The 243,793-nt window shown below is 42.5% G+C and overlaps 2 protein-coding genes, 1 long non-coding RNA gene and 1 other non-coding gene across 8 annotated transcripts; 2 read left to right on the top strand and 2 right to left on the bottom strand.

The window, feature by feature from the left end:
- Positions 1-2,999: 2,999 nt before the first annotated feature.
- Positions 3,000-187,137, top strand: RETREG1 (reticulophagy regulator 1). Of its 4 annotated transcripts, none has more exons than XM_010588078.3 (9): positions 3,000-3,105; positions 57,689-57,795; positions 68,062-68,092; positions 171,668-171,794; positions 175,504-175,588; positions 180,333-180,470; positions 181,285-181,349; positions 181,598-181,724; positions 185,227-187,137. In XM_010588078.3, the coding sequence occupies exons 2-9, from the start codon at positions 57,735-57,737 to the stop codon at positions 185,721-185,723; spliced, it is 1,131 nt and encodes a 376-aa protein (XP_010586380.2). In that variant the 5' UTR covers positions 3,000-3,105; positions 57,689-57,734; the 3' UTR covers positions 185,724-187,137. The 4 variants fall into 4 exon arrangements, with proteins under 4 accessions (XP_010586380.2, XP_023401163.1, XP_023401162.1 ...); XM_023545395.2 differs by lacking the exon at positions 3,000-3,105 and adding an exon at positions 37,408-38,014; XM_023545394.2 differs by lacking the exon at positions 3,000-3,105 and adding an exon at positions 38,043-38,541.
- LOC111750013 (U6 spliceosomal RNA) lies at positions 30,106-30,211 on the bottom strand. The gene has a single exon (XR_002785162.1). It is a non-coding gene; the product is annotated as a U6 spliceosomal RNA (small nuclear RNA).
- Positions 187,138-187,450: 313 nt separating the features above from the next.
- On the bottom strand, positions 187,451-193,791 carry LOC135228076 (uncharacterized). The gene is made up of 2 exons (XR_010318304.1): positions 193,568-193,791; positions 187,451-193,465 (listed from the first exon to the last, which is right to left on the bottom strand). It is a non-coding gene; the product is annotated as an uncharacterized LOC135228076 (long non-coding RNA).
- Positions 193,792-194,034: 243 nt separating this feature from the next.
- On the top strand, positions 194,035-212,116 carry ZNF622 (zinc finger protein 622). Of its 2 annotated transcripts, XM_003408150.4 has the most exons (6): positions 194,040-194,834; positions 196,128-196,376; positions 196,621-196,783; positions 200,480-200,592; positions 210,171-210,314; positions 211,840-212,116. In XM_003408150.4, the coding sequence occupies exons 1-6, from the start codon at positions 194,210-194,212 to the stop codon at positions 211,965-211,967; spliced, it is 1,422 nt and encodes a 473-aa protein (XP_003408198.2). In that variant the 5' UTR covers positions 194,040-194,209; the 3' UTR covers positions 211,968-212,116. The 2 variants fall into 2 exon arrangements, with proteins under 2 accessions (XP_064126833.1, XP_003408198.2); XM_064270763.1 differs by lacking the exon at positions 210,171-210,314 and having other exon boundaries at positions 194,035-194,834.
- The last annotated feature ends 31,677 nt before the right edge of the window (positions 212,117-243,793 follow it).

Genomic DNA, 243,793 nt, shown 5'->3' with positions numbered 1-243,793 from the left:
CACCGCATTGACCACGCTTGTAATTGGCTCCTTGTTGGACTGAACTTCCTGTGGGTGGAAGCAGTATCCACAGTTCGTGGAGAAGTACTGGGCATGTAGCAGGTACTCACTAAACCTGTGCATGGCCTTTGGGAATATACCTCTTTCAGATATAATATACATACAGAAAAGTACACACATCTGCAAAGCACAAATGGATAGATTTTTACATATGTGTATGCACGTGTAACGAACAGAACAAGGGGGTACGGTGTGGTTTAAAGTCAGGAAAGGTGTGCATTAGGGTTGTATCCTTTCACCATACCTATTCATTCTGTATGCTGAGCATATAATCCGAGAAGCTGGACTAAATGAAGAAGAATGGGGCATCAGGATTGGAGGAAGACTCATTAACAACCTGCAATACACAGATGACACAATCTTCCTTGCTGAAAGTGAAGAGGACTTGAAGCGCTTACTGATGAAGATCAAAGACCACAGCCTTCAGTATGGATTACACCTCAGCATAAAGAAAACAAAAACCCTTTCAACTGGACCAATAAGCAATATTATGATGAACAGAGAAAAGACTGAGGTTGTCAAGGATTTCATTTTGCTTGGATCCACAATTAACTCCCACGGAAGCAGCAGTCAAGAAATCAAAAGGCACATTGCATTGAGCAAATGGGCTGCGAGAGATCTCTTTAAAGTATTAAAAAACAAAGACGTCACCTTGAGGAATAAGATGTGCCTGACCCAGGCCATGGTGTTTCAATCGCCTTATGCGCATGTGAAAGCTGGACAATGAATAAGGAAGCCCGAAGAATTGACAGAATTGATGCCTTTGAATCGTGGTGTTGGCAAAGAATATTGAATATACCACGGACTGCCAAAAGAACAAACAAATCTGTCTTGGAAGAAGTACAACCAGAATGCTCCTTAGAAGCAAGGATGGCAAGACTACATCTCACATACTTTGGCATATCATCAGGAGGGATCAGTCCCTGGAGAAGGATATCCTGCTTAGCAAAGCAGAGGGTCAGCAGATAAAGAGGAAGACCCTCAATGAGATGGATTGACACAGTGGCTGCAACAATCGGCTCGAGCATAGCAACAATTCTGAGAGTGGTGCAGGACTGGTCAGTGTTTCCTTGCATTGTGCATAGGGTTGGGAACCAACTCCACAGCACCTAACAAGAACAACAACATGCATGTATAAACATAAGCAAGGACCACTCAGATCAGCAGAAGGAATGTTTCTCCAGACAATCCCTTGAGGCAGAGGGCTTTGAGCGCTCTGGGAAGGAGCCCCAGGCAGCCTGTGAAAGCTGGCTGGTTCTAGTGGTCGACTCAGATATGAAAGCCCTGCTTTACTGCATGCAGAGCTCTAGGGATGGGTGTGTACAGGTGGGGGAGAGGGATAATGTTTTATCCTAGAAGCAAGAACTGGGAGATTAAACAATAGAAACATTTATAAAACACAAATAGTGAAAAGCGAGCATATACAATCACTCCCCATCTCCCACAACTGTTCAGCCAGAAGCCCCAGGGCCAAAGAGGCTCAGCATTGTGAGGTCCCAGGAGACCCTGTCATCTGCTCACTGCCTCCTCTCCTCCACCCTGGTGCCTGCTTGTGACAGGAGACCTCAGTGACTTTGAAAGAGCTGCAATCTGGGCTTGCCAAATCTGGTTTATATAACTTCGACTCTGTTCTTCGCTCTGCTACATAGAAACTATGAAAGTGCCCTGAATTTTCCCAGTGCCAGCACTTCCAAGGAAGCTTTCAATAATTGCTACTACTTTTGCAGTGACAGAATGGCCTGTCTATAAATGCCTGTAGATGATGATGATGATGGTGAGTACTCTGACAGCAAAAATCGAGTCAGCTTCTTTATTATGGAGTGTACTCTCCTTAAAATTGGGAAAGGGTGTGTCTTTGGGGGGCACTGGGCAAGAACACTACATAATTTTATAAAGGTAAAATGACATTTAAATATCGAAGTACCTTTGTAAAGAAAACTGTGAAACGAAAACGCAGAACAAAGAATGGATGTGAGAAGAGCAACAGCACACCCTCACCCTTTTTATTGGTGGCAGGGATGTCCCTTACTGAGTGCAACCCCACTCACCTGTGCCTTTGAGCCAAGTCACTTTACCCACAAGAAACCCAGAGTCACAGAGGGAAAGGGCCTTCCTCCAGCGCCGCGGCCTTGCATTTCCTCACTTGTAAACGAGAGGATCAGGCTCTCCGTAATTGACTCCAATTTTTTTTTTCCCTGCTTTCTCAGTCCAACATTTATATCCTCATGGTACTTCCAGGATGCCAAAGACCACAATGCCTATGGTTTGTGCAGGCTGTGCCCTGTGAGGGCACTGGGCTGGGGGAAGGTGAGGGGACTCGATGGGGCTGAAATCCGCTGTCACAGGCTCCAGGACCGGCGGGCGGTAGCCCTGGCTTGAGACAGTGGAGGTGTCCAATTTATTTTGCTTGTAGCCTTGACTTCATTTTAGATAAGTAACCTGCAGCGGCGTCACCTCTACTTCAGACCCACTCCCCCAGTCGGAAACAAAAAGGGGGTAGCGTTCATTTTCTGTGGTCCCTGGCGAAGCCAGGGCCAGGTCCGAGCGCTCCGGAGAGAGCGCAGCTGCGCACCCACCGCGCGGGGATGCCGCCCGGCCCCGCCCCCGCGCAAACTTGGCCGCACCCACTTCCCCGGGCGGCGCCCCCGCCGCGGCCCGGGCTGACGTCACAAGGCACCCAACCACCGGCGCCCCGCGCTGCGCGCCCCGCGCCCGGACCCGCCGACACCCAGGCGCGCCGCGCGTCCGCGTCCTCGCCGCGCCGCGGAAGATGGCGAGCCCGGCGCCCTCGGAGCCCGCGGAGGAGGGATGCCCGGCCCGAGCTCCCCGCGAGGAGGCGCAGGAGGAGGAGGGAGCCCACGAGCAGCTCGCGGCGGCCGGCGCCGAGCGGCAGGTGGAGGAGGCCGCGGGCCGGGCGGCCGCCGCCGAGACCTGGCTGCTCGGGGAACCGGTGCTGTGGCTGGGCTGCCGCGCCGACGAGCTGCTGAGCTGGGAGAGGCCGCTGCGCAGCCTGCTCGCCTTCGTCGGCGCCAACCTGCTGTTTTGGTGAGAGCCCGGGTGGGTGGGGGCGCTGGGGAGGGCAGGTGACCTTGGGGCGCCCCGGGGCGGGCGGGCGGAGGGCGCGCCCAGAGGCCGGGGAGGGGGCTGGCGGGGCGCACGCTGGGCACTGCAGAAGAAAGAGCGTAGCCCGGCCCCACTTTCCGGGCCACCTGCCTCGGACAGGTAGACACTTCACCTTGCCTCCAGACACACTCGCCTGTAAACAGTAGTCAACCTCGTGGGTGTATCCAGCCTGAGACTGGAGGTGGTCAGCTAACCTGCACGCACCTGTCCCTACAGGTGTGCCCGGCGTGCTGGAAAACTTCGGCTTTTCCTTTCTATAACTCGCAGGTCTTGACCTGCTCGCCCAAGCATGCCTGAGCCAACGTGCTTGAGCTTGTATTCATTCTGCACCCCGAGCAGGCGAATCTGGACCATCCTAGATACACGTTCAAGGCTGCGCCGCCTTCCTGAGCCCCCTGAGATGGGCCTTGAATGGCTTGTTTTTCCTTTCCCTGGAGTGTTGGGTTTACCGTCTTTACTCCCTGACCAGAAAACAGTCGGCAGACAGGTGGATTATGTACAGCATCCCTCCCTCCAGGTGTGCACAGTGTGGAAAACAGACATATTTTTAGGTGATGAACAGAGAGAACACACAGGAATGCTTTCCTAAAAGCCCACAATCAACAGGTCTGTCTCTCTAAAAAGTGCTTTTCGCTGTTAAGGAGGTAGGGAAGTGTCTGGCCCCTTTACTGAAGGACTTATCCTGTCAAGGCTCCCGACCTGAATGAGGGTGGGGTCCGGGGGAAGCCTCTGTTTGCTAATGTGCCTACAGAACAAACATGACCCCCAGTGTGCAGAATAAGCCAAGTTTCAGAAACACGTATCTGAACAGGACCTAGATTTCTTCACCTTAAAGTTTGGGAATATACACAGTTTACTCCACCCTCAATTTTCTAGGTTAACGTGAGAAATGTGAAGATTTTTCTGCAGCTTCTGCCCTAGTCCTGTTTTTCTCCTCACATGACCTATGTCTGTCTTATCCGGGTCCCTGAGTGTGAATTAACTTTACCTTGGGCATCTTAGCTATATCTCTTAGCTCTCTGTAACAGCTAAGGTAGAGTTTATTTCAAAAATCTCCAGCCTGATAATAAAATCTATTAAGAAAACATTCTGCATCCCACTTTCGAGAGAGATGTCTGGGGTCTTAAATGCTAGCAAGCGGCCATCTAAGATACATCAACTGGCCTCAACCCACCTGGAGCAAAGGGGAATGAAGAACACCAAAGACAAAAGGTAATTATGAGCCCAAGAGACAGAAAGGGCCACAGAAACCAGAGACTACATCAGCCTGAGACCAGAAGAGCTAGATGGTGCCTGGCTACAACCAATGACTGCCCTGACAGGGAACACAAAAGAGAACCCCTGAGGGAGCAGGAGAGCAGTGGGATGGAGACACCAAATTCTTATAAAAAGACCAGACTTAATGGTCCAACTGAGACTAGAAGGACCCCAGAGGTCATGGTCCCCAGACCTTCTATTAGCCCAGGGCAGGAACCATTCCCAAAGCAAACTCTTCAGACAGGGATTAGACTGGACAATGGGATAGAAAATGATAGTGGTGAAGAGTAAGCTTCTTGGATCAAGTAGACGCATGAGACTCTGTTGGCATCTCCTATCTGGAGGGAGATGAGAGGGCAGAGGCGATCAGAAGCTGGCTGAATGGACACGAAAAGAGAGAGTGGAGGGAAGGGCTGTGCTGTCTCATTAGGGGGGAGAGCAACTAGGAGTATATAGCAAGGTGTATATAAATTTTTATATGAGAGACTAACTTGATTTGTAAACTTAAAGCACAATAAAAAAAAAAAACCCAAACTCCAGCCTGTTATGAAGTTACACAAACATTCAGATGAAGAATATATTGTATTATTCTCGATTGGGCAACAGGCCAAATACTGTTAGGGTTGTGAAGAGGCTCAGATCTTATTATCTCATGTATCTTACCAATGGGGGACATGTTTCTAAAGCTTTTTTTGGTTATTATTTAAAATTTTATTTTTAAGAATAGCTAATACATTCTCAGGGTTCAAAAGTTTAAAGGTACAAAAAGGTAAAACCCATTGCCCTCGAGTGAATTCCAACTCATAGTGACCGTAAAGGACAGCGTAAAACTGTCCCATAGAGTTTCCAAGGAGCAGCTGGTGGATTTGAACTGCCCACCTTTTGGTTAACAGCCAAGCCCTTAGCTGCATCACCACCTGGAAAGGCGCAAAAGGGTAAATACTCTAAAACTCGCTTTCTCAAGCCTGTCCCTGGCCACCTAGTTTTTGCCCAGTGACAATCAGTGTTACCAGTTTCTAGTATTCTAGGCAAATTGTGGAATACTGTATGGGTGATAAGGAACCCTTGTGGTGCAGTGGTTAAGCGCTTGGCTGCTAACTGAAAGGTCATCGATTTGAACCCACCAGCCACTCCACAGCATAAAGATGTGGCAGTCTGCTTCCGTAAAGCTTACAGCCTTGGAAACCTTATTAGGCAGTTCTCACCTGTCCTACAAGGCCCCTGTGAGTTGGAATCAATTGGATGGCAATGGGTATATGGACATTACTCTTCTTAGTATATCTTGCCGATCACTTCCTCGTTCTTTTTCAGAAGCATAGAATTCTGAAAGTTTAACCTGCCCACTACTGATGGACTAAGGTTGTTCCCAAACTTTGGTATTACAGCGTTATAGCTGATGGCCTTGTGCATGTATCATTTTGCATATATGCAAGTATTTCTGTAGGGTAAATTCTCTGAAGTGGAATTGCTGTGTCAAAGGAGACATGCGCTTGTAATTTTGATGGGTTTCACGGTATTGCACCTCTTTGAAGTTCTATCAATGGGTACTTCCACCGGCAGTGTGTGTGACTGCCTGTTTCTCTGCACCCCGGCCAGCAGCATTTTATCAAACTCTTTGATCTTGCAAATCTGATAGATGACAAAAGATATCCCCATTTGGTTTTAATTTGCATTTCTCTATGAGATTGAACATTTTTTTCTTATGCTCAAGAGCCACTGTAAGTGTCTTTAGTCTGCATTTTCTGTTTATAAATAACTTTTTTCCATTTTTTAAAATTGGGCCATTGGTCTTTCTCTTATTGGTTCATAGGAGCTTTTTTTTTATATTAAGGACTTTAGCCTAATTTGTACGTGAGCTGTAAATATTTTCCCCCATGGCTACTCTTAGTAACATGTTGTTGTCGTGTGCTGTTGAATTGATTGACCTTTTAGTAACATATATTGAGAATAGCGTTTTTTGTATAAAATAATTTGAAAGGCACATTTGGTATTATTCAGGAGCGGTATCTTCCATCTTATTTATGACTCTGCTGGAGAGGCAAACAGTGGCCAGGCACTCAGCCCAATTCTGGCTTCCTGCTTGTTGTTATTATTAGATGCCATCAAGTCAGTTCTGACTCATAGTGACCCCATGTATGACAGACCGAAATGTTGTTTGGTCCTGCACCATCCTCACAGTTGTTGCTGTGTTCGAGCCCATTGTTGCAGCCCATTTCGTTGAGGGTCTTTCTCTTTCTTGCTGACCTTCTACTTTACCAAGCATGATGTCCTTCTCCAGGGACTGGTCCCTTCTGATAACATGTCCAAGGTACGTGAAACGAAGTCTCTCCATCCTTGTTTCTAAGGAGCACTCTGGCTGTACTTCTTCCTAGACAGATTTGTTCATTCTTCTGGCAGTCTATGGTATATTCGGTATTCTTCCCTAACACCACAATTCAAAGACATCAATTCTTTTTTGGTCTTTCTTACTCTTTGTCCAGCTTCGCATGCATATGAGGAAATTGAAAACACCAGGGCTTGGGTTAGGCACACCTTAGTCCTCAAGGTGACATCTTTGCTTTTAAACTTAAGACTTGAAAAAGATCTTTTTCCACAGATTTGCTAAATGCAATATGTTGTTTGAGTTCTTGACTGCTGCTTCTATGGGCGAAGGAGCCCTGGTGGTTTAAGCGCTTGGCCGCTAACAGAAAGGTTGGCAGTGAGAACTCACCAGCTGCTCTGTTGGAGAGAGATGTGGCAGTCGCCTTTCATAAAGATTTACAGTCTTGCAAACCCTATGAGGCAGTTCTACTCTGTCCTGTAGGGTCAGTATGAGTTTGAATTGACTTGATGGCTAATTGGTTTTTTGGGGGGCTTCCAAGGGTGTTGATTATTGATCCAAGAAAAATGAAATCCTTCACAATTTCAATATTTTCTCTGTGTATCATGACATTGCTTATTGGTCCCATTGTGAGGATTTTTGTTTTCTTTATATTGAGGTGTCATTCATACCGGAGCCTGTCGTCCTTGCCTTCATCAATAAGTGCTTCAAATCCTCTTCACTTTCAGGAAGCTTTCTGCTTATCTGTTTTATTTCTTCTCCTGTTTGCATGTCTACATTCCATGCATGTATTTCCCTTGACAGAAAGCTAACAGTCCTGATCTTTAAATTTGGAAATACTTATCGTTGATTTTGTGTTTTATGTTGTAATTGATTGGAATTTCTGATAAATGTATTAATTTCATTTAATTTTTGGAGCTTCCCCCCCTCTTTATTTGTTACTTCTTGGGTTAAAACACTTTTCAAGGGAATTAGGTTGTTGGTTTTTTTTTTTTTTTTTGATAGTGTGTTCCTTATCAAGCGATCCTAGATTATGTGACCCTTTAACATTCTGTGTCCCAGGAACCCCATTATATTTTCCATGAGAAAAACAAAAAGATCAATGTTAGAAATATGAGGAACTCAAATATTATCTTAAGCAACCAATAATGATGGTTGTCTTCACTTTATTTGGTGTTATTTCATTTCAGCCTATATTTTTTGAATGCTTTTTTCCTGATACAAACAGTAGCTTTTGGGACTTTGAGTTTGACTTCAAAATCTCTAACATGGCCGTTAGTTGCAAGGTTTTCGTGCTATGCACCAAAAAGACATAGCCATAAAAAAAAATGGGTATAACTCAAGGCTGCATGAAGCAAGTGTGAGAGCAGAGTCAGAAAGGATGGTTCATTTTGATGTCATTTTTGGAAGGTGGTGGGGATTGTGTGTGGAAGAGATTGTGAGTGTCTTCATAATGAGGTCATGCTTGAACTAGACCTTGTCATGTTGCTGGGAACTCTCCGTTCTGTGAGGTACGACTCTCCAAGTTAGAGAGAATGAAAGGCAACTTTTTATTGGTTGGCCAAGCAAGGAGACAGTTGGGGCTAAGTGCCTTCCAAAACTGCTCAAAGGCAGCTTGTTGAGGTTGGTTTACATAGGCAAGATCAGTTACAAAAGAAAATGGTGCCCACGCTGGCGCAGGGTGTTGCAGAATGAGTAAGTATTTTCTAGGGCCTGAGTTCCATTTCCGAGGAAGGAGGAACTTAGCCATTTTTATTCATTAGCATGTCAGCCCTCTACCCAGTGGTGGAGAATTTACCATGTATGAGGCAGTTAATGAGCTAAAGGTCATATGGAGTGCCAACATAGAGGGCAGGACCTGTTTTTAGTCAGTTTTGGCCAGCCTGTAGCTGTTTCTCTTATAGGAGGTTTTGAGGAGGAAAAGAAAAAATTCCAAGAAATGGGCTGGGTGAGGGGCTGTCCTGAGGCTAGGAAAAAATGGCTCTATGGGTCTAGTACCGTCTTAGACAGAGTCCCAGGATGATGCTAACTGAAAGGTTGGAGGTTCAAGTCCACCCAGAGGTGCCCCAGAGAAAAGGCCTGTAGATCTACTTCCAGTTAAAAAAAAAAAAAAAAAAGATCAACCTTTGGAAACCCTGTGGGGCACAGTTTTACTTCTGCATACATGGGGTCACTATGAGTTAGAATTGCCTTGGTGGCAACTGGTTAATAGAGTGACCAAAGCAGGTAGTGAGAGACAAGATTGACTAGGTGGGTGGGGGTCAGATTTGGGGGATAGTAGTTGCCTCCAATGCCATCCTGAGTGCCTGGACTTGCATTTTCTATAGGCAATGAGGAGGAAAAATGCTTTCTAAAAATGTCCTTAAATATTTTTTAATGGCTAAGTAAATTGTGGTACATTTATTCTTAACAGTAGAATACTATATAATGATGAAAACAGACTATAGCTACAGGTAGCAACATGGGTGAATTTTCCAAATGTAATTTTGGGCAGAAGAATCACAAAGTAATATGTGCAGTGTGACCCAATTTATTTGAAGTTGTAAAAGGTGCAAAAAACCCAGCATTGATTAAGGATACATACGTAGGAGACAAAACTACGAAGTAGAAAATAAAAGACAGCTTCATCCCTGAAATCAAGAGAGACATCCCTGGGAGGAGTGAGAAGGTGTGATCAAAGCAGAGAACATGGGGGTTCTGGGGTACACTATTTTTGACTGGGGGGTGGTTACTTGGTGGCAGGTTACAGTTATTTTAAAACTATGTGTATGTGTGTATGAATATACATAAAACCAAATGAAACCCACTGTTGTTGAGTCAATTCTGAGAACCACTGTCCAAGTCATGAAGTAACATACCGCCTGGACCCCAGAACGCCGATGTTCTCCACTTCGATCACACCTTCTCACTCCTCCCAGAGATGACCATTCTTGATTTCGGGGATGAGGATGTCTTTTATTTTCTACTTTGTAGTTTGTCTCTTGTGATGGTTAAGAATGTGTGTCAGCTTGGCTGGCCCATGATTCTCAGTGTTTATATGGGATCACCCCCATAATGGGATCTGCTGTGAGTAGCCAGTCAGTTGAAAGGGAGTTTCCTTGGGCATGTGGCCTGCATTCGAATATAAGTGGCTGTCCTGGCTTTTGCCTGCACTAGATCCTGCAGCTGCCTCCTGTTCTGACTCATAGCAACCCTATAGGACAGAGTAGAACTGCCCCCATAGGGTTTCTAAGGAGTGGCTGGTGGACTTGAACTGCTGACCTTTTGGTTAACAGCCAAGCTTTTAACCCACTATGCTACCAGAGCTTCTATATGTGTGTGTGTGTGTGTGTGTATGTGTGTATGTGTGTTATATATGTAATGCGTGTATATATATATATATATATATATATATATATATATATAAAATATATAAATAAATCCATTTCTGTTGAGTTGATTTTGGCTCATAATGATCCTGCTGGCAGAGTAGAACTGCCCTGTTTACAGGGTGTCCACGGCTGCCACATCTTTCTCCTGTGGAGCAGCTGGTGAATTTGAACTGCAGACCTTTCGGTTACCAGCCAAGTGCTTAACCACTGTGCCCCTGGGGCCCCTTGTATGTATATATATGTGTGTGTATATATACACACATGTATATATTCTGATCTATAATATAATTTTAGAAAAATACTTAAGTATTATATTCATTCAGATCTCAAGGGAGTTTGATAAAACGTAGACCACACATAGTACCTGTCTCAAAAAGCAGGGATTCCACAAACTTTGTATCAAGCATGACATGAAGTAGAATTAACCCAATGAAACAGAAAATGCCTGCTTTGTTTTTGTTTTTAAAGAACTGACTTCTTGTGATGTACTTTTCTTTTGGCAAAAGTTTACACAGCAAATTAGGTTCTCACTTAACAATTTCTATACGTACTGTTCAGCGTCATTGGTTACATTTTTCACAGTGTGTTGGCATTCTCATTATTTCCATTCTGGTTGTTCTGTTTCCCTGAATCTAGCTTTCCTGCCCCCCCACCCCCACCTTCTCATCTTTGGTTTAGGGTAAATATTGACTGTTTGATCTCATAAAATGTTTATTTAAAAGGTGCACAGTATTCACAGGTAATACTGTTTATTTTGTGAGCCAGTCTATTGAGGTATAGTTTTCGTACAGTCAACTGTATACACTTCAAGTGTGCAGACAAATGTATATGCCCATGTAACCACAACTGCAATCAAAACCTGGAACATTTCCATCACCCTGAAGGTTCCTTGGAAACCCTGGTGGCGTAGTGGTTAAGTGCTATGGCTGCTAACCAAAGGGTCTGCAGTTTGAATCTGCTGGGCGCTCCTTGGAAACTCTATGGGGCAGTTCTACCCTGTCCTATAGGGTTGCTATGAGTCAGAATCGACTTGACGGCACTGGGTTTGGTTTTCGGTTTTTTGAAAGGTTCCTTGGTGTCTCCTTGCAGTCTGCCCCAGCCCTGACCCCAGGCCATCACCCAGCTGCTCTGCCACTGTGGATTAGATTTGTCTTTCCTGGTGTTTCTGACCAGTGATGTCATACAGTATGTGCTGTTCTGTGTCTGGCTTCTTTTCTTTGGCGTAACGTTTTGAGATTCATCCCCGTTTTATGTATCAGTAATTCAGTATTTTATGGATGAAGAGCATCCCACTTCATGGAAATACCACCATTTGTTTATCTGTTTACTAGCTGATGTTCATTTGGGTTGTTTCCGGGCTTGGCTGTGATGAATAAAGCTATTATAAAAATTCAGGTTTGTGTGAAATGCCTGTTTTGATTCTTGGATCCCTGTTGGGCATGACCGTGCGACGGTTGCCTTGGGTAGGGAAGGAGTGGAGCAAAATCTCCATCTTCTAAATCCCATTGCAGGTTGTAATCCTGAAATGTCATGGCTGAGGATGCAGCCCCCCTCCTGGGGCATACTTCCACTGCAGCCTAGAAAGCTGCTCTGAGGTGGTTCAGATGAGCATGCACAGGCATGACGATGTTACCCTCTGTTTGTGTGAACAGAAAAACTACAAGGAAGTGATTTGCCTGAGGTGACTAAATAGGTGTCTTGGCTAACAATAGCCCTTAGGCACTTGGACCTTCAAGGTGCCTCTCAGGCCGAACACTCCCGCACTCGGAATGCTAACAGGACCCACCCAGTGTCCCTGGAGTGTTCTTAGAGTTGCTTTGGAAGGTCTTGGGGCCTAACTCCCTACTTGTAGCAAGTCCACTTTTATAGCATCACTGATAGGTTCCCCAGTGTTGGTTAGTGCTCTACCCCTCAAAGGGTGGCCCTGGACCAGCAGCATTGACATCATCTGGACACTTGTTAGAGATGTAAATTTAGGGGCCTCACCCTACACCTACTGATATGAATTGAATTGTATCCCCCAACAATGTGAATTCCTGACCCCTGTACCTGTGGATCTGATTCTATCTGGAAATGTTGTTATTAGGTGCCATTGAGTTGGTTCCGACTCATAGTGACCCTGTGCACAACAGAGCAAAACACTGCCCAGTCCTGCACCATGCTCACAATTGTTGCTATGCTTGAACCCATTGTTGCAGTCACTGTGTCGGTCTATCTCGTTGAGGGTCTTCCGCTTTTTCGCTGACCTTCTACTTTACCAAGCATGATGTCCTTCTCCAGGGACTGGTCCAAAGTCTGTGAGACTCAGTCTCACCATCCTTGCTTCTAAGGAGCATTCTGGCTGTACTTCTTCCAAGACAGATTTGTTCATTCTTTTGGCAGCCAATGGTATGTTCAATATTCTTTGTCAGCACCACAATTTAGATGTCTTCCTCATTCACTGTCCAGCTTTCACATGCATATGAGGTGATTGAAAACACCATGGCTGGGGTCAGGTACACTCTTAGTCCTCAAGGTGACATCCTTGCTCTTCAACACTTTAAAGAGGTCTTTCTCAGCAGATTTGCCCAATGCAATGTGCCTTTTAATTTCTTGACTGCTACTTCCATGGGTGTTGATTGTGTATCCAAGTAAAATGAAATCTTTTACAACTTCACTCATAGTTTATCATGATGTTACTTATTGGTCCAGTTGTAGGAATTTTTGTTTTCTTTAAGTTGAGGTATAATCCATACTGAAGGCTGTGGCCTTTGATCTTCATTAGTAAGTGCCTCAAGTCCTCTTCACTTTCTGCAAGCAAAGTTGTGTTATTTGCATAATGCAGGTTGTTAATGAGTCTTCCTCCAATCCTGATGCCCAGTTTTTCTTCATTTAGTCCAGCTTCTCAAGTTATTTGCTCAGCATACAGATTGAATAGGCATGGTGAACAGATACAGCCCTGACACACAGCTTTCCTGACCTTAAACCACGCAGTATCCCCTTATTCTGTTTGAACGACTGCCTCTTGATCTGTGTACAGATTCCTCATGAGCACAATTAAGTGTTCTGGAATTCCCATTCTCTGCAATGTTGTCCATAATTTGTTATGATCCACACAGTCGAATGCCTTTCCTTAGTCAATAAAACACAGGTAAACATCCTTCTGGTGTTTTCTCCTTTCAGCCAGTATCCATCTGACATCAGCAGTGAAATCCCTGGTTCCGTGACCTCTTCTAAATCCAGTTTGAGTTTCTGGTAGTTTCCTGTTGATATACTGCTGCAGCCACTTTTGTATGATCTTCAGCAAAATTTTGCTTTCAAGTGATATTAATGATATCATTCGATAATTTCAGCATTTGGTTGGGTCACCTTTCTTTGGAATAAAGGTGGATTTCTTCCAGTTGGTTGGCCAGGTAGCTGTCTTCAGGGTTTTCTTTTGTTATGTTAACAAGGTCATATCAGGGTAGTGTGAGCCCTAAACCTAATTGCTTCTGAGTTATAAAAATACCAGAATAGACACAGAGACACACCACAGGAGGGAAGACAGATGTCATGCCAAAGAACCAAGGTGTGTCGGGGCCTACCAATAAGGAATCTAAATGGTTGAGACCCTGATTTGGACTTTTAGCCTCCAGAACTGTGAGAAAATACATTTCTGTTCTTTAAAGCCACCTTCGTGGTATTTATGTTACAGCAGTGCTAGGTAACAAAGACGGTGACTGAACCTGCGTCTCTGGTGGTGGGCCTAAGACAGCTGGGTTTTCTCCAGCTCTCTGGGTGGCTCTGATGCATGCTCAGATTTGGAAACCACCGAGTTTGAGCACTTTCAGGTATTATGAGCTCTCTTCTCCATAAGGCAGCCCTTTCTGCCTACTGGAGTAGTAAATATTTTCCTTATGTTGAGTTAAGTCCACCTTTTGGTTCTTTGGAAACCCTGGTGGCATAGTGGTTAAGTGCTACAGCTGCTAACCAAAGGGTCGGCAGTTCAAATCCGCCAGGCGCTCCTTGGAAACTCTATGGGGCAGTTCTACTCTGTCCTATAGGGTCACTATTAGTCGGAATCTACTCGACGGCACTGGGTGCTGTGTATTGGTTCTTTATGCAGCTGCCCAGGATCAGTGCCCCCTAGATGCATACCTGTGGTATGGCAGGCATGGCGCGTGCCCTGGATGCCATTAGAAGGAGATGGGTGCCACTGAGCAGTTTCTATTAAGCTGGTCTGGCCCAGTGTCCTTCCTCAAACATGGTAGACGCAAGCGTAGGAGGGCCAGGGGTCAGAGGGCACAAGTCCAAGGGGGCTCTAGGTGAGGTATGGAATGACATTCTGAGGTGCCACAGATATGAGAGGCGCACGTCTGAGACAACTGGAAAAGAGTGGAAAGGTGTTTCTGCTGGCATTGTTGCCACTGTCAACGTCTATTCAACTTGAAATTGGAGGTGGGGTGCAACTTAAAGATTGCCCCTGGGTGCTCGTTACCCTGGCTATGCCCCTGCTGCCCACACCCCCCTTCCCTCAGGATAGTCCTCGGACCATTTCAACATTCATTTGTTCTCTGTTCCTGCTGCATCTTTTCCCTAGGAGAGAAATCCTGGGTTCCTTCCACTACTATTTTCCTGTATGGTTTCCAGAATCCTCTGAACGTGCTTCAGTTTATCTATAAAAAAAAAAAAAAAACTACTAAATTCCTCCTTAAATCACATTCCTGAGATGGTCTGACCAGTGTGTACTTTTTGCCTCATCCTGGACAACATCCGTCTAGTCACATGGCCTGAGATAGAATTTCTTTATTCCAATTGACAATGACTTCCTTTGACAGCAGTTATCGTTAACAATTATTAGACTCTGGTCTTAGTTAAATTAGGTTGTTCTTGTGTGCTGTCAAGTTGATTCTGACTCATAGCAACCCTATGTGACAGGATACAGCTGCTCCTTAGGGTTTTCTCAACTGTAATCTTTGCAGAAGTAGATTGCCAGATTTTTCTCTCATGGAGCTGCTGGGTGGGTTAGAGCTGACAACCTTTCAGTTAACAGTTGAGTGCTAAACGGTGTGTGTTACCAGGATTCCTTAGTCAAATTATAACTACTAAAATTATAATAAAATACGTTCATATTTAGCATCGTATTTAAATCTTTAGCAACCCAGTGAGGTGGGTATTACTCCACTGTACCCAAGAAGAAACTGAGGGCCCAAAGAAGTTAGGTGAATCCATCAAAGATGACTTAGCCCAGAGCTGTCCAATAGAATATGTATACCATGGCAGTGTTTTATATCCGCACTGTCTAATATCGTACGGCTAGCCATGTGTGGCTGTTGATCATTTGAAATGTGCCTCATGTGATTCATGAACTGTATATTTATTTTAAATTAAATTAAATTTAAATAATCAGACATGGCTAGTGGCTGCCATGTTGGATAATAGAGATCTAGATGGGGCTGTGTCTTCGTTTCCTACGGCACCCCGACCAAAGTACCACGAACTGGGTGTCTTAAAACAACAGAAATTGTCTTACAGTTCTGGAGAGTAGAAGTTGGAAACCAAGGTGTTGGCAGGGCTGGTTCCTTCTGGAGGGCTCTGAAGGAAAGTCTGTTCCTGGCCTCTCTTCTAGCTTCTGATGGTGGTTGGTGACCCTTGGCTTGTAGATACATCGTTCCTGTCTGCCTCTACTGTCACATGCTGTATTCCGTCTTTGTGCCTCTCTGTCTCCGTGTCTCTTCTCTTTTTGTAAGGACATCGGTCATAGTGGAGTAAAAACTACCCTATTCCAGGCTGCCTGGATGCCAACTTTACTGATCACGTCTACAAAGACTGTATTTCCAAGGAGGGTCATATTCATGGGTAGCAGGGATTAGCACCTCATTATATCTTTTTGGGGATACAATTTAGCCCATAACAGGCTGGGTCATGGAGCCACATCCTTTTTCTACAAATTCAGTGTTTTTCTGCTCCATCAGTCTAAAGAATGATAGGAGACAGATTATGTCACCCAGTGATTGGAGTTTACACTTTTTCAGTATTACCGAACTGCACTTTATGATTCTAGCATGTTGTCGTTAGAGTTACCTCCAAGTCATGGCAACCCCATCTACACAGAGTAGAACTGCTCCGTAGGGTTTCCAAGGCTGTGACCTTTCAGAAGGAGATCGCCAGGCCTGTCTTCTGAGGTGCCTCTGGGTGGGATCCAGCCTCCAACCTTTTGGCTAGTAGTTGAGCGCTTAACCATTTGCGCCACCCAAGGATTCCTGATTCCAGCATACCAAAACCAAAAACCAGACGCATTGCCATCGAGTCGATTTCAACTCATAGTGACCCTGTAGGACAGAGTAGAACTGCCCCATAGGGTTTCCAAGAACTGCTGACCTTTTTGGTTAGCAGCCAAGCTCTTAACCACTGCACCACCAGGGCGCTGATTCCAGCGTAGGGTGAAAACGCTTATGTAGGGAGGGGCTGCATCTGCAGAATAGGGGTCTATTCAGTCTGTTCATCAGTCCAGTTTCCTTGCCTTAGCCCTGTTCCATCTGGGCTGTCAACAGCGGTGGATCAGTCGGCTCTGTGCCCAGCAGAGTGCTGGGCCCGAGGAGGATATAGCAGCAGCCCAGGAACTGCTGTATCTTAGGAGACACATCAGGTTCAGATGAACCGGTTGAAAGAGTACATCACAGCTCCGAATCCTGTGCCACAGCCCCAGTGCTTTACAATTGAGAACAAAACAGAGATCGGGGGTTTGGAGTAGTTGGTGAAAGCTTCGTGGGACTTATTAGTAGGTATTATTTTTTTTTATAGTTTATTTTTGTTGTTGTTGAAATATACACAGTAGAACATACACCAATTCAACAATTTCCACATGTACAGTTCAGTGACATCAGTTGCATTCTTTAAGTTGTGCAGCTATTCTTACCCTCCTTTTGTGAATTTTTCCTCCCACATTAATGTAAACTCATTTCTCCCAGAGCTTCCTATCTAAACTTTTGAGTTGCTTTTGTTAACTCGATCCCTTAAGTAGTCCTTGGCCCTGGTGGTGCAGTGGCTAGGTGCTTGCCTGTTAACTGAAAGTTTGGCCGTTGGAACCCAACAGTGGCTTTACTGGAGCAAAGACCTGACTATGTGTTCCTGTAAAGATTACATCCGAAGAAACCCTACGGGCGGTTCTATTCTGTCATTCAGAATGGACTGTAAGGCAAGCAACAGTAACAACAGATAGTTCTTTAAAAGAGCACAATGCTCAGGGCAGATATTTACTCATTAAGCCAACCTATCTTTCATTAGTAAAGAACCTATTTTCGGTCTCCTTATGTGCATGCAAAAGCCAGACAATGAATAAGGCTGAAGAAGAATTGATGCATTTGAATAATGGTGTTGGTGAAGAATGTGAATATACCGTGGACTGCCAGAAGAATGAGCAGATCTGTCTCGGAAGAAGTACAACTGGATGCTCTGGAAGGAACGGTGGCAAACTTTGTCTCGCACACTTTGGACTTGTTATCAGGAGGGACCAGTCCCTGGAGAAGGACATTTATATGCTTGATTAAGTAGACAGTCAGCGAACGAGAGGAAGACCCTCAACAAGATGGATTGACACAGTGGCTGCAACAATGGACTCAAGCGTAGCAACAATTGCGAGGATGGCACAGGACTGGGCAGTGTTTTGTTCTGTCGTACATGGGGTCACTATGAGTCGGAGTTGACTTGATGGCGCCTAACAACAACAACGTTTGGTTTGAAGAAGACTCCACAGGGTATTTTTGGTTTAAGGTTTAAAGATTATCTCAGGGCGGTAGTTTCGAGGGTTCAGCATAGGCATAATTTAAAAGAGGTTTCCACATGGGACAATCCAGGAGTACAGGGAGAATGAGCCCTTGATGTTGGCGGAATGGGGAGACTCCTCTGGTTCATGCTGAGGGTCTGTCTTGGGGAGCAGGGGGTGTATATTCTTTGTCTTGGATGCATGGCACAAGCGGAGAGAGGGTCTCTGTGACACTGTAGATGTTTAGAAAGGTCTTGTGAGCTGGAGGAGAGCAGAGTGGGGTTGCTTGAAAGGGCCTTGCCATATCGAGAAGGCTCAGTTCACTTGAAAATAGTCACGGGCATCTTTTTATATTTAGCATCCAGCACGTGTTTCTGGAGCAGTGGCCTCGTGGGCTGTCTGTGTGACACAGTGACTCCTTTCTGAGCTCTCCTGTACATACAGTTCTTCTCTCACCTTGGGACCTTATTGTTAGCTGCCGTTGAATCATGGTGACCCCACGCACAATGGGATCGGACTGTTGTGATCCATAGGGTTTTCACTGGCTGATCTTTGGAAGTAGGTCACCAGACCTTTCTCTCTAGTCTGTCTTAGTCTGGAAGCTCCACGGAAAGCCGTTCGGTACCCCAGCAACATGCAGTCCTCTACTGGCAGGTGGTGGCTGCCTGTGAGGCGCATTGGCTGGGAACTAAACCCAGGACTGCTGCGTGGAGGGCGAGGATTCTACCACTGAACCATCCCCATGGGAACTTAGCACCAGGAGATGCTGGTTGCGGACCTAAGAAATAGGACTGCTTTGACCAGGTGTGTGCTTTCTCTTGGAGACCCTGGTGGCATAGTGGTTAAGACCTATGGCTGCTAACCAAAAGGTCAGCAGTTCGAATCCACTAGGCACTCCTAGGAAACTCTGTGGGGCAGTTCTCTGTCCTGTAGGGTCGCTATGAGTTGGAATCGACTCGACAGCAGTGGGTGGGTGGGTGCCTACTCTTGAAACACATCCATTTTGTCTTTCTGTCGTAAAAACTACAAAGCTCAAAGCCAGTTTTTGGTTCATCTGTAGTGATTTTGCATAATTTTGTGGCTGTATTGTTTGGGTAATAACTTTACCTCAGCTTCATTTTGCTCTTCCTTTTTTTTTAAACACGTATTGTTGCGTATGAACATTTTTAGCTGCCTGATTGATCCAAATGAGTACAAATAAATGAGGTGTGTCATTATTAACTAGGTGCTGGGAATACAGTGATGACTAAGACACGCCTTGATCCCTGCTGAGAGAAACAGATTAATAAGCCCATAATTATAATGTAGTGTTAGGCTGAGAGTGCTCAATTGCCAGACAGAGGCCACAAAGAAGCAGTAGGATTTCCCGAGGCAGAGAGTGAGTGGGAGTGGAGGATGGGGAGGAGGAGGGAAGACCAGGATGTCAGAAGTGGAAGAACACTGATGTATATTGAGTAGCTTTTACGTACTTGATGCTCGTTTAAATTCTAACAAATAACTGCAGTGTAGAAGCGTGAACAGGACATGCACAGTAATACTCAGCAAATATTTACTGAAACATAGGAATACGCATAGATGTGAGGTCCCTGGTGGTGCAAGTGGTTTGCTCTCAGCTTCTAACCGAAAGGTTGGTGGTTCGAATCCACTCAGCAGCACCTCAGAAGGAAGACCTGGCAATCTGTTTCCATGAGATTACAGCCTTCTGCCCTCCCCCTACCCCCCCAAAAAAAAACACCGTATGGAGCTCAGTTCTACTCTGAAGCACATGGGGTCACCATGAGTCGGAATCAACTTGACGGCAACAGGTTTGCTTTTTCAGTATATATACGTGTTGCGGTTGAGTTGATTCCAACTCATAGCGACCCTGTAGGATAGAGTTCTGACATGTCTGTTAGTTAAACCAGTTGCCATCAAGTTGATTCTGATTCATGGGTCCTGTGTGTGTCAGAATAGAACTATGAGCTGTAGCGTTTGCAATGGCATATTTTTTTGGAAGTAGGTTGCCAGGCTTTTCTTCTGAGGTGCTTCTGGGTGGACTCAAACTGCCAACCTTTTGGTTAGCACTTGGGTGTGTTAATTGTTTGCACCACTATGTGTGTGTATATATATATATATATATATATTTAGAGAGAAAGAAAGGCAGAAAGGGAGGTGTGATGGGAAGGCAAGGGGGGTGGAGAGGAGGGTAGTTCGTATCCTAGGGGAATATCTAAAGGTGAGGTTGGAAAAAGAGGTTGGGGCCAATTTATGAAGTGGCTACTACTGGGCTATGCCAAGGAATTTGGGAAATGCCAACTAACAGTCTCTATCTGGAGATTTTATAACTACTATCATTGTTTCCTTTCTTTCAAGACCTCCATTCAAAAATCCTCCAAATATTTATTGGGTATCAACTATATATCAACAGTCTCTAGGTGCTAGGGATAAAACAGTGGACAAAAATGTAAGATGCTTGTTCTCACGGAGCTTATGTTCTAGGGACGGAAGTGGTGGAAGAAAGGCAATAAACAAGCATACGAAAGGCTTGGAAGTGAAGAAAACTGAAGCAGCGGGGACAGGGGACAGAGAGTGTCAGGGAGGTGTTACTTTGCTGCAGTGTTCAGTGCTGACCTCTCTGAGGAAGTGACATTGAGCAGAGTCCAGATGAGGACATCAGGGAATTAATCCATAGAAGGTGGGATGTTCCAGGCAGAGGGAACAGTGGGTGCAAAGGCTCTGGGCTGGGAGTGGGATTGGGTGTTTGTGGAAGAGCAAGGAAACCAGTGTGGCTGGAGCTGGGGAGCGACGGGGAGGCACTGTTTAGCTTAGAACTTCCTGCTACGACTGAGCCAAATTCTGCTCCTCAGCTTTCCACTGGCCACTCCTGATGAATTAGAGGAGCCCAGGGTGGGAGGAATGAGCCATGGTGGCACAGTGGTTAAGCACTTAGCTGCTAACCAAAAGGTTGGTGGTTCGAACCCACCAGCCGCTCTATGGGAGAAGGATCTAGCAGTCTGCTTCCATGAAGATTTACAGCCTTAGAAACCCTATGGGGCAGTTCTACTCTGTCCTGTAGGGTTGTTATGAGTCAGAATTGACTTGATAGCAATGGGTGAGTTCTGGGGCAAGAGGGATAGGTCAGTGGGTAGCGCAAACAGTTTGTGCTTGAGTGCTAACCAAAAGTTTGGCAGTTTGAATCCATCCAGCAGTGCCATGGAAGAAAGGCTTGGCAACCTATGTCCATAATAATATAGCCATTGGAAACCCTATGGAGCGTAGTTCTACTCTGAAACACTTGGGGTCTCTGGGAGTTGGAGTTGACTCTACGGCAACAGATTTGTTTTTTGGGGCAGCTTAGGGAGAGGAGGAAACACTAGTGGCATAGTGGTTAAGTGCTATGGCTGCTAACGAAAAGGTCGGCAGTTTGAATCTGCCAGGTGCTCCTTGGGAACTCTATGGGGCAGTTCTACTGTGTCCTGTAGGGTCGCTATGAGTTGGAATTGACTCGACGGCAGTGGGTTTTTGGTTAGGGAGAAGAGACTGGTTAGAGGACTTTTTCAGAAGTTATATGGTGGTAAGAGGCCGAACATGGCAGTGGCAGCGGGGATGGGAAAGAAGACATGGCCTCAGAGATTCTGAAGGGAAAAATTAGAGGCCTGAGTGATTTCCTGGGTGGGGGAAGAGAGAGAGGCGGAAGAATGTTTGGGTTAGGAGTGTGATACATGGGAGTTGTTGCAGCAGGTTGGGGCAGGTGGGGAGGAGGGCGCTATGCCCAGTTTTGGGGATGCTGAATTGGATGTGCTGGTGGGGAATGAAATAAGTCATTGCAGGGTTGATTATAGGGGGTGATGCACAAGGTACAGGTTAGACTAAACTATAGATTTGGGTGTGTGGGTGTTGGGTTGTTTTTGGCTTTGGGAGTGTGTAAAATCCCTAGGGAACATTTGTTGGGTGATATGAGAAGAGAGCCTGGGCCCACGTTGAGGAAAACCGACCTTATCCAGAGTTCAGAGCATCAGGGAGCCCCAGGAGAGAGCTGTTTCAAGAAGCCAACCCAGGTAACAATGGAAGTCATCTGGCATCGGGCTTGTGATTGCTCCTTCCAGGCCTTGTAGTTGTCATTATTAGTTGCCGTTGGCTCTGGGGCAGGAGGAGATGTTACCTTGTCCCGCTCCATCTTCAGGACCTTAGCGAGAGCAGGGGCATGGCATTTCCAGACCTCTCCAGCAGGGTCACAGGATTCCCTCTTCCCTCCTCCACGTCACCACCTCCTGGCAGCAGCGTCATGGATTGGTCTCAGTGGAGCACAGGGCTGCATGCTGTATTCCTGGGACCCTCTGTGGCTTGGTCCTCCAGGCTAGCCCCTGACTTGGTAAGTGGGAGATCACTGTACCAAAAAGAATTGGTCAACATTTAGCCATTTCAGGAGGTAGCCTATGATCAGGAACCGATGGTACTGAAGGAAGAAGTCCAAGCTGCATTGAAGGCATTGGTGATAAACAAGGCTCCAGGAATTGACGGAATACCAATTGAGATCTTCTGACAAACGAATGCAGTGTTGGAGGTGCTCGCTCATCTCTGCCAAAAATTTGGAAGACAGCTACTTGGCCAACCCACTAGAAGAGATCCATATTTGTGCCCATTCCGAAGAAAGGTGATCCGAGAGAATGCTGAAATTATCGAACAGTATCATTAATACCACACACAAGTAGAATTTTGCTGCAGCAGTACATCAACTGGGAACTGCCAGAAATTCAAGCTGGATTCAGAAGAGGACATGGATATCATTGCTGATGTCAGCTGGATCCTGGCTGAAAGCAGAGAATACCAGAAAGATGTTTACCTGTGTTTTACTGACTATGCAAAGGCATTTGACTGTGTGGATCACAACAAATTATGGCTGACATTGGAAAGAATGGGAATTCCAAAGCATTTAATTATAATTGTGCTCATGTGGAACCCATACATAGACCGAGGGACAGTTGTTAGAATAGAACAAGTGGATACTGCATTGTTTAAAATCAGGAAAGGTGTGTCAGGGTTGTATCCTTTCACCGTACTTATTCAATCTGTATGCTGAGCAAATAATCTGAGAACTTGGACTATATGAAGAAGAACAGGGCATCAGGATTGGAGGAAAACTCATTAACAACCCGTGATACGCAGATGACACAACCTTGCTTGCAGAAAGGGAGGAGGACTTGAGGCACTTACTGATGAAGATCAAAGACCACAGCCTTCAGTATGAATTGCACCTCAACATAAAGAAAAGAAAAATCCTCAAAGCTGGACCAATAAGCAACATCACAATAAATGGAGAAAAGATTGAAGTTGTCAAGGATTTCATTTTACTTGGATCCGCAGTCATTGCCCATGGAAGCAGCAGACAAAAAATTAATGGTCAGCCTCTATTCCTTAGCCTCAGGTGTTGACATGGCAGAAAAAACCCAGAACAAAGGCCAAATGGATTTCTACAGGTGATTCCACACTTTGTAGTATTAAATTTAGTATCATGGTCACACCTATCCTGTATTAGTTTAACATAAAACATTTTATGAGAAATTTCCTATTTAGTAAGGAAGCTAGATAAAATGGGCCCGTGGTATCCACGTAACAACACAGACTTACTTTTAAAAATGTAACACTCAGGTATTTCCAAAGAGTTGTCAGAAAGATTTGTTGCAATGTTCTTTGTTTCTCTGCTGATTTCAGCTTCTTTGGGAAGGAAATAATCTGTAGGTATCTCTCTCTCTATATATAAAAAGATATACACATATATATCTATATGTAGTGCTTTAGATGAAGGTTTACAGAGCAAATTTAGTTTCTCGTTAAACAGTTAATACACATATTTCTTTGTGACATTGGTTGCCAACCCCACAAAATATCAACACTCTCAGTTTCTCGACCTTGAGTTCCCTATTACCAGCTTTCCTGTCCCCTCCTGCCTTTAGTCCTTGCCCCTGGGCTGGTGTGCCCATTTAGTCTCGTTTTGTTTTATGGGTCTGTCTAACCTTTGGCCAAAGGGTGAACCTCAGGAGTGACTTCTGTACTCAGTTAAAGTGGTATCTGTCAGGCCAGTAAATCTGGCCTTTTTTTGTGAGTTAAGATTTTGTTCTACATTTTTCTCCAGCTCTATCCGGGACCCTCTATTGCAATCCCTGTCAGAGCAGTCAGTGGTGGTAGCCGGGCACCATGTAGTTGTGCTGGACTCAGTCTGGTGGAGGTTGTGGTCCGTTAGTCCTTTGGACAAATCTTTGCCTTGTGTCTTTAGTTTTCTTCATTCTCCCTTGCTTCAGACAGGGTGGGACCAGTAGAGGGAAAGAAGTACTTTTGACTCGAGAGTAAATAACAATTCCCAAGTGAAAACACACTTTGCAGTGTGAGGCCTCTTCCTTGCTCCTGATAGTGATGTTAGAATGGAGAAAAGAGGCAGCCAGCCTCTCAGCTCTTTCCAGACGCTGACCGACTGATGAAACCTTTCATTTGAAAGATAAACTCAGATGGTGACAAGAGTTCGCCTAAATTGTGGCTACGCAGGCACACTGTTTCTAGATAAACCAATTTGGTTACTGTGTATTGAACTCGTTTCCTTTGGACACACTTTGTGGCTCCCTTTCTGTGACCTTGTATGATTTTACTGCGTGATACCTGCAGTGATAATTGATGCCAACAGTGACCGTTTATTGAGCTCCTACTATGCTGAGCACTTGACATAGTTATTTTACTTAATTCTCAAACTACATGCAAGGTGTCTTTGGACCCATTTTGCAGATGGGGTGTTGAGGCTCAGCATGTAAGCAAACTTGCACCAAAATGACAGTATGCAGTAGAGCTTGGATTCCAACCAAGTGTGTGTGTGCACGTGCGCATGCGTGTGTATGTGTGTATATATATATATATGTATGTGTATGGAGCCCTGGTGCAGTGGTTGGAGCCCTGGTGGTGTAGTGGTTAAGAGCTCAGATGCTCACCAAAAGGTTGACAGTTTGAATCCACCAGCCCCTCCTTGGAAACCCTATGGGGCAGCTCTACTCTGTCCTATAGAGTCACTGTGAGTCGGAATTGACTGGACAGCAATGAGTTTGGTTTTTTTTTGGTTTGGTGCAGTGGTTAAGGGCTTGGCTACTAACCAAGAGATCACCAGTTCGAATCCACCAGCTCCTCCTTGGAAACCCTGTAGGAGAGTTCTACAGAGATACGTATAAATTTCCCAGTGAGCTAGGTGGTAGCACAAGGTAGGTTGTAGTTTAAAATTACAGCGTGCGTCTTAGGTCATGCCTTATCTATTCTGTCTTCCGGAGGACAAAGTTAATTTACTTCTCAAATGAAACATCAGTTCTCTTTCATACAGCTTGCTATCTCTGTCTGCTTTAGAGAAAGAAGCTAATTTATTTTTCAAAGGAAAATGTTGGCATCAACCAAGGCATGGTTTCTGCAGAGCCCCCCCCCCCCCGCCCCCAGCCACTTTTGGTTCTGTTTTAGGCACTAATTACCTACAGCGGGTGTGGATTTCTTTCAGTGGGCAAATGGTACAGCTTCATCATGTTTCACTTCCTGTTTGTGTCTGCCCTTTTGATCCAGGAAGGGTTCTTTCTACACAGGTAAACCATCGTGTGGACTCTGCCTGCTCTTAGGTGAGCTTACAACTTTGTGGTCTGTAGTGGTAAACTATGCAGTTGGGATGTGATCCTCGGGGAATCTAGTGTTTGCAAAAATGACATCTTTAAGGAACACTTTTGCCGTATCCTGGGTGGTATTGGATTGGTCATCTGGCTTTGATGATGGTGTTTGTATTCAAAGAGTACAAGAGGATGTCATTGTTGTGAGTTGCCGTCGAGTCGGTTCCAACCCACGGTGACCCCACGTATAACAGAACCAAATATTGCCTGGTCTTGTGCCATCTTCATGATCGGTCTTTGGTATGCTTGAGTTCGTTGTTGTGGCCGCTGTGTATTTTGAGTGTCTTCCAACTGAGGGGATTCACCTAGAGGGTTGTCTTTCAGCAGTATATCAGACACTGTTCTGTTGTGACCCAAACGGTTTTTGTTGGCTGAGTTTTGAAAGTAGGTTGCCAGGGCTTTTTGCCTGGTCTATCTTTGCCTGGGTGGCACTGTTGGTATTTGAAATATCAGTTGAATAGCTTCCAGCATCACAGCAAAATGCAAGCCACCACAGTAAGACAAACTGACGGACAGGTGGTGGTTCTCCTAGGAGGGGTATGAAATGGTAGCCGGCTTCCCACTGAGTCTGGGGCTTGGCCCAACCCTGAATGCCACCCCCAGGGAGACTGCAGGGCTCCCTGGGGACATTTGGAGTTGAGAAGAGAAAGGCAACTTGATTGTTATGGCACCAAGGTTAGGACTGATTGAAGATCTGTGATGCTTTTGGCTTTGATGTTGAAAACATAGTGACATGCCAGTGAATCATAATGATAATATAATCCAAAACTGATATGCCCTGAGTACTTGCTCTGGGGCAGATGTTTTAAGCAGTTCACATGTATTATCTCTCAGTCTGTGTCTTAGTCATCTAGTGCTCCTGTAACAAATACCACAGTGGACAGCTTTGACAAAGAGAAATTTATTATCTCATAGCCTAGGAGGCCAGAAGTCCAAATTCAGGGTGCCAGCTCCAGGGGAATGCTTTCTCTCTAAACTCTGGGGAAAGGTCCTTGTCATCAGTCTTCCGTGGTGGAAGAGCTTCTCAGTACAGGGACCCTGGGTCCAAAAGACCTGTATTCTCCTGGCTCTTGTTTCTTGATAGTATGAGGTCCCCCATGTCTCTCTGCTCGCTTTTCTCTGTTATATCTCAAAAGAGATTGACTTAAGACATAATCTAATAAAGTATTTCAGTATTGTAGATTGAGTTCTGCCTCATTAACATAACTGCCGATAATCCCACCTCATTAACATCATAGAGGCAGGATTTACAATACATAGGAAAATCACATCAGATGACAGAATGGTGGACAGTCACACAGTACTGGGAATCATGGCCTAGCCAAGTTGACCGATATTTCTGGGGGACATATTTCAATCCGTGACAATCTCTGTACAACAACCATATGAGAAGGTATAGGTATCCTTACTGATATTCCCATTTTACAGATGATACTGAGGCCCGGAGACGTTGACAACTTGCCAAGGGCATATAGCTCATGTGTGCTGGGTCCTGGTTGACACCCAGGTAGTCTGACTGCAGGGTTTGCCCTGGGCTCATGGGGTTGTATTGTCCGTTAATTGCAGTTTGAGAGTCTGCTTGTTCAATATTTTTTCCATGTCACTTGGTAGAAATGTATTTCTCTGTAGTTGGTCCAACTATTGATTTATGATTTCTACTACAGGTAGCCCCCCAACTTACTATGGGGTTCTGTACTAATGACTTCATTGTAAGTCTGTTCTGACATAAGAAGAGTACCTCTTTTTTTTTTTAGTTTTCATTGTTATTGTCCTTTATAAATCCGATTTTTATTTGTCTTTGGGGGTTGGAAACATTACATGTAAACTTATAGGTAGTGATAACATCAGGAATCTATGCGGTGCAACATTGTATGTAGTATGTATTAACTAATGATAAGATTAAAAAAAAAAAAGGTGGTCGCAAGTGTGGGTCATTGTAACTGCAATACGTTGTAAGTCGAGGACTACCTCTATTTAGGTGCGCAGGGAATCAGCCACAGGGATCCTGTGTTTAGATCTCCAGGGTAAGCTTATAGTATTTCTTTGTGCCTTTTGTACTTCCAGATCTCACCATTTGCTTGTCATACAAAAGCTGCTTATGAGTTTTGCAGTCCATCCTCCAGGTGAATGGAGTTGAACTCAAGGCTTCTGTGTTGCACATCTTCAAGGGGCTTCCACATAGACAGCAGTATCAGTGGCGCCCCCTGGAGTTGTGCAGTGATGCAGCGCTGGGTGGATCTTGTGGGCTTCGCTGAGTTGTGCCTTGAAGGGTGGGCGTCAGGCCAGGCAAAGAGCATGCTTTCCTGGAACAGGCTGTGACCCTAGAAAACGTTTTATTCTGCCCTCAAATCGGCTCCTGACTCATGGTGACCCCGAGTACAATCGAACAAAGCTCTGCCCAGTCCTGCACCATCCCTATGATCAGTTGAAGATTGGACTGTTGTGATCCATAGCGTTATCATTGGCTGATTTTTGGAAGTAGATTGCAAGGCCTTTCTTCCTAGTCCATCTCAGCCTGGAAGCTCCGCTGAAACCTGTTCAGCATCATAGCAACATGCAAGCCTCCACTCACAGACGGGTGGTGACCCTGCATGAGGTGCACTGGCTGGGAATTGAACCCAGGTCTCTCTCATGGAAGACGAGAATTCTACCACTGGACCGCCAGTGCTTCATCAGTCGTAGAATAGGCTGTACTTAATTGAACCAAACAAAGAAACAAACAAATAAAAAAAACCAAACCTACTGCCATGGAGTCGATTCTGGCTCATAGTGACCCTGTAGGACAGGGTAGAACTGCCCCATTGGGTTTCCAAGGCTGTAATCTGTGGAAGCAGACTGCCGTATCTTTCTTCCGTGGAGCAGCTGGTGGGTTTGAACTCGGTTGAGCACCTCACCACTGTACCACTAGGGCTCCTTAATTGAACCAAAATGCCCAGAGAAGCCCTACCTTGGCCTTGTTAGCACAGCACTCAGAACAAATGTCCTAACTGGTCGCAGGCTAAGATGCAGTGAGTTTGGAGAGTGTTAACTGCTGTTTATGTTTTAGGTTTGGTTTGGAGCTTAATGCTACATAGGTGCCAAATACGATTTGTCAGCTTCCAAAAACTCACCCTGGCACTTTTGCTTGTGTTTTGCCTGTCTGCGTAGCTCAGAAAGAAATGTGCACCTAGAGTAGCAGATTGCAGCGTAGGAATCATAGAACAAATTGGACAAAATCACCTAGAATCCCGAGCTCTCCAGCTCTTTGCAGGTAGTAATGTGTTTTCAGTGTTTCAGATGACCTGGTGGAGGATATTTACTTAAATTCTGCGATAAAGTTGTAGGAGTCCCTGGGTGGTGCAGGCAGTTAACTTGCTCACTGCTAACCAAAAGCTTGGTGGTTCGAGTCCACCCAGAGGCGCCTGGAAAGAAAGGCCTGGTGATCTACTTCCAAAAAATCAGCCACAGAAAACCCTGTGGAGTCCAGTTCAACTCTTGATACCCACGGGTCGCCATGAGTCAGAATCCACTCGACAGCAACGTTGTTTTTTGTTCAAATTTTTATGATTCAGTTACACTGGCTTTGACCTAGTAAACACATCATTGGTTTTGTTACCAGCTAACACCTTTCAAAAGAAGACATCCGTGTGATGAAATAAAAGGTAGGGAACCTTTGCTGTACTTTAACCACCCCATTTTACAGATGAAGAATACTGGGTCCCACAGTCCCGTGGTGAGCTGGTGATAACAACACTGCTAATATTAGAGTCTCCTGACCCCTTTTTAAAATACGTGCTGCTGGCTGGTTGAAGCAGTGACCATGATGAAACCTGGGAAAGCCGAAGAATGATGTTCCCATGTGCCAGAATCACTGATCAGATTTTATAGCTCCGTGTTGATTTGAGTACCTCTTGGGAGCCTTGGGAGCTGAGAATGGGTGTATTGCCAGATCTTGTCATGGTTTTCCAGAACCCTCAAAGCTTCCAAGCTGTGGGCTTCAGATATTTGCCTCAAAATTCCCTGTTGCTATCTGCCTGCCTCACAAATGAGCCAGGGTTTGTCGAAAGTCACTCCTTCCCGGGAAAAGTGTGAGGGCTTTGTCTTGGTCTCAGTAGTAATAGCTTGCTTTTGACAACATCTGCCTGAAAAAAGGTGTTTAACAGCCAGTGCTCCACCACCATCTGTCAGTTTGTCGTACTGTGGTGGCTTGTGTGTTGCGTGTGGTGGCTGGTGATGCTGGAAGCTATGCCACTGCTATTTCAAATACAAGCAGGGTTACCCATGGTGGACAGGTTTCATTAGCCAGTGAAAATTCGTAGGTCACAACAGAACATTGTCCGACATGCTTGCCTTGGGTACGTCATCAGGAGAGATCAATCGCTAGAGGAGGACATCGTGTCTAGTGAAGTAGAGGGCCAATGTGGGCATGGGAGACCCTAGGTGAGGTGGATTTGCGTAATAGCTGCAACAGTGGACTTGAACATGATTGTGAGGTTGACGCAGGACTAGGCAGTGTTTTGTTGTGTTGTACCTAAGGTCGCCATGGGTCAGAGTCAAATCGATGGCAGCTGAAAACAACAACAAAGATAATGCCAGTTTCTTTTCTTTTTTTGAAATATGGAATGCTTCATGAATTTGCATGTCATCCTTGTGCAGGGGCCATGCTAATTTCTCCGTATCATTCCAATTTTCGTGTATGTGCCGCCGAAGCGAGCACAATGCCAGTTTTTTGTTGTTGTACTTTAGATGAAGGTTTACAGAACAAACTAGTTTCTCATTAAGCAGTTAGTACACATATTGTTTTATGACATTTGTTAACAACCCCATGACATGTCAACGCTCTCTCTTCTCAACCTTAGGTTCCCTATTACCAGCTTTCCTGTCCCCTCCTGCGTTCTAGTCCCTTCCCCAGGGCTGGTGCGATCCTTTAGTCTTGTTTTGTTTTATGGGCTTGTCCAATCTTTGGCTGAAGGGTGAACCTCAAGAGTGACTTCATTACTGAGCTGAAAGGGCGTGTAGGGGCCATACTCTCAGGGTTTCTCCAGTATCTGTCAGGCCAGCAAGTCTGGTCGCCATTTTCTTTTGAATGATGAATGTACTGTTACTCCGGAAAACCTTTCATAGGGGATATTCTTATAAACTGAAAACATGGTTACTATTCAGAGGAAGCATTTTTATATGTTTTAGAACTACAAATTGGTTTGTGTGGAAAACTGACTCAAAGAAGACACTATTTTACAGGGTTAATAGTCTACATGAACCACAACCTCTCTACCCTGAGACCAGAACTAGATGATGCCCAGCTACCACTACTGACCATTCTTATCAGAGCCACAACAGATGAATTTTGATAAAATGAAGAAAAACGTGAAACAGAACCTAAAAATCTTAGGAAAAAAAATCAGGCTTACTGGACCAGTCAAGACTGGAGGTCACCCTGAGACTGTTGCCCTGTGCTGCTCTTTAAATGTTGAACTGAAACTAGCCCCTCTGGTCACTTTTTAGCTAAATAACAGTTACCAAAAAAATAAAGAATATCACCCTCGAGTACTGTGCTCCTTTAAAAAATCATTTATGTGAGACCAAACAGTCAACAATTACTTTAAAACAAAATTAGAATGTAAGGGGCAGGGAGGGAAACTAGGTTAACGGAAGTAGAACAACCAGAATGGTTGTGAAGGAAGTAACCAGGGTCACTGAACAATTTGTGTAGAAATTGCTGAATGGGAACCTAAAGTAGTGTGTAAATCTTCATCAAAAACACAATAAAGTATTACTAAAAAAAAATTGATACTGTGTTTGCTAAAACACCAAGACCTGTGAAAACAGACATGGTTAATAATTATATTAGTTATTGTAACCCAGCTTGAGGCCTTTTTTTGTTAGTAAAATCTAAGATGGCTGTTGACCTCTCGTTAAAGTTTTCCCATAGCTGTTACGCAATATATACACTGAGTTCATAAACAAAAAACATACGTGCACTCGGTGTTTAAAAAGTCAGCCTTTTGTGCAAAACAAAAACAAGATACAGAGCTAGCCAACAGTTAAAATAGCATAGCTTAGGGGGCCCGGTGCAGAAGGCTGCAGCCGCTATAAATGTGTACATGTCACTTGTACCCTGAGAGGGGAATTTCAGTGAGTCAGAAATTGAAGGCTTTGTGGTCTCTGTCTCATGGTCTCATGAGTTCTATAAAGTCCAAGTCCCTGTGTGTGTGTGGAAGAAATGGCTTCTAAGCTGAAGGGCAGCACATGAAACTTACTGCAGTTGAGTTTCTGAAACCACAATGGTTATATCTTAGAGTATTGACTGTATTATGGAAACCTTTTTCATCTTTTTAGGAATGAGTGTGTATCTTCTTGTATACCTTTTGAATTTAACTTCTAAATACCTTCTGCATAAATTAAAAACAACAGCTTGCATCAATGTAACATCTGTAAAACCAACCAAACCAAACTCGTTGCCATTGAGTCAATTCCAACTCCTGGTGACCCTATAGGGCAAAGCAGAACTGCCCCGTAGGGTTTCCAAGGAGTAGCTGGTGGATTCGGACTGCCTATCTTTTGGTTAGCAGCCGAGCACTTAACCACTGCGCTACGAGGGCTCTGTGTTATCTATAATATCATGAATTTTAGTGAACCAATTTATTATGGTAATTTATGAAAATTAACTTTTTCTTATAACAGATGTCTAAATTATTGAAAGATATTTAACAGTAAGATTTCCCTTTTGTCTCAAGTTCCACATTTAATTATCAGAATAGGTTTTAGGATATAAGTAGAAGTATTATAATTTAAAAATTGCTTTTCTGTTCTTTCAATTCACTAATGTTAATGGTAGCGTTAATTTATCAGAACAGAAATCTGGAAAAATTTTCATTTTTATTAATATCATTATGCATAGCTGAATGCAGTGGGTGGTTAGGACATTTAATTTTATGTATATGCTTGCTTTTAGCTCAGATGTTACCCACGGAATCTCTGGTGGTTTGTGGGTTTGCCTGGTGCAGACAGGCGGTATGGCTTAAGACTTAGGAGCCCGTGATCATTAAATGCTTGCCCTATGCCCATGGCATACAAAAGTATGGCCATTAGAAAAAGAAACTTTCTTGGCCACGACCCCAGAATATAAATAATGATCCTTGGCTTTTTAAAAAATAATATTTTATTGTGTTTTCAGCTTGGTGAAAGTTGACATAGTAAGTTAGGTTCCCGTTTGACAGTTTTTCCACAAATTGATGAATGACACTAGTTCCATTTTCCACATTGAGCCACCTTCTCATTAATTGTGTTCTGGTTGTTCCATTTCCAGTACTCTAGTTACCCTGTCCCCTTATCTCTCATCTTTGCTTTGGATTAAATGTTGACCTTTTAGACTCATACAGACAGTTTTTTAGTAGAGCACCAATCTAATGGATAATGTCCTTTATTTTGTGTGTCATTCTGCTTTTCTGTTAAAAGCTGATCTCAGAGGATAGTTTTGGTTCAAGGTTTAATAAGCATCTCAGGGTGATAGTGTCAGGGAGTCCTCTGGTCTCCAATGGTCCAGCCAGTTTGGACTTCTTCAAAAATTTGTGTTTTGTCCTGCATTTTTCTCCCATTCTAAGCAGAATCACCTATTATGCCCTAGGTCCGATCTGTCAGTGGTGGTACCATCTAGTTCTTTTGGACTCAGGGTATTTGAGGTCATGGCTTGGGTAGGTTATCAGTCTTGTAGATTTGTTTCTCTTCTGTGATTTTGGTTATCTTTTTACTCTTTTGCTCCTGATGAGTGGAGACTAATAGTTGTATCCGAGATGGCCGCTTGCAAGCTTTTAAGATCCCAGATGCTACTCACTTCCCTAGTATGCAGAACATGAATTTCGTGAGCTATATATATTGCCCATGAGACTATGGTCCTTGGCTTTTAAACCTAGAAAGCCAGATGATCTTTGGGTTTTAGTTAGAAGAACTCTCAGATGTCTATGAAGAAATCCTGACACATGTTCTGTATTTGTGTGGTTGTCATAGTAAGCAGAGCTGCTTAGATTTGAAGATGATATGTCTGCTAGAGTTCTCTGGTGATGAGGATGAGTGAGTCACCCAGGGCATCAGCCTCTTTGACCTGACCAATTACACCATTATAACATGGCTTCAGCATGGTTGTAGATTAGGAGAGCCAGACTGACTTCTAATAGCTTATCAGAAGCCAGGTCTTCCCTTAAAGAAACAAAAAATAATGAAAGCCAAAGTCCTTGGGCCATTCATGTTATCAGTTGCTTCCCAAATGTCTTCAAAAATTGTAGAGAAATTTTGATGCCCCCCATACATTCTTTCACCTTCAGCGAGCTCTTGCTGTTCTGGTAGTGTGCTTGAGGGAATTCATGATTAATGATTACATTAATTATAACCATGAGTAATTGACCACATTAACTGAATCATTCATTCAGCTAACACTGAATGAGTAACCACACAAAAAAATGAATTGTCACAATAGCCAAAACAATAGACTTAAATATTCCAACAATTATGAAGATGGTGCAGGACCAGGCAACACTTTGCTCTGTTATACATAAGGTTGCCATGTGTCGGAGCTGGCTTGATGACCGTTAACAGCGACAACAACAACAAATAGGCCAGGCATTGACTAGTGCTGGAATGACACTCTTCGTGAACAAGAGTGGTCTCTTCCCCCATTGAGATTGTCGTTTGGTGTAGGGGGGAAAACAGACGATAAACAAAAGAACAAGCAAATACACCATTAGAAATCAAGGCCAGTGCTATGGAATAAAAAAGCTCTGCGAGAGTCATGGGGTGACCTAACTTTAGTTGTAGGTTGCCAAGGAAACTGGGTTTTGTTTTCAGTGCTGTGTTGCTACTGAGTATGACCAAGGTGCCCGCGGTGGTGCCTTGACTCACTGCTGTGACTTCCCCAAGCCTTTGAAAACAAACGCCTTTTGCCAGAGAACCCACGTTCTCATTTATCAAAATGGTCTAGTCCTTTTGGGTATAGTAAATTTGAAGTTCACATGTAGCCAACTACATGACTGGATTATACGTTATTTTTTTTTTATTATTGTGCTTTAGATGAAGGTTTCTAGAGCAGACAAGCTTCTCATTAAACAATAATACACATACTGTTTTGTGACGTTGGTTGCAAACCCCACAACATGTCAAGACTCCCTTCTCAACCTCGAGTTCCCCGTTACCAGCTTTCCTGTCCCCTCCTGCCTTCTCCTTTCCCCTGGGCTGATGTGCCCCTTTAGGCTTGTTTTGTTTTAATAGGCCTATTTAATCTTTGGCTGAAAGGTGAACCTCAGGAGTGACTTCAGTACTGAGTTAAAAGGGTATCTGGGGGCCATATTCTCAGGGTTTCTCCAGTCTCTGTCGGACCAGCAAGTCTGGTCTTTTTTTGTGAATTAGAGTTTTGTTCTACATTTTTTTCCAGCTCTGTCCGGGACCCTGTATTGTGATTCCTGCCTGGGCAATCGGTGGTGGTAGCCGGGCACCACATAGCTGTGCTGGACTCAGCCTGGTGGAGACTGTGGTAGTTGTGGTCCATTAGTCCTTTGGACTAATCTTTGTCTTGTGTCTTTGTTTTTCTTCATTCTCCCTTGCTCCAGACAGGGTGGAACCACTGGAGTACCTTAGATGGCTGCTCACAAGCTTTTAAGACCCCAGACGCTACTCATGAAAGTAGGATGTAGGACATTTTCTTTATAAACTGTGTTATGCCAGTTGAGCTAGATGTCCCCCGAGACCATGGTCTCCAGCTCTCAACCCAGTAATTGGGTCCCTCAGGGAGTTTGGATGTGTCTATGAAGCTTCCGTGACCTGGCCTTGGTCAGACTGTGCTGACTTCTCCAGTATTGTGTACTGTCTTGCCCTTCTCCAAAGCTACCACTTACCTATTGTGTAGCTAGTACTTTTCCCTCCCCACTTCTCCCCTCCCTTGTAACTACTAAAGGTTGTTTCTTTCTGTGTGTAAACCTTTTCATGAATTGGATTATGCATTATCTTTGAAAGACAGCTTCTAGACTAACTGAGGCCATTGCTCCATGTCATTCTTTGTAAGCACAGTTTTACCCCTGATTCGCTTCTCATCTGGTTGAAATGTAAGCTTATCATTTGAAAAGTAGATCTTGTTTTATTCCAGGTTCACAGTGCCGAGTGTATTTGTGGTAGAACTGAGGCATTTGCTTTTGTTGTTCCTCTTTAACTTCCACCGTTGTAAACACAGAAGCTGCGTCGCTCCTTCGGAGAGCTTAACGAGAACCTGGAACCTTTCCTTATTACCTATTCTTTTATTCCTGTTCCCTGTGGTGTTTTTCCCAGGCCTTGTCTTTCTCGTTTGGAGAATTCATATGGTCCTGGAAATCTCAGGTGGTATTATTAGGAGAGACATATGTTTTCCGTTGGAGTTTGGTTTGGAGCCCGCGCTGAGGGAATGCTTTGTCTCCCTTGTTTAATTAGAGAACGTTGTTAGGGTTGTTTCTACCACTGTGTACAGCACATGTGTGCACACAAAAGGAATCGAGAACAGGCAAACCTGTTGGGTAAAGATAACACCTTCCAGCAAACCCATGCGAGTTCTTAAATAGTGTATGTTGGAGGGAGTGGTTTTGTTCTCACCTAAAACTTTTCTAATCACCGTTTCTCTTGTTCTTCTTACTTCATAGCTTCTTTCTGGTAAATAGTGAGAAGCGTTAAAAACATCGCCAGAGATTCACTTTTAACAAGTTAGGCGGCACTACTGTTCATTTCATTGTTCTGGCTCTTGGTGACCTCGGGGTAGCCATCTGTGACCTTCATTTTTGTTAGAGGCTTGCTCTTTTTCATTGATTGTTTATCTTTTCATGTCAAGGAGATGTGGAAAGATTCACTGAATGAGAGATTAACTTGAGCTGTAAACTTTCACCTAAAGCACAATAAAAGAAAATAAAATATAAAAAACTCTTCCAGCCTCAACCCACTATCCAATTCCAAAAGTGATTCCACATTTTAGGTATCTGTTAGAGTAGCGCCCCACTCTTGCGGTACCAAATTCTTAGTTATCTAGTGCTGCTATAAATGGAAATACCACAAGTGGGTGGCTGTAACTGAAATTTATTTCAAATACAGTGCAGGAGACTAGAAGGCTGAATTCAGGGCACCAGCTCTAGGGCAAGGCTTTGTCTACTTGTTGACTTTGGGGGAAGGCCCTTATTCCTTGCCTCCTTGGTGATCTTCATGTGGCTGGGCGTCTGCCTTCTCCCATCTTTGCTTTTTTAATCTCCTTTTATATTTTATAAGAGATTGACTGAAGACATACCCTACACTAATCCTGTCTCATTGACATAACAAAGACAACCCATTCTCAAGTGGGATTGTAACCACAGGCATACAGCTTAGGATTTACAACACATATTTTTGGGGGACACAATTCAATCCCTAACAGCCTACCCAAGGATTCTCTTTCAGTTATAGGCTACATGATATTAGACAGATTGCTCAATTTAATATCCATATATCTGATTGTGGATATATCATTTCCATAGACCTTACTTCATTGGATTATTTGGGAGCATTAAGTTAAATTAAATGAGATAGACATGTGACAAATACCAAGCATGTACTAATCTACCCGTTGCTGTCGAGTCAACCCTAGAGGGCATAGCAACCCTAGAGGACAGAGTGGAGCTGCTTCATAGGGTTTCTAAGGAGCAGCTGGTGGATTTGAACTGTTGACCTTTTGGTTAGCAGCCGAGTTCTTCACCACTGTGCCACCAGGGCTCCAGGCATATAGTAGGTTGCCATTATACATGAGCTTATTTCTTTCTTGGGTGTTGAAGTCATTGGTGAGTGTCACGCACCCAATATGTGTGTTTACTTGTGAAGGAAGGAAGTGGCCCTGGGGCTCAGCTTGCTGTTTGGGGTCAGTTATGTGACATGCCTCTGGGAGTTGGGTTTGGGGGCTCAGATCATGTTTACTTCAGAAGGGCCTTGAGAGATCACCGCATTCCCTGGTGCTCACACCTGGCTACTGACATTAGATTCCTGTGCCTCACCTCCCAAGGTCCTGATTTCGCAGGTCCAGAGTGGGGCTCAGGAATCTGTATTTTTAAAAGTACCCCAAGTACTTCTGATGGTAAGCCTATTTGGGGAAGGACGTATTATCTAGTCAGCACCTCAACTTAGAGATAAAGCTGTCAAGGTATGCGGAGCTGGGGGTGTGGAGGGAGTTTCCCAGTGGCTGTGTTGGCCTGTACACAGCTGTGATTCTACCCCACATTCACACAACGCCAGTTCCACCAGGCAGACACACAGAATGTCTTGCTCCTATTTGCATAAAAATCCAAAGAAACAACTGAAACCACTTGTTACGTCAGCTTCCTGGCGTACATGCGTTTCTTTTTTTTTTCCTCTGTGCTTTTGGGTTTCACTTTGCCTCTCACTGTCTCCCTTCCTTCCCTTCCTCCCTCATATTGTCCTGCACTTTAACAACACATGACTTTAACCTGATACTCGTCTTTGTTCTCCTAGCTGCTTTCAATGACCAAATCTGGTAGGTAGTCCTTAACTTACTGGTAACTCAGCTGGAGTGGGCTGCATATGTGTACTTGGGAATCCCCTCCCATGCAGTGACCAGGTCCTTCAGAACGCATGAAGCAGTAGGGATGGGCAGGAATTTAACTTAAACACACAGTGGAGCTGAACAGCCCAAAGCTGCATGGCATGGGGGTGCTTCTGACTTAATTTATTGGTAGCTTTGCTCTTAATTGCATCGCAAGGTAGCAGGCTTGATTTTGCCTTGTCTCAGATGGACTTGGTTCCTCTGCAGCCGTGCCCTTGGTTCCACTGCAGCCGTGCCCTTGGCGTCTCAGGTTCTGTGGACTCAGGAATGCTGCTCCTTCCTTCCCCCACTGTCTTGTCTGTTTCTCCACCATGTCTTGCTGACCTGGGCACATTCCCTGAATTCACTGGCGTATCACTATCTGTTTCCACTGGAGCATGTCTGCCTCCCTCCGCCACTGCAGTAGGACCTTTTTGATCATCGTTGTTCATTGCTGTTGAGTAGGCCCACGACTCCTGGTAAGTCCTGCACCATCCCTGTGATCAGTTGTGGATCAGATGGTTTGGGTTTTCACTGGCTGATATTTTGCAAGTAGATTGCCAGGCCTTTCTTCCTAGTCTCTCTTAGTCTGGAAGCTCTGCCGAAACCTGTTCAGCATCATAGCAACATGCAAGCCTCCACTGACAGACAGGTGGTGGCTGAGCTTGAGGTGCATTGGCTGGGAATCGAACCTGGGTCTCCCACATGGAAGACAAGAGTTCTACCACTGAACCACCCATTGCTTGTATTTCCTTGCCAAGAAATGTCTTTCAGATTTTCTCATCTCTATAAAAAGAAGCCTGTCCTTTTTTTTCTTCATATTTCTCTCCTCTCATGCTTCTAATTCACTTTTTAAAATCGTGACTTTTTTTATGTATATATGTCATAAAATTTAGCATTTTGAAGTGTACAATTCAGTGACGTTAATTACATTCCCAGTGTTGTGCAGCCATAACCATTACTTAAATCCAAAACTTCTTTTACTGCCCCCAACAGAAGAATTCATTTTTTAGATCATCACAACTTCTCTTGACAAAAAAGCCTTCTGAGTTCCATGTAATCTCTGTTTTGTAATTAATTGGTCCCTTTTTTTTTTTACTTTGCTCCGTTTTATGATTATTTCCTTCTTTCTGAGTGATCGAAAACTATATATTTTGTTGATTTGTAAGGAATATATCCCCTCCTTAACACATTCTAAACAGCTGTGAAATTGGGATGCATTTATAGTTCAAAACCCGTTGCGGTCAAGTTGATTCCGACTCATAGCGACCCTAAGGGACAGAGTAGTACTGCTTCATAGAGTTTCCAGGGAGCGCCTGGTGGGTTCAAACTGCCGCCCTTCTGGTTAGCAGCCATAGCACTTCAGCACTACACCACCAGGGTTTCCATTCACAGTTCAGAGGGTCACAATTCATTTTTTTTCCTTGATGGGATATAATTGAATTGCTCACCGTACCTTCTGCCATTATTTTTGCAGGATCTGTGCAAAAGGCAAGGTTTAGTTACAATTCTGAATCTTGTGAGGTTAATCTGTGTGGCTACCAGTAGTGTAGGTCTAACTCTTGATAAAGATGACAGCTATTTTCCAGCAAAATGTGATCTGGACTTTGAATAATGTCTGATAAATAATTACACCTTACGAGACCCTTCTTTCTCTTACAGTTAAAGCCACTGTAATATCAGATAAAGCCAGCATACATTAAGGATCCTATCTGGGCTAAGTCTGTGATTATATGTTTTTCAGTAAAGGAAAACCATATTTTTTGGATTTCTATTATGAAAGAAAATAAACCAAAACCTGTTGCTGTTGAGTGGATTCTGACTCATAGCGACCTATAGGACACAGTAGAACTGTTCCATAGGGTTTCCAAGGAGTGGCTGGTGGATATGAACTGCCGACCTTTAGGTTAGTAGCTGAGCTCTTAACCACTGCCCCACAAGGGCTCTGTGAAAGAAATAATGCAGACTAATTTTTATGTCAGAGCTGGGAGTGGTCCCAGCACTTTTGTCCACAGACTGACTGACTTTGGCTGAAACGTGCAGTGTAGCGGTTGACACCATTCATTTTCATAGTACAGAGAGGACTGGCTTTACCTGGAAAGGAGTGTTAGGTTTTTACACATGGGGAGAATTAAATCCTGTCCTTTTCATCTATTACCGAAGAAGCCTTTTCTGTTTGTTTTTGTGAACCATCTGTCTTTGTCTTAAATGTGTTTGTCCTATTGAGTCATTTAATTTGATCTTGCTAAAATCATGACGGAAAGGAAAATTCAGTTAGGTTTTCCTTGTCAAACGGATGCACACTAGTAAAAAAAAATTAGATGTTTTGGAGTTAGCCGCTAGTAGAGTTCCATAGAAGATTGTTCTGGGATGGTAACCTTTTTAGGAGCCCTGGTGGCACAGTGGTTAAGCACTCAGTTGCTAACCACAAGTTCAGTGGTTCAAACCCACTAGCCACTCCATGTGAGAAAGATGTGGCAGTCTACTTTAGTAAAGATTTACAGCCTTGGAAACCCTATGGGGCAGTTCTACTCTGTCTTATAGGGTCGCTATGAGTCAGAGTCAGCTCAATGGCAGTGAGTTTTTGTTTTGGGTGGTGCAACAGTTAAGCACTCCACTGCTAACTGAAAAGTTGGTAGTTCAAACCCAGCCAGCAGCTCCCTGGAAGAAAGACCTGGTTATCTCCTGTAGAGATCACAGCCTAGAAAACCCTGTGGGGCAATCTGCTGTGCCCATGGGGTTGCTATGAGTCAGAACCAACTCAACGGCAAAAACAACAGCCTCCTTTTAGTCATGTCAGTTGTCCACATAGCCCAGTGCCTGTAGTGCTCTCTGGCGGCCCGGTCGCTTGGCCGTAGCTCCCCATGGTGGAGCCTGAGCTGACACAAGCGTCTGCTTAGAGCACTACACTCAGGGTTCCTCAGGAGCGTGCAGTGCTTGAAGATCAGTCAAGGGAACGAGAGAAAACCATGGTCTTTTTCTGAATGACCTGTCGCTGAAAGCGAAGACGATGAATCCCCTGAGAGGAATTTGGCTCCCTAGCCTGTGACTTTCCACGCGCATCCCCGGGGAGCCAGTGTCTCAGCTCCCACATGGCTTATGAGCAGCAAATGCGGGCTGATTTCAGTGTTAATCAAAGCACACAATTTGATGTAAAAAATTTCCACTTAAAGCCATGGCGCATCCTGTAATGGCCATAATCTGGGGGTTACCCAGGCCCCTTCTTTTAACCATCAGCACCAGGTTAACCCAGCAGTCCTGCAGGCTTTGCCTGGATCCCTGCCTGTTTTCCGTACCCTCTCCTTTGTCTCTGAGGGTATGAGTTGGGTCCAATTTCTTAGCTGACCCAGGTAACAGTAGAGACTTGTCCCATAGCCATCCCAACATTACCACGTGGGACAAGGCAGTTGGTTGCTTAAAATTCCGTATAGTGTTAATGAATCAGAACACGGAAGAGAAGAAAGTGTAGAAGAGATAAACAGTAAGATAAAAAGCAAATAGACAAATGTCTTCCATATAAAAATGAATCAGAACTGATGCTATACAGGCAAGGCCAGAACCCGTCTGTGGCCTGTGATGATCACAAGCTAAATGTGAGTCAGCTGGGTAAGGGATTTTTTTTTTTTAGAGCAGTCATCACATTGAAATGTAGAGATAGACCGCATCCTACAGAGCTTCACCTTTCTGATTACAGCTGAACCATATGATAGTCTTTCATAAAACAAATGGGGAACTAGGATGTGCATAGAGTTTTTTATATTTATATATGGCGTATAATTGTTATCTCTAATGTTTACCCGTCGTGATATGGATATCATAATTGTCATACGTCACGCTTGCCTGTCTTGATTTCCAAAATCTGGAATATTCTTTGTCAGATAAAAATTACATCCTGTGTCAGCTAAAAGAAGGACATGTAGCTATTTTAGTGAACAGAAATGGTATATTTTTTTATGATTTATTTTATTTTGTTGTTGAGAATATTAGCACAACTTACACCAGTTCAGCCATTTCTCCATGTACAGTTCAGTCCCATTGGTCACATACTTCAAGTTGTGCAGTCATTCTCACCCTCCTTTTCCAAGTTATTCACCTCTCTTTGAGGTAAGCTCACTGTCCCCTGAGGCTCCTATCTAACCTTTCGAGTTGCTCTTCTCTGTTTGATCCCATACAGACAGATCTTAAAAGATCGTAATGCTCGAGTCAGACTTTTTTTGGGGGGGGGGTAGCTTTAAGCTTTTTTCACATCAACTTTATTAAGTATTACATGCAATTAATTATTTTTAAGTGTATAATTTGGTGAGTTTTAACACATACGGTTATTAAGCATCACCGTAATCATGATATAATTTTGAGACTTTGATGTTGTAGCCATGTTGACAGCTTATTCTTCCCTTTTCTCCCCCCATTTTCTTGAATAGTCTTACAAAGTTTTTGCAAACTTAAAATTTTAGATTTTAATGCTACTTTTTAGAGTTTCAAAATCAGCTCTTAGGGGGAATGGGAGAACGGTGGTAGGTGGGGAAACTACTGTTTTTTATAAGCAAAAAAATGGTACATTAGAAGAAGGAAAGATGAGTTCTATAGCTATAGAGGAGGGGCTGGCAACCTGCCACGTGTTGTTGTAAATACGCACAGTACCTGGGCCAAATCTAGCCTGCTACCTATTGTTGTAAATACAGTTTTATTTAAACTCAGACATGCTCCTGGCTATGCTCAACGTACAAAAGCAGAATTGCATAGTTGTAGCAGATCTTATAGCCTGCAAAAGCTAAAATATTTACTGTCTACCTGTTTAAGAAAGAGTTTCCTGCCCTATGTGTCAGACCATGCTGTCTCCTAAATTAATGTCAAGGAGTGTTGTGGTAGTTGTTTTGACCTTTTAAAATATAATATTTGGTTATGTCTTATCTCCATTCCAAAGTTAATAGTTTGTTCATTTTCCTTGCATTAGATCTCGTGTCATCCAATAACCAAACCAAACCAAACCTATTGCCATCAAGTTGATTCCTACTCATAGTGACACTATAGGACAGAGTAGACCTGCCCTGTAGGGTTTCCAAGGAGTGAGTGGTCGATTTGAACTGCTGATCCTTTGGTTAGCAGTGGAATGTTTAATCACTATGCCACCAGGGCTCCAAGTGTCATCACCTGGGTCGTGTTTTTTAAGGCATAAAAAGCTTTAAAATTACAACAGCGAAAGTTAAAATACCAGTAACAGTGGTTGCTGAAATTGCTCAGAAAGTTCCAGTGTACTTGCATGATGGAGTAGAAATACAGGCATTTCGTTCAGCAGATAAAGAGGCACTGATGTGGCAATAGTATATAGTTGTTGTTGTTAGCTGCCGTCACGTTGGCCCCTGATTCATGGTGATCCTGTACAGAATGGGATGAGACCACTGGGATCCATAGGGTTCTTCTTACTGGCTGATTTTCGCCAGTAGATGGCCAGGCCCTTTCTCCTAGAATATCTTAGTCTGGAAGCTCTACCGAAACCTGACCAGCATCGTAGCAACACACAAGCCTCCCCTGACGGATGGGTAGTGGTTGCACATGAGGTATTAGCCAGGAATCGAACTCAGATATCCTGCATGGATGGTGAGAAATCTACCTCTGAAGCACCACAGCCCTCCTCAAGCCAGACATGCTTTAGTAATTAAACTAAACTGTTGTTTGGTTTCAAGAAGACTTCAGGGGATATTTCTGGTTTAAGGTTTAAAGATTATTTAAAAGCAGTGGTTTCAGGGGTTCATCCAGCCTCCGTGGTTCCAGAAAGTCTAGAGTCCATGAGAATTTGAAATTCTGTTTTGCATTTTCCCCTTTGTGATTAAGACTCTTCTATGGAATTTTTGATGCAAACGTTCAGTTATGGTAGCTGGGCACAATCCAATTCTTCTGGTCTCATGGCAAAGGAGGCAGTTCATGAAGACAATTTGCCACACCTTCCATACCCTCTTTCTATTCCTGACTCTCCTTCTTCCTCTATTGCTCCAGGTGAACGGAGACCAATTATCATGCAAGCTTTTAAGACCCCAGGCACTGTGCAGTGAACTAGGAGGTAGAACAGAAGCACTAAATGTGTTATTAGGCTAATTAACAGGGATATCCCATGATACCATGACCCTAAACCTCCAAACCAAGGAGCAAAATCCAATGAGGTTTTTGGTAGTACATAATCAGCCTCAGCAGCTACTCTTTTTTTTTTTTTTTCTGTCGTTGTTGTAAATATATCACACAACTTTTACCTGTTCAACTTTTTACAGGTATACAACTTATTCACAGCAGTTACGGTAATTTGCTGTGCAACCCTACCCTTAATCAATGCAATATTTCCATCACCATTAACCACCCCCCCTTCCTCCTCCCTTCTGTCCCTGGTACCCACTTATAAACTTCGGTCTCTATACATTTGCCTGTTCTTGTCTTTTTATATAAGGGAGGTCATAGAATATTTCTCCTTTTGTGATTGATTTATTTCACTCAGCATAATGTCTTTTAAGCTCTATCCACATTGTAGCATGTATCAAGACTTCATTTCTCCTACTGGCTGTATGTATGTAACCACATTTTGTTTATCCATCTGTTGATGGGCATTTAGGTTCTTCCCACCTTTTGGCTATTGTGAGTAGTGCTGCAATGAACTCTGGTGACCAAGTATCTGTTTGAGTCTCTGCTTTCCAGTTTTTTGGGTATATACCTAGGAGTGGAATTGCTGGGTCATATGGTAGTTCTATTTTTCGTTTTTTGAGGAACCACGGCACTGTTTTCCACGATTGCTGTACCATTTTGATTCCAGCAACAGTGATTAAGGGTTCCAGATTCCCCACATTCTCACCAACATTTGTTATTTTCTGTTTTTAAATCTTACCCATCCTAGTGGGAGGGAAATGGTATCTCATTGTGGCTTTGATTTTCGTCTTTCTGATGGCTAATGATGCTGAGCATCTTTTCATGTGTTCGGTGGCCATTTGAGTATCCTGTTTGGTGAAATGTCTACTCAGGTTCTTTGCCCGTTTTATGATTGGTTTGTCTTTTTTGTTGTTAAGTTGTTGAAGTTATGTATATGTATATGTATATGTATATGTATATGTATATGTATATGTATATGTATATATGTGTATGTGTTGTTATATTCTTATTGCATATATGGGGTCCAAAGATATTCTCCCCATCGCTTGTGTTTTCACGCTTTCAGTAAAGTCTTCTGATAAACAAAAGTTTTTAATTTTTATGAAGTCCCATTTATTTATTTTGTCTTTTGCTGTTTGTGCTTTTGTTATTACATTAGATACTCCATTGTTAAAGGCTAGGTCGGACAGCATTGCCCCTGCTTTCTCTTTTAAGGATTTTATGATTTTAGTTTTCACAGTTACATCAGTAATCCATTTTGAATCCGTTTTTGTGTATGGTGTGAGGCATGGATCCTGTTTCATTTTTCTGCATGTGGAATCCAATTTTCCTAGCACCATTTATTGAAGAGACACTTCTTTCCCCATCAAATGGATTTGGCATACTTGTCAAAAATCAGTTGACTGTATATATATGTGGGTTTATTTCTGGACTCTCAGTTCTATTCCATTGGTCTATGTGTCTATTATTATACAAGTACCAGGCTGTTTTGATTATGCTTGCTGTATAATATGTTTTAAAATCAGAAAGTATGAGTTGTCCTACTTAGTTCTTCTCTTTCCACTTTGCTTTAGCTTTAGGAGACTCTTGCTGTTCCATAAAAAGTTGGGAATTGGCTTTTCCATTTCTGTAAAAAAAGCTGTTTAAATTTTCCTTGGAATTGCATTGAATCTATAGATTGCTTTGGGCAGTATTGATATCGTAACAATATTAAATCTTCTAGCCCAAGAACAAGAAAAATCTTTCCATTTATTTAAGTCTTCTTTAATCTCTTTTAGTAGTTTTTGTATACTTTTCATTGTATAAGTCTTTTACTCCTGGTTAAATTTATTCCTAGGTATTTTATTCTCTTAGGTGCTATTGTGAATACATTTGTATTCCTGATTTCCCTATAAGATTTCTCATTGCTGGTATATAAAAACCCAGCTGATTCTGTAATAGAAATGATATTTAAATTTTAAAAAGTATGGTAGTTTCTTTTTCCTTTATGTGGTTATAAAAAGTTCATCAGTAGGACAGATAAACAGAAGTTTAGGGAATTTGTAAAAACCAAACAAAAACTACAAGAAATACTAAAGGGAGTTCTTTGGTTAGAAAATCAATAATATCAGGTGTCAACCCAAGACTAGAACACTGGAGAGAGTGATCAGATGTCAACCCAGACAGGGAAATCACAAAAATAAATCAAGATTAAAAAAACAGCCCAAACGGGGAAACTGCGATGTTATTGTGTAAAAGAAGACAACATTAAAACAATAAAGAGGAACTAAGAAATGTAGTCAGAGATCTTTCACATGGAGAGGGAGACAAGGTGATACAAAGAAATAAAAGTTAGGTTTAAATTTAGAAAAATAGGGGTAAATATTAAGGTAACCACAAAGGAGACAAACTATCCTACTCATCAAAATAAAATACAAGAAAAAAATAGAGACTCAGCAGAAACAAAAGCAACAACCACGAATGTGAGGAAAAGACAATATATAAACTACTCAGCACAAAAAATTAAGTGGGAAAAAGAAACTGTCAACAACACACAAAAAAAGACATCAAAATGATAGCATTAAATTCATACCTATCCATAATTATGCTGAATGTAAATGGACTAAATGCACCAATAAAGAGACAGAGAGTGGCAGAATGGATTAAAAAACAAGATCCGTCTATAAGCTACCTACAAGAGGCACACCTTAGGCTTAGAGACACAAACAAACTAAAACTGAAAGGATGGAAAAAAATATATCAAGCAAACAAAAATCAAAAAAGAATAGAAGCGGCAATGTTAATTTCTGACAAGATAGACTTTAAAGTTAAATCCACCACAAAGGATAAGGAAAGGCACTATATAATGATTAAAGGGGCAATATACCAGGAGGATATAACCATATTTAATATTTATGCACCCAATGACAGGCTGCAAGATACATAAAACAAACTAAAAGCATTGAAAAGTAAGATAGCTCCACAACAACAGTAGGAGACTTCAACACACCACTTTCAGTGAAGGAGAAGACATCCAGAAAGAAGCTGAATAAAGACGTGGACGATCTAAATGCCATAATCAACCAACTTGACCTTATAGACATACACACAACACTCCACCCAACAGGAGTCAAGTATACTTTCTTTTCTAGTGCACATGGAACATTATCTGGAATAGACCACACATTAGGTCATAAAGCAAGCCTTAGCAGAATCCAAAACATTGAAATATTACAAAGCGTCTTCTCTGACCATAAGGCCATAAAAGTAGAAATCAATAACAGAAAAAGCAGGGAAAAGAACTCAAACACTTGGAAACTGAACAAAACCCTGCTCAAAAAAGACTGGGTTATAGAAGACATTAAGGATGGAATAAAGAAATTCATAGAATCCAATGAGAATGAAAAGACATTCTATCAGAGCCTTTGGGACACAGCGAAAGCAGTGCTTACAGGTCAATTTCTATCAATAAATGCACACATCCAAAAAGAAGAAAGGGTGAAAATCAAAGAATTACCCCTACAACTTAAGCAAGTAGAAAGAGAGCAGCAAAAGAAACCCTCAGGCACCAGAAGAAAGCAAATAATAAAATTTAGACCAGAATTAAATGAAATAGAAAACAGAAGAACAATTGAAAGAATTAACAAGAGCAAAAGCTGGTTCTTTGAAAAAAATTAACAAAATTGATAAACCATTGGGCAAACTGACAAAAGAAAAACAGGAGAGGAAGCAAATAACCCGAGTAAGAAATGACACGGGCGCTATTACAGACCCAACTGAAATTAAAAGAATCGTATCAGATTACTATGAAAAAGTGTACTCTTAACAAATATGAAAACCTAGAAGAGATGGATGATTTCCTAGAAACACACTACCTACCTAAACTAACACAAACAGGTAGAACAACTAAATAGACCCATAACAAAGGAAGAGATTGAAAAGGTAATCAAAAACCTGCAAACTAAAAAAAGCCCTGGCCCAGGCAGACGGCTTCATTGCAGAGCCCTACCAAACCTTCAGAGAAGAGTTAACACCACTGCTAAAGGATTTCAGAGCATAGAAAAGGATGGAATACTCCCAAACTCATTCTATGAAGCCAGCATATCCCTGATACCAAAACCAGGTAAAGACACCACACACAAAAAAAAATTACACACCTGTATCCCTCATGAACTTAGATGCAAAAATCCTCAACAAAATTCCAGCCTGTAGAATTCAACAACATATCAAAAAAAATAATTCACCATGACCAAGTGGGATTCCTACCAGGTATGCAGAGATAGTTCAATGTTAGAAAAACAATTAATGTAATCCCTCATATAAAAAAAAGACAAGAATCACACGATTTTATCAATTGTTGCAGAAAAGGCATTTGACAAAGTTCAACACCCAGTCATGATAAAAACTCTCAGCAAAATAGGAATAGAAGGAAAATTCCTCAGCATAATAAAGGGCATTTATACAAAGCCAATAGCCAACATCATCCTAAATGGAGAGAGTCTGAAAGCATTCCCCCTTGAGATCAGGAACCAGACAAGGATGCACTTTATCACCACTCTTATTCAACATTGTGCTGGAGGTCCTAGCCAGAGCAATTAGGCTAGATAAAGAAATAAAGGGCATCCAGATTGGCAAGGAAGAAATAAAAGTATCTCTATCTGCAGATGACATGATCTTATACACAGAAAACCCAAAGGAATCCTCCAGAAAACTACTGAAACTAATAGAAGAGTTCAGCAGAGTATCGGGATATAAGATAAACATACAAAAATCAGTTGGATTCCTCTACACCAACAAAAACAACATTGAAGAGGAAATCACCAAATCAATGTCATTTACAGTAGCCCCCAAGATGATAAAATACTTAGGAATAAATCTTAACAGAAATGTAAGAGACTTATACAAAGAAACTACTAAACACTTCTGCAAGAAACCAAAAGAGACCTATATAAGTGGAAAAACATACCTTGCTCATGTATAGGAAGACTTAACACTATAAAAATGTCTATTCTACCAAAAGCAATCTATAGATACAATTTAATTCCGATCTAAATTCGAAGGACATTTTTTAATGAGATGGAGAAACAAATCATCAGCTTCATATGGAAGGGAAAGAGGCCGCAGATAAGTAAAGCATTACTGAAAAAGAAGAACAAAAATCTACCTGATTTTAGAACCTATTAGAACCTATTATATATAACCACGGTAGTCAAAACAGCCTGGTACTGGTACTACAACAGATATGTAGACCAATGGAACAGAATTGAGAATCCAGACATAAATCCATCCACATATGAGCAGCTGATATTTGACAAAGGCCCAAAGTCAGTTAGATGGGGAAAAGAGAGCCTGGTTAACAAATGGTGCTGGCATAAGTAGATATCCATCTGCAAAAAAAATGAAACAAGATCCATACCTCACACCATGCACAAAAACCAACTCAAAATGGATCAAAGATCTGAATATAAAACGATGAAGATCATGGAAGAAAAAAAAGAGACAATGTTAGGAGCCCTAATACATGGCATAAACAGTATGCAAAACATTACTAACAATGCAGAAGAGAAACTAGATAACTGGGAGCTCCTAAAAATCAAACACCTATGCTCATCCAAAAAAACAAAAAGACTTCACCAAAAGAGTAAAAAGACCACCTACAGACTGGGAAAAAGTTTTTAGCTGTGACATTTCCAATCAGCGCCTGATTTCTGAAATCTACGTGATACTGCAAAAACTCCACTACAAAAAAGCAAATAACCCAATTAAAAAATGGGCAAAAGATATGAACAGCATTTCACTAAAGAGGACATTCAGGTAGCTAATAGATACATGAGGAAATGCTCACCATCATTAGCCATTAGAAAAATGCAAATCAAAACTACAATGAGATTGCACCTCACTGGCGTTAATCCAAAAAACACAAATAATAAATGTTGGAGAGGCTGTGGAGAGACTGGAACATTTCTATACTGTTGGTGGGAGTGTCAAATGGTACAACCACTTTGGAAATTGATTTGGTGCTTCCTTAAAAAGCTAGAAATAGGACTACCACACGATCCAGCAATCCCACTCCTTGGAATATATCCTGCAGAAATAAGAGCCTTTACATGAACAGATATATGCACACACCCATGTTCGTTGCAGCACTGTTTACAGTAGCAAAAAGGTGGAAGCAACCATGATGCCCATCAGCAGATGAATGGATAAATAAATTATGGTATATTCACAGAATGGGATACTATGCAACGATAAAGAACAGTGATGAATCTGTGAAATATTTCATAGCATGGAGGAATCTGGAAGGCATTATGCTGAGTGAAATTAGTTGCAAAAGGACAAATATTGTATAAGACCACTATTATAAGAACTCGAGAAATAGTTTAAACAGAGAAGAAAATATTCTTTGATGATTACGAGATGGGGGAGGGAGGGAGGGTGGTAGAGGGGTATTCACTAATTAGATAGTAGATAAGAACTACTTTAGGTTAAGAGAAAGACAACACACAATACAGGAAAGGTCAGCATAACTGGACTAAACCAAAAGCAAAGAGGTTTCCTGAATAAACTGAATGCTTTGAAGGCCAGTGTAGCAGGGTTGGGGGTTTGGGGATCATGTTTTCAGGGGATGTCTAAGTCGACTGGCATAATAAAATCTATTAAGAAGACATTCTGCATCTCACTTTGGAGAGTGGTGTCTGGGGTCTTAAAGGCTAGCAAACGGCCATCTAAGATGTATCAGTTGGTCTCAACCCATCTGTACCAAAGGAGAATGGAAAACACCAAAGACACAAGGTAATTGTAAGCCCAAGAGACAGAAAGGGCCACATAAACTAGAGAGACTACATCATCCTGAGACCAGAAGAACTAGATGGTGCCTGGCTACAACCGATGACTGCCCTGACAGGGAACACAACAGAGAACCCCTGAGGGAGCAGGAGAGCAGTGGGATGCAGCCCCAAAATTTTCTTAAAAAGACCAGACTTAATGGTCTGACTGAGACTAGAAGGACCCCTGTGGTCATGGTCCCTAGACCTTCTGTTAGCCCAAGACAGGAACCATTTCTAAAGCCAACTCTTCATGTGGGGATTGGAACGGACTCTGGGATAGAAAATAATACTGGTGAAGAATGAGCTTTTTGAATCAAGTAGACACATGAGACTGTTGGCATCTCCTGTCTGAAGGGGAGATGAGAGGGAAGAGAGGGTCAGAAGCTGCCCAAGTGGGGATGAAAAGAGAGAGTGGAGGGAAGGAATGTGCTGTCTCATTAGAGGGAGAGCAATTAGTAGTATATAGCAAGGTGTATATAAATTTTTGTATGAGACTAACTTGATTTGTAAACTATCACTTAGAGCACAATAAAGAAAAAAGTTCATCAGTGTGTAGAAAGATGCTTCTGATAGCTGGAGGCTTCGGGAATGGTGCAAATGTTTCTGAATTTTCTTAGTTCTGGGATCTGTTAGCGAGGCCGCAGGTCCCTAGGCTAGTTGAGATAAGGGCAAAGGTCACTGGCCTATTTACTGAGCTAAAAGTAATGTTATGGACGACAAAAACCTTTATTTTTCATGGTGGTGGAGACCCCCCCCCAGGATACAGTGAGGCAGGGCCAGCTTTGTATGCGTATGCCCTCTGCAGGTTCACAGGGCCTCATGTTCTGAGGGCCCCTTGCTTGAGGTTAATGTTCTGCAGTTGCCATTTTTGAACTTCTTAATAACTAACTTTATCTTTGAATTTACGTTTTGTAAGTGAAGTCCGATGGGACAGCGGAGCCAAGATGCAGATGCAGTCCTACCTCCCCAGGATGGGGCCATGGCTGCCGTTCCCTGCTGTTCGGTGGCCCAGCCCTGCTCACTTCCTCCTCCTCCCTACCCCTACCCTCCATGACTGCCATGCGTAGTGACAGGGCTGCGTCAGTGGATGCCTGGGGCTGTCTGCCCCTGGCAGGGGCCTGAGCAAAGATAGGAGGAATGTCTGGTCTGGGCATGTGCCCTATAGCCACAGGATAAGGAGGGACTGTCCTCCTCCTCGCATTGGCCCCAGGGCACATTATGCAGGCTACCTTGTGGAGGAACCTCTCATCTACCCGTGATCCAGGTACTGAGCGTTCCTGGAGCAGAGGCTACAGTTGCCTAGGGATTACCATTGTGTCATGGGGATAACCTTTGTATCATGAGGATCACCCCTGTATCATGGGGATCACCTATGTTTCATGTGCACCACCCGTGTGTCATAGGGATCACCCATGTGTCATAGTGATCACTGTGTGTGTCATGGGAATCACCTGTGTATCGTGGGCATCACTTGTGTGTCATAGGAATCACCTGTTCATCATGGCTTGGGGCATTGGACTGGTGGGAAGTCCTCGTTGACTTCTCCACCTCTGGCAGGTCCCTGCATTTTCACCTTGCACTGGATTGGTCCTGAGTGAGGAGACGTATCCACAAAACACCCTCCTCAGCTTCTGTGCGCTATCACTCTGCTCTTATTATACCGTGCAGCCTACGTTCTGTCCACAGCTTTCCTTACAACGATTGTTCTGTAACATTCAAGAATCCTCGACGGCCTGTGTGAGCCTGCTTCTCCCTGAACTCCTCATGGGTACAATGGTGACCACACATCCCTGTGAATTCCATGCATGGGCAGACTGGCAGGGTCACCCTGTGGCTTTGTCTCAGGCTGTGTCCTGTTACACACCTTGGCAGGCTCCAGTGGTTTTTACTTCTTCTACTGAGAACTTTGGCATGCCTCAAGCAACATCAGCCAAACAGATCAACTCAGGTGTCAGGAATGCGGAGTTTTCAGCAAGGTGTTTGAGAAAACCTTTTACCATGTCTCTGTAGATAGGACAGAGTAATATGGACAAGAATATAGGAGTAGACTGGATCAGCTGCCATATTCATAAACCAGAAAAACCAAACCCGTTGCCGTTGAATTGATTTCTACTCATAGCGACCTTATAGGGCAGAGTAGAGCTGCCGTAGGGTTTCCAAAGAGTGGTGAATTCAAAAGGCTGGTGAATTCAAACTGCCAACTTTTTGGTTAGCAGCTGAGCTCTTAACCATCATACCACCAGGCCTCCATAAAGTCCTGGTTAATAAATATTAGTCACTCTGGGATCTCAGGACTCTAGCACTGATTGATAAGATCAGTAGTGTGAATGAGGACCGATGACAGTCAGATATCATATCGTGAAGCTGGGCAAGAGGACAAACATGATTGATACCACCATTACGGTTTGTAGGTTTGAATGGTGGGCTGTGTCAACCAAGAAGAAATCTAATAGGACATGCTTAGATTCAAAAATTGCATCTGAGAAATAGAGTCCTTAGGGGTTTTAACCACTTATAAATTCAACATAAGCCAGCATCCTGGTAAGCCAAAGCCATTTGGTGCTGAGTTGGCTCTGACTCATGGTGACCCCATGTGTGTCATAGTAGAAGTGTGCTCCATAGGGGTTTCATGGGCTGAGTTTCATAAGTTGATTGCCAGATCTTTCTTCCCAGATGCCTCAGGTGGACTCGGATCTCTAGTATTTGGTTAGCAATTGAGCAAATTAACAGTGCACCACCAAGGGACTCCAGCATTCTGATAGAGTTATACAAGATAAAAAGACTGTGTTAACAGAGGTAGAGAGTCCAGAACAAAGCAGTGTAAGGTCCACCCTAAGGCTCCTCTTAGTTCTCCCCACTCTGTGCAGATCAGATGCCAAATGGGAGCCTTTGGTATGTATTAGGCCAGGTAATGGAGTCTGCTCGATCTAACCTTGTTGTTGTTATTGTTAGGTGCCAGTAACACATGGCAACCGCATGTGTGTTACAGAGTAGAACTGCACACCATAGGGCTTTTAAGCCTATGACCTTTTAAGAGCAGATTGCCAGGCCTTTCTTCTGAGGCACTTCATTTTCCTGGCCCAGGTCACACATATAGTTAGAATCAGAAGTAGAGCTTGGGTTGCCCACCTTTGAGTAGGGGGCTTTGCCCACAACTTCACCCAGCATCTCATGGTGAGCCGCTTCTCACTAAATATATGCCATGACCTTCTAATGGGTATCCTTGACTCCATAATTTTTGCTACTTGTGGCCCCAGACATCTTTGTAAATCAACGGTTATTTCATTTTCCTTTCCTATACATTTAGCTTTCTCTCTGTTGCCTATAACATAAAGACCAATGTCCTAGTATTTCATTTGGGACCTGCCACAGCCACCCCTAGCTGTTCTCCTCACTTGCTTCTCTTGATGCCAGTCTTCCAACTCTCTCCTCACCCTTCTCCTCCTACTGGGCCACCCCAGACTCCTCATGTGACCCAGGCAAACCTTGGCGTTCCCGGACTTGATCATCATTTTTTTAAAAAAGTATTGTGTTTTGGGAGAAAGTTTATATAACAAATGAGGTTCCCATTTGGCAATTTTTACACAAAGTTTCCAGTGACATTAGTTACATTTTTCACAGTGTGTCAGCGTTCTCTTTAATTGCGTTCTGGTTGTTCCATTTCCAGTAGTCTAGTCCCTACCCCCTTATCTTCTCATCTTTTGCTTTATAGTAATTGTTGATTTTTTTTGTCTCATGGAGATTGTTTCTTTATGGACACTGTATTCACGGATAATATCCTTTATTTATTTATTTGTTTAATATCCTTTATTTTGTATGCCAGTCTGTTATTTTGCTAAATAAATGGTGACCTCAGGGGGCAGTTTTGGTCCAAGGTTTAAAGAGTATCTCAGGGCGATAGTCTCAGGGAATCCTCTAGTCTCAACTGGTCCAGTAAGTTCTGTTCCACATTTTTCTCTCATTTTATCAGGGTCCGTGTATTGTGGCCCTGATCAGAACAGTTGGCACTGGTAGCCGGGCACCATCTAGTTCTTCCGGTCTCAGAGTAGATGAGACTGTGACTCATGTAGGCTATTAGCTCTGTAGATTAGTTTCTTCGCTGAGACTTTGATTGCCTTCTTTCTCTTTTTTTCTTAGAGTCAAGACCAATAGTTATATCTTAGATGGCTGCTTGTAAGCTTTAAAGACCCCAGACTCTACTCACCTCAGTAGGATGTAGCACATGAAGTTTGTGATGTCAGTTGACTGAGTTGTCCCATGAGACTAAGGCCCTAAGCCTTCAAACCCAGAAAATCATTCTCACAAGGTGTTTGGTTATCTGTAACTGTGTCATTTATGAATATATATGCATGCATGCACATATCTGTGTGTACAAGTACATGTAGATACTTCTGTCTGTGCCCACAGATGTACTCACTTGTACCCACCTGTATACATGTATGTCTGTGCACCTACATATGTGACCATGCACTTGTTTTTTGGTTATTGTTGGTACTGTTGCCAAATTATTAATGTCACATTCTGTAGCACAAACATCCTTTTCTCTTGTGTACTTCTTAGGGGCATCATTTAGTTTGGTCAGGCTGTGCTCATTACACCCACATTCTGGGCTACTTTTCCCATCACCAAAAATTGCCAGTATCTACCATCTACAGAGTGAGTCTCATGACTTGATCTTCCGTTTATATTGTCGCTTCCACTTGGAACACCTTCTGTTTTCCTCTGAACGGCATCCATCTTCCAGGCCAAGTTCAAGTGCCACTTCTCTAATACCTTCTCTTATTTGGATGGAGTGAATCGTTCCTTTCTTTGTGCTTCTATTTGCGCTTGGTGCGTATCCTGTGATAGCACCCAAGACTCATCAGCTCCTCGGACTTTGTTAGCTGGCCGGGGTGTGTCTCTCTGATGAGAAAGCAAGCTACCTGAAGGCAGGAGTCACATGTTGTCTGCTTCTCCCTATCTCTACAGTGGCTTGCAGCTAAGTGACTTATATTTGTTAAATAAATTAGTTTGTCTTTTTTTTTTTTTTAATTGTGCTTTAAGTGAAAGTTTACAGAGCAAATTAGTTCTCATTAACCAATTAATTCACAAATTGTTTTGTGACATCGGTTTCCAACGCCGTCATTTGTCAACACTCTCCCGTTCTCCACCCCAGGTTCCAACCTGTTTCCATTCGTCTAGTTTTCCTGTCCCTTCCTGCCTTCTTTGCTTTTGGGCTGGCGTGCCCATTTAGTCTCGTATTCTTGCTTGAACTGTGACACACGTTCCTCACATGTGTTATTGTTAGCCCTGTAGACCTGTCTAATCTTTGGCTGGAGGGTGAACCTCAGGAGTGACTTCAGTGCTGAGTTAAAAGGGTATCTGGGGACCATATTCTCGGGGTTTCTTCAGTTTCTGTTAGATCAGCGAATCCGGCCAATTTTTGTGAATTTGAATTTTGTTCTACATTTTCATTCTGCTCTGACTGGGACCCTCTATTGTGACCCCTGCCAGAGCAGTCAGTGGTGGTAGGCAGACACCATGCAGTTGTTCTGGGCTCAGTCTGGCAGAGGTTGTGGTAGTTGCGGTCCATTATTCCTTGGGACTAATCTTTCCCTTATGTCTTTGGTTTTCTTTGTAAATTCATTTTTCAGTGGGTTAATGTTATATCAGAGTTAATTGGCAGCTTGTGTAAAACAGCTTTCAACATTGAGTCTCCTTTGAAGACTCATTGTTCCTTGTGACTCATTGTTCCTTGTGACTTCCTTGCCCCCTTATGCCTTCACAAGCCAAACCAAAAAAAGTCCTACAGAGTTTGAGTGCTGTTCGTTGTAAAGAATTTTTTTTGTTTGTTTCTTTACCTCTGGAGAGAAGGTGGGCAGGTGAACAAAAAGGTAGTGATCTTAAAGTGTTAGCAGATTGCATGCTTGTGGTTAGTTGCCACTGAGTGGGCTCCGATTCAACAGAACGAAATGTTTCTTGATCCTGTGCCACCTTTATGATTACCAGTATGTTTGAGTCTGTTGTTACCATTATTGCGTAGTGCCTTTCAACCTAGGGGGCTCACCAGGCCTTTCTTCCTACTCTTAGTCTAGAAGCTCTGCTGAAACCTGTCTACTGGGAGTGGCTCTGTTGGTATTTGAAATACCAGTGGTATAGCATCCATCATCACAGGAACAGGCAAGCCACTACAGTATGATAAACCAACATCTGGGTGGTGAATTGCTTCCTTAATAACTGCTGTTTTTAAGAGACGTAGGGGGTCAGAACAGTGATTATGGTGTAAAACCAAACCAAACAAACATAAGACAGGGTACAGTGAGGAGGGACATCCACTGCAGACACTATCAGAAAACCCTGCAGCTCTGCCACACTGGCCTGTCAGAACTCCATTTCAGGTCACTTCCATTCTCCATCTGGTAGCGGAGGAGCCTGGCGCTGCTGGTGATATCTGGGCCATCCCCAAGATAGCAACTCCGCCGCCCAAATTAGAGGTTAGAGTGAGTGCCCAGCACGAAAGCACGTGTGGCTCGAGCGTTTTTATCCTGCTGACCTTGACGCCTTTCAGATAACTTTCATGCAGTCACATGGGGGTGCTTTTCAAAAGTGAAATCATTATTGAATGTCTATTTTGCATTTGTTGCAGGAACAAAATCTTAAAAAATGCAAATCTAGGACCGAAATAGTGATTGGTCTGTTTTTGCTCCTACAGGTTCCTGGCCTTGACTCCGTGGAGAGTGTATCTCCTGATCTCAGTCATGCTACTTGGGCGTGTTATTATGCAAATAATAAAGGATGTGGTTTTGTCGAGAATGAGAGGTAAGACAACTCAGGTTTTTTTTTTTTTTATGGCATTTAATTCACTAGAATCTGATTGTCTGATGTATGTGTAGGCCTGTTAACCAGTTTGTCTACTGAAAAGAGTAAAATGATAGATTACATAGGCATTGGCTTTGCTATTGTCAATATAATAAGTTGGTTAAGAGACTGATTGCTAGAGAATGACATGCCTGATGAAGGAGAGAGTCAGCAGAAAAGAGGGAGACCCTCAGTGAGTTGGGTTGACACAGTGGCTGCAACAATGGGCTCAAACATAGCAACGATTATGAGGATGGTGCAAGTGTTTTGTTGTGTTATACATGGGGCCATTGTGAGTTGGAGTTGATTCGACAGCACCTAACGACAAGTGATGTTGTCTCTAGTCATAGCTGCTGCTCGGCAGGTTTGTGTGCTGGTTTCTCTTTTGGTTCTGAACATTGTTCTTTTAAATGCCATTTTGATATTTCAGTAAGCTGCAGTGAGGATAACAGTTAATTATTTATTACATCCTACATGATGAAATGGGGCCATTAGAAAATGGACTAACCCTGTTGCTGTCGAGTCAGTTGCCACTCACAGCCACCCTATAGGACAGAGTAGACCTGCCCGGTAGGGTTTCCAAGCTATAATCTTTATGGGAGCAGACTGCTACATCTTTCTGGTGCGGACCTTTTGGTTATCAGCTAAATGCTTAACCACTGTGCCACTAGGGCTCCTTGGAAAGTAGACTAGCTTATGTAAAAATTTTCTTGGCCTCAGTGAAGAAAAACAGTGAACTCAGGGCTTAAAAACAATGAGCTAACTCTTCCCTCTCTGCCCCTTCTCTCCTCTCTTTCCCTGCTCTCCTAACCTCTCTTTCTCCCTGCCTCCCTCCTTCCTCTCTCTTTTCTATTTTAGAACAGAGACACGTAATCCATAACTTTTAACCTAACCAGCTCGTTTTTTCTTTTTTTTAAGGTTTTCTCCTTTTTTTATTGTAAAAATACATATAAAACAACATTTGCCAGTTCAGCGTTTTTCGGGTCAGCCTAACCAGCTCTTGCTATGATACCTTTTATCTACCACAGATATATTAGGGTTGCCTTGAGGTAGAGCCCTGATGGCGTAGTGGTTAAACTGCTTGGGTGCTAACTGAAAGGTTGGTGGCTTGAACCCACCAGTCACTTCGGGGGAGAAAGATGTGGCAGTCCGCTTCTGTGAAGATTACAGCCTTGGAAGCTCTGTGGGCAGTTCTACTTTGTCCTATAGGATTGCTATGAGTTGGAATTGATGACAGTGGGTTTTTGGGTTTGAGGTGGGGCATCTCAGTAGATTAGGGTTTTGCAGGAGGGTTGAATTGGTTCATGGCAATCACTATGTTTCTGCTTTGCATCAGAACTGATAAAAAAAGAACCCATTATTTGAAGTAGACTTTGTAACATTTTTCACCCTCTGGCACCTCCTTCAGGGGAATCCTAGAAGATATACTCATTGGCAAGTCAATTACAGATTTTACCAGCAGTCACTTTAGCTTCTAGAGCAGGTGGACTCACAAGGCCAGCTGAAAATCTTGATACTTTGCTGTGTATCAAAATTTGGCCCCAATATGGGCACAAGTTAGAAGGAACAGACAAATGAGGAAGGCCAAGGACGAAGGTAAAAGACTTTGTAACTATCCTTTTCTCATTTCTCGGCCTCGCACAGAGATTATTTCCAGCATAACTCATTGGGTTGATACTCATGCAGATATGGAAACTTCCTCTTCACATGCTGCAGGAAGCCTCTTCCTGTGAAGATTCAATCCTTTGAAAAACTAAAGTGGCAGTTGCCTCCATGAACAACCACCTCCTCTGGCTGGCCACCATCACTAAACATTTTATTCAAAGGTTCTATAGAAGAATCCTGATTGAAAGGGGGAAAATGTAGAACAGAATTTGAAATTGTTGTGGAATCCAGACTTCCTGGAGCCACAGAGGCTGCATGAATCCCTGGAACTTTTGCCCTAAGGTAACCTTTAAACCTTAAACCGAAAATATCCCGAAGTATTCTTTTTTTTTTCATCATCCTAGAATAGATATTTATTTTATTTTTTTTATTGTGCTTTAAGTGAAAATTTACAGTTCAAGTTAGTTTCTCATACAAAATTTTATACCATCATTGTTATGTGACCCTGGGTGCTCTCCCTGTAATGTGACGGCACACTCCTCCTTTCCACCCTGGATTTCCTGTGTCCATTCAGTCAGCTCCTGTCCCTTTTTGCTTTCTTATCTCACTTCCGGACAGGAGCTGCCCATTTAGCCTCATGTATATACTTAAGCTAACAAGCACTGTCTTCACGAGTATCATTTTATGTCTTATAATCCAGTCTAATCTTTGTTTGAAGAGTTAGCTTTGGGAATGGTTTCAGTTCTGGGCTAAGAGAGAGTCCAGGGGCCATGTCTTCCAGGGTACCTCCAGTCTCAGCCAGATCATTAAGTCTGGTCTTTTTACTAGAATTTGGGTTCTGCACCCCACTTTCCTCCTGCTCCACAAGGGACTCTGTGTTGTATTCCCTGTCAGGGCAAGTCATTGGTGGTTGCCCGGCGCCATCTAGTTCTTCTGGTCTCAGGCTGATGGACTCTCTGGTTTATGTGGTCCATTTTTGCGTCTTGGTCTCATATTTTCCTTGTGTCTTTGGTGTTCTTCACTCTTCTTTGATCCAGGTGAGTTGGGACCAATTGATGTATCTTAGATGGCTGCTCGTTAGCTTTGAAGACTCAGGATGCCACTCACCAAAATGAGATGCAGAACATTTTCTTAACAAACGTTATTATGCCAGTTGACTTATATGTCCCCTGAAACCATGGTCCTCAGACCCCTGCCCCTGCTTCTCTGTCCCTTAAAGTGTTTGGTTATATTCAGGAAACTTCTTAGCTTTTGGTTTAGTCCAATTGTGCTGACCTCCCCTGTATTGTGTGTTATCCTTTCCTTCACCTAAGTTAATTCTTATCTGCTATATTGAGCTAGTGAATACCCCTCTCTCTGAAAAACATGTCCCGAGCACCACTGCTTGCCTCACTGGGCACACCAGCTAATCAGGCCTGCAGGGTGCCGGTTCCCACCAGGTCAGCTCTGGCAACTCCTCGCTGCTCTAAACTGTCTCTCCCTCCCTCTGCTGCTTAGTCCGAATCCTCAACTTTGCCTTTGTTGTTCAGGGCTCCTAGATTGTCATATATAATGGATTCACTTGTTTTTTCAGGACTTTGTTATAAGAGGGACTTCTCTGCCATCTTGGCCCTGCCTCCTAAAGTCTTCTTTAAACAAAACAGTAGTTTAGCTTACCTTGTAAAGAATGTCTGCCTTGAGTGTTGTACACTTTTAAGAGCGATCTATGTGGAATCAAATTGAGCACAGCAACTTGATATATTAGTTAGGAACCTTAAGGGGCAGTGAATTTGTGTTAATGGGGAGAAACAACTCAGAAAAGGAGGGTGAGAATGGTTGCCCAACTCAAAGAATGTAATCAGTGTTACTGAATTGTATATGTAGAAACTTGAATTTGTGTATGTTTTTGCTTTGTATATTCTCAACAATAACAAAAACAAAATAAATTGTTTAAAAAAGAAAAAAAAAAGAAGGTGATAGAGTTGAAGGAATAGAGTTGGCCTAAAGGGTCTAGTTGTTGAGTGAGTTCTCTCACTTCCTGGCTATGGAGAAGCTACCTAACAGTCTACGTTGGCTTCCTGTGGCTATTGTAACATATCATTGCAAGCTTGGTGGTTTAAAACAACAGAAATTAATTCTCTCAGTTTTGGAGCCCAGCGGTCCTATATCAAGTATCACTGGGTTGAAACCAAGATGTCAGCAGGGCCACACTCCTTCTGCAGCTTCAGGGGAGACTCTGTTCCTTGCCTCTTCCAGCTTTTGGTGGTTACACGTGTTCCTCGGCTTGAAGCTACCTTGCCTTCTCCTTTGTCTGGGTCGTATCTCCCTCTTCTTCCCTCTTATAAGGATACTTGTGATTGCATTTGGGACCTCCCCATATTATCCAGGATAATCTTCCCATCTCAAGACCTTTAACTTAATTGTATCTGCAAAGATCCTTTTTCCATATGTTGTTGTTATTGTTAGGTGCCGTCGAGTTGGCTCTGACTCATAGTGACCCTATGTATAACAGAATGAAACACTGTGCAGTCCTGCACCATCCTAACAATCAGAGTTATGCCTGAGCCCATTATTGCAGCCACTGTGCCAGTTGATCTCGTTGGAGGTTTTCCTCTTTTTCACTAATCCTCTACTTTACCAAGCATGATGTCCTTCTCCAGGGAATGACCCCTCCTGATAACATGTCCAGAGTATGTGAGACCTAGTCTCACTGTTCCTGCTTCTAAGGAACATTCCGGCTGTACTTCTTTCCTCTGTATATATGGCAGCTTTTATAGGTTCGAGGGATGAGGACCTGATTATCTTGGCGGGCCATTATTCAACCTTCTACAAATTCTGAACCTGTTTATCCTATGATATTGGAAAACAAACAAACAAAAAAACAGACCCAGTTGCTGTTGAGTCAATTCTGACTCATGGTGACCCTGGGTATGTCAGAGTAGAAATGTACTCCATAGGGTTTTTCATGGCTGTGACCTTTCAGAAGCAAATCTCCAGGCCTGTCTTTTGAGGCTCCCCTGGGTGGGCTCGAACCATTTGCCTGCTTAACCATTCGTGTCACCCAGGGGGTCGTCGAATTGGAACTACAGAGGTGGGTGAGGGCCTGATACAAGCCTGAAGTCCAGTGCCTGTGCCCAGTGACAGTCTGCTCTGTTCACCACTGACACGTACCCGACCCATCATGGCTGTGTTCAGTTGTCAGTTTGTGCTGAGTGCCTTTCTGTGCCAGAGCCTGTGGAGGCACTGGGCTTCCCGTGGGGACCCAGACACAACGGCCTCTCTGCCCAAATGTGCTCTCATGGCTCCCTCCTGTCGGCAGCACTTGTCAAAGGCACTTCCTCCTCTCGTGGTTTTCACCAGACGACATTGGTCTGAAAACAGCATTTCTGCCTCCTGAGAGGAAAGGAGGCACTGGAGCGATTACTGTACCAGCCGTCTTTCCCAGTGTTCCCAGTCTCCTGTGACTGCGGAGGAACACTGTTGCCTGCCTTGGCCTCCTTTCTGAGAGCCTTTCAGGACAAAGACCCACTTGAGGCCTGTAAATAGTTGGCAGGAACCCTGACTTTGCAGGCCTTTCAGCCCAAGGCACTGCTGTGGTGAATTGAACTCTGGGAGGCACAGACTCAGCCCAAGTTAGATTCAGATGCAGTTAAAATAACTCCATGGCTTCAGTCAAAACTGTCAGCTACTCTCATTAGATACCTTGGCTTACAACAACAATAGCAAAAGGACCATCAGGTCAGGAAGGTCCAGGGGCAGTTCTGTTGCCTCCCATCTCTCTCAACTTCCCTACTTCCCATAGCGTTTTTGGCTAAAGATGTTAAACATTTTTTTCTTTTTTTTAATTGTACTTTTGAAGGTTTACAGAACAAACTAGTTTCTCATTAAACAGTTAGTACACAGATTGTTTTATGACATTGGTTAACAACCCCACGACATGTCAACAGTCTCCCTTCTCGACCTTGGGTTCCCTATTATTACCAGCTTTCCCGTCCCCTCCTGCTTTCTAGTCCTTGCCCCTGGGCTGTTGTGCCCCTTTAGTCTCATTTTGTTTTATGGGCCTGTCTAATCTTTGGCTGAAAGGCGAACCTAGGGAGTGACTTCATGACTGAGTTAAATGGATGTAAAGATATTAAACTTCTGTTGTTAAAAATTTAATTGTATCCTGTACTAGAGTTCTCCAGAAGACAGAGAAGAAAAGAGACATTGATTTTAAGGAACTGGCTCACACAGTTGTGGGGCTGGCAAGTCCAAAATCCATAGGTAAGGCAGGCTGGAAATTCCAGCAGATATTTATGTTATGGTATTGAGGCAGAATCCTCCTCTCGGAAATCTCAGTTTTTGCTCTTAAAACCTTCCACTGACTGGATAAGGCCCACATTACCACTGATAATCCACTTTACTTAGAGTCAACTAATTGGAAACCTTAATCACAGCAACAAAATGCTTTTTAATTTTTACTTTTATTGTGCTTTAAGTGAAAGTTTACAAATCAAGTCAGTCTGTCATACAAAAATTTATATATACCTTGTTATACACTCCTAGTTGCTCTCGCCCTAATGAGACAGCATGCTCCTTCTCTCCACCTTGTATTTCTGTGTCCATTCAGCCAGCTTCTGTCCCCCTCTGCCTTCTCATCTCCCCTCCAGACAGGAGCTGCCCACATAGTCTCCTGTGTCTACTTGATCCAAGAAGCTCACTCCTAACCAGTATCATTTTCTATCTCATATCTCATAGTCCAGTCCAATTCCTGTCTGAAGAGTTGGCTTTGGGAATGGTTCCTGTCTTGAGCTAACAGAAGATCTGGGGACCATGACCTCCGGGATCCTTCTAGTTTCAGTCAGACCATTAAGTCTGGTCTTTTTATGAGAATTTGAGGCCTGCATTCCACTGCTTTCCTACTCCTTCAGGGATTCTCTGTTGTGTTCCCTATCATGGCAGTCATCAGTTGTAGCCGGGCACTATCTAGTTCTTCTGGTCTCAGGCTGATGTAGTCTCTGATTTATGTGGCCCTTTCTGTCTCATGGGCTCATAATTACCTTGTGTCTTTGGTGCTCTTCATTCTCCTTTGGTCCAGGTGGGCTGAGACTAATTGATGCATCTTAGATGACTGCTTGCTAGTGTTTAAAACCCCAGATGTCACTCGTCAAAGTGGGATGCAGAATGTTTTCCTAATAGATTTAATTATGCCAATTGACCTAGATGTCCCCTGAAACCATGGTCCCCAAACCCTCATCCCTGCCACGCTGGCCTTTAAAGCATTCGGTTTATTCAGGAAACTTCTTTGTTTTTGGTTTAGTCCAGTTGTGGTGACCTCTCCTGTATCATGTAGCAAGAAAATACTTTCACAGCAACATCTCAACTAGTGTTTGACTGGACAACTCGGCCCCATACAATAGCCAATTGACACATAAAATTAACCATCACACACTGTTTTCCTCCAGTTATTATCTTTATACTGTCTTAGGTGTTAAATAAGGAATAGGTGGGCAAAAAAGTAGAGATAATGTCTTGTGAATGAATCTCAGTGAAACCTACAGGAGTCCGTGTATCTGTGTTGTGGCACCCCAGTGGGAGAGCCTTTAGGCAGTGATGAATTTCTCTCACATTCTTACTGTTGTGTCCCTCAGGTTCCTGCTTCCCTGCTTTAACCCCTTCATCAGGACCACGGGGAGCTCTTCTTCGGTATAGTACGATTCTTCTACATCCTTTTCCTTCTCTCTCATTGCAAGAGAACCAGTCTTTCATCCCCTACCCCAGGCTGTCCTTAAGATCCTCTTCCGTGGAGAATAGTTCTCTTGCTGCCCTGAAAGGTAAGGAAGATGGTTCAGCAGGTCTTCACATTGCTCCTAGACCTACTTATAGAGCATTTTCAACCACCATCTCTTAACACCTTTCCTCCTGCCAAATCTACAGTAGCCACTGAAGCCATTATGGACCCGCCAGGTCATTTTCCTATGAGCTAGAGTCCTTTCTGCGCTCTTGATTCTCTATCATTTCAACTTCCACCCTAATGACTTGTCTATTGGCCTGGTTTTGGTCACCTACTAGCGTGGCCTCGTCTTTGACCTTTAGTCTCTGGAAATTCTGTGTCTCTAACACCTGCCAAGGCTTAAAGTCAGTCCTCAGTGCACCCATCTGTCCGCTCCTCCCTGGCCCCTCACTCCTGCTGAACCAGTTCTTTGTGCTCAGTTTGACTGTTGTCCTGCTCAGCCTCTTGCCCTTGTCACTGTCCATTAGCCCCATCTTTGCCCTGACTTCCTCTCCTTACTCGGGCCTGACTTGATCCAATGAAATAACCTGGTTATTTCAGTAATTCTGTCCTTAGCGTTCTAAATTTTCTTGTTCCCTTATCCATCAACCGTATTTATTTTTCCAATTTGCAACAATAAAAACAAGCAAACACACACCCTGCCATTACACTTTCTCCACCCTTGGCTCCAGTGTTGTCAGAAGAGAGTCATATGACAAGGTGAGTTGTTGCCTCTAGAATTAGTCTATCCACCTCTCCAACTTTAGTTGAGACTTCACTAGTGCGTATAATTCCTTGGATTCTTTTGAGTTGTTTGTTTTGTTTTGATATGCCACTTAACTGCAAAAAGTTTGTGGTAGCTTTATAAGTAACATAAAAAACAAGACTGTTTAAAAAAGAACCCTGATGGCACAGTAGTTAAGAGCTCAAGGCTGCTAACCAGAAGGTCATCAGTTTGAATCTGCCAGCTGCTCCTTGGAAACCCCATGGGGAAGTTTTACTCTGTCCTGTAGGGTTACATTGAGCTGGAATTGACTTAGTGGCAACGTGTTTGGCTTTTTTGGTTTAGTAGAGGAACAGGAGTCTAACGTGGTGACCATAATTGAGCAACAGATTTATCTCCATGCTTACTGGCAGCCAAGACAAAATGGGGAACCAGATCAATTACACAATTCCAAGTGATAAAGGAGGCAAGCAATTTTGAGACTGTTTTTCATGGGGCTAAATTTCAAGAATTTATCACGTAGATTTTTGACAGTGGATACTGAAGAACATAAGGGGCAACATCTTTGGTACTTGTTTGATAGAAAATGCAGAAACTTCCTTACAGCCGTTTGTTATATTGAGCTTCATTAAAGCTGGTAGTATAATAAGACATAGACCATATCTCCTTTCTCAAATAACAGTCATCTGAGTTCCCATTTCATCAGCATCATTTCAAGGTTCACCTTAAATGCCACCTCTATTACTGGTGCCTTCATCCACATTTTCTCTCGTCTCCGAACTCTCTCATGCCACTTGGCTTGTGCCACTTGTACAGTGCCTAGACCACCTACATTGGTTCATATTTATGTGGGTGCATATTTTATCTTTCCCACTAGATGGTAAAGTACCCAAAGGCAGGGACCATGTGTTATATAGTGTTTCATCTCCCGTGGTACCTATCTAAGTATTTTATATGTAATAGAATCTCAGTAAATATTTATTGACTAATTGCCTGAATTTGCTTTATTGGTCCAGTTGTGAGGATTTTTTGTTTTCTTTATGTTGAGGCGTAATCCATACTGAGAGCTGTAGTCTTTGATCTTTATCAGTAAGTGCTTCAAGTCCTCTTCGCTTTTCCGCAAGCAAGGTTGTGTCATCTTGCATATTACAAGTTGTTAATGAGTCTTCCTCCAATCTTCATATAGGCCAGCTTCTTGGATTATTTGCTCAGCATATTGATTGAATAAGTATGGTGAAAGGATACAGCCCTGGCACACACACCTTTCCTCACTTTAAACCACACAGTATCTGCTTGTTCTGTTCAGACGACTGCCTCTTGGTCTATGTACAGGTTTCTCATGAGCACAATGAAGTGTTCTAGATCAATAAACAACATCATGATAAGTGGAGAAAATATTGACATTGTCAAGGATTTCATTTTACTTGGACCCACAATCATTGTCCATGGAAGCAGCAGTCAAGAGATCAAATGACAAATCTGCTGCAAAAGACCTATTTAAAGGGTTGAAAAGCAAAGATGTCACTTTGAAGACTGGGCACACCAGACCCAAGTCATGATATTTTCATTCACCTTATATGCATGCAAAAACTGGACAATGAATAGAGAAGACAGAAGAAGAATTGATGCCTTTGAATTATGGTGTTGAAATATATTGAATATACCAATGACTTCTAGAAGAACAAACAAATTTGTCTTGGACCAGGAAAAGCCAGAATGCTCCTTAGAAGCAAGGATGGTGAGACTTCATCTTATGTATTTTGGTCATGTTATCAGGAGGGATCAGCCCCTGGAGAAGGACATCATGCTTGGTAAAGTAGAGGATCAGCGAAAGAGAGGAAGACTGACTCTCAGTGAGATGGATTGGCACAGTGGCTGCAATGCTGGGCTCAAGCATAGCAATGATTGTGAGGATGGTGCAGGACTGGGCAGTGTTTTGTTCTGTTGTTCTTAGGGCCACTATGAGTTGGAACTGACTTGACGGCATCTAGCAACAATTGCTTGAATTAGCCATGGTACTATGCATATACACTGTATGATTTGATAGTTTTTAGATTTTAAGAAGCTGAACATTCCACTTTAAATCATTTGAAATATTTATAAATTAAAAAAATGCCTCAGGAGAAAAGTACCTTGGTTAAATTTCACACTTTACTTCTTGTTGCAGGTGCACAGTTGTGGAGAAGCCTCAGCGAAAGGTAGGGAGCGTTCTTTCAGTGTCGTGGCTAACGAGGGTATGGGTGGAAGGAGGTGACTGAGCTGCCAAGATGTATCTATAAAATAATATTTTAGTGGCAGGACCCAAATCCTATAGTGATTTACAAAAGTGGATAAATAAAAATACAGTGGAATTGAGAACAAACATAAAATTACGATTCATTCTAAGAAATGATTGTATCTTATTACAATAGTAAAAAAAAAAAAAAGTGGACACCATAAATGGGCGAGAGTCATCATGTGCGAAGATTTGGAAGCCAAGGGAGGGAGGTATTTTCATTTGGGATTTCCTTTTGGACTCCAGTTTGGGGCATAAACATTCTGCTGTTTTAATGGGAGAACAGGGCAATGCTGATGCTGAAGTCATAGAATATTCATGGAACATTCTGGAAGGGTTAACTGAGTTGTACTTTCAGAGGACTTTGGTGTGGGGGAAAGTCAGAGGACGGGGTGGGAGGCTCTTAGGTGTGATGGTGCAGTAAGTGTTGACCATTGTCTTACTCCTCGCCCAGCCAGGGCAAACATGACTTCCCTTTTTGTCTAACATTGTCCATCCTGAAGTCAAGTTGCTGTTTCCAAATGGAAAAAGAAACGGGCTGCAGGCAGTTTATGAGGGGAACAAAATTCCCTTCACCAGCTGTGTATATGAGATGTGGAAAAATGAGGAAAATGTGAAAGTACATATTCCTTTAATATTTTTCTGGGATTTTATTTGTTTTTTTAAACTCCGCCTTAAAAATATCTTTGCATTACTTAGAGAGGATGGTTGGGGTAATCAATTTATATCAAAGTGGACATCATGAAATGAATACTCAAAAAGAAGGGCAAAATAATTTCATTATAAATCCTATGGAAAAAAACATTACTTCCAATCCTGAGAGGGGCTGGCAGTTATAAACCAGTAATATACATTTAAAAGGTGTGTTCATAGAAAGAAGGTTATTTCAGGTGAAAAGCTAATTCTATGACTAGTTTATAACTACTCGCTTGTTCCTTCATTTCTTTTTAATTAAAAAAGTTCTTTTCTTTTATGTTAATTTTATCGTGGTAAATATATATAACATAAACTTTACCATTCTGACCACCTTAGTTTCTGATCCCAAATTATCACGAGCAGAATATGAATTTACCGAGACTCAGGAAAGGGAGTCACTGGATACAGTGAGAGAAATCTGATCCCAGGTGGTGGAGGGGGGAGGTGGTGACAGATGTCTGCAAGGGCTGCATGGCCCAGGAGGTGGGCACAGGCTCCTGGAGTCATTTGTCTCGCGATATTTTCTGGCTGGATGTTTAGAGCCTTGTACTGTGCCTGAATAGTTTACGGTTCTCTTTATATTTTATGCAAATGGCCTTACCAGAGGGGAAAGATGAAGAAAATTCTAGATTAGTCTTTGATATGGTTAGGAATATAGCAGTGTATTTTGGAATTTCCTAGCATGTGATTGAGGCTTTGCTGTTTTTTGTCTGCTTTCCTGTTTCCATGTGTTTCTTATGTTGTCATCTTTCAGGAAAAACATTTAAATCAAGAAGGGTAGGAGAACATTCTAGCTGGAAATCGCATCTAGGTTAAGCAGTGTCACTTTGAAAATGAATAAAATAGATCTGTGAAGAAAAGACACTTCGTATCAAGTTTAACCAGTATGCATTTCCGTAGTTTTTTAAATTGCAGTTATACACAGGCAATGATTTTCTTTACTGCCAAAGTTTTATCAGCACTAAAGGGTAGTTTAAGAGAGAGAATGAAAAGCAAACTGGGGATTTAAAACATGAATCCTAAGCAGAAAATATATTTCTGACCCAGCAGTTATTTAAATAGAGCAGATAAGGAATATTACTTAAGTTTTGGGTTTCTTTTAAAAATGAGTAGCAAAGTTTGTATTCTTGTAAGTAAAGTAATTTATGTAATCAGGGACACAAATTTAATGTATCTTGTCAATCAATATGAGGACGTAACTTCTACAGTCATGATAGAATATGTACAGTGCAGTGACTCCTTAAAAAAAAAGTTCCTCTTTTCTTTGCCAGTATTTTAACTTACCCAGCAAATAGAGTTTGAAATACACTTTTTATTTGCTTGAAAGCTCTTCAGACTTAACTAAAGAAAATTGGATTTTTCAGACCTGATTAATAGAAATAAAGATGAATGTTTAATACGTTTCCCACAGTAAACATTTCCATCTAGTAATATAAATAAGCTTTACCTCTACAGTGCCACTCTTAAAACCAAATCTGCATAAATTAATCAATTAATTTATCAATTAATAATTCTTTAGGCCTTGGGATAAGGTCATTATGGTTCCAAATTTTGTCCTCCAGTTCTGTGCGTGTTAAAGGAACTTACTCAGCTCTACAGGGGTGTCAGGCCGTGAAGGGTGGTCCCTGCTAGCCGAAGGTCTAAGACAAGATTTGTGAAGGTCAATGAAATGAATTCAATTCTGCTGAGAAACTTAACTATCCAGTGGATTCAAATACTTACATCAGTGGTTCTCTCTCTCATTCTTTTTTTTTAATAGATTTTATTTTTTATAATAGTTTTAGGGGTACAGAAAAATTGAGACGATACTACAGAGAGTTGCTATATCTCCCCTCACACAGTTTCCCGTTTTTAGTATGACATCTTACCATTAGTATGGTACATGTGTTAAAATAGTGAACCAATAATGAAGACATCCTTATTAACTGGTCTATTCTTTATTCAGATGTCTGTAGTTTTTACCTCATGTTTCTTTTCTGTTCTAGGATCCTACCCAGGACACCACATTATATTTAGTTGTCACGTCTCCTTAGGCTCCTCCTGACTGAGAGTTTCTCAGACTGTCCTTGTTTTTGCTGACCTGGGCAGTTTGAGGAGTCCTGGTCAGGTATAGGCTGCCCCTCTGTGGAGTTTCTCTGGTTTTCTCACAGAACAGGGTTATGGATTTCTGGGAGAAAGATCATGGGAGGTGAAGAGCCATTCGTATCACATTATATCAAGTGTGCATATTTTCAACATGATTTATGACTATTGATGTTGACCTTGATCCACCTGGCTGTGGTGTTTGTCAGGTTTCTGCAAGTTGATTCTCTTTTAAGCAGGATAGTCTACTTGGGAAACCACATTAAGGTCAGAAGGCTGTTGAAGAGTACAGAGCCGGGGAGAGGAGTTGGAATGTTTGTCAAAGATGGCGCCTGGAGGCATGTAGCCTGCTGCATCCACAGCTGCCCTAGGCATCTGCTCACCTGTGGTCTGGAAGATTGGGGCCTGGGTTCTAGTCCTGCCCCCCTCAGCCATGCTGGGCTGCTTTGGGTAGGTGTCGTAAGCTTTCTGTGCCTGCATTTACCTATTCGTTAGTTGAAGAAATTGAGGCTTTGATCTGTAACTCTAGCGAGCTAGTGTAAATTCGTAAGATTTTTTTTAAAAAGTACAATGTGCACTATTCAGGTTTCCGGAAAGACTGCTTCAGGCACTGTCTCCCTTCCTTTTCTGGAATCCGCAGTTTTCTAAATGCATTACAATTTGTGTGTGAGAGTTTCCACTGCAAACTTGCTTTTAATCCAGAAGCTGTGTGAGTGGTAATGATTTGGAAAAAAATATTAGCACAACAGGATCAAGGAACTTACTTTGCTAAGAGGGAGTGAGTGGTTCTGAAGTCTATGACTTTTTAAAGATTTATAATATTTCACTAATTTGGGAAAGTGCTCATGGGCCTCAGAGAAGTCAGGATAATGGAAATAACCTTTAAAAAGGGTGTCAGTCACCCTCAAATCACCTAGATGTATATGTAAGTGGGAGTCCCTCGGTGTTGCAAACAGTTTAAGCACTTGGCTGCCAACCAAAAGGTTGGAAGTTCGAGTGCACCCAGAAGTACCTTGGAAGAAAGTCCTGGCAATCTAATTCCAAATAAATCAGCCTTTGAAAACCCTATGGAGCACAGTTCTTCTCAGACCTCCATGAGGTAGCTATGAGTCAGAATCAACTTGCAGCATCTGGTTCTGGTATATTTCAGTGCAATGAATATCCATCCTGTACCTTGATTACGAGTCCAGGGGTCCCTGCTATTGGTCCCAATCCTGCAACTAGTAATTGCTTAGTGAGGACGTAAGTGAGGATCATCTTGAAATACCCCTTCTATCTCTAAAAAGTCCTCGGTGGTGTGACTTGAGGGCTTTGTATGTCCCTTTTGTATTCTCGTCCTTGTACATTTTTGTTTAGCCAGTGCCTCTTCTGAAGTGATCTGACTCACAGTGGATGGGACACTTTTCTCTGTCTGTCCATTGCCCTGGGGGAACAGTGGTTAAGCACTGGGCTGTTAACTAAAAGGTCAGCAGTTCCTTGAATTTCCCGCATGATGGTCTGGTAGGTTGTACCCAGCGATTCTTGGCATCTGGCACTGGATCATGCTTGTGTTTGTAACACTGAAAAAATTGCTTTATTTTGAGGATAAAATGCAATGACTAATAAGCAGATCTCTGCAGGCAGAGCGAGGCTCTTGCTCATGGGAGCCATGTGGGGTTACAGTCTGTCCAACTTCCAAGGTCACAGGTGTGAGCTCAGAAACCTCTACCTCACTTGGCTGTTGTTAGAAATCACCCCTGCCCCCTCCCAGGCCAGTGCAGCTCCCAGGTTGGTCAGCAAGGGTCAGATTTTCCTCTTTTCAGCATTGCAGCAGTTTGTGCTGGTCTCAGAGTGAGCCCAGCCGTCTCTCTGTGGGGCTTCAGTTGGTTAATTTAAGGAGCATTCATTTCACTATTAAAAAGGGTGAATCCCACCCGTAGTGGATCATTCCACATTCGTAATGCCATTGCAAACCTTTTAAATTAAAGAGGAATTCCTTCCTTACCATCTCTCTGCAGCCCTAATGGCTTGCTGTTTGCCCAGACTGTTATTTACTCTTGGGGAAGAGTTTCTTTTGTCAGCTAAATTAAGCTTAAAGTATTTGCGTAAACATTTAACGTGAAGATAATGGTGGATATGTAGGTGTGTAGTGTCTCTGGACATTGAAACATTGTTCGCTCTTAACCACTGTGGCACCAGGGCTCCATTCATAAGCTAGCATTCATAATTAGTACATTATATTAAAGACAGGATCTAATCTCCCATGGTGTCATCAACGATAATAGAGAATTTTACTTGGATGCCATTCATATATCGGTTTTTGTTCCTGGAAAATTCATTTTGTGAAAATGCGATTCTCAGTGTGTTTGTTTGGAGAACGGCTCGTGCTTGACCCATTTCTTTAATAAACAATAAGCAGGAACTCCAGTCTATAAGCAGGATTTATACAGAGCTGCCCATCAACCGAACCCAACTAACATCTTTTATGACTCATTCCTCGTATTGAATTGAAACCTGATCCATAGGCTCGTAATAGCCTTTCATTTCTGCCTGAGAGTATGGCAGGTAATTGAATAAAATCCTCTGTCGACAGACCAGAAATTATGCACACTTCCCTTTAAAAACATAAAATTGTTTTCGGTTTGACCAGGGTTTTCTAATAAGTATAAATTAGAGAAAAAGAACTTCCACTGGCTCGTACCAACCATTCATGATTTCTTCACCAACTTAATAGTTTTGTTTATTGTTCATTGGAACCCAGGATAAGGAGTTACTCTCTTCATAAACCTTGTTTTGTTGTTCAGTGCCAATTTATAGAAAGTAAAATTTTTTGAAACGTGTGCCTGAGAGCTGTGGGATTTAACACATATTCCACAAATCTAGAAGCTTCTAGCAGGGTGTTGTTCACAGGAAGTGGGCTCACAGGAAGTGGCTTTATAATGACATAGCTGAGGCATTGGATCTCTGCTTTGCCCTACCTTGCCCAGGCTCTTCGGGGCCAGAGCAGAGAATTAACAGGGTCAGTCTCTGGAGCCAGCAGGGATTAGCAAGAGAGTGGAGAGCTTTTTGCCTCTAGCTTGCTTAAATCTCTGGAGCCGTCCTTGAAGCCTGTCTGCCTCTCTCACCTGCTCTCAGGAGCAGAAAGTCCGTGGCCCCACTTCTTCGGGTAGAGTGCCCTTTTGTTATTGAGAGCTTCCAACTAACTGCCAGTCAATACATTCTAGCTGGATGTATTTTGCGGGGAGAGGAATCAGTATCTTTTGGTTGTAAATCCCAAGTCCTGATCTTCATTTAACTCAGAGGCCCAGAGTGAAACATTTAAGTAGAAGTTGTCTAATTGATCAAATCCTTGAGTGACACATTAGGCCACAGTTAAAAGTGGAAAACGGAACAGGAGTACGGTCACTGGTTGTTGTTAGTTGACGTGGAGTTGGCAACCATAGGAACCATATGACAATACAATGAATGTTGCCCGGTCTTGTGGCATCTTCAGAATCCTTGGTATGCTCCAGTCCATTGTGACCGCTGCGTGTTTTGATGCCTTCCAACCTATAGGGCTCATATTCCAGCACTGTATTGGACAGTATTCTATTGTGATCCACGGGGTTTTTACTGGCTAACTTTCAGAAGTAGATCGCCAGGCTTTTCTTCCTCGTCTGTCTTAACCTGGAGGCTCTGAAACCTGTCCACCATGGGTGACCCTGTTGGTTTCTGAACTACTGGTGGCGTAGCTTCCAGCATTCCAGTGACAGGCACGGCCACAGTATGGCAAACTGATAGTGGGTGGATGGTCATCTGTCTAGTGTTTCCTAAATTATCTCCTCTGAGGAATGGGCCTTAGTATGAAAATTGCATTTTTTATATTTGTGACTTGTTACGTTACTCATATCACGTTTGCACAGACAAGGTTGCTGATCAGAATTGCCAAGGAAGCTTAAAAGATTTCATCCCTTTCCGTGTTAAAACCAAACCAAACCCAGTGCCGTCAAGTCGATTCCGACTCATAGCGACCCTATAGGACAGAGTAGAACTGCCCCATAGGGTTTCCAAGCAGCGCCAGCGGATTTGAACTGCTGACCCTTTGGTTAGCAACCATAGCACTTAACCACTACGCCACCAGGGTTTCCTTTCCGTGCTAGGTATGACAATAATTTAGATCTTGTGAACTGAAACAACTATTACATGAAACAATATTTTTGAATGTATCTTCAAGTAACCTTGAATCTTGTAGAAGGTACCTTGTACCTTCGCACCTTATCCAAATAAGACTTGTATCTTTCTCTCAGACATAATATTGGAAAGTGGTATTTTTTATTTTCATTTCAGTCAGAACTATAGATGGGGACCACATCTTGCATGAGTTTTAAAACAAAATCTGGTGAAGGATATATTCGATTGGATTAAATCAAAAGATATATTTTTCTAGGAAATTAAATTTAGTATATGCTAGATTTTAGCATAAATGTATCTGTACTTGGACGAATCTTTGGCTGAACATGCCTGGCTTAGCCTGGGAGCTAAACACCACTTTTAAAATCTGTACCCTGCCATAATAAAAATTCAAATAAGCCTTTTATTCATTTTTTCAAAAATGAGTGAAGACAATTCTGTAGTCATATATTATACAATGGATAGTCAAAGCCCTTTTTTTCCCTGTCTCTAATGAAGAATAGGCCCATTCATTGACTGCCTGCTTGGAAAGCCCAGCCTTCGCCAGAGCTACTGAGATTTGATCTGAAAGTTTCTGAAAGTTCCGGATTCCAGTCTGCTGTGTTCATTTTTAAAAGTTGTATTTTGAAAATTAGATCAGCTGAAGACAAGTATGGAACACAGGAGCAGAAGCAGTTTTTTTAGAAAGCTTTTTTGGAGGAAAATGATAAAGAATTACGCATCTTATACCCTCACCATCAGTGTTGTACATACAAGAAAATTTATTTATGACTCTTTAAAAATGCCTCCTGCTGGACGTGTATGGGCTACCCTTTTCTCTGAAGAGTCTGTCTAATGGAAGGAAGTACGTGTCCAGAATACGAGTCCAGGGGAAAAACCCTCTATGAAATTGACCTGGATCTTCATGGTGGTGGTCGTTCGTTGCTATTGAGTTGGCTCTGCCCCGTCCTGCGCCATCACGGTGATCACTGGTGTGTTTAAGTCCGTTATTACAGCTATTGTGTCTCTCCATCTCATGGACGGTTTTCCTCATTTTCACTAGCGCTCTACCAAACATGATGTCCTTTTTTAGTAATTGGTCTTTCCTGTAGCGACTGCTGTATTTTCTTGAGACACTGAAGAGAAAATGAAACAAGAAGAACATTTCACAGCCCGTTTGCTTCATTGACCAAGGGCGGTAAATTGTCAGATCTGTTCCTGGTTGCATATTTGTTTCACAAGTAACACATTCTCCTTAAATTCATGCATGTTTACCAAGTCACAACAGGAGTAGAAAACCAGGGGTCATGCCTGGGACCTGGTCGTTGTTGTTGTGTGCCATTGAGTTGATTTTCAACTCATAGCGACCCCATGTGGCAAGAGTAGAACTGCCCCATAAGGTTTTCTAGGTTGTTATCTTTATGGGAGCAAAATATGTATATCCCTAAATAAAATTTTTGTTTCTTTTGAGGTCTATAAAATTTTACCATATTTATGTAGTCTTTTAGGGCTTGCATTTTATAGTCAACGTATAAAAAAATTCACCCTTGTTGCTGTGTGTTACTGTAGTTCTTTCCTTTTTTTGCTACTGTGTAATATCCCATCATGTGAATATGCCACAATTTATTTATCTACTCTGCTTTTACAGGACTTCAGGCTTTTTAGCCAGACTACTGTGCCTGTGAGATTTTAAGTTTATTATAAAGCGATACTAACGATCACAAAAAGAAAGAAAGGCAAATGCCCAAGAACAATTTTACCACATAATGGGAAGCGTTTCCAAAGTAAAATTACTTGGGCTCTGACACCTGTTTAGGACGTTTCTGAAGTTTTAAGTTTTCCTGGCGACCTTAGCCTGAGTTTGCTCAACAGTGTGTTCTAGTGCTGGCCGCCACTAGAGGGCGTACGAGAGATGCGACCTCTGCGTGTTGGAGAAGCTGAGAATAACTAGGTTACTGGGGGAACTTCTGCCCTGTAGGGTCACTGAGTCAGAATCGACTTGATGGCCGTGATTTACTGTTGGAACCTAGTAAAATGGCTCCAAAGTGTTAATAGTACCAGTGCATTGCAGCAAGGTAAAAACGTTAGGATTTCTCCAGTTACAAGAAGAAAAGCCACTTGAAAGTTTTATCTGCATCTGTATTGGTGGACATAAATGCATGGATACTCATATTTTAATGTTGTTGTTATTAGTTGCTGTCCAGTTGGCTCTGACTCATGATGACCCCCTGCACACAGACTGGTTGCCCGATCCGGCACCATCTTCACCATCACCAGTATGCGCAAGTCTAGTTTTGTAGCGACGGTGTATTTTGAGTACCTTGCAATCTAGGGGGCCCATATTCCAGCACTATATAGGACAGTGTTGTGCTGTGATCCATAGGGTTTTCATTGGCTAATTTTGGTAAGTTGGTCACCAGGCCTTTCTCCCTAGTCTGTCTCAGCCTAGAAGCGCCACTGAAACCTGCCCGCTGTGGATGACCCTACTGGTATTGGAAATACTGGTGGCATAGCCTCCATTATCACAGCAACATGCAAACCACCATAGTGTGACAAGCTGACAGATGGATAGTTTAAGTGAAAAAAAAGAACACACACTAAGAGAGGCATTAGAAGGATGAGGCAATGGAGACTAAAACAGAGAGACTGTGGGTGGGGAGGAAGTTCACATGTAAGTGGCACATAACAATGACAAATGGCTGTGCCTCTTCATTTAGCTCATGCTTTTCCAGGCCTTTATCCACGATCTTTTATAAAATCTTCTGAATATTTTTTTAAATTTGTGTTATCGAAGGCCCCTTTTCCACTCTCTGTTCCCTGACTTAGCACTCTTTTCCTCTCTCAGAGGAATACCTGCATGGCACAAATGGTTAAGAGCTCAGCTGCTCTCTGAAAGGTTTGCCTCCACCCAGAGGTACCTCGAAAGAAAGGCCCGGAGACCTACTTCCGAAAGATCAGCCACTGGAAATCCTGTGGGGTCACCATGACTTGGAACCAACAGCAACTGATTGGTGGGTAGAAATGCACAGACCCTCCCACCCACCAAGCTATAAAGAACCTTAAATTATGAATCCTAGAAAATCACTTAATTTGCAACTGATTGCATGGAGAGAGGACTTATTGGAGAGTTGTTGGCCCAGGCATGAATCGACAATTACCTGTTAAACACTGAGGGCATAGGTCCCGAGTTTGTTAGACAAGTGTACAAAGGAATTGGCAGCCTAAATATGTGTCCTCGGGACCTTGGGGTGTTGGTAGTAGGCTGAATGTTGCCCCTCCCCCCAAAAAAGTCCTCATCCTAAACCCCGGAAACTGTGAATATGTTACTTTCTGTGGCAAGAGGAATTTTGCCGATGTGACTAGACTAAGGATTTTAAAATAGATAGATGATCCTGGATTATCCAGAGGGGCCCAACACTATCATAACCCGTACCAGTTGCTGTGGGGTCAGTTCCTACTCGTGGCAACCCTATGCGTGTCAGAATAGAACTGTGCCCCACAGCGTTTTCAGTGGCTGATTTTTTTGTAAGTCAGTCACCAAGTCTTTCTTTTGAGGCACCTCTGGGTGGACTCGAACTGCCAACCTTTTGGCTAGGACACAAGTCCATTAACCATTTGTACTACCCAGGGACTCCAGCATAATCCTAAGGGTTCTTTTAAGATAGAGGCAAGCGGTCAAGGAGGAGAGATGCTCAGCTTCTGGTGTTGAGAATGGAGTGAGGGGCCATGAGCCAAGGAACGTGGGCAGCTTTTAGAAGCTGGAAAAAGCAAGCAAATAAATTCTCCCCTGGAGCCTCCAGAAGGCATGCAGTCCTGTGGACCCATTTTAGACTTCTGACCTCCAGAATGGTAGGATAAAAACGTTGTGTTGTGCTAGGCCACCAAGTTTGTAGTAATTCGTTGCAGCTGCAATAGGAAAGTAATAGTGTTTATTGTGATGTGAAATAACCAGCTTTTGTTTGAAAACTGTCCAGGGCAGGTTTGCCACATCACATCTACGTCCATTGGAGACATGCAGTTTGACGCTGCTCTGTGGGAGAGCTGCATCCTGAAACAAGAAAGGGCCCCAGAGATGCAGGACAGAGAGTTAAGTTCACCAAAGCAAAGGGAAAGGACAGGGAGCCAAGAGCATGCCTGGGAGCATGTTCCCACTGGGCCAGTAGGATTTGAAAAAAGAAACAACTTAGAATAGCCAAGGAGAGTTACAAAGCCACCAGGATTGGAAGTCAGGGGCAAAGAGTGTTTTAGGAGGCAGCCGTCAGCCATGTTCTAAGAGCCCTGGGGAAGGTCACTAGATTTATAGAAGTGTTTTTGGAGGCCTTTATCAATAAGTCTGGTTTATGTGTGGAGGAGGGGGAAGAGAATTTTAAGAGTAAAAAATCAAATTCAGAGGCTTAAAATGAGGTGAGGGCTGAGAAAATGGAGATAGGCAGTGTGAACCATCTACCACTCATGTGTCAGTTTGTCCTAACGTGGTGGTTTGTGTGTTGCTGTGATGCCAGAATCTCTGCCCATGGAGGACAGGTTTCAGCGGAGCTTCCAGACTAAGACAGACTAGGAAGAAAGGCCTGGCCATCTATTGAAAATTAGCCAATGAAAGTCTTATGGATCATGACAGAACATTTTCCAACTAGGTTGCTTTGGATGTGTCATCAGGAGGGATCAATCACTGGAAGAGGACATTATGCTTGGTGAAATAGAGGCCCAGTGAGGGCTTGGGAGACCCTCAGTGAGATGGAGCGGCACAATAGCCGAAACTGTGGACTCAGCCATGCTAGCAGTCGTGAGGATGACACAGGACCGGGCACCGTTCCGTTCCGTTCTACATAAGGCCACCATGAGTCGGAGGCAACTCAACCGCACCTGACAACAACAACAACTATAGTGCCAGCCATATAATAAGAAATATCGGTGGTGGACGCATGGAAAGAAATGAAACAGTATCCAGGAAAAGCAGCCGACTTGGTTTTATTTTGTTTTGTTTTCAAAATACAGCGAGGTGTCCATGTTGAAAGGCAAAGGAGAGGAGGTGAGTGGCAAGGCTGGGCTGCTTTTGTCCAGCAGGTAGGTGGCCAGGTTGCTGGGTAGAACTTGCGGGGAGGGTCTAGACATGTCCCCAGTGGGCAGGGTTATGGCTACAGACGAGGTGGACTGGGCCAGCTGATTGGCTTGGTTCAGCTTCCTTAAATCTCTACTGGAAAATCGAAGGCTAGTATTAGGTAACTCAGCAGTGCCAGCATGCCAGCTGGAATGCTGAATTCTAGGCAACATCAGAACTTCCAGCAGTGAGAGTGTTGCTTCTAAAGGAAGAGCCCAACAATGTGACCTTCATTTGTCATCTCAGTTTTCTGGTCCCTTTCTGATGTTTTTTAAAAGGGGAGAAGGACTGCGGGAAGGAGGAGAGTGAGTAGTCAGCAATATTTTTTAGAGGCATTTGGTAAAGGAGGAAAAGGTATCCTTATTGGGGCATATTGCATTATTCATGTGATGTTTTTATTAGTTTTTTTTGAAGGCTATTCTTACTTGTGCCTGTGTTTAATATCTGAACAACTGGGAGAGAGAACTTATAATCCTGCAGTCATTTGGCTTGTATTCTTAGGAGTATTTTTAAACTCTAACATTCAGAGCCACGCCATGTCATTAAAGCGCAAGGAGTGCTTTCAAGCTTCATTTCTCTGGGACTGTGCGCTGGCAGTTTTGGATAGTATTTTTACTTCCACTGAAAATGTTTATTTAGATCTTTTCCTTCATGCTTAAACGTTATTATTATACTATTTTTTGGTTAGTTCTTTGTTAAAATGAGTGATAATTTTCCATCACGACTCAGGAGTCATTTGCCATGGAAAGAAAACTGATTCCCAAAGTTTATCAAGCTAAGCATCCTCAAAGTCAGAAATGGTAGGTTATTTTGAATAAATTGCCCATTTAATCTCCCCTCCCCTCCCCCCCCCACCCCACTCCCAGGAAACCCTGGTGGTGTAGTGGTTAAGAGCTATGGCTGCTAACCAAAAGGCAGTTTGAATCCACCAGGTGCTCCGTGGAAACAGTATGGGCAGTTCTACTCTGTCCTGTAGGGTCGCTATGAGTTGGAATCAACTGGATGGCAACGGAACCCCCCCAACTCAGGGCTAAGTTGGAATGAAATCGTCTTGCTTAAAAGATTTTTTAATGGATGCTAATTTACGGGCTGCCATGTTTGGAGTATGTAATGAAGATTCAGTAATTATAGAAGTTTGGAATGGAAAAGAAACTTGTATGTTTAAATTGGGAAATGGTTCTAGAACTGATTTGGGGTTAAAAAAAAAAAGTACAGTCCCAATTTAGGTCTTTATAAAATATTAAACTGGAATAGAAAAGATCACCAGTCTCCACAGTTTTTGTTATACATGAGTTGTTCAGTAAATGCCCTGGGGTCTCTGGATGGGGCAAAAGGTTAAGGAGCTTGGCTGCTAACCAAAAGGTTGGAAGTTCTAGTCTACCCAGAGGCACCTGGTGAGCAAGTCCTGGTGATCTGCTTTTGAAAAATCAGCTATTTTCAAAATGGCGCACACTTCTACTCTGACACAAGTGGGATTGCTAAGAGTTGGAATCAGCTCTAAGACAGCTTGTTTCTGGTTTTCAATAAATGACCAAGCAATTGGTTTGAACCTTGTCTGGAAGAAGGGGTCCTGGTTTGAGGAATTTGTGTTCTTTGTCTCGGGCATGTGGGAAGTTAGAGACCAATTTATAAGTGGGCCTTTGTTCCCTATTAAGGCATAAAAGTCCTCCAACAGTGAAAGAATATACTGCTTGTACTAAATGAATTCTCTTATTTTAGTTAGAATGTGGGATTAATAGGAAGGTAATTCGCTAAAATCCTAGAGCAAGCTCTTCCTTTTTGGATGTGTGCTTATATATATATATATTTTTTTTTACTGTAGGAAATAAGTGTGTAAGTCCAATTTCCCCATCTTATTATTTTTAAAGATGACTGCATTAAATACCCTTTTCTAACTCTTAGTATTTTATAGGTGCGTCTCGAATATTTTTACCATAATTTTTAATTTTACACAGCACTAATTTCATGAAATTTACTCAAAACCATGTTCTTCCCTCTTTCGAAACCAGAAAAATTTTACCCAGTAATAATTTCAGGATATAAAATTACTGTCAAATGTGTCCTTATAATGGTATACTTCTATACATTTATCTATTCAGGGCTAAAACCAAAAAAAAAAAAAAAACCAAACCCAGTGCTGTCGAGTCAATTCCGACTCATAGCGACCCTATAGGACAGAGTAGAACTGCCCCACAGAGTTTCCAAGGAGCACCTGGCAGATTCGAACTGCCGACCCTTTGGTTAGCAGCCGTGGCACTTAACCACTACACCACCAGGGTTTCTACTCAGGGCTAAAGGGTTGTGGTAAACCTGCTGCTAGGCGGCCTTGAACTCATCATGTACCTTTATATTTTTAGCAGGGCCTCATTGCACACTGAGAGGAAAACTTGGAGGACTGATATATTCTTTGACAAAATCTTCCACCAATTTCTGTAACCTAAATTCATGTAGCTGAAACAGCAGTTTTTGTTTGTTTGTTTCTTGATGATAAGTTAAGTTCTGATTATTGGTAGCACTCATGGGTATTCAACCAGTTCAGTCAAAAAGCCAACTTGCAGGTTTGGGGAGGGTTTGATCTAAAGTGGGATGTATTGAAAACGTTATTTTTATTACGAAGGAACCAGTGTATCTTGCTATCTGTTATCTGTTTAGGAGTTATATTAAGCATCTGTCTTAGTGAGTTAGTGCTGCTGTAACAGAAATACCACAGTGGGTGGCTTTAAAGAACAGACATTTGTTTTCTCATGGTTTGGGAGGCCAGAAGTCTGGATTCAGAGAACTGGTTACAGGAGAAGGCCCTGTCTTGCTGCTGGCTGTGGGGGAAGAGCCTTGTCTCTTTAAGCTCTGTAGCACTGCTGTGTCTTGGTGATGTTCCCATGGCATCTTTCTCCCCTCCTTTGTGCGTCTTTTTTTTTGTGTCTAATAAGCTCATTTTTAAACTCAGAAGTAATTAGGTTTAGGACACTCCCTATACTGACATGGCCTCGTTAACATAACAAAGAAACCCTATTTCCAAATAGGGTTATATCCACACATATAAAAAACCAAACTGGTTGCCCTGGGACAGAATAGAACTGCCCCACAGTGTTTCCAAGCCTGTAATCTTTACAGGAGCAGACCGCCACATCTTTCTCCCTTGGAGCAGCTGGTGAGTTCGAACACCTGATCTTTCAGTTGATGACGGAGCATTTAAACACTGCACCACCAAAGCTACCTCGACAGGCATAGGGGTTAGGATTCCAACACATATTTTGGGGACACACAATTCAGTCCATAACATCATCTGTGCTTTCCCTCTTTATAAATATCTTTTATCGCAGGCCTGACCCAGAAATTCTTCATTTGAGTTTCCTATTGACGTTTGAAAAGGGATGAAACACTTTGTAAGTGTCAAGCTTTTGGGTTGGGAATAAAGAAAGGGAGGTACCATGTGCTACTTTTACCCCATAGGCCTCTAGCAGCTGTTCTTTTGGATATCTGCTTAAACTTTGGGGCCGCCTTTCTTGTTGCTGTCTTAAGCTTGAGTCACTGCAGACATTGTTCCAACATAAGGCACCTGCTGGGTACAGAGCTATCTGCTGGACATCTTGCATGGTACTTCGTATTATATTAACATCCTATTGTACTTCTCTTGTTGTTGGAATAAGGGGAAGAGGTCTCAAACATCAGAGAGGTGGTAGAAAGAACGAGAGAGTGTGAGTTAGACGTTGTCCTGCTTAGTTGGAATTGTGTGAATTTGCCTTTAAAATGATTCTGAAGAGATTCCATTGCTACTTGCTCCACATGAAGATCCTCCCTCCCATCGGAACAAAAACAGCCACGAGCATTACATCATCAGGCAAAGTATTCATTGGTATATCATGCCCAGGAGGGAGTCCACTGCTATACTTAGATTGATTCCATTTTTGCTCATTGAAATGATAATTTTAAGGCAAAGCAAGAAAAAGATAGAAGGGCGAGGGATCATTGAAGACCGTCAACTTTATCTTATAGACATTGATTGATATTTAAAATTTAGAATCTGGTATTAATTTTAATTATATTGGAACAGCACCTTATTTGATTATTGTTTTCCAACCATTTGTTATAATTATGACATCTCATCCAAAAAACCAAAACCAAACCCACTGCTGTTGAGTCGATTCCGACTCATAGCGACCCTGTAGGACAGAGTAGAACTGCCTGAGTTTCCAAAGAGCTGCCTGGCAGATTTGAACTGCCAGCCTCTTGGTTAGCAGCCAGAGCACTTAACCACTAATCCACCAGGGTCTCATATTTAAAGTAAACCCATCTTTGGGGCAACGTGTTTCTTCTAACAACTGATCTCTTCTCAAATTTGGCATATTTTTTTTTTTCAAGATTATAAAATTTCAAACTTTGTGCAGCGCAAAAAGTAAAAAAAAAAAATGTTTCTCTTTTTGGGATCTTGATCAGTAGAATCCCACAGCTTTCCTTTTCATGACTGGACTTTTGTAATGGTTTCATTGAGGGATAAAGGATTTCACATCCCCGCCCATACAAGCGTTGGATTTTGTCACAGTCGGAAGGAGCTAATTTACCTGCCTTTGCCAGGAAGCTTCTGTGCTAACAAGAAACAAAAACCTCTCAATTTAGCTTAAATAGAGGAGAAGATATTACTTGGCATCAGAACATCTCAGAGAAGCTGAAATGAAATGTAAGGAACCAGGAGCTGGAAATTCACCGGGAACAGAGACTCCTCAGGAATCAGAGGGAGCTGACGGGGAACTTGGAGTACAGTGGGGGGACAGTCTAGGAAGAGGGGTCTCTCAGTCATCATCATCATCGTATAGCGTTAATAAAAAAAATAGCTGTCATCTATTATTAGTTGCTGTTGAGTCGGCTTGGGTATAATGTTGCCCGGGCCTGCACCATCTTCATGATTATTGTGTATTTTGAATATGTTTTTGCGGCTATTGTGTAGTGCCTTCCAGCCTAGGGAGCTCACCTTCCAGCACTGCATCGGACAGTATTCTGTTGTGATCCGTAGGCTTTTTACTGGCTAGTTTTCTGAAGTAGATTGCCAGTCCTTTCTCCCTAGCCTGTCTTAGTCTGGAAGCTCTACTGAAACCTGTCCACCATGGGTCATCCTGCTGGTGTTTGAAAGACCAGTGGCATAGCTTCTAGCATCATAGCAACAGGCAAGCCTCCACAGTAAGACAAACTGACAGGTGGGTGGTGGTATCATTTGTTAGATTCTGTGCTAAATGCTTGCTGCCTGCTACCTAATTTATCGTGAAAACAATTCTATGAGGCAAGAATTATTAGGCTCATTTAAAAGATAAGGAAACCTACAGCTCCTGGTGGTTAAGTAAGTTGACCAAGATGATAGAGGGGTTTCAACTCCTGTCTGTCTCCTCTCCAAAGCCCATGGGCTTGACCTTGACATTCTACTGCATCTCATATTAAACAGATTATATTTCTTTCTCTAGAGTGTTACTTCTTATACGGTATTTAGGCAAATGAAAATATTTTGAGGAATTTAAAATGAGAATTTAGAATGTTTTCATCACATTACAATAATGAGGAACCAGCAGAATGTTGACGTTACCTGTATCCAGGGATTAGAGATACTCAAAGCCTTGGGGGTGGGGGTGGGGTGAGAGGGTGGCAGCTGAGCTGGGTGAAAATAAGCCCTGACCTGGGGGCTTTCAAAATGTTGGAGAGACAAGCTCCAAAAAAAAAAAAAAAATACCACTACCGTGGAGTCAATTCCGACCCACAGGGACCCTATAGGACAGAGTAAAACTGTGCCATAGGGCTTCCAAGGCTGAAATCCTTACGGAAGCAGACTGCCACATCTTTCTCCCATGGAGTGACTGGTGGTTTTGAACCTAGTGGTTTCGAACTGCTGACCTTTCGCTTAGCAGCCAAGCTCTTTAGCCATTGTACCACCAGGGCTCCAGAGACAAGTTTGTTGTGGTTATTAGGTGCTGTCGAGTCGGTTCTGACTCATAGCGACCCTATAGAACAGAGTAGAACTGCCCCAAAGGGTTTCCAAGGAGCGATTGGTGGATTTGAACTGCCTACCTTTTGGTGAGCAGCTGAGCTCTTAACCACTGCACCACCAGGGCTCCAGTAGAGACAAGTTAGGCTTTTAAAGCTTGTTTTCATCATAAAAATGATGCTTTAGTTTTAGTGAAAATATGAACTCTGTCATACCAAAGAATTTTTGCTTGGCACAAATTTTGTTCCTTACACGTGAGAGAATTAAATCTTAAGAGATAATGGGGGAACAATGGGAGGATCTTTGGGCTTGGAGCAAACCCGTTCAACTCTAAACCTCGCTTTCCTGTTTGGTTGAGACAAAGGGGGCAGACTGATTATAAAGTGACGGTCATCAAGGCAGTGCGGTAAATAGATTAATGCAACAGAGAGACTAGAAATAGACCTGCACATAGATGGCAATGAATTTTTAAAAAATATTTTGTTGTATTTTTGGTGAAAGTATACACAGCAAAACATGTTCCCGTTCAACAATTTCTACACATAATGTTCAGTGACGTTGGTTACATCCTTCACTTTGTGTCAACATTCTCATTAGTTCCTTTTTAGTTCTTCCTCTCCTGTTAATTTTGTCTCACTGCCCGCCCAACTTCTCATCTATGCTTTAGAGTACCTGTTGTCCATTTGGCCGCATGGATAACGTTTAAAAGAGTGCAGTTCTCAAGGGTGAAATTCTTCACTTTTTGAGCTAACTTGCTCTTTAGTTAAAAGGTGATTTCAGGGGATAGTTTCTGTTCAAGGTTTAAAGAGTATCTCAGGGCAGTAGTCTCAGGGATTTCTCTAGTCTCAATGGGTCCTGTACGTCTGGATTCTCCAAGAATTTGAAGTTCTGTTTATAATTTTTTTCCTTTTCTGTCAGGATTCATCTACTGTGACCCTGATGAAAATGCTCACTAGTGGTAGCCCGGCTCCGTCTAAATCTGCTGGTCTCAACGTAGAGGTGGCCATGGTCCCTGGAGAAAAGTTAGACTTGTATTTTGGTTCCTTCTCTGATTCTTGGATTTTCTTCATTCACCTTTGTTCCAGGTGAACAGAGACCAATCTTAGATGGCTGCTTGCAGGCTTTTAAGACTGCAGACTCTACTCACCAAACTAGGATGTAGAACATGAATCGACTGAATTGACCCATAACACTAGGAGCCTAAGTCTTCAAACCAAGAAAACTAATCCCGTGAGGTGATTGATTATGTCTGAGAAGTATCCACATCTGTGGCTCCTATTTGATTTATTCTATATTGATTGATCTGCTTTTGTTTATTGTTGAGAAATTATATATAACATAGTATTTACCAATTCATCCTTTTTCTTATGGACAGCTTAGTGGCATCGATAACCCACCTTTGGTGCTGCCTTTCCCATCACTATACCCAAATAGTGACTACTACCTAGGGAATGATTCCCCTCCTTCACACCCCCTTCCAGGTAATCAGTGAACACATAAAAGTAGGATCATATAATATTTGTCCCTTTGTGGTTGACTTATTTTGCTCAGCATATTGTCCCCCAGGTTCATCCATGTTGCAAGATGATTTGGGAACTCACTTTTCTTTATGGCTGTGTAGTATTCCATTGTACATATGTACCACATTTTGTTTATCCATTCATCCATTGATGGGGACTTAGGTTGTTTCTACCTTTTCACTACTGTGAATAGTGCTGAAGTGAACATAGGTATGCATATGTATATTTGTGTCTCTTCTATTAGATCCCTAGGGTATATACCAAAGAGTGGAATTGCTGGATCGTACGGTAGGCCTATTTTTAATTTTTTTGAAGAATTGGTGTACTGTTTTCCGTAGCGGTTGTACCATTTTACATTCCCACCAGCAGTGGATAAGGGTTCCATCCTCCCCACATCTTCTCAACATTTGTCGCTTTATGTTTCTTTTGATCAGTGACATTTTAGTTGGGATGAGGTGATATCTCATTTTGATTTGCATCTCCCTAATAGTTAATGACAGTGAGCATCTTTACATGTCTTTGTTGGCCACTTAAATGTCCTCTTTGGTGAACTGTCCATTCAATTCCTTTGCCCTTTTTTTCATTTGAGTTATTCGTCTTTTTGTTTTTGAGCTGTAGAAGTTTTATATGTATTTGAGTATTAGACCCTTATTGGATGTGTTGTTCTCAAAGATTTTTTCCCAGTCTATAGGTTGTCTTTTCACTCTGTTGATGAGCATAAGTATTTAATTTTTATGAAGTCCCAGTTATCTATCTTCTGCTGTTTGGGTAATGACAATTTAATGTTGGTGGAGTAATTAAGAGTGAACTTGCGGTTAAGCACTTTTGCTTAAACATTACACGCAGAAGTTAGTTTCAACACTGAGCCGGTTTTGACATGGATACCATTTGATAGTCCTTGCCTGTACCCACTGTACAGCCAGGGTCATATGATATGACTCCAGGAGTGTGAACTGTGATCTGCAGGAAGCTCGGATGTGCCTGAGAAGAGATCCCAGGGAAACGTGGTGTTTCAACTTCTAAATGTTTAACTTTTAAACAAAGATGCGAAGGCAATCCAATGGAGGGTAGCCTTTTGAACAAATGGTGCAGGAAAAATTGCATGTCCATAAGTAAAAATTAACTCAAAAGGGACCATAGGCCTAAATGTAAATCTTGATCACGGGGAAATCATTGTAACACTAGGCTAGGGAAAGATTTCTTGCCTACAATACTAAAAGCATAATCCGTAAAAGAAAAAGTTGATAAATTGGTTATGTTAGTTTCCTAGTGCTGCTGTAACCAAAATAGCACAAGTTGGTGGCTTTAAAACAGAAATTTATTTTCTCCCAGTTCTGGAGGCTCAAAGTCCAAACCAGGGTCTCGGCCGCGTAGGTTCCCTCTGTGAGCCCCGCTCCTAGTTTCTGGTGTCTGCCGGCGACCCTTGGCGTTCCTGTGCTTGTAGATAGGCTCTCACATGACATCTGTCCTCCTGCTGTGTGTGTCTCTGTGTCTATTCTGCTCTTTTTTATAAGACACAACTCAGAAGTGATTAAGTTTAGGATCCACCCTACCTTGGTAGGACTTCATTGCGATAACAAATGAATTACCCCTGTTTTCAAACAGGGTCATATTTACAAGTACAGCACTTAGGATTTCACCAATAAAAAAAAATCCAAAAAGGTTTGAATAGGCATATTAATAAAGAAGATAACACATGAAAAGATGTTCAACATCTTTAGTCGTTAGAACTGCAAACTAAAACCACAATGAGATACCACTGCACATATTTAAATGGCTAAAATAAAAAACACTGAGCATACCAAAAGAGTAAAAAGACCACCTACAGATTAGGAAAAAATTTTCAGCTGTGACGTCTCCGACCAGCGCCTGATCTCTAAAATCTGTATGATTCTGTTAAAACTCAACCACAAAAAGACAAACGATCCAATTAAAAATTGGGCAAAGGATATGAACACGCACTTCACTAAAGAAAATATTCAGGCGGCTAACATATACATGAGAAAATGCTCTCGATCATTAGCCATTAGAGAAATGCAAATTAAAACTACGATGAGATTCCATATCACTCCAACAAGGCTGGCATTAATCCAAAAAACACAAAATAATAAATGTTGGAGAGGCTGTGGAGAGATTGAAACTCTTACATGCTGGTGGTGGGAATGTAAAATGGTACAACCACTTTGGAAATCTATCTGGGCTTTTCTTAAAAAGTTAGAAATATATCTACCATACAACCCAGAAATCCTACTCCTCAGAATATATCTTAGAGAAATAAGAGCCTTTACACAAACAGATATATGCACACCCATGTTTATTGCAGCACTGTTTACAATAGCAAAAAGCTGGAAGCAACCAAGTTGTCCATCAATGGATGAATGGATAAATAAATTATGGCATATTCACACAATGGAATACTGCTCATCGATAAAGAACAGTGATGAATGTGCGAAACATTTCATAACATGGAGGAACCTGGAAGGCATTATGCTGAGTGAAATTAGTCAGATGCAAAAGGACAAATATTGTATAAGACCACTATCATAAGATCTTGAGAAATAGTATAAACTGAGAAGAACACATTTTTTTGTGGTTACGAGATGGGGGAGAGAAGGGGGGTTGGGAGAGGGTTATTTACTGATTAGTTAGTAGATAAGAACTACTTTAGGTAAAGGGAAGGACGACACTCAATACAGGGAAGATCAGCTCAACTGGACTGGACCAAAAGCAAAGAAGTTTCCTGAATAAACTGAATGCTTCGAAGGTCAGTGGAGCAGGGGCGGGGGTTTGGGAACTATGGCTTCAGGGGACATCTAAGTCAACTGGCAAAGTAAATTCTATTAAGAAAACATTCTGCATCCCACTTTGAAGTGTGGTGTCTGGGGTCTTAAATGCTAACAAGCGGCCATCTACGATGCACCAATTGGCCTCAACCCACCTGGATCAAAGGAGAATGAAGAACACCAAGGTCACAAGGTAATTATGAGCCCAAGAGACAGAAAGGGCCACATGAACTAGAGACTTATATTATCCTGAGACCAGAAGAACTAGATTGTGCCCGGCCACAACTGATGACTGCCCTGACAGGGAATATAACAGAGAACCCCTGAGGGAGCAGGAGAACAGTGGGATGCAGACCCCAAATTCTCATAAAAAGACCAGACTCAATGGTCTGACTAAGACTAGAAGAATCCTGGCGGTCATGGTCCCCAAACCTTCTGTTGGCCCAGGACAGGAACCATTCCAGAAGACAACTCATCAGACATGGATTGGATTGGACAATGGGTTGGAGAGAGATGCTGATGAGAAGTGAGCTACTTGTATCAGGTGGACACTTGAGACTGTGTTGGCATCTCCTGTCTAGAGAGGCGATGGGAGGGTAGAGGGGGTTAGAAACTGGCAAAACAGTCACGACAGGAGAGACTGGAAGGAGGGAGTGGGGTGACTCATTAGGAGGAGAGTAAGTGGGAGTATGGAGTAAGGTGTATATAAGTTTATATGTGAGAGACTGACTTGATTTGTAAACTTAAAGCACAATAAAAATTATTATTTTTTTTTAAAAAGGATCACATTATTGCCTCCCTGAATAATTTTTCTTAGGGAACAAGAATAAAACCTCTTCTAATTCTATAGCACAATGTTGATCAAAAGCGGGAAAGTGTAGAACAGAATTGAAAATTCTCATGGACTTGAGACTTTCTGGAGCCATGGAGGCTGGATGAAATCCTGAAACTGTTGCTCTGAGATAATCATTAAACCTGAAACCAAAAATATCCCCTGAAGTCTTCTTAAAACCAAACAATAAAAGTTTAGCTTACCTAGTAAAAAATGTCTTCCTTGAACATTATGGTTTTTTTTTTTAATTGAACTTTAGATAAAGGTTTACAGAGCAAATTAGTTTCTCATTAAACAATACACATGTTGTTTTGTGACATTGGTAGTCAACCCCAAAACATGTCAGTGCTCTCTCTTTCTCTATCTTGGGTTCCCCGTTACCAGCTTTCCTGTCCCCTCCTGCCTTGTTGGCCTTGCTCCTGGGCTGGTGTGCCCGCTTAGTCTTTTTTTTTTTTTCTTTTAACGGGCCCTGTCTAACCTTTGGCTGAAGGGTGAACCTCAGGAGTGATTTCAGAACTGAGTTAAAAGGGTATCCGGGGTCCATACTCTGGGGTTTCTCCAGTCTTTGTCAGACCAGTAAGTCTGGTCTTTTTTTGTGAATTAGAATTTTGTTCTACATTTTTCTCCAGCTCTGTCCAGAATCCTGTATTGTGATCCCTGTCAGAGCATTCAGTGGTGGTACCTGGGCACCATCTAGTTGTGCTGGACTCAGTCTGGTGGAGGCTGTGGTAGTTGTGGTCCATTATTCCTTTGGACTAATCTTTCCCTTGTATCTTTAGTTTTCTTCATTCTCCCTTGTTCCCAAAGGCGTGAGACCAGTGGAGTGTCCTAGATGGCTGCTCACAGGCCTTTAAGACCCCAGATGCTGTTCACCAGTGTAGAATGCAGAACATTTTCTTTATGAACTGTGTGACGCCAGTTGAGCTAGATGTTCCCTGAGACCATGGTCCTTACAGCCCTCTGCCCAGTAATTCCGTCCTTCAGGGATCCATAACCTTTTAAAGAGTTATTTCTCCCTCATAATTTAGAGTGTACTTTTTTTTTTATACTATACTCCAGAAACCCTGGTGACCTAGTGGTTAAGTGCTACAGCTCCTAGCCAAGAGGTTGGCAGTTCGTATCGGCCAGGCGCTCCTTGGAAGCTCTATTGGGCAGTTCTACTCTGTCCTATATGGTCACTATGAGTCGGAATTGACTTGACAGCAGTGGGTTTGGTTTTTTGGTTTTGTACTACATTGCTTCTACTGAAAAATGTGGCACTTTTTTTGTGTTGCAAATGCCAGAAGCCCAAGGGAAACCAGTTTTAAGGCCAGAGAGAATTGGCTGAAATCTTGGGGATGTTCATGGGTGGGTTTGCCTTCAGGATTGACTGACCCAAGAACTCAAAGCAGACCACCAACATTCATATTCTCTCTCTCTCTATCCCCATCATGGCTGCTCATAAGCTTTTAAGACCCCAGATGCTACTTATCATAAGTAAGATGTAGAATATTTTCTTTGAAACTGTTACGCCAGTTGAGGTAGGTGTCCCTCGAGACCATGGTTCCCGGCCCTCAGCCCAGTAGTTTGGTCTATCAGGGAGTTTAGATGTGTCTATAAAGCTTCCATGACCCTTCCTTGGTCAAGTTGTGCTGACTTCCCCAGTATTACAAACTGTCTTATCCTTCGCCAAAGTTACCACTTACCTATTGTCTTGTTAGGTGCCCTTGAGTTGGTTCTGACTCATAATGACCTTGTGGGCAACAGAAGGGAACACATCTGTTGCCTAGTGTTTTTTCCTCCTTGCCCCTCCGCTTCCTCATAACCATCAAAGATTGTTTCTTTCTGTGTGTAAACCTTTTAATAAGTTTTTATAGTGGTGGTCTCATACCGTATTTATCCTTTTGTGATTGATTTATTTCACTCAGCATAATGCCCTCTAGATTGATTCATGTTGTGAGATGTTTTGGAGAGTCATCATTGTTCTTTATTTTTGCGTAGTATTCCGTTGTGTATATGTACCACAGTTTGTTTATCCATTCGTCTGTTGATGGGCACCCAGGCTGTTGCCATCTTTTTGCTATTGTGAACAATACTGCAGTGAACATGGGTGTGCATATGTCTATTCGTGTGATGGTTCTTATTTCTCTAGAATATATTCCTAGGAGTAGGATTGCTGGATTGTACGATATTTCTGTTTCTAGCTTTGTAAGGAAGTGCCATATCATTTTCCAAAATGGTTGTACCATTTTACATTCTTACCAGCAGTGCATAAGAGTTCCAGTCTTCCCACAGCCTCTCCAACATTTGTTATTTTCTGTTTTTTTTTTTTTTTTTTAATTTATGCCAGTAATGTTGGGGTGAGATGGTTATCTCATTGTAGTTTTGATTTGCATTTCTCTAATGGCCAGTGATTGAGAACATTTCCTCATGCGTCTCTTAGCTGCCTGAATGTCTTCTTTGGTGAAGTGTCTGTTCACGTCCTTTGCACATTTTTTGAATTAAATTATTTGGCTTTTTGCTGTAGAGGTGTTGGATTTTAGCATTATGCTCTTTTAAGAACAATGTGTATTGGATCAAAGTGACAACATCAACTCGAAAGATTAGATCGGAACCTTAGGGGGCAGTGAGTTTATATTAATGGGGGAGGAACAACTCAGAAAAGGAGGGTAGGAATGGTTGTACAACTCGAAGAATGTAGTCAGTGTCAGTGAACTGTACGTGTGGAAACTGTTGAATTGGTGTATGTTGCATATGTTTTCAGGAACAGCAACAAAATTAAAAAGAAATGTAAAAAAATAAAAACACCTCTCTTTTAGTTGTGGTTTCAACCATAGGCACATAGACTAGTTTGTATTTTTAAACTTGAAATACTGTTTCTGTAAGTCTGTGTTTCTAAGGGCAAAGTCAGGTATGAAACTGAGGCAATTTGTTGTAGCCTGTTAAATATGAAAAAAAAAATGTGATTATTAGTTGTGTCTCCTCAAACGTGTCAGCTCTGGGGCAGGGACCATGGTGGTGTCCTTGCCCTAATCTCTCTAAGCACAGTGATGAAGGCAGGTTGGCACGTAATAAATACTTTACTTGTCAGTCGATGGTCTTTTTTTCTTTTATTGTTTTGAATTATCCATATTAGACAAATGCTGCCCTTCCCAGATTCCAAGTTTACACACTCGTGAAATGAAACCCATTCCAATTCGTAAGACTCATGGGACAATTTGGCCCTTGACTGAAAATATGCTTACAAGATGCTTTTATCCCTGTTTTCATTGGTTTCTGTGCTCAGGTGGTTAGGAGGCCAGGAATTCGTTCGGGAGAGACCTGTCATTTCCTGTTCAGTTCCTAGGAAGACGTTGTTATTGTTGTTAGCTGCTCTCAAGTTGGCCCCGACTCCTGGTGACCCCGTGCATAATGGGATCAGACCCTTGTGATCTGTAGGGTTTTCACTGGTTGATTTTCAGAAGTAAATCCCCAGGCCTTTCTTCCTAGTCCGTATCAGTCTGGAAGCTCTGCTGAAACCTGTTCGGCATCGTGGCAACACGCAAGCCTCCACTGACAGATGGCGGTAGCTGTGCATGGCATGCCTTGGCTGGGAATTGAACCCTGGTCTCCCATCATGGAAGGCGAGAATTCTACTGCTGAGCCACCACTGCCCTCAGAATGCCCAGGCCTGTGTTAAGATCAAGTAAGCGTGGTGTTATCCCTTCTCTTTAATATAACTTTCAGTTACTTCCAAGTGACTCATTGACAAGCCCGGATTTGATTTTTCTGCAGTGATGAACGAATCCTTCACTGCTGGTGTGTGTGTGAATTTCTTGAAAGTGACAGAATCAAGGGTTTGTGATTCCCAGTGTTTAAAATCCTTTCTGTAATAATTGAATTCGAAGTGGAATTCCCTCTAGTATTGAGCCCCAGTCTGCAAACACAGAAGATGGGTCTCCATGTAACAGTGACAAAATGAGTCCACCCATCATTGCTGAGCTCTGAGCCAAGCTTCATCAGTTCTCTGCGTCAGGGCAGGTACGCTTTGTCCTCGGGAATGTTATAAATTATTGACTTTCCAAATAACTGCTCAGTAAACAAGGAAGTGGGGATACTTGATTTGCTCTTAACTAATTTACAAGAGTCCCGAAATGGTGCAGTTAACCCTTTGATGACCCAGTTATTTGCTGCCTTGAATTTTTTGTTGATACCATGTGTGTTCATTAATGGAAGCATTCTGAATCATTGAGTGTGTCTGCGTTTTTGGTAGGTAACATGGATTTTTTTTTTCTTGCCCTCTCGCATCAGCCTACCCTAAGTGTTCAGTGGTACATATGAAATATCACTAATTATACCCTAGAGTCCCCACCGGGTCTGTTGGTATATATGTGTAACAAATAAAAACTTTCAAAATTTCTATTTTTCCTACCAAAGTTCAGACACCTTTTACAGTACCCTATAAAAACACTGATTTGCAGCGCGTGCGCGTTTCCTCGGTTTCAAACAGTCGTAAAGGCCCCTGCCTTGCTACAGCACCCACGTAGCGGTACAGCGGCTTCCCAATAAACCCCAGAGGCTGAAAAAGTTTATAGTTGCTATATGCACCACTGGGCATGAAAGGGTTAAGTTACTTGGCTACTACCTGAAAGGTTGGAGGTTCAAGTCCACCCAGAGGTGCCTTGAAGAAAATCCTGATGATCTAATTCCCAAAAATCAACTGTTGAAAACCTGTGGAGCACAGTTGTACTCTGACATGCATGGGGTCGCCATGAGTTGGAGTGAACTCCATAGCAAATGTACAAGTGCTTAAAAAGGGTTTCCACGATAAAAAATATCGACAGGATAGGGATTGCTTTAAAGAGAACCCTAACAGAGGAAATAAAACTCCCTGATAATGGCTTACCAAACCAAAACAAACACAAACTTGTTGCCATCGAGTTGATTCCAACTCATAGTGACCCTATAGGACAGAGTAGAACTGCCCCGTAGAGTTTCCAAGGGGTCCCTGGTGGATTCGAACTGCTGACCTTTTGATTAGCAGACGTAGCTCTTAACCACTACACCACCAGGGTTTCCAATAAGGGCTTACCGTGCTGGTAAGTTTTAGTTGGGGGGTTACAGGCTTGGACTGAGAAAGCTGTTCACTTTGGATCCCTAGATCCCCATCAAAACAGGCTTCAAGGGAACCAATATTTGTAGATTTACTCACCGACTGTTTGTATTCCTGTCAACAGCCAAATCCTTTATCCCAACCAGAAAGTCCTCAAAAATAAATTATCACTTTCACTTGAAGAAAATGATTTGAATGTGTATTTTGTCAGCAAGAATTCTTTGTTCCTTTCAAAATGTCATTTACATTTTCCACACCGAGCAAACGTTACTTTAAAAAGAAAAGTTATTTTAAAACACGTCATTCGATGCAGACATATTTGATAAGTGGAGAATCTGGCAGCAGTAATTATTTGACGTCTAAAAAAAAAAAAAAATTATTTGACGTCTAGATGTCTGGTAAATGAACTACTTGTTAATTTTCAGCAGTTAACTGAAAACATGATCGAGGCAAGCCTAGGAAGCAAGGAAACATCTCACAAATACGTGAAGTCTGCTTTTGGCCATAGTTAGGGAAGTGACATGGCAACATGGGTTGGAACAATCGGCTTTCTTGGAGGGGTCTTGGGGGCTCAGCAGGTGGCAGCCAGCTGGGAGCAGTTGTGTGGGGCACCGGCTGGGAAGAGCTTGTTGAAGGAGGAGATGAGGCAAGGCAGGGTGGGGTGAGGGGCTTTGTTTTGACCTTCCCTTGTCTCCTGGCTCACGGAGTACCCGGCGCTAGGTTACGAAACATGTTCTGGAAATTATTTCCAGAGGGCACACGTCTCTTTGGTGACAGCTTATTTCTGGATTCCCAGTGCAAATGCCTGGACTCTGATGACATTTGGGGTATGTTTCACGGCCCATCATCTGATTAGTCACTGAATTCTAAGGACTGTCCCGGCTGGCTTCGGATCAGAGCACGTGAGCACTGGAGCAAAATAACTTGTTTATTTCCTCCAGGCTCATTTCGTTAGACCATGGACTCAAACCTCCTTCCTTCCTCGGTGCCCCCCTTTTGAATGCCCCAAGGCGTTTGCGTTTGGAAATGAGTTGTTGTGGCCCTTCCCAGGGAAATGGTCCCTGAAGCGGAGTGCTTTGAGGCTTCTGACTGATGTGTGGAAACGTATGTTTGAAGGGGTGATTTCGATTACATCTGAACTATCTTGGGTCTCTGGGTAACGCAAGTGGTTTGTAATTGGCTGCTAATCTAAAAGTTGATAGTTCGAACCCACCTAGTGGCGCCACAGAAGAAAGGCCTGGCAGTCTACTTTCATAAAGATTACAGCCCGGAAAACCTCATGGAGCATTTGGTTCTGTAACAGAAGGGGTTGCCCTGAGTCAGAATTAACTCAGTGACAGTGGGTTTTGTTTTTCTCTTTTAATCTAAATCATCTTGGAAAACAAAGGGAATATCTGTCAGAATCTCACAGCCACTCCTCCGCTTTATTTTTAATGAGAGTTCCTTCCTTCCCATTCTCTCTGAGGTCTTGTCCATGACCCCACTGGCGAGGTACGTGGCATTGCAGTAGATCGGTGACGTTGTGCCCCTGAGGCAGGGTTAAGGCACATCTGAGTTCAGAGGTCTCTCTGCCTTATTGTCCTCATCTTTAAAATGGGATAATAATGAAAATCCCTCACAGAGCTTTCGGAAGATTAAATGTGATTGCATATATAGCATTAAGGGGCCTGGGGAATGCAGACAATTTACGCTTGAGTACTAACCTAAACGAACAAATCTGTCTTGGAGGAAGTCCAACCAGAATGCTCCTTAGAAGCAAGGATGGCGAGACTGCGTCTTACATACTTTGGTTGTGTTGTCAGGAGGGATCAGTCCCTGGAGAAGGACATCATGCTTGGCAGAGTACAGGGTCAATGGAAAAGAGGAAGACCCTCAACGAGGTGGGTTGACACAGTGGCTGCGACAATGAGTTCAAGCATAACAACGATTGTAAGGATGGCTCAGGACGGGGCAGCATTTCGTTCTGTTGTGCATAGGGTCACTATGAGTTGGAACCAACTCGACGGCACCTAACAACAACACTAACCTAAAGGTTGCCAGTTCGAACCCACCCAGTGGGTCCATGGAAGGAAGGCCTGGCTATGTGCTACCATAAAAATGATGGGCAAGAAAATCCTATAGCGCAGTTCTGCTCTGTAGCACATGGGGTCGCCATGAGTCGAAATCGACTCGATGTCATCTTGTTTTGGTATTTGGTTTTATGAATAGCATTTAATACAGTGTCCAACACATGGTAAACATTCAGTTCATTTCAGCTGTTCTCATTCGTGTTGTTTTATTTCTTTTTATGAGAGAAGTGAGGGAGCGCCAGGTTTGTGACTCCTTCCATGGGAAGAACAAGACTCCCAAGGGGAGCCAGGAGAGCGCTAATCCTTCAGCTGCTCAGAACAGTCATATCACAAGCTCCTTTTGGCCAAAGCACTCTTTTCGTTTTTTTCCCTGAGGTTGGTGACTTGGTCTTTAATATCCAGAGTCAGGAGCCATCTGCTCACTGTTCAGTTATGGCAGGCGAGGGGGGAGGGAGGTTAGAGTTCACAGCTTCAAAGTCTCCTCCAAGACCCAGGCCTGCGCCACAGCTCCAAAAGTCTCGTTCAGATGTGGGGCCCTGCTCCAGTCAGCCTGTGACCTTGCAGACATTTCTCAGGTTCCCCATCTGTGAGGCGAAAGGGGCTTGGCTAACTCGTCCTAAATCCCTTCTGCTAACGTTCTGTGATCCCGTGAATGTACTTGAGAGCTGGGAATCCCTGAGCCAAATAGGCTTTGTTCGTCTGATGTTTGCTTCAAGGGCTGTGGTCCGCCTGTGCAGACAGAAAGCGGTCCCCGGGCAGGGGCACCTCCAGCTCTTCCCTGGGCAGAGGGCACTGCGTGGTTGAATGGCACCCTGCTCAAGGGTACACAGCCATCGTTATCCTGTCACCCATCACCCGTGCCTCACACCGTCCACTTCTCTGTAGGAACTAACACCTTCCCTTCATTGTCGCCGTGTTTACATATAGGCACTGAGATCCGCCCACCCTCCCCTGTGCACACATTTGTAGATGCTGCAGATGTTCACAGCTGGCAGCCTTGCTTAACCATAGGTGCCCTCATCTGACTTCTTTCAGGACCCTCAGAGAACAGGGTACGAGGCTCACCACCTGGAGTTTCAACCCAGCTCTGTCTTCTAACCAGGCATATGGTCCTGGCCAAGTCACAAAACCTCAAAGCCTCGTTTCTTTGCAGCTACCAGTTACCAGATGCCAGTGAGTTAATTCTGGCTCTCAACGACCCCATGTGTGTCACAGTAGGATTGTGCTCCTTAGGGTTTTCAGTGGCTGATTTTTGGAAATAGATTGCCAGGCCTTTCTTCCAAGGTGCCTCTGGGTGAACTAAACTGCCAACCATTCGGTTAGCAGCTGAGTGTGTTAACTGCACCACCCCGGGGTGGACTCCTCTTTACATTTACTATGGGGGAAGTGCTGTTTATCCAGGAGATCATGGTGAGGACTAAAGCACACGGAAACCCTTAACGAGCTTGGCAGGGTGTCTGGCCCTGGTAGGGGCTCAGTGAATGAGAGCAGTTCTTTGTTTAATTCGAACAGCTGTCTCGGGGCGGGAAGGTCATTCCTATTCTGTGTTTCCACATGAGACAGGCAGGGTGGGATTGGCGTGGGCTGGTCAGAGGTGGAGTAGGGAAGGAAGGGTAGTAGGTTGAGGTTAAGCTTCCAGTGTGACTAGGCCCTGCTGATGGGAGCCCTTGCCATCTTGGGACTACCCCAGTGCTTTTCGTGGGGTGCAGTGGGGAGCTCTTTCTCAGAGAGCAGGCAGTTCTCCCAGCCCTGTTATGGTTCATCTCTGATGGTCCTCAAGCAAACCCATGTTTGAAAAACATTACTTTAGGCTGCCAGAATGCTCCCCAAGGAAAGAGTCTGAGATGACCTTTGAAGCCCATTAATTTATTATTTGTAAAACTCTCATTTTCATTTGTGAAGAACATGGACTCAGGCATCCGTTTGCTTTGGTGTTGCCAATCCTTGGCACTGGTTTCCAGTCTTCTGGCAAACGGCAGCAGTACCACCCTGCCGTGGTTGATGACATTTCCATCCAATGCACAGCTGCTGTTCTGGTCTCCACTCTGACAGTCTGCAGAGCTAACATTTGCTGTGTGATGGTGTCACGGTGAAGGTTGTGTGTCACCTTGGCCAGGTCATGATTCTCAGTGGTTCAGCAATTATGTAATGATGGAAGTTTGGCAGTTATGTAATGATGTAGTTGTCTTCCATTTTGTGATATAATGTAATCACTTTCATGATATCATCTGATGTGATCAGCCAATCAGTTGTAAAGAGAGTTTCCTTGAGGGTATGGCCCGCATCCAATATATATGGATATTCTGGCAAAGTTCACTGGTTTTTGCTCACTCTGGATCCTACATCCGGCCCATCATCACCTGACTTCCAGTTCTTGGGACTTAAGCCAGCAGCCAGCTATATTGCCTGCCCATCTTGGGTTCATCAGCCCCCACAGCTACATGAGTCAAGACACGCCTCCAGCTTGACGCCTGACCTATGGACTTGGGACTTACTGTCGTCTACAATGGAGTGAGTCATTTCCTTGACATAAATGCCTCTTTCTATATCTATGCTTCACTGGTTTTGCTTCTCTAGAGAACCCTACCTAAGACAGATGGAATGAAGGAATACATGTCAGAGTGCTGAGACAATGAAATGGGAGATATTTGCTTGTCCTGGACTTTGTGTGTCAAGGTGGCTCGTGGAGAGAGTTAAAATGTGTTGAAATGTCAGCACGTTCAGGCCCAGTGGATGAGCTATGTTGGCCACTTCATGCCAACTAATAATCCTTGTCACTCCCACTGCCACTGTGACCGATTCTTCATTTGTGAAGATTCACGGAGTAAGTGTGGGTTTTCATCAGCTACTGTCTTAGTTACCTAGGCTGCCATAGTAAAATACCACAAGTGGGTGCTTTAAAGGACAAACATTTATTTTCTCACAGTTATGGAGGCTAGAAGTCCACATCAGGGATTCTGTCTGTGAGCATCTCTAGTTTCTGATGTCTGTCAGTGATCCTTGGTGTTCCTTGGTGCCTGTCTTCCCCCGTATGTATGTCTATCTATTCTGCCCGTTTTATATGTCGGAAATGATTAGATTTAAGACCTACCTCCTTGGGGAGGACCTTATTAACATAACAAAGAAATTCTATTTCCAAGCAGGAACACTTCCAGGTACAGAGGCCAGGACTTCAATACACATTTTCTGGGGGACACAATTCCATCTGTAATGACTACTGTCCTGCTTCAGAGCATTTTTCCAGAGCTCCCCTCTTGAAATAAACAAATGGGCTTGTTGACTTCAAGTCCACTGCTGGGAAGAGGCAGATTTCTTCCATTTTGGAAGCTGGCCTGAAAATTCTGACCAGTTTTGTCATTTCCATGGTCAGTTTCAAGCAAAAGAAGTGAAGCGGATGGGAGTTTTATCTCCTCTCTTCTTGGGGTGAGAAGAGAGGATAGACTTGAGATAAAAGGACTCAAGACTCTTGCCTTGTGTATTCCTGTGCATTTTTAGACCAGGCATGTGCACTGGGAAGATGGCTCTTCCATTTTATTAGTTTCCTATGGCTGCCATAACAAATGACCAAAATCTAAGTGGCTAAAAACAACAGAGATTTTTTCTCTCAGTTCAAGAGGCCAGAATCAAAGTGTCAGCAGGGTTGGCTTCCTCTGAATGCTGTTCTAACTTCTGGTGGTAGCCGGTGACCCTTGGTGGTCTTTGGCTTGTGGATGCAGAATCACTCCAGCCTCTGCCTCCATCTTTACGTTGCCGCCTTCTTCTGGGTGTATCCCTTTTTGTTTCCTATAAAGATCCTCTTGTTAGATTTCAGGCCCGACCAATCCAGCATGATCTCATTTTGATTCCCACCTTAATCACATCTGCAGAGACTCTATTTCCAAACAAGGTCAAGTTCTGAGGGCCCAGGTGGACATGAGTCTTTAGGGGATGCTATTCAATCCTCCACATCCATCAACACAGAAGAAGCATGTCCTCAGTAACTACACCTCCCATTTTGTGGAGGACTGTCTCTGCCCTTGGCATCACTGAGATCAAATAGAACATTCAGATCTTGCAAGGATTAGCTCCAGCTGAACAACCTAGGAGTGAGCCAAGTGAAAACATATTTGTAATTAATGCTGTATGAGAGGGAGAAGGAGAGACAGAAAGAAGGGAGCAGAGAGGGAGAGAGAGAGAGACAGTTGATATAGACATTCTGGTTTAAAATCTACCTTAGATTCTGTGTTCTCATAGCATCTTCTTATAGCTCTTAACTAAATGAGTATATATTTATTTGTGTCTTCACCTGTTTAATGTCTGACTTCTCTACCACACTGGGAGCTCCACACGGCAGAAGGCATGTCTCTCTGGTCTCCAGGGTATGAACTCAAACATATCAACGATCATGGAGATGGCACAGGACCAGGAAACATTTCATTCTGTTATACATACGGTCTCCTTGAGTCGGAGCCAACTCAATGGAAACTACCAACAACTAGCCTACCTCTCTATCCCCAGGCCTAGCACAGTGCCTGGTACTTAATAAGTGCTCAGTAAAAATACTTGTTGGATGAATGAGTGATCTGGCCTCTGTAAAAGAGACCATCACTTACAGAAGAAGAAAAATGGTAGCAGAAGACGTTTCCTTTCAGAAGTTTGACAGGGATATACAATTGACGTGTTGTTCTCTGATACTGAGTGTAATTCTGATGGGGCTTTCGCTGTTAGCAAATTAATAAAATAGAGGTTATTAGTCTTCATGTGGAAAGTAGCTAGTTTAATCTCAGAAAAGGAAAATGGAAGTTGGCTGGAATCGAAGTGTGAATGTTGATATGAGTACAGAAATACCCGGGCTACCCCTTCTGATTCATTCACACATTATCACATGGTCGCTTTGGCCTTGATAAGGTTGGCTGAAGTGAGCATGATAATTTTTCCACTCTACCCAGCTCTATACGTCCTTGCTCTCCCATGATTACCGCAGTGCCCAGCAAGGCTGGAGAGGTGTGGAGCGCTCTGCACTTGAGAATGATAACCTTGGGTCTTCCTTCTGGTCTTTGCATAATCCTCCAAATCAGTGGGTAGCTCCTATCTCAGTTCTTTGAGTACTTATAGACAATATAGTTCTTAGCTACTCTTCACATACTTGGAAGCTAGATCTTTTGTTGGTAAAATGTTCATTATTATACATCTGTAAGTGTCGGGAAAACTTGTCCTTCTTGTTTCCTGAGCAGACTTTTCTTATGGAGGGGATTCGTCTGTCTTTTAAGTCCATGCCTTTCCAAAGTAGAAATCAGAAGCTCGCTTTCCCAGCTTCCCTTGCAGCTAGGATGTAAGCGTGTAACTCAGGCGACACCAATCAAATGCACCCGCACCAGACTTTGAATTAGGTACTGATGAAAGTAGCAGGCTTAAAGGAAACTATTTTGGCGAGGGTCGAGGTGGATACATCCCATTTTCCAGGAAAGCAGTGGTGAACTTTCTAGAATGCACAGCATTCTGCAAGCTGCTCCAGCTTACACTGGTGTTTTGGTGAAGCATTCTGTCGTGTGATTTGGGAAGTGTTCCTGAATGGGTAGCCTCTTGACTTTGTTCTGTGGCCCTTCTAGAGAATCTCTTGGCCATCCATACTCTTTAGTGAATTGTTTTTCTGTTTAAACCAGGCAGAGTTGTTGTCGTTAGGTGTCGTCGAGTCGGTTCCTACTCATAGTGATCCTGCTATGTATAACAGAACGAAACACTGCTCAGTCCTGTGCCATCTTCACAATCATTGTTATGCTTGAGTCCATTGTTGCAGCCGCTGCGTCAGTCCATCTCATTGAGGGTCTTCTTTTTCGCTGACCCTCCACTCTACTGAGCATGATGTTCTTCTCCAGGGACTGGTCCCTAATGATAATGTGTCCAAAGTATGTGAGACTAAGTCTCGCCATCCCTGCATCTAACAAGCATTCTTGGCTGTACCTTTCCAAAACAGATTTGTTTGTTCTTCTGGCAGCACATGGTATATTCAGTATTCTTCGCCAGCACCATAATTCAAAGGCATCAATTCTTTGGTCTTCCTTATTCGTTGTCCATCTTTCATATGCGTACGAGGTAATTGAAGACATGGTTTGCATTAGGCATACCTTAGTCCTCAAAGTGACATCTTTGCTTTATAATGCTTTGAAGAGATCTTTTGCAGCAGATTTGCCCGTTGGAGTGCCTAGTTTGATTTTTTTTGACTGCTGCTTCTGTGGACATTGATTGTGCATCTAAGTAAAATGAAATCCTTGAACAACTTCAGTCTTTTCTCCATTTATCATGATGTTGCTTATTGGTCCAGTTGTGAGGATTTTTGTCTTCTTTATGTTGAGGTGTAATCCATACTGAAGGCTGTGGTCTTTGACCTTCATCAGTAAGTGCTTCAAGTTCTCTTCACTTTCAGCAAGCAAGGTTGTGTGATCTGTGTATCACAAGTTGTTAATGAGTCTTCCTCCAGTCCTGACGCCCTGTTCTTCATGTAGCCCAGCTTCTTGAATTATTTGCTCAGAATATAAATTGAATAAGTATGGTGAAAGAAAACAACCCTGGGGCACACCTTTCCTGACTTTAAACCATGCAATAGCCCCTTGTTCTGCTCAAATGACTGCCTCTTGGTCTAAATACAGGTTCCTCATGAGCACAATTAAGTGTTCTGGAATTCCCACTCTTCACAGTGCTATCCATTATTTGTTATGATTTATCCAGTCGAATGCCTTTGCATAGTCGATGAAACACAGGTGAGCGTCTTTCTGGTATTCTGTGCCTTCAGCCAAGATCCATCTGACATCAGCAATGATATCCTTTGTTCCACACCCTCTTCTGAATCCAGCTTGAGTTTCTGGCAGTTCCCTGTCAGTGTACTGCTGCAACTGCTTTCGAATGATCTTCAGCAAAATTTTACTTATGTGTGATATTAATGATATTGTTCTGTAATTTCCACATTGCAGGTAGAGTATGTATGTCTTATTTGCCACCAGGAACCCTGGCTGGTACTATGGATCATTCAAGTTCTAGAATCCATGACGGTGTGATTTATCACCATCATTGTCTTGGGCCACCTTGATAGGACCTGTATGAGTTACCATACAGAGTTCTCCATTCCTGAGCATCAGTTGAGAAAGTCTTGAGAAAACCTCTAGGTTGGCTTGCTTTTGAACATACTTTCTCCACACTTGAAATTTGACATTTTTGCTGGGAGGTGGACAGGATAGGGTAGTGATTAGACTTTTGGCTTACACAGTTGAGAAAACCTTAGTTTATAAGAGGTTTCGTTGCTTATCTTGTTAGCTGCTAAAGTAAGCATTTCAGTTCTTCACAAATTCTCTTCAACTTGAAAGTTGAGAATCCAGGACGAGCATCTTCCCGGAGGTTTTTCTTCACTTTCTCTTCAGATCTTTCCAAAGTGCCACGTGGAATTAATTCAGGTAATGTGTTACATCAAATCCATGTTTGTTTCTATGTTGGGATTTGTAATTTATTTCATGAGATAAAATCATTCTTCTAAATGATATGTCTTCAAAGTTTTGTTTTTATCTCACCACAGTCTTTTGCATGAGCTCTGTTATGTGAGCTTTTATGATTTACAAAAAGATACTAATAAAAAATAAAAGAGTCCAGCTTTTTTTCCCAAGACTTATTGCCTTATGGTCAAACTGTAACTTCATATGGAGAATTTGTACAAATAACTAGATGTTCAGGGGATTTTTGAAAGTTTCTTCAGAAATATGCAGATAGTAGAGACGCTGTAAAAATTAAAAAAATAATGACCTTCAGGTAATTGCTTTATACTTTCCCATTATTGCACATATAGAGACCCATCGCGAGGAAACAAAAGGGGGAGGGTGCGAAAAGGTAAAGAAAAGGCTTTTGAACACTAGCAAGTCATTGTATTGAAACCACTGGGATTCTAGAAAGGGAGAGGAGGGGGTATTCAGGAACTACGTAGTAGACAAGAATTATCTTAGATGAAGGGAAGGACAACACACAGTACGGAGGAAGTCAGCACAAAAGTTAGGAAGTTTCCTGAGTACAACCAAATGCTTTGTGGGACAGAGTAGCAGGGGCGGGGTCTGGGGACCATGGTTTCAGGGGACATCTAAGTCAATTAGCATAACAAAAGTTTATTAAGAAAATGTTCTGCATCCCACTTTGGTGAGTGGTGTCTGGGGTCTTAAAAGCTAGCATGTGGCCATCTGAGATGCATTGATTGGTCCAAACTCATCTGGAGCAAAGGAGAATGAAGAACACCAAAGAGTCAAGGGAAATATTAGGCCAAGAGACAGAAAGGGCCACTTAAACCAGAAATTCCATCAGCCTGAGACCAGAAGAATTAGATGGTTTCCGTCTACGACCAGTGGGCACCCTGACAGGGAATGCAACAGAGGGTCCCTGACGGAGCAGGAGAAAAGCGGGGTGCAGAACTCAATTTCTGGTAAAAAGACCAGACTTAATGATCTGACTGAGATATGGCCTCTGGACTCTTTGTTAACCCAGAGCTAAAACCATTCCCAAAGCCAACTCTTCAGGCAAAGGTTAAACTGGATTATAAGAAAATATAAAACGATACCCGTGAAGAGTGTGCTCCTTAGTTTGAGTAGATACATGAGACTTAATGGGCAGCTCCTGTCCAGAGGAGAGATGAGAAGGCTGAAAGGGACAGGAGCTGGTTGAATGGACACAGGAAATCTGGGGTGGAAAGGAAGAGTGTGCTGAAACAATATAGAGAGAGCAGGGTTACAATGCGTGTATAAATTTTTGTATGAGAAACTAGAGCTGTAAACTTTTACTTAAAGCACATACACACAAATTAAAAAAAAAAATGTTGGGTCTCCATTGGATCTCAGGAGACGTCGTTAGATCTCAGTGTGCATCTGTGTGTGTGTGTATGTCTTTTTGGGTAGACCAGACGCCAGAGACCCTCCACCCTTCACTGGTTTACTGTCCAAGTGAGCAGTTACAGCCTCACTGAGAAGGAAATAAAATGTGGATGCAGAGGAGAGGACTCTAGCCAAGGTGGGTTTCTTGGAAGCTGACTGAGATGGAGAGTAGCGTGCGGGGGCATTTATTAAGGAGCACTCTCAGGATCGACACCTGGGAAGGGAGGAAATGGAGCAGGAGTGGACAGAAGGGAAGGGGAGCTGCAGTGAAGCCTGGCCTTCCAGAACAGTGAGACTCCATCAAGTGTAGTAGGGAATAATGCGCACAGCTCTCTGGGCACAGGCCAAGCTGTGTTAAACTCTGCACTAGACTTGATGCTAATTGAACCACGAAGGTTAAACCTTAACTGGCCCACCACACAGAATGATCCTAAATGGGAGAGCCCAAAAGGACATTAAGATTAAATCCTACTCTTTACACCATCCTGGGTCCACTTGGACTGAGAAAACTCAGAGTAATACAACGAAGAACATGCAAAAACTAGCCCACCTAGCTGATATAGCTTGGAACTTAAGTTACATAAGTGCTTTATACCAAGGTGAAGCTTACTGTTGAAGATTGACATGTGTCTTCATTGGGATCATGGTAACATTAAATCAAACGTTGACACATGAAAACAACTTCTATGGCTTGGTAAATTGCTACATTAACAGTGCTGTTGGTTTGATTTGCACCTGATATGATGATAAGGGGCTAATTATATGACAGGGTGACCCACGTGGCAGGGCAATTTCAGTCATAGCAACACAATATTTATCTGGGCAGCAAACAGTCAAGCTGCTAATTCAAGATGCAATCTTTTCCAGGGCCCCAGCCAATGCGGTAGAAAACAACTTTCCCCACTACGCACACAGACACTTGCAGGCGCTAGGAAACATAGCTTCATGTTATTTGCTTGTGAACTACTCATTTAGAAATTATTTACTGAGGATCATTTTTATACATATATTCATATTAAATAGCCTCAATAAAATAAAGCGTGTGATCCATGAGAGGAAACCAAAACACAGAATCCCAGACTGTTTTCATTTATAGTTTCATCTGTTTACGAAAACAATGTATATGTGGGGACGTTTTTGAAAATACTTAAAGCACACAAAAGAAAATAAAAACCGTAGGAATAATCACTATTAATATTGGGGTGTATATTTCCTTCCAGATGGTTTACTCTAATTATTTACAAAATAAGATATTCTTGTTGTTGCTAGGTGCCCTCACGTTGGTTCCCATTCATGGCGACCCTCTGTACAACAGAACAAAACACTGCCTGGTCCTTGGCACCCATTGTGTCAGTCCATCTCATTAAGGGTCTTCCTCTCTTTTGCTGGCCCTCTACTTTACCAAGCATGATGTCCTTCTCCAGGGACGGGTATCATCTGATGACATGTCCAAGGTACATGAGACGAAGTCTTGGCCATTCTCGCTTCTAAGGAGAATTTTGGCTGTATTTCTAAGAGAGGTTTGTTTGTTTTTCTGGCAGTCCATGGCATATTCAGTATTCTTCAGCACCGTAATTCAAAGGCATTAATTCTTCTTTGTTCTTCCTTATTCATTGTCCAGCTTTTGCGTGCGTACGAGGCAAACTGAAAATACCATGGCTTTGGTCAGGTGCACCTTAGTCCTCAAAGTGATATCTCTGCTTTTTAACACTGTAAAGAGATCTTTTGCAGCAGATTTACCCAATGCAATAAGTCATCTTATTTCTTGATTCCTGCTTGCATGAGAATTGATTGTGGATCCAAGTAGAAAGAAATTCTTGAAAGCTTTAATATTTTCTCTGTTTATTATGATGTTGCTTACTGGTCCAGTTGTGAGGATTTTTGTCTTCTTTATGTTGAGGTGTAATCCATATTGAAGGCTGCGGTTTTTGATCTTCATCAGTAAGTGCTTCATGTCTCTTGACTTTGAGCAAGCAAGGTTGTGTCACCTGCATATTGCAGGTTGTTAGTGAGTCTTCCTCTAATCCTGATGCCTCATTCTTCTTCATACAGTCCAGCTTCTTAAATTATTTGCTCAGCATACAGATTGAATAAGTATGGTGAAAGGATTCAACCTTGACACACACCTTTCCCGATCTTGAGCCATGCAGCATCCCCTTGTTCTGATCAAACAATTGCCTCCTGATCTATGTACGGGTTCCTCATGAGCACAATTAAGTGTTCTGAAATTCCCATTCTTCAAAATGTTATCCATAATTTGTTATGATGCACAGAGTTGAATGCCTTAGCATAGCCAATAAAACACAGGAAAACATCTCTCTGGTATTCTGTGCTTTCACCCAGGATCCATCAGACATCAACAATGATATCCCTGGTTCCACGTCTTCTTCTGAATTCATTTTGAATTTCTGGCAGTTCCCTGTCAATGTACTGCTGCAACAACTTTTGAATTATCTCCAGCAAAATATTACTTGTATGTGATATTAATGATATTATGTGATAATTTCTGCATTCCATTGGATCACCTTTCTTTGGAATGGGCACACATATGCACCGCTTCCAGCTGATTGGCCAGGCAGCTGTCTTCCAAATTTCTTGGCATAGACAAGTGAGCACCTCCAGCACTGCATCCCTTTGTTGAAACATCTCACTTGGTGTTCTGCCAATTCCTGGAGCCTTGTTTTTCACCAGTGCCTTCAGAGCAGCTTGGACTTCTTCCTTCAGCACCATAGGTTCTTGATCATATTCTGTCTCCTGAAAAGGTTGAATGTCAAACAGTTCTTTTTGGTACATTGACTCTGTGTATTTCTTCCATCATCTTTTGATACTTCCTGTGTCATTCAAAATTTTGCCCATATAATCCTTCCAAATTGCAACTTGAGGCTTGAATTTTTTCTTCAGTTCTTTCAGCTTGAGAAATGTTTGGTATGTTCTTCCCTTTTGGTTTTCTAACTCCAGGTCTTTTGCCCACTGAATTTTAATACTTTTGTCTGTCGTCTTGAGCTGCCCTTTGAAATCTTCTGTTGAGCTCTTTACTTCATTTCTTCCACTTGCTTTACATGTAAGAGCAAGGTTCAGAGCCTCTTCTGACATCCATTTTGGTCTTTTCTTTCTTTCCTGGCTTTTTAATGACCTTTTGCTTTCTTCATGTATGATGTCCTTGGTGTCATCCTACAGATCGTCTGGTCTTCAGTCATTAGTGTTAAATGTATCAAATCTATTCTTGAGATGGCCTCTAAATTTAAGTGGGATATACTCAAGGTCGTACTTTGGGTTTTATGGACTTGTTTTAATTTCCTTCAGTTGATTTGATTCCTGTGTATTCCACCCCTGGAGGTCCATTTGTATAGTTGCCATTTATGTTGTTGAAAAAGGTACCTGCAATGAACAAATGGTTGCTTTTGCAAAATTTTGTGGTATAATCTCTGGTGTCATTTCTATCATCAGGGCCACATTTTTCAACTACTGATCCTTCTTTATATCCAACTGTTGCATTCCAATCACTAGTAATTATCAGTGCATCTTGGTAAAAATCTTCAATATCTTTATCTTTGGCATTAATGTTTGGTGTATAAATTTGAATAATGGTATTAACTGGTCTTCCTTTTAGGCACATGGATATTATCCTATCACTGACAGCATTGTACTTCAGGATAGATCTCGAAATGTTCTTTTTGACGATGAATGCAATGCCATTCCTCTTCAAGTTGTCATTCCTGGCATAGTAGACCATGTGATTGTCTGATTCAAAATGGCCAATACCAGTCCTTTTCAGTTCACCATGCCTATTATATCAGTCTTTATGTGTTCCATTTCATTTTGGACAACTTCCGGTTTTCCTAGATTTGTACTTCATGCGTTCCATGTTCTGATTATTAATGGGTGTTCGCAGCTGTTTCTTCTCATTTTGAGTCATGCCACATCAGCAAATGAAGGTCCTGAAAGCTCGACTCCATTTATGTCATTAAGGTTGACTCTACTTTGAGGAGGCAGGTCTTCCCCAGTTGTATTTTGAGTGCCTCCCAACCTGAGGGGCTCATCTTTCAGTACTATATCAGACAGTGTTCTGCTGCTGTTCATAAGTTTTTCATTGGCTAATTTTTTCAGAAGTAGACCTCCAGGTCCTTCTTCCTGGTCTGTCTTAGCCTGGAAGCTCTGCTGAAACCTGCCCACCAGTGGTGACCCTGCTGGTATTTGAATACCAGTGGCATAGCTTCCAGCATCCCAACCGAATGCATATTCTTTTATAACTGTGTGTGTACGTGTATGTGTGTATAAAATATAGGGACTGGCAAACTACAACCACCATTCATTTGTTTATATATTGTCTCTGGTTGCTTTCATGCTACAACAGAAGAGTAGTTGAAACAGAGACCACATGACCCGCAAAGCCAAAAATATTTCTTATTTGGCCCTTTACAGGAAGTTCCTTTACAGGGTGCAAATGGTTAACACGCTTGTCTGTTAGATGATAAGTTTAGTGTTCAAGGCCACCCAGAAATACCTTGGAAGAAAATCTTGGGGATTTACTTTTGAAAAATCAGCCGTTGAAAACCCTATGGAGCACAGTTCTACTGTGGCGCACACGGGGTGGCCATGAGTCAGAACTGACTCCACCCCAGTTGGTTTTAGGACCCTTTATAGAAAAGTTTTCCAACCTCTGTTTTAATATGTTAAAATTTCCATGCCATCAGATGTTCTTTGGGAATGTGCTCTCAAGGACTATATGGTGTTGAGTGGATTGAAGTAATATTTGAGTTCGCTCTTCCCTGTATTCCACACCTTCATACCCTCTGACCAGGACTAGCAGTCATTCTGGACAGGCCTCCAGAAGAGGCTGGTCTCTGCACACACCACAGCTTAAATAGTTTGATGACTTCCTATTCTACTCAGAATGAAGTATATGCCCAACACCTGGCAACCTCGAATGAAAGGGGACCACACTCTTTTCCACTGAAAGATGCTGTATTCATTCTTGCTTCAGGGCCTTTATAGTTGTTCCTGGAACCTCTTTTCTTGGGTCCACATTTTCCCATGTAATCCATGATTGAGCCTTTGTCAATGAGGTCTCTAAGCCTCCTTCTATGCTTTAGTCCCTTCTAGTAACTGAGGCCACAGATGTTCCCCACAGCTGGGTCTATGACCTGTTGCATCACATGGAATCTGGCACAAAATGTTACGCTGCTAGTTGCCATCAAGTTGGTGACCTTTTGTATAACAGAACAAAATGTTGCACATTCCTGTGCCATGTTCATGATCATTGGTATGTTTGAGTTCATTGTGTGGTCATTGTGTCCATCTATCTCATTGAGGGTTTCCTTTGCCTGTGGCCGTCCACTGTATCAAACATGATGTCCTTCTCTAGTGATAGGTCCCTCCTGATAAAATGTCTAAAGGAAGCAAGATGAAGTCTTGGACAGTCTTCTGTTGTGATTCATAGGTTTTCACTGGTTTATTTTTGGAATCAGATCACTAGGCCTTTCTTCCTGGTCTTTCTTAGCCTGGAAGCTAAACGGAAACCTGTCCACTGTGGGTGACCCTACTGGTATTTAAAATACTGGTGGTATAGCTTCCAGCATCATAGCAACATGCAAGCCTCCACCGTACCACAAACTGACAGATGGGTGCTGGAGGCACAATATATGCCCTCAGTAAATACATGATGAATGAACAACTGAGGTGTGCTGTTTTCTTGTCTGCTTTACATCATGTCTATGGGTCACAACTGATTGATTTTCTTGCAAACAGAAAATATTTTTCTCCAGAGTCTCCTTGATCCATTTGGTACCCACAGGCGTGACCCTCCGTGGAGGTGGGGAGATTTCCCTAGGAACCCAGTATCCTGCTCTGTTTCCCCCCACCCCAACTTTGTCTCAATTGTTGCCAGGCCCATTTGGGGAGATATGAATGTTACACATGGGGGTAGAAAGCGCCATCTCATCCATTTAAGCCTGAGTTTCAGGCTGGCTTCCCAAGAGAAGCCTCACTTTACCTTCAAGTTTTTAAGTCTAGTTTGTTGTGAAGAACCTGGAAACAGTTGTTACTCCTTTGTTGTTGATGTGGAACTCCTGGTATACCTCCTCCTATGAGTCTAGTTGCACTTCTGGGGGTGGGAGGAGGGTGGAGCAGGGGACTCAATGTCATATGTCAACGCAATGTCCTCATTTGCACATCCACCTACAGACGTGAAAACACACATTATCTCCTGGCCTCTTAGATAGCTTCTGACACAGCATGTCCATTTCTCTTCATTTATATTTAGAACTGAGGTGATGTTTAAATTGTAACCACTTGCAATGGGCACAGAATCCACATCAGAAGGAGTCTTAAGCAGGACATTGCCTTGTACAGTTTTCAGTCCAGCCTGTGATTTCATTGTCTTATTCAAAAACATAAAATCAAACTTGCTATAAAAAATTCACAGTGGTTATAGGTAAGCAGGTTGGAAGTGCGTCTGGCCGCTGTGAATCCACTCTGAAGATCTGTGATGAACTCTGTGTATGACGTTGCCATGGTTTGATGCTAAAAGTAGGCGCACATAAAGAAGCCAAGTCTCATTTCTATTTTAAGTCGTGTACTTCCTTTAATACTCAAAATAGGAATGAAACATGAAAGGTAAGGGCTGATGGCACACGTGGAATCTGAACTTGGTCTAAGTCTTGGAAATGTTATCAGGGAGAGGAAACAAGGCAGATTGTCATGGCTTTCATGAGACACATTGGGACGCGCTCACACGTGCACGCAGCTCACCTCTGTGGACACACACATGGCATCTGGCACACCAAGAGGGAGCATATGCCTCACCTGTCTCTTGCATGTTCATTGAGATGGACAACCCATGTGAATACAGGGTGTTAGCGTCCTTTGTTGGCCTACCTCAGCCTTCTGGGTTCAGTGGTGTTGCTTCTTATCCGGTGTCATGGATTGAATTGTGTACCCCTAAAATATCTGTTAATTTGGCTAGGTCATGATTCCCAGTGTTGTATAATTGTCTACCATTTTGTCATCTGATGTGATTTCCCTATGTGTTGTAAATCCTACAGCTATGATGTTAATGAGATGGATTCGTGGCAGTTATATTGATGAGATCTACAAGATTAGTGTCTTAAGCCAATCTCTTTTGAGATATAAAAGAGGGAAGCCAGCAGAGAGACAGGGAACCTCATACCAGCAAGAAAGCAGCACCAAGAGCAGAGCGCATCCTTTGAATCTGGGGTCCCTGTGCAGGAAGCTCCTAGTCTAGGGGAAGATTGATGACAAGGACCTTTCCCCAGAGCCAACAGAGAAAAGGCTTCCCCTGGAACTGACACCCTGAATTTGAACTTTTAACCTGCTGCTAGACTGTGAGAAAATAAACTTCTCTTTGTTAAAGCCATCCACTCGTGGTATTTCTGTTACAGCAGCAATAGGTAACTAAGACAGTGGGTGCTGATTCTGTGTGTGAAGGTAGTGAGATGATCTTGGGGAGAACTGGGTGCCCTGTGTTAGCACCGAGCTCACCTGGACGGTGTGGGGCAGAGCTGAGCAAGTTGAGTGGAGTGATGCCACAAGGGCAGAGAGGGACACTAAGTCAGAGAGGTAGCCTCTTCAGGTCACTTAAGGGGTTGGAAGAGGAGTCGTCAGAGAGGGCAGCATGGACAAAGATAAATTTGTAACTGGAACAATTTGAACAAGAAAATAATATAGCATTGGATTGTAACTCAAAGTATAAAGTAAGCATACATGGGCACATACTATATAGAGAAATGATTGAATAAATAAGGACACGGAGTGAGGGGGGAAGGAGACTATTTTCCTTACAGAATTCCAAATAATTTGCAGGGATACTTTCCCCTTCAGCAGGTAGAGCTTTGTCCCTGCTCTCACACCCTTTGGGTGTGAGCTGAACCTAGTGACTTGTTTACAAAGAATAGAGTAAAAGGAAAAATAGTAACTTTATAGGAGTGATCCTGGCAAATGCTACTTTATCCAAGGGATCAAGTTAACATCACCAGTGATCGATTATGGGGACATCATGTACCCCTAATATGATATGATGAGGGGTGTTTCACTGCTGTGGTGTTCCTCCTTAGTACCCGTAAGTCCAGTCTAATTATGAGATAACCATCAGACAAATCCAGATGGAGGGACAGTCTACAAAATACCTGATATTTGCAAATGAAAAACCAAACAAACTTGTTGCCGTTGATTCCAACTTATAGCAACCCAATAAGATAGAGTAGAACTGCCCCATAGGGCTTCCAAGGGTGTAATCTTTTCAGATGCAGACTGCCACATTTTTCTCCTGTGGAGCAGCTGGTGGATTCGAACTTTTGACCTCTTGGTTTGCAGCTGAGTGCTTAACCACTGCGCCACCAGGGATCCTCTGATATCTGCAAAATACTCCTTAAAACTGTCAAGGTCATGAAAAAATAGGAAAGACTAAGAAACTGTCGTAGACCAGAGGCATTGAGGAGACAAGATACCTAAATGCAGTATGGTGTTCTGGATGGGATCCTGGAAGAAAAAGGGACAAATTAAAAAACTAGTGAAGTCCAAATAAAATCTGGAATTTGGTTAATAGTACTATACAGGTGTTAGTTTCTTAATTTTGGCAAATGTACCTTAAGGTTAACTTTAGGGGAAACTTGGTGAAGTGTATGTATGCAGGAGCTCTCTGTATTATCTTTGCAACTTTTCTATAGATCTAAATTTATTCCATAATGAAAAGTTTACTAAGAAAAATAGAGACAATTTTGTGTGTGCTTATAAGAGAGGGCTGCTAGACACTGGAGGAAACCCCTCTGTCTTAGGCTGGTTTCTCTAGAGAAGCAAAACCAGTAAAGCGTATAAATATAGAGATTTGTATCAAGGAAGTGGTTCACAAAGTTGTAGAGGCTATAAAGTCCCAAGTCAGTGGGTCAGGCTGGAGGCTTCTCCTGACCCACATGGATGCAGGGACTGGTGAACCCAAGATTGGCAAGTTAGACAGAAGGCCCCTGGCTCACAGGCTGTGGAGGCCGACGAATCCAAATCCCAAGATCGGCAGGCAAGAAGGCAGGTAAGTTGCTAGCTGAGGTCCCAAGAACTGAAGATCAGATGATGAATAGGAGCCAGTTGCAGGATCCAGAGTAAACAAAAGCCTCCGAACATTGCCAGAAAGTTCCGTTATGTTAGATATAGGCCGCACCACCAAGGAAACTCCCTTTCAGATGATTGGATACTCACAGCAGATCCCATCATAAAGGTGATCACATTATATCAGATCTCATCATGGAGGTGATTACAGCATTATACAACTGCCAGACTACATCATAACTGCCAAACCACTGAGAATCATGGCCCAGCTAAGTTGACACACAGCCTTAACCATCACACCCTTTGAAGGAACTGTTGTTGTTGTCAGTTGCCATCGAATCAATTCCTAGTGGAGGCAAGAAATCAGGGAATAACATCATCAGAGTCTCCCTGGGCTATCAGGGTCTCTTCTAAGGCTCTTCACGATTCAACTTGTGGGTTCTTATTACTCTACTTTTAAAGGTCATTACTTTTCCTTGAAAAGGAAGGAGTTTGACTCATACCCTGATAGAAGTTAAGCCACTCACAGGGCACTTTCAGGTTGCTATGAGTGTGCCATTGGGAACCTGTGATGGCCTGAAGGAGATAAACCAATGTTTCTGAGAGGCCAGGTTGGTTTATCCCCAGACAGTGGTTGATGCCTCATGAGTTATTGGAGGGATTTACCCTTCTACAAGAAGCAGTTATGAGGTCTCCTAAGTTAAGACCCCCTTCTTTCCCACTAATCCGCACCAGAGGGATCCCCAGTCTTTCTTGTTGCAAAGAGTTCTACACAGACTGGTTCCTCTTCTAAGATGCCTGGAGGCTGTGGACTATTGGCCTGGGAAGTATGTTTCCCCAAGCCCCATGGCTGGAGTGGAGGTGCTTTCGGTGTCTGAGGAGCAATCTAATTCCTACCCAAGGTTGGGTCAGCAGACAGAGCTTACCCACGGACAGCCAACACCACCATATTTCTAGAGGGTGCTGGTGAAGAGAAATAGGAGAAGGCTTTCTGGTCTCTGTCCCATATCTTCAAAACCAGCCTGGAAGTAATAATTACTGTTGTTAAGAAGATTGAGATGAAAGGGCCACATGAACCAGAGACTACATCATCCTGAGACCAGAAGAACTAGATGGTGCCTGGCCACAACCAATGACTGCCCTGACAGGGAACACAACAGAGAACCCCTGAGGGAGCGGGAGAACAGTGGGACGCAGACTCCAAATTCTCATAAAAAGACCAGACTTAATGGTCTGACTGAGACTGGAAGGACCCTGGTGGTCATGGTCCCCAAACCTTCTTTTGACCCAGGGCAGGAACCATTCCTGAAGCCAACTCGTCAGACATGGATTGGACTGGACAATGGGTCGGAGAGAGATGCTGATGAGCAGTGAGCTACTTGTATCAGGTGGACACTTGAGACTGTGTTGGCATTTCCTCTCTGGAGGGGAGATGGGAGGGTAGAGAGGGTTAGAAGCTGGCAAAATGGTCACAAAAAGAGAGACTGGAAGGAGGGAGTGGGCTGTCTCACTGGGGGGAGAGTAATTGGGAGTATGTAGTAAGGTATGGGTTAGTAAGGTGTATGTAAGTTTTTATGTGAGAGACTGACTTGATTTGTAAACTTTCACTTAAAGCACAATAAAAATTATTAAAAAAAAGATTGAGGTGAAAAGTTTCTGACTTAGTTATGTCATGCTGGTGTAACGTAAATACCACAAGCAGATGGCTTCGATAAAGAGGAATTCATTCGCTCACAGTCTAGGAGGCTAGAAGTCCAAATTCAGGGATTCAGCTCCAGGGGAAGGCTCTGTCTGTTAGCTCTTGAGGAGGGTCCTTGTCATCAATTTTCCTCTGGACTAGGAGTTTCTCAGCATAGGGACCCCGGGTCCAAAGGACGAGCTCTGCTCCTGGCACTGCTTTCTTGGTGGTATGAGGTCCCTTGTCTCTCTGCTTACTTTCTGCCCTTTATATCTCAAAAGAGATGGATTTAAGTCACAACCTTATCTGCCTTTAGTCCCACCTCATTAACATCATAGAGGTAGGATTTATAACACATAGGAAAATCACATCAGATGACAAAATGGTGGACAGTCACACAATACTGGGAATTATGGCCTAGCCAAGTTGACACACATTTTGGGGGGACACCATTCAATCCATAACAGTCTCCATTTCAATTTGACCTCTACAAACTGCTGGATAAATATATAGCCAAGAAACATCTTACCAGTTACCATTCAAGGAATGAAAAATAATTTTTCACACTGACATAAGCAAAATGTGATTAGGAAGGCCAGGTCAACGTGCAATAAAAGTATTATGTAATCCATGGTTAAGCAGAAGGTGATACCTGCCCCCCTGTAATGAGCTGTATTTTTAAGCACAAGAGATAAGGTTTGTTTGGAGTTGTGTACTGCCCTTGCTGAGTAACCCCAGTCTTTACTATCCATAAAACCCCTTAGAAATTTTCCATGTCCTTATGTTTGTCAAGAGCTATGAGACCTGCCAGAGTTCTTTCTCTCCTGGGGCTATTTTCTCAAAATTTCTTGGAACCAAAGTTTCTCTATCAAGGACCTTTACCCTTGAAATATCCATATGGCCTTAGCTTTAAATAAGAAAGCAAGCAGGAAGATTATTGAGGAACAGGTGTGTTCTGTGGAGGGAAGCTTGATGGGCAGTGAACTATATGGCAAGTGTAGCTTGGCCAGAGCAGAGTGCACCCACCCAGGGGATTCTGGAGAAAGTGGAGGTAAAGGTGGAAAGGCTTGCAGTGCCAATGTATGTCCACCCAAAACCGGCACACAGTTTTATAGCACCTTTATTCATAACTACCCACACTTGGGAAGCACCCAAGTTGCCCTTTAGCAGGTGAATGGGTAATGAAACCGTGGTACGTCCATCCATGCAATGGAATAATACTTAGTGATAAAGAGAAATGAGCTATCAAGACATGGAGGAACCTTAAATGCATGTTACTGTGAGGAAGGAGTCAATATGAAAAAGCTAAATATTATATAATTCCAAATATATGGCATTCTAGAAAAGGGAAAACTAGAGAGAGAGTAAGATCTGTGGTTGCTAGGGGTTTGGGGAGAGGGAAGAAGGGAGGGCGAATAGGTGGAGCCGAGGGCATTTTTAGGGCCGTGAAACCGTTCTGTATGGTACTACAATGGTGGATACATGACATGTTTTTTTGAAAGCCCATCAAACTTTACAACGCAAAGAGTGAACTGTAATGGAAACTGTGAACTTTAGTTAATAATAATGTATTGCTATTGGTTCATCCATTGAAGCAAACATACCACACGAATGCAAGAGGTTAACAGTAGTGGAAGCTGTGTGTGTGTGGGAACTCCCTATATACTTTCCGTAAACCCGGAACTGCTAGAAAAAATAAAGTTTATTAATTAAAAAAAAGGCCAGGAGCGGAGGACACAGTCTTGCAGAAGAAGATGAGGGAGGAGGGGCTTTAGGGACTGGAGGTGGTGGAGGCTGTCTTAGTTACCTAGTGCTGCTGTAACAGCAGTACCATAAGTGGTTAGCTTTAACAAAGAGAAATTTATTTCTTCACAGTAAAGTAGGCTAGAAGTCCAAATTCAGGGTATCAGCTCCAAGAGAAGTCATTCTGTCTTTGTTGGCCTCGTCAATCTTCCCCTGGACTAGGAGCTTCTCCATGCAGGGAGCCCGGGTCCAAAGGACACACTCTGCTCCTGGCACTGGTTTCTTGGTGGTATGAGCCCAGCCCTCCCCCTTGCTTCCCTTTCCCTCTTATCTCTTGAGAGATAAAAAGTGATGCAGGCTACACCCCAGGGAGGTTCCCTTTACATTGGATCAGGGATGTGACCTGGGTAAGGGTGGTGTTACAATCCCGCCCGAATTCTCTTTAACATAAAATTACAATCACAAAACGTAGGGCAACCACTCAATACTGGGAATCATGGCCTAACCAAGTTGACACATATTTTGGGGGTGGGGGGAACACAACACAGTCCATGATAGAGGATAGTCCATGATAGAGGGTGCGGGAGTATGACAGAAATAAGGAAGAAGAGACAGATGACAATGGCAGGATGGGAAGGAAAGAAGGAAGCTGAGTGGTAGAAAGGCTAGCAGGGGGCGCCTCCAAGAGCTTCCAAGTGTTAGTCCTGTTCCTGCTAAGGCAGTATGTTTTATGTCCTAACTTTCTGATTAAAGAATATATTTCCTAATAAAAGTTCATATCTGTTGTTAATTTTAAGCTGTGATGTTTTGGAGTTAATGACCATTTGGATATGTGAAGAGAAGTGTAAAGTTTGCTTGTATTCAGTGGGTTCACTCAAGGAAGGGTGAGGTGATGGTGGGTGGAAGGAGGAGCAGGAAGTGGTAATGACTTCCGAGGACAGGAGTAGGCTCAGGAAAAAGGGAGAAGGAGGGACAGCAGGCTTGGCCACAGCTTAAGGAGGGGGAGAGAAAAGGGCTGTGTAGAACAAGACACGTGCTTTAGACCTCATGAAACATGTGACCATTCAGCCCTGACTTGATTTTTATTGTGTCCTGTGTTTGCTGAGACCCATCTCATTGGACTAAACATGGTCTCTACAAAGTCTTGTTTGTGAAGCCTTCTCTGAGGTCCTGTTAGTCATCTGGGACTGGCTTCTTCATACATACTTCCTCATCCTTTCTCTACTTAAGATTGGGCTTCCAACCAGTTTGAAACAGTTCAGTCATGGCTGCTGTAAACAAGGGCAGCATATGCATTGCATAGCAGCCAAATCTGTTGTCTGTCGGATTTTGACCCAAGTAGGACACAAACAGCCGTTTCCCTCTCAAAGACAGTGGCTGACTGTGCTACATTGAATGTTTCAGGAGCCTAATGAGGAGGTTGGGTTATTGGCAGGACTGTGGAGAGCTACACACTTGAAAAGTGGCGCACTTGGCCGCCATCTTGGAGCAGAGCACCACCGTTTGTTTGGAACCCTGGTGACTCAATGGTTAAGAGCTCCGCTACGAACAAAAAGGTCAGCAGTTTGAAACCACCAGCCACTCCTTGGAAACCCTATGGGGCGGTTCTGCTCTGTCCTATAGGGTTGCTATGAGTTGAAATTGACTCGAGGCTTGTTTGCTACTCAGGTAAAGATCTGTTTGCTATGTAACGTGAACACTGCCCTTGTTTATGATGGCCGTGATTGAACCCTTTTGAACCGGTTCAAAGCCATGCTTAAAGCACAGCTGAGACGCTCTGTATCAAGGTGATTTCTTTCTCTCTTATCTCTTCTCCCTACTACCCAAAAAACTGAACCAGTTGCCATCACACCAACTCTGACTCATGGAAACCTCATATGTGCCAGAGTAGAACTATACTCCATAGGTTTTCAATGGCTTTTTTGAAAGTAGATCATCAGGCCTGTCTTCCGAGCTGCCTCTGGGTGGACATGAACCTCCAACCTTTTGGTTAGTGGCCAAGTATGTTAACTGTTGTACCACTCGAGGGTTCCCTTCTTCCTTCCACCTCCAAATACTTTTCTAAAGCTCCTACTGGGGTTTTATTTCCCTTCCCTCCATGTGTTTAGATACAGGTAGAAACCAGGTTTCCTAGAGGGGCCAGATGTTACCAGTGGCTTCCTGCTCAGATTGCTCCTACTCTGTCCTAAATAAGTGTTAAAGAACTGCTTCAGACTGAAGAACGCTTGTGCCTAATCCTAAATATGGGAAGGCCACCCCCATTTTCATTTAACCCCTTTCTCTTTTCAAATAAATACATGAATTCAGTATCCTTAGAAGTGAGGATAGTGAGACTTCATCTTATGTACTCTGGACATGGTATTGGGGGGACCAGTCCCTGAAGAGGGACAGTCTTACTTAGTAAAATAGAAGGTCAGTGAAAAAGAGGAAGACCCTCAATGAGATGGATTGACACAGTGGCTGCAACAGTGGGTTCAAACATAGCAGTAATCATGAGGATGGCACAGGACCAAGAAATGTTTTGTTCTGTTGTACATAGGGTCGCTATGAGTCAGAACCAATTCGATGGCACCTAACAACAACTGATATTTTACTCACACATAAAAATAAAAATACGACCAACCAACACAGTGTGCAACTCCAGTTCTCCAAGGTGCTCATACAGTGCGTAAGGGCTTACATTTTGAGACAGAACTGCCTGGGTTCAAATTTCAGTTCTATTATTTACTGACCTGTGACCTTGGGTAAAGCATTTAGCAACTCTCGGCCTCAGTCTCCTCTCCTGTAAAATGGGGATAATAATAGTACCTACCTAAGAGCTCCCCCACGAGTCTGTCAGTTTATCGTACTGTGGGGACTTGTGTGTTGCTGTGATGCTGGAAGCTATGCCACCGGTATTCAGATGCCAGCAGGGTCACCCATGGAGGACAGGTTTCAGCTGAACTTACAGATTAAGACAGACTAGGAAGAAGGACCCAGCAGTCTACTCCTGAAAAGCATTAGCCGGTGAAAACCTTATGAGTAGCAGCAGAACATTGTCTGATATAGTGCTGGAAGATGAGCCCACCAGGTTGGAAGGCACTCAAAAGATGACTGAGGAAGAGCTGCCTCCTTAAAGTAGAGTCGACCTTAATAACGTGGATGGAGTAAAGCTTTTGGGACCTTCATTTGCTGATGTGGCACGACTCAAGAATAAACAGCTGCAAACATCCATTAATAATCGGAACCTGGAAAGTACGAAGTATGAATCTAGGAAAATTGGAAATCGTCAAAAATGAAACGGAACACATAAACATCGATATCCTAGGCATTAGTGAGCTGAAATGGACTGGTATTGGCCATTTTGAATTGGACAATCATATAGTCTACTATGCTGGGAATGACAACTCAAAGAGGAATGGTGTTGCATTCATTGTCAAAAAGAACATTTCAAGATCTATCCTGAAGTACAGTGCTGTCAGTGATAGGATAATATCCATATGCATACAAGGAAGACCAGTTAATACAACTATTATTCAAATTTACACACCAACCACTAGGGCCAAAGATAAAGAAATAGAAGATTTTTGTCAGCTGCTGCAGTCTGAAATTGATCAAACATGCAATCAAGATGCTTTGATAATTACTGGTGATTGGAATGTGAAAGTTGGAAACAAAGAAGAAGGATCAGTCATTGGAAAATATGGCTTTGGTGATAGGAGCAGTGCTGGAGATCGAATGATAGAAGTTTGCAAGAGCAATGACTTCTTCATTGCAAATACCTTTTTTCACCAACATAAAGGGCAACTATAGACATGGACCTCACCAGATGGAACACACAGAAATCAAAATGACTACATCTGTGGAAAGAGACGATGGAAAAGCTCAGTATCATCAGTCAGGACAAGGCCAGGGGCCGACTGTGGAACAGACCGTCAATTGCTCACATGCAAGTTCAAGCTGAAACTGAAGAAAATCAGAGCAAGTCCACGGGAGCCAAAATATGACCTTGAGTATATCCCACTTGAATTTAGAAACCATCTCAAGAATAGATTTGACGCATTGAACACTAGTGACCGCAGACCAGACAAGTTGTGGAATGACATCAAGGACATCATCCATGAAGAAAGCAAGAGGTCACTGAAAAGACAGGAAAGAAAGAACAGACCAAGGTGGATGTCAGAGGAGACTCTGAAACTTGCCCTTGAGCATCGAGCAGCTAAAACAAAAGGAAGAATTGATGAAGTAAAAGAACTGAACAGAAGATTTCAAAGGGCCTCTCGAGAAGACAAAGTAAAGTATTATAATGACATGTGTAAAGAGCTGAAGATGGAAAACCGAAAGGGATGAACAGGCTCGGTGTTTCTCAAGCTGAAAGAACTGAAGAAAAAATTCAAGCCTCGAGTTGCAATAGTGAAGGATTCCATGGGAAAAATATTAAACGATGCAGGAAGCATCAAAAGAAGATGGAAGGAATACACAGAGTCATTATACCAAAAAGAATTAGTCGATGTTCAACCATTTCAAGAGGTGGCATATGATCAGGAACCGATGGTACTGAAGGAAGAAGTCCAAGCTGCTCTGAAGGCATTGGTGAAAAACAAAGCTCCGGGAATTGATGGAATATCAATTGAGATGTTTCAACAAACAGATGCAGCGCTGGAGGTGCTCACTCATCTATGCCAAGAAATATGGAAGACAGCTTCCTGGCCAACTGACTGGACAAGATCCATATTTATGCCTATTCCCAAGAAAGGTGATCCAACGGAACGTGGAAATTATAGAACGATATCATTAATATCACACGCAAGCAAAATTTTGCTGAAGATCATTCAAAAACGGCTGCACCAGTATATCGACAGGGAACTGCCAGAAATTCAGGCCGGTTTCAGAAGAGGACGTGGAGCCAGGGATATTATTGCTGATGTCAGATGGATCCTGGCTGAAAGCAGAGAATACGAGAAGGATGTTTACCTGTGTTTTATTGACTATGCAAAGGCATTCGACTGTGTGGATTATAACAAACTATGGATAACACTGCAAAGAATGGGAGTTTCAGAACACTTAATTGTGGTCATGAGGAACCTTTACATAGATCAAGAGGCAGTTGTTCGGACAGAACAAGGGGGTACTGATTGGTTTAAAGTCAGGAAAGGTGTGCGTTAGGGTTGTATTCTTTCACCATACCTATTTAATCTGTACGCTGAACAAATAATACGAGAAGCTGGACTATATGAAGAAGAGGGCATCAGGATTGGAGGAAGACTCATTAACAACCTGTGTTATGCAGATGACACAACCTTGCTTGCTGAAAGTGAAGAGGACTTGAAGCACTTACTAATGAAGTTCAAAGACCACAGTCTTCAGTATGGATTACACCCCAACATAAAGAAAACAAAAATCTTCACAACTGGACGAATGAGCAACATCATGATAAACGGAGAAAAGACTGAAGCTGTCAAGGATTTCATTTTACTTGGATCCTCATTCAACAGCCATGGAAGTAGCAGTGAAGAAATCAAATGACAAATTGCATTGGGTAAATCTGGTGCAAAGAACCTCTTTAAAGTGTTGAAAAGCAAAGATGTCACTTTGAAGACTAAGGTGCGCCTGACCCAAGCCATGGTATTTTCAATCACGTCATATGCATGTGAAAGCTGGACACTGAATAAGGAAGACCGAAGAAGAGCTGACGCCTTTGAATTGTGGTGTTGGCGAAGAATATTGAATATACCATGGACTGCCAAAAGAACGAACAAATCTGTCTTGGAAGAAGCCCAACCAGGATGCTCCTTAGAGGCAAGGATGGCAAAACTGCATCTTCCATGCTTTGGACATGTTGTCAGGAGGGATCCGTCCCTGGAGAAGGACATCATACTTGGCAAAGTGCAGGGTTAATGGAAAAGAGGAAGACCTTCAACAAGGTGGATTGACACAGTGGCTGCAACAATGAGCTCAAGCACAGCAACGATTGTGAGGATGGTGCAGGACCAGGCAGTGTTTCATTCTGTTGTGCATAGGGTCGCTGTGAGTCGGAACTGACTGGATGGCACCTAACGACAACAGCAATGTCCATCTTTATCTATTCTAACAGGTTTTGTCTTAAAATCTGCTTTGTGTGGTATTAAGATTGCCACCCTGGCTTTCTTTTGGTTATTATTAGCATGGAATAGTTTTTCTCTCCTTTCACTTTCAATCTGTTTGTGACCTTGGGTTTAAGGTGTGTCTCTTATAAACAGCGTATAGTTGAATCATGTTTTTTTAATCCATTCTTCCACTCTCTGACTTTTGATTGGAGCATTGAGTCCATTTACATTCACTATAATTACTAACAAGTGACTTACTTCTGTCTGCCATTTTGTTGTTTTTTGTGTGTCTTAAACCTTCATCTTTGTCCTTTACTACTGCTTACTTTTGTGTTTTGTTGGTTTATTGTAGTGAGTGTTTTTGGTCCCCTTCTCTTTTCTTTTTGTGTATTTTTTTTAATAATATATTTTCTTAGTGGTTACCATAAATATTACATTTAACAACTTGCATTTATAACATTGTAGAGTAAGTTGATATTAACTTAACTTCGGTAGTATACAAGAAATTCTGTATTTATACTATTCCTTTCCTCTCCCCTTTGTTTTTATTGTCACTAATCATGTCTTTATTTTTCATATGGCCTGTAACATAATTTTGTCCTTCCTTTTTATATATTTGTTATTAAAAAATATGAAGGACAAAACATTTAGAATTATCAAGCATGACTACCTTATTAGTAGTCCTTATGCTTGTCAAAGGAGCCCTGGTTACACAATGGTAAGTACTTGGCTGCTAAGCAGAAGGTCGGTGGTCAAACCCACCAGCTGCTCCTTTGGAGAAAGATGTAACAGTCTGCTTTAGTAAAGATTAAAAAAAAACCTTGGAAACCCTATGGGGCAGTTCTACTATGTCCTGTCGGGTTGCTGTGAGTCAGAATCAACTTGATGGCAATGTGTTGGTTTGGTTTTTGATTTGCATTTCTCATTATTAGGGATCTTTCTTTTTATGTATAGTTCTGAATTAATTTTTAGTGTCTTTTCCCTTCTTTAATATTTTTTGTAGAGCCAATCTGGTGAATATGAACTCTCAGCTTCTGTTTGTCTGAGAATGTTTTGATTTTATCCTCATTCTTAAGGGATAGTTTTGCTGGGTGTAGTATTCTTGGTTGACATTTTTTTTTTTCTTCCAGCACTTTAAAATTATCATTGCTTTCTGGCTTCCACTGTTCCTGAGGAAAAATGGGCATATAATCTTGTTGGGGATCCTTTTTATGTGACTGTTTGCATTTGTCTCACTGCTTTTGAGATTCTTTCTTCATATTTACTATTTTCAGAGCCTAACTATGATGTGTCTGGGTGTAGATCTCTTTGTGTTTATCCCGCCTGAGATTCTTTGAGCATCCTGGATTTGTAGATTCATGTCCTTCCTTATATTGGGGAAATTTTCTGTCATTATTTCTTCCAAAATCCTTTCTGTCCCTTTATCTCTTTCATCTCCTTCTGGAATTCCTGTGATGCTTATATTAGGTCTCTTGTTGTTGGCCCATAATTCCATTAAACTGTGCTCAGCCTTCTTGAGCCTCCTTCCTTGTAGCTCTTCAGTGTCTGTAATTTTAACTATTTTATCCTCTAATTATCTGATTATTTTTCTGCCTGATTAAATCTGTTGGTAAGTCCTTCTATTGTGTTTCTCATTTCAGTTATTGCCTCTTTCAGTTATAATATCTCTTATTTTTAGATGCTTATTTTGTTCATGCGTTGTTTTCTTTATTTCTTTTAGCTCTTTTTCTGTTTTCCCTTAGTTCTTTAATTATGTTTAATGTATTATATTCTCCCTTTTTTTTCATTATTTGGTCATCCCTAGATGCACGTTTGCTCCTTTTGTCATGTTCATTTGAATGAGTCATTATTTCTGCATTGTGTGTATGCCTTGTGATTTTTTTTTGTTGAGGCACTGGAATTTTTGAGGGTGTTCACTTTCTTAGTTTTCCCCAGTATTTAGTGTTTTTGCCTATACTGTTTTCTGCAAAAAGCTCCTAGGCGGGCAGAGCCTTCAGCCTTTGCTTACCATTCTCTCTCCATCTCTGTGATAGCTCCTTCTCCCTGTCTGGTTTGATTAGGATTCAAAAGTTTCAGATCTCAGATTTCAACTTTTCGATCTTTCCTAAACACACTAGACAACATGCTGTGGTCAGTCTGTCCACCAGCAGGCACTGCCGCTCAAGTGAGATGTCATGTACTAATCAATCTGCCCACCAGGAGGTACAGTCCTCTCTGGTTGTTACTCCATTCCCGTCTCTGTTTCTGCAACCACGTTTTTATTCAGAAAACCCACACTCAGCGAGCCCTCTTCAGGGCTGGATCTTGCCTCCACTTTTGCCTAAGGCTTCGTTTCCTGCTCTGTGGGTGTTGCTTATATCTTAGCTGGCCAGGCTGACCTTCCTCTGTTTCAGGAGGAGGAGGAGGGGCTCTGCTCCCCTAAAGGTCCTTTGAGAGATCTATGTTGTTGGTTACGGAGCTCCATTGGCCCTGTGGTAGTTGGGGGAGCAATCTCCACTTTGGCAATCCTAACTCCACTGTAGGGAACTTTCTGTAGGAGTTCGTATCAGTCTAGCAGCCAAGGGTTACTCGTTGGGGGAGGGGTTGTCATACTCTGAATAGACCCCCAGGGAGGTCTGCCTTGGTGCTCTCAGAGCCTACCCTGTAGTGTGTTGCCTATGGGTGTGGCCTCCACTCAAGATGCCTGCTTCCTAGCACACAGCAGCTTTAGTCAGCAGTACCTTGGAAGGGGAAGCAGACATACCCAAGTTGATCCTCAGGGAGGCCTGTCCTGTTGGTTTCAGAGGCCTGAGCCATGGTGTGTGCAGAGAGGCAGGCAGAGTGTTTATCATGGGAGCAGACTCCACTGCTTGGGCCTTCTGTAGCAATTCACAGTAGGCTTGCAGCTGACAGTGTCCGGGTTGGGGGAGGGGGATGGTATTAGCACACTCCAAATGGACCCTGGTGGGGGTCTGTCTTGATTTCAGAGCAGAAACTTAGGGTCTTGTCTCTTTCTTTGTACAGGCAGGGACTCTGGTAGTTAGGGAAGCAGGCTTCTTTCCTGGGGCCACTTCCCCAGTTCACAGCAGCCAGCAGTCCATGTGGCTAGAGGGAGGATCTGGGAAAGTGAGAGAAGCAATTTTCCTACCATATGTGACTGGTTGTTGGTTCACCAGTTCTTGCCTGTTTGCAGTTCCCTGCGATTCAGCCTTTTAAAGCCAAGCACTGTCTACTTGTGGTATTTGTGGGAGAGGGTTGGAACGATGTTTACACGACCTTCTTCCCAGAATCCCCCCAATTTACTTTTTTTTATTGTGGTAAAAATATATATAACGAAACACTTGCCAATTCAACAATTTTTACATATACAGTTCAGTGACATTTATCACAAACCTGTTGTTGTGCAGCCACCGCCACTGTGCTTTTCCAAATTACCCCACCACCATTAACAGAAATGCAGTGCCCCCTAAGCAATGGCTTCTTCCCCTTTCCCCTTCCCTCCCAGCCCTCCCTTCCCGCCCCTGGTAGCTTTGGTCTGTACATTTGCCTGTTGCACGTAAGTGGGATCATCTGCTATTTGTCCTATTGTGACTGACCTATTTCAGCATAGTGTTTTCTAGGCTCATCCATGTTATGGCTTATTTCAAGACTTCATTACTCTTTATATGAGTCATAGTCCATTGTATGTGCATACCACATTTTGTTTATCCATTCATCTGTCGATGGACATTTAGGTTGTTTCTACCTTTTGCGTATTGGGGGCGTATGTGTTTTTAAAAGCAAAGTGAATTATTTCTTACCAATCAGATCCTGCTTTCTGTCTTACCTAATGTTCCCAGTCGGGGAAAAAATGGTTTCAAGCTTTGATCCAAAGCTCTCAGTGCCTTTTCCTAGAATAATCTGGGTAATATTTCTCCTGGACTTCCTCAAAGAAGGAAAAATTGAAGTGATTTTTGTCCTACTCTTAAAAGTTGTAGCAAATGTGAGTTCCTGGTGGCTGGTACTCCTGTGCTGTGAGGAGCCAGCCTCTAGAAACATCTCAGACTCACAGCCCGGCTACTTGCCAACGTCAGGCTGCTCTGTGATGACTGAGGGAGTCCTGGGATGAAACCACTTTGCTCAGGCGAACACATCGTCTCACAGACATGTGCGTACTTATTCTGAACTGATTAACCTAGATGGCCCGAAGGAAGATTTTCTTACAAAACAATCTCTCTCAAAATACCATTGTTGATTTTTCTTTTTTCCCGGAGTAAGGGATCATTTTGCCAAGTGGCTAAGAGTTCTCAGAGCAAACAAGCCCCTGAGCTATCACAGCACAGCCCATTTTGCTCTCTGCTCTCCAACTCCGTCCTGTGACTCGAAGGAGATTTGATAGCCCAGGGTGAAGTTTCAAGTTCTCCCTGGCAACTCTGCCCTTCGGTTGGTGCCTGTTGTGCCAGGGGAAAAAAAGGAAGGAGAAAGGGCAGACCTGGGTGAAGTCATCCCAGTAAAAGTTAATAGCTGGGTGGTGACACCTTCTCACACGACTGGAGAGAAATGTTTGGCAGCTGAGCAGTGCCTGCTCCCAGCTGCCTATCATGGTACTGGGAGTAAAAGGTGACCTGTTTATTTTTAGAAGGGGACAGTCATAATAAGCCGGCTCTTAGCTTCATTCAAGGCAGGCACTCAGGCACTTTGCAGGTTTGTAAACACCCACTTTCTGAGTAAGGGAGGAGTGCTTTTTTCCAAGTAGGAAAGAACTTCACTCCTGGATATTCATCCTTAGAGTGGAGAAGAGACCATTGTTTGGACTGGCGAGCTGCGGTAAGCGATTGCTTGTTTTTAAAGGGCAGAAATGCCTGAAAAGGAGGATTTTCCACCAGGCAAAAGGTAATTATGCTATAGGCTTACTTTTCCTTGATTCTGATTCATTTGTTACTTATCTTTGAAAAAATACAGTGACTAATTTTAAAAGTAGATATCTAAAAAACAAAAAAATAGAAATGCTGGCCCATAATTCCAGGAAACTGAATTTTTTTCCAGAGTTGGGCGGCATGAGCTAATTGAAGAGAGACACTAACTTAATAGAGTTTTAGAGACATATGCAAATAAGTGTTTTTCTTGAATGAGGACGTGATGACATGAAATTAAAGAAAAAAAGTGTTTCCCTCTGCAATATGTAAAGTCTACTTGAATTTTTTTTATTTTTAACATTAGATGATAGCTATTGGAAATCTAAGCTAGTGAACATTTTGTAAAGTGTATTGTAAAGAAGTCAAAACTTATTGAACATTTAAGGTTAAATATTAGACCAATATACCAGTTTTGATTATTTTAAAACTTTTTTTTTTTAACCAAAATTTCAAATCTTTTGAAGTGTGATTTGTTTGGCCCCCATGTGCAGTTTATGAATTGTACCAATGTTTTTATTGATAATTAGCTCTAAGAAGAGTGGAGAGAGAGAGGGGAAAGAAAGTAGGCCATTAATTCCTGCTAGTATGTCCATGGAATCCCCGATGGTGTAGTGGTTAAGAGCTATGGCTGCTAACTAAGAGGTTGGCAGTTCGAATCTACCAGTCACTCCTTGGAAGCCTTATGGGGGAGTTCTCCTTTGTCTTGTAGGGTGGCCATGAGTTGGAATTGACTCCATAGCCATGGTTTGGGGTTTCTTTTTTTTGTACCCAGATTGAAGGTCCTCATTTCTAGCCACATTGCTGTGTTAACACCATTTGTTTGAATCAGATGTCTTCCTTGGGGTTCTAATTGGGGTCATTTAACTTGGTCTTTTTTATGAAGAAGTAGAAAGAAAGCTGTTCAAAAAGGAAAAAGGGGCCACTAACAGTTTTCTTGCAGAAGAATGTGGAAACTGATGACTGTGGGTATGGGAGTGCCAAACAGTTTTTTTTTGCCATTGTATTAAAGACAAGCAGTAGCCCTGGTGACACAGTGGTTAAAGTGCTTGGCTGCTAACCAAAAGGTCGGCAGCTCAAACCCACCAGCCTTTCCAAGGGAAAAAGATGTGACAGCCTGCTTCCGTAAAGATGGGCCTAAGAAACCCTGTGGGGCAGTTCTGCTCTGTCCTGTAGGGTCCTATGAGTCGGAATCAACTCAATAGCAACTGGTTTGGTTTTTGGTTTTATTAAAGACAAGTGTCCCTTTTTAGTGTGTATATGTGTGACGTTTATAATCAGCTGCAGTAACGTCCTTAAAAGCTACTACTTTTCTGTTTTTAGTTTTCTAGTTTTTGTTTTTCTTCAACTTCCATCCACATCAAAGGGGGACATTAGGTTGACATTTAATCAAATAATAGAATAACTTTTTCTGTGAGACCTTAAATCAAGCATTTAAAGGTGACATTTATAAAAGTGCCTAGATTTAGGACATGGGTTAACCAAGTAGTTAAGAAGACAGTTACAGAGAGATTTAAATGTCAGTTTTAATTTGAGATGTTGGGTTGGTACACTGCTATGATAGTGTGTATCCCCTCCATGACACATTGCTGAAGGCAGGACTCTTTTTTCCTTGGCGCCTTGACATTTCTGCAGCTCTCTATAGAATTTTGCGTAAAGTAAAACTCACTGCCTTCAAGTCAATTCTGACTCATAATGACCCTATAGGACAGAGTAGAAATGCCCATAGGGTTTCCCAGGGAGCAGCTGGTGGATTCGAACTGCCAGCCTTTTGGTTAACAGCCAAGCCCTTAACCACTGTGCTACCAGGGCCGCTGCATAAAGTAGACACTTAATAAATGCTTGTTGAGTGGGATGTCTCTATAAGCCATTTTACACCTGCAAATATATCTAGGGGCCATGTCATTTTAGAACTTGAAAGGAGAGATTTGACAGAAATGTAATTAGGGTTGCTTTAATGAAATGCAACATTATCACTATGAAATAATAGTAATGAATAGTTTGATAATTATAAATATTTTAAATTAATGGTTTGTGCTGTAGACATACTATAAGATTTTTTCGTAAGCATGTTTACTTTGTTATGAACGATAAACAGAAAGGAGAATTTGTATGCACACGCACTTATATGATAAAAAGTTTATCATCATTACTAGCAAGGAATAATAATATATTTGACTAAAAATAAACTCACTCTTGACTCTTTTGAGGTAGAGTATACCCCTCCTTTTTTTATTTTGATGAGATGACTTTCAAACTCTAAATAGTTCGTGGTTTTCTATACAATATTCAGTGTTTCACTTGGGTTTTTTTTTTTTTCTTTCCAACTTGCATGGAAAGCTAGAAAGGGCACCTGGGCAGGGGGAAAGATTAGAGGTAGGCTAGAAATAAAATATGACAATTGAGAGGGAAATTTACTCTTGCTAAATTTAAGATTAAATGCCATTCATCAACTCCTTTGGGGCCAGGTCCAGAAGAGAGAGATCTATTATATGTTGTGTGTCTACTGACAGAATGTGTTCTTCGAGCTGAATTGCAGCCGCTTCTGGTTGAATCTCACATCTGGGCCTCTCATATTACTTTAGTTCCGTTTTGGCGTTTGGCAACCCGGATTGGTCTGTAACTGGCAGTGAGCTAGATCTGAGTTTGATCTTTTAAAAAGTCAGTGGACTCTGGTACACTGCTGGTAAGAATGTAAAATGGTAGCGCCGTCACGGAAAACAGTTTGGTGGTTCCTCGAAAAGTTAAACAGAGGATTACTGCATGACCCAGAATAGCTATATGATCCACTCCTAGGTGTATACTCAAAAGAATTAAAAACAGGCATGTCCCAGGACAGGAACCGTTCCCGAAGCCAACTCTTCAGACATGGATTGGACTGGACAGTGGGTTGGAGAGGGATGCTGGTGAGGAGTGAGCTTCTTGGATCAGGCGGACACTTGGGACTATGTTTTCATCTCCTGCCTGGAGGAGGGTGACAGGGTGGAGGGGGTTAGAAGCTGGCAAAATGGACACGAAAAGAGAGAGTGGAGGGAGAGAGCAGGCTGTCTCATTAGGGGGAGAGTAATTGGGAGTGTATAGCAAGGTGTATATGGGTTTTTGTGTGAGAGGCTGACTTGATTTGTAAACTTTCACTTAAAGCACAATAAAAATTATTTTTTTTAAAAAAAGGTATGTTCACAGAAACACAATTCACAGTAGCCTGAAGGTGTCCATCAACAGATGAATGGATAAACAAATGGTGTCCTGCCTTCAGAGACATTATGAGTTTAATGAGTATCTGTGGATTGGCCCAAGAACCTCAGCACTGTCAGTAACTTCTCATGGAAACATGCATTCAGGGGTCTAAAAATGCTGACATTTTAAACATAACCAAGTCTATAAATTGAGAATTACCTGAAAATATATTTCAGAAATCAGTATAAGTTAACTATCAAAAAATTCCAGGTACAGATGACTATACTGTAGAAATTCAAGCCAACACCGTTTATTACAGAGTCGAGTTTGTGATCTTCCACCCGGCAATAGATGACTAGGTATCCTGTGGCCTGGCACAGGCCAGTAACAGGTGCTGGGACTCATGTCAGGGGCTTCACCTGCTACAGAAAGAAAACAACTTTAGAGAGTTGGTCTGACCCAGTGGTGTAACTCTGAGTGTGCGATGAGGCTCCAGTGCTATTTTTGTTTTTTTTTTGGCAAGTATCCCATAAATCCATAGCGAGGAGGTGTGATTTGGTGTCTTGCTCATCGTGGGACAAGGGAAAGGTGACTGCTGCGTTGCCCCTTGAAAATCACAGATAGACCGTTGTTTTTTATTTTGTTCATAAGCATCTACTTATGTTTTGCTCACATCTGATGTTTAAGTCAGTAAGTAAAATATCGCTAGAAAGAAAATCTGAAGCTTTAGAGTTTAAAAAGGAGAACATTGGCTGCTGACATAGGACTCCAAGAAGTACTGTTATTTGATTTGTCACGTCATACAGACTTAACAGTGTCTTCGAAAAAGGCCCCTAAAACTCTAACTCTGTATCGTCTGTTTTGGCTGCTCACAGATCATTTTGTGTTACTCTGCTCTGGAGAGGTAGAAAAAAAACCAGTTGCTGGAGTCTGTTCTGACTCATGGTGACCCCACGTGTGTCAGAGTAGAACTGTGCTCCATAGGGTTTTCAGTGGCTGATTTTGTGAAAGCAGATTGCTAGGCCCTTTGTCTGAGGTGCCTCCAGGTGGACTTGAACCGCCAGCCTTTCGGTTAGCAGCCCAGCACGTTAACTGTTTTTGCTACCTGTGGAGAGGTGAGGTAGCCACATATTTCGGCTCTGGATGTATCAAGAATTATTGTATTTAAGAAAAGCAAAACTCTTGAAAGCACAATGGCCTATTTAGTACTTGAAAATGTCATTAGCAATGACACTGAATTTTGTTCTTGAAAGGTTTAAAAGAAATGTTTTTATTTATTGTGCTTTAAGTGAAAGTTTACAGCTCAAGTTAATTTCTCATACAAAAATTTATACATATATCGTTGTGTGACATTAACTGAAATCCCTGTAATGTGACAGCACACTCCCCCTTTCCACTCCGGGTTTCTTGTATCCATTCAACCAGCTCCTGTCCCTTCCTGCCTTCTCATCCTGCCTCTGGGTAGGAACCTCCCATTTGGTCTCATGTGTCTGCTTGAACTAAGACGTACACTCCACAGGAGTTATTTTGTGTTTTATAGTCCAGTCTAGTCTTTGTCTGAAGAGTGGGCTTTGGGAATGGTTTTAGTTCTGGGTTAATAGAGTATCTAGAGGCCATGGCTTCCAGGGTTCCTCTAGTCTCAGTCAGACCATTAAGTCTGGTCTTTTTACATGAATTTGAGTTCCGCTCCTCACTTTTCTCCTGCTCTGTCAAGGACTCTCTGTTGTGCTCCCTGTCAGGGCAGTCATTGGTGGTAGTTGGGGACTATCTAGGTCTTCTGGCCTCAGGCTGATGGAGTCCTTGGTTTATGTGGCCCTTTTGTTTCTTGGGCTAATATTTTCCTGTGTCTTTGGTGTTCTTCATTCTCCTTTGTTCCAAGCAGGTTAGGACCAATTGCATCTTAGATGAGTACTCACAAGCTTCTAAGACCCCAGGCGCCGCTCACCAAATGCAGAACATTTTCTTAATAAACTTTATTATGCCAACTGACCTGGATGTCCCCTGAAACCATGACCCCAGCCCTCAGCCCCAGCTACTGTGCCCCTCAAAGTGTTTGGTTGTGTTCAAGAAACATCTTAGCTTTTCGTTTAGTCCAATTGTGCTGACTTCCCCGTATTGTGTGTTGTCCTTCCCTTCACCTATGATTCTTGTCTACTATCTAGTTAGTGAATTCCCCTCTCCCTCCCTCCCCACCCTCGTAACCATCAAAGAATGTTTTCTTCTGTGTTTAAACCTTTTCTTGAGTTCTCCTAACAGTGGTCTCATAAAGTGTTTGTCCAATTAGCCAGTTGAAAAAGGACAAAGTTGTAAGAAATGTATTTAAATGTATACCTTAATCCAGATATTTTAATAATGCAGGTTGGTTGGGTTTAGGGTTAATTTTACATGGTTGATAGATGCTGTCCTTTGATGATGCCATTTCTTTAAGCCACAGGGTGAGCATGAGAAATGCCTCACACAGAAATCTGACCCGAGCTCTGCAACATGAGCTTTGTACCCTTTGACTTTTAGTTGAAATGGATTCCTATGAGCAAGCCTATTACAGCTTTTGTGTGTCTTAAAAAACGCCCATATTCTGCCTTTAGCTTTGAAACGGGCACAGATGAGGTACATTTAAGCAACGCTCACCCTGCCATTAAATGGAGGAATCACCTGTGCAGGCAGGCAGCTGGCTCCTGAGCCTGTGCAATTAGACACGTCATTGTCACCATGTGATGGTGATGCACCAGGTGGGGTCAGCGCTCAGAAAGAAGGTCAGTGTGGTTGGTGCACAGGGATCAAGGGAAGAGTGGCTGGAGAGGAGTGGGGGAGGCAGGAGGAGCTATCACTGCATGTTGTAGGCAGTGGTGTGCTGGACAACGTTTAACAACCAGCTCTCAGGGTAGGGGAGAAGCCCTGATCTGTAGCATTTGCTGATTCCCATGGTGTAAATGGAGCCCTGGTGGTGCAGTGGTTAAGAGCTCTGCTGCTAAGCAAAAGGTCGGCAGTTTGAATTCACTAGCTGCTCCTTGGAAATCCTATGGGGCAGCTCTACTCTGTCCTATAGGGTCACTATGAGTTGGAATCGACACGATGACAATGGGTGGATGTAAATGGAGTCCTTGGTTGGTGTAAATGCTTAACATGAGAACAGAAAGGTTGATATTTCAAGCCCACCCAGTGGCACCTTGGAAGAAGGGCCTGGTGATCTACTTCCAAAAATTCAGCCACTGGAAACCCTGTGGAGCACAATTCTACTCTGACACACATAGGGTCTCCGGGGTTTCCTGGTGTGGTGTAAATACTCCTACCACAGCTGATTTTAGACTACTCATGTGTGGTGGATTCATTACTTTTGTGCGTGGCCTTTCTAGCCATGGTCTTATAACTCCCATCCCGGTGATTGGGGGAGACAGTAATCGTGGCCTAACAAGGGGAGTGGTCAGTTTTACCCTAAAAGAGCCATTTCCAGAGCAGGAGCCCACCACCACCAAGGAAGGATAGGTCAGCAGGAGGGACCTGGCAGCAGGAAGATGGCACGGTGGGCTTGTCAGCCCACAGAGAGAGAAAGCTGAATGCTTTTGGGTAGAGACTGAGGGCCAGGGAGAGGCGTGCCTTTGGGCACAGCTGGGGAGAGGCTGTCCTAATGGAAGAGCTATATCCTGAGTGTTCTCGAGCCTGAGTTGTAACTGGTCCTTCCCTAATACACCCCATCATCGTGAGTATGGTCTGTGAGTTGTGTGTGGCCATTGCAATGAACTATCAAACCCAGCAGAGAAGTAGAGAGTGCCATGGGAGGGACGGCTGGTGTCAGAATTGGTAGAGATGGTGGAGACAGGTGGTGTGTCTGACCTCCACCTCATAGGAATCAGCTTTGGGCTGTTGATTTAGGTTCTCCTTCCCCCTTGTGCAGTAGGAGGAGTTCAGACACCACCCCCATGCCGTTTTTATACCCCGTGAGGTCCCTGAAGGTGGAGTTGGGAAGAGGTGTGCACAGTTGGCTCTGTCAGCCTGTGAGAGTCGGCTGTAGCACAGGACTCGTTGTGGCCGAGGCGAGAGTTAGTGTCTGAGTCTAAATGTGAAGCATGCTCTTTATTTATAGATGCCCAGGGCAGGATGGACATTCAGTGAAGATTTTTGGAAGGAGTTAATGATTTCTTCCACTCTCCATCACGGTCATGGAAAAACGTTAGTAGCCATAGAAAATGTTTACCACCTTTGAAGTATTCCTTTGAACCAGCTGGGCTAATATTTGACATTGATTAAGAACATGTAGAACAATGAGATCTGGCCTTGCTGCAAGAGTGTTTGCTTTGTGTGAGCTATCTTAGTAACCAGTTAGCCTGCAACGTGCTTCCTAAACCTTGTAGCTCCCCATTTTCCCATAATCAGGCCCCTCTTCAAGGTGATTTGTATTTTATAAACACAGGTGACCAATTCTTTGCTGCCAGCCCTAGAGTGTGATGAAGGGCTCTTTGGTTTACAGGCTGCAGCTGCTTACTGGAGGCCATGAAGACCTGTCCCGGGGCTGCCAGCAGAAGCTACCCCTGATGACTGACAGAGGAGATGCCTACCTGGTTGTTGTTTGTTGTTGTTGCTGTGTAGAGTCCGACTCATGGTGATCTTATGTATAACAACAAAACGTTGCCTGGTCCTGCGCCATCTGCATGATTGTTGGTATGTTTGAGTCCATTGTCGCAGCCGTTATGTATTTTGAGTGCCTTCCAACCAAGGGGCCCATCTTCCAGCACTCTGTCGGACACTGTTCTGTTGTGACCCACAGTTTTCACTGGCTAATTTTCAGAAGTAGATCATGTCTTAGTTATCTAGTGCTGCTGCAACAGAAATACCACAAGTGGATGGCTTTAAGAAAGAGAAATTTATTTCTTCACAGTAAAGTAGGCTAAAAGTCCAAATTCAGTGTGTCAGCTCCAGGGGAAGCTTCTCTCTCTCTGTTGGCCTTCTCATCAGTGTTCCTCCGGGCTAGGAGCTTCTCTGTGCAGGGACCCCAGATCCAAAGAACACACTCTGCTCCTGGCACTGCTTTCTTAGTGGTATGAGGCCCCCCCTCTCTCTGCTCCATTCCCTTTCCTTTTTACCTCTTGAGAGATAAAAGGTGGTACAGGCCACAGCCCAGGGAAACTCCCTTTACATTGGGTCAGGAATGTGACCTGGCTAAGGGTATTATAATCCCACCCTAATAATCCTCTTTAACATAAAATTATAATCACAAAATGGAGGATAACCGCACAGTACTGGGAATCATGACCTAATCAAGTCGACACATATTTTGGGGGGATACAGTTTAATCCATGACAGATCACCAGGCCTTTTATCCTAGTCTGTCTTAGCCTGGAAGCTCCACTGAAAGCTGTCTGCTATGGGTGACCCTGCTGGGATTTGAATACTGGTGGCATAGCTTCCAGCATCACAGCAACACACAAGCCATCGCAGTAGGACAGACAGATGGTGATTGGGGCTTCCTCTTACTCCCTGCCTTTTTCCCCTTATGGGCAGATCTATATCTAGTTCCATTTAGTTGTCTTGCCTCTCCTCCACGCCATGTTAATCTGGGTTCTGCAGAGTGTTTGTAGGTGCCCAGGCTTGCCTGAGGGGGATACTTCATATACCATCACTCATGTTTTCAAAAACAGTATTGTTTCCCCCCTAAAAGATGTGATAGCTGTTCACTTGAGAAATATAAAAATATTATAGGGAAAAAGTATAAAGAAGGAAAGATCAACTGTAATCTTCTTGTCAGTCTATTCTAATTCATAGTGACCCTGTGTACAACAGAACAAAACACTGCCCAGTCCTGCACCATCCTCACAATCGTTGTTATGCTTGAGCCCATTGTTACAGCCACTGCGTCAGTCAATCTCACTGAAGATCTTCCTCTTTTCCGCTCTTGCTCTACTTTACCAAGCATGATGTCACTCTCGGGGGACTGATCCCTCCTAATAACATGCTCAAACTCTGTGAGACTAAATCTTGCCATCCTCGTTTCTGAGGAACATTCTGGTTGTACTTCTTCCAAGACAGATTTATTTGTTGTTTTGGCAGTCCGTAGTAATCTTAGTACTCTAATGGATATATGTTTATATTGTCTTCTAGTACTTCTGTGGATATATTTTCTTGATAAATTACAAATATATAATATATACAATTTTGTACACTGCTTTTTTCTCTTGTAAGCATTTCCCAAATGCTTCTAAAATTTTTGGACGTATTTTAAATGACTGCAAAATATTCTGTACTTTAAATTTGGCAAATCATTATTGTTGAAAATTATTTTGCCATGTATAAATAACAAGTATAAATAAGAGTGGGATATAGCACTGCATTTTTAAAAAATTTTTATGGGCAAGATTATTAGAAAGGGAATGACTGGAACAAAGGATGTGATTTCTTTGTTTTTTTTTTTTTTTAAACTCAAAATTTTGCAAAATTGCTTTCCAGAAAGGTCATAAAGGTCTGCATTCTCATGGGTAGGGTGATAGCAGTTTATTACCACCAAATGTTTTTGCATTTTAGGTCTATGTAGCCATTCACTCATTCATCCAGTAAGTGAAATAGGGTGTGCCTACTATGTGCCTGAGCCCTGGTGGTACGTTAGTTAAAGAGCTTGGCTGCTAACCAGAAAGTCAGCAGTTCGAATCCACCAGTTGCTTCTTGGAAACTGTACGGGGGCAGTTCTGCTCTGCATATAGGGTCTCTATGAGTTGGAACTTACTTGATGGCAATGGATTTGGTTTGGTTTTTGGTTTACTATGTGCCGGGTTCTGTACTTATTCTGATAATGCAAAGTGAAGAAACATGGTCCTGCTAGAAGGTGTTCCCGTACTATCCTAATAACAACCTAAAATATCAACCATGAATACAATAAGATCTTCACATGAAAATAAATACTTAAGCCACCCCAAAACCTAGTGGCTTAAAAACAGGATACCCATTTACCTTGCTAACACATCTGCAATTTGGGCAGGGCTCAGAGGCCACAGCTCATCTCACCCCCATGCAGCATCAGCTGGGGCAGCTCAACTGGGGCCTGGAGGATCCATTCTCAAGACGATGCACTCACGGGATTGGCAGGTTGGTGCTGGCCATCAGCTGTAGCTCTGCCAAGCTGTGGGCAGTGTTCTTGGTTCCCTTCCACGTGGGCCTCTGTTTGAACTTTATTGTGGCAAGGTGGCTGGGTTCCAGGAACAAGAGTCCTAAGAAACAGGAAGTATAAGTTGCCAATTTCTTAAGTCCTGGACTCAGGCACTAGCACAATGTTGTTTTACCATGTTCTATTGGTCAAGCAGCCAAAGAGCTCAGATTTGATGGGAGTGAACATAGACTCCACCTCTCCTTGGGAGTAATGTCAAAGAATTTTGCAGCCATATTTTAAAACTGCCTCAAAGAGAAAAAATGCTTACTTAGTAATTGTTTTATAAAATTTTATCAGTTATCAGTGGAAAGCGTATCTGTGATGAGACTTGCAATCTGGCTTCCTCTCCTCTTCAAAGAATTCAACCAGTGACTTATCTCTTAACAGAGCACTGCCACAGTAGTCTTGTTTCTTGATGCTGAATCTCATTTGCATAAGCTGAGTTTTCTGGTTAATTGAAGCTCACATTTTTAGACATAAACACTTGAGAATTTTAATCATTCTGTGGGGCAACTACATGCATAGGCTTTAGAATGATGCAAAGTTTGTTTCGATCTTAGCTGCAAGTCCCAGCCTTGCTCCTTATTAGCTGGATGACTTTGGGTAAGTTACTTAACCTCTCTGAGCCTCATTTTGTTACCAGTAAAGTGGGAATAGGAATATTTACTTGATAGGGTTGTTTTGGTTGTTTTATAGATCAAATATGGTAAAAAATGTAAAATATTTAGTGAGTGGCTCACTGTAAGTGCTCAAAAAGTAGTTAATAAAAAAAGTCAATAATAATACATAAATTACACACTTCCTAAAGAGCTCTAAATGGAAGTAATTATTTTCTGTCTGACTCTCATGGATCGAATTGTGCCCCCGAAAATATGTGCCAACTTTACTAGGCCATGGTTCCCAGTACTGTGTAATTATCCTCCATTTTGTGATATGTTGTAAAACCTGACTTGTATGCCTTAGTGACACCAGATTAGGCTATGTTAATGAGGATTAGGTTATGTTTGTTATGTTAATGAGGTAGAGTTAGGATGGGATGCAATACCCTTACTCAGGTCACTTCCCTGGGGTGTGGCCTTCATCACTTTTTATCTCACAGAGGTAAAAGGAAAAAGAGAGTGGGACCTCATTACCACCAAGAAAGAAGAGCCAGGAGCAGAGCGCAGGCTTTGGACCTGGGGTCTCTGTGCTGAGACCTTCCTAGGCCTAGGGGAAGATTGAGACAAAGACCTTCACCTGGAGCTGACAGAGAGAGCAAGACCTCCCTAGAGCCAGCACCGTGAATTCAAGACTTCTAGCCTCCTCAACTGTGAGAGAATAAATTTGTTAAAGCTATCCGCTGTGGTTATTTCTGTTACAGCAACACTAGATAACTAAATAACTAGTTGTTTATTGCTGTGTAACAAATTGCCCCCAAACTCGGCAACTTTAAACAACATTTATTCTTAACAGTTTCTGTGTGTCAAGAATTTGAGTGTGGCTTAGATGGGTATCTCATGAGATTGCAGTCAGACTATCAGCCAGGGTTGCAGTGTTATCTGAAAGTTCAACTAGGAAACAGTCTGCTTCCAAGCTCCCTCCAGTGCTCGTTTGCAGACCACTGTCCTCACCACATGGGTTTCTCTGTAGGGCTGCCTCCCGGCATGGCAGCTGGCTGGTTTTCCCCAGGGCAGGCGATATAGGAGATGGTGAGAGAGAGCACTGAAGTGGAAACCAGAGTGTTTTGCTAACTGTGCTGGGAAGTGACATGCTATCACTTTTGCCATATTCTGTTCCTCAGAAAAGAGTCAATAACTGCAATCACACTCAAGTGGAGGATGAATATTTAGAAGACATGAATGTTGGGAGGAATTGAGGGCCTTCTTACTGCAATGACATAAGGTCACAAAGCGTTGAATGAAGGACACCTTTGTGCTGTAATTGAAGTGACGGCCCACATCACTAGCTTTTTTCCATGCTTTTGTGTCTCTTTTTAATATCTTCCCTATTCCTGTCAACAAATAGCTACTGTGCCTGTGGTGTGTCTGCTTCTCTTTAGCAGCTATTTCTACCTTCTTATAACTCCTTCAAATCTGCACTTGGATGGAAAATATAACCAACACAAATGTTTAAAAAATCAGTCTTAGAAAAAAAGAAAGATCTTTCTTATGAAGAAATCTTGGAGGCTTTGGGGCATGAACTTCTTTTTCAGGTGTTTTGTGTTTGGCACTATGATAGTTTGGTCATTTGTTCAAATGGTCACTCACTTGCTCACTTAGCAGGTGGTTTATTGTGCTCTGACTACTTGCTAAACACTGAATTACAGAGCAGAGTAAGAGAAGTCGGACTCCTGTCAGGAGGCTTGTGGTCAGCCTGTGAAGACACACCAGTGAATTACAGATAATTGATAATTATTGGAAAGGGGAATGGCTTAATGTAATACAGATGAGAAGGACTAGAGGCAGAAGTTCTTGGGTGGTAGAAATGGTTAAGCCTCAACTGCTACCTGAAAAGTTGGTGGTTTGAATTCACCCAGAGGTGCCTCAGAAGACAGGCCTGGTACTCTGCTTCTAAAAGGTCACAGCCTTGAAAACCCCCTAGAGCACACTTCTACTCAGCACACATAGGGTCACCATGATTTGGAATCGCCCAAGGACAGCTAACAATAACAGAGGTGAAAGAGAACACCCTAGTCTAGTCTACAGAAAGCCTTCTGGAGGAAATAGGGGCCCTTTTCAAAAACTCGACCTCCCCAAACAATTCTGAAGTGCATTTCTGGTTGAAACCAGCTGGTTGAGATGGTCTCCGTGCTCTTGGTGTTTGGAATCAGGCTATCTGGGGTGGTGGTTTGCTTCCCATTGTTTTGACCCTTCACAGCTGCTTTCACCCAAGTGAGCTTTGGTGTTATGCACAGGCCAGTGATGAGTGGATGGAAGTATTCACCTTTTCTACGGGGGTAATGAGGATGTCTGCCCATGTATCTCCTCATCTTACGGGCACTGTAAGTCTTCTAAATGATCATCTTTCTATTTTTGATATCGGTTGGGGCCAAAATTACTCCTCCCTTCTAGCAAGGGTGTGGGACCACCTGGAAAGCACTTCTGAGTACCTTTCTTCCCTTTGGTGTTCTTCATTTGAGGTCCTTGTGCCCCATGGTTGCGTAGTTATGCGGTGTGCCAGGGCACCCAGCTGGGGGAGCAGGTGTGTGTGGGGGTCTGACCTCCATTCCAGGCTCTGCCTGCCAGGCTGCATGCCGTAGTGTGGGGCTGTGCCTCCTGGAGGAAGGCACACCATTTCCTACTTTCACAAACGCATCCTGTGGACTAACAGTAGCCCTACTCCCTTGGGTGTTTATTTTATCCAATTTTCTCTATGGACTTTTATGTTGCTATTGTTGGTACCTGCCTTCGAGTTGGCCTCCATCTCCTGACAGCCCTATGCACATCAGAATGAATGCTGCCCAGTCCTGCACCATCCCCATACTCAGTTATGGATTGGACCATTGTGATCAATAGAGTTTTCACTGGCTGATTTTTGGAAGTAGACCACCAGGCCTTTTTTCCTAGTCCACCTTAGTCTGGAAGCTCTGCTGAAACTCTGCAGCATCACAGCAACATGGCAAGCCTCTACTGACAGACAGGTGACTGCACGTGAGGTGCATTGACTGGGAATCGAACCTGAGCCTCCCGTATGGAAAGTGAGAATTATATGTTGACCACCAGTGCCCTTCATCAAATCCTTTGTGGACTGGAGTGCCATAAAATAATTGCCAAGAGAATATCCTCTGCCACACACACACTAAGTAAAAGCAGTCCCTGGATTATGAACATCCAACTCATAGTTGCCCTTTGATGTTATGTAAATTTGCCCTCACTCTGAAAAGATTGAACCAACCCCTACTCGTGACAGATTCTTCATCACCATCACCTTCACTGCTGCACGTGCACCTTTTAAATCACTGAAAAGGCTTCGAACCTCTTCTTGCACTAAACCAAAAAAAGCCAAACCCATTGCCATCAAGTCGATGCCAACTCATAGCGACCCTATGGGACAGAGAAGAACCGCCCCATAAGGTTTCCAGCAAGTGGCTGGTAGATTCGAGCTGCTGGCCTTTTGGTTAACAGCCAAACGCGTAACCACTGTGCCACCCAAAAAAAATAAAAACCATCGCTGTTGAGTCGATTCCTACCCATAACGACCCCTTTAGGACAGAGTAGAACTGCCTCACTGGGTTTCCAAGGAGCACTTGGTGGATTTGAACTGCCAGATCTTTGGTTAGCAGCTGTAGCGCTTAACCACTATGCACCAGCGTTTCCACTAGCTAAGGCTAAATAAGAATCGTATGTACCTGTTCTGATCTACCTACAAATTCAACTTAAAGACACAGTTAGGGGCTGTTGTTCGTAACCCAGAGGCTGCCTGTACATGCATACAGGTTTCCCCTGCTATCCGAAAGTAGAGCGTCCCTGTGAAACCTTTTGTAAGCCCAAGTGGCATAAAGCGAAGAACCAATTAACATTAATTTATGTGGAAAAAATATTTGAACGTTCCCAGACCAAAAAAATAACCTACCAAACCATACCAGATAACACATAAAACCTAATTGGTGGCTTAATGCTGAGGTGCTAAGTGTAGTTCCCGGGAAGGAGCTTGACGATAACATTCTTGCTGCTTGTGGGTGCGTGCTGCCTCTTTAACAGCTCACTGCAAAGCAAACGCTGAACTTATTTCTGTTTTTTGCCTTTTTGCATAAAAGCGAAAATCCTCTTTGGATTTCTCTTGGCTGGTGAAAACAGGTACTAATGTAGGTCTTTCGTAAAAGCGAAGTGGTGGCATAAAGTGACCTTTCAAAAAGCGGGGGGCACCTATGTATGTGAAAGAATAGTAACTCAGGAACTTAAGTGTCTGTTCAACTACTTTTTAGCTTAAAGACTATTGTTGCGTGCCTTGGAGTCAATTCTGACTCATAGTGACCATATAAGACAGAGTAGAACTACCAGTAGGGTTTCCTAGGCTGTAATCTTTACGGGAGCTGATCACCAGGTCTTTTCTTGCATGGCGCCACTGGTCGATTCTAACCACCGTCCTTTGGATTAGCAGTCGAGTACTTAACCATTGCTCCACCAGGGCTCCTTAGCTTAAAACAATTTGGAACAAAAAGCAGTTTGGTTCCTGAGAAGGTCCATTCCAGGTTGGAGATAGGGTGAAAGAAATACAGCGCCTCAATTTTGTGTTTGAGAAAATAGGGCATCAGCCTGCCGTGCTTGAAGCTTGCTTAGAAAATCAGTATTTTCTTCAGCAGTCAAACTTCTCTTTCAACTAAAATGCAGGGATTTTAGTTTGTGGCCGATTGGCCTCATGGCAGCCTAGTAAATGTGTGTAATGAGAACCAGCCAAAACTTAGAGAAGGGACATTTAGCCAGAATTGAGTTAAAACTCTGCTTTCGTTCTTTCAGCTGTTCTTGCGAAACTGCCGGTAAACACTGAATGGGAAAATAAAATGACCTCCCGAGGGAATTTTGGCTTCTGGTTCTTTGGACAGAGAGAGATTACCTCACCCAGTGTTGTTTATGGGTGAGATGAAATTAGGCAAGATGGTTCTACCCTGATAGTCTCTTGGCCTGTGTTGTTTCTCATTTCTCTTATGCTCTCCTTCGTCCGTTCTCTCTCTTTGCTCCCCTGTACTCCTACACCAGGGACCTACCTTCTCTTGACCCTGGTCCCTGCCATCCCCACGCTAAACCCCAAATCGGCAAAGGCATGAGCCACCCTTGGGCGGAGTGGTGTACTGCAAGCCATCTAGGTCACAAAGTGTCCTGATGCAGAAGTTGGGAAACGGGGGTGGGGAAGGCTTCAACTGTCCCTGGGACACTCCCACGAACCACACAGGGGCCACCAGGACAGTTGCGATATATCTGGCTGTATTTTAACAAATGCATCTTCTCATTAGGGAGTACGGATGAAATGATAGTCTTCAGAGGAGCCTCCTGTGTAGGGCCTTTGCAGAGTTGACCTGTCTCTGGGAGTGATTGGGTAGGCCTGGTGATACACTGGGTAAGAGCTGCGGCTGATAACCACAAGGTCAGCAGTTCAAATCCACCAGCCACCCCCTGGAAACTCTACTGGGCAGCTTTATTCTGTACTATAGGGTCACTATGAGTTGGAACCGACTCAACAGCGATGGTTTTGGAAACCCTGGTGGCATAGTGATTAAGAGCTACGGCTGCTAACCAAAAGGTCGGCAGTTTGAATCTACCAGGTGCTCCTTGGAAACTCTATGGGGCTGTTCTACTCTGTCCTTTAGGGTCGCTATGAGTTGGAGTCAACTCAGCAGCAACGGGTTTGATTTTTCGGTTTTCAGAGTGATTGTCACCCACTGGGTAAATGCCCCCAAGAGCTATTAATGTTGCCATATAGCTCTTAGTTGTTTCTGTGGTGCAATACCAGACTACACTGTCTTTTGCCTTAAAAGGGGGTGTGTAGCTGTGCGTTCAGATAGAGGAAGAGGAGAGAGAAAGGATGGAAGGGGAAATTTCCCTTTCCCTGGGTCTTCGGCATGCAGACGTTTCAAGGGTGGAGACCTGTGTTCCTGTTCTGGGCAGACACCTGCGCATAATGGTCTTAAGGAGCATTGCACAGTAATTACCAACATAATAAAGCCCCTCTACTTTCCCTGTAAACAGATGCAGCCATGCACAGACATTACTCTGTGACTCGGGGGTGGCATTTCATGGTGGTTTAGTTGAACTATAAGCAAGTGCTTTATTTTGAAAAGAAAACACATCCATCCGTCAGTGGAACATCTTAAAATTATACCTGTAAACTCCCATCTCTAGATTTAAGGTGAAGGCATTGTACTACGAATACCTCTACCCATTGACATCAAGTTGATCCCAACTCACGGTGACCCCATGTGTTACAGAGTAGAACTGCGCCATAGGGTTTTCTTGGCTATGATCCACATGGAAGCAGATCTCCAGGTCTTTCTCCCGTTGCACAGCTGGGTGGGTTCAAACCACCAACCTTTAGGATGGTAATCAAGAACAAACCTTTTGCACCACCTAGGCACCTTGAAGACATTATAAACTTATTTATGTTTCTTGAAAATTACTGTTTTCTCCTGCTTAGAGTACTCTCTACAGTAATCACCAGTAACATGATATGTGTATGTTTAAATGTAGTTCTCATTTCTAAAAAGTTAACAACATGTTTCTGGGGTAGCTTGTAACATTACTGGGAGATAATTTTCTTTCCAAATTATTGAAACTGAACACAGATTCTAAGTCATCATAGTTTCTTCATTCTGAATTTTTTTGGAAACTTCCTCTTGGAGGCATGTTTCCTTGTGCTAAAGAAGGCTTTAAGATGTAGATTTTGCTGTAAAATGCATACCCATAACTACATTATTGTCTTAGTTATCTAGTGCTGCTATAACAGAAATGCCACAAGTAGATGGCTTTAACAAATAGAAATATATTTTCTCACAGTTCGGAGCCCAGAAATCTGAATGTAGGTTGCCGGCTCTAGGGGAAGGCTTTCTGTCTCTGTCAGCTCTGGAAGAAGGTCCTTGTCTTGAGCTTCTGCTTCTGGGCCATCTTCATGTGGCTTGGCATCTCTCTTCTCCCATCTCTGCTTGCTCACGTAATCTCTTTTATATCTCAAAAGACATTGACCCAAGGCACACCCTACACTAGTCTTGCCTCATTAACAAAACAAAGACAACCCATTTCCAAATGGGATTATAACCTCACGCATCGGGTTTAGGATTTACAACACATATTTTGGGGGGACACAATTCAGTTGCTGACAATTATGAACTTATATTTAATTGATTTGCTTGCTGAAACAAGATGAGATTGCCTCAGTAAACTAAGATACAACAAACATTGGCACTGGTGATGAAGGAAGTAACTGATAATCCCTTTTTTGGGCACAGCAGAGGTGAGGGTGGAAAGCAGTAATATTCTTTAAGGCAGGCCTTGAGGATTTCACAGCAAGTGGCTTCATTCTCTCATGCCAACGCCTATAAACTGGAAATGGCGCCTGGAGCTGTAACCCATAAGGCCTGTGAGCCCTTGCTGGAATGTCCTGGAAAGAGTGCTATGATGAATTAACATGGCCTTTGCAGGGGAAGCCCTGGTGGGACAGAGGTTAAAAGCTTGGCTGCTAACCAAAAGGTAGGCAGTTCGAATCCACCAGCTGCTCCTTGGAAAACCTATGGGGGCAGTTCTACTCTGTCCTATAGGATTGCTGTGAGGTGGAGTGGAGTGGATGGTAATGGTTTTGCTTTGGATTTGCAGGGTCTTTTCAGTTGCCTCATTTGCATGCAAAAGCTGGGCAGTGAAAGAGGAAGACAGGAGAGGAATCCATGCATTCAGCTGTGGTGTAGGTGATGAATATTGAATATTTCATGTCCTGCCAGGAGAACAAAAAAATCAGTCTTAGAAGAAATAGATTAGACTGTTCCTTAGAAGTGAGGATGGAGAGACTTTGGCTTACTTACTTTGCACATATCATCAGGAAAGACCAATTGCTAGAAAAAGACATCCTGTTTGGTAAAGTAGAGGTTCAGCTAAAAAGGGGAAGCCCCTCACGGAGGCTGCAACAGTGGGCTCAAACATAGCAGCGAACGATTGTGAGGATGGCACAGGACCAGGCACTGTTCCGTTCTGTGTCCATGGGGTCGCTATGAACCGGCATGGACTTGAGGATACCTCACAATAAACAACACAACAGATAAAGGAAGGAGGCGGCTGAATAAGACTGGAAAAAAAGTTTAAAAGTGACCATTGTTTGCAGTATACCAGGACAGGATATGATAGCCCCTTTAAAGCCCATGATGAAAATCTAAGAAAGAGAGATTTAGCTTCTCCGGCCCTGACATTTAGCAGCACCCCTTTTTTGTTTGTTGTTTGTTGTGGAGGGTGTGTGGATGGGGCTCCATTAAGATCCTATGGATTTATACAGATAAACAGGGAGACATGGAGATTTGAGGGCCCCCCCATTCCACCATCTTTGCCCCTGGGAGGGGCAAGAGAATGCTGTCTTTCCCCATGGAAGGAGCACCCATTGTTCTTGTTAAATTTGCCTTTGCATTATTACCCGCATATCTGGAATTTCCAGTCCCATGTTGCCAAAGAAATCACAGGTCCCTGATTCAACCAAACACTGACTTCCTAATTCTATACTTTGCTGACTTTACAAAAAAAAAAGACGTACCAAAAAAAAAGACAACCAATCAGTGGAGGTTGTTGCGTCCAGGCCACCATCACAGATCACCTTGATGAGCCCATCAGAAGGTGGACCATCAGGGCATCTGCTCTGCTTGTGCATTCATTCACAAGGAACCCAAAAATCAGCCTGGGTTGCCTCAGCAATCCATTGTCAGTGAAAGAACAATGTCCTTCTATGGCTTCATTTCTGCCTTTTTTAGTATCCTCACTGCTTCAGAAAATGGAAGAAACTGGACATTTCTCAAATTATTAAGAGGCCTGTTTGCTGGCAGTTGCTTTCGGCCAGAGATCTGACACTGAAGTTAGTACTTCAGACGTCACTGATAGCCACTGCCTAAGAATCTCTTTTCTGTCAACATCGCCAGGGATATTGCCGGCTTTAAATATTTCTCTCAGGGTCACACTAATTTCTAAATCGACTTTTGTAACAGAAAACACAAGTTGTTTGTTATACAGAAGCAGGGGACTTAAGAGTATTGAGTTTTTTTAAGTTCAGATTTTCAAGTAAACATGTGAACAGTTAGGCACCCTCTGGATTATAAAATTCTTGAGCAAAAGGTGCGTGTGATTTTCTGATCCAGGTAGTACCAGACCAGGGTCCACAAACTCTCCCAGTTTTCTGACATATTTGAAAAGAGGCTATGATCCAAAAGGGGTTAACGTCCAGCCTGGTCCAGCTCCTTATTTTACAGACAGTGAAAACCAAATTCCTTGTGTGGACTGGTCAGACCTCCCAGTGGCCTTCCGGTGATTTCCATGGTGACCCTGCATTATTATATCCTGGTATTCTTTAGCATAATTTGTTAAAAGAGCAATAATTGCAATTGCTCTGATCATTCCAAAGAGTTGATTCATTACTACTGAATCTTTTGTCAACAAATTTGATTTAATTATTAAGTGAACCTAAATATATGCTTAGCCTCCTACGTGGATGTCTACTTCTGAAAAGCATTATCCGGTGAAAACCTTGGGAACAGCAGGAGAACATTGTCTGATATAGTGCTGGGAGATGAGCCTCTCAGGTTGGAAGGCACTCACAATATGACTAAGGAAGAGCTACCTCCTCAAAGTAGAGTCGACGTTAATGATGTTGATGGAGTAAAGCTTTGGGGACTTTCATTTGCTGATGTGCCACAACTCAAAATAACAAGAAACAGCTGCAAACATCCATTAATAATCAGGAGATGGAATGTACGCAGTATGAATACAGGAAAATTGAAAGTTGTCAAAAATGAAATGGAACACATAAAGATTGATATCCTGGGCATTCGTGAGCTGAAATGGACTGGTATTGGCCATGTTGAATCAGGCATCACATGGTCTGCTATGCAGGGAATGACAAATTGAAGAAGGATGGCATTGCATTCATCATCATAAAAAAAAAAAAAATCCCAAGATCTTGAAGTACAATGCTGTCAGCAATAGGATAATATCCATATGCCTACAAGGAAGACAAGTTAATACTACTGTTGTTCAGATTTATGCACTAATGCCAAAGATGAGGAAACTGAAGATTTTTACCAACTTCCACAGTCTGAAATTGATCAAACATGTAATCAAGATACACTGGTAATTACGGGGGATTGGAATACGAAAGTTAGAAACAAGAAGGATCTGTGGCTTGGGTAATATGGCTTTGGTGAGATAGAAACGACACCAAAGATGACATGATAGAATTGTGCAAGAACAATGACTTATTCAATGCAAATAACTTTTTTAAACAACGTTAACGGTGCCTATACAGTTGGACCTCACCAGATGGAAAACAGGCATCAAGTTGACTACATGTGTGAACAGAGATGATGGAAAAGCTCAACATCATCAGTCAGAACAAGGCCAGGGGCCGAGTGAGGAACAGTCCATCAGTTGCTCATATGCAAGTTTAAGTGGAAGCTGAAGAAAATTAAAACAAGTCAAAGAGAACCAAAAAACAACCTTGAATATATCCCACCTGAATTTAGAGACCATCTCAAGAATAGATTTGACGCACTGAACACTAATGACCGAAGACCAGACAAGTTGTGGAATGACATCAAGAACATCATACATAAGGAAAGCAAGAGGTCATTAAACAGGAGAGAAAGAAAAGACCTAAATGGATGTCAGAAGAGACTCTGAAACTTGATATTGAATGTAGAGTAGCTAAAGCAAAAGGAAAAAAATGATGAAGTAAAAGAGCTGAACAGAAGATTTCAAAGGGCAACTCGAGAAGACAAAGTAAAGTATTATAATGACATGTGCAAAGGCCTGGAGGCAGAAAACCAAAAGGAAGAACACGCTCAGCATTTCTCAAGCTAAAAGAACTGAAGAAAAAAATTCAAACCTTGAGTTGCAATGTTGAAGGATGGTATGAGCAAAATATTGAACGACACAGGAAGCGTCAAAAGAAGATGGAGACTATCTCAAGAATACAGAGTCACTGTATCAAAAAGAATTGGTCGGTGCTCCGCCATTTCAGGAGGTAGAATATGATCGAGTACCAATGGCATTGAAGGAAGAAGTCCAAGCTGCACTGAAGGCATGGGCGAAAAACAAAGCTCCAAGAATGGATAGAATACCAATTGAGATGTTTCAACAAACAGACGCAGTACTGGAATGGCTCACTCGTCTATACCAAGAAATTTGGAAGACAGATACCTGCCAACTGACTGGAAAAGATCCATATTTGTGCCCATTCCAAAGAAAGGTGATCCAACAGAATGCAGAAATTATTGAATGATATCATTAATTTCACAGAAAAGAAAAATTATGCTGAAAAAAAAAATGCTGAAGATCTTTCAAAAATGGCTGTACCACTACATCGACAAGGTACTGCCAGAAATTCAAGCCGGATTCAGAAGACGACGGTGGAATGAGGGATATCATTGCTGTCAGATGGACCTTGGCTGAAAGCAGAGAATACCAGAAAGATGTTTGCCTGTGTTTTATTGACTGTGCAATGGATTTGACTGCGTGGCGCATAACAAATTGTAGATAACATTGCGAAGAATGGGAATTCCAGAACACTAAATTGTGCTCATGCAGAACCTATACGTGGACCAAGAGGCAGTTGTTCGAACAGAACAAAGGGATACTCCATGGTTTAAAGTCAGGAAAGGTGTGTGTAAGGGTTGTATACTTTCATCATACTTATTCGGTCTGTATGCTGAGCAAATATATCAGAGAATCTATACTACATTAAGAATAATGAGGCATCAGGATTGGAGGAAGACTCATTAACAACCCGCGATATGCAGAGATGACAGCTTTGCTTGCTGAAAGTGAAGAGGACTTGACGTACTTACTGATGAAGATCAAAGATTACAGCCTTCCGTGTGGATTACACCTCAACATAAAGAAAACAAAAACCCTCACAGCTAGACCCTTAAGCAACATCATGATAAATGGAGAAAAGATTGAAGTTGTCAAGTATTTCATTTTACTTGGATTCGCAGTCAACACCCAGCAGTAGTCAAAAAATCAAAAGATGCATTGCACTGGGCTAATCTGCTGCAAAAGACCCCTTTAAAGTATTAAAAAGCAAAGATGTCACCTTGAAGACTAAGGTGGACCTGACTGAAGCTAGGGTGTTTTCAGTTGCCTCATATGCATGCAAAAACTGGACAGTGGATAAGGATGACCAAACAAGAATTGACAGCTTTGAATTGTGGTGTTGGCGAAGAATATTGAATATACCATGGTTTGTCAAAAGAACAAAGCGCAGTCTGTCTTGGAAGAAGTGTAGTCAGAATATTCCTTAGAAGCAAAGATGCTGAGATTTCGTCTCACATACTTTGGACGTTTTGTCAGGAGGGGTCAGTTCCTGGAAAAGGACATCATGCTTGGTAAAGTAGAGGGTCAGCAAAAAAGAGAAAGACCCTCAACGAGATGGATTCACTCAGTGGCTATAACAATGGGCTCAAGCATAACAAGGATTGTGAAGATGGTACAGGACCAGGCAGTGTTTTGTTCTCGTGTACATGGGGTGGCTATGAATGGAAACCGACATGATGGTACCTCACAACAACAACATTTTGAGGAACCATTTCTTTTTCTATTTCTTGAAAATGCGTAATGGCTAGAAAAAAAAAATGCATGGTAGATTTAGTTCTAATCAAAATATAATTCATAGTGTGGGATATATTTCAAGGCAGTAATTAAGGGATATATTTATAGGATATATTTAAAAAGGGATATATTTATACTTCTTCCTCTATATCTTCTATCGAATGTTCTTTTAAAATAGTCATTGCGTTGTTGATTGGTAATAGGTGATTTTCTTTGTGGCACAGTGGGGAAGAGCTTGGCTGCTAACCAAAAGGTCAGCAGTTCTAATCCACCAGCCACTCCTTGGAAACCCTATGGGGCAGCTCTACTCTGTAAGGTCGCTATGAGTTGGAATCGACTTGACGGCAGCAGGCTTGGTTTTGGTTTAGCTGGTTCCATTGGCCTGGACACTTAGTATCTTAGTGGCTTTCCAGTAGGGATGTGAGCTTTCACATAGGACAGGATAAAATGTTGAGCACCACTTAATTGATCTACTTAGCTGGGTGGCAACAACCCTCGGAATGTTCAGGCCCAATTAAGTGCCATTTCATAGCAGTTCTGTCCTTCTGGCTCTGAATGGTTCTCACAGAGGAGAAGTAAAGGATCGTGGTTGAGGCACAGCGTGTTTCATCACGCTAGAGGGCCTTACCCAGTGGATTTCATGCAACTGAATTATGCAGTGTGAGCAAAACCCGAGTCCTGGGCTTGTGACTTCCACTCTTCAAGGAAAACTGGAGGCGTTTATCCAAATATTTGCAGCAGTTAGGTTACAGTTCCTAATACCAGTTCATCATATCTGAAATAATTTAAAGGTGGCTGCCCCTAGCCAGGACAGAGTCACCGAGGAACTCCTGAAGAGGTTTTAGACAAGCATGGATACATCAAGCCCAGGTGAGTTTTATCAGCAGAACACAAGTCAGGCAGAAATGCGGCCGGAATAATTTGGCACAAGGCATGTTGAGTGGGAACCTGAACCTTTCAAACTGTGAGTAGTGTTGTCTCCTCAAATAGCCAACCACCAACAGACAAATGCGGGACTAAGGGGAGACGCCAAAGCAGGCACTTCTCCCTTTGTTGCTGAATTTTTACGAGGAGCGTCACCCTCAGCTACGTGTAGACCCAAATATGGAGAAATGCATTCAGTGTATTTTCTTCAGGTTATATTACTAGCTAGTGCTTATTGAGCACTTACTTTGTATCACATGCTTTGCCTACCATAACTCATTTAATCCTAACACAACCCTATGAAGTAGGCATAAATTATTTTCACTACTTGACAGATGAGGAAATTGTAACTTGCCAAGGTCATCAGCTAGAAGGAGGGGGAGCTGGGATTTGAACTCAGGGAATCTGAGTCCAGAGTTTGTGCTCTTAACTATTACATATATGTTGACCGTTATACTGTGTCTAGACCTTTAATACCATGTAAGTCTTGATGGTTGTAGTAATGATAAACTGTGTGTGTGTGTGTGTAACAAACAAAAACCTGTTGCCATCAAGTTGATTCCAACTCATAGCAACCCTACGGGGCAGGCTAAAACTGCTCCATAGGGTTTCCTAGGAGCAGTTGGTGGATTTGAACTGCTAACCTTTTGGTTAGCAGCTGAGCTTTTAACCACTGTGCCACCAGGGTTCCAACAAATAATAAAAAAAAAAAAAGCACTGAAAATAATTTTTCTGCCTGGCCAGTCCAGTACCTGGTGTCCTAGAGTGGGGGGAAGAAGGGGCCCAGGTGTAGCATTGTGCCCAAGAAAGCTGTGGTAGGTGAGAACACACATCGCCTTCCTAGAATATCTGATTTAGTGAAAATGGCTTCCTGTAAATGGTGTTGGCTAGAATATCGAGCAAGCAGATGATCTCTAATACGCAGGCTTGGCAGTTTAGCCACACATGAAGCACACGTGGCAGCCATTAGCTTGAATAGCACTGTCAGAAACCTGAGCCAGCCAAGGACTCTGGAGACAGAGAGGAATATTTGCAACAGGTGAAATGGAAGAGAGTGGAATAGGTGAGCAGGCTTCTCTCTCACCAGCCTAATAAGGTATAGCCTGGATCATTCCAATCTCATTTATTTGCACTGAACTACATTTCACAAGAGAATGACAATTAAAAAATAATAATGTTTCCGGAGCAAATTATTAATGTGAACACAAATGAAATGTTGGAATACTTGAGAAGATAACTGTTTTCTTGGTGAGGGGTGTCCAGGGTCTTAAACGCTAGCAAGCGGCCATCTAAGATGCATCAATTGGTCTCAGCCCACCTGGAGCAAAAGAGAATGAAGAACATCAAAAAAAAAAAAAAAAAAAATGCCTCAATTGGTCTCAGCCCACCTGGAGCAAAAGAGAATGAAGAACACCAAAGACACAGGTAAATATGAGCCCAAGAGATAGAAAGGGCCACATAAACCAGAGACTCCATCAGCCTGAGACCCGATGAACTAGATGGTGCCCATCTACAACCAATGACTGCCCTAACAAGGAACACAACAAAGAATCCCTGATGGAGCAGAACGGTGGGATGCAGACCTCAAATTCTCATAAAAAGACCAGACTTAATGGTCTGATTGAGACTAGAGGGACTCCGGAGGTCATTTTCCCTGGACCTTCTGTTAGCCCAAAACTGGAACTATTCCCAAAGCCAGCTCTTCAGACAGGGATTGGACTGGACTATAAGACTATGTGGGCAGCTCCTGTCCGGAGGGGAGATGAGAAGGCAGAGGGGGACAAGAGCTGGCTGGCTGAATGGACACGGGGAATACAGGGTGGAGAGGAGGAGTGTGCTGTCTCATTGGGGGAGAGCAGCTAGGAGTACATAGCAAGGAGTATATAAGTTTTTATATGAGAGATTGACTTGATTTGTAAACTTTCACTTAAAGCACAATAAAAAAAAATTAAGAAAATAACTTTTCAGGAACACTTGAAATCTCCATTTATAAAACAAAAAATGACTACAGCCAAGAAAACCCAATGGGACAGTTCTACTGTATTACACTGGGGTCACCATGAGTTGGAGTAGACTCCCCAGAACCACCACCACCACCATTACCATGATAATTAGAAATCTTATCTATACTTTGAAGAGTGAATCCTTTTTGATGCATTATCAGGCTAATTCCTGTTGCTATTCCATGTATGTGAGAAATGGAGGGAAAATGCATTTCTCTAGAAACTCTTACTAAATCAGACAGGCTGTATTAGTTTTTATGACTTCATTCTCCTGAAGAACCTAATCACTAGGAGGAGTAACTTCTTTTGGAATTTGCCCTCAGCCCATAGTATCAACTGCTGCACACCCAGTGGGTAACACATTCGGTATGTGTCAGAGTTCTCTCCCACACAGCCATTCATCTCTCAACAGTTATCCAGGCGCCTGACAGCGTTTCTGGAACGTAACCTTCCACCACTCCCAGAAAGATACCCATTTTCATCTTCCCTGCATGCTGTTGTTGAGTATTACATTGTACTAATTCACCATCATCTGCCCCTGTAAAGATTATAGCCTAGAAAATCCTATGGGGCAGTTCTACTCTCTCACATGGGGTCCCAGTGAGTTGAAAATTGACTCAGTGGCACCTAGCAACAACAACAAATTTACCGTTAATACACACAGGATTCGTTCACACAATAGCTTATTCTCAAAAATCTACTTTTGCAGAGACTGATGGCAAGGTTAGCAAGAATTAAGACATCTTAATAAGGTTCTCAAGGAGCCCTGGTGGTATGGTGGTTAAGCAGTAGGCTGCTCACCGATAGGTCGGTGGTTCGAACCCACCAACTGCTCCATGGGAGAAGGGTGTGGCAGCCTGCCTTAACTGCTGTGCCACCAGATTTTCCCTTGTAAAGATTACAGCCTAGGAAATTCTATGGAGTTTTACTCTATCCTGTAGGGTCACTATGAGGTTCTCATTTTTTCTGTGCCTGTTAAGGATCTGATCCTCATGGTGCAGGTATGTGCTTTTTAAAGCCATTAACTATATTCAATGGCTGACTTACATATAAAGATAAACGAGAGGTGAACTCTTTAGAGGACTAAGGTGGGAATGTGGCCTACAATTAAACAGTCTGGCATCTTGACTGAATTATCTCAATGAGTGATAGTCACTCAGGATTTGTCATACTCCAGGGTCTCATCTCCTCCTTTGTCATAAAGGCCAAAAACAAATTCTCCAAACAAAATTAATTTTCATTGGCTCTCATCATGAAAACACCTTGGAGGAAATTGATAATTCCTTCTGTTTGGCTTATAACCAGGCCCAGTGCTATGGTTAAAATATATTAAAAGAAAAAAAAAGAACGAAAGAAAATTAGGAACCATGTTAATACCTCTGTTTGGACTATAAGAAATATACTTTTAGTATTATCAGAGAAGTTTAGGTTTCATGTAACTAGGCCAAAGATAAAAAAGCAGGGAAGGGCACATTTATTTTTGATTCCAGCTATAATAAATCAGATTGTGATTTCATTAGAAAATTGTGGGTTCCGAGTAGAGTGCAAGGAAAGATGGATCCAAATTAGTGAAACTTGTTTCACAGCAGCAATTTCTGTTTTCCTTGAGGACTGTTTCTCTACTACCTGCTATTATCTGATATTATTTATGAAGGGTGAAATAGAAGCTTTTCTCCCCTGAGGGACAGGGATTGAAGCCAGTCTTGGCATTTGCAGATGAACACCGTTTAATCTCCGACTTTTCTCACGCAGGGGCTTGTCCTGAGCTTGTAGTGGAGTTTAAATGGTCCGTGCCCTGGGTTTGTGAAATTCTACTTATTGAAATCTTCGTGACATTAAAAACTCTGAAAATGAATTCTAACTGCTGTCTGTTCTTGGGAACTCAAACCGGGAACAACATAAAAGTAACGTAATGAGTAGTATAGTGTCCGCTTTCCAAACAGTTTAGGTGGATTGGATAATTGACGACATACGAAGGCTTGTCTGCTAACCGTAAGATTTGCAGTTCAAAGCCATCAGCGGCTCCGTGGGAGAAAAAACCTGGCCATCTGCTCCCATAACGATTTCAGCCTAGGAACCCTATGGGGAAGTTCTACTCTGTTTTATAGGGTCAGAACTGCCTCAGCTGCACACAGTAAGTCCTCAGGGGAGCAGCAGTGCTTGGCTTCAGATGGAAGGAGGAAGGGACGGTTTCACAGTGTAAGCGACTGCTCTCTGATTAGTTTAAAACTTGGTATGAAAAGTGAGCTCAGAAATAGAACACCAGAGGCTCTGAGATGTTGGTTTGCGGCCCACAGGATGGTGGGGCTCAGCTTCCTTGGGCAGAAAAAGCCGGCACCCCAGTGGCGCCTCCTGGTCCCTGGCCTTGAGAGGAGCCACTCATGTGGCTAATTTGTCTGAGAAAATGAAGGCTTCAAGCTGAGTGCAATCCAATTTCTTAATCTTGTGTTTGTTTACTTAATCCTCCAGTTGACACATTTTATTTGCTTTGTCATGCTTCTAATTCTGTGAGTGTTCTTGCTGAGAAATATACCCCTGTATTTTTTTCTATGCCTACAGACACGCTCTGAACACACACGCACACAAAACACAACATACACACGTATACAACATGGACACACAGAACACATGCATGACACACACAACAAACACAAAACATACATAACAAGCACCACAAACAACACACAACACACACGACACACACAACATATATAACACACAAGACATACATAACAAGCACCACAAACAACACACACAACACAGACACACGACACACGTATAACACATACACATGACACACATATACAACACATACACACACAAAACATAACAAGTACCACAAACAACACACAGCAGACACAACACACAACAGACACAACATGTACACACATGACACACACACGGAGGAACATATTAAGTGTCCGCAGGATTAAAAAACATTCCAACACATTGCCCTAAGACATGTTACAATCTGTAACAGGATACCGACTGACCTTTCTAAGAAAAATCTGACAGGAGTTAGCGTCAACAGATGTTCACTACCCACAGGGAGCATGGGACCATTAGTCACTCTCTGAGAACGAAAGCATTGCGAGGTCTTCAGGCCAAAGCATATTTATAGGTGTGATGGCTCAGGCAGCTGCTTGTCACAGTTGCTAGGTGACAACTTAGGTTATAATAATCCCCCCTCTTTTTTTTTTTTTTAAAGTTTGTCATTGTGGGACTTCAACATAGCTAACTTTCTGGAAAATATTGTTTGGCTCCAACTTGCATGTCCTGTAGGTTAAAAATAAAATCACAAGTAGTGTGGAATCATTTGTATTCTCTATGGAGGTTTTAAGTGAGCCCTGGTGACACAGTGGTTCAAGCGTTCGGCTGCTAACCAAAAGGTTGGCACTTTGAACTCACCCAGAAGCAGAAAGCCAGAAAGGTCTGGCAATTTACCTCTGAAAAATAAGCCATTGAAAACCCTATGGAGCATAGTTCTGCTTTGACACACATGGGGTCACCATGAGTTAGAGTTGACTGGACGGCATCTGGTTTGGTAGTGGTTTATGGCAGTCAGGAACAAGGATCAAATCCTTCTCAGCCTCAGTTTTCTGTTGGGTAGGATGGTGATAACACCAGTCCCTGCTTTGGAGGGGTTGTAATGATTCGGAAGTGGGGTCACATGGCAGGGATTAAGTGAGACGCTGCCCACAGACCACAGTGGTGAGAGCCCAGCAAACAGTAGCCCTGATGATCATGGCCATCACTGACACGTAGATGTGTTAGTTGTCTAGTGCTGCCATAACAGAAATACCACAAGTGGATGGCTTTAACAAAGAGAAATTTGTTTCCTCACAGTAAAGTAGGCTAAAAGTCCAAATTCAAGACGTCAGCTCCAGGGGAAGGCTTTCTCTCTCTGTCGGCTCTAGAAGACGGTCCTTGCCCTCAGTCTTCCCATGGTCGAGAAGCTTCTCAGGCATAGGGACCCCGGGTCTAAAGGACATGCTCTGTTCCTGGTGCTGCTTTCTTGGTGATATGAGGTCCCCAACTCTGCTTCCCTTTCCTCTTACCTCTTGAGAGATAAAAGGTGGTACAGGTACAGGCCATATCCCAGGGAGACTCTCTTTACCTTTGATCAGGGAGGTGACCTGAGTAAGGGTGGTGTTACAGTAACACCCTAATCCTCTCAACATAAAATTACAATCACAAAACGGTGGACAACCACACAATACTGGGAATCATGGCCTGACCACGTTGATACATAAATTTTGGGTGGAACATAATTCAATCCATGACAGAAAGTTTGAGAAGCTGGGCTCAGATCATGGAACCACCTTGTGGATCCTGCTTTAGACACAGCTGAAATCGAGAGACAAAAGGGGTATCTAAACTCCTTGGTCCTTAGTTTCACCTGGGAACCAAAGATGCTTTTTAGCTATTTCTATTTCTTTAGCTTGGCATTTGGTGGTGGGGGGGTGGGGGGGCGGGGGGCCTGTGGTCCTGCCCATGTTACTGCTCCAGTGTTTGTTCCCACTCATCTCTGAATTGATCCCCACGGCCCAGTCAGCAGAGGGTTCCTCCTGCATCACAGCTTGCATAGTGAGCTTTCCCACTTCCTTTATTACATCTCTCTTCCACCATATAAGGAGCCCCTGGTAGAGCAGTGGTTAAAGCATTCGGCTGCTAACCGAAAGGTAGATGGTTCAAACCCACCAGCAGCTCCACGGGAGAAAGATGTGGCAGTCTGCTTCCACAGAGATTGGAAACCCTCTGGGGGCAGTTCTCTGTCCTATAGGGTCACTATGTGTTGGAATTGACTCTACAGCAATGGGTTTTTTTCCACTGTGCTTTAGTTCTGTGACCTTGAGCCAGATCGTTAATGTGTCCGAGTCTCAGGTTCCACATCTGTTAAACGGGCAATAAATAGTACCTTTCTCACAGGCTGGCTGTAAGGACTGAATGAGACAGGGAGTTTAAAGCATGTAGAAGCAGTACTTGGCCCCTGGTCAGTGTTTGATATTATTCTTATTTCATGCTGCCTGTAACCCCCTGAGGAGCCTGGGTGGTGCAAGCAGTTTGTGATTGGCTGTTCGATCCCACATGGTAACTTGGAAGAGAGGCCTGGTGAACTACTTCCAGAAAAGGTCACAGCCAAGAAAACCCTGTGGAGCTCAGTTTTATACTATAACACACAGGGTCGCCATGAGTCAGAATCGACTTAACAGCAATGGTTTTGCTGTTGTTTATAACCCCCTTTACTTGAATTATTAACTCAACATACTTGTATCTTTCCAATTCTACTAATAATTTGTCACCTAAAAAAAAAAAATCCATGTCATACTAATCTCTGTCTAATCTTATTCCAAAACCCCTTTTATTTTTTAAATTGTACTTTAGATGATATTTTAGAGCTAGCTAGCTTCTCATTAAATAATTAGTACACAATTGTTTTGTGACATTGGTTGCCAACCCCACGACATGTCAACACTCTCCCTTCTCTACCTCGGGTTCTTCGTTACCAGCTTTTCTGTGCCCTCCTGCCTTTTCGTCCCTGCCCCTGGGCTGGTGTGCTCATTTAGTTTTGTTTTGTTTTAATCTTTGGCTGATGTGTGAATCTCAGGAGTGACTTCAGTACTGAGTTAAAAGGGTATCTGGGGTCCATACTCTTGGGGTTTCTCCAGTCCCTGTCAGACCAGTAAGTCTGGTTTTTTTTGTGAGTTAGAATTTTGTTCTACATTTTTCTCCAGCTGTCTGGAACCCTCGATCGTGATTCTTGTCAGAGCAGTCCGTGGTGATAGCTGGGCACCGTCTAGTTGTGCTGGACTCAGTCTGGTGGAGGCCGTGGTAGATGTGGTCCATCAGTCCTTTGGACTGATCTTCCCCTTGTATCTTTAGTTTTCTTTGTTTTCCCTAGCTCCCGAAGGGGTGAGACCAGTGAAGTATCTTAGATGACTGCTCACAGGCTTTTAAGACCCCAGACGCTACTCACCAAAGTAGAAGGTAGAACATTTTCTTTATAAAATATGCTATGCTAGTTGAGCCCTCTGCCCAGCAATTCGGTCCTTCAGGGATCCACAGCTTTTTTAGGAGTTGTTTCTCCCTCATAATTTAAGGTGTGCTATTTTTTTTTTTTTTTTTTATACTATACTCCATTGCTTCTACTGAAAAATGTGGCACTTTTTTTGTGTTGCAAATGCCAGAAGCCCAAATGAAACCAGTTTTAAGGCCAAAGAAAATTGGCTGAAATCATGGGGATGTTCATGGGTGGGTTTGCCATCAGGGTTGACTGACCCAGGAACTCAGACCAGACCACCAGCATTCATATTCTCTCTCTCTGTCCCCATCACACACCCATCTTCACCCCCTTTCAAGTTGCTTTGTCTTTCACTGATAATTATTGCCTCAAATCTAAAGCTCAAGAAATATGTGAAAGGCTCTGATCTTTGAGAGAGAGGTATATACATGTATTTTTCCTTTTAAAAATAACTTACTTCCAGTTGCAAAAATAATTATTTTGATTTTTAAGTATGTTAGTATATGCTTGTCCCTGATAGCACAGATGGTTAATGAGCTCGGCTGCTAAACAAAAGGTTGCATGTTGGAGTCCATCCAGAGCCACTTCAGAAGAAGGACTTCTGCTTCTGAAAAATCGACCGTTGAAAACCCTGTGGAGCACATGGGGTCGCCTTGAGCAACTGGTACTGGTACTGGTACTAGTACTTGCTAAAAAAAAAATTTACTATACAGTAAATTTCACAATGGTAGAAAAATAGTATTCTCTGTTTAACAGGTTCTTCTCACATATCCAGCTCCCAACTTAGTCGTCAAATACTTTTCCCCTCCATAGCCCTAGGTACAATTAAAAAAAATTTAAGCACCATTTAATAAAGGTGAGTTTCATGTATAATGGATGTGTGTCAGTATGTGTGTGTGCATGTGTGTCATGAATTATTTGGGGTCCCCTGTAAAATTTCCGTTATTGGTTGGGGCTTGTGCCTTAGTCTTCTCTATCCCTGGAGCCAGGAATGGGAACTGATGGTTACGGAGCCCTCAGTACAAGTTTATTGAAGTGAACCAAGTGAAATGATACTGAGAGATACTGTGTCATTGGGTTTCTTTGGTATTACTTTTCACTTTTGGCAAAAGAGTTGAAATAGGCTGCTAGCATGTTCTGTCTTACAGAATGACAATCTATTTTTAGAGGACAAGTGTCACATTTCTTAGTCTTGCAGAACCCCTAGTGGAGATTGCCGTGTACTGCACCCTGAAACTATATACAGAAGGTACTAGAATTTTATTCATGTAGCCATTAGACTACTTTAAAAACTGCACAATAATTTAAAAGATATACATGAAAGAAAAAAAAATTCAGATCCCAGTTTGAAAGTTTGAGTTCAGCGTATTTGGTTCATAACAAAATCAAAAAAATTATTTTTGGGTAGATTAGTTTTAAAATAGGTTTGTTCCTTTTAGAAATAGGTTTGTTCCTTTTGGAAACCCTGGTGGCATAGTGGTTAAGTGCTACAGCTGCTAACCAAAATGTTGGCGTTTTGAGCCTACCAGGCACTCCTTGAAAACTCTGTGGGGGGGGGCAGTTCTACGCTGTCCTATAGGGTCGTTATGAGTCAGAATCAACTCAGTGGCAGGGGGGTTGGTTTGTTTGGTGTTGTTCCTTTTGGAACCTACTTTTAAGACTTGTTACACAGGACCAGAACAGCATTTAGTCCAGGGTGAATTTTCCTGTTAGTCAGGCAAGAAGGAGCCCTGGTGATACAGTGGGTCAGTACTCGCTGTTAACTGAAAGGTCGACAGTTCCAACCCACTTGGTGGCTTCACAGGAGAAAAGGCCTGGCAGTCTGCTTCTGTAAGGATTATAGCCTTGGAAACCCTATAGAACAGTTCTACTTTGTCCCATCAGGTCGCTATGAGTCAGAATCAACTCGACAGCAAGGGGTTTAGTGAGGCAAGACCCTTCTGAGTACTCTGCCCAGTGCCCAGTGGATTTGGGGGGTTTTCTAGCCTGGTTGGTGGGAACAGTCATCATCCCCAGCCCTTTGTGGCTCACTAGACCGTTCTCATCTTTGCTCTTAGATGGCTTGCTCCCGACCTCAGGTTTCCTCACACATCACTATGCAGCCTTGAGCTTTAAAATGCCAGAGGATTCTCCTGCAGATCTCGGGAGTTTTCTCTTTCTTCTTTCCCCTGTACAGCACCCTTCTTGCTGGTACTCCGTCCTACAAATGCCAGCCTCATTGGTCTCCTCTTTGGACTTTCAGCTCTGTCTTCTCATCTTAGGGAGGCAGCTGGGCTCCACCTGGGTTTCTCCTCCCTGCTGTGTGGCCTGGAAAACCCTCTCGGCAGTGAGCTAGAACAGTCCCAGAGCTCATTGCGCTTTTGTCCCTAGGATCACTGCCCTTCCTTGCCTAATGCAGAATAAATACAGTAAAATCTGCAAAAGTCGGAAGCCGTGTAAGGCAGACACCTGTCAGAGAAGGAAAACACAAATATTTCCCACTAAAACGAGCAATAGAAAAGTGGTAGACTGCACTTTGTCAAAGGCAGAAAACCTGCAAGACCCGGAAAAACAAGGCAGTCCAGTCTAGTTCCAGTTCTCACAGGTTTCGCTGTGATAAATTAAAAAAACAGTGCTATCAGCTTGATTCCGACTCATGGCAACCCCCTGCGTGTCAGAGTGGAACTGTGCTCCGCTGGGTTTTCGATGGCTGATTTTTTGGAAATAGACCATTAGGCCTTTCTCTCAGGGTGCCACTGGATGGACCTGAACCTCCAACCTTTCAGTTAGCAGCTGAGCACATTAACTTTTTATACCACCTAGAGACCCTGCCTAATGCCCAGGGTCTTGAAAATTGTTTGTTTTTAACATTTTTGTGTCCGTTTTTGTTCTTTTTCTGATTTTTTCAGATTGGAGAATAAAGCACACCCCTGCTATGCCATTTTGTCCTGACGCAGAAGTTCCCCTCTTGTCTTTGTTTTTGAAACAGGATTTCTGAGTAGTTTTCTCCCAGGGTGTTACAGTGACTGGCTGAGAAGCACGTGTGTCAGAATCACCTGGGATGCTTGTTGAAAATGCGGATTTCTGAGCTACACCCCAAACCGAGACAGACAGACAAAAAACCAAACCCGTTGCTGTGGAGTCCATGCCAACTCACAGTGACCCCGCAGGACAGAGTAGAACTGTCCCATATGGTTTCTAGGGAGCGGCCGGTGGACTCCAACTGCTGTCCTTTGGGTTAGCAGCCAAGCTCTTAACCACTGTGCCACCAGGGCTCCAGCTTCACCCCAGGCCTGCTCAATATGAATTTCGGAGTGAGGCCAGCACCAAGTGCCCTTGGTGTTCACACTCACTCTCACCTTTATGAACTGCAGAAAAGGCTTGGCCTGGCCATATAATCTAATGTACCTAACTAGTTGTATTTTAATAGGGATTGGGAGGCAGAAAGAATGGATGTTGGCTTCAGATTCCACTGGGAAGCCAGAGCTGTTTTCTGGGGGTAGAATGAGCCTGCTTGTCTTATGAACTGTCTTTCCAATTTTTATCCCCTTAAAATAGTTTCACAAGCTGGTGAAGCTATAAATCCTTCGGCTGTGGAAAAAGCATTTTGCCCCGGCTGAGGCTTCTTTGGTAAATCACTGCTTATCTTGATCTTGTGGAATGTCCTTTGTCAAAACACCTGACCTTAGTTTCCGTTATGAAGGGGAACTTAAATAAATGAGATCTGCTGGGACCTCCATTTGGGTACCTTTTTTGAAAGCACTTCACAGCTGCAGCAGCTCAGGCAAAGCCCATTTGAAAGACGGCATGGCCATGAGGGGCTGGGAGCTGTGGCGACTTCTCCCCCAAACCCACTTGACCAGGACCTGCAGTGCTTATGGGAGTTTGGGAATGATGGTCAACAGAGGGCGACTCTTAAGTTGTCTCTGTCTCACGGCTGGAGTGGGCACCAGGCTCACTCCTTAGTGAAGACAGCAGTATGGGAGAGAGTTGGGAGGAAGGAAGAAAAAGAGTGAAAGATGGAAGAAAGGAAGGAAAGAAAGAAGGAAACAAGGAAAGAGCAGAGGACCTTACTTTCCACTAAACCTGGAAAATGTGTGCTTTCCCTGAAACTAAAAAGGAAAAATAATAAACTCTGAAGTATTAATACTGAAGCCACTGGTGACAAATGCTTCTCCCTTGGATGAGCATCAATTATAGGTGACTTGTACTCTTTGATTAAGAACTTGGTAAAGATTCAGAGTGTTCTCAAGCCATATTTCCCTCCTTTTGTGTTCGTTGGGCCTCCCGTGACACGGACAGCCGTGCCAAGCATGGTGGGAAGACAGCCACACACCATGTAAAAGATCTGATTCTCGACATCATCCAGTATTCACAGGAGATCCTTTCCCTGGTTATGTGTTTTCCACACAAGACTTTCTAGGAAAACCTAGAGTTTCATTATGGAGCAACTCTGTGCATGTGCAGATGTCAAGCAGCCACCCAGCATGCATCTCAGTTTCCTTTGAGTATTTGGATTCTGCACATGAAGTACTACCGTTTCCTAGAAAGGGCTGGTCCTAAATGATGCCACACTGGTATTGGCCAATCACACCTCCTCCCTCCTGAGCCTAGGAACGCTTGAGGAGGAATAACAAATTGTTCTCAGGAACAACACAGGTTCTAAATTTTGACATGTGGCCGTTTCAAGGGATGTCATTGAACTTACGCACCCTTTGAAGAGGGCACATGTTTTAATGGACACAGAACTGTAGTTGAACTCAGGAGTATCTGCCTTAGGTCTGTGCCCCAAACCCACTGAGAAAGCTTGGGTTCTGATTTCCTCATCTTAAAGTAAGGGAATCCAAAAAGGTGACATCCAACATCCTATTTCATTCTCAATTATATAACGAAAAAACCAGCTGCCGTCGAGTTGACTCCAGCACATGGTGTCAGTAGAACTATGCTCCATAGGGTTTTCAGTGGCTAATTTTTCGGAAGTAGATTGCTAGGCCTTCCTCTGAGGTGCCCCTGGGTAGACACAATCCTTCAACCCTTCAGTTACCAGCCGAGTGTGTTAACCGTTTGCACCATCCAGAGACTACTCATTACCTAAATTGAGCTGTGGTGACATAAATTAATGGTAGATTGCTGGAACACTATAGAAATCTATGCTCCTACAGTACTCAGAATTAATCACTAGACAGTTGAAAACTGTTATTACTAAGCTCCCAAAGACCTGTTATTTTGGGTCCGTATTTCATTTCAGGAAGTGTAGAATAACAGCTCTTCTTGCCACCAGCCACTCCCTTGGAAGCCCTATGGGGCAGTTCTACTGTGTCCAAGAATGAGGTCGCTATGAGTTGGAATTGACTTGATAGCAACGAGTTTTTTTTTTTTTTTTTGCCCTTAAATCCAGATTTTTACAAAAATCATATGTATTTCCATTAAATTTTATCTAACACAGTCTCTACATTTATTTTTATCTCATAGTTTTATTACTCTCTTTCCAAAACCCATTTGGATAGATAATATTTTCAAGTTGTATACAGTGTGGGCATACAGCAAGTGGTCAATTAACATTTATGGAATGAATAATTAGAAAAAGTCATAAAACTAAATTTTATCTATGTTTTTCCCTTTTCGCCTTTTTTGTATATTATTGTTATTTTTGGTATGTTTCCCATCGTTACACAGTGGCTACAACAATGGCTTAAGCATAATAACGATTGTGAGGATATGGTATGGGACCGGGAAGCATTTCGTTCTGTTGTATGTGGGGTCACCATGAGTCGAAACTGACTCATGGGCACCTAACGACGACAGCCACCATCTCCACTGGAGTATTAAGATGCTTGTGTCATTACTAGTGCTCTAAATCAGGGTTGGCACACTTCAGCCTTTGTACCAAGTATGGCCTATTGCCTGTTTTGTATGGCCAGAGAATGGCTTTTACATTTTTAAATAGTTGAAAAAAATACTATTTTATGACGTGAAAAAATTATATGAAATTCATATTTTGGTGTCTTTAAAGTTTTGCTGGAACCCAGCCACGCTCGTTTATGTTTCACTATGGCTGCAACAGAGACCATATGGGTATGGCCTGCAAAGCTTAAAATAAATATTCACTCTCTGACCCTTTACATGAAAAATTTGCCAACCCTGCTCTAGATTTCATCGAAGAGCAAGCCTACCCCTATTTCTCCCTCTTACCCCCCACCACCCCCACCCTTCTTCTGACTGTACCTTCTCCAACTTTGTAAGGCAATTTTTCCTATAATGTGGCCGCTGTGACTTCGAGACAGTAGAAACTTTAATAATTCTACTTTCAACTCTGCTAATGAACTTATAAAACTTATAGTCACTGTTATATAAGCTGCAAGGAGCCCTGGTGGTGCAGTGGTTAAAGTGATAGACTGAAAGGTCAGCAGTTCAAAACCACCAGCTGCTCTGCGGAAGAAAGATGTGGCAGTCTGCTTCTGTAGAGATTTACTGCCTTGGAAACCCTGTGGGGTTGCTATGAGTCAGAATATACATGACAGCAGTGGGTTTGGTCTGGGTTTTGGCTATATAAGCTACAGGGGAAAGAGATTTTTTTTGGAGGGCCTTGTATCGTAGGTCGTCAGACCAGTACCTGGAACATAGTCAGTGAGTTTTTATTGGGTGAATAGAATGAGTATGCATTTTTGCAACCATTCTTTTCAATGGCGATGCATAGTCAGGGGCAGTCCACATGAAACAAAAACACTGCATACATCTGTAAGTTTAATAAAAAAATAGATGACAACCATTGGAGATTAAAAAAAGAAAAAACACTGCTCTCAGATGTGTAACTCACTCAGGAGGGAAGTCCAAGAATTTGACTAGTTTTAGAATTCGTGTGGCTTTTCCTCCCCCCCCCCAGATTAGCCTTACTCTTTCTTTTTTACTTAGAAAATTAAAATTAATTTAAAAACAAACTTGAATTTATATCAACTGATGATTGGAAAAAGATGCCCCAGAAAAATATGAGATATTGTGAGATGCTGTTGAGTTTAACAGTTTGCTATATAGGTAAGCAGATTTGACCAACCTTGGGATATATTGAAGATACATAAATTGGTGTAATAATAATTGTTCATGTAATATTATTATAAGTAGTAGTAGTAGTGTTGTTAGGTGCTATCGGGTCAATTCCGACTCATAGCAGCCCTACCTATAACAGAACGAAACACTGCCCAGCCCTGCGCCAGCCTTACAATAGTAGATATATTTGACCACTGTGTCGAATATGTCATGGACTGCCAGAAGAATGAATAAGTCTTATTTTGGAAGAAGTAAATCCAGAACACTCCTTATAAAGAGGATGGCGAGACTTTGTCTCACTTACTTTGGACATGTTATCGGGTGGGAGCAATCCTTCTAGTAGTCGTCACCATCATCCTTGTCATCATCGTTCATCGTATATACTTAATGCCAAGATCTTTCTTTAAAAAGTCCTGTGACTTCCCTGTCCTTAAGGTTCCTGTATGACCTGGGTGTTTCCTACCTCCCCAACTTCAGGTAGTGTTATTCTTATGGTTCACTTTGCTGGAGCCACATTGGGGCCCAGTAGGTTAGTGCCTATCTTAGTTATCTAATGCTGCTATAACAGAAACACCACAAGTGGATGGCTTTAACAAAGATAAGTTTATTTCTTCACAGTAAAGGAGGCTAAAAGTTCAAATTCGGGGTGTCAGCTCCAGGGGAAGGCTTTCTCTCTCTGTCGGCCTTCTTATCCACCTTCCCCCAGACTAAGAGCTTCTCTGCACATGGGCCCCGAGTCCACAGGACACGCTCTTCTCTAAGCATTGCTTTCTTGGTGGTATGAGGTCCCCAACTCTGTTCACTTCCCTTTCATTTTTATCTCTTGAGAGATAAAAGGTGGTGCAGGCCACACAGCAGGGAACTTCCTTTATATTGGATCAGGGATGTGACCTGGGAAAGGATGGTGTTACAGTCCCCCCTAATCCTCTTTAACGTAAAATTAGAATCACAGAATGGAAGACAAGCACAGAATACTGGGGTACGTGGCCTAACCAAGTTGATACATTTTTGGAGGGACATAATTCAACCCATGACAGTGCTTTCAGCTCCTTCCCACTCCAGGGCTCTCGCATATATTGTACATTGACCTCTGCGCCTGGAACTCTCCCAACCCTTACAGTCAAGTCCTCCTAATACAGATTTTAGCTTGCAGAGACGCTGTCCCAAAGGACCCACCCTGTACTTCTTTCTCCCTTATAGCTCTTCCCTGGTTTTAACTGGAGAATTAATGGTGTAGCTAACTGTGTCGCCTCTCTCAACATGGTATGAGTTTCATGAGGCTTATTTATACCTGAATCCACGGGGCTTTTCCCAGAGCCTGTGACCAACAGCAGGTGCTCAGTAAATATTTGTTGAAACAATGAATGTTGAAGGAATAATCCAAGTTTCAGTTAAAATTGTCTATTTTCTTTTTCTCTCTTTAGCTGGGAGGTTATCAATGCCAAACCAGATGAAAGAACCAGACTCAGCCACTGTATTGCAGAATCATGGATGAACTTCAGCATCTTTCTCCAAGAAATGTCTGCTTTTAAACAGCAGAGCCCTGGCAAGGTGAGTTGCCCAGTCCAGGAGAATTACCGTGTATGCTTTAGGATGTCCACTAAACTGGCGAGAAATGAACTAACCTATTTTATCAGCTCGTAAGGGTTTTTTAATGCTGAACAGGATACACTTGGAACATGTAACATAAAAGCTGCCATCAGCAGGGTTCGGAAATATTCATGTTTTACACGCATTATCTAGCCCATTAACTAAAATGAACAGTGATGAGGCTTGTCAGCCAGACTAAGGAGAAAAAAAATCCCTGATTGAGGAAATCGGTTCATAACTTTTAGCCTGTTTCTAAAGTCAGAAGGATATAAACCTGCACAGTCCTTTGTGGGTACTTTCAGAGATAATTGAGTCTCTCTTTCAGTCTAGAAAGCCTGTACACATGTGTGATTCTGTTAGAGAGAAAACCTTTGACGAAAGTATTCATAGCAATCATATATATGGCATGAGTATTTTTTGCAGTTAAGATAAAAACCTGCAAGGGGAAGAGTGCTTTGAAAGCTGATTGCGTGGAGAAGCGCGTACGCTCGTGATATTATTTTACGTGTAGGAGCAGCTTCCCTGCGACCGACGGTGCGTCAGCTGCAGAGCTGTCAACGGACCTTTTCTCTTCCAGTGTGGCATTCAAGTTCCTCGAACGTCCACCAGTTGTTGGAAGGAAGAGCCTGGGAATGTAGAATTTAAAGTCCCTCTTGTTGTACAGTGTGAAAGCATCTCTCAAGATTACTAGTATTAAATAGTAGAATTACACATATTAAAGTGGCAGTGTTCTACGTAGGATGGGTTTTTTTTTTTTTCTTTCATCACTGAAGATAATTTTTAGGATAGATACCCAGGTTGGAGAGGGGGAGGTTGTGTTTTAAATTCCTGCATTGGTTTGCGTTAATGTACTTGTCTTAGTTATCCTATGCTCCCGTAACAGAAATACCTGGTGGCGGGGGGGCTTTAAAGAACACAGTGTATTTTCTTACAGTTCAAATTCAGGGTGTGGTTTTAGTGGGAGGTTCTTGTTTGTCTGCTTCAGCTGCTAGTAGCCGGCAATCCTTGGAGTCCTGGGCGCGTAGATGCATCTGCTGTGTGCCTGTCTTCATATGGTGTCTTCTCCTTGTGTGTCTGTTCTGCCCTTTTTATAATCACTCCAAAGTGATTAGGTTTAGGACCCACCCTACTCTAGCATGACCTTATTAAGGTAACAAAAGAAAAACCCTATTTCCAAACAGGCACGTATTTACAGGTTACAGGGATTAGAATTTCAACACCTGTTTTAAGTGGACATAATTCAGTCCAAAGCAGTATCCAGAGTCAAATAGCTTAAGATGATTATGCTACGAATCTAGTGGGTAATACGAAATCCTTTTGCGAAAATGGATCCTGGATATAGTAATGCTTTCAAAGACCTAGTTGTCCCTTAGACTTTTATGGCATTTCCTCCTACATTTTGCTTCTAGAATTAAAAATTCCTTCAAAGACCCTTGCTGTTTCAGAAACAGCTCTTAATTTTGTTCCATGAGTTCTTCTGTTCTCCTTTTGACTAGTTACTTTATGAACCCTGTGCCAAAGAATGAAAAGTCAAAGTTACCAGACTTTTAGGTCTTCTCTCTCTTTTTCTTAATCAGTGATTGCTCAGAGGTATCTATTCCTTCTTGATTGTCTTTTTTTTTTAATATATGTAATTTCGTATTTTTTGTTGTTTTTGAGAATATATGCAGCAAAACATAACACCGATTCAGCAGTTTCTACACATACCGTTTAGTGGCATTGAATAGGTTCTTTGAGTTGTGTAAGTTCTTGGAGTTGTGTAACCGTTCTCACCCTTTTTTTCTAAGTTGTCCCTCCCCCATTAACATAAACTCACTGACCTCTAAGGTTTCTGTCTAATCTTTTGAGTTGCTATCGTCAGTTTGATCCCGTATAGATAGTTCTGAAAAGAGCACAACGCTCAAGGTAGACATTTTCAAGCTAAACTATTGTTTGGTTTTAAGGAGACTTCAGGGGGAAATTTTGATTTAAGGTTTAAAAATTTTCAGGATTCATCCAACCTCATGACTCCAGGAAGTTTGGAATCCATGAGAATTTGAAATTCTCTTCTGCATTTTCCCTCTTTTGATCCTGATTCTTCTATAGAATCTTTGCTTAAAACGTTCAGTAATGATAGCCAGGCACCGTCCAGTTCTTCTGGTCTAATGGAAGCAATTAGCCACACGTTCTATATCCTCCTCCTATTCCTGACTGTCCTCCTTCCTCTGTTGTTCCAGGTGAATACAGGCCAATTATTGTGCCTTGGATGGCCACTTACAGGCTTTTAAGACACCAGGCACTATGCATTGAACTAGGAGGTAGAACAGAGGCACTGAACATGTCATTAGGCCAGTTAACTGGGATGACCCATGAAACCATGACCTCTAAACCTCCAGACCAAAGAACCGACTCGCATGAGGTTTTTGGTTGTACATAACCAGCAGCTACTCTTTTACTTTTGTCATTGTCGTAAATATATCTCGAGTGTCTTTTTGAAATTCCCTTAATGAATTTCCTTTGGTTGCTTATTAGTTTAATTAGCACCATTTAGAAATAAGCAAAAGAAGTGGGATAGTTTAAGTCTAGAGTGTGGAAATCAAATGAAGACTTTATGGGGAAAAGCTTTCTGTCTTGATGTTCCTAATGGGAATGAAGGAAATTTTCTGAAAATTGTTCTTAAATTTCTTAAAGCAACCAAGGTTTTTTTTTTTTTTTTTTTTTTGCGGCCGGCGGTGGCGGGAGTCATAACTGACAGAAAGGGAGGAAAATAATGGTTCACATATGACTGTAGGCGTTTCATTCCTGTTGACAGTTGGGTTCTATGATACCTGTAAGTGGTGCCACTTGAGGGGTGGGCATGGCTTGGAACGATGGTGATAGCCAGTAGATTTATCCCAGCAGCTTAACAGCTATGCAAATTATTGTTAGATTTGTATAAATGCCTCTGATTTCTGTGACATGTTTTTCTGGGTTTGTGAATTTTGATGGGCATAGAGTAGTTTGAAGATTTGGTTACCAAGCTGTGATAACCAGTAAGTGGTGCTTAGTAACAAGTTTCCGGGAATGTATGACCCTCCTGTTCTCTTGTACCTGGCAGTAATACAGCGACAGGCATGATTAATGGGGGGTCCTTGTTCTCTGTGGAAATCCTGGTGGCATAGTTGTTAAGTGCTACAGCTGCTAACCAAGAGTTTTGCAGTTCAAATCCACCAGGTGCTCCTTGGAAACTCTACTGGGCAGTTCTGCTCTGTCCTATAGGGTCCCTATGAGTCGGAATTGACTCGACAGCAGCAGCGTTTTGTTCTCTGTGATTGAAATTAGCTCCTGAACCCTCAAAGTCATTATGAAAACCAAAACCAAACCAAACCCGTTGCTGTCGAGTCAATTCGACTCACAGGGACCGTATAGGACACGGTGGAACTGCCCCGTAGAGTTTCCAAGGAGCTCCTGGTGGATTCAAACTGCTGACTTTTTGGTTAGCATCTGTAACACTTAACCACTACACCACCAGGGTTTTCAAAATCATTATAAGTGGACTAAGGCTAGTTGAACGTAGCAGTCATTAGTCAGGCCTAAGTGCAAAAGAACGCTGTTTGATCACATACAGAGAAGTAGTAATTGTGTGGGTGTCCTGCACTCTAAAGTATCTTGGTCTTAAGAATAACTGTTGCATGTTATCTCTCATTTCTAGTTTTGCCTTCTGGTCTGCAGTGTGTGCACATTTTTTACGATCTTGGGAAGTTACATTCCTGGGGTTATACTCAGCTATCTACTGTGTAAGTATGTAGGGTTGAACGTTTGCCTACTTCTTGTGGCGCGTGTGGTATCATTTTGACTGTCAGCGAGCCCTTCCATAGTTTGGAAGAGGAGGGGTGACTTCGTAATTATAAAACTAATAGATTATTCTTGATACTCCTGCTACACAAAGTTTCTCCTTGTTCCTGTAGACACGTTTCCATTTTAAAATTGGAAGAATAGTAGCGAAAGGTAGGATTATAAGTGAATAATTTTCTTTATTTTAAATTATGTCAATAAAACTATAAATAAGCTATGCTCCTCACCCCCACAAACAACCCAATGTCTTAGCCCCTGTCTTAGTCACCTAGTGCTGCTATAACAGAAATACCACAGGCGGATGGTCTTAACAAACAGAAATTTATTTTCTCACAGTATAGTAGGCTACAAGTCCAAATTCAGGGTGTCATCTCCAGGGGAAGGCTTTATCTCTCTGTTGGCTCTGGAGGAAAGTCTTTCTTGTCAGTCTTCCCCTGGACTAGGAGCTTCTCTGCGCAGGAATCCCAGGTCTAAAGGACTCACTCTGCTTGAGGTGCTTCTTTTCTTGGTGGGATGAGGTCCCCTGTCTCTCTGCTCACTTCTCTCTTTTATATCTCAAGAGATTGCCTCAAAACACAATCCAATCTTGTAGATTGAGTCCTGCCTCACTGACACAGCTGCCACCCATCCTCCCTCATTTAACATCATAGAGGCAGGATTTACAACATATGGGAAAATCACACAATACCGGGAATCATTGCCAAGCCAAATTGATAATGCGTATTTTTGGGGTGACATGATTCAATCCATGCCAGCCCCTTTGCATGTTCCCTGGCTCAAAAAACAAAACAAAACAAAGACTAAAACTTCCATGAGGTGCCATTACACCCCCACCAGAATGGCTAACAAAAATATAGAGCAACCGTAATTCTCACACACTGTTGGTGAACAGGTGGAATGGCACAACCTTTTTGGTTAAGAGTTTGGCAGTGTCTTACAAAGCTCCTATACGGCTCAGTCATTCCACTGCGAGGTGTTTACCCGAGGGAAATGAAAGCATAGTCTACACAAAGATGTGTACATGAATGTTCATAAAGCTACTTTGTTTGAATTCAGTCCATACGTTCATCAACAGATAGATGAGGTATATTGACACAATGGATTACTAACCATAAAAACCAAACCTGTTGCCGTCGAGTTGATTCCGACTCATAGTGACCCTAAAGGACAGAGTAGAACTGCCCCATAGGGACTCCAAGAAGTGCTTGGTAGATTCGAAAGGCCGACCTTTTGGTTAGCAGCCATAGCTTTTAACCACCAGGGTTTCCAATGGATTACTACTCAGTAGTAAAAAAATGATACATGCCAAAATGTTGATGATTTGCAAAATAATTGGGATGATTAGAAGAAGCCAGATTTAAAAAAAAAAAAAAAGTATATACTGTATGATTCCATTTATTCTAGAAAAATCCAAACTAACATTTAGTGATAAGATCAGTGGTTGCCTGGGGATGAGGTGGGGGGGGGGCAAGGAGAAGCAGAAGAGAAGGATTAAAAAAATATGAGAAATTTTGGTAGTGGTAGATATGTTCACGTAGGAGCCTGGTGATGCTGTGGTTAAAGTGCTCAGCTGCTAACTGAAAGGTCAGTGGTTCGAACCCATCAGCAGCTCCGTGAGAGAAAAGACCTGGTGATCTGCTCCTGTAAAGATTCCCGTTGCCATTAAGTTGTTTCTGATTACAGCCTTGGAAACTCTACGGGGCAGTTCTACTCTGTCCTATACGATCGCTATGAGTTGGAAAAATAATAAGATAATGTTCGTTATTTTGATTGTGGTGAAGCTTTCTTGATTATATGCTGCAAATGACTTACGACACCAACTACCCAGAGTTAGGCCAAATTTCGTAGGTTAGGGACACAGTCCTCCAGACTGCCAAGCCTGCCCTAGACACCGCCTACAAGCTTGGGAGTCCCTGGGCCACCCTCAATTCTGACCAACTAGCTACAGATTCAGGGATCCCCACTAGCCCCTTAGGTTTGATGGTTCATTAGAACAACCCATAGAGCTCACTAAAGGTGTTATACTTATGATTACAGTTTTATTATAGCAAAAGGATACAAATCAGAACCAGCCAAAGGTTCCAGATGAGGTCTAGGAGGGTTCCAATCATGAGGCTTTCATTATCCTTTCCTCCTGAAGTCAGGATGCTTCCACCTCCTGGCACGTTAATGTGTGACCATACAGACTATTGCCATCAGGAAGCTCACCTGAGCCTCAATATTTAGCATTTTTATTGAGTCTTCATACATAAGCACAATTGATTGAATCATTGGCCACATGAATGAACTCAATGTCCAGCCTCCCTCCACTCCCTGGAGGTTGGGCAGTATCACATGGCTCAAAGCTCCAAACCTCTAATGACAGCTGGGTCTTTCCAGTGTGGCCAGCCCCCACCCTGAGTCATCTCATTAGCATCAACAAGTGTAGTCAGAGGGACCCACCATGAGTAACAAAGATACTCCAGTCACTGGGGAAATTCCAACGGTCTAGAGGTTACCTCCCAGGAACCTGGGACAAAGGCCAGCGACAGCTTTTATTACACATATACATATATAGAAACTTACCAAATTGCACGCTTGAAATATGTACAGTTCATTATATCCGACTTATACCCCAAGAAGCTGTAAAAATGTGTGAATTTCCTGCTTCTCTTCAAAAATAATGAAAATCTGGTGCTTGCTGCCTTTAGATGGGGCACATGTTCACCTCTTCTCTAACCCTCCTGTTTTTCTCATAGCAGCTTCCTTTGTTAATTTACATACACGTTCCTGACTTCTGGAGAAGTCTGAGTTTGTAACTCCTATTTTGAAATGTAACAGGGCACATCTCCTTACAACAACAAAAGAATAAACAGTAGGGAGTACAGGTAATTGGCAGTCTTCGTTTCCTTTTGTATCCCTAGTGCAGACCACAGGGCTTAGCACATGGTCCCAGCTCAAATCCATTTTCCCAAATAGAATGGCTATAAAATATCAGCCTCTCGATGTTCACTGTTTAGGATTTAGAGGAGAAGAGGGCTCAGGAAGGAGAGTCTAATATGGGCAATGGATTCTTTATTCAGATGGCTTATGTTGTGGATTGAATTGTGTTCCCCCAAAATATCTGTCAACTTAGCTGGGCCATGAGTCCCAGAATTGTGTGATTCGTCTACCATTTTATGTGACTTCCCTATGTGTTGTAAACCCTACAACTATGATGAAATTAGATGGATTAGTGGCAGTTATACTGGTGAGATATACAAGATTAGATCCTGTCTTAAACTAATCTGTTTGAGATATAAAAGACAGAAGCGAGCAGAGAGACCAAGAAAGCAGTGCCAGGAGCAGAGCGCATCCTTTGGACCCAGGGTCCCAGCACAGAAATGCTCCCAAAGGGAAGATTGACGACGAGGCCCTTCCTCCAGAGCCAACAGAGAGAAGGCCGGCACCCTGAATTTGGACTTGTAGCCTACTAGACTGTGAAAGCCGTCCACTTGTGGTATTTCTGGTATAGCAGCACTAGATGCCAAAGACAGCTTATATTGTCTCATTTAGTCTTCACAGCAACCCTGGGGAATAATAATATTATTCCAGTATTACTAATGAGATGCTAATAGACATTAAAACAAAAATAATATTAAGGCTATAGTAGAAACTGAAGTTTTATTTAATATACAATTTGCAGATCAGGGCAGCATTTCTAACTAGAGAGTCAAAAATGTTCCAAAGAAGAAAAATCCTTCATAGATTCTTATACTGCAACTTATCACTAGTAATTACTATATTTTTACGCAAATAATACACACCTACTATGTTTGTTTGCCAACTGCTTCCTCCCCTCCCCCAGACATTTTTGTAAATGTGATATGCTATTTTTTTTTTTTTTACAGCAACATGTAAAAAAAATTGGCATAACAACACTAAGGAAAGTACCTCCTGGGGGAGGGAGCTGTTGGCAAACAAAAGTAGAAGTGTTCCATATGGTATATATCGCCATGGAAACAGGGACAGAATAAGTGTTTACATCATAACATGTGGGCAGGCAACATTTTCATGAAGAACAATTCAGATAATTACTGATTTACCTTAAAATATAACTTATAGTCTGACTTTTGGGGTTTCTGACTACACATAGTTCTTTAAAAAAGCACAATGCCCAAGGCGAACATTCTTTACTAATTACGCTAAACTATTGTTTGACTTAAAGATAACTTTCAGGAAACCAGTTTACTCAAGGTTTAAGGTTCAAAGATTATCTCAGGGAGATAGTTCAGATGGATCACCAGAAAATCTGGATTCCATGAGATATAAAAACTCCATTCCTCATAGATAATAATAACTTTTCCCTGATAAGGGAGGATTTAATAAATATGTAGAACTGAGATTTTAATCCAGGACTGCTGTCTTGAAAGCATGTGATCTTTCTATAATTTTGAGTTTAAAAGGATTGAGAGGAGGAAGTTGATGTAACTGGTAGTCTTTGGAAACAGTGACCATAACCATTGTGTATGTGTCTGCCTGTATATTAGAAAGAGGATTTTGATGACGGGGGTAGAATAGAAATTATGAACTTACTTCACAGAAACATTCCTTAAGAAATAAACTCCTATTTGTCAGTAAGGGAACTGAAATGGTTTTTTGTGGAATTCTAAGCCTTTTGAAAGAGAGGTCATCTAACCTATACCTGTCTTTTTTCTTGTATTTCAGTACTGTTTGCATTTTTGTGTCCCCTCTTTAAGTGTAATGATATTGGACAAAAACTATACAGCAAAATCAAGTCGGTTCTGTTGAAACTAGACTTTGGAATCGGGGAATATATTAATCTGAAGAAACGTGAGAGATCTGGTAGGTGAAGCTTGAACTTTAGATTCCATGCATGACTTTTATTATGAAAGAAGTCGCCTTTAATATGTTACAGGGTGCTTTTAGCCTTCTAATAACTATTGTTACGAAAGATAATCCAGAAAAGTAATATCGTCTTAGACTTCTCTTCTCAAACGTATACTTAAATAAATTGACTTCTTGTATCCAAATTGTCAGGGGAGGGAGAGAAGGGTTAAAGAACTCTACATTTTCTATTTCTGATTTATTTGCTTTGTTTAAATTGTTTTATTTTGGGTTGGACTATTGCAGATAAAAAATTGATGCAGGTAGGAAAGGGTGTGGATATCAGATAAAGGATTGAAAAAAATAAAAAAAGAAGGGATTGGAAGAGCAAGTAAAGAAAATAGGGAAAACCAGTGTGATCATTTTTCACTTCTTAATCTGGTTTATGGCCTTATAGCACAGGGGTTCTCAAACTACAGCCTGCATCAGACTCACTGCGAGGGTTTGTTAAAACACACATTGCTGCGCCCCTCCCTCCCGGGTCTCTGATTCAGTGGGTCTAGAGTAGGGGCTGAGAATTTGTATATTTAACAAGTTTCTAGGGATGCCGATGCTACTGGTCCAGGGAACACACTTGGAGAACTACTGCTATGAGACCCATTTCCTTTGGAAATCAAGCATCTTGCAAATATGTGAAGCTTGTTATGTGAAAACATTTAATTATATGGAGGCATTGGAGAATATGAGGAACGTGGGGTAAGGATATATAACTAATAAAAAATACAGTGTGTCTGAGCTGGTCAGTGAAAGCTTCCACATTTTTTCTCAACAGAAGCAGATAAAGAAAAAAGTCAGAAGGATGACAGTGAATTAGACTTTTCAGCTCTTTGTCCTAAGGTATTTGTCATTTAGTTTTCCATTTTCTCCCATGTCACTTGACTGCAAATGTGTTTACATGTACCAAAGGCGAATGGTTTTCTTAATACAGGCCTCCTGCTTCTATAAGGTGATTGAACAATTTCAATAGGAAGAAAAAAATCTGGCTTTTACCCTTTGAACATTTGTTGGTCTTAGTATGGATTTTTCAAAAGATTTTTGTCAGAAATTTAAAATGTGCCACTGGTATTTCACTTACGTTGACACAGATTAGCCTCACGGTTGCTGCCAAAGAATTATCTGTGTCTGACACGGACGTATCAGAGGTATCCTGGACGGATAATGGGACCTTCAACCTTTCAGAAGGATATACTCCACAGACGGACACATCTGACGGTATGTTCTTATTTTTGGAGACTCTTATTTTTCTTATTATTATGAGTTCATGCAAAAATATGTAACCAGACTGTTCCAGGCCTGCTTGGCATGGCCACAGAGACACAAAAGGGGTAAAAATGAAAGAAGAAGCTTTGTTTGGTTGGCCAAGCAAAGGAGCACACTGGGACTTGTGTCTCCAAGATGAGTCCCAGAATAATAGCCCCAAGGGATTTATACGTATGAAGTAAATTGGGTCTAGGGTCTTCAGGAATGCCTCGGGGTGGGGCCAGTGTGCTGATTGGTGTTCCCGGGGCAGTCTGACCTTTCTGTGCTTTCACAGTCTAAAAAGACGGGATCTCTCAAACCAGATCTTAGGCTTGGACCCCTTGCTTCTGAAAGCCTTCCCTCACTCTGGGGCTGCTAAAGTTTGGTTCCCTCTGGTGGAGAAGATTCTGGGGTCATCCAGAGGATGGAGTCGATGATTCTAAGCACATCAGATGGGCCAGATCCAGTTCTTGCCAGTTTCAGCTGGTCCTGCGATGCTGTCTCTGGTTTTCCTCAGCTTGGCCAGAAACAGGAAGCATACCTAAATAAGGAGATACCTTAAAAATAGGGAGTTAGTTTCATCATCACAGAAGATGGGAGGGACAGCCTTTTGCCTGTTGAAGATGGCGGGCAGGCTGCCAGTCTCAAATATTTAACTTCCGTCAGCTGCTAAATCTTAACTGTCAAAATGGGTAAGTAAAATATGGTATATTCATACAATGGAATATTATTAGGCTATAAAAAGGAAATACTGAGACACATGCTACAACATGGATGAACCTTGAAAACACTATGCAAAGTGAAAGAAGCCAGACACAAAAGGCCACCTTTTCTATGACTCCATTTATATGAAATGTCCAGAATTGGTAAATCTACAGACATGGAAAGTGGATTATAGTTGCCTGGGGTCAGTGGGAGAGGGAGATAGGGAGCTACTGCTATGAACATGGGCTCGCTTTTTGGAATGATGGAAATGTTCTAGAATTAGATGATAGTGATGGATGCAAAACTTTGTGCCTATACGATAAGCACCACTGAATTGTAACTTTGAAAGGGTGAATTTTATGGCATATGAATTAATACCTTTATAACACTGTTATTTTAAAAAGAATGAGAAAAAAGTCTAAGTTGGTGTCCAAATCTGCCTTTATTTTGAAAACAATTGACAGTGAAAACAATTAACTTTTGAAATACCGGCGGCACAGTTTATTGTAGTAGTGAGGGGTAGGGACGAGGGAAGCTCACCCCATACATTCAGGCCAAAACCAGTTGCCGTTGAGTCAATTCCAACTCGTGGGGAGCCCAGCTATGTCAGAGTGGAACTGTGTTCCACAGGATTTTCAGTGGCTGATTTTTTGGAAGTAGATTACCATGCCTTCCAAAGGACCTCTGGGTGGATTCAGACCACCAACCTTCCATGTTAGTACCGAGTGCCTAACAGTTTGTGCCACCCAGGGACTCCATTATTCAAGCCTAATCGTCTTTATAAGGAACGGAAGAAGTGGATGTAATTCATGTCACTGAATTATGCACATAAAAATGGTTGAAATGGTTTGTATACCTATTATTCACCAAAATATATATATATATATTTTTTTAAAGGGGCCAGAGACACTAAAGAAGGGAGGGCAAGTTCCCCAAATCCAAAGCTGGCTGCAAAGTTTCTTGTGTTTTTCTTCAAAGTTAAAAAAGAAAATTTCCTTGTTTTGTATAATTAGGTTAAATCCAGTTTAACACAGGGCACTGCATTCTTTACTAATGCAAATGGACATGCTGACCACATCCATTACCAAAATTGAGAGAGACAACTCTTGTGCACTGACCTTACCTTTTGCTAGTCTCACTGGCTTATTTCAAGTCATCTAAGCCATACACTGAAAGTGTGAGAAAACTCTAAGGATCATGAATAAAATGTTTTATACACATCTTACAAGGAAGAGCACGCTCTCTTTTCTATAGGAAGGAGGGAGAGAGGCTGGGCAGTGATGTAAAAGGAGACTGGTTTGGAGGTTGGGAGACCCAAGTGTAGTCTTACCATTGTCACTAGCTAACTGTGACCTTGGACAGGTGCCATAACTTCTGTGGGCCTCAGTTTCCTCATTTTTAAAGTGCATTACAGCAAGAAGACCCCTGAAGTCCACTTAAATGCCACAAACTCTCATTATCTACAATTGAGGTCCTATGTTAAAGACGAAGGTAACATTGTACGTTGTTCTTAAGCATCCATCTCAGATTTATGTATTTATATAACAAAAGAGGCAACAGTAATCCCACCCACATATAAGGCTTCTCATTAAATTAATTAAATTGATGAATTTAAACCCTTGTTGCAAGGAATTAACAGTTTTATAACTAAGATTTTCACCTGATTACCTATGAAAACAAAGTCACTGCCTCTCTCCTAACCTGACACTGCTTTCGAGTGTTCACGTGTGTGTGTGTGTGTGTGTGTGTGCACTTGTCTGTTAACTGAAAGGCTGGAGGTTCTCATCCTCCCAGGGGTACCTTGGAAGAAAGGTCTGGTGATCTACTTCTGAAAAATCACCCATTGAAATCCCTAGGGAGTACAGTTCTACTCCGACACACATGGGGTCACCATGAGTCAGAGTCGACTCAGTGGTAGCTTATCAAGGAGCAGAATTTGGTTAAATGGTATGATCAATTTCAGCTGTATTTATGAAGCACCAGATGTTTCCATAAGCTCTTGGATTGAATATGAAATAGAAGGAGCAGTTGTTGTTAGGTGCTGTCAAATCAGTTTCCGAATCATAGTGACCCTGTGTACAACAGAACAAAACACTGTCCAGTCTTGTACTATCTTCACAATTGTTGCTATGGTTGAGCCCATTGTTGCAGCCACTGTGTCAATCCATCTCATTGAGGGTCTTCCTCTTTTTTTCACTGACCCTCTGCATTACCAAGCATGATGTCCTTCTCCAGGGACTGATCCCTCCTGATAACATGTCCAAAGTACATGAGATGAAGTCTTGCCGTCCTTGCTTCTAAGGAGCGTTCTGGCTGTACTTCTTCCAAGGCAGAATTGCTTGTTCTTTTACTAGAAGGAGCAGTAGCTTCTTTTATTTCATTCCTTTAAACAGGTTTAGGGATACTCAGATTCATCTCCATATACAGAAATGGTGGGGTTGGATAATATTCACCATTAGTTGTACAGAATCCATGAAAACATCTAATTGGAATATTTTTTTATTTTATGATCGCACATTTCCACATGGGCTTCAACGAAACTGTTCCCAACACAAGAGCCTGATGGAGTAATTGTGTATGATGAACATTTAAACTTTAGTCAGTACTTAACCACTTAGGTGGTTAACCTAATTCAAGTTGACCCAGAAGGCTAGATGAATGTCCAGGCTGCCCAGAGGGTTCAGGTTAAATTAGATCTCTTTAGACACAACTCTTTGCTCTCATCTTTGTTATAGTGCTTACATATGGACTTCTTTTATATATTTCACAGATCTTGACCGACCTAGCGAGCAGGAAGCTTTCTCTCGAGACCTTCCAGAATTTCCGTCTCTAGAAAATGGCATGGGAACAAATGATGAAGATGAATTAAGCATTGGCTTGCCTGTTGAGCTCAAGAGAAAAAAGGAGCAGTTGGATGGTGGCCACAGACCGAGCAAAGAAAAACAGTCAGCAGCTGGTCTCACCCTTCCTCTGAACAGTGACCAAGCCTTTCATTTGATGAGCAACCTGGCTGGGAACGTCATCACAGCCGCAGTGACTGCTGCTATCAAAGACCAGTTAGAGGGCGCGCAGCAAGCACTTTCCAAGGCTGCACCCAGCCTAGGAGAGGACACAGACACTGAAGAAGGGGATGACTTTGAACTACTGGACCAGGCAGAGCTTGATCAAATTGAGAGTGAATTGGGACTTACACAAGACCAGGAAGCAGAAGCACAGCAAAATAAGAAGTCTTCAGGCTTCCTTTCCAATCTACTGGGAGGCCATTAATCTGGGAATCGGCTTGCAATAGAACACAGAAAAACCACCAAAAAAATTCAAACACGCAAAAAGAGGAAGGAAAAAAAAAAAAAAAGAAAAAAAATTTGAACTCTGAGCTTTAATAATTACTGTAGATTTTTTTTTGTCTTTCCCTTCTGCAGTGAATTAATTGGATATATATCAGCTGTCACTGATAGATTGATATTTCTGATAGTTATTTTTATGTAATAAGCATGGAAATGAACTTTCAATATATATACATACTGTGTTGTCAGAGATGAATATTAGTGGTTGTTTTTAAAACAAAAAGAAAAAAAAAACTCACCAAATTGTTGAGATCCTCCTATAAGTATTCCTTATTTTTTCTTTACAATTAACTTTTCAAGCATGCAGAACAGTTTATTGTTAACTCACTGAAATAGTAACAATTAATTGTGAATACTTGCTGCATCAGCGCCCTTGTTCCTAATACGTGGAAACAGTTCAAAACAAAACAAAACTTTTGGTAGACTGGGATGTAAAAAGACAAAAATGATCCAAGTATCTTTAGTGGAAGAACTTGGAAAATAGTTACAAAATGAATTTCCTAGGAAAATTTAAAAATATATGTATTTACTACTTTGGATAGGCTGACAGACGTCCATGTTACTTCTGCAGTTGTAGACATAGGCTTATTTGTAAAGTGGCACACTCTATTGACTGCCATCTCGAGGTTCGCAGTGGGCGACGTTAACCTAGGGCAAGCGAGTAGTTGTACATCACGTAGACGATAGTTATGATGTAAACGGATTCTGCTGTGTTTTGTTCATTTGTCGTATGCTTGTAATGGGGACGTTGTCAGTGCACATCTCTTCTGCCTGCTTAGACCTAGCTTAAACCCTCATCTTTTATATCATAGGAAAAGTCTCCTACAATTGAGAAACTAGTTCCTGACAGGTTCTCTGAGTGATGTGGTCATCAGTGATACAAAAACAACAGGCTTGCTTTCCTAGTAGGTAGAGATAGAGGAGAGGAACTTGCTTGGCTTTGAAGTATATTTATTTGCCATTTGTCTAAATAGGTAATCCATTTTTTATTGGGAAGCTAGACTATCTCTCTTCCTTTATTTTAAACTTTTTAGATCACCTTTCAATAACCAAATTTGGCATACAGTTTTTAACTGAAAAGCAGAAATCAAGTAGCTTTGTGATTTTTGATTGTAATATAAGCTTTTAGTAGCATTGAGGGACCATGTCAGCCACTACCCAAACTTTCTGAAATCTTCAGGTACAGCTGGCATTTCTACAGACACGGACATCTGAGACCCTCAGAAAGGCAGGATAATCCAAGAATATAGGAAACCTTTTTTCCTCTCCCTTCCTTTTAACCCTTGTATTTCTGAAGACGCATTCTAGGTAACCTGACATTTTAATATAGCACCTCTTATTTATTTTTTCTTTCTGAGGTATTAAAATATCTAGGCTGACTTTTGCCAAATGTTAAAGGGAGAAGAGTTACAGAAGACTTTGAACACCTGCTTTTCGTGGTTGCACACATGCCTCTGTGTCATTAGTGCCTGATGACTGTGTTTGATGTCCTTTATTGATACAAAGTGAGCCTGTGCCTTCAATACCTTGCCCATTTTGGTACAGATGAAAACTTGGTGTTGTGTCTTTGAGCCGTGTGGGTTTTGGAGGGATATACCTGAATTCCATTCGATCAGAGTTTCTGGACATGAGGAAAAATACAGTCACATATTTATAAAATAGTCGTTTCCAAGTTTCTTTTTTTTTTTTTTTTACATGTACGTTTCTTCACTTAAAAAAAATTCTTGACCTTGAGGTGAAAAAGTTTAAAGCTCATTTCAATTTCTTCATGAGGGAAAAACAGGAAGTTAAATAATCCAGGTCATTAAAGGATGTATTACAAGTGACTGAACAAATCTTCAAGAAGATCCACTCTCAAGGGCTGATAATGTGTGATGGAATAAACAATAAAGCTAGAATAAAATAAGCTGTACATTCAAAGGAGTTTGGGAATGGGGAGGTTGGTAGGATAGAAAAGTGTGTTACCAGCACTGTGGAAGAGACCTATTATCTCTCTAGAGATGACAGCATTATAAACATACATGCAGTTTAGTATTATTTGCTCAAGGATATATGTGAATAGAAATCTACACCATACAATAATGGTACTTTTCTCAAAGCTTTTAGCTGAAACAAACACGTGGGTGTTGAGGGGCTTTGAGTGTATGTGTGTGCTTTTTTTTAGGGGTGCAGGAAGGCTGTTGGATATAACCCTGTCTCTAGCTTTAAGTTATAGTAGAAAATCAACCCATGAATCCAGGAGAGTAGGCGACTGCATATCCTTTATCATGAGAATTTCTATCAATAGTCCTGTTTCCCCTGTATCTGAAAAAACTGCTAAAGAATGGCTTTATAAGATCAAAGTGGAGTGCCGTCATTACAATGTGAACCATGACTTTTTTTTTTTTTATTATAGAGGCATTGTAGAACAATGGTTTTCTCACTCCTGTAGGATATGCTGAGCACAATGGGAATAGTATACTTTGATCATGTATTTTGACCTGAAACAGTAAAGCAGAGCTTGAGAAGTCAAAGCTTGCTGTGCAAGATCAATTCAGGCTGGAAACAGTGCTTACACTGTCATTCTGAAGACCCCCCGTTTTTTCCCCCTTACCCTAAAAATCTTCAAAAGTGATTTTTTAAAAAAAACTGCTCCCTCCCCAATTTAGTAGAACATTAGGGGAAGTATTTGTTTATTTTTATAAGGTTTTGCAATTGGCAAATATCCATAACATATTTAGGCATCTCAGTTAAAAACATTTTTTTATCGCGGTGAAATATACAACATTTACCATTTCAACCGTTTTTGTGTGTATAGGAAACCCTGGTGCTGCAGTGGTCAAGAGCTACGGCTGCTAATCAAAAAGTTGGCAGTTTGAGTCCACCAGGCACTCGCTGGAAACTCTATGGGCCAGTTTATGTGCACAATTCGGAGACATTATGTTCCCATGGTGGGCAGCCATCACCACTGTCTGCTTCCAACCTTTTTCATCACCCTCAGTAGAAACTCAGTACCCCATAAGCAATAACCCCCAGTTCTCTCCTCACACCCGCCCCTCCCTCGTAACCACAATAAACTTTGGTCTCCATGCATTTTGGGCAGCGCGCTCATGTCTGTGAAGTAAGGGCAGCTTTCTTGCTTTTAAAAAAATGGCAAATGCCAGCGTCCTACTGGTTTTCAGCAAGAAGCAAATCCATGCTTATTTTTTTATTGTGCTTTATATGAAGGTTTACAGAGCAAATTAGTTTCTCATTAAAGAAGTAATACACGTATTGTTTTGTGACATTGGTTGTCAACCCTGCGACGTGTCAGCTCTCTTCCCTTCTCAACCTTGGGTTCCCATTTCCATTTGTCCAGCTTTCCTGTCCCCTCCTGCCTTCTCATTCTTGCCCCTGGGCGGGTGTGCCCATTCAGCCCATATATGTGGTTGAGCTATGAGTATTATTGTTTTCTGGGCCTGTCTAATCCTTGGCTGAAGGGTGAGCCTCAGGAGTGACTTCAGTACTGAGTTAAAAGGGTGTCCAGGGGCCACACTCTCGGGAAAATCCACACTTATTTTAAGGCAGGAAAAAAGATATAAACTTTCTTTAGTAATTTAGATTGATATATTTCTTTACACTGCTCCAGCTGTGTTAATAGCAAGATAGAAAATTATTCTGACAACTCCTAACTACTGTTAGGTCCCAGGTCATTTGTGTCACAATGGAGTTAAAAAGGCTCAGCTATATATTCGTGTATTCTTTCTCTACTTTCACCACAGCATTTATGTTGGGAAAGAAAGCTAGAAATATGGGTTCTGGTTCTGACATTAATATTATGCTCCTAAGACGTAAGGTAAAATCACTTAACGCTCCCAAGCCATGGCCTCAGTTTTCCAAACACGGAGTAACAAATTCCTGTGCTCTTACACTGGGATGCTTTGAAAAGGAATGAAAAAAAGTATGCCTGAAGCTCTTTTCAGGGAGGAAAAAAGCTGTACAAAAATCAAGATACTGATTTTTTTTTTCTGACTCTTTTTACACATTAAAACAAAGGCAATCAACAAGTACCTACTCATAAGAAAACTATAAGTTTCTTTTAATGGCTATCATGGGCTTAGCACTGTTAGGCTCATTGTCCAATAAATGCCTTTCAAATAACTGGATGGACAATGTTGGGAAATGTCTATTACTTCACCTGACTCTGTGGACCATGTACAAGATTCTAACACTTCCTGTGGGATGCTGAGAAAGTCACCTGACAACCCTCTGCTTGTTTTTCTAATGTACAAAATTAAGATGTAATAGGACCTACCTCCTAGGATGTTGTGAGGATTAAGAGTTTAAGACTGGGGTCGGCAAACTATGCCTCATTGGCCAAATCTGGCCTGCCAGCTGTTTTTGTATGGCCTGCAAGCTAGGGATTATTTTTTACATTTTTGAATAGTTGGGGGAAAAAGCAAAAGAATAATATTTTGTGGCATGGGGAAAATACATGAAATTCAAATTTCAGCATCCATAAATACAGTTTTATTGGAACACTGCCATGTTCATTCATTTCTGTATTATTTATGGCCACTTTTATGCCGTAACAGCAAAAGGAAATGGTTGCAACAGGGACCAGGCCTGCAACAGGCCTACAAAGCCTAAAATACATGACCCTTTACAGAAGAAGTTTGCCCACCCTGAGTCTAAACTATAGAAGACACTCAATTACAGTTAGGATATTTAATCATCATGATTCTACAACTAAACCCCAAAACCAAACCTGTTGCCTTCCAGTCGATTACATCTCATAGTGACCCTATAGGACAGAGTAGAATTGCTCCATAGAGTTTTCAAGAAAGAGCTGGTGGATTTGAACTGCTGACCTTTTGGTTAGTAGCTGAGCTCTAAACCACTGCACCACCAGGGCTCTTTACTAGTTAAGCTATTTTACTAGTTAAGCTAAACTACTTAAGAGGACATCAGGGAGTATTTTTGGTTTAAGGTTTAAAGGTTATCTCAGGGCAATAGTTTCAGGGGTTCATCCAGCCTCCATGGCTATAGGAAGTCTCAAGTTGATAAGAATTTGAAATTCTGTTCTGCATTTTCCCCCTTTTGATCAGGATTCTTATATGGAATCTTTGATCAGAATGTTCAATAATGGTAACTAGGCACCATCCAGTTCTGGTTTCATGGCAAAGGAGGCAGTTCATGGAGGCAACAGTACTGTCTAACTTAATGCATCTAATCTCTGCTGAGAATATTATCAAAAAATATTACCAAATGTGTGAGCACACAATGAACACTACAGAAAAATGTAAACTGAGACTGCCTGTAACAATATAGATTTAAAAATATTGAAAATTAGAATTTGTTTTGGATACTGTGGCATAGCCCTTAAGATAGTTCGCTTAATTCCAAACTACGTCAGGACACAAAGTAATGTGGTTCTTGAATTGCAGAGTCTGCTGTTGAGTCTTCATTTGGTAAACAGAAGGGATCCACAGACGGGGGCAATGGTGGCTCAGCGGTAGAATTCTCGGCTTCCATGCCGGAGACCCAGGTTTGATCCTGCCCAACGTACGTACCTCATGCGCTGTCGCCATCTATCTGTCAGCAGAGGCTTGTATGTTGCTACGATGCTGAACAGGTTTCAGTCGAGTTTCCATTCTAAGATGGACGACTGGGAAGCATTGTTTGCTGAGTCACTGTGAGTTGGGGGACCAGTTCCACGGCAACTAACAACAGGGATTTATGTGTTTCAGAAATGGAAAGGCTTTACTTAATGATGACTTAACACTTTTCACTCTTACTTTTCCTCCTTGTATCCTATGTTTCAGCCAAACTAGACTTGCACTCTTCCTAAATATGCCCCTTGTTTTCCTCCCTCCACAGCATTTCTTCTACCTGGTCCACCTCCTTTTCCACTTGCAGGTGAAATCCTCAATCCCAGAACCCATCTGAAAATGTCAACTTCTTAGTGAAAACTTTTTTGCTCTAACTGGATGAGGTATCTCTTCCAAATCCCTATTGCTCTGTCTTTGTATTTTGCACTAAACCGTGTTCATTATAGTGAATTGTGTATTTCTTACCATTCCTAATGAGTCATAAAACACTCTTTGAAAGCAGGGGTGTTTTAGTCAATTTAGAGCTAGTAGAGTATTATAAAGGACAGATAGCATGGGGAAAGATTATGGAAGATACTGAAAGCCAGGCAAAGGAATTTAAACTTTATCTTATGGGCAACAGACAACCATTCGTGAGTAGGGGGAAAATGGTTTAGGAAGATCAGTTTGATAATCTGAATGTTCCACAGGAGCCCTGTGGCTGCTAAATTTTAAGACAATTTGATACACAATAGATACCTATACAATATTATGGGTGTTCACACCAGATTTCCAAGACTTAATACCAACAAAGGAATACACAACATCTTACAACACCCATGGAAGCAGCAGTTAAGAAACCAAAAGATGCATTGCACTGGGCAAATCTGCTGCAAAAGACCTCTGTAAAGTGTTGAAAAGCAAAGATGTCACCTTGAACACTAAGGTCTGCCTGATCCAGGCCATGGTGTTTTCAATCAGATCATATGCATGCAAAAGCTGGGTGATGAATAAGGAAGACCAAAGAAGAACTGACACCTTTGAATTGTGGTGTTGGACTGCCAAAAGAACGAACAAATCTGTCTTGGAAGAAATACAACCAGAATGCTCCTTAGAAGGAAGGCTGGCAAGACTACATCTTACATACTTTGGACATGTTGTCAGGAGGGATCAGTCCCTGGAGAAGGACATCATGCTTGGTGAAGCCCAGCGTCAGCGAAAAAGAGGAAGACCCTCAATGAGATGGACTGACACGGTGGCTGCAACAATGGCCTTAAGCATAACGATTGTGAGGATGGTGCACTTTCTGTTGTACATAGGGTCGCTATGAGTCGGAACCTACTAGATGACACCTAACAACAACATACAGTATTACACACCAATTAAAGAGTTGGTAGTAGACATTATTTCTGGCTCAGCTAGGCTGCACATATGAACCTATCTCTGAATTTCCTGGAGTCCTTGGGTGGTGCAATCAGTAAGTACTTGGCTGCTAACCAAAAGGTTGGAATTCTGAGTCCACCCAGAGGCACCTCAGAAGAAAGGCCTGGTGATCTACTTCTAAAAAATTAGTCATTAAAAACCCTGTGGAGCACAGTTCTACTCTGACACAAATGGGGTAGCCATGACAGCAACTGGTCCTGTAAGAGTAAAACACACCAGATTTCCAAGACTTAATACCGACAAAAGAATATAAAGCATCTTTTAAATTGATTACAGTATTTGGGATGTTATTAGCTGCTGTCGAGTCGGCTTAACAATGAAATATAGTCTGGTCCTGTGCCATCTTCACCACTGTTCGCGTGTTTGAGTCCACTGTTTCAGCTACTGCGTCAACCCATCTCATCTAGGGTTTCCCTCGTTTTTACTGTCCCTGTACTAACCGCGATATCCTTTTTAACAATTGGTCTTTCTGGATGACATGCCCAAAGTAAGGGAGCCCATGTTTCTCCGTCTTCGCTTCTAAGGAGCATTCCGGTTTTATTTCTTCTAAGACTGATTGCTCCTTCTGGCGATCCACGGTATATTCAAGACTCTTCGCCAACACCACAATCTGAATGCGTCAATTCTTCAACCGTCTTTTTTCACGTCCAGTTTTCACATGCATAAGGGGTGGCTGAAACAACCATGGATATATTAAGTTAAGTAATCTATATCACTAAATGCAGTTTACCTTTTTTTTTTTTTTTTAAGTGGCTACTAAGAGGTTTAAGATTACATATGTGGCCTGGATTATACGTCTACCGGGCAGCGGCTTGGCTGGGCTATTTCCGCCTAGGTGGCAAACCGTCCATGCAGAGCTTCGTCGCGGCTCGGTCTTGGGCTCTCTGCACACCTCCAGCCTGCCTGGCGAGGCCTGGGTGCTCTGCCCCGGGCCATAAAGAGCAGCCCCAACAATGGCGACAGCCGCTCACCGGCTCCAGGGCGCAAAGCGCAGCCCGGTGCCCCTCGGTCCCTAGATCGGCCCCGCCCCTCGCGTCACCAGGGCCGCTGCTGCCCCGCCCACCCCCGCCTTTTCCGCAGAGCCCCCGCCCTAACACGTCACACCGCACAGTAGAACCAGGAACGCAGGCGGTGGCGCAGCGCCCGCCAATCAATACCTCCCATCAGGCTGGCTGACCAGGCCCTGACTAGCTACAGGCGGCTCGATGGGGCGCGGCTGCGGGCCGTGGGGCGGGACTTCCCGTCTAGCTGGTACTAACTTCCGGCTGCGCCGGAAGTTCCCTCAGGGAGACGCGGGGAGCCTGCGGTGTTTTGATTCTGTGGGCAGAGAGGCGAGTTAAAGTCTGAGAGGGCTGCGTGGGGTCAGGGCTTTGGTCACTGGTTCGTAGCTGAGTCGCGGCTCATTGCTGGCCTGGCGATGGCGACGTACACGTGTATCACTTGCCGGGTGGCGTTCCACGACGCGGAGATGCAGCGAGCCCACTACAAGACGGACTGGCACCGCTACAACCTGCGGCGGAAAGTGGCCGATATGGCCCCGGTCACCGCAGAGGGCTTCCAGGAGCGGGTGCGGGCGCAGCGGGCCTTGGCGGAGCAGGAGAGCAAGGGCACGGCCACCTACTGCACCGTCTGCAGCAAGAAGTTCGCCTCCTTCAACGCCTACGAGAACCACCTCAAGTCGCGGCGGCACGTGGAGCTGGAGAAGAAGGCGGTGCAGACGGTGAGTCGGAGGGTGGAGATGATGAACGAGAAGAACCTGGAGAAAGGGCTGGGGGCCGACGGGGTGGACAAGGATGCCATGAACGCGGCCATCCAGCAGGCCATCAAGGCGCAGCCGTCCATGTCGCCCAAGAAGGCCCCCTTGGAGCCGAAGGACGAGTCCAGGGGTCCGGTGGCCCCGGCAGACAGTCGCCGTGTGACTCACGACCGAGAGCCGGCCGAGAAGCCTCCCCGGCTCCAGTGGTTTGAACAGCAGGCGAAGAAGCTGGCAAAGCAGCAGGGGGAGGAGAGCGAGGAGGAGGAGGAGGACCCGGACGAAGACGGTAATGGCCCTGTCGGAGAGGGGGAAATGGGGATTGACACTCGAGGCTGACGGTCCGCTTTCGAGTGAAAACTGAAGAGCGAGGGCGGCTTAGATGCTTACTGAAGTGCCTTATTTGGCCAGCATCCACATAGGGGATTCTGCCTGTTTAACATACCATCATATATTCAAGGCTGAAACATTACCTGGGAAAAAGAAATGGTTGCTTACTACATATCTGTAGGATGAATTGGAAGACTGAGTGAATAACTAAAGGTTGGTGAACCCACCCAGAGGTGCCTAGGAAGAAAGGCCTGGTTATCTGCCGCCAAAAAATCAGCCATTGAAAACTGTGGAGCACAGCTCTGCTCTGAAACACATGGGGTCACCATGAGTCAGAGTCAGCTCCACTGGCAACTGGTTTGGTTTTTTGGCTTATAGGAAGACTTGCTCCTGTCACACCATCTGATGTAGAATTTGTGATTGTAGTGGGTTTCCAGGTATGATGGGTTTGCACTTAATTTAGTTTATCAGAACAATAAAATGAAGGGCTCGCAATCAGCTAGCCAACCTGAAATGTGTGGTTTGAGCCAGTAACCCAGCCCCCTTGACTTTATGGATGATTTATTTCATTCTTTGAGGGAGCCCTGGCAGTGCAGCGGTTAAGCACTGTGCTGCTAACCAGAGGGTCAGTGGTTCGAACCCACCAGCCACTCTGTGGGAGAAAAGATATGGCAGTCTGCTTCCATAAAGATCACAGCCTTGGAAACCCTATGGGGCAGTTCTACTCTGTCGTACAGGGTCACTGTGAGTCGGAATCGATTTGATGGCAGTGGGTTTGGGTTTCAGTTTGATTTTGTTCTTTGCTCTCACATCCTAGTAACACTGATGTTGTATGTGTTCGTATAGCACGACCGCTACCACACACACACGCACCACAGCGTTCTTGAGAAATAGGAGAAACAAGCACTGTTCTAACAGCTTTTAAAATGCCATCATTCAGCCAGATAGGAGGCCGCTTAAGCATGTGTGCAGCCCTGGGTTAGGTGCCACGAGGCATAGAAAGCAGCAGAAGACTTACCTTCAGGAGCTTACCCGGTATGGGAAGGAGAGATTAATGAAGAAATCTCTTAGCCATATGTACTGGTCTGCAGGAAATGAGCAGCTGAAATTCAGATCTCGAAAAAGGATTTGCACCTGTCTCCCCAAATGTAGGAACTGTCCCACCTTGTGTTTGTTGATCTTTGTGATACCTCTGATTGCGGTTATCTCTTTCCTTAAACTGACTTTGTTTTTCAAAACTCTTGCCTTGAAGGTTGGGAAGATCTCGATTCCGATGAAGAGTTGGAATGTGAGGATGCTGAGGAGGTGGAAGAAGGTGCCGAGGAGGACGGGACTGGGGAGCGACCACCCCTTGGCGCCATTCCTCTAACAGAGTGCTTATTCTGTTCCCACCATTCAAGCTCCCTGATGAAGAATGTGGCTCATATGACAAAAGTCCACAGCTTTTTTATTCCCGATATAGAATATCTTTCTGATCTTAAGGGACTGATTAGATACTTGGGTAAGTACAGTGGTTTTCTTTTTAACAAGGAAAAACCACATTATTGAGGGGTAGGGCTAAGGGAGTGACGTAGTTCCCCTTTTCTGCATTAGTTCTGTTTCACATCAACCTTCGATTGAATTACCTGCTTATTTTGGGAGAATCAGAATTTCAGTGAATGTTTTTTGAATCGTGGAGATAAACGGTGAATCGTAATCTGCCTACCAAAAGCTTCTTTCCTATTTTTTCCTCATTGTTTTTCCAGGGGAGAAAGTTGGCGTTGGGAAGATTTGCCTGTGGTGCAATGAGAAAGGGAAATCCTTCTACTCCACAGAGGCTGTACAGGCGCACATGAACGACAAGAGCCACTGTAAGCTCTTCACAGACGGGGACGCGGCTTTGGAATTCGCAGACTTCTACGATTTTAGGTATGTCTGTGGTTGGCACTGGGAGGTGAAGTGAGGTGGTCATATTTACGTTGGAGTGGTATTAGTCATGTGCTGCTGTGTGTCTGGCACAGGACCTTGTGTGCTTAACAACCCTTACAACCCTTGGAAATTAGGCCTTTCTGTGAGATAGTTATTTCCTCCAGACCCCCATCCCATTTTGTAGATGAGAAATGGACTTTAACACATCTGGTAAAGAGCGAACTCAAGCCCAAACTTACGTTTTCCCTGACGCTGAAACTTGTTTTTGATTTCTGTTGTTAAATGCTTAGAGGTTGTTTTGCTAGTTACCTTTTGTAGGGAATCTCTAAACCACACCAAAACCCATTGCTGTGGAGTCAATTTTGACTCACAGCGACATCTTGATCTTACTGTAATCGGAGTGCTTGAAGCAGATACCAGAGATTGAGTCCAGTGGGTACAAGCAGCAGCTGTCTTGGAGTGCCACAGTGCTCACTCATTACCCTGGCTCTTCATCCTCACTCTCTTCATGATTTTATGCCGGATCCTCGCCAGTCTCATAGGTTTCAGTGACTGCAGTATGCTAATGACTCCTACATTTCTGTCTCCAGCTTAGCTGTCCCCTCAGCTCCGGACTTACATATCCAACTGTCCACTTGACAGTTCTGCTTGAATGTCCAAAGGAGATACTTAACATGTTCAAAATCTAACTCCTGGTATGCCCCCAACCTGCCCCTAGGTAAATGAGAACTCTTTCTGGTGACTTAAACGAGAAACCTTGGAGTTATCCTTTACTCTTCCGTTTTCTTGCACGCATACGTTAGTTCCATGACCTTAGGATATCTCCAGAAACTGACGACTACTCACGACTTTCACTGCTGCTACCGCCTGAATTGTTGCAGTAGAGTCCTGCCAGCCTGGTTTCCCTACTTTCATTCTTACCCCCCTGCATTCTGTACTCAACACTCTACCCAGAGGGATGCTTTTAAAACAGAAGTCGAATCAGATTCTACTCACTTGGCTTCCCATCTTAGCATAGAAGCTAGAGTTCTTATAATGGCCTCCAAGGCCCTACATGATACAACCCAGCAGTGTTTCTGGCATTTTGTTCTATTTCTTACTCATTGTTCCAGGAGGGACCCTGGATTCCTAGCAAATGTGTTTTTCAGGATGTTTGCCTGTGTACTCTCCCCTCAGTTAAATGCCTCAGCCCCTTCCTTCCTTCCTTCAGGGCTTGGCATAAATTTCACCTCAGAGCGACTTGCCTTGACAACCTTACATAAAATATGTTTACTCGGTCCTTTTTGGAGCCCTGGTGGTGAAGTGGCTAAGAGTTCAGCTTCCAACCAAAAGTTTGGCGGTTCGAATCTACCAGCTACTCCTTGGAAACCATGTGGGGCAGTTCTCCTGTGTCCTGCAGGGTTGCTGTGAGATGGAATCAACACCAGGGCAATGAGTGTGGTTTTTGTAGTCCTTTTTACCCTGCTTTATTTTTCTTCATAGCCCTTACTACCATTTGACATATATATTATTTGCTCGTTATCTCTTATCTTCTACTAGGGCCTAAGCTTCAGAAGGGCAGCACCTCTTGTTCACTGAGTGTTGCTCAAACTGTTGATTTGAATTGAAGTATATAACTAATATAAATGGTTCGGAAATGAATTTCCTCAAGTTTAAATATACTTTTTTGGACTCTCTAGGTTTTTATTCTACTTGTACCTAGAAGTGAAAAGTGTGAACTATGCATGTTAAATTATTTTCCCCTTAAAAATTTTTTAAAAGTTCATTAAGGAAAACTTGGAAATTAGAAAGCCTTCACATGCAAAACCATCATCTATTGAGTGCTTACTCTACCCGCTGCACACAGCTCTGAATGCTTTTATGTGGGTTACCTCAGTTAAAAATGATGAAGGGCCTGTAATTCCGCCCCTCCCAAGACAACTGCTGCTAATGTCTTATTCTGGACTTCAGACATTTTATTGCAGAATAATAAACTTATAGAAAAGTGCATATGTGAACACTTACTATAGTTCAGTGAAATTTGAAACTGAACTCCCTTACATAACCAGCACATAGATCAAGAGCATCATCACCGGTACCCTGGCGTTTCCCTCCCTGTCCTCCCAGGTGCTACCACTGCTGTCTCCAAGGAAAACCACAGTTCTGACCTCCAGTCAAATAGATTAGTTTTGCTCATTTTTGTACTTTTTATAAATGGAATCACAAAGAATATACCCTTTGGAGCCTGACTTCTTTTATGCAACTTTATGTTTGTGACTTTCATCCTTGTAACTGGTAGGTAGCTGTAGACCAAGGAGCCCTGGTGATGCAGTGGTTAAGCACTCGGCTGCTAACCTAAAGATCGATGGTTTGAACCCACCAGCAGTTCCACAGGAAAAAAGACACGGCAATCTGTTCCCAGAAAGATTACAGCCTAGGAAGCCCTATGAGGCAGTTCTGCTCTGGTATATAGGGCGGTTTTGAGTCAGAATTGACTCAGTAGCACACAGCAACAGTTGTAGATCATTCATTCTCATTATTCTGGAGTATTCTGTTGTGTGAACCACAATATTTAGTCCACTAATGATGCACATTGGATTGGTTTCCACTTTGAGGCTATTGGGGATGATGCTGCTAGATAATCCTTTCCCGTTGCTGCTGAGTCAGCTGCAACTCAGAGCAACCCTATAGGACCTCTAGAGTAGAACTGTCCCATAGGGTTTCCAAGGAGTGATTGGTGGATTCGAACTGCCGACCTTTTGGTTAGCAGCTGAGCTCTTAACCACTGTGTCGTCAGGGCGCCAGATAATTCTAGTATGTTCCTTTTGGTAAACACATGTATGCATATGTATAGGGTATATCCCTAAGAATGGAATTCTCTCAGAACAGAGGATGTGTGTATGTCCAGTCTTAGAAGATATTATTTTCCAAAGTGGTTCTCCACACTTGTAGAGGGAAAGTTCTGCTTCTCTCAGACTTTTTCATTTTAGCCATTTTGGCAGGGATGCGGTGGTAGTCCATTGTGGCTTTAATTTACATGTCCCTGATGGTGAGTGATGAAGTTTGAAACCCTTTTGTGCATTAACTGGCCATTTGGATATCTTTTGTGAACTAGCTGATCAAATTCTTCGTTCATTTTTCTATTGGGTTGCCTCTCTTACTGTTAACATTTTAATGTGTGTTTTTCCAGTCATTTTCTATGTGTATATATGAATATATGAATTTGTGAACAGTTCTTGGAACACAGATATTCTTCAAGAACCGCACCGTCCAGTATGGCAGTCACTCGGTATAACCATTGGCAATTTAAGTTAAATTAAACATTTAATTCTTCGGTTGCATCTCACATGTTCAGCAGCCATGTGTGTCCAGTAGCTGTGTATTGGGCAGCACAGACAAAGAACATTTCCATCATCATAGAAAGTTCTCTTGGACAGTTAGCTATTCCAGAACTCGTTTTGTAATGGTTATCCCCTACTGTGTGTTCTCCCCATCCTCTCTGAGTCCTGCTGCCTTCCTGGGGTGAGTGAGTGCAGTTACACATCGTTTGCTCACTTTCACTACAGAGAAGATGCTAACGGATTGTTTTCCCCCAAAGGCCTTTCAGCTGGCAGTCCCCTCTGAGGTAGCCTCGGGTTTGCGACATTTGCAAATACGGTTTATATCTTTTAATCACACTTGAGCTACTGGTCTCTCTTTGCCATTTCACTGTTACAGGAGTAGCTATCCAGATCACAAGGAGGGGGAGGATGCCGGTGAGGCTGAGGCTTTTCCCTCAGATAAGAATGTGGAGTACGACGACGACACCATGGAGCTGATTCTGCCTTCTGGTAAGTGCACTTGTCAGACTAAATAGCTTACTGCTAAGAGGGGTTGTTGGAGAGACACATTCCACCATCTGTTACCTTCCATACTGAGAGAAATAGGACTTCAAACGCAAAGTGTACCTGGTAAACTCTGAAGGTTGTCTCTTGTTGTTAGTGGCTGTTGAGTCAGTTCCAGCTCATGGCTGCTTTGTTTAAATTGGGCCATTGTTTTTACTCTCATTTCTGTTATGATTCAGGATGTTTTCATCTGGATTTTCTTTTCTTTCTTGTATTTATTGTAAATATGTAGACCTTTTCTAATGTTTTTCCATTTCCTGGTCCCATCTAAGTTTTGTGTGTTAATCTTGTCTTTATTCTTTGAACTGATTCCTTTTGCTGCTTTTTTCTTTCCTGCTTATGTACTTGGAGTATCTGGTATTTTTGCTGCTTTTTGTATGATTTACCCTTTCAAATATGGACTTAGTTCTAGCTGGTTTGGTATCAACCTTTGTCAGTCTCTACTTAAGAGCATTAGAAAGAGTAACGTCATTCTCCTTAGTTGACTTGTTTCCCCTTGATCACTAGCTACACTGTACGCCGTCCCTTGTACAGAGTGTCTCCCAGAAGGACCTAGGCTTGACTCACATTGGCTGCACGAGTGCACATAGGTAATACATATGATGCTGGCATTTGGTTGGTTGAAAATGTGGCTGAGACTCTTCAAAGCATCAGAAACAAAAACATACAACGTATTGTTATCTTTTTTCCCTTAAGTTTCATGTACTTTCAATATTTTAATAATAATCCTTTAATCATCACAAAAAAACCCTGAAAAGCACGATGTTATTCTTTGGTTTTAGTGTAAGTTAAAATGCTGTCTGTCTTTGTAAAGGCCTGGTCCAGCATTTATGTTGTGTCCTATTGTTGTTGGCTGCAGTTGAGTCAGTTGCGACCCATGGCAGTCATGTGTGTGCAGAGCAGAACTGCACCATAAGGTTTTCAAGGCTGTTGTGACCTTTTGGAAGCAGATTGCCAGGCCTGCCTTCTGAGGCGACTCTCAGTGGGTTCAAACTGCCAACCTTTCAGCCAGTAGACTAGTGCTTAACTGTTCGTGTGCCACCCAGTGAATTTTCAGTTCATTCATGTAGAAATGTGATTACTTCACAAGGGAGTAAAACCTAAATATAATCTGATGTTTTTGGTTACTGTGGTGATAAATATGAGATTTCTTTTTTCATTTGTAGGATTCATTTTTTAATTTTTTGGTGACGGAAATTACCCACATTTCTAATCCTGGTATTTTTGGAAAATACAAAAAAGCAGAAGAGAGTAAAAGTACTTGTAGCATGCTCTTTTGGTGTTGGTGGTTATAAAATAGGAAACAAGAGCCCCTTTCTTCTACGCCTCTACCCAGCGGTTACCATTACTGGGAGTTTGGGGCTCATCTCTCCCGGTGAACATGTGTACGTACACATATATCTGTGTATTCAGAATTGGTTTCGGCTTTAAAATAGAAATGAGAGCTTATTCTGAGGATCGTTCTGCAACTTGGCCTTTTACGTAAGGTGTCGTGTAACTTTTCAAGTGGTACATACAGGCCTATTTCATTTCTTTTTAAGACCTGTGTAGTATTTTTGTGTGGCTATATAGCTTAACCTTTTAGTCATAGAATTTAAAGCTGTGCTGAGGATGAGATCTTAAATCTTCACCTTAAAAGCACAATAATCTAGTTTCCTATTTAATGAAATAAATCTCCTAAGGTTTTTTCCTAACTCTTCTAGTACTAATTTCTTAGCTTTCCTGTTGGTATCACATGTAAAGATAAAAATACTGCTTTACGGCAGTCACGCTAGACCAACTTGTGGCTGTCTTTCTTAAATACGTGTTTCAATGAGAACAGATTTTCCTGAAAAGAGTTACAATCTTATATTGCATTTTCCCCCCAAGGTTTTCAGGTCTAGTAAAATCCCAGTTATCTGGCGGTTGGTCTGCCAGAATCCTTAGGATTCCACAGAAGTGCTGGACACAGATGTGTCCAAGAAAAAATACATCCGTGGTAGGTAAAACACCACTTCTTAGCACACAACCAGTGCACACGATTGAAAAGAGGCAAGGATTGGTTCGTTTATGTGTTGGTCAAGTGTCTTACTTACACACAACAGAATCCATCCGGGCTGTCTTAAGCAGAAAAGAGTTTTATTCCAGGTTATTGGGTCACCCACAGAATCTTTTCAAGGGCTGAGGAAACAGATTCAAGGCTAAGCTTTTAGAATTAATGTCCAAAACCAGACCTCAGAACACCCCTGTCAAGGAAACCATTGCTACTGCTGTCACCATGCTGTGAACGCCAGGAACTTGGTTCTGGGGGAACTGGTACTACTGTAGCCGTGAGTCCTGAACTCGACCTGCAACCACTGCTGCCTGAGAAAACTTCTGGAGCCACTGTTGCCCACCGGGGGCTGCTTCCTACAGGGCTGCTTCCTCATGCTGCTCAGAGTTCCCGGTGGTAGTCTGGTTTGGATGTGTCTGATTGACAGCGCCTTGGTTGCCTGCCTGCGTTCTAGTTGTAGGGGGAGGCTTAGAATTTGAATTCCACCTCCTGCTTTAGGGAACAGGACTCAAGGGTGATAGGGAAAGATGAAGATAGGCCACGGATATGAGAAGTGTCTACTGTTGTTGTTTGTTGTGTGGGAAGAAAAAAGTGTTGTGATTAGCTCATGAGATTGGGAGAAGACGACATGTCAGAAGTAAAGGAATGGGATGGTAGAGATGACAGTAATGCTTTTAACAGTACCTAGTATTTACTGAGCAGGTAGTACGTAAAGTTAGCACGCTCGGGAACATGTATTATCTGTACCAAAAGCCTACGAGGTAGATCTTATCCTCATTTGACATAGGAGATAACCAAAGCTTAGGTTGACCAACTCACCCAAGAGTGGGCCTTTTTTACCACTTTGCTGCCTGCCTCTGGGGGTTTGCAGTAACGGCGGGGCAGGAGCAACATGCCCTGCCAGAGGAGAAGTCTGCCATGAAGAAGCAACCCTGTGGTACTGCTTTACACATAGAGTAATACGACTTAAGTATAGACAGCCGTCTATAACACAGAATGATAACCTTTTAAGGCTAAGGGCTGCTTTGTTGTATGACAGTGAAAGCAACGGGCAGGCAAAACCTGTTTTGAAGATACGATTCTCCTCACCGTGATCAGAAAGCTGTATATAATGCAGTAGAATATTATGGCTTGTACATACACAGGAGCAAAGCAGGCCTAAATATATTACAAGGAGTCTCTTCTGTTGATTTCTTGTTTTCACTCTTATGCGAGTACCAAACGTTACGTCATAAATATGTCAGTGCTGCTTTTCCAGGATGACTGCTGCATTTGTTGAGCCCCTTGTCCCGTTAGCTTCCACTTCCTTAATTGTGAGCAGGACAACAACAGAACTTAGGCAGGGACTGTTAAGATGGCTGAATGAGATAATCCCCCTAAAGCAGCGTCTGGCATGTAGTAATGGTACCAGCTGCCACTGAGTTGATTCTGACTCACGGCGGCCCCACGCGTGTCAGAGAAGAACTGTGATCCACAGGGTTTTCAGCGGCTGAGTTTGCAGAAGTAGACCACCAGGCTGTTCTTCCAAGGCCTGTCTGGGTGGACTTGAATCTCCAGCCTTTTGGTTAGCAGTGGAACACCTTCGCTGTTCACATCACCCAGGGACTCTGTATCCATGCCATATCCATATCCATACTAGCTCCCTGTAAATATTGGCTTCATTTTGCACCTACTTTAGTACGTCGTATTACAAAATATTCATAACAATGAGCATATCCTATTTAAGAAATACATTTGAGAGAAATTTTCACTCGGACTGTAAATTTTGAAACCTAGATGAATCCTCAGTTAAAAAACATGTCTTCCTAGGGCAATTAAGTTTTTAAGGTTAGCTAAAGCTGAAAGGTTGGGTATCTTCTTAGGATACGTTCTTCCTTTCTCACCTCCAGGCAGTTACTAAGTGCAACTCCTAAATGTCGTTTGAATATTTGTTTTGTTTTCTCTTTATTTGTCCATGTCACCATTACAGCTTCCTGTCTAACCCAAAACCCATTGCCATCAAGTTGATTCTGATTCATAACAACCCCTCTAGGCTGTAAATCATTATCGAAGCGGACTGACAACCTATTCCTGCACAGCGTCTGGTAGGTTCGAAGCATCGACCTTGTGGTTAACAGTGGAGTGCTTAACCACTGAGTCACCAGGGTCCTTATAGCTTCTTGTCTGGCCATCTCAATATGGTCTCCTCACAGCCACGAGAATATTCTTTCTAAAACAAACATCAGTCTGTTTTCTTTACCCTCTAGAACTCCACCATTGGAGCCATTGTCTGCAGGATAACTTGTAGTTTCTCCAGTTTCTTGGGTGCTCTGGGCGTTTCCTTTGCCCCCCTTTCCCCCCCACTGGCTTTGTCCTCTTAGCCTTTGCATGCACCGTGCCTGTCTCACCCTGCACCTTCCTGGACTCATATCCTGTCCAGGCACTGCCTAAGGTGCGTCTCCTCTGCCCTGGTGACACTTGCATAGCTGTCAGGACACCCATCTTGCTCCTTTGTCATCACAGACATGCTTGTCTGTCTTCCCCCGTTACGTTTGAGAACAAAGACTGCTTCTCTCATCTCTTTCATTTCAGTGCAGGGTATGACCCATGCAAGAGTCAGATAATGTTTATTGATGAAGTTTGGAGAGGGCTGGAGGCAACCTTTAAAAGAAAAGCAGGTCTGATTCCCTGGGGCCTGCAACAGTAAAGGAAAAGGAGAAGGGAAGGAGCCTTTCTAGGCTAAAAAGTAGCCCTGGAGGCGGTTTGGCTGCATATTTTCTTACTGTGCCCTTCTGAGTCTATAGAGAAGAGTGTTTAGCCTGCAGCATAGAGTCAAAGAAGAAAGTGGCGTGAGATTAGCTTGAAGGGCCATTTTCTCTGATTTTTAAAGCATGGATTTCCTTGCCCACAGCTGTAGGTCCAGTTACGGAGCCATGTTGTTTTTAAGCATTCGGTGCTAACCTTAGGCCAGCTCTTTGACATTGACTTGGAGGTAGTTAGAGTTTGGTGTTAGAGTACTGTGAAATACTGTACTTGTAGGCAGACTCAGGAAAGGCCTCACCGGCAGCCAGATAACCTTAACCCAAGGGTTCTTAACTGAGCCGGGCAAAGGTTTTTGTGTGGGTTTGTGCTGTTTCCTAGGGAAAGGCCATAGTTTCTTAAAGTCATCTGTCAGGCCATGCAGATGTTTTTAATCTGCTGTGTCTGGGGCTGTGTGCATCTTTCTGGGGAAAAGCTGTAGTTTAAGGGCATCTGTGAGCTGGAGAAGACAAAGAGCCACTAATAAAAAACATCAACCAAATGCAGACTATTTACAGCCTTCAGGAATCCCCACAGAATAGAATTTGTTTAAACAGCAAGAGAACATAGCCTTCTTGGTGAACTAAAACCTGCCAATATTCTGGAAGTTCTTCCAGTCAGACTCACACAGGGCTTTTAATGTCATCCATGCTTTCAGCATCACATGTTTTCAGAGCTGGTCATCTTTTAGTCAGTCACAGCTGCAGTGAGATTCGACAGTTTATAGTCCATTGGTTTCCTCCTGTGTCTCGTTACTGGGTTGGGGATTTTGTGATGACTAAGAGGATCAGCAAAAAAGAGGAAGACCCTCAATGAGATTGACACGGTGGCTGCAACAATGCGCTCAAAGATAGCAATGATTGTGAGGATGGCGCAGGACCGGGAAGTGTTTCGTTCTGTTGTACGTAGAGTTGTCCTGAGTCGGGAGTGACTCCATGGGACGTAACAACAAGAGAATGACGATCTCTGGATAAACACAGTATAACTACGTAGTGGCCTTACGCCCACATGGCTTACCTCTTTGAACAAGTGCACGATTCTGCAGCCTCTTCAGTTGTGCTCAGCTCTATGACTGGGTTCGCATGAATATTAACGGGAAGTTGATTTGGAAAAGATGCTCATGTGGAAAGTATAGAGAGATGTCATCTACTATACTTGATGAGCGGTTTAAACTGGTTTCAAAAACAGTCGTTTTGGTACTTTAAAACTAGTTAAGTCAGATTGGAGTTTAGTAAAATCCTCAAGTGGCTGACCCCAAAGCCTGTGACGAAGGGCGGCGTCCAGTAGAGGGCACTGTGAGCATTTCTTTTACAGAGTTCTCAGCCATAGTCCTGGAGTTTACTTCATTGCTCTTCAGTTAACAAGGACTAAGCTGGTGTGAAAGACACATTCAGTTAGCTGCTGACAGCCTACACGAGACTGGTGGCGGATCCACGAGAGATACGTAATTACATTCTTAGGAAAATTATAGCTCCAGGGATTTTCTTTTCCAGTATCTGATGCCATCATTTTATAAGGCTACTAAGAAGAGGTGGGCAGTTTTGTAATTGGTTGTTGGTGCAGTGAATGATAGATGGATAGGTTGTGTGCTTCCCTGTAACTCAGACATAACCAACCTGTTATTCATTGGGCAGTCACAGTGTTCTAGAAATAATGTGTCTGGAGGAGGGCCTTCAAGTTGAGCTCTTCTCAGCACCTTGTACTTGGTGCTAAATGTCAGGTGCTCGTCATTGACGCAGCCCAGGAGTAGATACTCACAGACAACAGGCTTCCAGTTCTCTGCTGCCAGCCGTTGGAAACCATGGCCTTGAGTAACAGAAGCCTTTTCAAAGACGTCTTAAAAAGCTAGCTTCAATAAGGCATCTCTCCAATTGCTACTTAAGAATATAAATATACTGGTTTTTTATATACTAATGACCAGCATCATTGTTTACTGATTTTGGAGCAATGGTCATTGCATACCTAGAGCATCCTGACATAACGTTGTAAACAGAAAATCTCAGTCCACGGTGCTGGGTTCCTGCTAGAGTCCTGACTTAGGATTCGGCCTTCACCCAGCAGCTCCAGCTTATTTGGTTCTTGTGGCCTGAGAGCTTTGTTGTTAACGCTTATGCCGCCAGAACAGCCAGGCTTCTGGGAAACATTTTCATCCATATTGGTATCGGAAGACTGTGTCTGCTCTCAAACAGGCTTTTAAAAGGTTTTGTTGGTCATCTCTTGGGTATGATCACAAAACAATCATTTGAAAGTAGCTACTTTTCCATATCCGTGTAGCAAGCAAATTATTTTCCAGGTGGCTTGCCAAGTAGTAAAGAAGCTTGTTGCTGTTGAGTCGATCCTGATTCACAGTGATCCTACAGGGCAGAGTAGAACTGCCGTCATAGGGTCTCCAAGGCTGTAAATCTTCACAGAAGCAGGCTGCTACATCCTTCTCCTGTGGGAGTGGCTGGCGGGTTTGAACTACTGACCTTTTCCTTAGAAGCTGAATGCCTAGCCACTGTGCTACCAGGGCTCCTTCTGCCAAGTATAAAAACCAAAACCAAACTCACTGATGTCGATTCTGACTCATAGCGACCCTATAGGGCAGGGTAGAACTGCCTACAGGGTGTCCAAGGCTTTAATCTTTAGGCAAGCAGACTGTCACATTTTTCTCCTGCAGGGCAGCTGGTAGGTTCAATCCCTGACCTTTTGGTTAGCAGCCACGCACTTAACCACTGCACCAACAAGCATAGGAATTTAAAATAACCTGACGGCATTTTTTTCATGCAAGTTAAAGGTCCAGATCTTCAAAGCAAATACAGCTGTCTACAGTATTTTGTAGTATCCTGTTTATAAGCTCTTCACACAAAAGGTTCTGAAAGAGATGGTTTGTATGTGTAAATGTAAAACTTAACCAGACGATACATATATGGTTCTACCTAGTACTAGTTTTCTGTGGAAATTGCTGTTTCGTGGCTTGTGTATAGCTGCCATTAACTCATACCTACATATTTATGTCTGTCTGGGCAGATATTTGAATGCTTATGTCCTAACATTATCCTGAAAGGGTAACTTGTGTATGGAGTCCCTGGGTGTTTAAGCACGTGACTTAGCCAAAAGGTTGACAGATTGAACCCACCCAGAGGTGCCTCAGAAGACAGGTCTGATAATGTGCTTCCAAAAGATCACAGCCTTGGAAACCCTCTGAAGCAATTCTACTCTGCATGCATGGGGCCTCCATGAGTCAGAATTAACTGGACAGCAGCTGACAACAGCAACATCTTGTATTTGGTACCGGAAACTCTTGGCTGGTGCCGATGCTGGTGGCCGGGGGAGCACGTTTTTGCTCTGATGGTGCCTGGAGTTAGTCATCAGTGAAGGCTGCCCTCATCGATTTCACCTGCCGGGAAGCTAAGACACAGGGCTCAGCACATTTTTCCTATTTAAGGCTGGATAGTCAGTAGTTTAGGCCTTGTGGACTGCTGGGTCTCTGACAAGTACTCAGCTATGCCCAATTGGTAGCATGAAAGCAGCCAGAGATAATACCTATGTGAATGGGCGTGTCTGTGTGCCGGTAAAACATTATTTACAAAAACAGATCCAGTGACTGGCTGGATTTGGTTCACTGGCTGTAATTGGCTCACCCCTAATTAACATATCAGATGTGCCTCACCCTTAAATAGGAACCCCTAACGGTTCCTGCAATAAATATCTTTACTGCCGGTGTTCATTAGCTCAGCTACAGAAGTCCGAAAGCTTTTGGCAGAATCAGTGCCTTTATCCCATAGGTTTGCGAATTGAAATGTACAGGGTCTCTCCTTTCCCCACTGCGTTACAAAACGATAATGGGCCTGTGGGACAGTGATATATACAATCGTGTATTGTAATGACGTGAGAAAAACTCGGTAATTAAAATGAGAAATTCATTTCTGAAGGCATGATTGACTTACACTTTTCCCAGATCCTTCTAAATAAGCAAAAGCTGTAGGAAGAGTAGCGTAATCATTGTGTTTAATTCTAGTCCCCAAGGTGATCACAGCGGTTTAGAAAGCAATAGAGCAGATTCCTCAGCCTCAACACCGTAGACGTGTGCAGCCAGATAATTCTTTGTTGTGGAACGGCTGTCCTGTGCATCATAGTGTGGTTGGCGGTGTCCCTGATCTCTACCCACTAGAGGCCAGTAGCACCTCTCCATTCGTGACAACCAGAATGTCTCCGGTCATTGTCAGAGGTCCCCTGGCGGGCGGGTGGGTAAAATTGCCCCTGGTTGAGAACCACTGCAGTAGAAAATTTAAGCAAAGGAAAGGTGGATGGATTTCTGTTCAAGTCCTGGACTGTGGAGCGTAGACCTAAACCTCAGGACCACTATCTATGCGTAATCCCCTTTGTACTGAAAACAGGCTAAAGCCCTTATCTCCCAGGGCCCTCCCTGTGATTTGTATTAGCGCCGGCTGCTTTGTGAGTTTCTAGGGAGGCAGGTCATATGTGAGAACAAGACACTGAGTTTTCCACTTAACAGTGACTTGCTCATCTGTTTCTTTAATCTGTCCTCTGGTTTTCTTTTCTTGCATTCCTTCTCCCCCTTTTACTTAGTGTTTTGTCTTTCTTTAGCAGGTGCAGTAGAGTGCTGTTTGGTCTGGCACTATCATTTCTTATTTGGAAAGCCCTTGCTTTCTAGCTCCACCTTGAAAAACTATCTTCCTCAGTGTTTTCATCCTGTTCTTTTGAAAAACAGGTGCCAGAGTGGGTCATCGCTCCCTGATGAGATACTACAAACAGCGGTTTGGCTTGTCAAGAGCTGTGACAGTTGCTAAAAATAAGAAGGCAGTGGGCAGAGTCCTCCAGCAGTACCGAGCCCTGGGGTGGACCGGCAGCACAGGTATGGGGATCCTCGTGACCGGGGGCTGGCCCAGGAACTCATTTCCAGAGGGGCTTAGTGGAGTCGTTTCCATTTACACTGTCCTTTGGAGCCTCTCTTGGGGAGCTTAACTTCTTGGCTCAGGAACTTCCCGCACCACTTCATAGATACACTTATGACAGTAAGCCCAAAGCTCCATTATGTAAAACTTCCCGTTTCGGGCACAGAGCCCTGGTGGGGAAGTGGTTGAGGGCTCAGGCTGCTAACCAAAAAGGTCTGTGGTTCGAATCTACCAGCCACTCCTTTGGAAACCGTATGGAGCAGTTCTCCTCTGTCCTGTAGGGTCACTATGAGTCGAAATTGACTTGATGGCACACAACAACAACACATTTCTGGCACAATGACGCTGTAAAAAATGCTGATCACCGTTAACTTTTTCCAGAAGAGAATGGTTATAAAAGTATTCAGTGAGCATCATAGGTTGAATTATCCTGGTGGCCACACACAGGAACAAAATAGTAGTCTAGTGGTTAATAGCATGAGCTGCTGAGTCAAATATGACTTCCAAGGTGTACTTGGAGGTACTTAGAGGGTAATCATGAGTAATTGAATTAATCTGGCTAAGCGTCCGCCTCCTCATGGATGAAATGAGAGGCTGATAGTAGAGCCTGCCTTAGTTCTGAGGACTGAAAATCACATTGCATGTGGAGTACATTGCTGTTGCCTGACAGTCAAGGCTGGTTATACCTTCCTCTTTTTGTAATTTTCCCAGAAAAAACTCAGAGTAAGAGTCAGAAGAATAAAGCCATTGAAAATTGTTAAACGTTGCAATCTCATCAGTATGAAATTATTAAAATCCACTCTGCTGTCTGAAGCCAGTTATCCCTAGAGGTTCAGGGAGAGCTTCAGTCCAGCCCGAGTGAACTGGAGAGGGTGAGAGGACATAGCCTTCTGAGGGCCTGAGGCTCTCAGGAGATTAAAATCCACGCCGCTGTCTGAAGCCTGTTACCCCTAGGTGTTCAGGGAGAGCTTCAGTCCAGCCCGAATGAACTGGAGAGGGTGAGAGGACACAGCCCTCTGATGGCCTGAGGCACTCTGGCAATTAAAATCCAGGTTGATAACGTACGTGGTTTCCTTCATCGTGGCTTCTCGGGAGCTGTGAGGCCACTGGAATCTAGCAGACACTGATTGCATCTCACTCTCGTCAGAAATGATTGTCTGACTTGATCTGTAGTTGTTGCCTTTTGTCTGCCCCCTCAGATCAATAGGGTGTCATCTTTTGGGGTTCATAAGCCCCTTCGAGATGATGAAAACTAAAGACGCTCAGCCCAGAACGATGTGTGTGTATACAGAAGGTCTGGTGTGCAGTCTGGGATGTTCATGGGCCCCGAGATCCATTGCTTGGCGATCCCAAGGTAGCATTCCTGATTTAAATACAAGAACCCAGTCACCCCAGAACAACACGTGGACTCTGCGAGGATGAGGTTTTCTCTGCTCGTGAGTAACAGCTTCTTTGCCTTGCTTCTTGTCGCCCTTTCAACCACAGGAGCAGCTCTTGTGCGAGAGCGGGACATGCAGTACGTCCAGAGGATGAAGTCAAAGTGGATGCTGAAGACAGGAATGAAGAACAATGCCACCAAGCAGATGCATTTTAGGGCACAAGTCAGATTCTGAGCGTCTGTCGGAGTTGGGGTTTCCGTCTCCTGCACGAGCTCCCCTTGCCTGAGCACGCCAGTGGAAGCGGGTTGTAGGATACACCCTTTTTGCTGCTACTTCTCCCTGTACTTTGTCTGTTCTGACCTCATAATAAAAGTCAAAATCAATCTGGTTTCCAAGTGTCATTTTCAGGCAGTTTTCAAAGTCTACATTTCCACAAAGTGAGCAGTGTCTCTGCTGAACCCTTGGGACCTGCTCTGCTGTCTGGCAGTTGCCTTATTGCCTTGGCTTTTAAATGGTTTATGACTGTCAGAAAAACACAGGAAATGTCGAGAGTGACTTGTCCGTGCCAACCTTGGTTTAGCTTTTGGAAGGATAACCTAACCACATCATGGCACTGGAACCCATCTAAGGTGGTTTTAAGGCTTACGTAGGAGGAAAGTTGAATGTTGTTTATTTGAATGTATCCTAGCTCGTGAGGGCTGAGTGGCTCTGAGCACTGTCATTAAATCCAGACAAAGTTACAGAAGCTTGTTAGTGGGTTGCTGTAAAGGTGAACACAGGAAGAGTGCCATGCTGGGCTCGCAGGCTCAACTCCCAGTGCTGCGTTCGCTGGAGCAGTTAGCTTAGGAGGGATATACGTAGGAAAGGCTTAGCTCTCATTTTAGAAAGAAATAGGGGAAGATGGGAAGTGAGACTAAATGTGAAGTTCAAATCCGTAGAGCTACCTTTGTGACTTGGGAGAAGAGACTTGGTTTTTTTAAAATCTGTTAAGTGGGGGAGGGGGGTTAAAGATCTCAGGTTGTGGTGGTTAAATAAGTTGGCCAAAGGGCCCCTTCCTCATGCAGTCCCGGCACAGGGGAGGTCTTTGTGTTCTCCCTCATGGAGCAAACAAGCCGTGCAGAGGAAGGCCGATGGTCTAGCCTTCTTGGTACTCTGAGTAGTGCTGTCACGGATGCCAATAGAATGTGCTTGCTCTCACAATATGTTAACCAGAGCTTTGAACTGGCTCAAAGGCCTGGTATTAACCAGCACTCACCTGCTAGGGAGATGTGTTTTTTTTTAATTGCACGTAGAGTTGAATTAATTCTCTGAGTTCATGGGTTCACTTTTACCCAGTAGTGGAGGGCTCCTCAGGTTTTTCTTTCGCTCTTTCATCCTGTCCTTTACTGTTCTCCCCCCACAGCTGTCCACTCGTGTTTGACATGTCTTTAAACCTGTATCCTGGGAAAATCCAGTGTTTTGCATATGGTATGCTTTTAATTTAACACAGTTCGTTGAACGTAAGGAGCCCAGGTGGCGCAATGGTTAAGTACCTGGCTGCGAACTGAAAGGTTGGCAGTTGGAACTCAAGCAATGGCTCTGTGGGAGACAGGCTTGTGGTCCTGCTTGCATGAAGATTATAGCCAAGAAAACCCTATGGGGCAGTTCTGCTCTGTCACTTGGGGTCGCTATGTGTTGGAACTGACTTGCCGGTACCTGACAATTGAATGTACGTCGTATTGTGCTATAGCTCTTGCTCTGTTTCTTTTTCATTTCAACGTTTTTCACTCAATATTATATATGCATCACCAGTTTATTGCTTCCAGCTGTTGTGTGGTAGTCCATGGTGTGTGCTCGCCACGTGTTACTCGTGTTTCCCTGCAGGTGAGACCCTGGTTGTCTCCCACTCCACTCACCACACAGCTCAGCACTGCTGGTGTGCACCTCGTTTGTAGACATCTTTTGAACTCTTTGAGTCTTTATTACCTAGCAATGAGGACTATATGTTTACTGACTTGTAAAGTCAAGAGCTCAGGCTGCTAACTGAAAGGTCAGCAATTCGAATCCACCAGCTGCTCACTGGAAACGCTATGGGACAGTTCTACTGTGTCCTATAGGGTCACTATGAGTCAGAATCAACTCGACGGCAATGGGCTATATGTCATATATATGTGTATATAAACACACATATGTATAAAATGCTACATAAGCTATAAGCATACATACATACAAAAGTCGTACGGGGCTTGACCTTAATGAGTAGGGTTTTTTTTTTCAAAGTAATTCCATTTATTCTATTAGTCACTTCTTCCCCTCTTCAGGAGATACTGTCTTCTGATTTTGTTTTATGGAACAAGCCATTGTCCCTCACCCCCATCTACATTATAATTTTATAAAATTCAGTATTTTTGCCTTTCTGGAGTAGAACTCGTTTGCAGGGAGGAAAGAAACAGACTAAAACATCACCTCTTTGTAGTTAAATGAGCAAGACTAGCAGGACAAATGGACTAGTTACTTGGGGGTCCTCTGTGGTCGTAAGCATGGGAATGTCCTCGGTATTCAATTTCCTTGTTCTGCAGCAGGTGTTTATGTTCCATTATCTAGATCCTCTCTGCTCACCATGCTCTGTTCTCTACCTCTAATTACTTGGGCTTCCTGGCCCATTTGCAGACGAGTAATTGCTATCACTTCTCCCTGTTTCGGGTTTTACAGCTCTCTGTTCTTGTATCTTACGTCTGTCCTGTTGAAAAAGTGAACGCACATGTGGGCAGAGCCTGCCAAACGAAGCTCCTTGCTGAAAGCCTGGAATGTTATGTCTTTAACTTCATCCTTTATAATTTTAAAATTTGCTCCTTGATGGCAGATAACTTCCCTGATATCATGAAAGATGAGAAGATATCTACCCAAGATGCTCATCAAACTCCACATAAGGTAGATCTTAAAAGAAAGTCACCAAGACATATTATAATCAAACTAGCCAAAACCAAAGATAGAGAATTTTAAGAGCAGCTAGGGATAATCGAAAAGTCACCTACAAAGGAGAGTGAATAAAAATAAGCTCAGACTACTCAGCAGAAAACATACAGGCAGGAAGGCAATGGGATGACTTATATAAAGCGTTGAAGGAAAAAAATTTGCCAGAATCATATATCCAGCAGAACTTTCAAATATGAAGGTGAAATTGGGACATCTCCAGATAAACAGAAGTTCAGGGAATTTTTAAAAACCAAACCAAAACTACAAGAAATACTAAAGGGAGTTCTCTGGTTAGAAAATCAATATCAGGTATCAACCCAAGACTAGAACACAGAGCAACTAGAAGTCAACCCAGATAGGGAAATCACAAACAAATCAAGATAGAAAACGCTCAAAACAGGGAAACAGCGATATATCATTACATAAAAGAAGACAACATTAAAGCAATAAAGAGGGATTAAGAAATGTAGCCATAGATCTTTCACATGGAGAGGAAGACAAGGCGATATAAAGAAGTAAAAGGTTTAAACTTAGAAAAATAGGGATAAATACTAAGGTAACCACAAAGGAGACTAATGGTCCTACCCAGTGCCGTCAAGTTGATCCTGACTCATAGCGACCCTATAGGACAGAGTAGAACTGCCCCATAGATGGTCCTACTTATCAAAATAAAGTACAAGAAAAAAATAAAATTATTTCCTTATAATTGAGATAGTGCTTTTCTTTCTCCAGGTTTTTAGTTCTCCGCATTTCTTTTTGATCAAAAGAGCTAATCCAGTCTGCATCCATAGTTCCTCCCAATGCCTGTTGCATTTAAGGCAGTTGTCTAAACTTAAAATGGATACAACAGGGACCCTCTTACTAAAGGTTCTTCTTTATCGGTACCAAGCTAGTGTCGTGTGCTGCAGCTGGCTGACAATGACTTGCATGGAATCTTTCCTCCTGGGAGTAAGCCCAGGACCAGATGGCCCTGGCAATGTGGCTCGTCTGTCTTTAGCTTGAGACATCAAGACTGGAATCAAAGTGAGAGAATGTAATCTTGTCCTCTCTGTGTTCACGCTGTAGAAGCCACTGACAATGTTGCTGCTTGTTTTCACCGCCCATCTCCAGAGAAGACAGACACTGGTTTGATGTCTTCTTTCTGCCTTGCGTAGTACGAAATTGTATTGTACTTTTGTTGTTGGTAGGTGCTGTTGAGTTGGTTCTGACTCATAGCGACCCCATGTAAAAAAAAAAAAAACCAACAGAACAAAACACTGCCTGGTCCTGTGCCGTCCTATAATCCTTATGTTTGAGCCCATAGTTGCAGCCACTATGTCAATCCATCTCATTGAGGGCTTCCTCTCGTTCACTGACCCTCTACCTGACCAAGCACGATGTCTTTCTGCACGGACTGATCCCTCCTGACAACATGTCCAAAGCACATAAGACAAAGTCGCGCCATCCTGTCTTCTAAGGAGCATTCTGGCTGTACTTCTTCCACGACAGATTTGCTCGTTCTTCTGGCAGTCCATGGTATGTTCAATACTTTTTGCCAACACCATCATTCAAATGTATCAATTCTTCTCGGGTCTTCTTTATTCATTGTCCAGCTTTTGCATGCATATGCAGCTATTGAAAATCGCCTCATTGTACTTTTCCTGAGAATAAGATATATTCAGGTACCATTTTTTAAATTCTCCCCTGTGAGGTGTAGGTAGTATTCCTATTTACAGATGAAGAAATAGAGAAGTTCAGTAACTTTTCTAAGGCCACACAGCTAGTAAGGAAGGCAGAGATGTTGCTGTCTGGCCCAACTATTCCCCGTGTTACAACATGCTATACGGTGTCTTCAACATCATTTCATCCTAAGGAGCACAATCAGAAGGTGGAGCTATAAAAATTCCTCAAGTCCTTTGAATTTGCAGCGCCATTGAACAAACTGTGTTGTGAGTTTAGATGTTGTGTGCTGTTGAGTTGATTCCAACTCATAGTGACCCTATAGGACAGTGAAGAACTGCCCCCTAGGGTTTCCTAGGCAGTAATCTTTATGGGAGCAGGTCATCAGGCCTTTGCTCCCACAGAGCAGCTGGTGAGTTCAAAACACCAGTCAAAGTTAGCAGCTGAGCACTTAACCACTGAACAACCAGGGCTCCTTCGAAATCTAGAAATCCGTGCAATCTAATGTTTACACTAAAACATGAAAGAAAATATCACCCTTTCTGGACTATAGGAGCCCTGGTGGTGCATTGGTTAAAGCGCTTTGCTGCTCACTGAAAGGTCAGTGGTTCGAAGCCACCAGCCACTCTCTGGGAGAAAGATGTGGTGTGGCAGTCTGCTTCTGTAACGACTGTAGCCTTGGAAACCCTACGGGGCTGTTCTTCTCCGTCCTATAGTGTCGTGATGAGTCAGAATCAACTCGACAGCAATGAGTTTGATTTTTGGTTTTGGTTCTTGCCTATAGTCTGAACGACTTTTGCCCCCAAACTAATTTTATTGTTAATCCTTTTTGTTAAGGTACTTCCTCTACCTTGATTATCATTTCTAAATCCTGGTAAGACCTCAGTAGATATTATTAACTTGGAATTCACAATAATTCCTATACAGGAGACCAAATAAAAGCTGTGTTGCTAATTCTCAAAGTACAGACATTTTTGCAAGGAAATTGCTGGCAGAACTGAGAGAGAAGCATGTAGACCTAAAGAAATTATAAGTGTTTTGAAAAATACATATCATTTAATTTCAACTTATTTGCAATTGGGACATTAATTATGACACCAAAATTGATGGAGATTAAGAAGATTTGATTAGCTTGTCAATACTGGGAACATTTGAATGTTAGAATAATAATTTATTGATCATATGAGGGGAAGACCATTTCTCCCCCAAATTGTTCTTTTCCTCCTTGTATGTGACTTCCCAGCCAGAGACACCTCAACCTGACATTGAGCCAGGTGTGGGTCGAGTGACTAAAATTCCGCCAATAGATGTGAGCAGAGGCCATTTATGCAACGTACATAGAGATCACCTCCAACTAGAGACAAGCGGCTTTCGTAGACTCCGCCTTTTTTTCTTTCTCACCAGCTGAAAGTGCGATGTGCCAGTGTCACCCATGCAGGTGAGGACAGCACCTTAGGGGATAAAAACGCAGTTGCCATAATGTCAGTTCTGACACATGATGACCCTACGTATGTCGGAGTAGAACTGTGCTCCAGAGAGTTTTCAATGGCTGATTTTTCAGAAATAGATCACCAGGCGTTTCCTTCTAGGCACCTCTGGGTAGACTCTAACATCCAACCTTTCCGTTAACAGCTGAGCTTATTTATTAACCGTTTTGCACTACCCAGGGACTCCCCTTAAGGGATGGCAGTACAATAGCCTGGAGGAACCTGGGTCTCTAAATGACAACATGGAGTAGAGCCGCCCTGCCAACCCAGACTATCCTGTGAGATGAAATGAAGCCACTGTGTTTAGGAATTTCTGTTACACCAGCCTACCCTATAATCTAATAGAGTGAAACCCCACAATCATGCTAATGTGATCTATTGTAAGACAAATTTTTCAAAAATGCCATTGGCGATTGACTCTTGCCTTCACCTTAACTCCTGTTCTCAAACCTAGGTGGGCCGAATTCTTGTACAGCATTAGGGGAACAATTAGGAAATAAGTGCTTCATGATCCTTTGGGACTTTTACAGGTCAAGATTTTCAATACCATCTCTTTTTTGTTCTTTTGGAGACAGCACAGGGTGAAAAATAATATTTTTCATCAGCCTCATGTGACGGGATTACGTTTTGCCTGCTAATTCTTTCACGCTCCTCCCATGGAGAGATAGGGTCTATATCCCCTCCCCCTGAAACTCAGCTGGCCTTAGTGTCTTGCTCCTGACCAATACGACGCAGAAGAAAGGATGCTGCTGACTTCCCAGGGTGGTCACAAAGTGCCGGTCAGCTCCCACCTTGCTTCCTGGGACACTGGACTTTGGAGTGTTGAGCTGCCATGTAAGAAGTAACTGAAACTGTGAGGAAGCCCAGGCCACATGGGGAGGTCACGTACGGGATCTGATCGATGGTCCCAGCCAGGTCCCAGCTGACAGCCAGCACCAACTGCCAGGCATCCAAGGGTGCTATCTTGAATGTCCAGGAGACTGCAACCCCTGCATATCTAACTGCAGCCAAATGACAGACCCCAAGCAAGAACTGCCCAGGGAGCCCTTCCCAGATTCCTGACTCACAGACTCTGTGTGAGCATAATAAAATAGTTGGGACACTCTGCTACACAGCAACAGTCATCAGTGAGGTCACCATTGCACCACCCGGTATTTTTCAGGGTTAAAGGTTATAGATTCCACTTACTGCCTCATGGTGGAGTTCTCCTATCATACCGTTAAAAAAAAAAAAGTTGCTGTTGGCTTGATTCTGACTCACAGCGACCCTACAGAACAGAGTAGAACTGCCCTGTAGAGTCTCCAAGGAGCAGCTGGTGGATTCAAATGGCCAACCTTTTGGTTAGCAGCCTAAGCCCTTAACCAGTGCTCCAGCAGGGCTCCATATATCATGTGGTTAAGGGTAAAGATTTTAATCTTCACAGCACCACTTGGAGGCGTATTTATTACTCACATTTTGCAGATGAGGAATTGCCGAAATAGTAGCTCAACAACTCACTGCTCTTAATCGCTACGTTCTCTATAATCTAGACTGAAAAATGGTAGACTACTTGAGTCACAGGATTTTAAACTTTGATGATACATTTAAACTGGTTTAGAGCAATGCTCACCACCCCATCTTCCTGCCCTTCCAGGTTTCTACATATAAGACACTGGATGCTCACAATGGTATAATGTAGTTTATCAGCCCTGGTGGCGCAGTGGTTAAGAGTTTGGCTGCTAACCAAAAGGATGGCAGTTCAAATCCACCAACAGCTCCTTGGAAGCTCTGTGGGACAGTTCTACTTTGTCCTATAGGGTCACTACGAGTTGGAATTGACCACAGCAATGGGTTTTTTGTTTTTGGTTTATCCATGATATGCATTAGTAACTAACAGAGCAAGTAAAAAACTTAGTTCTCTAAGTTGTGTGCTGGCCACAATGCTACTCCACAAAGTCAAGCTATTTTCAACTAATGTACTTCAAAAGCCTTTTAGTATAAACTGTCTGCTGTGTAAGCATGATGCATTTCTTCAGAGGGGCTGAACGGATCTACATTTAGCATATATATAAAACTATAGTAAGTGCATCAAAAAACCAGTCGCCATTGAGTCAACTTTGAATCATGGCAACTCCGTGTGTGTCAGAGTAGGAATGTGCTCCACAGGGTTTTTAATGGCTGATTTTTTGGAAGTAGCTCACCAAGGCTTTCTTCTGAGGCACATCTGGGTGGACTCAAACTTCCAATGTTCTGGTTAGCAGCCAAGCATGTTAACTTTTTGCACCACTCAAGAACTCCAAAGAGCACCAGAATGATGTTGTTGTTGTTAGGTGCCATCAAGTCGATGTCAACTCATAGCAACCCTGTGTACAACAGAACTGGTCTTGCGTCATCCTCACAATCATTGCTATGCTTGAACCCATTGTTGTAGCCGCTGTGTGTCAGTCCATCTCATTGAGGGTCTACCTCTCTTTTGCTGACCCTCTACCAAGCATGATGTCCTTCTCCAGGAACTGGTCCCTGCTGATAACATGTCCAAAGTATGTGAGACTAAGTCTCACCATCCCTGTTTCTAAGGAGCACTCTGGCTGTACTTCTTCCAAGACAGATTTGTTCATTCTTCTGGCAGTCCTTGATATATTCAGTATCCTTCATGAACACCGTATTTCAAAGGCATCAGATCTTCTTCATTCTTACTTACTCGTTCTCCAGCTTTCCCGTGCTTATGAGGCGACTGAAAACACTATGGCTTGGGTCAGGCACCTTAGTGTTTTGAACACTTTGAAGAGGTCTTTTGCATCAGATTTGTACAAAGCAATATGTCCTTTGATTCCTTGACTGCTGCTTCTGTGGGTGTTGATTTTGGATCCAAGTAAAACGAAATCCTTAACAACTTTAATCTTTTCTCTGTTTATCATGATGTTGCTTATTGGTCCAGTTGTGAAGATTTTTGTTTTCCTTATGTTGAGGTGTAATCCATACTGAAGGCTGTGGTCTTTGACCTTCATCAGTAAGTTCTTCAAGTCCTCTTCACCTTGAAACTTGGGGGAATTTTTCCTGGAAATTAACATAAAATATTTAATATGGAAACATCAGTAATAATAAAAGCTAAAACATTAGGAGCTTACTATGTCCCAGATGCGCTTGTGTGCACTTTACGTGCGTTTAACTCCTTTAAACTTCTCAAGAACCCTAAGAGGTAAGTAATGTTATTATCCCTGTTTTCCTTGTTGGGAAAACTGAGACACAGAGAAGGCAAAGTTGGGATAGGAACCACGTAGTCACGCTCCAGAGAGTCTGAATTCTTTTTTCTGAATATTTTATCGTTGTTTCGGTGAGAGTTTTACAGAGCATATTGTTCCCATTCAACGATTTACACACAGCTTGTTTTATTACATTGGTTGCAAACCCCTGAATGTGTCAGCCCTCTCCCTCCTTCTTCCGTGGGCTCCCTGTGTCCATTCACCCAGCTTTCCTGCTGCTAATATCCTTCTCAACTTTTCTTTTGGGCAAATGCTGCCCTTTAGGTCTCGTAAAGTTGATTTTTCTGAGGTGTACATTCCTCAGTGGTCTTATTGTTCATTTTATAGGCCTATTATATGGGGCGTTGGTGGCACAGTGGTTAAGAGCTACGGCATGCTACCGCTGCTGACCATAAGGCCGGCAGTTCGAATCCACCAACCACTCCATGGATACCCTATGGATCCATTCTACTCTGTTCTATAGGGTCTCTACGAGTCGGAATTGTCTCAATGGCAATAGGGTTTTTTTTTTTGTCTATTATATGGCTATAATGTGATCTCCTGATGCACACCTTTCCTGACTTTAAACCAACCATTATCCCCTTGTTCTGTCCGAACAACTGCCTCTTGATCTATGTAAAGGTTCCTCATGACCACAATTAAGTGTTCTGGAATTCCCATTCTTCACAATGTTATCCACAATTTTTTATGATCCACACAATCGAATGCCTTTGCATAGTCAATAAAACACAGGTAAACATCCTTCTGGTATTCTCTTCTTTCAGCCAGGATCCATCTGACATCAGCAATGATATCCCTGGTTCCACGTCCTCTTCTGAAACCGGCCTGAATTTCTGGCAGTTCCCGTCAATATACTGGTGCAGCTGTTTTTGAATGGATCACCTTTCTTGGGAAAAGGCATAAATATGGATCTCTTCCAGTCATTTGGCCAGGAAGCTGTCTTCCATATTTCTTGGCATAGACAAGTGAGCACCTCCAGTGCTGCATTTGTTTGTTGAAACATCTCAGTTGATGTTCCATCAATTCCTGGAGCCTTGTTTTTCACCAATGCCTTTAGAGCAGCTTGGACTTCTTCCTTCAGTACCACCGGTTCCTGATCATATGCCACCTCTTGAAATGGTTCAAAATTGACTAATTTTTTTTGGTATTATGACTGTGTATATTCCTTCCATCTTCTTTTGATGCTTCCTGCGTCGTTTAATATTTTCGCCATGGAATCCTTCACTATTGCAACTCGAGGCTTGAATTTTTTTTTTCAGTTCTTTCAGCTTGAGAAACACCAAGTGTGTTCTTCCCTTTTGGTCTTCCATCTCCTGCTGTTTGCACATGTCATTATAATACTTTCCTCTGTCTTCTCTAGAGGCCCTTTGAAATCTTCTGTTCAGTTCTTTTACTTCATCAATTCTTCCTTTTGCTTTAGCTGCTCGACGTTCGAGAGCAAGTTTCAGAGTCTCCTCGGACATCCATCTTGGTCTTTTCTTTCTTTCCTGTCTTTTCAATGACCCCTTACTTTCTTCATGGATGATGTCCTTGATGTCATTCCACAACTTGTCTGGTCTTCGGTCACTGGTGTTCAATGCATCAAATCTATTTTTCAGATGGTCTCTAAATTCAGGTGGGATGTTCTCAAGGTCGTATTTTGGCTCTCGTGGCCTTGGTCTGATTTTCTTCAGTTTCGGCTTGAACTTGCATATGAGCAATTGATGGTCTGTTCCACAGTCGGCCCCTGGCCTTGTTTTGACTGATAATATTGAGCTTTTCCATCGTCTCTTTCCACAGATGTAGTCAATTTGATTTCTGTGTGTTCCATCTGGTGAGGTCCATGTGTATAGTCCTGATTTAAAGTCAGGAAAGTTATGCATCAGGGTTGTATTCTTTCACCATACCTATTCAATCTGTATGCTGAGCAAATAATATGAGAAGCAGGACTATATGAAAAAGAACAGGGCATCAGCATTGGAGGAAGACTCATTAACAACTTGCATTATGCAGATAACACAACCTTGCTTGCTGAAAGTGAAGAGGACTTGAAGCACTTACTAATGAAGATCAAAGACCACAGCCTTCAGTATGGACTGCACCTCAACATAAAGAAAACAAAAATCCTCACAACTGGACCAATGAGCAACATCATGATATACAGAGAAAATATTGAAGTTGTCAAGGATTTCATTTTACTTGGATCCAGAGTCAACAGCCACGGAAGCAGCAGTTAAGAAACCAAAAGACGCATTGTGTTGGGTAAATCTTCTGCAAAGGACCTCTTTAAAGCATTGAAGAGCAAAGATGTCACCTTGAAGACTAAGGTGTGCCTGACCCAAGCTATGGTATTTTCAATCACATTATATGCATGTGAAAGCTGGACAATGAATAAGGAAGACTGAAGAAGAATTAACACCTTTGAATTGTGGTGTTGGCAAAGAATACTGGATATACCACGGACTGCCAAAAGAATGAACTAATCTGTCTTAGAAGAAGTACAACCAGAATGCTCCTTAGAAGCAAGGATGATGAGACTGCATCTTCCATGCTTTGGACATGTTGTCAGGAGGGATCAGTCCCTGGAGAAGGACATCATGCTTGGCAAAGTACAGGGTCAGCGGAAAAGAGGAAGACACTCAATGAGGTGAATTGACACAGTGGCTGCAACAATAAGCTCAAGCATAACAATGATTTTAAGGATGGCTCAGGACCAGGAGGTGTTTTGGTCTGTTGTGCATAGGGTCGTTATGAGTCGAAGTCGACTCGATGGCGGCTAACAACAACAACAACAACGATGTGATCTCCGGAAGTGATTTCAATTCCAAGTTTGAAGGGTGTCTAAGGGTCATAGACTTGGGGGTTCCACCAATCTCTATCAGACCAGTATGTCTGGTCTTATTTATAAGTTTGAATTTTGTTCTACATTTCTCTCCCACTCTGTTCATGACCTACTATTGTGGCCCCTGTCAGAGCAGTAGGTAGTAGAAGCTGGGCACCATCTAGTTCTCCTTGTCCCAGGCTAGTGGAGGCCATGGTTCATCTTGTCCATTAGCCCTTTGGACTAATTGTTTCCTTGAGTCTTTGGTTTTCTTTGCTCTTATTTGCTCCGGGTGGGAAGAGACCAATTGTTGTATCTTAGATGGCCAGTCAAAAGCTTTTAAGACTCCAGTTGCTACTTACCAAGGTAGCACGTAGAGCATTGTCTGTATGGATTATGATATGCCAATGACCTAGATGTCTCCTGAGCCTATGGTCCCTAGCCCTCAAGCCCAGTATCTCAGTCCCCCGAGATGTGTGGTTATGGCTAAGAAGTTTTCATGACTGTCTCCTGTGCGCACTATCACATACATGGGTATATTTGCAGCACGTACACGCATATGTATGTGGATGCACTTCCATACACCCTCCCACCCTGTTCAGCTTACATATCTACCTATATATCCACTTGTCGATTACTGTTCGTTATTACAGAATTGTATGTGTATTAGTATCTATCATTGTTGCCTTTTACTCTTGCATACCTTTCAGTGTCTTCCTTTACCTTGATTATGTTGTGCTCACTTCCCCCATATTGTGCGTTATCTCTCCTTTCACCAAAGTTAGCACATGTCTACTATCTAGCTAGTAATTCTCCCCACTTCCCCATCCCTGGTAACCAGCAAAGAATGTTTGTGTTTGTGTGAAAAATTTTTCTTGACTGTAAAATAGTGGTCTCAGACAATATTTGTACTTTAGTGATTGACTTTTTTCACTCAGCATAATGTCTTCCAGGTTCATCCATGTTGTGAGATGTTTTGCAGATTGGTTGTTGTTCTTTAACGTTGCATAGTATTCCTTTGTGTGTATGTATTACAATTTGTTTATCCATTCATCCGTTGATGGGCACTTAGGCTGTTTCTATCTTTTTGTTTGAAAATAATGATGCAATGAAAATAGGTGTGCATATATCTATTCATCCCATGGATCTTATTTCTTTAGGATATATACCTATGGGTAGGATGCTGGATCATAACAGTATTTCTATTTCTAGCTTTTTGAGGAAACGTCATATCACTTTCTGTCCTGGTTGTACCATTTTATATTCCCACCAGCAGTGTATGAGAGTTCCAATCTCCCCATAGCCTCTCCAGCATTTGTTTTCTGTTTTTTTTTATTATTATTATTAGTGCCATTATTACTGGTGTGAGATGGTATCTCGTTGTAGCTTTGGTTTGTATCTCTCTGTTGGCTAATGACTGCAAGCATCTCTTCATGTATTTGTCAGACACTTAAATGTCCACTTTGATAAAATGTCTGTTCATGTCTTTTGCCCATTTTTAATTGGGTTGTTTATCTTTGTGATGTTGAGTTTTTGAAGTTTTCTAAATATTTTAGAGATTAGACCCTTATCAGATATGTCTTTGCCATAGATTTTTTCCCAGTGTGTAGGTTCTCTTTTTACTGTCTTGGCAAAGTCTTTTGATGGGCATAAGAATTTAATTTTTAAGAGGTCCCAGTTATCTAATTTATCTTCTGTTATTCATGCATTTTTAGTTTTGTTTGATAGGCTATTTATGCCAAAAATTAGGTCCCTAGTTTTGACCCTATGTTATCTTCCAGAAATTTTATATTTTTAGTCTTTGATCCATTTTGAGTTAGTTTTTGTGCTTGGTGTGAGGTATGGATCCTGTTTCATTTTTCTGCACATGGATATCCAGTTTTGCCAGTACCATTTGTTAAAGAGACTGTTTCTTCGCCATTGAATGGACTTTGACCCTTTGTCAAAGATCAGCTGCCTATAGATGGATGGATTTACTTCTGGGTTCTCAACTCTATTCCATTCGTCTATGTGTCTGTCATAGACCCAATACCAGACTGTTTTGATTACCATGGCTGTATAGTAAGTTTTGAGATCAGGAAATGAGAGGCCTCCTACTTTGCTCTTCAATATTGCTTTAGCTATTTGGGGCCTCCTTTCTTTCTGTATAAAACCAGAGATCAGTTTTTTCATTGAAGAATGTTGTTGGGATTTGGCTCAGGATTGCATTGTACCTGTAGATTGCCTTTGGTAATACTGACATTTCATTATGTTACGTCTTTCAAAACATGAGCATGGAATTTTTTCCATTTATGTTGGTCTGTTTTAGTTTCTTGCAGTAGTGTTTTATAGTTTTCCTTGTTTAGGTCTTTTAAGTCCCTGGTTAGGTTTATTCCTAGGTATTTTATGCTTTTGGGGGCTATTGTAAGTGGTATTGTTTTCTTGATTTTCTTTTCAGAGTCCTCATTGTTAGAGTAGAGGAACCCAACTGATTTTGCGTATTGATCTTGTACGCTGCCACTTTGCTGAATCTTTCTATTAGTTCCAGTAACTTTCTTGTGGTATCTCTGGGATTTTCTATGTATGGGATCATGTCATCTGTGTATAAGGATAGTTTTACATCTCCCTTTCCAAAGTGGATACCTTTTATTGTCCTTTTTTGCCTTATTTCTCGAGGAAGGACTTCTAGTACAGTATTGAATAAGAGAGGAGACAAAGGCATCCTTGTCTTGTTCCCATTCTCAAAGGGGATGCTCTCAACATTGCTCCATTGAGAATAACGTTGGCTGTTGGTTTTGAATATGTGCTCTTATTTACGCTGAGGAACTTCCCTTCTATTTCTATTTTGCTGAGACTTTTTATCAGGAAAGGGTGTTGGATTTTATCAAATGCTTTTTCTGTGTCAATTGAAATGATCATGTGATTCTTTTCATTTGTTTTGTTTACTTGGTGAATTCTGTTGATTGGTTTTCTAATACTGAATCACTCTTGCTTCCCTGGCATGAATCCCACTTGATCATGGTGTATTATTTTTTTTGATATGCTATTGAATTCTGTTGGCTGGAATTTTGTTGTGAATTTTTGCATATATATTCATGAAAGATATTGGTCTGTAATTTTCTTTTTTATTGGTGTCTTTGCCTGACTTTGGTTGTGCTGGCTTCATAGAATGAATTAGGGAATATTCTTTCCTTTTCTATGTTCCAAAAAGCTTGAATAGAATTGGTGTTGACTATTCTCTGAATGTTTGATACAATTCTCCAGTGAAACCCTCTGGGCTGGGGCTTTTTTTTTGAGGGGGAAGTTTTTTTTTTTTTTTTATCTCTTTAATTTCTTCTTTTGTTATAGGTCTATTCAAATTTTCTACCTCTATTTTTTTTTTAATTTGTATTAGTGTAGGTAAATTGTGTGTTTCTAGAAACTTGTTCATTTCTTCTGGGTTTTCAAATTTGTTGAAGTACAATTTTTCATAATATTCTGTTATGATACTTTCTATCTCAGGTGGTTCTGTTGTAATGTCACCTATCTCATTTCTTCTTTTGGTCATTTGCATCTTCTCATTTTTCCCATGTTTATTTGGCCAGTGGTCTGTTAATTTTATTGGTCCTCTCAAAGAACCAACTTCTAGTCTTGTTGATACTTTCTGTTGCTTTTCTGTTTTCTATTTCATTTATTTCTGCTCTGATCTTATTATTTCCTTTCTTCTGGTGACTGTAGACTTCTTCTGCTACTCCTTTTCTATTTGTTTGAGTTGTAGGGTTAAGCTATTGATTTTGGCTCTTTTCTCTTTACCGGTTTGGATTCCTTTTATTTCCCTATCTTCCCTTATTTCTCTAGATGGGACTTCTAGTACAATATTGAATAAAAGTGTTGATAAGGGGCATCCTTGCCCAGTTGCTTTCAGTCTCTCTCCATTGAGAATAATGTTGGCTGTTGGTTTTGTATATACACCCTTAATTATGTTTAGGAATTTCTCTTCTATTTAATGAGAGTTTTTATCAAGAATGGGCAGAGATTTTATTCTTAACCACTATGTTAACCAGTTTCCATTGATTTGATTCTTGTTCAGGGCGACCCCATCTGTTTCAGAGTAGAACTCTCCTCCACAGGGTTTTCAATAGATGATTTTTGGAAGATCACCAGGCCTTTCTTCCAAAACACCCCTGGATGGACTCTGTGTGAACAGTTTGCACCGCCCAGAAGCTCCAACCACTACACTAAAAAAAAGCAATTCTTAAATTTTTTTCCTCAGGACCCCTTTATACTCTTTAAAATTATTAAGGATTCTGAAGAAAACTCATTTTGGGGGGGTGCCTCTATCAATATTTACCATATTAGAAATTAAAACTGAGAAACTATTAGACTGTTAATTCATTAAATTAAAAATAATAAAATAATTACATGTTAACATAAGTAATATATTTTTATGAAAAATAGCTGTTTTCTAAAAAAGAATTGCAGTGAGAAGGGTGAATTTATTTTACATTATCATAAATATCTTTAATGTGCAGCTCAACAGAAGACAGCTGGAATTTCATACCTGCTTCTGCATTTAACCTTTTCTATTTTATAACACACATTATAAAGTCATTGGGAAACTCCATTTTACCCTAATAAGAGAACAAGTGTGAAAAGGGCAAATAACATCTTAGCATTATTGCGACAAAGGAGCCCTGGTGTGCAATTGTTAAGCACTCAGCTGCTAACTGAAAGGTTGGCAGTTTGAACCCACCAGGGGCTCTGTAGGAGAAAGACAGACTAGGAAAAAAAAATTTTTTTTTACAGACTAGGAAACTGTAAGGGGCAGTTCTACTCTGTCCCACAGGGTTACTATTAATTGGAATGGACTCAACGGCACACAGCAACAACACTATTGTGAAAATAGCTTCAACTTTGCAAACCCCCGGAAGGATCTCGAGGATACCAAAGGCCCCTGAATCTCGCTTTGAGAATCACTGCATATGTTTAACTGCCTCTTGGTACACAGGGAGAAGGTGCTGGCTGAATATGGAGACCTCTTTAAGAAATAACATTTGTTCAAGAAAACCACAGCCTGGCATGGGAGAAAGGGCAGGAGCTGGGCACTCAGGAAGCCTGGGCCCAATTCTGGCTCCACACTTGGTGGTTGTTGACCCTCAGCAAGTTATTTAGTTTCTGTCTCAGATTCCACATCTTTAAAATAGGACTAGTTACAAACCCTGTGCAGGGTCACTGTATGCTTTTTGAATAATGTGTGACAAGGTGAGGAACAGGTGCTGATACGCAGAGGAAGCCTGTCGTAAGGGTCGTTCTATTTCAGGTTCGCCAATGAGTCCAGGGGAGGAAGGAGGGAGAGCTGCCTCACTGGCAGAAAAGGAGGGAAGAGAGCACCAACGAGGATAGGGGCACAGCCCGTACCTGAAAATGCTCGAAACCAGATGTGTTTAGAAATTCTTAAGTTCGGGGTTTTAAAAAAGTTGTTAGCTGCAGTCAAGTTGCCACATCCCACATAATAAAATGTTGCCTGGTCCTGCACCAACTTCCTGATCGCTGGTATGTTTCAGTCCATTGCTGTGGCCGTTGTGTAGCTCCATCCAACCTATCACCGTATAGACAATACTCTGTTACAATCTGTAAGGCTTTCATTGCTGGATTTTCAGAAGTAGATGGCCAGGCCTTTCTACCTAGTCTGTCTTAGTCTGGAAGCTCTGCTGAAACCAGTCAACCGTAGGTGAACTTGCTGGGGTTCAAAATACCAATGATATCATAGCAACAAGCAAACCACCACGGTATGACCAACTGACAGGTGATGGCTTAGAAAGTTAGTACGATGCATCTGTTGTACATAGTGTTAGGCCTCCAGAGGACCTGGAGGACTTGTGTGATAATCAAGCACATTTATATTTCTACAGAGGAACAAGTGCCACTCACACCAAGTGAAGTCGGTAGGGACCAGAAATACCTTCATGTCTGTTCAGGCCAGGCTTTGATGCCAAACAATTGACAGAAAATATCTTTTAGTGTTCAGAGTTCTGGAGAGTCCAGGATTGCGGGTGAGAAGTTGTGGACTTTACCAAATGCAACCATGTCAGTCACAAGCTAGGGACTGTTCCCATGTTATTTATATCTCTCAACAACACAAGCAAGAAGCAGACACCTCAGGATCTAGAAACACCTTTGCCTAGTTTTTGCCTTTCAACCAGCTCTACAGGACCCCAGCATACCAAGGGTCAGGAAGATGGCACAGGACCAGGCAATGTTTCAGCCTGTTACACATAAAGCCACCATGAAATGGAAGTGACTTGATGGCAACTAACAACAACAGGACCCCAGGGTGGAAGCAGCGGCCTCTGACTTTTTGCCTATGACTGTCACCTGTGATTTAAAGTTCAAATGTTTACTATATATATTTTTTGGTGGGGGAAGGGAAAGGTTAGATATTAGATTATGTGAGCATGTGCGTGTGTTTAAAAATGAACCTAACAGCATCAACAAAATCTTAATAAATAGGAAATGTGTACTTGCTGAAAATCCATCTAGCCAGTAGCCTAGTTTCCTGAAGAATAAAGATAAAGCAAAGCGATATATTTTGAATACCAATAAACCCAGTACCCACTAGAGCCATAGGAATCTAAATTGAACACATTGACACATTTTAAAAATGGTAACCGAGAGCACAAACTGATTACTTCATGTTCCTAGCCTCCAGTTTACAGAATTTCACAGAGAAATAAACTCTAACGTTGCTTGAAGATAAGAGTCCTGGCTGTGAATTAATGTTGAACAACCTGAAAGGATTTCAAGTACTTGGAAGTAAACTTCAGAAGAGTTTGTCAGAATCTGAAATTAGAAAACAGACGTCTCTACGCCTCAGATAAACACAAGTATATGACAATGTTTGAGAATCGAAAAATAATTTCAACCATTGGTTTCTGTGGGATTGTACAAAAATTTGCAGCTTTAAAGATAAAAGAATTAAAAATTTTTTTTCTACCTCTGCCTACACTATTATTCAACCAGCAAGATACCTAGTTTATTTATTTACATTTACTACAGACACATATAGAGCCCTGGTGGTACAGTGGTTAAGCATTTGGCTGCTAACCAAAAGGTCAGTAGTTTAAATCCACCACCTGCTCCTTGGAAACCCTATGGGATAGTTCTGCTCTGTCCTACAGGGTTGTAGCTATGAGTTGGAAACGACTCGAGGGCAACAGGTTATGGTGTAACTATGAGTCAGAATTGACTTGACAGCAACAGGTTTTATAAACGCGTATATTTTTAATTGCAGTAGGCCTCTTAAATTTGCCGCTACTGTGAATTCAGCATCATAGTAATTCAAATGTGCCATGTTCTGCCAAGCCAAAAAGCAGCAAATGTTGTCTGTCAAAAGGCGGGGAACTAGAAAGACTGAGTTTTATTTCTCATAAATAATACCTGTGTTAAGTAGATAAATATGGCTGCTGTGGGGAGTTGGAAGGACTTGTTTTTTCTTCTTTTATTATCTTTTAACTCTTTCGCTCCCCTCTTCCCCTTCTTTCCTCCTCCCTCCCTCCCTCCCTTCCTCTCTCCCTTCTTTCCTTTCTTTCTCCTTCTTCCTTCTCCCCCTCCCTCCCCTCTCTCTTTGTTCCTATCTCTCTTTTTGCTTTGCCCTTCAAAAGTGGACTCTAAAGTTTCTATATGCGGTAAACCACTGTTGCTTTAGTGCTTTTATTATCGAGCTTTCCTTTGGAAACAACAGTTACAGCCACAACAATTAGTGCCTCTCCCAAGACCTCCAGGAACGAAGATGTGATAGTAATAACTGGGTTTCTGGATGCAGGTCTGATTCTTGACTGGGGATGACTCCATATGTGCCCATGGTAAGCGCCATACTGGATGCCTGGTGCTGCTGAGTCTGCCCTCTGGGACTGAGGCTCTCATCCCCCAGGTGCCATGAGTAGTGGCTCTGGTGTCTCACAGGTGACCCTCTCTCTGGAAATGTCCGTGAGAGGAAGGAAGCTGCCCTGCCCAAGGTCATAGCTTCTCTGCACACATCCAGGGGCTGGCCCTGGGCCATCTTTAGGACAACTCTGAAGGGCTTTCCCAGCTCCAGAACTCGCCATGGAATTGGCTAAGGCGTTTGTTGCAAGCACACAGTAGTTGGACAACTCAGTCTGTGGAATCCTTTTCCCTTTACTTCCCCATGGTTGTTGTTATTGTTAGGAACTGTGGAAGAGTTGATTCTGACTCATAATGACCCCATGTGACCGAGTAGAACTGCCCCATAGGGTTTTGAAGGCTGTTGAATCCTTGCAGGAGCAGATGGACAGGTCTTTCTCCCAAGGACTCACAGGGTGGGTTTCAACCGTCAACCTTTCAGTTATGCATAAAAAAAAAAAAACAAACCCATTGCTGTCAAGTCGATTCCAACTCATAGTGACCTTATAGGACAGAGTAAAACTTTCCAACTCATAGCGACCTTATAGGACAGAGTAAAACTGCCCCATAGAATTTCCAAAGAGCACCTGGTGGATTCATACTGCTGACCTTTTGGTTAGCAGCTGTAGCACTTAAACACTACGCCACCAGGGTTGCACAAGAGCCACCGAAGATCCAGGTGCTTGGCATAGGAGAAGTTTCTGACCAAAGTGCAGGCCAAACTCCATCTTTTTTTTTTTTTTTTAAAGCTCAACTTCAGACTATTCCACTTCTGTTTATCATTAACTTTGAGAAAAGCAGCTCAGAACCATTGTTTTCTGATCAAAGCCATTGTTTTCAGACATGTTTGCGGAGGGGATTGAGAAGTGTTATAGCTTAAACTAGATAAAAGGAAGAAATTGTTGTTTTTAGTAGGCTGTAACAGCAGAATATTGCAGTAATAACTGTTTAGAGAATTTTTCAGGAAAAGAGTCTTGCAAATAGTTGTAAAAGCTAAAAGGGCCATATCAGAAAATAGATTATAAGTCCTTTACTCAAAAGGTTAGTTATTCAGTTATGGCTGTGCGAGGGCACTCTAAAATTGAGGTACTTAGCATGATTAAAGATGACCGTCCTAGGTCTAAATCAAAGCTCCATTGTTAAATTAAACTTGTCCAAAGTCCTTCTTTCTGCCTTCCGGAAGGGTAAAGCCTGTGATTCAGAGCTGCAACTTCACGTGAACTTTAACCACCCTTAGCAAACAATAAAGGCGACAAGAATATGGGTTGTATAAAGAAATGTTTATCAGTAAATATTTGTCAAGATGGTCTCAGAAAAATGCCTACACTGCAGGGCCCAAGAAAAATGTATAGATAGCTTACTAAATTGCCTCCAAGAGTCTGTGTAATAAAATACATCCTCTAACCTTGTAAAATTTCAACTTGCTATTGTCTTGTAACCATGTGTAATCCCAAAGCAGCCATGACTATCGTCACATACTCCTTTCCCCATTTTTCTGTATAAAAGCTCACTTCTTCCTCACAATGTAGGAGCACCTTGGTGAATCCTCTCTAAGGGCTGCTTAATTCAAATTGCTCTATTCCTTCAGTAAACCCTTAAATCTTAACAGAGACTTGGCTGTGCTTTTTGACAGTTAGCAGCTGAGCGCTTAAGCGTTGAGCCTCCTGAGCTCCTTCATTATAGATATCGGTTCTGAAAGTTCTCCGCAGTAAAAGCCCTACATGAAAATCTCCATCTCAGAGTTTGCTTCCCAGGGAAGCTGTTTTAGTCATCTAGTGTTGCTGTAACAGAAATACCACAAGTGGATGGTTTTAACACTCAGAATTTATTCTTTCACAGCCTAGGAAGCTAGAAGTCCGAATTTAGGGTGCCAGCTCCAGGGGAAGGCTTTCTATCTGTGTCAGCTCTGGGGGAGAGTCTTTGTCATCACTCTTCCCCTGGCCTAGGAGCTTCTCAGTGCAGGGACCCTGGGTCCAAAGGACACACTATTCTCCTGGCCCTTATTTCTTGGTATAATGAGGTCCCCCTGTCTCTCTGCTCACTTGTTTCTTTTATATCTCAAAAAAGATTGACATAAAATACAGCTTAATCCTGTAGATTGAGTCCTGCCTGATTAACATAACTGCCACTAATCCCACCTCACTGACATCATACAGGAAGGATTTACAACATAGGAAAGTCACATCAGATGACAAAATGGTGGACAATCACACAATACTGGAAATCATGGACTAGCCAAGTTGGCACACATTTTGGGGGGATACAATTCAACCCATGACAGAAGCGCTCCTAAACCACTGGTGCCAGGAATGGTCCAAAGCCCACCCAGTGCCCTCGAGACTCTAAAATGGGATTAAGAGCTGCAGCACCAGCCAGCTGGCTGCCTATGATGGCACCATCTCTGGGTGGGTGGGGCACTCATAGCCCATGGCATACTTTCTACGTGCAATTGCTAAACTTCTACTGCTGAAGAGACTGCTGGGAGGAAAGGCACCTGGTGGGCGCAGTATCTGAGGTACTGGAGAGGTTCATGAGAAGTAATAATTGTAAGTACAAAAGAATTGGGTGGCTGTGCTGAGTGGTATAAAATGAATTAGAGAAAGACAATAAAAGGCTGGGATGAGTAATCACCAATTTAAGTGTGAAAACCAGAGGGCCTATGGTAGTACATAGAGACACTCTCATCTTCTGCCCTTAGAGGCAGAACAGACACAGCTCAAGCTCTGCATTTAATTATAAGGGTAGCAAAGTTTCAGAGAAAGCTGGATTCTCAGTGCCTGTGAGTGGACTATGCCAAGGTCAAGGCCCTGGTTGGGACAGACATGGAATGTGGACATCTGATCCATGCAGTAAATATCCTGAATTCCCAGATTCCCCTGAACCTTCTGGACCCACTATTAACTGACTCCCCCCTATTAAAAACTAGTGCTCCCCCTTTTGCCTGAAGATGATGCAGAAACCTCTGTCTTGCAAGACAACATGCTCAGGATCTACCTCCAACTCTATTCCTCAACCTCAGACAAGTTACTAGAATGGAGATCAGCAACTACAGCCCATGGGCCACATCCTGCCTGCTATTTTTATAAATAAAGTTTTATTAGAACACAGCCACACTCATTTGTTTACATATTGCCTATGGCTGCTTTTATGCTATAATGATGTTGTTGTGACAGAGTCCCTATTGTCTGCAAAACCTGAAATGTTTACTAACTGGCCTTTTACAGAAAAAAGTTTGCTGCCCCCTGAATTAGTATGAAGTCACAATATAACCTCATGGAAGAAGTGCCGGTCTGCTAAGGGTGGAAGAAAAATATACATCAAAGAAGTTGCAGGATCTAGCCAGTGTGCACTAGCAGGAGCGGAAGGGTAGGCATAGGATTGAATCCTGACATTCTGGGTGAAGGAGGATGGAATATAAAGGTGGATAATGGAGAGTTTATATGGAAGTACTCTCTTGAGATGTAGGATATAACACTCTTCTAGGTTGGTTCTTGGAAGCTTGGAAAAACCAATGAGCACAACAACACTCAGTGGAATAGAAATGCCTGGGCAGATGGTAGAGAAAGAGAAAGAGAAGGAAAGGCTCAAAGACGTGGACGGGCTAGAGTGGGTATACTATGTCAGGCTGGAAACATCCGGTATTCACGATGTTTTGAGGGAGGGCCCAGAGGACACGCCGTTTACCAAAGCTCTAAGGACGAGCTGGTCTAGGGGCAACAGCATCGCTGAGAAACTCAACGGTGGCCGTTTCTGTCGGGCAGGGTTGATGTTGTAGAAGAAGCTATTCTAAAACTGGGCTCCTAAGGCAATGGGATGACAAGGTCCCATAGTGATAGCAGCCGGGGGCAGAGCTTGAGCATCGGAAGCAAGGAGGGACTCAGAAGCAATTACTGAGGGGCAAGGTTGGAGTGGCATCGACAGTCACCTGACTTCTGTTGTTGTTAGCTGCCATGGAGTCTACTCCAACTAATGGTGACCTTACATACGACAGAACAAAAAGCTGCCTGGTCCAGCACTCTCTTCGGGATCGTTGGTGAGCTCGAGTCCATTGCTGAGGCACTGTGTATTCCGAGCGGCTTCCAGCCATGGGGGCGCATCTCCTGGCACAGTATCAGACAATACTCTGTGTGATCCATAGGGTTTTCAGTGGCTGACTTTTGGAAGCAGATCACCAGGCCTTTCTTCCTATTCTTAGTCTGGAAGCTCCACTGAAATCTGTTCGGCATCATAGCAACAAACCTCCACTGATACACCGGCGGTGGCTGCGCATGAGGCGCATCAGCTGGGAATCGAACCCAGGTCGCCTGCGTGAAAGGCGAGACTTTTACCACTAAACCACCACTGCCCCCAAGCATCTTGTAATTGCCTTTATTTTTACAATTGTTGGAATTTTGAGCTTAGAAACAAAGCAGTGATTAAGTAATTTTTTTCTCTCACAAATTGAAAATTAAAATACTTAGTAATTTTATTTAGAGAAAAACGTTTTGCAGAACACAAAGGGCTTTGTTTCTATGGGACGGCATCTCCACATAGCATCTTTCCTTCAACGAGCTTTTGGTGTTTCAATTATTTATTTTTTAATCAAGTTCTAATCCATTGTTTAGATAGATGCTTCCGAAGTATTTTAAAAATGTAGTCTGTTTTTAAAATTAGATCTCCACCTGCCATTATACGGAATGCTTGTGGGCATATGTTGAATGGACTTATTTTTAACCCCTGAATGCTATTAGCATGCTTAACCTACTCTGGAAAAGAAGTACCATTGTGGGTGTTCTTCTCTTCCCTCCACTCTTACTTAATTTCGCTTCATTTTGTGATCCACAGCATCAGATTTTGAAAAAAAACTAAGTCATTATCTTACCTGTCTCTGTAGAGGATCACAGACAAAGATCTACAGAATTTCTGTCATCTCCATGTTATTTCTTGGCAGCCAGGAAAGACATATTCACTGAACATATCACAGATCTTTTAATTTACTGAATTTCCTCCTTAGGTTGATAGTTTTAATGCTCTTTCCAGAAATTTTAAATTGGTAGTAGTGTTACGTGCCAAAACAATGTAGAAGAGGGTTAATCTTTTTTTTTCTTTTAAATCCTCAATTTTAAAACTAATCACAAAATATTTGGAGTGATTCCATTTCAAATATAGATAAGAAGTCACCAGCATATAATACATATGGAGAAGGCTTTTCTGATAGATTATTATTTTTTGGTTGTCAGATAATTTATTCCATGCCTTTCTGTCCTTGTCATGTATGAAATTTCATTTCTACATGTTTTGATGTTCTCTTAAAAATATTTTATTATGGAGTATTTTAAGCCCTCACAAATGTAGAGAGATTAGTATAATGAACCTTCATGTATCCATTGCTCAACTTCAACAATTATCAACATTTTGCAAATCTTCTTCCATTTAACCATCCCCATTTCCTCTCCTCTCCCAACACAGTTTGTATGCATTTAATGGTAATATTTTTAACAAAAAATTAACCACCAGGCTATTATCATATCCAACAAATTGCAATAATTTCTAAAATATTCTAATACCCATTCGTATTCAAATTTCCTCAATTGTCTCAAAATTATACTTTTATACTTGACTTTGTTGTAGAGTAACTATCCATACTCAGATTAGTGTAAAATTGAGAGATTTATTGAAAGTAGAGACAACTTGAGTTGGAAATAGACTGAACTCCATGCAGTGGAATTCAGTAATTCAATATGGCGACTCAGCAGTGACATTTTATAAGGGGCAAACAAAGGACATGAAGTACAATACTTGGTTGGTATTTACAAACATAGATCATTGAAAGACATTACTTTATTGGTAATTACAGGCTTAGATCAAGGAAAGACATTACTTGTTTGGTAGTAGATCATCTTAAGGCAGGACTTCCTATAGTGAAAACTCATAAGGCAGGACTTCCTGTATTGGAAGCTCTAAGGCTACTGGCTTAAAAGGATATACGTGTCTTTTTTAGATTGGTTACAATGTGGTAATCGTAAGGATATGTGACGGGGGTGGGGAAGAATTACAGGGTAGTTATGTCATCATTATTGTACATTCCTCTCTCAGGGGAGTTGCAGTATAGTTACATCATTATTGCAGGACATTTCTCAGTTTCATGATTATGTCTGTATGGAAAATGGCTGTTGCTAGAGCGCAAATGCAACTAGCCACAGGGGAGCCACACTCAATGCTCAAGCTCGCCATTTCAGATTTTCTCAGGTACCTCAAATTTTAAATTCCTTTGCCCAGTTTATTAAAATCTGAACCAACAAACTCCATAGACTGTGTGGTTGTCATACCTATTACCTATTAACTCTTCTAGTCTACGCAGTCCCTTCTCAGCTTTCCCCAGTTGTTTTTCATGCCATTGAATTGCTGGAGAAACTGGATTCTTTATCGTCTATGTCCCGTATTCTAGATTTGCATGATTGTTTCTTCATTATGTTTAAATTTTTCCTTTGTGTCTTAGTTATCTAGTTATCTTAGTTATCTAGTACTGGTATAACAAATACACAAGTGGATGGCTTTAACAAAGAAGTTTATTCTCTCACAGTCTGGTAAGCTAGAAGTCCAAATTCCAGGTGCCAGCTCCAGGGGAAGGCTTTCTCTCTCTGTCGGCTCTGGGGGAAGGTCCTTGTCATCGATCTTCCCCCGGTCTAGGAGCTACTCTGTACAGGAACCCCGGGTCCAAAGGTATGAAATCACATCAAGAGCTAATGACATCTGACTGCCCCACTTTCGATAATGCCAGTAATCAGTAGCTGGTGCCAGAATGGCCCGTCCATTTTGAGTTTCCTGTGAACGTTTCACCTATGGTTTTGGCGTCCACTGACAACACTGCCTAGACCCAGTGTTTCATTAGGGATTGCAATGATGAATTTCTTATCCTGTCCACTCTTTTGCACTAGTTAGCTGTAATTTTTCTATAAAGAAGAAACCCATCAATTATTTGGTTGCTCTGAAATACAGTTTGTACAGAAGATAAGGCAAGACAAAACCTCAGTTTTATCTATATGTTTATCATTTTCAGAGTAATGAGTTGGTGCCCTTACAATCTCCAATGGCAACTCGTGAGGTTTTTTGAGAAGTATCATTATAAACTCAAACATTTTTACATGTTTAATATTTTAATTGAGTGTGATTTTTATTTTCTTTATATTCACATGGTGTCATTTTGGCCAGTGGAAGCCCTTTTGAGTTGGCGTCCTTTTGATATGTCTTCTTTAGTCTTTGATGTTGTTGTTATTAGCAGCTGTTGGGTCACCCCTGACTCACTGTGACCCCACACACAATGGGATTGGACCATTGTAATCCATAGGTTTTTCATTGACTAATATTCGGAAGTAGATCACCAGGCCCTTCTTCCTAGTCTGTCTTAGTCTAGAAGCTCCACTGAAACCTGTTCAACTTCACAGCAACATGCAACCTTCCACCGACAGAAAAGTGTTGGCTGTGCTCGAGGTGCATTGGTCAGGAATTTAACCTGGGTCTCCCACATGGAAGGTGAGAATTCTACCACTGAACCACCATTTTCCTCTTAATCTTTGAGAACATCTTGCTTTTTTACATCTCAAGATATCCGAGGCTCATCTTATGCATTTCAGATTCCATGTAGATTTGCAAAAGGTGATTTGTTGGGTCAAAAGGATTAACTATTGTTAAGGCAGCTTGGCATAGTAGAAACAGTACCAGCTTTGGAGGTAAGTAGATCTGGGTTGTGATCTTCTTAGAAAGGGCTTAACCTCACAAAACAAAAAAATAAGAGCCCCAATAAGGAAGAGGAAGTTATAATAACATAGAAAATTATTTTACTCTAGTGTTGAATGCAGCACTGGAAGTGCTCACTCATCTATGCCGAGATATTTGGAAGACAGCTACCTGGCCAACCGACTGAAAGAGATCTACATTTACGCCTATGCCAAAGAAACTTGATCCAACAGTGTGGAAATTATTGAACAATATCATTAACGTCACATGCAAATAAAGTTTTGTAAAGATCATTCAAAAGCAATCGCAGCAATACATCAACAGGGAACTGTTAGAAATTCAAACCGGATTCAGAAGAGGACTTGGAAACAGGGGTATCATTGCTGATGTCAGGTGGATCATGGCTGAAAGCGGAGAACACCAGAAAGATGTTTACCTGTGTTTTATTGACTATGCAAAGGCATTTGACTACATGGATCATAACAAATTATGGATAACATTGCCAAGAATGGGAATTCGAGAACACTTATTTGTGCTCATGAGGAACCTATACATAGATCAAGAAGCAGTTGTTTGGACAGAACAAGGGAATACGGCATGGTTTAAAGTCAAGAAAGGGGTGCGTCAGGGTCATATCTTTCACCATACTTATTCAGCCTGTGGAAACCCTGGTGGTGTATGCTGAGCAAATAATCTGAGAAGCTGAACTATATGAAGAAGAACAGGGCATCAGGATTGGAGGAAGACTCATTAACAGCCTACATTATGCATGACACAACCTTGCTTGCTGAAAGTGAAGAGGACTTGAAACACTTACTGATGAAAATCAAACATCACAGCCTCCAGTATGGATTACACCTCAACATAAAGAAAACAAAAATCCTTACAACGGGACCAGTATGTAACATCATGATAAATGGAGAAAAGACTGAAGTTGTCAAGGATTTCATTTTACTTGAATCCACAATCAACACCCATGAAAGCAGCAGTCAAGCAATCAAATGGCGCATTGCATTGGGCAAATCTGCTGCAGTGTTGAAAGTGTTGAAATGCTAAGATGTCACCTTGAAGACTAAGGTGCCCCTGACCCAAGCTGTGGTGTTTTCAGTCGCCTCATAGGCATGTGAAAGGTAGACAATGAGTAAGAAAACCTGAAGAGGAACTGATGCCTTTGAATTACGGTGTTGGTGAAGAATATTGATTATACCACGGACTGCCAGAAGAACAAGCAAATCTGTCTTGGAAAAAGTGCAGCTAAAATGCTCCTTAGAAGCAAGGATGGTGAAACTTCTTCTCAAGTGCTTTGGACATATTATCAGGAGGGATTAGTGGAGGAGGACACCATGCTTGGTAAAGCAGAGGGTCAGAGAAGAGGGGAAAGACCCTCAATGAGATGAACTGACACAGTGGCTGCAACAATGGGCTCGAGAAGAACAATGATTGTGAAGGTGGTGCAGGACTGGGCAGTGTTTTCTTCCATTGTTTATAGGGTCACCATGAGTCAGAACCACTTGATGACACCTAACAACAATAACAACAGTGTTAAGTGGAAAAGCAGAATTCAAATTATATACAATACTTAGAAAAATTATTGTAATCAAGTATGCTGAAATGTTAATAGTGTCTTTTGATGGTGGAGCTAATGGGTCGTATTTCTCTTGTTCATTCCTCATACTATTTTTCCTTATAACCTGTAATGGAAAGACATAAAATAACTTCATTAAAAGCAAAATAGGCCTCTACTGTGACTCCCATAGTGTTGATTGAAATTCAATTGGGATATGATTCATCGAATGTTCTTTTTGTCTCTCTCATGGCTAGTTTAATCTGCTTGTACTTTACCAGAATTTAATGCAAATTATATAATAAAGAAAAATATTGATGTAACTCTACTTGGCCATCTGCTTCCTCTAGCTCCACCATGTCATATTGATTTCAATAGACTAGGTCAAAGCTGAGTGTTTCCTGCTTTCAAGGATGACCTCTGAAGGCCTCATAACATTCCGCCCTTTGCCCCCAGGGGAGAGTGTCTAAATTCTTCCTTGATGACTGAAGGCACAGCAGTAAAAACAGGAAGTAAAATAAAATCTCCATTTGACATGCTTATAAATCAGTCTTCCTGTGGGACTGAAACTTAGGTGTTTTGCCCTTATTGAAAAAAGTATTATTGATCAGAAAGTGAAACCAATTGGTTCTTTATTCACCTAAGAATTCAGATGGACTTGTCAGAAAAGAATTCACCTTATAATACCTTAAAAATATGACACATGGTAAAAGCTTTTGTGGATGATGTATGCAGGTTCCATATCTAAGGACTCAGTCAGATTTTCGAGAGTGGTATTTGGATCTTAGAGTTGAGGGTCCTATTTTCTTTCAATTTATTTAAAAAATAAAAAAAAAATTTTTTTATCGTGCTTTAGGTGAAAGTTTACAGTGCAAAGTATTTTCTCATTCAAGAAATTTATACACAAATTGTTTTGTGTCATTGGTTGCAATCCTCACAATGTCAGCACTCTCCCCCTTTCCCTTTCCACCCTGGTTTCTCCATGTCCATTCATCCAGTTTTTCTGTCCCTTCCTGCCTTCTCATCTTTGCTTTTGGGTAGGTGTTACCCATTTGGTCTCATATACTTGGTTGAACTAAGTAGCACATTTCTCATGTGTGTTATTGTTGTTTTACAGGCCTGTCTAACCTTTGGCTGAATGGTAGACTTTGGGGGTGGCTTCAGTTCTGAGTAAGCAGGATGTGCAGGGGCCTTAGTCTCTGGGGTTCTAGTCTCTGCCAGACCAGTAAGTCTGGTTTTTTTTGTGTGTGTGTGTGAATTTGAATTTTGTTCCACACTTTTCTCTCACTCTGACCAGCATGCTCTATTGTGAATCCTGTCAGAGTGGTCGGTGGTAGTAGCCGAGCACCATCTAGCTTTTATAGGCTCAGCCTGGTGGAGGCTGTGGTTCATGTGGTCCATTAGTTCTTTGGACTAATATTTTCCTTGTATCTTTGGTTTTCTTCATTCCCCTTTGCACTGGACTGGATGGGACTAAAGCTTGTGAACGGCCATGGAAAATACATCTTAAATGGCCGCTCACAAGCTTTTAAGACCCTAGATGCTACTCACCGAAGTAGTGTGTAGAACATTTTCCTTATGAACTATGTTATGCGAATTGAACTAGTTGTTCTCCAAGATCATGGTCCCAAGCCCTCATCTCCAGCAACTCGGTCCCTCAGGTGTTTGGATGGGTCTAGGAAGTTTCTATGACTTTGCCTTTGTCAGGTTGTGCTTATTTCCCTTATACTGTGTGTTGTCTTTCCCTTCACCAGAGTTAACATATGTCTACTGTCTAGTTAGCGATTTCCCCTACCCACCCCTCCCCTCATAACCATCAAAGATTTTTTCTTTTCTGTGTGTAAACCTTTTCTTGAATTTTTAAAATAGTGGTCTCATATAATATTTGTCCTTTTGTAACTGACTTATTTCACTCAGCATAATGCCCTCCAGGTTCATCTGTGTTGAAAGGTGTTTCGCGGATTCATCATTGTTCTTTATCATTGCGTAATATTCCACTGTGTGTGTGTACCATAATTTGTTTATCCATTCATCTGTTGATGGGCGCTTAGGTGGTTTCCATCTTTTTGGTATTGTACGTAATGCTGCAGTGAACATGGCTGTGTTAATGTCTATTCTTGTGACAGCTCTTATTTCTCTAGGATATATTCCTAGGGCTGGGATTGCTGGATCATATGGTATTTCTATTTCTAACTTTTTAAGGAGGCGCCATATCATTTTCCATACCGGTTATACCATTTCGTATTCCTACCAGCAGTGCATAAGAGTTTCAAGCTCTCCACAACCTCTTCAACATTTGTTATTTTCTGTTTTTTCGATTTGCACCAGTAATATCAGGGGGAGATGATATCTCATTGTAGTTTTGATCTGCATTTCTCTAATGGCTAATTATCATGAGCATTTCTTCATGTGTCTGTTAGCTGCCTGAATATCTTCTTTGGCGAGGTATCTGTTCATAACCTTTACCCATTTTTAAATTGAATTATTTGTCTCTTTGTTGTTGAAGTGTTTTATACATTTTATACATTAGACCCTTGTTGGATATGCTGTAGCCAAAAATTTTTTCCCAGTCTGTACATTCTCTTTTTACTTTTTTGGTGAAGTCTTTTGATGAGCTTAAGTATTTAATTTCTAGGCTCTGAGTGTCCTATTTTCCTCTTTTAAAATGGACAATTCAATTCAAGAGACATTTGGGGTGTAAGGAAGGGTGATAGTCACAAAGTTTTAAAAAAATTTTTTTTTCTATTTAAGTACAGATT

This window comes from Loxodonta africana, chromosome 2 (assembly GCF_030014295.1).
Source record: "Loxodonta africana isolate mLoxAfr1 chromosome 2, mLoxAfr1.hap2, whole genome shotgun sequence".
NCBI lineage: Eukaryota > Metazoa > Chordata > Mammalia > Proboscidea > Elephantidae > Loxodonta > Loxodonta africana.
This window is presented reverse-complemented; position numbering and strand designations above follow the sequence as displayed.

Bases quoted from the DNA above. Each gene is read 5' to 3' on its own strand.
- ZNF622 (XM_003408150.4), top strand. From the start codon at position 194,210: ATGGCGACGTACACGTGTATCACTTGCCGGGTGGCGTTCCACGACGCG. The intron at 194,835-196,127 runs GTAATGGCCCTG...CTTGCCTTGAAG, and splicing joins GGAGGACCCGGACGAAGACG to GTTGGGAAGATCTCGATTCC. The intron at 210,315-211,839 runs GTATGGGGATCC...TTTCAACCACAG, and splicing joins GGGGTGGACCGGCAGCACAG to GAGCAGCTCTTGTGCGAGAG.
- RETREG1 (XM_023545393.2), top strand. From the start codon at position 94,828: ATGGCATGCCTTGGCTGGGAATTGAACCCTGGTCTCCCATCATGGAAG. The intron at 171,795-175,503 runs GTGAGTTGCCCA...TCTCATTTCTAG, and splicing joins AACAGCAGAGCCCTGGCAAG to TTTTGCCTTCTGGTCTGCAG. The intron at 181,350-181,597 runs GTATTTGTCATT...ACGTTGACACAG, and splicing joins TTTCAGCTCTTTGTCCTAAG to ATTAGCCTCACGGTTGCTGC.